The following is a 288,358-nucleotide window of genomic DNA, read 5'->3' on the forward strand; positions in this document are numbered from 1 at the left end:
TCTTTTTCTCTTTGTTATTAAAAAGCGACCTGTGGGGTGATACTCTGAGACTGATTTAGCACCCATTGATAATCCTAGCCTGCATCAATCATCACATTGGTGGTTTCGAAGTAAACCATGTCTTAAACTTTAATTTCTCTAGTGAAAGTTATTTCTAATATTCTTTATGCCAATCAGCTAGCCCTAAGAGGCTGAATAAAATTAACTTTCACACACACCACACTACTCATCCTGATGTAGTTCCTAGTAAATCACTATGAATAACATTTAGCACCTATTTGACCTATTTACTGGGTGACCTGAAAAGCCACCAGGTTTGATGAGAGCTGGGTCAGGGGAAAGCATCTCCAGGGGGTAAAAGCTTTTAAGTTGATTGGCTCTGCAGCTAGGCTCTTAAGACCCAGCAAATTTTGTAAGCTGCATGGGACAAATTGGCTTGCTAGGATTTTGGAGGAAAGTCACCTCTTTCAGCAAAGAACTTTTTTCTTTTTTTTTTTTTAAAAAAAAAAAAAAAAAAAAAGGAAATAACCCCTGACTTGCAATTGGGCTGTACTCTGGTCTGAATATTTGTGTCCCCTGCAAATCCACATGCTGAAATCCTAACCCCCAAGGTGGTGGTATTAGAAGATGGGGCCTTTTAGAGGTAGTTAGGTCACAAGGGTGAAGTCCTCATGAATGAGATTAATGCCCTTATAATGAAAGAGACCCCAGAGAGCTGCCTTGTCCCTTCCACCATGTGAGGACACAGCAAGAAGCTGGCAGTCTGCAACCCAGGGGCAGGCCCTCACCAGAACCTGACCGTGCTGGCACCTGATCTTGAACTTCACAATCTCCAGAACTGGAAGAAATAAATTTCTGTTGTTATGAGCCCCTCAGTCTCAGGTATTTGGTTTTTATAGCAGCCCTAATAGACAAAGACACGCTCTGATGGTTAAGGGTTTGGAAGAAGCAAGACTGGGAAATGGCTGAGGAGGCCTGTGAAGGTGTCTGTGAACTGACCTCTCAGGTAAATGTGAAGTGAGGAGCTATTTGTGGCCCACATGAATGCTTGCCACAAGGCCTTGATACAGAGGGGGCCTTTGTGACTAGGTAAGTAGGATGGATGGCCCGCTCTGTGAGATGTTAGACTCCTTTCCCAGATATCCCAATGCTCACAAAAATTGGGGTATCCCAGATACCTCAGTGCTCACAAAGTGAGAGTATGGTGGCAGGGAGGGAGGCTGTGCCTGTGCTCAACAACCCCTTTCCTCTCACCAAGTCTGACCTGCTGTGGCGGAGTGCAGGGACTGTTGGCAGCAGTGGCCAAGTGGCCCTGAGCTCTTGGAATGCTGTGATAACTGGAGGGCGGGGGGAAGGACAGCCAGTTCCCCAGAGGTAGATTAGCTGTTCTGGATTCTTTCCACGATGGAGGAAATAATGCTTTGTTTCCAAATACTCTGGGTTTGGGTTGGCTTTTGTTGCTTGCCTTAGCTTTGCCAGCACCACCATCCATATGCCAGTGGTTCTCAACCAGGGAAAATCTGGCTTTCAGGGAACACTTGACAATGTCTAGAGACATTCTGATTGTCATATCTTGGGAGGGGGATGCTGCTACTGGCATCTGGTTGGTAGATGTCAGGAATGCAGCCAAACATCTTACAGTGCCTAGGACAGCTCCACAACAAAGAATTATCTGGTTCAAAATGTCAAGAGTGTTGAGGTTGAGAAACTGTTTTATTCCATCAAGGTGTCTTCCAGATGTCTTAACTATAAAGGAACTTACCTGTAGTTAAAGAAAGAAAGGCAGCTGTGTGCAGTGGCTCACACCTGTATTCCCAGCACTTTGGGAGGCTGAGGCAGGTGGATCGCTTAAGGTAAGGAGCTCAAGACCAGCCCGGCGAACATGGTGAAACCCCATCTCTACTAATAATACAAAAATTAGCTGGGCATGGTGGTGGGCGCCTATAATCCCAGCTACTCAGGAGGCTGAGGCAGGTGGATTGCTTGAACCTGGGAGGCCGAGGTTGCAGTGAGCTGAGATCGTGCAACTGCACTCCAGCCTGAGTGACAAAGAGCAAGACTCTGTCCCCCCGACCCCCCACCCACCAACAAAAAAGGCAGTAGTATGTTTAGTAATTGTGTCCAGTTGCAAGTAACTGAAAATATGACTAAATGAGATTTTATTTTTCTCAAGTAAGTTCTCATCTTTGGTTCAGCTGCTTTGAAATGTCAAAGCTGAGGCTGATTGTGATTCTATTTGCTTTCCTTCTTACTGCAAGAGGGTCCACTAGAATGTACACAAACAAGGGCAAGGATATTTGCTTACTGCTATATCGCCATAGCTTGGAAGAATGGCAAGTACTCATTAACTGACCGTTTGCTGAGTGGAGCGCCAGGCAGCAGAAAAAGAAGAATATGCAAAAGAAGAGATAACTTTCATGTTAGGAAAATAAAACAGTCCTAGAAAATCCACAGGCAACTTTCACTTGGGCTTCGCTGGCCAGATCTCAGGGACACCTGTAAGGGAGGCTGGAACATATAGTTTTCAGCTTGGAATATTGCTGCCAGATACTCAAAAATATTGCTTTTCTGTAAGTAAGGAAGAAGTGGGGATGGATATCTAGTAGCAATAAAGACAATTTTTGATAGGTCTTGGACATGGGCTTGCAGACTTATCTCTAGGCAAGACCTTGAGCATGGAGAATGTGAGAGATTGCAAGATCAGGACCATGGAAATGAAAACTAGAGCAACTGCTTCTCAGAAGACTCATCAGAATCAGCAGAGAAACAGCCTGGTGGTAAACTTGTGACTGCTTCATGTCTGTGACTCAGACAGATGCCTTATTTGCATTCAATCTAATGAATCTGATGTTGACCACACAGTTTGAAAAAAAAAAATAGACATAAAAGTTCAACAAATGACTTGAGCTGAGATTTATTACAGGTCAGTCTGAAACTAAGAAGATAGTACATTGTTTAAATCAGACAGCCTCACCTTCTTGGGAACTTTATGGCTTTTGCATTTACAAATCTTGCTCTTGTCTTTAGTTGGCGAGAGTGTCTACACAGGGTTCCTGGGCTTTATGTACACTCAGGATTAACTCTGATCCTAACCATGACCCTAGCCCTAGCCCTAACATTAGCCTTATCCCTAACCCTAACTCTCGCCCTAGCCCTAGTCTTAGCCCTAACCCTAACCCTAACTTTAGCCCAAGAAGGTAGGCTTGGTGCCTGCCTGTTTATGAATGATGAAACCTGCAAGGCTTAGGCTAATTGCCTCTGAGTTATTTTTGGCCCCAACCCACAGGGCTGAATTTCTCTGTGTTGGATCATATTTTCCCTGCTTTGCCCAGCAGTAAACTCAGATTAACAATCACAATGATTTAGAATTATTATTTTTTATTTTATCAGCACCAATTAGGAGTGGCTGCCACAGTGGAGTTTTTCTGGTCAAACATGAGGGATTGAGCATATAATTTTACATGTGCTTTCTTCCATGACTCCACTAAAATATTGGCAAAAGGAAAAAAGGTACAAATCTGTAAGGACAAAGGGAGCATTAAAGGACAGCAGAGCAGCTGGGAGATGAAGAAAGCTAATTCTTAAATCCCTACAGAAGGGAAGGGACGAGCTAGCAAGACATTAGTTAAGTCTCACTGCAGAACTCCCCAAAGACTCAGGAGCTGGAGACATAAGCTATTCTAGAGGCAGGGGTAGGCTGGGGCTAAAAACAGGAAGATGCTTGAAAGTCTGAATAAAGAGTGATTGTATCCCAGATTCCTTACCCCACTACAGCGAAAGATTTTTGGAGGCAAGTGTCTCTCAGGAAATGTTGAACCACAGAGCTTTTGGATTTGTACATACCAGGCACAGTTGAGGACAGTTGTCAGGTGCCAGATTGAACATGGGGACTAATGGAAACCTAAAAGAGGGTTTTCTAGCTTGCTCACCTACCTTTGGCTCCCAGAATGCTGGCAGGTGGGCTCATAGCTGCCAGGCAGAAGTGTGGTTCAGATATGCCAAGTCATAAAAGTGTACCTCTCGGGCATTCTGTCTTAAGACACTACAGAAAAAGTGGCAAAATTAGGGAATAAACCATGGAAGAGGAAGATCTTTGATCCAACAAACAGAGGACAGAAGACAGGAAAGGAATTCCCATGCTGAGGGTAGTTTCAGGAAGGGAGACACACATCAAGCTGAGAGAATGTCCAGTCCAGAGAGGAGCAGGAGTGGGCAGGGTCCCAGGACGTGTGCCTCTGAGAAATACATTGAACTAATGGATTAACTGATATACTAGCATGGAGATGGGTTTTTAGTTCTGTTTGGGAATAGTCTGGGGATAGTTTGAGAAAGCGTTAATTATGGGTACCTAGAAAACTAAGCAAATGAAAAACTAAGGCAATTATTAATTCAGGAAAAACAAAAAGTCATACAAGAAAGGATATGCGATCATAACATACCAAATGACAAAGCTGTGAATTACATTTTTATAGCCAATAATGCAAACATTGAATAGTAACTTAAGAAAAAATCTTGATATAACTTTACTGAGAGAATGCTAGAAAAGGGATATAGAGATGATAGATAGGTTAAAAGAGCTAAATCTCTGTTTTCTATTTTAGGAAGTAAAAAGTTAAAATCTTGAAGTGAAAAACAAAATGAAAAAAATTCTGAAAGCATGTGATCTAGAAATATGACAGTAAACAAGAGAAGAAATACACGACAGATTTGAAAGTGATTGCTTTGGGGTGCGAGTCCCGGGCAGAGGGAGGAGTGGTCCAGGGAAGATTTTTCTTGTTACAAGTCTCGTGGTTCTGTTCAACTCTTTAAACTGCATAATGAAGTCTTTTGATAATAATAAAAAAAAACAGTTAAATTACAGCAGTATGGTAATGAGGGGATGGTCTTATATACCATCTCATCTGTAATCTGTTGGCCTCTTGGTGCAGTACTAATAGTGAGGGTTTGGAGACAGCTGCACCATTGGGGCCTAGTCATGCGGAACGTGGTGTCTTCTTTGAAGCAGTCATGAGCTTATCATATTCTTTCATTCTCTGCTGGAATAGAAGGTCTGGGAACCAAGAGTCTCTCACTACACGTTTAAGGATAAATAAACATGCAAATAGCACACAAACATTAGGTTATTTCTCCTAGCTGAAAAAAATTTACTTTTTATCCCACTTTCTCCTTTAGCTATTGCTTTATTTTTCTGCATCACTTTACAGCCACATTTCTCTAAATAGTTGTTCACACCCATTGTTTCTAATTCTTTTCTCCCTTTCTTTTTGAATTCACTCCAACAAGCTTTCATTCCCACGACTCCACTAAAAACAGCTCTTTTTAACATCTTTAATGGCCTCTGTGTTACTAAATTTAATGGTGAATTCAGTTTTTCTCTTACTTAAGGAATTGGCAGCATTTGATGCAGTTGGCAATTTGGAATTCCCCAGACACTTTCTTTGCTTAGCACTCACTGAGCTCATTCTCCTGGTTTTCTTCTTGCTGTTGGCTGCTCCTTCGGTCTCTTTTGTGGGTTGCTCCTAATTTCTCTAGCCTCTTAATGTAGAAGTGCTCAGGAAATAGTTCTTGGACAGCTTCTTTTCCCTACCTACGCTCACTCCCGGCTCGCTCTCTTGCAGCCTCATTACTTTAAATATGATCTATAAGTTGATGAGTTCCAAAATGGTATCTTCAGTCCTCTCTCCTTTGAACTTCAGACTCATGGATCCAATTTCACACTTGGTCTTTCTACTTGGATGTGTCTAAAAGGAAATTTTTATTGGATCCCAAACCAAACTCCTGATCTTTTCCCAGCAAACCTGCTCTTCCCAAACCTTTCCCACATGAGCTAGGGGCTATTCCATCCCTCTAGTGGCTCAGTCTAAACCTTGGTATTGTCTTCGCATCTCTTCTTTCCCTTGAACCTCACATCCCACCAGTCAAAAACTCCTGTTGCCTATACTTTCCAAATGTACCCAGAACCTGGCCACTTCTCATCACCTGTCCTGCTGCTTCTCTAGTCCCAGTGACTGTGAGTTCCCACCTGGATTATTGCAAAAACTTCCTAACTAGTCTTCCTGTGTCTGCCTTTACCTCTTTGCACTCTGTTTCAACCAAAATTCAATAGTTAGAACAATCCTTTTGAAACCTAAGTTAGACCATGTCACCTCTCTGCTCAAACCACTTCATTGGCTTCTCACATGACTCTTCTTCTATGCATGTCATTTTTCCTTACTTTTTAGCAGATTTTCTTATAAAATTTTGAAGTCACATGCTTAAATTCACAAGGTCTCATGATATACTTTCTTGATGGAATTACCTTTAACAATATAAAATGATACTGTGAAATTCAATGCCTGCTTTAGCCTCAAGTTCTATCTTATTATGAATAGATTAATATTACCACCGACTTTTAAAAAGAATTAAAACTTTTTCAAAAAATGTTTCTCTTTTAAACTTTTTTTCCCTGTTACTGTGTTAGGATAGCTTCAGCTATTCTGCAATAAAACATATAGACCTTGAATATCTCTTTACATGACAACATTTTATTTCTTGCTCATATTGGGTATCCAGAGCAGGCTGGAAGAGGGACTCAGCTAACTGATGCTTCTGGTTTCATGGCAAAGGAGGAGAGAATCTGGAGGTTCACATAGGGTTTTTTCACTGCTTCAGCCTGGAAGCATTTTATTATCCAGAACCAGTCTTCCTTGTGCCCCATAGGAAGAAAATAAATGGGATTTGGTGAACAAAAACCATGATCTTTGCCTTAGTCATGTGTCTGAGAATCAAAGAGAGTATATATGCTGTCATGGAATTCCTATATTTTGGTTATAACATATACTTTATTACTTAAAAAATCTTATTTCTACAATCCCAAAGTCAACTCTCTTCTTATCTCCTGCTGCTTTTTTTTTAACCATACACCAAATTAATTTCTTGTATGAGATATAAAATATACAAGCCATGAAGGAAAACTCTGATAAAATTAAAAGTAATTACCATAAAAGAAAAATACCATAAACTGGATGAAAAATTAAAGACATTTCTTTCATATTTAGTATGTATTAATCTATAAAGTAATGAATATGTATTTTATCAAGTTGACATATATATTTACATACAGAATGCCTTTATTTTTTATTTTTATTTTTTTCCTTCCAACTTTTATTTTAGGTTTGGAGGAACACATGCAGGTTTGTTACATGGGTAAATGATGTGTTGCTCATCTCCTGCTTCTAAGTTAGGGTATGTGCAGTCTCTGTTTTTGCCCTGGGGGCAAAAATGCTGTAGAACTAAGCACCTTTTCCAGTTTAAAAAATCTGCTGGGTGGGCGGATCACAGGTAGGAGATCGAGACCATCCTGGCTAACATGGTGAAACCCTGTCTCTACTAAAAATATAAACAATTAGCTGGGTGTGGTGGCGGGCACCTGTAGTCTCAGCTACTTGAGAGGCTGAGGCAGGAGATTTGCGTGAACCTGGGAGGCAGAGGTTGCAGTGAGCCGAGATCATGCCACTGCACTCCAGCCTGGGCGAGAGAGTGAGACTCCATCTCAAAAAAAAAAAAAAAAAAAAAAAATCTGCTGGGCATGGTGGCTCATGCTTGTAATCCCAGCACTTTGTGAAGCCGAAGTGGGTGGATTACCTGAGGTCAGGAGTTCGAGACCAGCCTAGCCAAAATGGTAAAACCCTGTCTCTACTAAAAATACAAAATTAGCCTGGCGTTGTGGTGCATGCCTGTAATCCCAGCTACTCAGGAGGCTGAGACAGGAGAATTGCTTGAATCCGGGAGGAGGAGGCTGCATATATATATATATATATATATATATATATATATATATATATATGTATGTATGTCTTTACAATATCCTTGAGCCCTAGGCATAATTATTATCATTGTGGAGATTGGAAAACATATACCACAGACATTATGTACTTTATCCAAGGTCACATAGAAAATGAGTGGCAGACCCGGGATGCCAATTTGAGGTCCTGATTTCAGGCTTGGTTTCAGGCCCCATTCTGCGTTGCTGGAGGAAAGACCTTGTTGGAGATAAAGGCTCATCTTCCCATGGTTTTTAGGTTCCTTCTAGCCCCATACCTCTTGGTGGCCCTCTCTTGACTTCCTTAGCTATGATCCAGTGAAAAGTTCCTGCTGCAATTAACACCTAATGCTCTCCAGTCTCTGAGGTTCAACCTGTATCCTCTCTTCTTGATATTTCATGCCCCATCCCCTCTGATTCCTAGGTGCTAAGTATATAGTAGGGTCTAGTAATATTCCTATTGATTACTGTTTGAGAGCAGCATTGTTGATGTTGATGTTATCGCTTTCTGTTTGTTAGTTTTTCTTCTAACAGTCAGAGCCCTCTTCTGTAGGTCTGCTGGAGTTTGCTGGAGGTCCACTCCAGACCCTGTTTGCCTGGGTATCACCAGTGGAGGCTGCAGAACAGCAAAGATTGTTGCCTGCTCCTTCCTTTGGATGCTTTGTCCCAGAGGGCACTTGCCAGATGCCAGTTGGAGCTCTCCTGTATGAGGTGTCTGTCCATCCTTGCTGGGAGGTGTCTCCCAGTCTGGAGGCATGGTGGTCAGGGACCCACTTGAGGAGGCAGTCTGTCGCTTAGCAGAGCTCGAGCACTGTGCTAGGAGATCCACTGCTCTCTTCAGAGCCTGCAGGCAGGAAAGTTTAAATCTGCTGAAGCTGCGCCCAGAGCTGCTCCTTCCCCCAGGGGTTCTATCCCAGGGAGATGGGAGTTTCATCTATAAGCCCCTGATTGGGGCTGCTGCTTTTCCTTCAGAAATGCCCTGCCCACTGAGGAGGAATCTAGAGAGGCAGTCTGGCCACAGCCTTTTTGCCATGCTGCTGTGAGTTCCACACAGTCCGAACTTCCCTCCAGCTTTCTTAACACTGTGAAGGGAAAACCACCTACTCAAGCCTCAGTAATGGTGGATTCCCCTCCTCCCACCAAGCTCGATTGTCCCAGGTCAACTTCAGACTGCTGTGCTGGCAGCGAGAATTTCAAGCCAGTGGTTTTTAGCTTGCTGGGCTCCATGGGAGTGGGACCCGCTGAGCGCAAGACTACTTGGCTCCCTGGCTTCAGCCCCCTTTCCAGGGGAGTGAACAGTTCTGTCTTTCTGGGGTTCCAGGTGCCACTGTGGTATGAAAGAAAACTGCAGCTAGCTCAGTGTCTGTCCAAATGGCTGCCCAGTTTTGTGTTTGAAACCTAAGGCCCTGGTGGTGTAGGCACATGAGGGAATCTCCTGGTCTGCAGGTTGCAAAAACCATGGGATAAGTGTAGTATCTTGGCCAGATAGCACAGTATCTCACAGCTTCCCTTGGCTAGGGGAGGGAGGTCCCCAGCCCCTTGCACTTCCCAGGTGAGACGATGCCCCACCCTGCTTCTGCTCACCCTCTGTGGGCTGCACCCACTGTCTAACCAGTCCCAGTGAGATGAACTGAGTACCTCAGCTGGAAATGCCGGTATCACCTGCCTTCTGCATTGGTCTCACTGGGAGCTGCAGACCAGAGCTGTTCCTATTTGGCCATCTTGCCAGATCCCCCCATTCTACATACTGTTAAAGAGCATTTATTATCTGCCAGACACTGTGCTAGATATTGGAATGCAATAAATTAAAGTCTCTGCATTGAACAGTTAGTAAGAGATGTATGTGAGTTTTGGAACCAGGTTTATTCTGATTTTAATTTTTTTTCTTTTTAATAAAACAACACCATGATGCCTACCCTCCTTCAAGATTTATTCTGATTGCTGCTTTCTTTATGAAGTTCTTCCTGATTCCTTCTTTCTCCCTCCAATATCAGATATAAAAGCACAATTAAAGTTTTGCTTCCTGGAAGTCTCTAGGCTTACAAAAGTGTAATTTTGGTGTTCCTTCTGTATCTTGGTCTCGAAATGGAAAATTTGGATGACCTCTTCAGGGGATGGCAATGTATGTTACTTATGAACTGTTATCTCACTTGAACTCCTTAGCAGAAATTGCTAATAAATAACAATACCCTTTCCAAGTTTCAGCCTGGGAATCCTTCTTTCTGCTTCCTCTCTGGTCTATCATGAGCTTCTATGAGAGGCCTTTTGAACCCCAAGTCTCTTCTCTAAAACATAATGCAATGTGGGATTTTGAATGGGATGATCTGTTTGCATCTTGTTAGGGAAAAGGTCCAGGGATCCTGTGAGCCAGGGCCTCCCTTGTTTGGGCTTTGGAATGACCAAACCCCATTATTCACCCCATAGCAGAACGAATAAGCCACCATACAGATCTGGATCAATTCTTACCTCTTCCACTTATTAGCTATAGGACCTTGAATATACAAGTTATTTAACCTCTCAAAGATTAAGCTTCTTTATTTCTAAAGAATCATAGTACTACTTTAATGAGATATTGTGAGTTTAAGTGACACAATGTGTGCAAAATGCACAAAGTCGGTGCTCAATAAAGAAAGATTCTTTTCTTTGTTGACTGTGATGTCCTCTTGTCCCACTTTGAGCCATGCCCTGTGTATTAGTCAGGGTTTTCCAGAGAAACAGAACCAATGAGATATATATGTATGTAGAAAAATACTTTTTTTAAAATTATACTTTAAGTTTTAGGGTACATGTGCACATTGTGCAGGTTAGTTACATATGTATACATGTGCCATGCTGGTGCACTGCACCCACTAACTCGTCATCTAGCATTAGGTATATCTCCCAATGCTATCCCTCCCCCCTCCCCCCACCCCACAACACTCCCCAGAGTGTGATATTCCCCTTCCTGTGTCCATGTGATCTCATTGTTCAATTCCCACCTATGAGTGAGAATATGCGGTGTTTGGTTTTTTGTTCTTGCGATAGTTTACTGAGAATGATGATTTCCAATTTCATCCATGTCCCTACAAAGGACATGAACTCATCATTTTTTATGGCTGCATAGTATTCCATGGTGTATATGTGCCACATTTTCTTAATCCAGTCTATCATTGTTGGACATTTGGGTTGGTTCCAAGTCTTTGCTATTGTGAATAATGCTGCAATAAACATATGTGTGCATGTCTCTTTATAGCAGCACGATTTATAGTCCTTTGGGTATATACCCAGTAATGGGATGGCTGGGCCAAATGGTATTTCCAGTTCTAGATCCCTGAGGAATCGCCACACTGACTTCCACAATGGCTGAACTAGTTTACAGTCCCACCAACAGTGTAAAAGTGTTCCTATTTCTCCACATCCTCTCCAGCACCTGTTGTTTCCTGACTTTTTAATGATCGCCATTCTAACTGGTGTGAGATGGTATCTCATTGTGGTTTTGATTAGCATTTCTCTGATGGCCAGTGATGATGAGCATTTTTTCATGTGTTTTTTGGCTGCATAAATGTCTTCTTTTGAGAAGTGTCTGTTCATGTCCTTTGCCCACTTTTTGATGGGGTTGTTTGTTTTTTTTCTTGTAAATTTGTTTGAGTTCATTGTAGATTCTGGATATTAGCCCTTTGTCAGATGAGTAGGTTGCGAAAATTTTCTCCCATGTTGTAGGTTGCCTGTTCACTCTGATGGTAGTTTCTTTTGCTGTGCAGAAGCTCTTTAGTTTAATGAGATCCCATTTGTCAATTTTGGCTTTTGTTGCCATTGCTTTTGGTGTTTTAGACATGAAGTCCTTGCCCATGCCTATGTCCTGAATGGTAATGCCTAGGTTTTCTTCTAGGGTTTTTATGGTTTTAGGTCTAATGTTTAAGTCTTTAATCCATCTTGAATTAATTTTTGTATAAGGTGTAAGGAAGGGATCCAGTTTCAGCTTTCTACACATGGCTAGCCAGTTTTCCCAGCACCATTTATTAAATAGGGAATCCTTTCCCCATTGCTTGTTTTTCTCAGGTTTGTCAAAGATCAGATAGTTGTAGATATGCAGCATTATTTCTGAGGGCTCTGTTCTGTTCCATTGATCTATATCTCTGTTTTGGTACCAGTACCATGCTGTTTTGGTGACTGTAGCCTTGTAGTATAGTTTGAAGTCAGGCAGTGTGATGCCTCCAGCTTTGTTCTTTTGGCTTAGGATTGACTTGGCAATGCGGGCTCTTTTTTGGTTCCATATGAACTTTAAAGTAGTTTTTTCCAATTCTGTGAAGAAAGTCATTGGTAGCTTGATGAGGATGGCATTGAATCTGTAAATTACCTTGGGCAGTATGGCCATTTTCACGATATTGATTCTTCCTACCCATGAGCATGGGATGTTCTTCCATTTGTTTGTATCCTCTTTTATTTCCTTGAGCAGTGGTTTGTAGTTCTCCTTGAAGAGGTCCTTCACATCCCTTGTAAGTTGGATTCCTAGGTATTTTATTCTCTTTGAAGGAACTGTGAATGGGAGTTCACTCATGATTTGGCTCTCTGTTTGTCTGTTGTTGGTGTATAAGAATGCTTGTGATTTTTGTACATTGATTTTGTATCCTAAGACTTTGCTGAAGTTGCTTATCAGCTTAAGGAGATTTTGGGCTGAGACAATGGGGTTTTCTAGATATACAGTCATGTCTTCTGCAAACAGGGACAATTTGACTTCCTCTTTTCCTAATTGAATACCCTTTATTTCCTTCTCCTGCCTAATTGCCCTGGCAAGAACTTCCAACACTATGTTGAATAGGAGTGGTGAGAGAGGGCATCCCTGTCTTGTGCCAGTTTTCAAAGGGAATGCTTCCAGTTTTTGCCCATTCAGTATGATATTGGCTGTGGGTTTGTCATAGATAGCTCTTATTATTTTGAAATACGTCCCATCAATACCTAATTTATTGAGAGTTTTTAGCATGAAGGGTTGTTGAATTTTGTCAAAGGCTTTTTCTGCATCTATTGAGATAATCATGTGGTTTTTGTCTTTGGCTCTGTTTATATGCTGGATTACATTTATTGATTTGCGTATATTGAACCAGCCTTGCATCCCAGGGATGAAGCCCACTTGATCATGGTGGATAAGCTTTTTGATGTGCTGCTGGATTCGGTTTGCCAGTATTTTATTGAGGATTTTTGCATCAATGTTCATCAAGGATATTGGTCTAAAATTCTCTTTTTTTGTTGTGTCTCTGCCTGGCTTTGGTATCAGAGTGATGCTGGCCTCATAAAATGAGTTAGGGAGGGTTCACTCTTTTTCTGTTGATTGGAATAGTTTCAGAAGGAATGGTACCAGCTGCTCCTTGTACCTCTGGTAGAATTCGGCTGTGAATCCATCTAGTCCTGGACTCTTTTTGGTTGGTAAGCTATTGATTATTGCCACAATTTCAGCTCCTGTTATTGGTCTATTCAGAGATTCAACTTCTTCCTGGTTTAGTCTTGGGAGAGTGTATGTGTCGAGGAATTTATCCATTTCTTCTAGATTTTCTAGTTTATTTGCGTAGAGGTGTTTGTAGTATTCTCTGATGGTAGTTTGTATTTCTGTGGGATTGGTGGTGATATCCCCTTTATCATTTTTTATTGCATCTATTTGATTCTTCTCTCTTTTTTTCTTTATTAGTGTTGCTAGTGGTCTATCAATTTTGTTGATCCTTTCAAAAAACCAGCTCCTGGATTCATTAATTTTTTGAAGGGTTTTTTGTGTCTCTATTTCCTTCAGTTCTGCTCTGATTTTAGTTATTTCTTGCCTTCTGCTAGCTTTTGAATGTGTTTGCTCTTGCTTCTCTAGTTCTTTTAATTGTGGTGTTAGGGTGTCAATTTTAGATCTTTCCTGCTTTCTCTTGTGGGCATTTAGTGCTATAAATTTCCCTCTACACACTGCTTTGAATGTGTCCCAGAGATTCTGGTATGTTGTGTCTTTGTTCTCGTTGGTTTCAAAGAACATCTTTATTTCTGCCTTCATTTCGTTATGTACCCAGTAGTCATTCAGGAGCAGGTTGTTCAGTTTCCATGTAGTTGAGCGGCTTTGATTGAGATTTTTAATCCTGAGTTCTAGTTTGATTGCACTGTGGTCTGAGAGATAGTTTGTTATAATTTCTGTTCTTTTACATTTGCTGAGGAGAGCTTTACTTCCAACTATGTGGTCAATTTTGGAATAGGTGTGGTGTGGTGCTGAAAAAAATGTATATTCTGTTGATTTGGGGTGGAGAGTTCTGTAGATGTCTATTAGGTCCTCTTGGTGCAGAGCTGAGTTCAATTCCTGGGTATCCTTGTTGACTTTCTGTTTCGTTGATCTGTCTAATGTTGACAGTGGGGTGTTAAAGTCTCCCATTATTAATGTGTGGGAGTCTAAGTCTCTTTGTTGGTCACTCAGGACTTGCTTTATGAATCTTGGTGCTCCTGTATTGGGTGCATATATATTTAGGATAGTTAGCTCTTCTTGTTGAATTGATCCCTTTACCATTATGTAATGGCCTTCTTTGTCTCTTTTGATCTTTGTTGGTTTAAAGTCTGTTTTATCAGAGACTAGGATTGCAACCCCTGCCTTTTTTTGCTTTCCATTGGCTTGGTAGATCTTCCTCCATCCTTTTATTTTGAGCCTATGGGTGTCTCTGCACGTGAGATGGGTTTCCTGAATACAGCACACAGATGGGTCTTGACTCTTTATCCAATTTGCCAGTCTGTGTCTTTTAATTGGAGCATTTAGTCCATTTACATTTAAAGTTAATATTGTTATGTGTGAATTTGATCCTGTCATTATGATGTTAGCTGGTGATTTTGCTCGTTAGTTGATGCAGTTTCTTCCTAGTCTCGATGGTCTTTACATTTTGGCATGATTTTGCAGCGGCTGGTACCGGTTGTTCCTTTCCATGTTTAGCGCTTCCTTCAGGACCTCTTGTAAGGCAGGCCTGGTGGTGACAAAATCTCTCAGCATTTGCTTGTCTATAAAGTATTTTATTTCTCCTTCGCTTATGAAGCTTAGTTTGGCTGGATATGAAATTCTGGGTTGAAAATTCTTTTCTTTAAGAATGTTGGATATTGGCCCCCACTCTCTTCTGGCTTGTAGGGTTTCTGCCGAGAGATCCGCTGTTAGTCTGATGGGCTTCCCTTTGAGGGTAACCCGACCTTTCTCTCTGGCTGCCCTTAACATTTTTTCCTTCATTTCAACTTTGGTGAATCTGACAATTATGTGTCTTGGAGTTGCTCTTCTCGAGGAGTATCTTTGTGGCGTTCTCTGTATTTCCTGAATCTGAACGTTGGCCTGCCTTGCTAGATTGGGGAAGTTCTACTGGATAATATCCTCCAGAGTGTTTTCCAACTTGGTTCCATTCTCCCCATCACTTTCAGGTACACCAATCAGATGTAGATTTGGTCTATTCACATAGTCCCATATTTCTTGGAGGCTTTGCTCATTTCTTTTTATTCTTTTTTCTCTAAACTTCCCTTCTCGCTTCATTTCATTCATTTCATCTTCCATTGCTGATACCCTTTCTTCCAGTTGATCGCATCGGCTCCTGAGGCTTCTGCATTCTTCACGTAGTTCTTGAGCCTTGGTTTTCAGCTCCATCAGCTCCTTTAAGCACTTCTCTGTATTGGTTATTCTAGTTATACATTCTTCTAAATTTTTTTCAAAGTTTTCAACTTCTTTGCCTTTGGTTTGACTGTCCTCCCATAGCTCAGAGTAATTTGATTGTCTGAAGCCTTCTTCTCTCAGCTCGTCAAAGTCATTTTCCATCCAGCTTTCTTCTGTTGCTGGTGAGGAACTGCGTTCCTTTGGAGGAGGAGAGGTACTCTGCTTTTTAGAGTTTCCAGTTTTTCTGTTCTGTTTTTTCCCCATCTTTGTGGTTTTATCTACTTTTTGTCTTTGATGATGGTGATGTACAGATGGGTTTTGGGTGTGGATGTCCTTTCTGTTTGTTAGTTTTCCTTCTAACAGACAGGACCCTCAGCTGCAGGTCTGTTGGAATACCCTGCCGTGTGAGGTGTCAGTGTGCCCCTTCTGGGTGTGCCTCCCAGTTAGGCTGCTCAGGGGTCAGGGGTCAGGGACCCACTTGAGGAGTCAGTCTGCCGGTTCTCATATCTCCAGCTGCGTGCTGGGAGAACCACTGCTCTCTTCAAAGCTGTCAGACAGGGACATTTAAGTCTGCAGAGGTTACTGCTGTCTTTTTGTTTGTCTGTGCCCTGCCCCCCAGAGGTTGAGCCTACAGAGGCAGGCAGGCCTCCTTCAGCTGTGGTGGGCTCCACCCAGTTAGAGCTTCCCGGCTGCTTTGTTTACCTAATCAAGCCTGGGCAATGGCGGGCGCCCCTCCCCCAGCCCCGCTGCTGCCTTGCAGTTTGATCTCAGACTGCTGTGCTAGCAATCAGCGAGACTCCGTGCATGTAGGACCCTCCAAGCCAGGTGCAGGATATAATCTCGTGGTGCGCCGTTTTTTAAGCCCATCGGAAAAGCGCAGTATTCGGGTGGGAGTGACCCGATTTTCCAGGTGCCGTCTGTCACCCCTTTCTTTGACTCAGAAAGGGAACTCCCTGACCCCTTGCACTTCCCAAGTGAGGCAATGCCTCGCCCTGCTTCGGCTGACGCACGGTGCGCGCACCCACTGACCTGCACCCACTGTCTGGCACTCCCTAGTGAAATGAACCCGGTACCTCAGATGGAAATGCAGAAATCACCCGTCTTCTGCATCGCTCAGGCTGGGAGCTGTAGACTGGAGCTGTTCCTATTAGGCCATCTTGGCTCCTCCCCCAGAAAAATACTTCTTATAAGGAATTGGCTCATGCAATTAGGAGGCTGACAAGCCCCAAGATCTGCAGTGGGCAAACTGGAGACCCAGGAAAAGGATAATGTAGTTTCAGTCTGAAGGCCAGTAGGCTTGAGAGCCAGGAAGAGCTGATGTTTCAGTTTGAGTATGACATCAGGAAAAATCCATTTGTCAGCTTGAAGGCCATCAATCAGCAGAAATTACCTCTTATTTGAGGGATGGTCAGCTTTTTGTTTTATTCAGGCCTCCAACTGATTGGATGAGGACCATTCACATTATAGAAGACAGACTGCTTTACCCAGTCTACTGGTTTAAATGTTAATTTCTTTTTCATTTTTTTTTTTTTTTTGAGACAGAATCTCCCTTTGTCACCCAGGCTGGAGTGCGACGGCGTGATCTCGGCTCACTGAAATTCTCCACCTCCTGGGTTCAAGTGACCCTCCCACCTCAGCCTCTTGAGTAGCTGGGACCACAGGCATGCATCACCATGCCTGGCTACTTTTTTTGTATTTTTAGTAGAGATGGGGTTTCACCATATTGGCTAGGCTGGCCTTGAACTCCTGACCTTAAGTGATCTGCCTGCCTAGGCCTTACAAATTCCTGGGATTACAGGCGTAACTCACCGTGCCCAGCCTTAAATGTTAATTTATTCTGAAACACTCACAGACATACCCAGAATAACATTTGACCAAATATCTGGGCACCCCATAGCGCAGTCAAGCTGATACGTAAAATTAACAGTCACTCCCTGATTTAAGGGTATTGAGGATTTGTTATCATCGTTGCTATGGGGCCAGTTCCTCACTGTTTTCTGATGAATATCAGGTCAGAAAATTAAACTTGATATCCTTTACCTTATCTAGTACCTGTCCGCAGAAGACGTGCCGGCAGTATTTGTTGCATGTAAATAAACGTGGTTATAAATCGGAAGATCAGGTCTTCTGTAAGCTGACTAGGACAGATATCATGTGATTTCTCCAAGTGAGAAAACAGAGGCTGAAGCTGGGACATACACTCCTTGGTTCTCCAATCCCACACACAATGAGATGGGGCTGCTGTGACATCATCTGACAATTCATATCCTGCTTTGACCTCTGCAAGTATTGAGATCAGTGAATCCCACCCAGCCCTCATCCCTGTGCCTCTAGACCATCGCTCTGAACTCTCTGATGCTATGCCACCACCTCAAAAGCATGCCCACTCTGCAGCCTTCTGCCTGGAGGCAGCTCATCCTCCTGTTTTCCTGAACCACAGAGCTTTATTTTCATTGGTGCCCTGGAGTAAGTGGCAATTCAAGCTCCTCTAATTCTAAAATTAAAGCAAATTCCTGGCACATTTTATATTTTTCAGGGTTATAACTGAGTTGGAAATTGCAGTAAACATGTAAGTGTTGAGTGTTAGCAATAGTGGAGAGGGAGTGGGCTTGAAGTCTGACCTAGGTTCAAGTCATAGCCATGCCATTAATTAGCTGTGTGATTCTGAGCAAGTTTCTTAACGTTTCCCTGCTTGATGTCTTCATTTGAAAGTGGATATAATAGTTCTTACCTTGCAGGGTGGTTTTGAGGGTTAGGATGGGAGTCCACTCTTCTTCCTGTTCCTATTTCTGAGTATTGAGCCACGTAAGGATGTGTGCTCTTCTAGGCTGGACCTGTCTCTTACTGCTTCTTACTGGTAAGAAAACAAAATGCTGCTGGTTCACTGGCCTGAGAAGCCTGACTCTCAGTTCACTGATTCTCTATCTTGAATTGCAGGTGGGTCCTTTTTTTTTTGAGATACAGTCTCGCTGTGTCACCCAGGCTGGCATGCAGTGGCCGGATCTCAGCTCACTGCAAACTCTTCCTCTCAGGTTCAAGTGATTCTCATGCCTCAGCCATTATAGGTGCCTGCCACCATGCCTGTCTAATTTTTGTATTTTTAGTACAGACGGGGTTTTGCCATGTTGGCCAGGCTGGTCTCCACCTCCTGACCTTAAGTGATCCACCCACCTCAGCCTGCCAAAGTGCTGGAATTACAGGCATGAGCCACCACACCTGGCCAAGCACAGGTAGGTTCTGAATTTCAGTTTTCTAAGAAGGTCCCTTTAGGGTCATGATCAGGAAGCATCCCTGAAATGCCCCTAAGTTTCTGTGAGGAAGAAATGCTTAAGAGGGTGTTTGGGAGGTACTGGATGGGCTGTCTGCTCTCTACTTGCTGGATCATCTACTTTGCTTTAGAATCTTGCTTCTTTAGGCATTGTGTAAGGCTGAATAGTGGTCCTCCATTGAATCCTTAGATCCAATGAATCTGTTACTTTCCATGGCAAAAAGTGCTTTGCAGATGTAATTAAGGTTATAGAACTCAAGATAGAGAGATTGTCTTGGATTATCTAGGTGGGCTCAATATAATCTCTAGAGTCTTTAGAAGCAGAGAAATTTATCTGGTTAGAGTCAGAGAGAAGTGGTAGGGGAGGAAGCAAGAGAGATGAGGCAGAAAGAGAGGTCCTATAGGCGACAGCAGGCTTTCTAATCCTCAGCCCCTGATTGAGAGCATCCATTCAACACTGCAGGTATCTTTCAAGCAAAGGCAGAGAGAAGAACAGGGAGAAAAAGAATTCCTAGGGAAAACATATTGAGAAAAGATAACCAGAGGGGGCTGAGACATGCATTCTCAGAGCACCCACCCCCTTCACCTACCTGCCATGAGGTGGAATAAATGCAGGAGTGAGGTAGAGGCAGAGATATTCTGGGAGGATGGAGCATCTATCCTGTCTTTTCCATGGAAATATAAGTATCTTGGGGTAGCAGAGGCGGGGAATGTAAGAAGGTGTGGAGAAGGGCGGGGGGTGGTCAACATTCTTCTTTAACATACATCAAAAAATTGTGTTTACATGTGGGTGTGTGGCTGGGGTGCTGCATTTCCTCCTCTTTTATGGAACATTTGTTAGTACTTGGATTATTGGAAACTTTCAGCAGCACCTGTGCAGGAAGAATGCCTAAGGCAGGAGGAAGGAAATGAGGATGATATTAAAGTGAAACAAAGCATGAAGTTCTTGAATATGAGGTCATCTGGTCCAACCTCCTATTGTCTCTGCAAACTTCCTTGGCTCTGGGGTTGGGCATGCATGTCAGATGAAGGGAATAAGACCACACTATCTCTCCAGCCACAGTGGTCGAGACTTAGGATAGTGCATCTGCCCCCTTTGGAAGCAGTGAGATGCCATCTCAGGACTCCCACTACTCCCACTACTACTGTGGGAGAAGTGTGCCCTTTTTTCCACTGGACTTATACAAATGAAAATGTAAGTCCAGAGCTGGTAACAGTCACTCTGCCACCAAGAGGAGAGGGCTTGTTGAGAGTGAAGCCCACATAGGGGTGGACAGAGCAGGGGGAAGGAGAAAAAATTGACCTTAGGAGTCTTGTTTACATGTTAGAATTCTTCAGTCATACTCACCCATCAATGAGAATGCTTGATTGAGCTTGAGTTGAGTTTTCTATTTGCAATCAGAATATTCCTGATAGACATGGTTTCACTATGTAGATATAGGGAATGTGAGGACTAGATTAGGGGAAGTGACATCTCCAATGTCACATGTATAACAAGTAGGATTTGTCATCTCAGCCATTCACTTCTATGGAACCTCAGAATCAGGAAACCAGCTACACTCTGAATACGTGGAGTTTGCACAGATAGCCCTGTAATCTATGCAACTTATTTCTGAATTCCCTCACAAGTGGTTTTAAGGGCTGTTCCTGGTTGTCATATTCTCCTATTCTAGTACTTCTGGTAATAGCTGGAATTGAGTCAAACACTCTTACCATACAATTGAATTAACATGTTTAATTGACAGGGAACATAATATCTCTCACACACACACACACACACACACACACACACACACACACACACCCCACCACATTTAATGAGTGATGCTTTACATCTGGAGAGAGGGCTACTATTTTTTTTTTTGGTAGAGATGGGGTCTCACTATATTGCCCAGGCTGGTCTCAAACTCCTGGGCTCAACCGACCCACCTGCCTAGGCGTTCCAAAATGCTGGGATTATAGGTGTGAGCCACCATGCCCAGCTGAGATACTTTTTAGTCCAGATGTCACCATTTTCCTGTTTTGAAGATATGTCCCTGAATGCTCCCCATGGTCAATGTTGGTCATTCATTTATTTGGTTTTGTTCTTCCCTTTTTGCACTCTAATGGTACCAAATCCTGGAAGTGGAGAGGATATTCTTTCTGCTGATTTGCTACCTCTCTGTACCCACAGTATACATTTATTCACACAGGTGCTGGTATTGGAATCTGCTATGGAAACTCCTTTCTGAGAACCTTTAATGTATTCATTCATTCAACAATTATTGAATGCTCACTATGTGCTAGACACAAAGGTATGAACAACAAAGATGACTCTCAGACCTCACAGAAGGTTCCAGTACATTCCAGAGGGTCTAGGAGCTATGTTGTCTTTCTTGTAGCTTCTCTGGATTTACACAGCCTGTGGATTTATGTTGATAATTCTTTGCTTATTGTGTACAGGGTGAAGGTTGCTGGTAGGGAGGGAAACATCATTTCACTGGTGATAATCATCTTTCTGTTTTTAATCCTTCCCCCTGTTGGCTGGAGAGTCATTTCCTCTTCCCCTTTGTTTCTCCCTTCCTGTTGATCCGCTAAAGACCTCTCTACCCACTGACTCCTCTGGCCTCTTTGTAGTGCATTCTAGTACCAAGTGTATGCTAGCAGACTTAATACGTGCTGAACACTGTACTAAGCGCCTTACACGCACCATTCATTTAACCCTTACTACAACACTGTGAATCTCTGCAGTTGTGTCTCAGAAGTGGATTTTTTCTAAGGTGAATTAACATCAAATATTTATTTCAATTTTGTTCAATTTCACTCTATTAGTCTTTGAATTCTGAATGTTCAGAATTAGATTTGGTTAATATTTAGCCTTGACTGCCTCTTAGATGCCTGGTGCTTCAGTAATATGCAATAGACAGAGACAACATTAAGCCTAAGGTGCATTCATACCACTGCTGACCTGGCCTGGCCACTTTGGGCATCAACATTATGAGCATGGTTGAGGTCTACACACTTCAATGATCTAACTTCAGGAATACCTACTGAGGAGAGCGGGACATCCGGCTTCTGAGTAGGAAGCTTCGTAATGCCAGCAATGAAAGAGAAAATTAAATATGGGTGATGTTGAGAAAGGCAAGATTTTTGTTCAGAAGTGTGCCCAGTGCCACACCATGGAAAAGGGAGGCAAACACAAGACTGGGACTAATCTCCATGGTCTCTTCATGTGAAAGACAGGTCAGGCTGTTGGATTCTGTTAACACAGACACCAATAAGAACAAAGGCATCACCTGGAGAGAGGATGCACTGATGAAATATTTGGAGAATCCGAAGAAGTAGATATCTGGAACAAAAATGATCTTTGCCGGCATTAAGAAGGCAGAAAGAAGGCAGAAAGGGCAGACTTGATAGCTTATATTAAAAAAAAGCTACTATGAGTAATAATACATCACTGCCTCATTTATTACAAAACAGAAATGTCTCATGACTTTTTTATGTGTACCATAATTTAATAGATTACATATACCAGAATTCAGATCATGAATGACTGACAAAATATTTTCATTGGGCAGTCCTGATTTAAAACTAAGATTGTCTTGTGGTTAAATTAATATGTTTGGGTTTTTTGAATTTTTCTTTGTTTTGTTTTTTTTTTTTTGAGATGGAATTTTGCTCTTGCTGCCCAGGCTGGAGTGCGATGGCGTGATCTTGGCTCACTGCAACCTCTACCTCCCGGGTTTAAGTGATTCTCTTGCCTCAGTCTCCTGAGTAGCTGGGATTACAGGTGTCTGCCACCACGCCCAGCTAATTTTTGTATTTTTAGTAGAGACAGGGTTTCACCATGTTGGCCAGGCTGGTATCAAACCTGGTATCAAACCTGTTGGCCAGGCTGGTATAAACCTCAAGTGATCTGCCTGCCTTGGCCTCCCAAAGTGCTGAGATTACAGATGTGAGCCACCACACCTGGCCTCATTTGTTTCTTAAAGGCAAGGGCTGAAGATAATATAGCAATGTCTTTTTTATATTTTTGGCCTTAACTATGCCAATCTAATTAGAATTCACTGTATTTAAAATGGTTCCTTTTACTTATTGAAACACATTTTAGTGTGGTTTATGTGTAATATCAAATGAAGATTATTTAACTCTTCTCACATTTTATAGATGATCTATAAAGTCAGATGTCTTTAAAATAGTAGCAAGTTAAACTTCACTCTTGAATTCTTACTATCTAAGTCAGACTACATTATAATTTAAGATTGTCTTTAAACAGCCATCCAGGAACATAAAACTGTAGAACTACTGTGTATTTGTGATTGGGAATGGTGCTTTTGCCAGCTTATAAGGATTAGAGTAGAGGAGATATACACAAATTTAAAAATTATGTGTGATCATAGGACTTAAGATAATTAAAAACAAAATCACAGATCAAAAAAACAAAAATCAAAAAAACCTACTGAGAGCCAGATCAAGATGGAGTAGTAAGTTCAAGAACTGCCTCCACTCTAGAAACATAGGCCTACTGAATAAAGTAAAAAGAGAAAACAGAAGGTGGCATAGTCAGGAGCAACTACAAGACAAGCACTTTTGAAGATCCAGGCTGGCACAGAAACACAAACTGTGATCAGGGCTGCAAGGCTTGGTGGACTTGCTGGGTTTTGGATGCAGTGGCAGTCAGCGGTGGCAAAGGAGTCAAAAGTGTTCGCTGAGAGATGGGAAAGCAGAGGCAGGTTCTCAGCCACGGAGGCCCAGGGCTAAGGTGAGATTCATGTCTCATCCCCTATCCTTATAGAAGGAGGCTGGAAATGAACATGTGCCAAGTGCTGAAGGAGCAGTGGCTCCCATCCAGCTCTAGGCTGGGAGAGAGGGATGAGACAAAGCCTCGTGACCAAGAGCTGAGTTGAGCTTCCTCTGTGACTCATCCTGGAATTGCCATGGCCCAGTGGTTCTGCAGGACTGTTCCTCTCACTGCCCTTACCAGAAATGAACCTGGATTGGAGACCCCCAAAGCTTTCAACAGGATAATTGAATATGGAGGTGGAGTAGGGGGAGTGAGAGGGAATGAAAAACAAAATGAAAAGGGCAAAATACTTCAAATTCCAAATGGGACTGTAAACTAAATACAAAACTGAAGGAGAAAAGCTAATGCTAAAAAAAAGTCAACAAACTCTCTGGGCTCGGTGGCTCACGCCTGTAATCCCAGCACTTTAGGAAGCCGAGGCGGGCGAATCACTTGAGGCCAGGAGTTCAAAACAGCCTGGCCAACATGGCGAAACCCCGTCTCTACTAAATAAAAAAATTAGCCAGGCATGGTGGCGGGCGCCTGTAATCCCGGCTACTTGGGAGCCTGAGGCAGGAGAATCGCTTGAACCGATGAGGTGGAGGTTGCAGCGAGCCGAGATCTTACCATTGCACTCCAGCCCTGGGTGATAAGAGCAAGACTCCGTCTCAAAAAAAAAAAAAAAAAAGTCAACAAACGAACGATCAGAACATGGATTCACTTCAGATAAAATTAATTTTACAGAATGATCAGATAAAACTTTAAAGTAAATGTATTGATTATTTCAAATAAATAAATGAAATCAAAACTTCCATTGAAAAATAAAAAATTATGAAAAAAGAGGCTGAAAACAGAATGAGGAGATATGAAAAGGACCAATTAGAAAATCTGAACATTAAAAAATATAGTCATTGAAATAAAAAAATGTGGAGCCTTGAGTTAGAATGGCTGTTTGGCTACCTGTGCTTAATTTCACTATCATTCAAATGCATAGTAGAACTACAATAAAGGGATGAACAAACCAACAAGAATGGGGATAATAGGTGAAGAGACAATGGTAACAGTATTTTGGAATCTGGAAAGGAGATGGAAGAGTGGTAACTGATTAGCAGAACTGAGAAAGCCAGATCTTCAGTTATTACAGTCTCAGAAAGCTGAGAAAAATCCAGTTAATGCTGAGAGTCCTCTAAGTTTCATGAACTAGCACTTCTAGAAACCTCTAGACCTGGAGTAAAAGGCCCTGAGTAGCTGGGACTATAGGCAAGTGCCACCAGGCCTGGCTAATTGTTTGTTTGTTTGTTTTTTTTTTGTAGAGATGGTGTTTTGCCATGTTGCCCAGGGTGGTCTTGAACTCCTGAACTCAAGTGATCTGCCCACCTCAGTCTCCCAAAGTTCTAAGAGATTACATGCATGAGCTATTGCGCCCGACCAAGATATTGTATTTATGAAGCAGACGGAATGTTAAAAATTCAGATAATCTTTAAAAAAAATAACATTTGGAAATTGAAAACATGATGGCAGAAATGAAAAAATTCGATCAAAGTGCTGGAAGTCAAAGTTGAGGAATTTACCTAAAAATTAGAACAAAAATATATAGAGAGGAAAATAAGAGAGAGACATAAGAAAATTGGAGGATCAGTCCAGGAAATTTAACATATGAACAACATGAAGTTCTAGACGAAAAGAACAGAAAAAGTACATGGCAAAAAATTAATAAAATAATTCAAGAAAATTTCCCAGATTAAAACACATGGATTTTGGATATTGAAAGGGGTTAGCAAATGCCCAGTAAAATGGATGATAATAGACCTACACCAAGGCATATCCTTGTGGAATTTCAGAACCTAGGGATAAAGAGAAGATGCTAACAGCTTTTAGAGGACAACACCACCACCACCACCAACACATATTCAGAGGACGAGGAATCAGAATGGCTTCTGTATTCCAACAAGAACACAGAAGACAGTGGAGCAATTCCTTTTACATTATAAATGGGAAGAATAGAATTCTACATTTAGACAGCCTATCAATAAAGTATAAATTTTCTAAAACTCAAAAAACAATCAAAATCTCTACGGAAGAATATGCTCCACAAATATGAAAGAGTAAACCAAGAAAGGGAAATAAATGGGATACAGGAAACATGAGATCTAATCCAGAAGAGAGGTGAAGGCAACCTCTAAAATGATGGTGATGAGGAATCTAAGGGTAGGTCTGAGGGGAATCGCTATGTACCAAGAATAAAAAGCAGTTCATATTAGGGCAAGTTTGAAACTTTGTGTCCAAGCAGAATGCAGTTTTTAACTGTATTGTTCCAGAGTGAGCTGAAGGGCATTGTGAAAACTGAAGGAACCATTACTTTTACTGACAGTATCCACAATGATGAGGCTTTATGGCTGAGACAGAATAATAAGACAATAAAACATATGCCTTAATGTGAATGATTATACTAAAGTTTGACGTGTCTTTTTTTAATTGTCAGCAAGGGGAGAGCCTTCATCAGAAGGAGAGAGCCATCTGATTTCCATAGGCTCCAATGCAGAAGAAAACATTAACTGATCTTAATCAAAGAAATATTCCTGTATATACAGATATGCCCATATATACATGCAATAACTCTAGAAGGATATACAGTATAATAATCTGATATTTACACTTTTGTTCCTTTTGAATTTTGTACTGTATGATGTATTATTCAAAAATTGAATACAATAAAAGTTTTTTTAAAAATTTAATTCAAATGCCCACAATTTTATTTTATTTTATTTTATTTTTATTATTTCTTTAATTTTTATTACACTTTAAGTTTTAGGGTACATGTGCACACTGTGCAGGTTAGTTACATATGTATACATGTGCCATGCTGGTGTGCTGCACCCATTAACTCGTCATTTAGCATTAGGTGTATCTCCTAATGCTATCCCTCCCCCCTACCCCCACCCCACAACAGTCCCCAGAGTGTGATGTTCCCCTTCCTGTGTCCCTGTGTTCTTATTGTTCAATTCCCACCTATGAGTGAGAATATGCAGTGTTTGGTTTTTGTTCTTGGAATAGTTTACTGAGAATGATGATTTCCAATTTCATCCATGTCCCTACAAAGGACATGAACTCATCATTTTTTATGGCTGCATAGTATTCCATGGTGTATATGTGCCACATTTTCTTAATCCAGTCTATCATTGTTGGACATTTGGGTTGGTTCCAAGTCTTTGCTATTGTGAATAGTGCCGCGATAAACATACGTGTGCATGTCTCTTTATAGCAGCATGATTTATAGTCCTTTGGGTATATACCCAGTAATGGGATGGCTGGGTCAAATGGTATTTCTAGTTCTAGATCCCTGAGGAATCGCCACACTGACTTCCACAATGGTTGAACTAGTTTATAGTCCCACCAACAGTGTAAAAGTGTTCCTATTTCTCCACATCCTCTCCAGTACCTGTTGTTTCCTGACTTTTTAATGATTGCCATTCTAACTGGTGTGAGATGGTATCTCATTGTGATTTTGATTTGCTTTTCTCTGATGGCCAGTGATGATGAGCATTTTTCCATGTGTTTTTTGGCTGCATAAATGTCTTCTTTTGAGAAGTGCCTGTTCATGTCCTTCGCCCACTTTTTGATGGGGTTGTTTGTTTTTTTCTTGTAAATTTGTTTGAGTTCATTGTAGATTCTGGATATTAGCCCTTTGTCAGATGAGTAGGTTGTGAAAATTTTCTCCCATTCTGTAGGTTGCCTGTTCACTCTGATGGTAGTTTCTTTTGCTGTGCAGAAGCTCTTTAGTTTAATGAGATCCCATTTGTCAATTTTGGCTTTTGTTGCCATTGCTTTTGGTGGTTTAGACATGAAGTCCTTGCCCATGCCTATGTCCTGAATGGTAAATGCCTAGGTTTTCTTCTAGGGTTTTTATGGTTTTAGGTCTAATGTTTAAGTCTTTAATCCATCTTGAATTGATTTTTGTATAAGGTGTAAGGAAGGGATCCAGTTTCAGCTTTCTACACATGGCTAGCCAGTTTTCCCAGCACCATTTATTAAATAGGGAATCCTTTCCCCATTGCTTGTTTTTCTCAGGTTTGTCAAAGATCAGATAGTTGTAGGTATGCGGCGTTATTTCTGAGGGCTCTGTTCTGTTCCACTGATCTATATCTCTGTTTTGGTACCAGTACCATGCTGTTTTGGTGACTGTAGCCTTGTAGTATAGTTTGAAGTCAGGTAGTGTGGTGCCTCCAGCTTTGTTCTTTTGGCTTAGGATTGACTTGGTGATGCAGGCTCTTTTTTGGTTCCATATGAACTTTAAAGTAGTTTTTTCCAATTCTGTGAAGAAAGTCATTGGTATCTTGATGGGGATGGCATTGAATCTATAAATTACCTTCAAATGCCCACAATTTTAAATGCATGTGTTTAGAAACAATAATTTTACTTGTAGGGATATATTGTACAGACAAAACCTCACATTTTCAAAATTATGTATATAAGGTCATTTAATACAGAATTAATAAAAAACAGTGGAAAGAACTTTTACAAGGGACTTGTGAAGTAATAATTAATGTTCATCCATTCAATGGGACAGTATGAAGGCTTCTAGTAGATGACGAGGCTCATTATGTATTGATGTGAATATTTTGTCAAATTAACAAAAGCAAGATGAAGAAAAGTATGCAGAGTATGCCACATTTGTGTATAAGAGGAAGAAAAAACTTCTTGGGTGTGTGTCTCTCTGTGTGAAAATGTGCATCCATTTTCACATATATGCATAGAATAAAAGAATCAGAAAGAAAGGCTATCAGAAAAAACAAACATAATTGATAACATTGTTTGCCTTCGAGAAGAGAAACTGGGTGGCAAGAAGAAAAGTTGAACTTTTCATTATTTACCCTATTTAACCTTTGGCTTTGAACCATATGAATGTACTCCTTATTAAAAATTAGGCTGGGCGCGATGCCTCATGCCTGTAATCCTAGCACTTTGGGAGGCTGAGGCGGGCAGATCACTTGAGGTCAGGAGTTTGAGACCAGCCTGGCTAACATGGTGAAACCCCACCTCTTACTAAAAATGCAAAAAAATTAGCTGGGCATGGTGGCATGCATGCCTGTAGTCCCAGCGACTCTGGAGGCTGAGGCAGGAGAATTGCTTGAACCTGGGAGGTGGACATTGCAGTGAGCCGAGATCGCACCACTACGCTTCAACCTGGGTGACAGAGCAAGACTCCATCTCAAATAAATAAATAAATAAATAAATAAATAAATAAATAAATAAATAAATAAGTTTTAAAATACGTAATGAATGGGATGAACTCAACATCAGACACGGGAAAATAAATAATTAGAGAATTGGAAGGAAGAATATAAGAACTCACTCAGAATGCAATACAGAGAGTAGAAAAATGAAAACTCTGCGAGAGGAGGTACAGCAAGGGAATGACAGACTGACAGCACACTTCTTATCATAATAACATATATTAGAAGATAATGGAATATTCACTTTGAAATACTGAAGGAAAAAGCTGTCCACCTAGAATTTTGCCATCAGCTAAACTATTATTCAAGAAAGAGGGTTAAATAAAATCATCTTTAGACATACAAATACTAAAAGATTTTACTACACATTATAAGAGTATAAGACTATTAAAATTTGTTTCAGAAACAGAAGCCTGCAGAAGATGTGGAATACAAGAAGCAAACTTCTCTCTCACCTCCAAAACAGTGCAGTTGTTCTAGTGAGCACAGAGATTGATGAAAAGTGTTGGAAATCTTAATTAATGATTAGAGCCTAAGAATTATAACTTAAAAAACAATAATAATGTAGTGGAGAAGTTGTTCAAGGTAGGGGGGCACTTAAAGCGCACTAAAGATCTTACTGCAGTTGGAAGAAATTAAATGTCTGTAAACATTGACAGAAAAATTTTTAGTTAAGTATGTCATTTAAAAAATTCAGGGTGGCTATTAAAATAATAGAAATAAAAGTTATGGCTTCCAAATCAGAATGGAATACACATTATCAAACAAAAGAAGGTAGAAAAGAGGAAAAACACAGGATGGTAAATAGAAAACACAAAATATGGTACTGTGATTAAGTCTAAATAAACGACTACGTTAAAAAAGTGTAAATGGATCAGATTTATCTATTAAAAGAAGCAATCAAATGAACAAAAAATGCAACTCTATGCTTTCTACAAGACACAGAATGAACACACACACATACACACATATGTGCTGAATATAAAAAAATGGAAAATGATGGGAAGTCCTAGCCAGAGCAAACAAGCATGAGAAAGAAATAAAATATATTGAAATAGGAAAAGAAGAAGTCAACCTATCTTTCACTGATGATATTCCACCCTTAGAAAACCTTAAAGACTCTGCCAAAAGGCTCATCCTAGGATACATAGCTTCAGTAAAGTTTCAGGATACAAAATCAGTGTACAAAAAATCAGCAGCATTTCTATACACCAATAACATTCAACCTGAGAGCCAAGTCAAGAACATAACACTATTTACAGTAGTCACACACACACACACACGCGCGCACACACACAAATACTTAGGAATACATTTAACCAAGGAGATGAAAGATCTCTACAAGGAGAACTACAAACTCCAGCTGAAAGAAATCATAGGTGATATACACAAATGGAAAAACATTTAATGCTTTTGAGTTGGAAGAATCAATATTGTTAAAATGTCCATACTGCCCAAAGCAATCTACAGATTCAGTACTATTTCTATCAAATCACCAGTGTCATATTTCACAGAATTAGAAAAAACTAAAATAGTTCATATGGAGCCGAAAAAGAGCCTGAGTAACCAAAGCAATACTAAGCAAAAAGAACAAAGCTGGAGGCATCACATTACCTGACTTCAGACTATACTACAAGGCTATGGTAACCCAAACAGCATAGTACTGGTACAAAAACAGACACATACATTGTATTAGTCTGTTCTTGCACTTCTATAAAGACCTATCTGTGACTGGGTAATTTATAAAGAAAAGAGGTTTAATTGGTGTATGGTTCTGCAGGCTGTATAGGAAGCATGGCTGGGGAGGCCTCAGGAAACTTATAATCATGGTGGAAGGTGAAAGGAAAGCAGGCACATCCTACATGGCTGGAGCAGAAGGGAAAGAGAGGGGGACATTGCCACACACTTTTAAACAACCAGATCTCCTGAGATACTCACTCACTATCATGAGGACAGCAAAGGGGGGAATCTACCCCCAGGATCCAGTTACCTCCCACCAGGCCCCACCTCCAACCTTGGGGATTACAATTTGACATGAAATTTGGGCGGAGACACAAATCCAAACCATATCACACACCAATGAACAGAATAAAAAACTGGAAATAAAGCCATATGTCTTCAGCCATCTGATCATCAACAAATTGACAAAAATAAGCTAAGGAGAAAGGACTTCCTATTGAATAAATGGTGCTAGGATAGCTGGCTAGCCACATGCAGAAGAATGAAACTGGATCCTTACCTTTTGCCACATACAAAAATTATCTCAAGATGAATCCAAGATTTAATGTGACACCTCAAACTATAAGAATCCTAGAAGAAAACCTGGAAAACACCATTCTGGACATCAGCCTTGGGAAAGAATTTATGGCTAAATCATGAAAAGCAATTGCAATAAAAATAAAAATTGGTAAGTGGGACCTAATTAAAGAGCTGCACAGCAAAACAAACTATCAGGCAGAATAAACACACAACCTACAGAATGGGAGGAAATTTTTGGAAACTATGCATTCAACAAAGGTCTAATATTCAGAGCCTACAAGGAATTTAATTCAACAAGCAAAAAACAACCCCATCAAATGTGGGCACAGGCTGGGCGTGGTGGCTCACACCTGTAATCCCAGCACTTTGGGAGGCTGAGGTGGGTGGATCACGAGGTCAGGAGTTCAAGACCAGCCTGGCCAAGATGGTGAAACCCCATCTCTACTAAAAATACAAAAATTAGCTGGGCATGGTGGTGGGCGCCTATAATCCCAGCTACTTGGGAGGCTGAGGAAGAGAATTTCTTGAACCCGGGAGGCAGAGGTTGTAGTGAGCCAAGTTCACGCCACTGCACTCCAGCCTGGGTGACACAGCGAGACTGTGTCAAAAAGATAAAAACAGTGGGCACAAGACATGAACAGACACTTATCAAAAGAATACATACAAGTGGCCAATAAACATATAAAAAATGCTCAACATCACTAACCACCAGACAGAAGCAAATCAAAACCACAGTGAGGCCAGGTTCAGGAGCTCATGCGTATAATTTCAGCACTTTGAGAGGCTGAGGCAGGAAGTTAGAGACCAGGCTGGGCACCATAGGAAGAATTCATCTTTACAAAAAATTTTTTTTAAAAAAATTAACCAGGTGTAGTGGCATCTACCTGTAGTCCCAGGTACTTGGGAGGCTGAGATGGGAGGATCGCTTGACGCCAGGAGTTTGAGGCTGCAGTGAATCATGATCACACCACTGCACTCCAGCCTATGTGACAGAGTAAGACCTTGTCTCAAAACAACAACAACAACAAAAACACCAAAACCAGAAACCTCCCAAACCCCTGATAAGATACCATCTCATACCAGTTAGAATAGCTAATACTAGGTTGGTGCAAAAGTAGTTGTGGTTTTTGCCACTACTAATATTAAAAAGTCAAAAAATAACAGATGCTGATGAGAGGCTATGGAGAAAAGGAAACATTTATACACTGCTGGTGGGAATGTAAATTAGTTCAGCCACTGTGGAAAGCAGTTTGGAGATTTTTCACAGAACTAAAAAAAGAATTGTCGTTTGATGCAGCAATCCCATTACTGAGTATATATCGAAAAGAAAAGAAATGGCTGGGCATGGTGGCTCACGTCTGTAATCCCAGCAATTTGAGAAGCCGAGGTGGGCAGATCACTTGAGGTCAGGAGTTCGAGACCAGCCTGGCCAACATGGTGAAACCCCATCTCTACACAAAAATTATCTGGGAGTGGTGGCGCATGCCTGTAATATCAGCTACTCGGGAGGCTGAGGCAGGAGAATCGCTTGAACAGGGAGGTGGCGGTTGCAGTAAGCAGAGATTGTGTTATTGCACTCCAGCCTGGGTGACAGAGCAAGACTCTATCTCCTGAAAAAAACCACACACACACACACACAAACCCCACAAAACAAAACAGAAAGCAAAAGAAAAGAAATAATTCTATCATGGCAGTATTCACAATAGCAGAGACATGGAATCAACCTAGGTACCCAACAACAGTGGATTGAATAAAGAAAATGTGATACACATGCACCGTGGAATACTACACAGCCATACAAAAGAATGAAATCATGTCCTTTGTAGCAACATGGATGCAGCTGGAAGCTATTATCCTAAGCAAACTAACACCGGAACAGGAATACTGCATATCGTCACTTTTAAGTGTAAGCTAAACATTGGGTATTCATGGACATAAAGATGGCGATAATAGACACTGGTGACTACTAAAGAAGGGAGGCATGGAGGAGGGATAAAGGATTGCAAAACTATTTGATACTATGCTCACTACCTGGGTGGGGGATAGATTGTACTCCGAACCTCTGCATTATCCAATATACTCATGTAACAAACCTGCATGTGTACCCCTGAAACTAAAAAAAAAGTTGAAATTATAAAAACATTTAAAAGGAATAGTACAAAAGAAAATCATGCATTCGTGTATGACACAAATACTAACAATAAAGTTAATGTAGCAAAATTAACATAAGACAAAATAGTTCTTAAGGCAAAAAACGTTTCAGGAATAAAGAGAGAAACCACACACACACAAATGTAACCACAGATCAAGAAGATATAACAATAATGAAATTACATGCTTCTAATACAATTATCATACATTGCAACATTGAAAGAAATGAAGCAAACGTTGACAGAATTATAAGGAGAAAGTCAAAAAACCATAGTAGGAGATAAACACAACTTACAAATCCAGCAGACAAAAATTAGAATGGCAATAGCAGCTTTGAATAATAAAATTAGCCAGTGTGATATATGTATATGTACATATCTAAAAACTTTACACTCAAGTGCATATATGTTATTTTCAAGTATCTATAGACAGAACCTTTGTAAAATTTGAACATGAAGGCAAAGAGGAAATCTCAACAACTTTCAAAGAATTGCTATCATACTGATCACAATATCTTACCACACAATTAAATTAAAAATAATTTAAATGATAAAAAGTAGTTTAACAATCCTACTCTCTTTCTCTTCTTACTTATCAGGAAACTGAAGAATGACACTCTGAATAACTCATGAATTAAAGAAGAAATAAATACCATATTAATAACATTTATAACTGAACAATAATAAATGTATAAATATTTGATCTAATTAAAGTGGTGTCTACAGGTAAATATACAGCTTAATTGCATTTATTATAAACAAAAAATGAAAATAAATATATTAAAAATAGCTTTAAAAGAATAATGAAGCAATCTATGAAGGTGGAAGGAGGGAAATAATAAATATAAGAACAAGAATTAATGAAATAGGAAATAAGATAGAAAACCAAAGTTTGTTTTTGGAAAAAAGGAAAACAATGAAATAGGCAAACCCTAGCAAGATTTACCACTAAATAAAGAAAAGATATATGGGTAAGTAATATTAAGAACAAAAGCTTGGTCAACACACACAATGTTAAATATCTTGAATATCTGGATTTATGAGAGGTGACATTACCAATTGATGGAGAAGGATATTAACTATGTGAAAAAAGCCTCTAAATTTAAATACCTACTTCATAGCATACACAAAGATCAAGTCCAGTTACATTAAAGACTAAGTATAAAAATCAAAATTCAAACATTTTTTAGAATACATTTTAGTCAAGGCGCAAAAGCACAAGCCATACAGGAAAAGATTTGTACATTTTACTACATAAAACTTAAAGATGTTAAATGAAAACAACAACAATAGCAAACTCAATATAAACAAAGTTAAAAGACTGGGAACATATTGATTATAAAACAAAGTATGAGTTTTTAGAAAACACAAATAATGTCTACAAATTATTAAAAAATGGTTAAAAACTACTGAATAGAAAACCGAAAGTGCATAAGAACGGGAATCCATTTGGCCAATAAACATTTGACAAGATGCCTAACCCACAGATGGCTGAAACTGTCAGAGGGTTGCAATTACATCGTGCTGGTTTTGTATGAGAAATTGGTAACTCTCAAACACTGCTGGTGGGAATATAGTTGGGGCAACCCCTTTGGAGAGCAATTCAGCATTGTTTAGTGATGTGAGATGTGTCCATTTAGGTCACCCTCAAGCAGCAGTTCTCAAACTTTAGCTTGATTCAGCATCACCCGGAGGGCTTGTTAAAGCACATATTGCTAGACCCCACTCCTAGAGTTTCTGGTTCAGTAGGTCCGAGGAAGGAGTGGATTTGCATTTCCAACATGTTCCCAGGTGATGCTGCTGCTGCAGGCGACCACACTTTGAGAAGCACTCCTTTAGACAGCCTTTTGCAGATGCGCACAGTAAGACGAGTCATGAGAATGTTTATTGTGAGGAATAGTAGAAAATTAGACACATCTTCAATGCCTATTAATGAGAGAATGAATAAGTATATAGTTTTTAAAAATACAACAGAAGATACATGGAAATTAAAATGAATGAGCTAGAGCTGCAAGTATCAACATAAAAATATTAAAAACAACACTCTAAGAAAGCAAATTGCAAAGTGTAGAGGTTAATCCACTATACTTATTTTAAAATATGCAAAATAAGATATGCAAAATAAAATAAAATAATGTTCATGGATGACAAATAGTATGAATCATTTGTGAGCATGATAAATACTGAATTTACCATATTGGTTAATTTTGAGGAGGAGGGGAGGGTGCAAGGGTGATGGGACTGAAAACAAACAGAAGGCCTCAACTGTATCTACATTTTTATCTGTCTATCATCGATTTATCTATCTGTCTTCACCATTATAATCATGATCATCATCATCTATAAATATACATATGTCTTTGTTTCTCTCAGTCTATCAATCACATTTTTACAAAAAAAAGGATGTGGAATAATTGTTGCCAAAAGTTAATAATTGATAAAGCTGGATAGCAGTAAACATTATATTATGTTCCTTCTTGTGTATAAAGTTGAATTATTTCATGATAAAAATACAATGAAAAGAAATGCCTGCAAAAAATACTGTGCCAGACTCTGTTTCTGAATGCTGTTAAGGCTGAAAAACAACATGTTGAGATTGAGCCTCTGCTGTGGAATGAGATTTATATATGATCTTGTAGACCTCATCATCATCATCATAATATATTAAAATTGGAAGTACAGTGAATGATTTCAAATCTCTTCTCAGAGGGGTGGTGAAGGCTCTTCGCTTTTTGTTCTAGTCTGTGTTCTTCCTTTGCCAGTGTTGGTTCTGTAGCCCCTCCTCCGATGTGTCCCGGTTTCTAGGTTGGGATATTTGATTCCTCGGGCAAGAGGAAAATAATAGGAATATGATCATTCAAAGCCTCTTTTATTACTTTCACACATAGAGGAGAATTCTGCCTTTAATTGCTCAGTTTCTGAACTTTTGTGATGTGAAACTGGGACAACAGCTAGAGTGGCAAAACTCAAGGAGCTATCAAGGCTGTACTGGTTTACACTGTAAAGCCAGAAAGACATGGTGTTCCAGAAAGGAGAGGAGAAAGGCAGGAACCAGTGGGGCCTGGGCTGGAGAGCAGAGGTTTGGAGTTTGCCTCTATTTCCTTTGTTCTCCAGGTGGCTGTTTCCCTCTGAATGTCCTTGGCCTGAAGACATGGTGTTCTTCCTAGTTGCTTTTGATCAGCCTCACATGTGAATGCAGAAGAGAATTTTTAAATTTTTAAATTTTTTTTATTTTTTAGATTTGCAGAGCGAGAGTCATTGACAGATTGGGTCAGAGCTGCAAAGAGGTTTTTCCATTGAGTGGGAATGCAGATACGGTACGGTTCAACATCCTTCCTGCCTAGAGCAGCCTGAAGTGTCGTGGTATAACGATCTTACGTCTACTGTCAGGTGGACAAAGCCCTCAACTTTGTTTCCTTATTTATCTCTAAGTACATCGTTGTCATGTAGTTTTATTTTCCTAATTTTAGAAAGGTAGCAAGTCTATGAAGAGGCTTATGTAGGATTCAAGTCGAAGTGTTAAAGCAAACTAAATATGGCCTGAGAAAGACTCCGTACTTCTATAGCTGAGTCCTCGTGGATGAGCTGTAACCTAGCGTAATAGATTACAGTGGAACGACAATTATATACAATTTTGTAGACCTCATCATCATAATATATAAAATTGAAAACCTAACTTACTAGTGTGCACCTGTAACAATAGCTGTGTGTTGGCTAATCCTAGCGGCCATACTTCAACCACTCACAGACTGCTGAATATTACTGCGTTCAAATAAGGCAAATGCCCAGCTGTAACCAATCTCACTGTTTCTCACTTCCGATTTCTGTATATCACTTTACCTTTTTTGTCTATACATTTGTTCTGATCACGAGGCACCCCTAGAGTCTCTGTGAATCTGCTGTGATTCTGGGGGCTGCCCAATTCACGAATTGTTCATTGCTCAACTAAACTCCTTTAAATTTAATTCAGCTAAAGTTTTTCTTTTATCACAAGTCTGTGATGTTTTACACTGAGCAGTACTGCACTAGGCTTTTTGGGAATGCAGAAAATATAAGACATGGCCCTGTGGTAGAAGATCTTTATTGTTTAGTTGGGAAGACAAGATATTTGCACCTGAAACATTAAGGCTGGACCCAAGTCATACAAAATCAAAGAAAATGATCCTATGCGTTGAAGATGTGTTAAAGAACAAGTCATCTATATTGCCTTTGGGCTTTGCCAGCTTTGGTCCGGCTGCCTTCTGTGATCAAACACAGTGGATACTCACCATCCCTGATGTTCTTTTTGCTTTATATTGAAATAACACCGTATTTCGCTTTTGGAGAAAACAATTGCCCAGCCTGTAAACAATCATCAAATGCCCCAGAGTAACTCTTTGAAAGGAAGGCAATTTGGCACAGCAACATTCAGGTTAAAAGTGACCCTAAGTCACAGCCTCTATGGAATTGTGAGCTCCTTAAGGGTTGAAGCTGGTACTTCACATCTATATTGCACAGAGCCTGGCCCAGAGTGGCTACTGAGTAATGTCTGGTGTTATCATTGCAGATTATTTTCCAGGAGTGGGGGATAGGGGGCAGGTAGGTGGATGGTGATATCTGACCCACTCTATTGAGGAAGGCCTCACTGCATCTGTGATAAATCTGAACTCTATAGATTTCGTGTCACCATATTCTAGAGTAGTTTGGAGTCAGAGACCTTGGCAAAGAGTCTAGCTGTCACGGAATCTTCCCTGGTTGGCCCCTCATCCTCCACTCTGAGGCATCCGTCGTCCTAATCTACAGATTTGGGACTCCCACGTAGCTTCTGCATACCCTCTGGGACAAAGTTTTTCATAATTTATTATTTTCTTTTCTTTGTTGTCTGAGAGCTTTAAACCTCCACGGAGAAATGGTCCCATGGGTCACCCGTGGGAGAGTTACAGGCACATACGTGGAGTATGAGGCATCTTATAGCCGTCGACAATTCTTGTTACGTCTCTTTCCAGTTCAGCCAGTGGCAGATCTGTGCCCTCTCCCTTTGGTTCAGAGAAACTGTGATCCTTGAATTTGGGGTCTCTGTTCTTCAGTGGGATTCAATAACCTGTCCTGGCCACCAGTTCCAAGGTTCTGGGCATGCTTGGCCTTGGCGTTTCACCCAGAGAAGACACTAGGAAACTAGAGAAGCAGTGGGAGGCAGGTATGTGGCTCCTCTAGAGGCCTATATCCAAAGAGCATGCAAGGCGTGGTGTATGGAAGGAATGTTATCAATCAAATGGATACCAAATCTAGAGGTATGATTCCTGACTTTGGTATAGCCCAATCTTTTCTTCAGAGTTTTCCCAGTTTGTAATCTCATTTTTTGTTGTTCGAAACCTCTTTTTTTTTTTTAAATATTTTTAAATTTATTTTATTTATTTTTGAGTCAGAGTCTCATTCTGTCACCCAGGCTGGAGTGCAGTGGTGTGATATCGGCTCACTGCAACCTCCACCTCCTGGGTTCAAGCAATTCTGCCTCAGCCTCCTGAGTAGCTGGGATTACCATGTGTATGCCATCATGCCTGGCTAGTTTTGGTATTTTTAGTAGAGACAGAGTTTCACCATGTTGGCCAGGCTGGTCTCGAACTCCTGACCTCAAGTGATCCACCCACCTCGGCCTCCTAAAGTGCTGGGATTACAGGTATGAGCCACCACACCTGGCCCAAAAGCTGTTTTACAGAGTCACTGTGGTTTTAAATATCAATTCAGTTTTCAAGTGAGAAAATGGAGGCACACAGAATTCAACTGATTTGCTTAAGCTCTTACAGAGTAGGGGTGCCGAGGGACTTTGTGGGGTTTTAGTTCTCCTTCATCTCCATCTGCCTCCTCAAGCCACCTCAAACCTACAATCTAAACAAAATCAATTTGCTTTTGTTATTCCAGGGCAGCTTCATGACCATTCCCAGAGTCCCACCAGATGGCCATTCCCGTGCTGTCCCTTTATTGAAATTCTGTGGTCATCGCATAGTCCATAAGCCATAGAAGCAAAAGAGTAAGCAGGTTTTACCAGAGTGTACCTTTAAAGTTTCAAAGAACCCGCACATCCACTATCTCATCAATTCACAGAATGTTCTGAGAGACAACAAGAATAGATATTATTCCTGCCTAGAGATTAGGAGCTAGAAGCTCAGAAAGCTTGATTCTCACCTTGGTTCCTTTCTGCTATAGTGGACTCTCTGGCTTGGTTTGGGTCTGGGGTCTCTGTCACATATATGGCTGGAGAAGCCTCCCACTTATTTTCTTATACCTCAGTTTCCCATTTGTTCCCATCATAGGCAGACTATATGTCAGTAGCTTTGAGGAACAGATTGTATCTGCTCAGTATTGAAGTCCTGGAATAATGAGAGAAGCACCCAGTTAATTGATCAGATTTTATTTTAGGAATATCACCCTCCCTGGGGAGGTGGTATGATAGAAAGATGGTGGGCTCTGGAGTCAGACTGGGCTGGATTCTCATCTGGACTCTGTCACTTACTAGCTGGTTGAAGCAGGGATTTTGAGAGCCCCACATACTAGGTCCTTTCCTCTTCCCAGCTACCTGGCAACTAAGCAAACCTAGGGCTTGGTGGAACAGAGTTTGAAAACAGCTGATAGAGTACAGCTTTCCGGGAAATTTAGAATTAAATTCTGTAGCTAAGAAAAAGAAATTATATGTAGAAATCAATTCAATTTGCCTCCCACCCAAGGCCATGAGAGCAGGCTGCTCCAGATATACAAGACATCATTCCTGCAGGCATTGTCAGTCTTGTAGTCCGTAGACAGTAATCGCATGGACAACACCCAAATTGATTGACTTTTCTGTAAGTATTGTTGAACTTCGTTTTCCTTAAATTTCCTTGAAAACAGGTAGCTAGAAATGGAAAGGAAACTAAGTACGCTGCCAACCTACAATCAGGAGCATGCAGCCATCCTTTTATTACATCAGTATATATTTATTGCATGTAGACTACATGTCAGTGACTTTGGCATTAGCAACGCAGTAATGAACAAACAAACAAAGGCACTATCTTCAAGGAGCTTCCTTGTGTGTGTGTGTGTGTGTATGTGTGTGTGTGTGTGTGATGTTATAGACAAACAAATAAATATCTACCAGATGGCAATGAAGCTGTGCCCCAAAAAATCAAACTGAGAAGAGGGTTAGAGAGTGAAAGGAACTGCGTTTTCAGATAGGTGGTCAGAAAGGGCCTCTCTGTTAAGGTGGCCCTTGTGCAGGGAATTGAAGGAAGTGCAGGAGGATGCCACACAGAGATGGTAGAGGGAGTGAAAGGAGCAAAGGCCCTAACTTTCCCTTAATGATGTCTCCTTACATCTTTAGTCCAGCCCAGCAATGTACATGTTATCCTCCCCGTTTGAAGATGAAGACACTGAGGCTCAGAAAGATCTAACGCCTTTCCCAAACTCACAGCTACGGCCTGACGGAGGTAGGGTCAAATGCAGCTCCACTGATTTCAGAGACGGTGCTGTTAACACAGGGGGCTGTCTGCATGTTGGAAAGTGAGATGTGCTGTTGCTGTCACGTTGCAGTGGGAGTGGGGAAGCAGGCTGTGATGAGCTAGACCCAAGAGGAATCAGAGAGCAGGTCTCCGGGCTTCATCCTGGGCATCTCCTAGCCCCGCTGTCTGTCTCATAACACCCACCCACTGCGCCTGCTCACCTCGGTTTGTTGGCTGTTTTTTTTTTGAAATCATTTCCTGGATCTTAGTAAGTTTATTTTCCAGTTCCTTTCACTTTTTGGGACTAGGCCCCCAGATGGCAGGTGGAGAGAACTGAAAGAGGGAGAAATCCAGCCTCTCTCACCAGGCTTGTCACGTAGCTACACAAGCAAATAGCTACAGGAACCAAGTTTTAATTTTCGTGCATGGGCCTCAAACTGTTTTTCCATATTTGTTAGGGAAAATCTTGGCCAGGGAGCACCGTCTTTTGAGGACACCAAATTGGGCCAAGTTCCTGTGCGGCCTTTCTCCTTATTTAGTGATTGCCCCGTGTGACCCTCTCCTCTCTGGCTGACCGCTTTTTTCCTGCATGGCACTTGGTGGATAAAGTTCCCTGAACCTTGGAGAGGAAGCGGATGCTGTTAATAGCCCTGGGAGTGTGACTGTGCTTTGCAGCTCACTGGAGCCTGTGGGATATTCCTCCAGCCTTGGCGGGGCTCCGAGCTGCAGGGAAATTAACCTCAGAGTCAGGGCAGGGAGCCAGGGTTGCAGGCACGTTGTCATTGGGTGAAATGAGATGGCAGAGGAAAATGGCACGGTGTGGAGGCTTTTTTAGTCAGAAGCTCTGGGGTTTGGCTCTTCTCTGTGCCATGTAGTTCTTTGATCTTGCACAAGTTACTTACTGTCTCTCTGAGCCTTCAGTGATTTCAATTGCGTGAAAACCAAGACAAATAACACCTCTATATCAAGAATAGTTCATAGGATCATAGTACAATATTGTGGGGATTAAGCCAGATGGTATCAGCCCATCAGAATCTAGCCCATGGGAGGGGCTCCGTAAATGACCCTTTCTTTTTGAGACGGAGTCTTGCTCTGTCGCCAGGCTGGAGTGCAGTGGCGCGATCTCAGCTCACTGCAACCTCCGCCTCCCGGGTTCAAGAGATTCTCCTGCCTCAGCCTCCTGAGTAGCTGGGGTGCCCGCCGCGCTACTATAGGGTGTGTCCTACAGGCGCACGCCACCATGCCCAGCTAATTTTTGTATTTTTGGTAGAGACGGGGTTTCACCATGTTGGCCAGGATGGTCTTGATTTCTTGACCTTGTGATCCGCCCGCCTCAGCCTCCCAAGGTGTTGGGATTACAGGCGTGAGCCACTGCGCCTCGCCTCCTTTCTCCTTTTTTGGAGAGAAGCTCATCTTCCTACCAACACATGACCCGAAGAGGTGTTGGGGCAGGGGGGAAGAGGAGTAGAATTTGGATGCTCTGGAACTCTTGTTCAGAAAGAGTTTCTCATTAGACTTGTCTCTGATGACTTCAATGATTCCATCAGATATTCATTCTGTTGGGTTAGGCATTGCCTCCCATCTAGGTTGCTTTCATTTGATTTCAGTTAGAAGGTGGTGGAGCTGAGATTTGAAGGCATCAGGTGGTCTAACGCCTGAATGTAGCCTTAACAACTATGCTCTCCTGACTCTCTCCATGGACCTCACAACCTCTTCTAACAATTCCTCTGGGCATATTAGCTACTTCCACCTGTCTCTCCCCTGGCTTGCTGGGGTGCCTCCCCCTCCCTCTACCGCACTTGGTTTTGTCAGTTAAGGATTGCCTTCTTTCCACCGTCCCCCACCCTCAGTGTGATTTAATTGGGAAATTGTTTCTTGATCTTACCTGTCCTGTCTTCCTTCTATGCCAACTTCACTGCCCCCTACTTTGTTCTACCAGACACATTGCAATTAGCTCATCACATCTCTGTTCTAACCCTTGAGTACTTCTCTATCTTTCCTAAAAGACACAGTTCTTAAAAGGCAGGACTTGCAACTCATTTTGGGTTAGAGGCCTGATGCCTGGTACCATGACTAGAACTCAGGGTCTCCTTGATGAATGCTTGAATGAGGAACTGGCAGGCATAGAACTGTGAGTAAACCACTTCACTGAGTTAACAAATTAATAGGTTCAAAAATTTCCAGGACTTAGATAGTTGTGAAATTCTGTCACTCAACCTTTTTATTTTTTTCCCAACTTTTATATTCAAGGGTACATGTGCAGGCTTGTTAAAAATATGAAACATGGCTGGGCATGGTGGCTCATGCCTGTAATCCCAGCACTGTGGGAGGTCGAGGTGAGTGGATCATTTGAGGTCAGGAGTTCGAGACCAGCCTGGCCAATATGGTGAAACCGTGTCTCTATTAAAAATACAAAAGTTAGCTGGATATGGTGATGCGTGCCTGAAATCCCAGCTACTTGGGAGGCTGAGGGAGGAGAATCACTTGAACCCAGGAGGCGGAGGTTGCAGTGAGCCGAGATTGCACCACTGCACTCCAGCCTGGGCAACAGAGCAAGACTCTGTAACCGAAAAAAAAAAAAAAAAAAAAAAGATATGGAATGCTTCACAAATTTGTGTGTCATTCTTGTTCAGGGGCCATGCTAATCTTCTCTGTGTCATTCCAATTTTAGTATATATGATGCTGAAGCGAGTACTCTCTTAAGCTTTTTAATGAATGAATGTGAATTAATATACACTAGAAAAAGAAGTAATGAGACATTTAAAAATTATTTTATTCTTTTAACTCTTTGAATGTTGTTCTCCATATATCAATCCAATCTATTTGACAACTTGAGTTCATTTCTTGAGTCTCTCAAAGAATGCAATTTGGTGTCAGGCAGTAGAGGAAGAACTGATGGAGATTCAAGCATTTTTCTAGAATCATTCAGTTTAGATTTTGGGTTTCTGATTTGGAATTCAAGAAAAGCTTCCCTTGCAGTTTGTTAATTAGCATTAGGGTAGGGGGAGCAGTAAGGACTCACTGGGCTTCTGTGCAGGTGCAATTGCCCACGCATGTCCAACCAAACCCTGGGTATCAGTTGTCCCCCGTCTCCCATTTCTCTGCAGAACAAGAGACAACAGATAATTTGAGGACAGTTTGGCTGCTTGGTGGTGGCAGAGGTGGTATGTGTGTCCATAAAGTAGGGTAACTACTGCTTGACACAGTAAGGTGGTGTTCTTTTTCGCTCATGTAATCAGTCCTGTGTGAGTCTAGGGCAGGGATTGGCAAATTACAGCCCATGGTCCAAATCCAGCTTGTAGCCTGTTTGTGTATGGACCATGAGCTAAGAAAGGGTTTTACATTTTAAAGAGTTGCAAAAACAAAAAAAATAAACCCACAGAGAAGAATATGTGGCAGAAACTGCCTGTGGCTCATAAAGCTTAAACTATTTAAATCTGATCCTTTACAGAAAATGCTGGGTAATCCCCGCTCCAGGAAGAAGTGAGTCGTTTTCTTCAGGGATCTAGGATCCTGCCAGCTGTTGGCTCTATGATGGGGAAAGAGATAGTGGGGAAACTGCTCCTGCTTCTTAAAAAATCTCAGCCCACAGGTGAAATGCATCATTGCCTGGATGCAAGGGGATAAAAAGCCCTCGGCTGTTCTTCTCTCCTTCTCTCTTATATCCTACTTCTTTACCCCTCCTTCAGCTTTTGAGAAACAAGAGCAGATCCTTTCAATGTAGCTAATCTGGGCCTGATACAAAGGCCACAGGTTCTGGCACTCTCTTTCTAAGCCATGGATGAGAGAGCTGAAACTATTAAAAAGTAATACCTGCTCTGTACCAGGCCCCAGGGTGGATGTTGGGGGGGCATCTGTACCAGGCCCCAGGGTGGATGCTGGGGCACCTGCTCTGTGCCAGGCCCCAGGGTGGATGCCGGGGCACCTGCTCTGTACCAGGCCCCAGGGTGGATGCTTTGGCACCTGCTGTGTACCAGGCCCCAGGGTGGATGCTGGGGCACCTGCTCTGTACCAGGTCCGATGGTGGATGCTGTGGCCACCTGCTCTGTACCAGGCCCTGAGATAGATGCTTGTGGCACTTGCTTTGTACCAGGCCTTGGGGCAGATGGTGGGAGAATCTGCTCTGTACCAGGCCCCATGGTGATGCTGGAGAAACCTAGTCTGTACCAGGCCCCAGGGTGGATGCCGGGGTAACCTGCTCTGCATCAGGCCTCAGGATGGATGTTGGGGGTACCTGCTTTGTACCAGACCCTGGGGTAGATGCTGGGGGCATCTGTACCCTCCACCGTGGTTCCTAGGTCAGAGCAGGTGCCCTCTGCATTTGTTTGCTTGACCTGCATACAAGTTTGGAGGAATGAGATAAGGAAAAAGCCTTCCTAGTGAAGACAGGACTATCAAACCTGAGTCGTAGATGAAAGGACAGGTAAGATTTAGAAAAATAGTAAGAATTTATAGATGACACAAGAGAGCTAGTAAATTGCAGACCCAGGGCTTGATCCCGGAGCTGTTTGACTCTAAATCTCATCCTCTCCATGACTATGAAAAATAATGAATTTTTCAGAGAATTTGACTATGAAACTGTCTAACACAGTAAGTCGTCAAACTTCTAGGGCATCTGTGTGCAGTATCTCCACTGGGAAGGGTGATCATTGTTTGGAGGCTGCTACATTGTAAGTGAGGTTGCAAATGAGATAAATGGGTGGAAATTGCGTCCTGAAATTTCCTTGAGCCAACAGAAGCATGAAGTGTCTGGGGCTGCAATGCAATTATGTGAGAGGAAGGAATGTTTATAGGCTTCCCACTGTGGGGATGTTAGGCATGGCGAAGACGCACGCAGAAATCTGAAAACTTTGAACTTGTTTATTTCTGATTTTGTATCTCTACATGCTTTCATTGCCAGGAATTCTGAAGCCAGAAGGAACTTGCTAATTATTTATAGGGGAAAGAGCAAGGGCTTTAGACCTTGGCAAACCTGGATTCAAATTCCAGTTCAGGAATCTGTGACTATAGCAAAACACTATTTCTTTTTCTCCAAAGGGTCAGAAATAGTAAATAATTTGCCCAAGTTACACAACTAGGGTATAACTGCTTTATTTATGTTACTGCATAACAAAGCAGCCTAAAACTTAGTGGTTTAAACAACAATCGGTTATTTAGCTCACAGATTTTTAATTTGGGGAGGGCTCAGAAGGGAAGGCTGGTGTCAGCTTGGCCAGCTCAACTGGGATCTATTTCTCAGACAGCTTATTCATCTGGCTGGTATGCTGGTGCTGGCTGTCAGTGGAAGCTTGGCCAGGCTGAGGGCTGAGGGACTTAGTTCCTCTCCACCTAGGCCTTTCCACAGGCTGGATAGGCTTCCTCACACTACTGTGACTGGGTTTCAAGAAGCAAGAAGAGGAAACTGGGGTTTCCAAGGCCCGGGCCTGGAACCTGGCACAGCATCACTTCCACCTTATTCTGTTGTTAAGCAGTCACAGAACCCAGATTCAATGGGAATAGCCATAGACCTCACTTTTGGATGGGAAGAATGTTCAAGAATTTGGGGCTGTATTTTAAAACTGGCACAAAAATGGAGATATTGTATTTTCTCATTTAATTCTAAAATGAGATAGGAAGTAATCTCTTTGGAACTCTTGTATTATCTGTTTTTTAAAAAATGGGATTATTTAGTGATTCACTCATGGCCACATATTTCAAGTTGATATTGGAGCTTAAATTCAAACCCAGTGTGGATTCAAACTCAATTATGTTGATTCTATCTCTTAATAGTCATATTCAGTCTCCTACTGGCATTTCCGCAGTTAAAGTCACCATCACTCCATGCTATACTTGCAACAACCTCCTAACCCAGCCTTCCTGCTTCCTCCTTTTTTTTTTTTTTTTTTTTTTTTTGACATTAAGTCTTGCTCTGTTGCCCAGGCTAGAGTGCAGTGGCATAATCTCAGCTCACTGCAACCTCTGCCTCCTGGATTCAAGTGATTCTCCTGCCTCAGCCTCTCGAGTAGCTGGGATTACAGGTGCCCACCACCACGCTGGGCTAACTTTTGTACTTTTAGTAGACAGGGTTTCACCATGTTGGCCAGGCTGATCTTGAACACCCAACCTCAGGTGAGCTGCCTGCCTTGGACTCCCAAAGTGCTGGGATTACACACGTGAGCCACCAGGCCCGGCCTCTGGCTCTTATCTTGTTCCCCTCCAAACCTGCCCCTTCTAAGGGGTAAAAAGAATAGCATTGCTTCTCTGCTTATAATTCTTAAAGTCTCCCTGTGACCTTTAGACTGAAGCTCAGCTTTTTCCTTTCCTTTAATTTGGTTGCTCGCCCTTCATGGTGTCCCAGCCTACTCCTCAGGCTCAGAAACAGTCATTTTCTCTCTGTATCTTATTCCAGGAGATGTCAACATGTAGATTTCCCCCTTGACATTTATTGACTCAAACATGATGCTAAGTGCTTTACAGGAATTATCTAACTTACATTTTCACAACAACTCTGTTAGGTTCTCTTTTATTTGAATCTAGGTATGCTTGCTTGGGAAATCAAGCTCTTGAACTCCATGGTAAACTGTCTCTACTTGAAGTTTCCCCAGTGCACAATCTCCTCTCTGGTGTCTGGAATTTTATACTTGCGATGTCTTCTCTCTATCTCTACCTTTTGTCTCACTAACTTATACTTCCTTTTCAGGTTCAGCTATAGACAGTCTTCCCTCCAGGAAGATTTCTCAAGACTGGTTGAGCTTCCCTGCTATTTCTGCTCATAGTATCCTGCCTTATTCTTAGCCAGTGCATTTCATTTTGTACTAATGTTATTTGTTTTCTCATGTCCCTCATGAACTGTAAATTCTTTGAGGGTAAGAACAGTGTGTTGACATCATGTTTCTCTTCTGAAGTGAAAGGCATTTTAGTACAACATCCTCTAACCTCACAGATTCTCTTTGAGCTTTCATTGTCTATGAGGCTATGAGTTTGCTGAGTTCTCACTGCCACATATGCAACCATATACCGAAAACTGGACCCAGGTAACTGAATTTGTCATGATGGGCTTTGCTGGCATCCATGAAGCACACCTCCTCTTCTTCATACTCTTCCTCACCATGTACCTGTTCACCTTGGTGGAGAATTTGGCCATCATTTTAGTGGTGGGTTTGGACCACCGACTACAGAGACCCATGTATTTCTTCCTGACACACTTGTCCTGCCTTGAAATCTGGTACACTTCTGTTACAGTGCCCAAGATGCTGGCTGGTTTTATTGGGGTGAATGGTGGCAAGAATATCTCTTATGCTGGCTGCCTATCCCAGCTCTTCATCTTCACCTTTCTTGGGGCAACTGAGTGTTTCCTACTGGCTGCCATGGCCTATGATCGTTATGTGGCCATTTGTATGCCTCTCCACTATGGGGCTTTGGTGTCCTGGGGCACCTGCATCCGTCTGGCAGCTGCTTGTTGGCTGGTAGGCTTCCTCACACCCATCTTGCCAATCTACCTCATGTCTCAGCTAACATTTTGTGGCCCAAATGTCATTGACCACTTCTTCTGTGATGCCTCACCCTTGCTAGCCTTGTCGTGCTCAGATGTCACTTGGAAGGAGACTGTGGATTTCCTGGTGTCTCTGGCTGTGCTACTGGCCTCCTCTATGGTCATTGCTGTGTCCTATGGCAACATCGTCTGGACACTGCTGCACATCCGCTCAGCTGCTGAGCGCTGGAAGGCCTTCTCTACCTGTGCAGCTCACCTGACTGTGGTGAGCCTCTTCTATGGCACTCTTTTCTTTATGTATGTCCGGACCAAGGTGACCTCCTCCATCAACTTCAACAAGGTGGTATCTGTCTTCTACTCTATTGTCACGCCCATGCTCAATCCTCTCATCTACAGTCTTAGGAACAAGGAAGTGAAGGGAGCTCTGGGTCGAGTCTTTCCTCTCAACTTTTGGAAGGGACAGTGAGGAGGCAGGTGGGAACCCAGTTTCCTTGCCTTGGATATTTAAAACAGGTTAGTCAATAACGTTTAAGCTGAGACCAAATCAAGAATGCAGTTCCATTTATAACAGCCACAAAAAATACAATACCTAGGAATACAACTAACCAAGGAAGTGAAAGATATTTATAAGGGGAACCACAAAACACTGCTAAAAGAAATCAGAGATGACACAAACAAATGAAAAAACATCCCATGCTCACAGATTGGAAGAATCAATATCATTAAAATGGTCACACTGCCCAAGCAATCCGCAGATTCAATGCTATTCCTATCAAACTATCACTGTCATTTTTCACAGAATTAGAAAAAACAATTCTAAAATTCATATGAAAGCAAAAAAGGAGCCCAAATTGCCAAAGCAATCCTAAGCAAAAAAACCAAAAAAATGAATCTGGAGGCATTATATTATCTGACTTAAAACTATACTATAAGGCTACAGTAACCAAAACAGCATGGTACTAGTACAAAAACAGACACATAGACCAATGGGACAGAATAGAGAACCCAGAAATAAAGCTGTACATTGCTACCAACTGATCTTTGAAAAAGCTGACAAAAATAAGCAATGGAGAAAATATTCCCTACTCAATAAATGGTGCTGGGAAAACTGGCTAGCCATATGCAGAAGACTGAAACTGAACCTCTACTTATCACCATATTCAAAAATTAAGATGGATTAAAGACTTAAATATAAGACCTCAAACTATAAAAAAATCCTGGAAGAAGACCTAGGAAATACCCTTCTGGACATTGGTCTTGGGAAAGAATTTATTACTAAGTTCTCAAAAGCAATTGCAATGAAAACAAAAATTAACAAGTGGGACTTAATTAAATAGCTTCTGCACAGTAAAATAAACTGTTGACATGACAAACAGGTAAACTACCAAATAAAAGAAAATATTCGCAAACTATGCATCTGACAAAGGTTTAATATCCAGAATCTATAAGGGACTTAAATCAACAAGAAAAAAACAATTAATTCCATTAAAAAGTGGGCAGAGGACATGAACAGACACTTATCCAAAGAAGATATCCAAGTTGTAAACAAACATATGAAAAAATTCTCATCATCACTAACCATCAGAGAAGTGCAAATGAAAACATAATGAGATATCATCTCATGCCAGTTAGAATGGCTATTATCAAAAAGTCAAAAAATAACAGATGTTGGAGAGGTTGCAGAGAAAAGGGAATGCTTATGCACTGTTGGTGAGAGTGCAAATTAGTTCAGCCACATGGAAAGCAGTTTGAAGATTTCTCAAAGAATGAAAAATAGAACTACTATTCAAGCCAGCAATCCCATTACTAGGTATATACTCAAAGTAAAATAATCATTCTATCAAAATGACACATGCACTTGTATGTTCATCATGACACTATTTGCAATAACAAAGAGATGGAATCAGTCTAGGTGTCTATCAATGGTAGATTGGATAAAGAAAATGCAATACATATACACCATGGAATACTATGCAGACATGAAAAAGAATGAAATTGTATTATATGCAGCAACATGGATGTAGTGGGAGGCCATTATCCTAAGCAAATTAATGCAGAAACTGAAAATCATATATTTTGTTTTCTCACTTGTAAGTAGGAGCTAAATCCTGGGTACACATGAACATAAAGATGGGAATAAGAGATACGGGGGACCTCAAAAGGAGGGAGAGAGGGGAGGGGGCAATGGCTGAAAAACTGCCTATTGGGTACTATGTTCCCATCTGGGCGACAGAATGAATAGAATCCAAACCTTACCATCCCACAATATATCCTTGTGACAAATCTGCACATGTGCCCCCTGAATCTAAAATAAAAATGGAAATTAAAAATATAAAAGGACAGTGGTGAGGACTATGGAAGGGAGCTATGGTCTGAATAGTCAGGAGTTATGGACTATATATTAGATAAAGTAAAATGCTAAGTCTCTATAACAAGAGAGACTTAACTATAGTGTAGCTTAAAGAATGAAGGAGATTTTCTTTTTCTGGCAAGAGTCCACAGTGAGTGTTCCAGGCTGGTGGTGGCTCTGTTCAACTTTAAGGATGCAAGTTCATTCTATCTTGCAGGATCAACATCCCGTAGGATGTTGGCTAAGAAAGTTCTGCTGGCCAAATCCAGCTCAGCACTTGCTTTTTTTTTTTTTTTTTTTTTTTTTTTAGACAGAGTCTTGCTCTGTCGCCCAGGCTAGAGGGAGTGCGGTGGCGTGATCTCGGCTCACTGCAAGCTCCGCCTCCCAGGTTCATGCCATTCTCCTGCTTCAGTCTCCTGAGTAGCTAGGACTACAGGGGCCCGCCACCATGCCTGGCTAATTTTTTAAATATTTTTAGTAGAGATGAGACTTCACTGTATTAGCCAGGATGGTTTCGATCTTCTGACCTCGTGATCTGCCCACCTCGGCCTCCCAAAGTGCTGGGATTACAGGCTTGAGCCACTGCACCCGGCCAGCACTTGCTTTTTTAATTGCCTGTGAACTAATAATGATTTTTACATTTTTAAATGGTTGAAGACAAATTGAAAGAAGAATAGTATTTCATGACACACAAACATTTGAATTTTATAAAATTCAAATTTCGGCGCCCATAAATCAAGCTTAATTAGAACATAGTCACACCTATATGTATCATCGGTGGTTGCTTTTGTGCTACAATGGCAGTAGTTGTGGCAGAAACCATTTGCCAACCCTTGTCTAGAGCCTTCTTGTTATTTACATGGTCAATACTGGGTCCCAGTGGGAAAGAAGGGTGAAGATAGAGCATGGAGGAGACACACTGTCTGTCTTAAGGTTTCTTTCTTTCCTTCCTTCCTTCCTTCCTTCCTTCCTTCCTTCCTTCCTTCCTTCCTTCCTTCCTCCTTCCTTCCCTCCCTCCCTCCTTCCTTCCCTCCCTCCTTTCTCCCTTCCTTCCTTCCTTCCTTCCTTCCTTCCTTCCTTCCTTCCTTCCTTCCTTCCTTCCTTCCCTCCCTCCCTCCCTCCCTCCTTCCTTCCCTCCCTCCTTTCTCCCTCCCTTCCTTCCTTCTTTCCTTCATTTTTTTTTTTTAGGGTCTCACTCTGTCACCCAGGCTGGAGTGTGGTGGCGCGATCTTGGCTCATCGCAACCTCCACCTCTTGGACTTAGGTAATCCTGCCACCTCGGCCTCCTGAGTAGCTGGGACTACAGGTGCACAGCATCAAACCTGGCTAATTTTTAAATTTCTTGTAGAGATGGGTTTCACCAGGTTATTTTCCAGGCTGATCTCAAACTCCTGGGCTCAAGTGATCTGCCACCTTGGCCTCCCAAAGTATTGGGACTACAGGAATGAATTAAGATTTCTTGATTAGATGTAGCAGTCATCACTTCCTTTCACCTCGTTGGTGAGAAGTGAGCCTTAGGTCAAATCTAGTTGCAAGGGTAGTAAAAATAGTCCATAGTTAGGTAGCCAGATGCCCAGTCACCATTTAATAATTGTAGAAAAAGAAAAAAACAAATTGTGGTAGACAATCCACAGTTTTTAGCACAAACTAAGTCCCCAGAATAAAAGCTGATTTTTCATGTGGTCCATGCACTTAATCATTTTTTGTATCTATATTTGCTTATTTGATATACAGACTGCTCCCCTATGTCAGTTGGTATTTTTGAAATTGAAGGAGATCTTTATGGCAGTGTCAACTCTTTTGAAGTAAGGCTTAAAAAGACAATTATAATTCAGGTATTTCTTTACATGTAGGTAGATGTACTTAAAAAGACATTTATAATAATCATTTCAATGTGGATTCCAGAAACTATAGAATATGGAAGAGGAAAATGTTGAGCTTGGGACTGAATTGGGGGAAAGACATATTTTCCTTAGGGGCCAGTAATGAGCATATTGCAATATGGTGCCCCTCATTGTCACAGTCTCCCTGAATAGGGTCTGAGCTATCGCATTTTCCAAAGTTAACAGGAAGGGCACATTTTGAAAATCATTTCATTTATTGACTATTGTATCAAGAATGTGCTTTAGATTCTTTTGGATGACAGCAAGATGCAAAAACAATGCAGAGGTGAGAACCTTTCCAGATCAAATATAATAATCCATGTGAATGAAATACAAGTAGTATATGAACATACTTTATTTTATTATGTTTTGTGTTATTGTGCTTCACTGGTACTGGTTTTTGTTTTTTTTTTTTTTTTTTTACAAATTGAAGATTTGTAGCAATTCTGTGTTAAGTCTATCAGTGCCATTTTTTCAATAGCATGTGCTCACTTCGCTTCTTTGTGTCACATTTTAGTAATTCTCGCAACATTTTAAACTTTACTGTTATTATTATATCTGTCATAATGATCTATGAGTAGTGATTTTTGATGTCACTATTGTCATTGTTTTGGGGAGCTATGAACTGTGCACATATAGGACAGTGAACTTAACTGATAAATATGTGTGTTCTGACTGCTTCACTGAGTAAACATTTTCCTGTCTCATGCTGTTTACAGCATGGTTTACTGAATATTTTCAGCCTACTATTGAGACCTACTGCTCGGGAAAGAATAGTTCTTCCAAAATATTACTGCTCATTGACAATGCACCTGACGACACGAGAGTTCTGATGGAAATGTACAAGGAGATTCATGTTGTTTTCATACCTCCTAACATAACATCCATTCCATAGCCCATGGAACAAGTAGTTTTTGATTTCGAGTCTTATTTAGGACATACATTTGGTAAGGCTATAGCTGCCATAGATAGTGATTTCTCTGATGGATCTGGACAAAGTAAATTCAAAATCTTCTGGAAAGGATTGATCATTCTAGGTGCCATTAAGAGCACTCATGACTCATGGGAGGAGGTCAAAATATCAACATGATCAGGAGTTTGGAATAAGTTGATTCCAACCCTTATGGATGACTTTGAGGGTTCAAGACTTTAGTGGAGGAAGTAACGGCAGATGTGGTGGAAACATCGAGAGAATTAGAATTAGAAGTGGAGCCTGAAGATGTGACTGAATTGCTGCAATCTCATGACAAAACGAATGGATGAAGAGTTGCTTCTTATGGGTGAGCAAAGAAAGTAGTTTCTTGAGATGGAATCTACTCCTGGTGAAGATGCTGTGAACATTGTTGAAATTACAATAAAAGGATTTAGAATATTCCATAAACTTAGTTGATAAAGCACCATCAGGGCTTGAAAGAATTGGCTTGAATTTTAAAAGTTCTACTGTGGGTAAAATAGTGTTAATTAGCATCATGTGTTACAGAGAAATTTTTCACAAAAAGAAGAGTCAATCAATACAGCAAACTTCATTGTTGTCTTGTTTTAATAAAGCCACCTCAATCATCAGCAACCACCACCCTGATTGGACAGCAGCCATCGATATCGAGGCAAGTCCCTCTATAAGCAAAAAGATTAAGATTCTCTGAAGGCTCAGATTATTGTTAGCATTTTTTTTAGCAATAAAGTATTTTTAAAATTAAGGTATGTACATTTTCTTACACATAATTCTATTGCACACTTAATAGACTACACTATAGTGTAAATATACTTTTGTATGCACTGGGAAACTAAAAATTTGTGTGAGAGCTTGCTTTATTCACTTATTTCTGTGATCTGAAACCAAACCCACAATATGTCTGGGGTATGCCTGTAGACTTTCAGGCACCTGACCTGAGTAGATATGAACACAAAATGAGTTAGACTTTTAGGTTTCCGAACAAAATGGAAAGATGAAAAGAAAGCAAAACATACTGGGTTATGTAGTTTTCATTTATTGTAGCAGAAAAAATTCAAATTCCAACACAGGGAATGTTTTCTGAATTTTGAGAACTACTCTAAGGATAACTATATGGGAAGTGTCAGTAAAGCTTACCATTTTGAGCTTCTTAAAGAATAACTATATATATATATATATATATATATATATATTTTTTTTTTTTTTTTTTTTTTTTTTTTTTTTGAGACGGAGTCTCACTCAGTCGCCCAGGCTGGAATGCAGTGGCGCGATCTCGGCTCACTGCAAGCTCCGCCTTCTGGGTTCATGCCATTCTCCTGCCTCAGCCTCCCGAGTAGCTGGGACTACAGGTGGCTGCCACCACGCCTGGCTAATTTTTTTGTATTTTTTTTTTTTTTTAGTAGAGACGGGGTTTTACCGTGTTAGCCAGGATGGTCTCGAACTCCTGACCTCATGATCCGCCTGCCTCGGCCTCCCAAAGTGCTGGGATTACAGGCATAAGCTACTGCGCCCAGCCAAGAATAACTATATTTTTGAGATAAATTACATAAAATGGTAAAAAGTCTGATGCATACCCATAGAAAGGATCCTAAACATATTAACGTGAATATTGCTTTAATAAAACTTGATACAAGTAAAGAAACTGGGAAAAACCCAGTTTTGTGAATGTGATTATTTACATTACAAATTAAAACAATAACTCCCTTAAAAACCAGTCCTACCTACAAGAATTTGAGGTGCATGATATGTGCAGGTATTGATAGCTAAAGTTTTTAAAGCCACCACTAATGGCAGATCAATCTGCAATGAGATAAGCTATACAATCATGTTGTAGGAAATGCATATTTTTGTAAATAGGGAGTTTCTAAAAATATAGTTTCTTCTTTGGGGATATATCTATTATAGAGTGAAACATTGTCATATGAAGGATTAACCTAGCATAGATACTACTCCACTGTTACTCAGAGAATGTCACAGGGAGTAATTCTGGACAAATAAAACTTATTAAGATGGAATTCAGTAAGGAGTGATGCTTGTCTTACTCTGACCATTCTGGGTATTAGGATACTGATTTGTTAGGTAGAAACTACCTGGTAACCACCCTTGGAAAGGTCCTTTGACTTGGGACTTGGTGAGAATGACTGGATCTACACTTTGAAATCAGAACCCTACAGTTTTCTGTGAGCCATTACATCACCATTGTCAAAAGCTCTGGTATAACTCTCCTTCACTGACATTCTTCTGGTCTCTCTTTTATGGCTCCGTGTTGTTCTTGTCCCTTGTACCTGTGCTGGGATTTCTATTTCGTTTTTCAGGGTTCTTAGTCTTTTTAGTTAGTTTCTTATTTTTCCATTTTTACATGCCAAGTCCTTAGCAACTGATTTTTAGGGTGTGTCTGTCAAAATGTTGGCTTTGGCTGTGGAATGCTACAGCTTTGTTCCTCTAAATTGAATCTTCTTCTTTATTTTTAAATTATTTATTTATTTATTTATTTTGAGACAGGGTCTCACTCTGACACCCAGGCTGGAGTGCAGTGGCACAATCTTGGCTCACTGCAATCTCTGCCTCCCAGTTTCAAGTGGTTCTCCTGCCTCAGCCTCCCAAGTAACTGGGACTATAGAAGCACACTACCTCACCCACCTAATTTTCGTATTTTTAGTAGAGATGGGCTTTCACCATTTGGCCAGGCTGCTCTCAAACTTGCGACCTCAGGTGATCCACCCGCCTTGGCCTCCCAAAGTTCTGGGATTACAGGCGTGAGCCACTGCGCCCGGCCTAAATGGAATCTTCTTCATACCCTTGCTTTCTTTGGTGGCTTCATTCTCATTGGTTCCAATAACATCTTTGGCCAGACTTGGCAAGGGAGGATTTTCAGCACCTTTTGGTAGGAACTTAAAATGAATCTCATTGCCCAGAAATGTGGTTGCCTTGATACACTGAGATATTTTGTGTAACGAGAGTAAAGCTCTGTTTCTCCCCAGGGAGCAACCCAGGAGCACTTTCATTTAATCAGTTGATGCCCAGTATTTTGTGGGCTTCTTCAGCATCCTCACACTCTCATGGAAGTGGACAGGCTTCCTTTAGAGCAGACTTTGCATAGGTGGTCACTTCACTGGGTCTGTGACAGTCACCTGTCCTCATTTACTCCAAGGCAAGCAGCTACAGGTTATTTACTTATAAAACAGTTTCACAATAGATATGTTTAGTCCACTCCACTCAGGTTAGGTTGGTGATGGCAGATCACAAACTCTTTGCTTATAAGGATTATAGTTTAGCCTCTCTGAAGGTCCCTTCCAGGACATAGCTTAGAGCAAGTGTCCTGTAAAAGTTTCAGTTATTTGGCAATAAATCAAGGTAAAGGTTTTGCCACTGGGTATGATTTTATTGATTTATTTAACAAATGCTAGTTTAGTGTTTGTTCTGTGCCAGGTACTTTCCTAAATGTTTTACTAAATTTATTACTCCTAAATTTATTAACACCTCATTGATAATATCATGAAGTCAGTGCTATTATTATCCTTCTTTATAGAGGAGAAAACTGAGGGACAGAGAAGCTAAGTAACTTGTCCGAAGTCACCCAGCAAAGTAGGTGGCAGAGCTAGGGCTTGAAACCTGTTCATTGACTCTTAACCTCTGTACAGTGATACCCTGAGTAAATTGGTTCCCTCTCCTGGCATCAGTTCCCTTATCTGTAAAAGGACAGAGTGGACTAGGTGACTTTAAATATCTACCTTTTGAGTGTTTATCATGTGCTGAGACGTTTCATACAGTTTCTTGTTTTATCACAACAACCCGAAGATGAAGTCTTAGTCTCATTTTACATTGCAGCAAACTGAGGCTCAGAGAGGTGAGGTAACATGCTGAGGTTTATATAGCTATGACAGCAGGAGGACATGAACCAGGTCTGGCTGGCTCCACTCAACCACTCTACCTGTCTCCTCTCAAAGACCTTTTCCAATGCTAATTTTGCATAAGTTGATTTATTCATTTACCAATCACGTATTCTGTCTCCTCACTGTATGAGGTGCTGGCTGGGTGCTGAGAGGCCATAGAATGAATTAGACCAGATGCTTCTATCAAGGACAATATTATTTGCAAACATGTCTTCTCTCCCCTTGATAGAATGAAATATAAAATAGAAGCAGCTCAGGGACAGGGAGGGGTTCAGACCTGTGTGATGGGGCTCAGAAGAAGGCTCGTCCTCCTGGTGGGGAGTTCAGGAAGGCATCCCTGAGAAAGCCACACTCCCCATGGTTCACTTCAGTTTTTCCCACTTGAGATGATGCCGGCCAAACATTTGGTCTTTTGTGTTCTTTTCAGGATGGAGAAGGATGATGTAGCATTTGGAAAAGAAGAGGGAGGACATGAGGCCTCCTCCTGATGCCAAGATGACAAAGACCTCCATGGCCATGGTGTCTTTGCTGTGGGCATGCATGTGGGCAGGTATGAAGGACACCCAGACACAGGAGCAGACAACATGCTGAGAGTGATATGCTTTGCTTCATTGAAGGTGTCAGGCAGCCGGCAGGTGGGGAAGGTCACCAGCAAGCTGACCAGATCTAGCAAACTCAAGTAGCCCAGTTCCAAGAGAAGTTCCAAGGAGCCTTTATCACACTTTACAGTCACTATGGGCCGGGGTTCTGTAGAGTTTCACAGGCTGAGGGGGCCATCTGGTCACCCAGAGTGCACACAAGGCTGGCTGGGTCAGGGAACAGTGAGGATGATGCTAAGGAGGACTGGCCCCGCCCACCTCCTAAGCTGGGTGTCTGCCTGGGTGGCATGGAAGGCTGCCACCACCACGATGGTCTTGGCCAGCACAGTGGACGTGCAGACCATGAAGGTGACCCCAAAATCTGCCTGGTGCACAGCACAGGTGATGGGGTCTGGGTGGCCAATGAACATGAAGGGGCAGAGGAAGCTGAGGGCCAAGGAGGACAGCAGGAGATAGCTGAGCTGGCAATTGTTGGCTCGGATGATGGGAGTGTGGTGGTGTCAGACGAAGATGCCTAAGATGGCCAGGGCAAGGAGGAAGAGCAGGGCTGTGCAGACAGCCAACGCCGTGTCAAGGTGCTCGTGATAGAACAAGAAGTCAAGGGTTTTGGGGATGCGCTGGCCCTTCTGCACATTGGGCCACTGGTTGTCAGAGCACTTCTGACATGCAACACTATCTGAAGGGAGAAAGAGAAACTGGGTCAGACAACAGAGTGGGGAAGCTTTTGGAAATTTTTCCATGGTCAAGCAGTTCTATGACTTGTGATGGCTTTTCCAGCAGGCTTTGGTGTATTTCAGTCTCAACTGGATGGGCCTTCCAGATTGTCTGATGTCCTTGGATTCAGGGCCAAAGACACAGATGGCAGAAATCCTGACAGCAGCTGCTTATCATGCATCAGACTATCATGAAATAACACTGAGACAACCACTTATGGAAGCTCCAAATCCTATCTAGGATCCCTTTAAATTGACCAACCATTGTGGTAATGTTGTAATTCATAGCCACAGCTAATTAATTTACAGATTTATTCATGCATCAGCCGATTTAGTTTAAGGAATGTTTATGGAGTGCTTAGTATGTACACAGATTCTCTTTTTAAACCATGCTACCCTTCTCTAAATAACAATATTAACAAAACTTAACAGTTTTGTATTCCATAGTGATTTTAAGGATGTATTTTGTGGCCTGAGCCCTGGAATAGTCATTTATTCTTATTTGATCTCTTTCCTGAATGGTAATGCCTAGGTTTTCTTCTAGGGTTTTTATGGTTTTAGGTCTAACGTTTAAGTCTTTAATCCATCATGAATTAATTTTTGTATAAGGTGTAAGGAAGGGATCCAGTTTCAGCTTTCTACATATGGCTAGCCAGTTTTCCCAGCACCATTTATTAAATAGGGAATCCTTTCCCCATTGCTTGTTTTTCTCAGGTTTGTCAAAGATCAGATAGTTGTAGATATGCGGTGGTATTTCTGAGGGCTCTGTTCTGTTCCATTGATCTATATCTCTGTTTTGGTACCAGTACCATGCTGTTTTGGTACCAGTACCATGCTGTTTTGGTTACTGTAGCCTTGTAGTATAGTTGGAAGTCAGGTAGTATGATGCCTCCAGCTTTGTTCTTTTGGCTTAGGATTGACTTGGCGATGCGGGCTCTTTTTTGGTTCCATATGAACTTTAAAGTAGTTTTTTCCAATTCTGTGAAGAAAGTCATTGGTATCTTGATGGGGATGGCATGGAATCTATAAATTACCTTGAGCAGTATGGCCATTTTCAGGATATTGATTCTTCTTACCCATGAGCATGGGATGTTCTTCCATTTGTTTGTATCCTCTTTTATTTCATTGAGTAGTGGTTTGTAGTTCTCCTTGAAGAGGTCCTTCACATCCCTTGTAAGTTGGATTCCTAAGTATTTTATTCTCTTTGAAGCAATTGTAAATGGGAGTTCACTCATGATTTGACTTTCTGTTTGTCTGTTATTGGTGTGTAAGAATGCTTGTGGTTTTTGTACATTGATTTTATATCCTGAGACTTTGCTGAAGTTGCTTATCAGCTTAAGGAGATTTTGGGCTGAGACAATGGGGTTTTCTAGATATACAATCATGTCGTCTGCAAATAGGGACAATTTGATCTCTTTCCTTGATTTGGATATATTTGTAGGGTCCTAGATACTTTGATTCCATGTCTTCCTAGTCTCCAAGTTCAAGGATTTCTCATTTGTGTCATCCTCTCTTCAGCACCTGGTGGTTCCTTCTCAGCTTCATTCGCTGGAAACTTTCTCTTCAAAAGGGCAAAAGGTATTTCCAAAGTCTCTACTTTCCCAGGGAGAGTTTTGAAGAGACTTCATCCAAACCTGTGGCTTCAACAATTACCTGGATTCTGAACCTGGTCTTCCTGCTCCAATCTCCCTCCTTTGTCTATTTGTCTATTCATTTCCCCCAGACACACGCTGAAATACACATTGCTTTTATACTGAAGTAGTTCAGAGGCTCCTTCCCATTTTCTATAGAATAGAGTCCATGCTCCTGAGTCCAGCAGGTAAAGTCCTCTATGATCTGACCACCTGCCTCCTATATCTTGCATCACAATTGATGCTGAAACCACTCTCGGCTCCTTATTGCTTTCATGCCTTTACTATAATAACTTCCTCCTTGGCCTGGAATATCCTTATTATGCTTCATTGCCTTTGAAACCTTGCTTGTTGTTTAAGGCCTGTGTCACATGCCACCCCCTGCATTGCCAAGTCTCCCTGCCTATTGGTTAGAATTAATTGTTCCAACGTGCTTTCACAGCTCGATGCTTGAATATTTATTTATTTATTACAGTATTGACTTCACTTTATAGTCTAGTTTCTTTATTGAGAGATGAGCTGTGCTAAGTGTAGGGGTCCAGTATCATTCTCTTTTAATATATCCTGAGCTCTGTGGGTCCAGGGCCATGGCTTATTTGTTGTTGGTACCCTTGCACCCAGCACAGTGGTTGTATATGGTTGGTGCCAGTTGATATCTGTTGAATGAATGACATCTTAGTAAAATACAGATTATGTCATTAGGGTAATTCTTTTTAAACATTTATGAAATGCCTACCATATGACAAATATTAAACTAAGTACAGGATTTGAACAAACTCATGGTTGATAAAAGAAAGAATGAATGTAATAGCCTCAAATGGCTTTAATGTAGCGTCTGGGAAGGTCACATTGACATCTTATTTTTGGTCTCCACTTCCCTGGACTTTTCCATTGAAGGAATTTCCTTGAAGTGGACACAGCTTTCATCTGAAGTCTACTCTGGCTGATGGCTGGCCGCCCTCTGACCAAGAACCAGCCTCCCTCCTTACCTGGTGACATTGCGATTTCTCTTCTGGGGCAGGGAAGGCTTTTGTAGCGGCATTTTGACTTCTCAAATAGGGTTGACTTCCTGGTTTCCACAGGATATTTTTCGTTGCAGACAGAGGAAGGGACCTACACACAAGAGGTGGGAGAGTGGAGGGGAGAGAGTGCTGGGGAGACTGCAGGGGGAATTGAGCGACATCTGTGCAGTCAGGTTGTGGAGGAATAAGCCTCATCGTTTTCACTTACTGGGTCCCTCTCTCTCTTCCTTTCTCTTACTCCTTCCTTTATTAAACCCCTCTTTATCACCTTTTCCTTTTCTACTCTCTTTCATTTTCCTCTTTCTCCATTTCTTGCTCAGATAATTAAAAATGTGTTCCATATATCAGGTACTGTACAGGGTGTTAGGGAAACAGTGATAGGTAAGAATAAGCTCTTCCGGATTTCGAGTGTGGTGGGAAAACAAGACATCTTGATGGTTGGAATTCTGGTTCTGCCCTTTATGGTTTGCGTGCCTTGGGCTTAACATCTCTAAGCTTCAGATTCCTCTTCAATAAAATGGAGATATAGATGGGGCATCCCTAATTTGAAAATCTGAAATCTGGAATGCTCCAAAATCCAAAACTTTTTGAGTGCCAACATGATGCCTCAAGTGGAAAATTCCACACCTGACTTGACATAAACAAGCTTTGTTTCATGCATGATATAGTTAAAAATATTGTAAAAAATCACCTTCAGACTATGTGTATAAGGGGTATATGAAACATAAATGAATTTCATATTTAGACTTGGATCCTATCCCCAAGATATTTCCTTATGCATATGCAAATATTTCGAAATCTGAAAAAATCTGAAATCCAAAACACTTCTGGTCCCAAGCAATTCGGATAAGGGATACTCAAGTTGTAAGTAATAATATGTATTTTTTTTTGTTTGTTGTTTTGAGACAGGACCTCACTCTGTCACCCAGGCTGGAGTTCAGTGGCACAATCTTGGCTCACTGCAACCTCCGCCTCCCGGGTTCAAGCGATTCTCCTGCCTCAGCCTCCCGAGTAGCTGGAATTACAGATGCGTGCCACTACCGCCAGGCCAATTTTTGTATTTTTAGTAGAGACAGGGTTTCACCATGTTGGCCAGGCTGGTCTCGAACTCCTGACCTCAAATGATCCACCTGTCTTGGCCTCCCAAAGTGCTGAGATCACAGACGTGAGCCACCACGCTCGGCCATAATAATATGTATTTTGAAGGTGGTGTTGGGATTAAATAAGACAATGCAAGTGAAGTCCATATCATAGTGACCAGAATCATGAGTGCATGACAAGTGCTAGTGAGCTGAGATCATATTCCGAAGTGTTAACTGCAGAGTCTGTCTTTCACTCTGGGCTCATCAAATCCCTTTGTTTATATTTAAGGGACTAATTTTCCCCTAGCCCCAACAAAACTGGGTCATCCACAGTGAATCAGAAACAAAGACTACAAACACTACCTAAGCCTCAGCACCACTCTAGGGTTCCTTGAGTCCAGGGTGTCTAAACCTCAGCACTACTGACACAGGGGCTGGATAATTCTTTGTTATGGAGAACTGTCCTGTGCATCTTAGAGCATTTAGCAGCAACCTTGTCCCCTGCCCCACTGGATGCCAGCAGCACTCCCTCAAGTTGTGACAACCAAAACTGTCTCCATACATTGTCATTGTCCCATGAGAGGCAAAATCACTCCAAGTTGGGAGCAACTGAGATTCAGATCATGCTTGCAGAATGAATTTCCTTAGAAAGGTCTGATGCATGGATTCTGTGGTCTGGGGAAGGAGAAGCAAGCGAGAAGATAAGTACCTGGGCTGCGAGATACCTGAAACAGTACTGAGTGAAGATCTCAACAGGTGGGGTCAGCCCCTTGCCTGTGGGGCGACAATGCTAATTTCTTCCCTGGAACTCTATTCTGCTTCCTTGTTCATCAGCAACTTTGTTCCCTCCTCTCAGGGTGGGATGATTTGGACATTGAGGTGTGATAGTCATGGGAATAAAAAACCGTATGCCTGACTAAGGTGAGACCAGTGGGAACAAGTTTGAAATCACGGAGGAAAGAGATAGAACGTATTATAGAACATATTATACCAGTTATAGACATTTTCTTACTCTTATCATAGAGGTATGTGAAAAATGCTATTGTTGCTCAGTGAAGGGAGTGTTTAACCCTGCCTACACGAGTTACAGGAAACTGCAGGAGGCATGATGATATTTGAGATGTAACTGCACTTAAATTAGAATTTCTCAGCTGATCGTGGTGGCTCACACCTGTAATTCCAGCACTTTGGGAGGCTGAGGCGGGTGGATCGTCTGAGGTCAGGAGTTTGAGACCGACTTGGCCAACATGGTGAAACCCCGTCTCTACTAAAAATACAAAAAATTAGCTGGGCGTGGTGGTGGGTGTGTGTAATCCCAGCTACTCTGGAGGCTGAGGCAGGAGAATCACTTGAACCTGGGAGGCAGAGGTTGCAGTGAGCCGAGATCACGCCATTGCATTCCAGCCTGGGCAACAAGAGGGAAACTCCATCTTAAAAAAAAAGAAAAAAAAAGAATTTCTCCCTCTGGTGACCTTAGATACTTAGGGGTCTGGGAAAGGACTAATGGGATTCCATGGGTTATTTTCCACTGCTTAAAAAAGCTCAGCATCGATTGCCTATTTCTTGACATAAGTCTGCAAGGCTATCAGTAGTATCTCTAGGTATCTGGAGTTGACCATCTCAGGGTAAACTTGAATTGACAATTGTATCTAATTTGTTTTCCCATTTGCTCATTAGTTATCTTTGCCTTTAGCAAGGTCCCTAATTTTGGGAGCCAGGGAATTTGGAAGGTTTTATTTTCTGAACAGCCTCAAAGTTGTGTGAGTCAATAATCCACCCCTTTTTGACCCAGTATCCTAAGTGAGTTCAATATGACAAATACTCCTGGAGCTTGGGATGTGAGAGGTGCTGTGTGGTCTTGGTTCTCAGGGTTCTCTCAGCTCTAATCTTTAAGAGTCCTTCTGCCCAGACAATTGCGCTGTCATCGAACAGAAGCTCTTTTCCAGAAGGTGCTCTGAAGTCAAAGTGTCCAACAATGGCTGTCTGTCCTGACAGGTCTGGGAGAACATAGATGTTTTTAATGTCAAACGTTGTCAGCACTTCCCCATCTTTGGTGAAGAAAACCTCTTCTTGGGCTTTGGTGGTGAAGTTAACCTTTCAGGCATAATGGAGCACCTGAGAGAGGGATGGAAGATAACAGTAAAAAATTGATTAAGAGCAGCTGGGAGCAGTTGCTCATACCTGTAATCCCAGCACTTTGGGAGGCAGAGGCAGGCAGATCACCGGGTCAGGAGTTTGAGACCAGCCTGGCCAACATGGTGAAACCTCGTCTCTACTAATGATACAAAAAAAAAAAAAATTAGCTGGCCGTGGTGGTGGGCACCTGTAATCTCAGCTACTCAGGAGGCTGAGGCAGAAGAATCGCTTGAACCCAGAAGGCGGAGGTTGCGGTGAGCCAAGATCTCACCACTGCACCCCAGCCTGGTGACAGAGAGAGACTCCGTCTCACATTAGGAGCCCTTCCTCCACACCACTGGACAGTTCTCCCATATCTATGCTTGTTTGTGCCTTGGAGGGAGGCATCTTATCTCTGCACACTTTAAGAAAAAAGAGCTCTGTTTTCTCATGTTCCAAGTTTGTGTTAATCTATAGGGGCCAGGGTAGGGAAGTGAAAGACAAGATAATGGGGATCTGAAACATTAGATCTTGCCTAAGACTGCTTCACAGATAGGCTGGTCTTACGAATAGGAACCTATCCAGTTTTTTACAATCCATCCATACGAATTACTTAGCATCCTTCTTTGTGCCAGTTAGGATTGGTACCTAGGATAGAAAAGGTCAGTCCTGCCTTCAAGGCACAAAGAAGTGTGGCTGATAAAAAAATGTGTTTTGACTAAAAGCAGATATGGATTTGCGAATTACCCTGATTTGATCATTACATATTGTATACATATACTGAAATATCACACTGTATCTCATGAATATGAACGATTATTTCAATATATCAATTAGGCTGGCCATGGTGGCTCACACCTGTAATCCCAGCACTTTAGCAGGCCGGGATCAGGAGTTCGAGACCAGCATGGCCAACATGGTGAAACCCCACCTCTACTAAAAATACAAAAAAAAAAAAAAAAAAATAGCCGGGCATGGTGGCACATGCCTGTAGCCCCAGCTACTTGGGAGGCTGAGACAGAAGAATTGCTTGAACCCTTGAACCCAGGAGGTGGAGGTTGCAGTGAGCTGAGATCGCACCACTGCACCCCAGCCTGGGCGATAGAGCAAGACTCCATCTTAAAAAAAAAATAATAATATATATATATATAATAAAAATATTTAATTCACAGTAAAGCAGATATAAACTAAGAAGTATCTTTTCAGTGTATTCTAAACTCTTCATGGCTGAGACACTCTTGGATTATGTGACTATCAAAACCCTGTCATCATTCTTTTTGGGAACAGCTTAAAAAGCAGAAAAGGGAGTTTGCACCAATATTTCCCCATCTCCTTCATCCTCCATCCCCCATCCCAACCACCAGTTCTGGGGATCTAACATCCACCATAGTGACTGTAGTTAATAATACAGTATTGTTTACTTGAAATTTGATAAGAAAGCAGATTGTGAGTGTCCTTATTTCCCCTCACCCTCCCACACAATTGGTGACTATGGGTGGTGATGGATGTGTTAATTAGTTTTATTATGGTAACCATTACACAATGTATATGCCTATCAAATCATCACATTGTGCCCCATGAATACATACAATTTTTATTTGTTAATTATACCTGAATAAAGCTGAAAAAGAAAAGAGTAGAAAAAGGAAGATAAGCAGAGTGCCTTCAGGAATCCCTCTAGTGACTTTAGATCCAGTGGTTTGATCTTCGAACATCTTTGGAAAAGGTGGGATTGGCTTTGATTTTGTAATTAGGAAAAGAGGTGGTCATCTTTTCCAGAAACCTGGAACTCTTTAAGAAGACATTTGAGGTTCTTTATAATAGAGCTCTTACCCGCCTTTCCAACCTTTCCTTCTACTGTTCTTTTCCATTGACCATCCCATGCTTTGAATTAGCTAGATCACTTTTCCACTCCTGCAAGTGCCATTTTTACCAATACCAATACCCATATTTTTGCGTATTTATTACTCTTTCAACTACAATATAAACATCTTGAGGCAAGCACACAGTTTGTACATTTCTGTATCCCTCATTACTCCAAGTGCATGAAAATACTTGTGCTTAGTATGTAAAGTGCATGAAAATACTTGTGCTTAGTATGTAAAGTGCATGAAAATACAAGTGCTTAGTAAATACTTGTGGCATAAAAATGCATGCGTTGAGGCCAGGTGTGGCGGCTCATGCCTGTAATCCCAGGCCGAGGTGGGTGGATCACTTGAGGTCAGAAGTTTGAGACCAGCCTGGCCAACATGGTAAAACCCCATCTCTACTAAAAATACAAAAATTCGCCAGGCATGGTGGTGCGTGCCTGAAGTCCCAGTTACTTGGAAGGCTGAGGCAGAAGAATCACTTGAACCCAGGAGGTGGAGGTTGCAGTGAGCCGAGATTGCACCACTGCACTCCAGCCTGGGCGACAGAGCAAGACTTTGTCTCAAACAACAGCAAGAACAACAAAACACAATTATTTTTGCACCAATCAAATATATGTGTGTGTGTTGAACTGGGCTATGAAAATTCATAAGAACTAGAGGATGAAGTTTGAGCAAATGACTTTGTTGGGAGGAACTGGTTCTAGAGTCCTGAGCCAAGATTTCTGGTGACATTCCTCACTCTATCTGAATCAGTGATGTGACTTTGTAGATCTTTCTCTTTGTAGATCTTAACCTTCTCATCTGTAAAAAGGGGACCTACACCATAGGATTATCTTGAAAATTAAATGCATTAATACATAAAAGTGCTTAGCATGTAACTCAACATAAAAAACACTAAAAAGGTGTTAACTGTTATTTTTCTTAGAGCCCTTAAGAACTTATACTACATAAGCACTGTGAAATTACCTAAAAGCCTTCTTAAAGAAGCTGAGCCTAGTTTGAAGATCTTTGCTATGGTTTGGATGTTTGTGTCCCCTCTAAAATTCATGTTGAAACTTAATTATCATTGTGGTGGTACTAAGAGGTGGGGCAGTTTCAGAGGTGATTAAGTCACCCTTATGAATGAATTAGTTCTTTTTAAAAGGGCTGGAGGAGGCTGGATGTGGTGGCTTACATCTGTAATCCCAGCACTTTGGGAGGCTGAGGCAGAAGGATCGCTTGAGACCAGGAGTTTGAGACTAGTCTGGGCACCATAGTGAAACCCCATGTTTGCAAAAAATACAAAAATGTAGCCAGGCATGGTGGCATGTGCCTGTAGTCCCAGCTACTCAGGAGGCTGAGGTAGGAGGATTGCCTGAGCCTGGGAGGTCGAGGCTGCAGTGAGCCATGATCGCACCACTGTACTCCATCCAGCCTGGGGAACAGAGCGAGACTCTATCTCTTAAAAAAAAAAAAAAAAAAGCTGGAGGCAACTACTAACTTAGGCCCCTTTTGCCCTTCTACCTTCTATCTTCAGCCATGTAAGCAGCAAGAAGGCCCTTACCAGACACTGCATGCTGGTGCCTTGATCTTGGACTTCCCAGCCTCCTGAACCGTAAGCAATATATTTCTATTATTTATAAGTTACCCAGTCTGTGCTACTTTGTTATAGCGGCACAAATGGACTAAGACAACCTTCTTTTAATATTAAAAGGATTTTTGCTCTACTTTGACTTTATTTCTAAAACTTTGCATGGCTATTTGCAATATGTACTTAATGTTTAACAACTGGCTGTCTAAGAAAGGAAGCCAGGCTTTTTGGTGTTTGCTGATTTCCCTGGTGTAAATACTGCCACTATGGCTAGGTTGAAGCTACCAGTGGTTTAACAATGACTTGCACAATTCCTGAAAATTTAACAATTGACCTTCGCTGTTAGAGCCAGTTCTCTCTGTTGGACCTAGACCTCTGGTATCTTTAATAAGAGTCTTATGAATGCTATGAAGAGGCAGCTGTCATCATCTCCCTTCCTTCTGCTGGAGATTGTCTAGTCCACAGGTAGGCAAACTACTGCCTGTAGGCTAAAGTTAGTCTGGCACCTGTTTTTTTGTGTGATGTGTGAATTAATAATGACTTTTACATTTTTAAGTAGTTGAAAAAAATTAAAAGAAGAGTAATACTTTATGATATATGGAAAATACATGAAACTCCTATTTCAGTGTTCATAAATAAAGTTTTATTGAACACAGTCAGATTGATTTGTTTATGGATTTTCTATGGCTGCATTTGCACTACAATAGCAGAGTTGAGTAGTTGTGATAGAGGCTGCATGGTTTGAAAATCTGAAAACACTTACTATCTGGCTCTTTACTGAGAAAATTTGCTGACCCCTTATCTAGTCCATTAGTTGCTACTTTTCAAGAAAAATCTTCTTTTCCAAGTAAAATCTTATGCTTCATACTAATATATTAGGCAGAGAAAATAGAGCATCTCTGGTTGGTGTAGGCAGCTATGGGGTCCAGAGCCCCATCCCCAAACCTCTCACTGCCTGAAGAAGTGTTCCATCAGTGGGGGCACCTAAGGCTCCCTATAGAACTCTAAGGCTCCAAGAAGCACACTGTAAAAATTACTGATCTGTACCCACTTTCCTAAGGCTTCCATGGTTATACAATTCAGGTTTTTTTTTTTTTTTTTTGAGATGGAGTCTCACTCTGTCACCCAAGCTGGAGTGCAGTGGTGCCATCTTGGCTCACTGCAACTCTGCCTCCCAGGTTCAAGCGATTCTCATGACTCAGCCTCCTGAGTAGCTGGGACTATAGACAACGCCATTACACCTGGTTAATTTTTGTATTTTTAGTAGAAACAGAGTTTTACCATGTTGGCCAGGCTGGTCTTGAACTCCTGACCCTAAGTGACTAAGTGACCCACCTGCCTCCCAAAGTGCTGGGATTACAGGTATGAGCCACTGTGCCCAGCCCAAGGTCTTTTTGATTAAAGTACCTAATGACCAGAGAGGAAAAAAGACCTCGAACACAGAGAAGGCTGATGACTAGGCCAAGCACTCAGACTCAGTTTTTCCTCTAGCTGAAAACCTAGTGTTCTTCTCTTGATGTTGTTGGTTGAGGCCTTTGTCCTCTGAACTCTATTTCATCTCTTCGAGCTTGTTCTAGCATTACCTCTCTGACTATGAGGAAAAGACCACCTCCCTTCCCTTCCTGTCCTTATCCCTGAGCAGCCCATGAAGAATGGGTGTCTGTGCTGGATTGGATGTTTTACATTGCAGATTTACCAGTTTTCTAACTTTGTGGTTAACTCTTTCCTACTGTGAATCTCATATGGTTTTTGTTGCATATCAACATTGGCATGTAGTGGCCTGGATGTCAGGACAGCTGTGTTCTCTTCCAGCTCTGCCTCCTCTTTTTTGTGATCTCCCTGCTTCGTGTTGGACCAGCAGATTTCTAAGGCCCTTGGCAGTTTTGATGTCATCACCATTATTAGCAGCAGCGTCACACCACCTGGAGAAAAGCTGTAGCCCATAACATGCACTAATCACCAGCCAGCATTTGTATGCATGATCTCTTATTTTCATAACAACCCACCACGTATATATTATTATACTCAGTCTACACAGGAGAGAGCTGAAGCTCAGGAAAGGTAAGTGACTAGGCCGCAAAGAAATCCCATATTGAGATTTGAGCCCATATCACTTTTGTTCTAAATTTGATGCTCCTTTCATTAGGCCACACTGCCTCTCTGCTAGTCTAAAGCTCACAGAAAGCTGGAATGGACAGGGACTGGGAAAGGCTTCTTGGCCACTCACCTGAGAAAGCCTGGCTTCCCATGCATTGGCATACGTGCCTCCCAGGAATGGTCCCTCTCTCTGAGAGCAGGACATCAAGTTCTGATAGGCGACCCACAGGGCTTTGGCTGCCAGGTAGGCTTGGTAAGTGGCAGTTAGATCAGGAAGTTTGAAGGCAGACAGGTGGGCAGTGGTCATGTTCTCCAGCCCTGTGCGATGCCAAGCCCATTCTCTGGCACTTTGGATGGAAGCCCCTAATCCAGACCACCTGTATCCCTGCACTCCTCCCACAGCTTCCTCATCAGACTGTTGTCTGGGTACACGGTTGGGCGCAGCACCAACAGGAAGTCCTTAAAGGCAGGTATTATTCCTAAGTGTATGGTCAGGCTCAAGCTGCCATTCAGCAACTCGTGGGCTTTGGGACCCAGCACCGAGGGGTTATATGCGAAGGAGGTGGAAAAGATCCACATCCTCCCATTCACATTGTTCTCCTGAAGGGCCCCCGCCAGGAGTCTGAAGTGAAAATGGTAGCAGTCACAGACAATGACTGTGGCAGCAGGGGTTTAGGCAATGACGGTGGCCATGCTGTTGATGCTGTCATCTACACTGCTGATCTTTGAGAAGGCCACGCAGCCACCCTCGTCCCCGATCTGCTTCTGCAGCTGCTGATCCAGCCACTCAAAGTTGCTGTTGTCAGAACTGACCAGGCCTACTAAGGTCCAGTTAAAGTAACTCAAGAGCTTGGCCAGGACCCAGGGCTGGTGGGTGCTGCTGGGCACTGTGCGGAGGAAGGATGGGAACTGGAAACAGTTGGAGAACTGGGGGTGCTGAGATCCATGGCTGATCTGGGGGAAAGGAACAGAGCTGTGCATTCCTGGCCTGAACACACTTGCTCAGGATCCACAAATGTTCTCACCAGCCTTGTAACTTGGCCTCATTTTTCCCTCTCTGGCTTTTATTTCTAATTATTATCTCACTGGCCTTTGATATATGCTGTTTCCAGGTCCTTCGAAAGCCTGTGGGCTCAGGCCTAAGAAACCAACTGACGTTTTTAGAAAGGAATGCAGCGGACTAAAGAATGCCAACATATCTTCCAGTGGGGGTGGGAGAAGCAGAGAGGTAAAGATGTGCTAACGGCTTTGTTTCTCTCTATACATTGTATAATTCTTGGCATTATTTGAAAGATAAAGGCCCAAGTGAATTAAAAGCTGTATAATTGTTAATAGAATAAAAACAAGATATATAAATTCCAAAGCAGCAGAAGGAAAACAATTGAAAAAAATGATCAAATTAAAAAAAATTCAGGGCCGGGCACAGTGGCTCATGCCTGTAATCCCAGCACTTTGGGAGGCTGAGGCGGGCAGATCAGTTGAGGTCAGGAGTTCGAGACCAGCCTGGCCAGCATGGTGAAACCCTGTCTCTACTAAAAGTACAAAAATTAGCCGGGTGTGGTGGCGCATGCCTGTAATTCCAGTTACTTGAGGCAGAAGAATTGCTTGAACCCGGGAGACAGAGGTTGCAGTGAGTCAAGATTGCACCACTGCACTCCTGCCTGGGTGACTGAGTGAGGCTCTGTCTCAAAAAAAAAAAAAAAAAGAGGAAAAGGAGAAATCGTAAGAACTAGAAAACTAAATAAAAATCTCTATTATTTCTATTATTATAGTTTTATTAATAGAAAGCAATGACCCAGCATAATAAATAGAAATTATATAAGATGGCAGAATACCATCAAACCATATCAGCAGTCAGCTTAAATGATAGGTTACATTACCCTACTTACGAAGAGTGTGCTGTATTCTCTACTTGCCTGTCTTGACACACTCTCCAGGCTTCTCTGTAATAGCTCTGAGCTCCAGAAGGGCTGATCTTTGTGGATTGTGTCAAAGGGCTGCCCTGCCCTCTGCCTTCTGGTAGGAGGCTTGCTGGGAGACTGGGGGTAGGGGGAAAGTGAGGTTGAGGTATTCATTTCTCCCTGCTTAGCCATGGGTGGGCAGTGGCTGCCTTCCTCAGCTCTGCTTCCTCTCCCAAGGATAGAAACAGCTTCCTACTGTGGCTGTCCTTCAGGTGTTTCACCATTATCCCTTCCCACTCCTTTGAAAGCAGCCCCTTCATCTGGGTTTTTCCTTTTCAAAGGTAAAGAGGGGAGAGTTGAGCTCTCCTGTCATGGGGCAGCTGAGAAAAGATTTTGACTATAATAGATGGGAAATTTTCAAACTGGATAAAAATCAAGCCGGTTATTTGCTATTTAGAAGAAACACAAGTAAAGCAAAATAACAAGAACATCTAATATCAGGGGATGGGTAACATAAAAATCTTAGGTGAGTCCACTTGACTTGGGGGCTCTCCAGCCCTCCTGCCTAAGGAAAGCTGGGAGGCTTTTGGAGCAGAGGGAAAGGGGTTGTCAGTGCAGAGTGTGATTTCTGGTGGGCAGACCTAGCGGGTGCCCATATGATGTATTAAGTTTTCTTTAACCTGTTTATTAGCAAAAAAATTTTCAGGAGCTATGGTCAGGAGTTCGAGACTAGCCTGGCCAGCATGGTGAAACCCTGTCTCTACTAAAAGTACAAAAAGTAGGGAGGTGTGGTGGCTCATGCTTGTAATTCCAGTTACTTGGAAGGCTGTGCTATGGTCAGTTGAATATTAAACTTAAGAAACAGTCATGAAATTAAGAGAGTACTTTTTTTTTTTTTGATAGAGGAGGATAAGAACAAAACACAGTATGGCCTGTTTATTGAGGAGTCCCACGCCTGCCGTACAGCCTTCCCTGATCCCTGCTCCTCAAGCTGAGATCTAGTTCTTAATTCTCGGTTCACGCCAGCCCTGGGATCATCGCCTTTGTCACATCATCGCTGAACTCTTTCTACTTCAGACTTTTCGAGTTCATGCCTTTTCCTCTCCAATCAGATTTTAAGCAGGATCCATTCAATTTATCTTAGTTGTTGAGTGCATGAGTGAATGCCTGTTCGTTTCTCTTCTCTCCTGCTCATCTTCTTCCTGCTTTCCTTCCCCTACAGGCTCCTCAGGTCAGTGCAGGGGCTCACTGTCAGACTTTTCTCAGCCTACCATAAGGAAGCTGTCCTACCAGATATGTGCAGACAAGGTTCTTTTACTTCAAAGTTTTTGGTGAGTCTTTGGCCCTATATTGGGCAAGATTACACAGAGGATGCGGGAGCCGACTTTTCTCCAAAGTCAACTGCTCCTTCCAGGCTTACATTGTATCATCATTATCACTAACAGCAATTCCAACTAGCATCATTGAGGGTTTGTTAAGTACCAGGCCCTGGTTATTCCATTGTTAATATCCACAATGACTCTGAGAGGCAAATACATTATCATTAACCTTTGTTACCTTCGTTTTGTAGATGACGAATGTGAAGCTAAGACAGATGACTCAATTTGTCAAGGTCACATAATCAGTAAGTAGCGTTTGTAAGATCCAGGTTTGCTGACTGTCAAGCCAGTGCCCTTCATTGTTTCTAGCTCTTTGGCTTCCCAGCCCACCTCTGTCCAGTGATCTCTGTTGGTGAGTTGTATGAAATGAGGTGGGTCCTTTGATTTTTAGGGACTCTGGGGTTTTGGAAAACCAGAGTCGGCAACAGCAAGGGCTATTGCAAAATGCTCAAGAATTTCTTAAGATGTAACACATTTGGAGTTCCCTTGGATTTTTAGCAAGTTAAAGGTAGCACTTAGCATATGTTAAGCATTGAGGTGCCAGTGGTTGTTACAATCTGCTTCGTAGCTTCAGAAATGTCTCAGTTCACACCCATTCAACAGATGCGATCTGAACAACAGCTACATGCCACTTCGTATACTAATATGAGCAAAACCTACTTGCCAGTCTCAAAGATCTCCTGGTGAGTGGTGCGTGAGCAACAAGATGATGTCATAGTTTCAAGAAAGGGGAACTCACCCAGAAATGACTAGTATAGGTAGGAATGGTGCAGGCTTCCCAAAATCATTGCCAAGACCAGACACCACTTACTAAGAGTGAGAAATGTAACTTTCAACGTGACCAACATTGTGTTGGCTGGTCAGTGTATTCTCTCCCTACAGAAAGTGTCTATCTGAAGCCAAATTATTCTCAGAAGGATTATCCATAAGCCTAGCATTGTGGCACAAAGAAATAATTGGACCATTGTGGCTCTGAAGTCAGACCTGCTTAGACAAACAGAGTTTAGCTCGGCTGAGACATCTTCTCCCTTATAAAGGATGGAAACACCCACGTAGGTTGAGCCACTTTTTAGTTGATTGGGTTATCACCTGTCTAGGAGAAAGACTCCCTTAGTTACATTCCAGTCCTAAGGATATGCCTGGCTCACCTCCCACATCTCCCCAGCATCAAGCCCAAGGGTCCTTTGTGAAGAGGTTAACCTCAGGCAATCTAAATTTGTTTTCCTAAGGATCAGCCTTAGAGGTCACACACTCCTAGGTCTAGATCCCGTAAAAACTGAACTCACTTAGGATGTAGGCATCTTCTCTCTAGCACTGTGGGGAGAATGGTCTTGGGTCTAATACTACCTGCTGTGCTGAATGAGAACTCAAAGCAGCCTGCAGGCATGGGGATTGTACTAATTTCATGCACTTCAACTTTTTTAGTTAAGGCAATCAAGATCTTAAAAACGTAACTTATTTTCATGCCTTTGTAAGACTTTTCATGTAAACAAAAAACTAGAAAAAGCAATCCTGTCAATTAGATGTCTTGAGGTTTGACTTAGAAGACATCATTCTAAGCCACTGTAACCTAACATTCTAATTTGGAGGCTTGAGGCTGCGTTGTTCTGCCCTGAGTTCTCTCAAGATAGGCCTTTTGAGAGCCATGTGGGTGCCCTGGAGTTATGGTTATATGAGTTCATGCTTGCCTTCTCTTCCAGAGTGCGAGCATACCTGAGGATAGGGCTATGGCCTCACACGTGCCTCATGGTACATGTGGCTATAGCACAATTCTCTACACCACTGGTGGTGGTGTGCTCAGTAAACATTTGGAAATAGTAACCAGTATAAAAAGAGGGAGCAGTTTTATATAGGGCAGTTTCCCTACTCTTTGCTTCTGTACTTTCTTTTTCCCTTGGAATCAAGGTCCCTGGGTTTTAATCTCAAACTACTATTTATTAGCTATGTGACTTTGGACAAGTAACATTTCTTCTCAGCTTCAATGTCATCAGCTGCAAAATGAGACTAATTATGTATCTATTTCATAGGGTTGTGAAGATTAAATGAGATAATAAAAGAAGATAATAGCAATAGGAAATACTGATATTGCACTTACTATAAGCCAGACATTTTTCTAAATGTTTTACATGTATTAATTTATTTAATCTTAAGGATTTGAACACATGCAAAGGATCTAAAAATCACCTTTCTACTAGTAAATATCCAGTAAATGATAGATATAGTTATTATTAGAGTCACTCTCAGCCAATATTGCAGAAGAAAAAAAGCATGTGATAAACTCATTTCTACTAGGGTGTGACTGACTGACGATATGCACATATCACTCCTCCTAGAGAATAAAGTGTTTGCATCTAACTGGATATTTTTAATTGTGGCATTTGAAGCCTTAGTGGAATTTACAAGGGAAGATATTTAATTTTTGGGGGGGTGAGTTTTAAAGGTCACAATCAGGCAGTCAGTTACCGTTCAGGCATGCCAAGGGAAATAAATATTCTTCACCTGGGAAATAATTTCATAAACATTGCCTCCCTGCCTAACAGATTTAATATATACTGAAGATCAAACTGAAATCTAGGCAAATGTTTCATAGAAACATCAAGAAATCCAGTAGAACGGTTTGTCACTTGTTCAACTTTCCAAATTTCTGGGAAGCCTGCAAAGGAGGAATGAGATGATCCTAGCCTGGGTTGTAAATCTTAGATGCTGTCATCAGCCCTCAGATCATGGTTGGTTGGCGAGTGCAGGGCCTCCAGGGATTATTAATCCTGGGGATTCCAGCCTGTTTAAGACATCGATAGGACAATTATGGGAGTTTAGCCTAAGTTTGCCAAATTTTTATTTTGCCACAAAAAAGTTCGTGATAAAACCACCATCTAAGGAGGGTTGGTGACCTCACACCAACATGCGCATACACTGTGTCATTTCTTTGTCATTCTGTTGCAAATCAGAGAAAGATAACCACAAACCAGCACTGGTCCATGGACCAGCATTCAGAAATGTTCTAGTCCAATACTCGTCTCCCGTTTTGTAGAAAGGGAGAAATCCCAGGCCCAGGGAAGTAACCTTTTTGAGGTCATAGCTCTGATCTTTCTACCAGGCTGCACTTTGTCATTGTGTGCCCAGCCAGAGTATTTAAGTCGTTTTCTCTTTCCAGGCATGTCTCTCACCTGAGGGACTCTGTAGATGGAGAGCAGCTCAGACATGGGCTCCGACTCCAGGAAGGTCATCCCTTCAACCACACCCAGGAGATGTTGCTGGGAGGCACAAGCATAGTTGGTTGTGGGTGGAAGCTGATTGGACAGCAGGGCCAGGGTGCTCCCCAGAGCCTGGATCCCTGAGATGCAGGAGTCATAAATCTGCAGTCCCACAGTGATGTTGGGCAGGAAGTCTTGGTCCCCTTCTGCCTCAGCCACAGCAAAGAGAGGGGACTCAGGGCATTCAGGAAGAGGAGGGCTTTGAATCTTAGAGAGGGTCAAGGACAGAAGGAGTTAGATTTGGCCAGTAGCATTCTAAAGAGCCACAAAAAAACAGCCCCAGGGAGTCCCTCCTTGGGAGGAGCAAAGGAGAGGTGGGACTGAATGTAGATATACATTTGCTTAAAGAAGCATTGGGGGAGGGGAGAATTCTAGAGATTTAGACACATACACACACACAACACACACGCACACACAAGCGGATAGACTTAGAGAAAGCCTGCAGTTTCCTAGAGATGGACAAGGAGACACACAGAGTGACAGGTGGGCAGACACACACACACAGACTCATTGTAGTGCAAAGAGAGGCTGACAGCAATGGAGGCACATAAACAGCATCGGCTCTACAAACTCAGGCAGACACCTGACAGAGGGGCTATGGAGTGGACAGGACACATGAACAGGAAGACACATGGACTGGGATAGGTTATTCAGATGCAGAAACAGTCAGACACACACAGAGACAGGCACTCTGATGTAGAAGAGGTAAGGACACAGGTGACACAGACACATAGAGAGACTGGTAGTCCCATACACAGGCAGACAGATGGGTGCAGGCCTAGGCAGACAGGCAGATACCTGCATAGACAGACAGAAGCAGAGAGTGATGAGTAGAGGCAAAAGACACACAGCACATGTCTTTGACAGAAACTCAGGCAGGAAGAAATAAGACAGACCTGGGGCAGGTGATGCAGGAGTCTAGCTAAATACTTCCTGGGCATCTTTTTGGAGAGGAACTGCTGGCTCACAGATTGAAGTCTGGTTCAAAACCAGTTAAGCCTTGGAAACAGTCCAGATATGCATGAAAGCTGAATTTGTGGGCTCATGTTGCTGACAAGGGTGGGTCTGGGGCTACCTTCTCTGTGAATGTGCCCATGAAGATACATCTTGCCTCTCATGGCTTTAGTTGCCGTGATTTTGAAACCACGCCCAGGCAGAAGTTGCTGGGCTCTGCTGTCCAGCAAATTTAAGGAGTGTTAGCATTGTGCAAATGGGGGCATTGAGACCCAGAGAGAGAAAAGGCCTTGCTTGCAGTTGCTCAGCTGCTCAGAGAGAACTAGGACTAGAACAGACCCTCTAATGCTCAGGTGCGTGTTCCTACTGCCGGGTCTCGGCGCCTGTGACAATGTCTTGAAGACACACAGCCTAGTGTGGATTCAGTCCCTCACTGTGGCTTCCACCAACTTACTCCTCACCAAACCCCCAAAGACTCTGAGGGAACTCACGGAGAGGGGTGCTGTCCTGGCCAAGGGTCTCCCTGTCAGGAGCCCTGTAGTGGGTATGACAGGTCTGGAGTCCCCAGCTGCCTACAGTGATTGGGAAGGTGGCTCCCTCTCCCTCCCTCCCTCCTTTCCTCCCTTCCTCCCTCCCTCCTTCTCTCCCTCTCTCCCTCTCCAGGGATAAAAAGCATGACCCACCGTCGGCATAGTGGCTGCTCCGGAGGCTGCTGGAACTTGACTTCTGTCTGGTCCAGCGCTGTGTGTAAGGGGTCGCAGCCCCGATGAACATATCTCCTTTGGTGGAGAAGGTGTCTGCGGGTCTGGACGTTGGCAGGTAGCTGGGGGTCCAGATAGTGTCCACCATGGACACTGTGAGAGCAAGACCACAAGGACCGCAGGATAGGACATGTGGATTGTCCTTCTCTGTGGGCCTTTGGCTGGGGGTCCCTTGTTGTCAGAGCATCTGTGCCTGCTTCGTTTGCGAGGATCTAGGCACACCTGCTGGGGCTTCCATGAGACCCCAAAAAGAAAGAAATTGACTGTAGTTGAGCTCTCAGCCTTTGCCTTACATGGTGATATCTTCAGCGTTCTCCAGGTCTCCGAGACTTTCTTATTTCCCTGGACCCCCAGCAGCCCCCATCCTTGCCTCTAGCACCCTGTCAACTACTAATTTTCCTTACTTTCAGGCCGAAGTTGACTGGCAGAGACAGCCCCAGGGTATAGGAGTGGGAAGGATGCCCTTCCCATCCACACCTCTGTTCTTCTGGTGACCCTGCACCAGGGTCTGTGTTTATGAAGAAGTCAGACTTCCTGTCCCTGGGCCTCCTGGGCCCACACCCCATCATCTTCAAAGTCAGAAATAATCCGGTGATGCACAGGAGAGGCTGGGGGTCTCCAGGGAGTGGCTGCAAAACAAGCCAGCAAAGCAGCTTTCCTGAGTCTGTGGCTGAAGGCCCCTTCTCAGTCTCACCGGCCCTGGGGAGTGTGTGCTGTCTATCGTGTCCACAGCGGGGCACAGGCTAGGGGAGGGCTGGCTGCAGGGTTCAGCTGTAATTTGTTTTTGGCTTGAATTCTTTTTTTTTTTTTTTTTTTTTTTTTTTGAGACAGAGTCTCGTTCTGTCACCCAGGCTGGAGTGCAGTGGCGTGATCCAAGCTCACTGCAAGTTCCATCCCCTGGGTTCACGCCATTCTCCTGCCTCAGCCTCCCGAGTAGCTGGGACTACAGGCGCCTGCCACCACACCTGGCTAATTTTTTTGTGTGTGTTTTTAGTAGAGACAGAGCTTCACCGTGTTAGCCAGGGTGGTCTCCATCTCCTGACCTCGTGATCCGCCCGCCTCGGCCTCCCAAAGTGTTGGGATTATAGGCATGAGCCACCAAGCCCGGTCCTGTTTTTGGCTTGAATTCTATTCGCAACTCTGCTGCGAATTCTCGGAGTGATCTTGGGCAAATCACCTTCTCTTTTTGGGCCTCAGTTTCCCTCTCTGTAATGGGAAAATATTGGATTCAACTGTTTGCAAACTCTATTTCAACGGCAAAACCCTTTGATAACATACTGTACAGTGTGGATTGAAATAATGGACTCTGAGACAAACACAGTCAAGGTTCCAGAAAGGTCCAGGTGAGCACCTGAGGGCAGTAAGAGGAGGGCTGGTGCCAGGGCCTCAGAAGGCCAGTATTGGGATTGTGACAGTGGTACAGTGTACAAAGCCTCCTACAACCTACTTTCCTATTTAGTCCTCATGATAGTCCACATACAGCAGGAGTGTTCTTTCTCGTTTTACAAGTGGGAAATGGAAGTGTGGAGAGGTGGGGTGATTTGCTCCAGGTCACACAGGCAGTAAAAAGGACTTGAGTCTCCCGGATCCTGCCCCAGACCTGCACTGACTTATAAGGTGGCCCTGCAGAAACAGGGAAGGGCATGCTCTGCAAGGGCTGCCTGCTGACTTGCTGGATGAGGCATTGATGCAGCTGGGCTGCTGAGTGTTTTGAAGTATTTCCCTATGGGGGAGGGTAGGAGGACCATGCACCATGTCCTTTCTCACCCACGCTGCCTCACAGAGCAAGAGAGACAACCTGCCATGAGCTCCAATAAAGCCCAGGACACCCGGCTGGGCATGGTGGCTCACGCCTGTAATCCCAGGACTTTGGGAGGCCGAGGTGGGTGGATCACCTGAGGTCAGGAGTTCAAGACCAGCCTGATCAACATGTTAAACCCTGTCTCTACAAAAATACAAAAAAAAAAAAAAAATTAGCTGGACATGATGGCAGGTGCCTGTAAATCCAGCTACTCAGGAGACTGAGGCAGGAGAATCACTTGAACCTGGGAGGTGGAGGTTGTAGTGAGCTGAGGTTGTCATTGCACTCCAGTCTGGGTGACAGAGTGAGACTCTGTCTCAAAAAAAAAAAAAAAAAAAAAAAAAAAAAAAGGCCCAGGACACCCAATGCCATGGTTTCCATGCCACGTTGGTGGCTGAAGCCTGAAATTCCTCTGTTACACAGCAACCCTCCAACAGCCCAGGGGAATGAGCCCGTGCCATGTAGGAAGATCCTCTTAGCATGAACCCTCAGACACTTCCCAAGTGACACCAAAAATAGTCCCCAGGATTCAAATCCTGACCCAGGGCCAGACATTTAACATCTGTGGGTCTCACCTTTATCTCACATAAAATGGGAGTGATTGCCTTCCCTGCCCACTTGGCTGTTGAGAAGCTTCAGTGTGATCATTAGGTCATCAAAAGAGCTTTTCCAATTTTCAAGTGCTGTGAAAAATAAGAGGTGGTTATTCTAGGATTGGTAATTCAGTAACAACAGCATAGTGGTGTGAATAGCGGCTCTCAGGGGCACTCCAGAGAGCAGTTTGGTGGGAGGCAAGTGGGGAGATTATGGGCAGGGACTATACACTGGTTGGCCTGAAGGGAGCACCAGGGAGCGGGAAAAGTGCAGCACTGGAGATTCGCGTCCATGAATATAAATTGTCCAACACATTATTCTGCCCTTGCCAGCCCCGAGAACGTGTTCAGGAACCTCAGAAAGGGAGAGCAAATGGCCCAGGGGAAATTCTGCTTGTTAGTTCAGCCATGTGGGGACTGTCTCCGCCTGTGAGTGACAGTCCAGTGGCTCTAATGGCTGCTTGAAGGTTACCTGGGGGTGTCCACTCACAGGGATTTGCTTTGTGACTGTTACTCAAGTGAGTCCATGCCTCACACATGGGAGACTCCATGCCTCACCTGGAGTTAACACCCTGGATTCGTGGCCCTATTGTCCTTGCCAGCTTCAGAGCAGACTTGAGGGCCAGTCTCATAGCCTCCTCTAAACTGTCTGGGAGGCCCCAGCGGGTGTTTCATATGTGGATGGAACGAGTTCACTGTCCCCTTCCTCTCTGCCTGTGACACCTGCAGTGTGCAAACCTCTGGAAGGAGGCACATTCTCTTTCTCAGCTACACCTGAGGAGGCTGGTTCTGCTTGGATTGTGGCTGTCTTGCCCTGAGTACTGGGTCCTTGCTCTGAGTACAAGGCTACCCAAATCCGCAAGATGTGAGAAGGATCTTTTCTTAGTTTCAGTCCTCACTGCATTTGGGCTCTGCTGTGTCCCCTGAAGAAAGGGCTATACAAACTTTCTCCTCAGGCTGGGCGCCATGGCTCATGCTTATAATCCCAGCACTTTGGGAGGCTGAAGCAGGAGAATTGCTTGAGCCCAGGAGTTTGAGACCAGCCTTGGCAACATAGTGAGATCTTGTCTCTGTGAAAAAGTAAAAAATTAGGGTGCAGTGGTACATGCCTGTAGTCCTAGCTACGGGGGAAGCTGAGGTGGGAGATCGCTTGAGCCCAGGAGGTTGAGGCTGCAGTGAGTCAAGATGGCTCCACTGCATTCCAGCCTGTGTGACAGAGTGAGACCCTGTCTCAAACAACAACAAAAACAAAACAAAACAAAACAAAACAAAAAACACCTCTCTCTCCAAACTCTGGGTCTTGTTTTATTAGCTGGGCCTTGCAGCAGAGCTGTGTGTCCCAGCATCACTCTTTTTTTTATTATTATTTTTATTTTGATTTGAGATGGCATCTTGCTCTGTCACCCAGGCTGGAGTGCAGTGGTGCCATGTCGGCTCACTGCAACCTCCACCTCCCAGGTTCAAGCTATTCTCCTGCCTCAGCCTCCCGAGTAGCTGGGACTACAGGTGTACGCCACCATGCCTGCATAATTTTTGTATTTTTTTTTTTTTTAGTGGCGATGGGTGGGGGTTCACCATGTTGGCCAGGCTGGTCTTGAACTCCTGACCTCAAGTGATCTGCTCGCCTTGGCCTCCCAAAGTGCTGGGATTACAGGTGTGAACCACCATGCCCGGCTCCAGTATCACTCTTAAAACTCTTGAAAATAATCACTTCAGATGTACATTATACTTCTCCCCCCTCTAATAGAAGCTCAAAAGTAGTCCTGGCGTGTACACCGTGTCATCCACCACCCCACACACTCCTAGGTGTCTGAGCAAAAATCTCCCCCATCCTACCTTGCGGTCCCAATGCTCATGTACATCAATTTATGCAAATTGGAACTCACAGGTCCCATGTGGTTGGTTTCCCGCAGGCTCCTCCAGGACCACCCTACTATTTAACAAAGAAAGGCAGCACTAACATTGGAACTTCAGACTTCAATGGCATAAATTCTGTGGACGTGGTGGCTCTTGAACCACTCAACACAGATAGAACACATGAGTCATCTCTTGCCCTGTACAGGCACTGAGCCATGGCCACAGTGTCTTCACTATCAAGCTCTAGCCATAGATGATTGGGCACTGGGTTAGTTGAGGTGCTAAGAGACAGGATGCGGCTGCCTCACATTCCATCTGGGTGGACAGTAGGTTACTTTGTTTGTCCTCTGGGCCTCTTGAGAGAAGAATGCTAACCAGTTCCCTCTGTGTCAAAGAACCAGTCCAGCCCCTTCCCTTCTGCTACCCACAGATGTCCCTAGTCTCATGGTTGACGCTGGCCTAGAAGTCATGGGTTGATCTTGTCAGGCAGGGATCACAGGGTTTCTTCAGTTCAGCTTCCCAGACTTTCTGATCCAAACAAGGAGAAGCGAACTTCTTTTATTTCCAGGGGCCTAAGATGCTTTATATCCAGCAGCAATTGGGAGAAGAGAAACTCTTCTCTCTCTAAGGTCTGCCCTTGCCTTGCTCCCAAATGGGCTGCATATGTATTTCCTAAGACACTTAATTTTTCAAGAAGCCAGACAGTGGCTGGGCATGTTGGCTCATGCCTGTAATCCCAGCACTTTTGGAGGCCAAGGCAGGCAGATCACTTGAGGCCAGGCGTTCGAGACCAGCCTGGCCAACATGGTAAAACCCCGTCTCTACTAAAAATACAAAAATTAGCCAGGCGTGGTGGTGCATGCCTGTAGTCCCTGCTATTTCAGAGGCTGAGGCAGGAGAATTGCTTGAATCTGGGAGGCAGAGGTTGCAGTGAGCAGAGATGGCGCCACTGCACTCCAGCCTGGAAGAAGACAGAGCATAAAAAAAATAAAAAAAATAAAAAAATAAAGAAGCCAGCCAGACTTGTCTTTCTCCTAGGGGAAAGACCCTAGCAAAGTAGAGTTTGCATTCCTTTGATTAAATCTACCCTGCAAAGGGCCAATGGCGTAAAAGGACTGGGATAAGAAGAGGGAAATGACCAAGGGCTGTGGATGAGCCTCACAACAACATACTACAAGAACAAACTTCTCCAGATATGAGTGGTGTTATGGTCTGAATGTTTGCATGCCACCCAAATTTATTTACTTATTTATTTAGAGATTTTTAGTAAGATTCACTAGTGGCAATGTAAATAAATTACAATCCAAAACAAAATTAGACAAATCTATCTAATAAATAAATTCATAACCATTATTACTTGCTTATAACATATCTGGCAGAGATGTTTAAAATGTCAACAATATTAATTTTTTGAGGGTGGAGGGTAGGAAGAGGGAGAGAAGCAGAAAAGATAACTATTGGGTACTGGGTCTAATTCCTGGGTGATGAAATAATCAGTACAACAGACCCTTATGACATGAGTTTACCTATGTAACAAAACTTCACATGTACCATTGCACTTAAAATAAAAGTTAAAAAAATTACTTTTCTTGTAGGTTAATTGTAAAAATATAACAGTTTTGAGTCAATCTCCATTAATACTTAAAGTACAAATATTTATTAAATGAGGTCCAAAAGACTTATAATACATACAACAAAAACATCTATAAAACAAAGACAACTTTAAAAGAATTGCTCAATTTACTTCATAGTGTTTATTTTTTTCATATAACACATTTTAAAATAGTATTTGTGTTTGTGTATTTTTGGATCATACATGAAATTCACATCTAGATGTCTATTCTATTAAATCATTATTCTTTCTTCAGTGTCAAATCTTAATTTTCATTTCTGGCTGGATTTTTCTTCTTTAGCAATACTTTTTGTTACCCCTTTACTATATTTCTCATGGAAGAAATTATGACCTTAGTATGTCAGAAAATGATCACTTAGCAGATGTGAATGCTGGTCCCGGTTTTCACATTTCTTCACATTTTCTGTTGTAATCAAGCACCTTGATGTGTGGCTGAAAAGCTTCTGCTTACAGTTGCTAATGAGCTTCAGGCGGGTGTGGGGTTGTCATCTCTTCAGTGTATTCTGCTGTATATACTGGTAACCAATAGATTAGTCTTCCAAATAACATGAGAGTCTCAGCTGCAAAGTTTAGCAGGTCAAAAAGCATATTACTCGGATGATAACTCAAGGAAACAGGAATGTGGCTTCCTGGACATTTTTCTATCCCCTTTGATATTTCCTTCTGTGAACCTATTCTTCTTGTAGATGCTTTAATACCATATGGAGGATCAGTGATTACTGCATTAAAATATGTGCCATTCTCCAGGAAAGTTTAGATGTATCTGAAACCAGGACATTTAATATGGTCAATCATATTTGTCAAAATGTATTAGAGAAAGTATTACCTTCTCTAAACCATACTGACAAAGATTTGCCCTAATGTTTTCGTCTGGTCCTCTCCTTTTCTGATTTTTCTTACCTGCCTTTCCTGAGCCATAAACTGTGTTGTAGTTGATGCCTGTCTCATATACATATGCATCAAAATGAGCAGATGCTATCAGGAGGCCTCCTGTTCCAGCAAATGGATCAAAATCACTATCACTTTCTCTTTTCCATAATCAGTCACAATGAATGACAAACTGGCATCCATGCTTGTATTTCCAATAAAGTGTCTCATTTTGACAGTGTATGACTCAATAAGCTCTCTCTGTCCATCTGTGATCTATCTACTAAAATAAATATTATGTGAATTCTTAGGGATGCAGTTTGGGTCCAAACTGTAATTCTCCAAAATATAGAATATATGTTGTGGCATCTTTGAATTTACAGAATTTAAATGGCGGAAATCCAACTGCTTTATTCATTTGACTTTTTCTTCTTATGTCAATGTTTTATTACATGTGTGAATCTTTATTTTATACATAGAGTATGAATGTACAAATAGAACTTAGCACACACTGTCCGTTTCGTTACATTTCTTGCAATACCTTCAGAAAGAATGCTAAGAATCCAAAATGGCGACTTTCTGTAAGTTTCCTGTCTGCAGGTGAACTGACCTCCAAAAAATGATAGCAAATACTTTATTTGTATTTTATTTTTTATTATACTTTAAGTTCTGGGATACATGTGCAGAACATGCAGGTTTGTTACATAGGTGTACATGTGCCATGGTGGTTTGCTGCACCCACCAACCTGTCATCTAGATTTTAAGCCCCTCATATATTAGGTATTTCTCCTAATGCTATCTCTCCCCTTGCCCCCCATGCCCCTACAGGCCCTGGTGTGTGATGTTCCCCTCCCTGTGTCCATGTGTTCTCATTGTTCAACACCCACTTATGAGTGAGAACATGCAGTGTTTGGTTTTTTATTCCTGTGTTAGTTTGCTGAGAATGATGTCTTCCAGCTTCATCCATGTCCTTGCAAAGGACATGAACTCATTCTTTTTTATGGCTGCATAGTAGTCCATGGTGTATATGTGCCACATTTTCTTTATCTAGTCTATCATTGATGAGCATTTGGGTTTGCTATTGTAAATTGTGTTGCAATAGTCTTTGCTATTATAAATAGTGCTGCAATAAACATATGTGTGCATGTGTCTTTAAAGTAGAATGATTTATCATCCTTTGGGTATATACTCAGTAATGGGATTGTTGAGTCAAATGGTATTTCTAGTTCTAGATCCTTGAGGAATCACCACACTCTCCACTTCCTCTCCAGCATCTGTTGTTTCCTGACTTTTTAATGATTACCATTCTAATTGGTGTGAGATGGTATCTCATTGTGGTTTTGATTTGCATTTCTGTAATGACCAGTGATGATGAGCTTGTTTTCATATGTTTGTTGGCCACATAAATGTCTTCTTTTGAGAAGTGTGTTCATATCCTTTGCCCACTTTTTGATGGAGTTGTTTTTTTTTCTTGTAAATTTGTTTAAGTTCCTTGTAGATTCTGGATATTAGACTTTTGTCGGATGGATAGATTGCAACAATTTTCTCCCATTCTGTAGTTTGCCTTTTCACTCTGATGATATTTCCCTTTGCTGTGCAGAAGTTCTTTAGTTTAATTAGATCCCATTTGTCAATTCTGGCTTTTGTTACAATTGTTTTCGGTGTTTTAGTCATGAAGTCTTTGCCCATGCCTGTGTCCTGAGTGGTATTACCTAGGTTTTCTTCTAGGATTTTTATGGTTTTAGGTTTTGCATTGAAGTCTTTAATCCATCTTGAGTTAATTTTTGTATAAGGTGTAAGGAAGGGGTCCAGTTTCAGTTTTCTGCATATGGTTAACCAGTTTTCCCAACACTATTTAATAGGGAATCCTTTCTCCATTTCTTGTTTTTGTCAGGTTTGTCAAAGATCAGATGGTTTTAGATGTGTGGTGTTATTTCTGAGGCCTCTGTTCTGTTCCTTTGGTCTGTATATCTGTTTTGGTACCAGTACCATGCTGTTTTGGTTACTGTAGCCTTGTAGTATAGTTTGAAGTCAGGTAGCATGATGCCTCTGGCTTTGTTCTTTTTGCTTAAGATTGTCTTGGCTCTATGGGATATTTTTTGCTTCCATATGAAATTTAAAGTAGTTTTTTTCTAATTCTGTGAAGAAAGTCAATGGTAGCTTGATGGGAGTAGCAATGAATCTATAAATTACCTTGGGCAGTATGGCCATTTTCATGATATTGATTCTTCCTATCCAGGAGCATGGAATGTTTTTCCATTTGTTTGTGTCCTCTGTCATTTCCTTGAGCAGTGGTTTTTAGTTCTCCTTGAAGAGGTCCTTCACGTCCCTTGTAAGTTGTATTCCTAGGGATTTTATTCTCTAGCGAAGACTTTATTAAAGCAGACAGAACTTCAGGAGCTGCCATGAGCAGCAGACACCTGTTTAGGGTGCATGGCAGGTGTGCCCCCCAAATCCATACATTGAAACCTGATCACCAACATGATGGTGTTAGGAGGTGGAAACTTTGGGAGGTGCTTAGGTCATGATAGCAGAACCTTGATGAATGGAATTAGTTCCTTTCTGAAAGAGGCTTCAGGGAGCTGCCGGTCCCTTTCTTTGACTTGAAGGCACAGCGAGAAGGTGCCACCTATGAACAAGAAAGTGGGCCTTCACCAGACATGGAATCTGCTAGCACCTTGATCTTTGACTTCCTAGACTTCAGAACTATTAGAAGTAAACTTCTGTTGTTTAAAAGCCACCCAGTTTATGGCATTTTGTTACAGCAGCCTAAAGAGGCTAAGACAAGTGATGGCATGGGATGCAGGTAATTGCATCCAATGATCATGGGCCAGAATCAGTGTGATCCAGTCTCTTCTTTTAATAATTATGATTACTAAAGGAATCATCACTTACTACCTCTGTACCAAGTACTGGATATGCATTAACTCAGGGATCAACAATCTATGACCCATAGTACAAATCTAGCCTGCTGCCTGTTATAAGTCTATTTCAATACAGTCACACTTGTTTGTTTATGTATTGCCCCATGGCTGCTTTCTCACTAGAATGGCAGACATGAGTACCTGTGAGAATGATCATTTGGCCTGAAAAGCCTAAAATGTTTACTCTCTGGCCCTTTATGGAGAAAACTTTTTGGCCTCTGCTTTAAACCTAACTTTTAGTTTACAAGTAATTTTTTGTTGCTGAATAACAAATTACTACATTTAGCAGCTCAAAGCAACACAAATCTTATAATTTCCATGAGTCAAGAGTCAGCATAGAGGTTATCTGCTCATGGTCTTTCATGACTGAAATCAAGTTTTGTGTGGGACTTCAATCTCATCTGAGGCTCAAGGTCCTCCTCCAAACTCTTTCAGGTTGTTGGTTGAATTCATTTGCCTGCTGTTTGCATAGCTGTGGTGCCCATTTCCTGGCTAGCTGTCAGCCAGGGACTGACTTAGAAGCCACCATTAGGTCCTTGCCATGTGGCCACATCTCTCACAACAAGGCAGCTTACTCCTTCAAGACAAGCAGGAGAATGTGTCTTCTGCTTCAAATCTCTTTTATGGGCTCACCGACTTTTGGCTTATATTCTAAAGGTGAGATAATGACAGAACTTTGAGATACCCACCCAATATATAACTTTAGAACAGTTTTTAATTATTATTATTTCTTTTTTATAGAGATGAGGTCTCACTTTATTGCCAAGGCTGGTCTTGAACTCTTGGGCTCAAGGGATTCTCCTCCCTTGGCCTCCCAAAGTGCTGGGATTACAGGCATGAGACACCATGCCTAGCCTAAGAACAGTTTTAAAATCAATGAAACAATAATTTTAGGAAATGTTATAATTTTAGCTTACTAAACTGATTTTTTCACTATAGAATAAATGAATATATGTGAATCCCTACAGATCCTAAATCTTGAATCATGCAAATAAAATAATTGAAATCTTCCCCTTTTAACACTTAGTGAAAATTTTCAGGATAAAGAGAGTGACAGTTCTGACAAGAGAAGAGATGGGAAGGGAAAAACAGTAGTTCTGGAAACATTAGGTAAGGATGTTTGGACTTGGAGAGGAGTGGTGGAGTAGGGTGGCCAAGATGACTTTAAAAGTCACTTCCAATGTTGAGATTTCTATAACTGTTGGAAAACAGGTTCCAGGAAGGTTCTGAGAGGCTTGGGATAGAGAATAGATTTAAAAAGGCAGACATGAATCAGGTGGAGGAGCAGGATGTTCACAAATGGGAAACAACTGATCTTGCAAGTTTGTCAAGGAGCTACTGGGGAAGTCACATCCTGCTCCTCCTTCAATAGCTTAAAGACTTTAAAAGGAGACTGGTCAAGAAGTTTCAGCTAGAGTTACAGCCTCTCAAAAACCCAGAAATTACCTATGGCCTTTTTGAAGGCAACTTGTATATCCTTCTTTAGACTTTGGATCAAAAGTTCTAGCATAGGAATAAAGATGGTGCAAGTCATGATGCCAACTTGTCTTCTCTCAGTGATTTATCTGAGATACTTCACATGTCTGAAGATGGGGATCCCAAAGGAAGGTCATAGCAGTTAGGTGGGAGGCACAAGTGGATGGATAAAATCTTGGCTTTGCCACTCGATGATTTCATCCTCAAAGCCCTGATGATTAGCAGGTAAGAGATCAGGATGACCCTAGTGCCAGCTATAATCATAAAAGTTGTCAAAGATCACAATAATTATCTTGCTGTTTCCTGAAGTATTTCAAATGAGCTTCAGCAGGGGCAGGTTGTGACAGAATTTGATCTAATTGTCATCACAGAAGAAGCGGGCAAATGTGCAGATGGTGTTGAAAGTGGCTCCTGATAGTCCTCAGGTGTAGGCATTCACCACATTCACCATCAAAACCCAGCATGTCAGCCAGGCATGGTGGCTCATGCCTGTAATCCCAGGACTTTAGGAGGCTGAGGTGGGCAGATCATTTGAGGCCGGGAGTTTGAGACCAGCCTGGTCAACATGGCAAAACCTCATCTTTACTGAAAATACAAAAATTAGCCAGGCATGTGGTGCATGCCTGTAATTCCAGCTACCTGGATGGCTGAGGCATGAGAAACGAGAATCGCTTGAACCCAGGAGGTGGAGGTTGCAGTGAGCGGAGATCGTGCCACTGCACTCCAGCCTGGGTGATGGAATGAGACTCTGAAAAAGAAAAACAACAACGACAACAACAACAAATCCCCACCAAAAAAAAAACCCCAACATGTCTTGAAGTTCATGGCTTGTAGTGTGGGGCAGTGGGCTGCTTATGGTCATTGCTGTTGGCAGGAAACACTAAGTTCCTACACAAATGAAGAAAAAGGACCTCATTGCTTTTATTAGTGGCCATAGGAAATGGTTGTCTTGCCTGTGGCCAGAATGGCCAGGATCTGAGGCATGATGACTGAGGTATCCGAAAGGGTGACATTTGTTAGGAAGAAGTATATAGGGTGAAGAGATGCACATTCACTTGGGTCAGAATGACCCATTCCATATTTCTCAAAATAATGGCGAGGAAGCAACTGAGAAACACTAAGAACAAGGGCAATTCCAACTCTGGGTAATCAGTGAAGTTCATAAACCCATTCACAGAGATGAGATTCTTTTCAGTTGTAGGTTCACTATTGCTTGCTCTCTGAGATTGGAAATAGAATATTACCTCTAGAACTGTGGACAAGGTATTATTCTTCTACAGTAGTTATTGTGAGGATGTCTTAGGCATATCTCAAGGAGAAACTAAATGGTTGCCCTCTAGAAGACCCATCACTGGTATTTTCTCTTGAGCATCTTCTTTCTTTGAAAACATCGAATGGAGCTGATATGGAGCATTGTTCCTGGTTAAAATCCACCTGTTGGCTCATAACTGGAGTCTTCCACAAAGATGACAGACTCTGAGAATCTCAGAATTGGAAAAGACTTGGCAAAGACATTCACCTTACAAGTGTTGAAGCAAGGACAGAAACAGAATTCTTTTAACTCAATCCCATTTCTTTTTCCAGGAGACAGCACTGATCCTTGTAGACCATTTGACTGTTTTGTGATAGAGAACTCGAGGAAAGACTTCCCAAGGAACTCAAGTAAAGGGTGTTTATTCGATGTCAATGCATTGGAAAAGTTCAGCTTCACAGAGGTTGAAGATGCAGGGTAGGTCCTACATCAGGAAGGCCCTAGAGACTACAGCAGAAGGAAGTCAAGGATCTTTGCTTTGGTGTACCACCGCAACCATCACTCAGTTGTACTCTGAGTTCTGAGTGTTTTTTTTTTTTTTTAATCTTGCTGGTGTCATTTCTCTCAATTTTAGGGCTTTGCAAAAAGATTCCTTGGGCTCCTGAAGGAGTTATGGAATGGCTTGAGGAGATCCATTATTATCCAAGTAGTGAGTGAATGAAAAGCGTTCTAAAATAAATTAAAATTATATAGTTTTTAGAGTATTCATTAATCAGTAAATTGAATTTTTATATTGGTAGAGCTCTAAAATAGTTCGTAGGAGATTGCAAAAGTGGCCACAATACCTTGAAGCAACTCTCATCAAAAGACTGAATTTATCTCTCCATTTCTTGAAACTGCATGGTCTCATGACTTACTTTGATAGAGTGTGGTGGAAGTGATGTCATGTCAGTTGTAGCTCTAGGCCTCAAAAGGCTTTCAGCCTGCTGTTTTTGCCTTTTTGGAATCATGAGAATGCCATGTGAATGAGCCTGGATAGCTTACTGGAGAACAGGAAACCATGAGAAAAGGTGCCCCAGTTGCCTCAGTTGTAACAGATGAAGTCATTATTGACCATTCAGGCTCATACATATGGACAATTCAGGCTCATACCTGGCAGAGAACTACAGGCAAATGAGCATATCCAACCAATATCAGCCAAGTCACTCAGACCAGAACTGCCCAGCTGAGCCAACACAAACTGCTGACTTGTAGAATAGTGAGTTAAGTGAATGGTTGTTGGTTAAACCCACTGTTTTTTAAGTTTTAAGTTACGCAGCAAAGAGTAATAAATACCTAGTTCTACAAAAACGATTTTCTTTTTCTAAAATGTCAACTTTTATTTTAGATATGGGGGTACATGTGCAGGCTTGTTACATGGGTATATTGCACCCAGGTAGTGAGCATAGCACCCAATAGGTAGTTTTTCAACCCACACCCTCTCCTCCCTTCCCCCACTAGTAGTCTGCAGTGTCTATTGTTCCATTGTTTATGTCCATGTGTGCTCAATGTTTAGCTCCCATTTATGCATGAGAATATGTGGTATTCAGTTTTTTCTTCCTGTGTTAATTTGCTTAGGATCATGGCTGCCTGCTGCATCCATGTTGCGGCAAGGGACATGATTTTATTCTTTCTTTGGGCTGCATAGGATTCCATGGTGCATATATACCACATTAAAAAAAATCCACTTCACTGTTGATGGGCACCCACATTGATTTCCTGTCTTTGTATTGTGCATAGTGCTGTAATGAACTTATGAGTGTATGTGTCTTTTTGGTAGGACAATTTATATTCTTTTGGGTAGATACCTAATAGTGGGATTGCTGGCTTGAATGGTAGTTCTACTTTTAGTTCCTTGAGAAATCTCCAAACTGCTTTCCACTGTGGCTGAACTAATTTACATTTCCACCAATGCATATAAGCATTCCCTTTTCTCCACAGCCTCACCGGCATTTGTTGTTTTTTGACTTTTTAATAATAACTATTCTGACTGGTGTGTGATGGTATCACATTGAGGTTTTTGATTTGCATTTCTCAGATGATTAGTGATGATTAGCATTTTTCCATACATTTGTTGACTGCTTGTATGTCTCCATCTGAGAAATGTCTGCTCGTGTCCTTTGACCATTTTTTAAAATTATACTTTAAGTTCTAGGGTACACGTGCACAACCTGCAGGTTTGTCACATAGGTATACATGTGCCATGTTGGTTTGCTGCACCCATCGACTTGTCATTTACATTAGGTATTTCTCCTAATGCTATCCCTCCCCTTGTCCCCCACCCCCCGACAGGCCCCGGTGTGTGATGTTTCCCGTCCTGTGTCCATGTGTTCTCATTGTTCATCTCCCACCTATGAATGAGAACATGTGGTGTTTGGTTTTCTGTCCTTGTGATAGTTTGCTTAGAATGATGGTTTCCAGCTTCATCCATGTCCCTACAAAGGACATGAACTCATCCTTTTTTGTGGCTGCATAGTATTCCATGGTGTATATGTGCCACATTTTCTTAATCCAGTCTATCACTGAAAGACATTTGGGTTGGTTCCAGGTCTTTGCTATTGTGAATAGTGCCGCAATAAACATATGTGTGCATGTGTCTTTATAGTTGCATGATTTATCATCCTTTGGGTATATACTCAGTAACGGGATTGCTGGGTCAAATGGTATTTCTAGTTCTAGATCCCTGAGGAATCACCACACTGTCTTCCACAGTGATTGAAATAATTTACACTCCCACCAGCAGTGTAAAAGTGTTCCTATTTCTCCATGTCCTCTCCAGCATCTGTTGTTCCTTGAGTTTTTAATGATCACCATTCTAACTGGCGTGAGATGGTATCTCATTGTGGTTTTGATTTGCATTTCTCTAATGACCAGTGATGATGAGCTTGTTTTCATATGTTTGTTGGCTGCATAAATGTCTTCTTTTGAGCAGTGTCTGTTCATATCCTTTGCCTACTTTTTGATGGGGTTGTTTGTTTTTTTCTTGTAAATTTGCCTAAGTTCTTTGTACATTCTGGATATTAGCCCTTTGTCAGATGGGTAGATTGCAAAGATTTTTTCCCATTCTGTAGGTTGCCTGTTCACTCTGATGATAGTTTCTTTTTTCTTTCTTTTTTTTTTTTTTTTACTTTTGTTGACTTTATCGACCTAAATAATATGCTATTAATGTAGTCAACATTTACATTGGCTTTCTTAAGATATTAGTTACAGTGTTGACTTAAATTGACCTTTCTGTCAGATAAAATGATCAGGGCATTTTTAAGAAACATTTTGTATTGTTAAGTTAGGTCTTCTTCGTTTATGCAGCCAAAAGACACATGAAAAAATGCTCATCATCACTTGCCATGAGAGAAATGCAAATCAAAACCACAATGAGATACTATCTCACACCAGTTAGAATGGCAATCATTAAAAAGTCAGGAAACAACAGGTGCTGGAGAGGATGTGGAGAAATAGGAACACTTTTACACTGTTGGTGGGACTGTAAACTAGTTCAACCATTGTGGAAGTCTGTGTGGCGATTCCTCAAGGATCTAGAACTAGAAATACCATTTGACCCAGCCATCCCATTACTGGGTATATACCCAAAGGACTATAAATCATGCTGCTCTAAAGACACATGCACACGTATGTTTATCGCGGCACTATTCACAGTAGCAAAGACTTGGAACCAACCCAAATGTCCAACAATGATAGACTGGATTAAGAAAATGAGGCACATACACACCACGGAATACTATGCAGCCATAAAAAATGATGAGTTCATGTCCTTTGTAGGGACATGGATGAAATTGGAAATCATCATCCTCAGTAAACTATCGCAAGGACAAAAAACCAAACACTGCATGTTCTCACTCATAGATGGGAATTGAACAATGAGAACACATGGACACAGGAAGGGGATCATCACACTCTGGGGCCTGTTGTGGGGTAGGGGGAGGGGGGAGGGATATCATTAGGAGATATACCTAATGCTAAATGATGAGTTAATGGGTGCAGCACACCAGCATGGCACATGTATACATATGTAACTAACCTGTACATTGTGCACATGTACCCTAAAACTTAAAGTATAATAATAATAATAATAATAATAATAATAATAAAAGTTTGGTCTTCTTTTTTTAAATTTTATTATTATTATGCTTTAAGTTTTAGGGTACATGTGCACAATGTGCAGGTTAGTTATATATGTATACATGTGCCATGCTGGTGTGCTGCACCCATTAACTCGTCATTTAGCATTAGGTATATCTCCTAAAGCTATCCCTCCCCCCTTCCCCCCCACCAGCAACAGTCCCCAGAGTGTGATGATAGTTTCTTTTGCTATGCAGAAGCTCTTTAGTTTAATTAGATCCCATTTGTCTATTTTGGCTTTTGTTGCCATTTCTTTTGGTGTTTTAGTCATGAAGTCTTTGCCCATGCCTATGTCTTGAATGGTGTCGCCTAGGTTTTCTTCTAGAGTTTTTATGGTGTTAAGTCTTACATTTAAGTCTTTAATCCATCTTTTAATTTTTGTATGTGGTTTAAGGAAGGGATCCAGTTTCAGTTTTCTGCATATGGCTAGCCAGTTTTCCCAGCACCATTTATTAAATAGGGAATCCTTTCCCCATTGCTTGTTTTTGCCTTTGACCATTTTTTAATGGGGTTATTTGTTTTCTGCTTGTTGATTTGTTTCTGTTCCTTATAAATTCTAAATATTAGCCCTTTGTCGATGTATATTTGTGAGTATTTCTCCCATTCTGTAGGTTGTCTGTTTACTGTGTCGATAGTTTCTTTTGCTGCGCAGAAGCTCTTTCATTTAATTAGGTCCCACTTGTCAATTTTTGGTTTAATTGCAGTTGTTTTGAGGACTGAGTCATAAATTCTTTCCCAAGGCCAATGTCCAGAGGGTATTTCCTAGGTTCTCTTCTAGATTTTTTTTCTTAAATTTGAGGTCTTACATTTAAGTTTTTAATCCATCTTGAGTTAATTTTTGTATATGCTGAAAGGTAAGGGTCCAGTTTCATTCTTCTGCATATGGCTAGCCAGTTATCCCAGCACCATTTATCGAATAGGGAATCTTTTCCTCATTGCTTGTTTCTGTTGATTTTGTTGAAGATCACATGGTTGTAGGTGTGTGGATTTACTTCTGGGTTCACTATTCTGTTCCACTGGTCTATGTGTCTGGTTTTGTACCAGTACCATGCTGTTTTGGTTACTATAGCCTAATGGCATAGTTTGAAGTCGGGTAGTGTTATGTCTCCAGCTTTGTTCATTTTACATATGGTTGCTTTGACCATTTGGTCTGTTTTTTTCTTCCATATGAATTTTAGAATAGGTTTTTCTAATTCTGTGAAGAATGATGTTGATAGTTTGATAAGAATAACATTGAATCTGTAGATCGCTTTGGGCTGTATGGCCACTTTAATGATACCGATTTTCCCAATCCATGAGCATGGAATGTTTTTCCATTTATCTGTGTCATCTATAATTTCTTTCAGGAGTGTTTTGTGGTTCTATTTGTAGAGCTCTTTCACCTCCTTTATTAGCGGTATTCGTAGGTATTTCATTTTCTTTGTGGTTATTATAAATGGGATATGTTCTTAATTTGACTCCTAGCCTGGATATTATTAGACGTGCTACTGATTTTTGTACATCCATTTTGTATCTTGAAACATTATTAAAATAGTTTATCAGCCCTATTAGCATTTGTACATCTTTAGATGTACAAACAACTGGTACCAATCCTGCTGAAGCTATTCTAAAAAATGGAGGAGGAGGGACTCCTCCCTAACTGATTATATGAAGCTGGCATCAGCCTAATATCAAAGTCTGACAGAGACTAAAGGGAAAAAGAAAACTTCAGGCCAATATCCCCTATGAATATGCATGCATAAATCCTCAAGAAAATACTAGCAAACTGAATTCAGCAGCACATCAAAAAGTTAATACACCATGATCAAGTAGGCTTTATTCCTGGGTTGCAAGGCTGGTTCGACATACACAAATCAATAAATGTGATTCATCACATAAACAGAATGAAAGGCAAAAATCATGTGATCATCTCAATAAATGCAGAAAAAGCTTTCTATAAAATGCAACATCCTTTCATGATAGAAACCCTCAACAGACTAGGCATCAAAGGAACATACCTCAAAATAATAAGAGCCATCTTTGACAAACCCACAGCCAACATCACACTGAATGGGAAAAAGCTGGAACCATTCCCCTTGAGAACTGGAACAAGATAAGGATGCCCACTGTCACCATTCCTATTCAACACAGCACTGGAATTCCTAGCCAGAGCAATCAGGCAAGAGAAAGAGATAAAAGGCATCCAAACCGGAAAAGAAGAAGTAAAACTATCTCTCTTCACTGATGATATGATTCTATACTTAGAAAACCCTAAAAACTATTTTCAAAAATAAAACAACATAAGTCCATGTATGTTGAAGCAAAGCACCTTATATTGATTCTCTGATTATTAAGCATAATTATAATTTAATTATTTAATCGGTTTCTTAGTCATCTGCTTCTAATATTGTGTTAGAATTTTTCAGAATAACACATTTTTCTTTATGGTCTTATTTCTGAAAACAGCTTTGTTGAGGTATAATTAATAGACAATAAAAACTATTTAATGTATATGATGAGTTTGACATATATATACCTGTGAGACCATCACCACAATCAAGGCAATCAATGTATTAATCATCTCCAAAAGTTCCTTTTGTCTCTTGGTGAGAGTTTTTTGTTTTTCGATGGTAAAAATCCTTAACATAAAATCTACTCTTTTAACAAAATTTTAAATACCCAATATCATATTTAAATTGTAGGCACTCTCTTGTACAGCAGATTTCTGTAAGTTATTCATCTTGTTTCTGAAACTTTATGCCCGTTGAGCAAAAACTCCTTATTTCCTCTCCCCAAAAACCTGGGCAAATACCTTTCTATTCTATGCTTCTATAAATTTGACTACTTTGGATATCTTATATAAGTGAAATCAAGTAGTATTATTTTTATTCTTTTTCAAAAAATTATGTGCACTGTCCCTCAAATTTGGATTTTATGTTTGATAAATATAAAACTAATAATCTTCAATGGACTCTTTACTATAGACCATAATATTTTTAAAAATGTCATTGACATTGGGGTGACATCAGTAAGATGGAAGAATAGATGGTCAAACACATTTATCCCCCACAATAACAAGAACCCTGCACCCATCCACAGGCAAAAGTGTTTTTGTGGGAGCCTTGGAATTTAGGTAGGAGGTTGTAAAGCCCTGGTGGATCCTAGGATGGTCTGAGTGGAGACCAACACCCAGGTTGCAGACTTGCTTGGCTACAGCTCTGTTTGGCCTTGAACCTGCTACTGAAACAATTTGCCAAGAGCTTCAGGAGGAATCATGCACACTAATGCCTTGGCAGACAGACAACACACAGACTGGGAGAAAATATTTGCAAATCATACATCATATCAAGGGCTAGATAATATCTAAAAACGTAAGGAACTCAAATAACTCAATAGCAAAAAACCAAATAACCCAATTAAAACATGGAAAAAGGACCAAAATACACATTTCTCAAAAGAAGACATACAAATGACCAACAGATATGTGAAAAAATATTCATCATCGCTAATCATTAGGTAAATAAAAAGTGAAACCACAATGAAATATCACCTCGCACCTGTTAGAAAAGATATTAAAAAGATAAAAGATGAGTTTTCGTGAGGGTTTGGAGAAAGGGACCCCTTGTGCACTGTTGGTGGTAATGTAAATGAATACAGCCATTATGGAAAACAGTATTGGAAGTTTCTCAAAAAATGAAAAATAGAATTGCTATGTAATCCAGCAATCTCATTTCTGGATATATAACCAAAGGAATTGAAATCAGTATCTTAAAAAAAGTCTACCATCCCATGTTCATTGAATCATTCTTCACAATAGCTCAGATATGGAAACAACCTAAGTGTCCATCATCAAATAAATGGATAAAGAAAATATGGCACATATATACAATGGAATACTATACAGCCCTAAAAAAGAAAAATAATTTAAAATTTGTGACGACATGAGTGAAACTTGAGGACATTTATGCTAAGTGAAATAAGCTAGGCACAGAAACAAAAATACCACATTTGTATGTGGAATCTAAAAAGGTAAAATTCATAGAAATAGAGAGTAGAATAGTGATTATCAGAGGCTGGGAGAAGGGAGTAAATGGGGAAAAGGGAGATATTGTTTTAAGAGTACAAAATTTCAGTTAGGAGGAATAAGATTTAGTGACCTATTGCACAGAATGGTGACTATAATGAATAATAACGCATTATAGATTTCAAAATTGCTTTAACAATAGATTTTAAATTTCACCACGAAAATGAAAAATATGTGAGGGAATGAATTCGTTCATTAGATTGGTTTAATAATTCTGCAGCATAAACATGTATCAAAACACCACATTGTACTCCAGAAATATATAATATATAAATTATTGTTAATCAATTGAAAATAGACTATCAGACAAGAAAAATAAAAAATGTCATTTTCGAAGTATAACATTCAGAAAAATTCATATCTATATGAATTTTTACAAATTTAATGCATCTAAATCAAGACTCAATACATCATCAATCTCTGAAACCTCTCTTGTGCACCCTTCCATTGATTATTCCCCCAATACTAATAGCATTGATTAGTTTACTTGCTTTTTTCCTTTATATACCTGGAATCATACAGTATGAAGTCATTTGTGTCTAATTCCTCTCACTCAATGTTATGTTAGTGAGATTCATTCAGATGATTGTAGTAAACTATTATATTTTAAAATGGAAGCACTACTTTCTCATCATAGAGGTATTTAATAAGCTCTAAGTACATTTTGTTAAATGAAACGAAGGATATTCTTCTTAATTAATTTTTATCTTACTTTAAGTTCTGGGATACATGTGCAGAACGTGCAGGTTTGTTACATAGGTATACATGTGCCGTGGTGGTTTGCTGCACCCGTCAACTCATCATCTAGATTTTAAGCCCAGCATGCATTAGCTATTTGTCCTAATGCTCTCCCTCCCCTTGCCCCCCACCCTCTGACAGGCCCCGGTGTGTGAGGTTCCCCTCCCTGTGTCCATATGTTCTCATTGTTCAACTCCCACTTATGAGTGAGAACATGTGTTGTTTGGTTTTCTGTTCCTGTGTTAGTTTGCTGAGAATGATAGCTTCCAGCTTCATCCATGTCCCTACAAAGGACATGAAGTCTTTCTTTTTTTTTTTGAGATGGAGTCTCACTCTGTTACCTAGGTTGGAGTGTAGTGGTGTGATCTCATTTACTGCAACCTCTGCCTCCTGGGTTCACGCAATTCTTGTGCCTCAGCCTCCGAGTATCTGGGATTACAGGGGCACACCTGTAGAGACAGGGTTTTACCATGTTGGCCAGGATGGTTTCGAACTCCTGACCTCAAATGATCCACCTGCCTTGGCCTCCCAAAGTGCTGGGAGTACAGGCATGAGCCACCGCACCCGGCCTGACATGAACTCATTCTTTTTGATGGCTGCATAGTATTCCATGGTGTATATGTGCCACATTTTCTTAATGCAGTCTATCATTGATGAGCATTTGGGTTGGTTCCAAGTCTTTCCTATTGTAAATAGTGCTGCAATAAACCTATGTGTGCATGTGTCTTTATAGTAGAATGATTAATAATCCTTTGGGTATATACCCAGTAATGGGATTGCTGGGTCAAATGGTATTTCTGGTTCTAGATCCTTGAGGAATTGCCACACTGTCTTCCATAATAGGTGAACTAATTTACAGTCCCATCAATAGTGTAAAAGCATTCCTATTTCTCCACAGCCTCACCAGCATCTGTTGTTTCCTGACTTTTTAATAATTGCCATTCTAACTGGCATGAGATGGTATCTCATTGTGGTTTTGATTTGCATTTCTCCAATGACCGGTGATGATGAGCTTTTGTTCATAGGTTTGTTGGCCGCATAAATGTCTTCTTTGGAGAAGGGTCTGTTCATATCCTTTACCCACTTTTTGATGGGATTGTTTTTTTTTTTTCTTGTAAATTTGTTTACGTTCCTTGTAGATTCTGGATATCAGACTTTTGTCAGAAGGGTAGCTTGCTAAAATTTTCTCTCATTTGGTAGGTTGCCTGTTCACTCTGATGATATTTTCTTTTGCTGTGCAGAAGCTCTTTAGTTTAATTAAATCCCATTTGTCAATTTGTCAATTTTGGCTTTTGTTGCAATTGCTTTTTTTGTTTGTTTGTTTGAGACGGAGTTTCGCTCTTGTTGCCCAGGTTGGAATGCAATGTCATGATCTTGGCTAACTGCAACCTCCACCTCATGGGTTCAAGTGATTCTCCTGCCTCATCCTCCTGAGTAGCTGGGATTACAGGTGCCCGTCACCAGGCCCAGCTAATTTTTTTTATTTTTAGTAGAGATGGGGTTTCATCATGTTGGCCAGACTGATCTCAAAATCCTGACCTCAGGTGATTCACCCACCTCAGCTTCCCAAAGTGTTGGGATTACAAGCGTGAGCCACCATGCCCAGCCGTTGCAATTGCATTTAGTGTTTTAGTCGTTGAAGTCTTTTCCCATGCCTATGTCCTCAATAATATTGCCTAGGTTTTCTTCTAGCGTTTTTATGGTTTTGGGTTTTACATTTAAGTCTTTAACCTATCTTGAGTTAATTTTTGTACAAGGTGTAAGAAAGGGATCCAGTTTCAATTTTTTGCATATGGCTAGCCAGTTTTCCCAGCACCATTTATTACATAGGGAATCCTTTCCCCATTGCTTGATTTTTGTCAGGTTTGTCGAAGGTCAGATGGCTGTAGATGTGTATGTATGGTGTTAATTCTAAGGTCTCTGTTCTGTTCCATTGGTCTATATATCTGTTTTGGTACCAGTACCATGCTTTTTGATTACTGTAGCCTTGTAGTATAGTTTGAAGTCAGGTAGCATGATGCCTCCAGATTTGTTCTTTTTGCTTAGGATTGTCTTTGCTATGCAGGCTCTTTTCTGGTTCCATATGAAATTTAAAGTAGTTTTTTTCTAATTCTGTGAAGAAAGTCAACTGTTGCTTGATGGGGATAGCACTGAATCTATAAATTACTTTGGGCAGTATGGCTATTTTCATGATATTGATTCTTCCTATCCATGATCATGGAATGTTTTTACATTTGTTTGTGTCCTCTCTTATTTCCTTGAGCAGTGGTTTGTAGTTCTTGAAAAAGTCCTTCACATCCTTTGTAAGTTGGGTTCCTAGGTATTTGATTCTCTTTGTTGCAATTGTGAATGGGAGTTCAGTTATGATTTGGCTGTTTGTCTGTTATTCGTGCATAGGATTGTTTGTGATTTTTGCACATTGATTTTGTATCCCAAGACTTTGCTGAAGTTACTTATCAGCTTAAGGAGATTTTGGGCTGAGATGATGGGATTTTCTAAATATACAATCATGTCATCTGCAAACAGAGACAATTCAACTTCCTCTCTTCCTATTTCAATACCCCTTATTTCTTTCTCTTGCCTGATTGCGCTGGTCAGGACTTTCAATACTATGTTGAATAGGAGTGGTGAGAGAGGGCATCCTTGTCTTGTGCCAGTTTTCAAAGGGAATGCTTCCAGCTTTTGCCCATTCAGTTGGCTACAGTTGGCTGTGGTTTTGTCATAAATAGCTCTTATTATTTTGAGATACGTTCCATCAATACCTAGTTTATTGAGTGTTTTAGCATAAAGGGTGTTGAATTTTATCAAAGACCTTATCTGCTTCTATTGAGATAATTATTTGGTTTTTGTCATTGGTTCTGTTTATGTGATGGATTACATTTATTGATTTGCATATGTTGAACCAGCCTTGCATCCCAGGTATGAAGTCGACTTGATCGTGGTGGATAAGCTTTTTGATGTGCTGCTGGATTTGGTTTGCCAGTATTTTATTGCAGATTTTTGCATCAATATTCACCAGGTACATTGCCCTGAAATTTTCTTTTTTTTGTCGTGTGTCTGCCAGATTTTGGTATCAGGATGATGTTGGCCTCATAAAATGAGTTAGGGAGGAGTCCCTGTTTTTCTGTTGTTTGGAATAGTTTTAGAAGGAATGGTACCAGCTCCTTTTTGTACCTCTGGTAGAATTTGCTTGTGAATCCATCTGGTCCTGGGCATTTTTTTGTTGGTAGGCTATTAATTACTGCCTCAATTTCAGAACTTGTTATTGGTCTATTCAGGGATTCAACTTCTTTCTGGTTTAGTCTTTGGAGGGTGTATGTGTCCAGGAATTTATCCATTTCTTCTAGATTTTCTAGTTTATTTGCATAGAGGTATTTATAGCATTCTCTGATGGTAGTTTGTATTTCTGTGGGATCGGTGGTGATATCCCCTTTATCATTTTACATTGTGTCTATTCGATTCTTCTTTTTTCTTCATTATTCTAGTGAGTAGTCCATCTATTTTGTTAATTTTTTTTAAAAAAAAACAAGCTCCAGGATTCATTGATTTTTTGAAGGGTTTTTTGTGTCTCTATCTCCTTCAGTTCTGCTCTGATCTTAGTTATTTCTCACCTTCTGCTAGCTTTTGAATGTGTTTGCTCTTGCTTCTCTAGTTCTTTTACTTGTGATGTTAGGCTATTGATTTTAGATCGTTCCAGCTTTCTGTTGTAGGCATTTAGTGCTATAAATTTGCTTTTTAACAGTACTTTAGCTGTGTTCCAGAGATTCTGGTATGTTGTCTCTTTGTTCTCACTGGTCTCAAAGAACTTATTTGTTTCTACCTTAATTTTGTTATTTCCCCAGTACTCATTCAGGAGCAGGTTGTTCAATTTCCATGTAGTTGTGTGGTTTTGAGTAATTTTCTTAATCCTGAGTTCTAATTTGGTTGTACTGTGGTCTGAGAGACTGTTTGTTATGATTTCTGCACTTTTGCATTTACTGAGGAGTGTTTTACTTCTAATTATGTGGTCAATTTTTGAATATGTGCAATGTGATGCTGAGAAGAATGTATATTCTGTTGATTTGGGGTGGAGAGTTCTGTAGATGTCTATTAGGCCCTCTTGGTGCAGAGCTGAATTCAAGTCCTAAGTATCCTTGTTAATTTTCTGTCTTATTGATCTAATATTGACAGTGAGGTGTTAAAGTTTCCCAGTATTATTGTATGAGAGTCTAAGTCTCTTTGTATGTCTCTAAGACTTGTTTTATGAATCTGTGTACTCCTGTATTGGGTGCATATATGTATTTAGGATAGTTAGCTCTTGTTGTTGCATTGATCCCTTTACCATTATGTAATACCCTTCTTTGTCTTTTTTGATCTTTCTTGGTTTAAAGTCTGTTCTATCAGAGACTAGGATTGCAACGCTTGCCTTTTTTTTTTTTTTTTTTGCTTTCCATTTGCTTGGTAAATATTCCTCCATCCCTTTATTTTGAGCCTATGTGTTTCTTTGCATGTGAGATGGGTCTCCTGAATACAGCACACCAATGGGTCTTGCCTCTTTATCCAATTTGCCAGTCTGTGTCTCTTAATTGGGGCATTTAGCCCATTTACATTTAAGGTTAATATTGTTATGTATGAATTTGACCCTGTCATCATGATTCTAGCTGGTTATTTTGCACATTAGTTGATGCAGTTTCTTCATAGTGTCATATATTTTTGTGTGTTTTTTAGAGTGGCTGTTACCAGTTTTTCCTTTCCACATTTAGTGCTTTTTAAATGAAGGATATTCTTAATTCTAATTTTTTTTTACACTGAACTGTAAAAAATTTTCAGCTTCTGTATTTTTGATGTGCAATTTTTTTGGTTTCCAGTTAGAATGTTTTTCATTAATTTTATAAGACAAAATAATAATATATATTTTGAATGTTTCATCAAATTTAGATATGAAAAAATGATTGTGGCTATCAACTATTTTATTTTAATTCAAAATATAAGTTCATTCAATTAAAATTGGGAACTATATCAAAAGATACAGTTTTCTTGCTACAAGTCAATATATTCTAAGCCACAATTATGCATTTTCAGAATTACATGTTATGCACTGCTTTTGCTTCTTTTTTTGTTTCTCCTTTTTATACAGGGGATAAATTTCGACGCTTTCCAGTTTGCAAGATCAGTTTTCAATATTTGGAATTTGCTAATGTCTTCAAAATTTGAATGTTTTTGTGCTTTATTTACCACAAGTTGTGATAAAAGACTAAAGATTTCTAACTGATTTTGAAGAAAATACAACTAGAATTTTGAGAAAATGTTCACGAGTGGGTTCAATACTATTGTAGGTTAGTTACAGAGTCATATTTTAAAAGCTTAAACACTTCTCCAGTCCTGTGGATTAGAGGCAGGAAAGCAGCAATGAGTTGCAGAACTGCCCTGCAGAAGGGTTTATTGTTTATTTTTGTTTTTTTTTGGTATCTAATTTCATGTTGATAAAAAAATTTGGTAACTCAACTTCTCTAACTCTGTGTATTCTAAAAATGTTTGTAAATTTCAGCAATTATAGCTTCTATTTTGATGGAAAGACAATCATAACTTGTTTAGATGCACTTCAAAATTATGCATACCGCACTGATTCCAAATATATATATTTCATAGATTTCATAATTCAATAAAAATATTTTTTATCGTGATGTTATATTTCACTGAAATTTGAATTTAAAATATTTACAAACTATACATCTGACAGAGGACTAATATCCAGAATTTACGAGGAACTCAAACAACTCAACAACAAAAAATATACCAAATAATTCCATTAAAAAGTGGGCTAAAAGCCTGAACAGACATTTTTCAAAGGAAAACATACAAATGACCAACAAGCATGTGAAAAAATGTTCAACATCACTAATCATCAGAGAAATGCAAATTAAAACCACAGTCAAATATTGTCTCATACCATTCTGAATGGCCACTATTAAAAAGGCACTCTTTGGGAGACAGAGGCAGGCGGATCACGAGGTCAGGAGATTGAGACTGTACTGGCTAACACGGTGAAACCTTGTCTCTACTAAAAATACAAAAAATTCGCTGGGCATGGTGGTGGGTGCCTGTAGTCCCAGCTACTCGGAAGGCTGAGGCAGGAGAATTGCTTGAACCCAGTAGGTGGAGGTTGCAGTGAGCCAAGATCACACCATTGCACTCCAGCCTGGATGACAGAGCGAGACTTCATCTCAAAAAAAACAAAAAACAAAAAACAAAAAATAACAGATATTGGCAAGGGTGCAGAGAAAAGGAAATGCTTATACACTATTAGTGTGAATGTAAATTAGCACAACCTCTAGAAAAATACATGAAGATTTCTCAAAGAACTAAAAATAGCACTATCATTTGATCTAGCAATCCCACTACTGGATATCTACCCAAAGGAAAAGAAATAATTACATCAAAAATATACCTGCACTCATATGTTTATCACAGCGCTATTCACAAAAACAAAGCTATGGAATAAACCTAAGTGTTCATTGACGTATGACTGAACTAAAAATGTGGTATATATATACACAAAGGAATACTACTCAGCTATAAAAAGGATGAAGTCATGTCTTTTGCAGTGACATGGATGGAACTGGAGGCCATTATCTTAAACTAAGCAAGTCAGTCACAGAAAGACAAATACTGAATGTTCTTACTTATAAACGGGAGATAAATAATGTGTACCCATAGACATAGACTGTGGAATGATAGACATTGGGGACTTGGAAGGGTGGGTGTGGTGAGAGCAGAATGGATGATTGAAAATTACTTAGTACAAATTATTCAGGTGATGTATACTCTAAAAGCCCCAATTTCACTGCTACACAATCTATCCACATAACAAAAATTACACATGTACCTTTTAAGTTTATATAATACCGCCCTCAAAATACATCTGCAACAAAACAGTGTTGTTTCTAAGGTTGATGTTTTTCAGCTGAATTTAAATACTCACAATAATGTCAGATATGTTATCTTTGACAGAATGAACTTTCAACCACTTTACTTTGAATTGAATGCAAAAATCAAATTATTGGAATAACTTAAATGATTTTCTGTTAGAAACATTTAATGATATGTTATATGACTGTCACCATTTCACTGTGTCCAAAATATTATTTTTGCTATTAGAACCAATATTTTACTAAGTATTGCTTTATTCTTTTTGTACACAAAAAATTGAAATTAAAAAATCAACAAAATTGCCTTTGATTTCAATGAAAAGTCATGGTTCACAGAATGACATATAAACACACCTGCTATAGTTGTGTTTTAAATCTTTATCATCAGGCAGAGTCTTTGAAAGCAAATCCTCGTGCATCTTCAACAGATTTTTATCTTCTAGTTTTCAAATCCTCATGGACATTACTATTACTTCCACAAGGGATGACAGACTCTGACAAACATTTTGTGCAAAATACATGTTCGTCAATTTTGTTGAGTAACATGCACTTCTATTTCTTGAGTTTACTGCTATTGAGAGTGTTTATTGCAAAATTACAAAAGGTTACCAAACAAAATATATTGCTGTGGCTTTGTATCATGCAAAAACTGACCAAACCACCGTAGCAAGAGCTTTCAAACTACCCTCTAGATTTTCTACAGCAGGGCTTTTTAGTTCTTGTTTTCTGCACATTTTTCATCTATACCTAAAAGCCTGCCAATGCAAAACCTGTCAGCTTTGTGCATCTTCCATGCTATGGCATGGGCCATAATACAACTGGCTGGTATACCAGGTGGCTGCTAGGAGCAGCAGCATAGATATTCTCTTACTGCCACCCTAGACCACAGAAATTAGCCCTCCCTAGATCCTTGTGTCTGATATATACATATTTTTAATAGAGAGCATCTTGTGTGCTTGTATTAGTTCATTCTCCTGTGGCTATGAAGAAATATTCGAGACTGGGTAATTTATAAAGGAAAGAGGTTTAATTGACTCACAGTTCTGCATGGCTGGGGAGGCCTCGTAAACTTATAATCATGGTGGAAGGGGAAGCAAACATGTCTTTTTTCATATGGCAGCAGGAGAGAGAGTGAGTGCTGCATGAAGGGAGAAATCCCTTATAAAACCATCAGATCTCATGAGAACTAGCTCACTATCATGAGAACAGGATGGGTGAAACCACCATCATGATTCAATGATCTCCACCTTGTCCCTCCCATGGTGAGTGGGGATTATGGGAACTACAATTCAAAATGAGATTTGAATGGGGACACAAAGCAAAACCATATCAGTGCTCTCTTAAGAAAAGAGATTTTAGTCTGGAAAGAATCAGGAAAATCAGATAAGATATGATTGATTTGTCTTTTAGACTTAAATATGCATCAGAGTGACAACTCTGTTCCATGCATACATGTCTCACACCATACTAGGTCTCAGCATGGTAGAAGCTGGAGGTATAAACTGAAAGTTACAAAACTAATAATAAAAAAAATGAAAAATTTGGGACAAATGTTACATTGACTGGAATGCCTGGACAACATATGTATTTAAAGACTATTCTGGAAAGCCATGAAATTGTAAATATGCTTTTCCCTCCCTCTCTTTCTTTATCCCTCATTTTCTCTCTCTCTCCTCCCTCTTCCTTTCCTTTTTTTTTTTTTTTTCAGGAGAACCGACTACCAAATACAGGTTTTCTGTTTTACGCTGACAGCACTTTATTGAGGTATAATTTACATACAGTAAAATACATTAATCTTACATGTATAGCTGAATGAATTTAAAAATTATGTATGCATGCATATCACCACCACACAGATCAAAATATTAAAGATTTCTGCACTCCAGAAAATCCCTTCCTGTCCCTGTCCAGACAATCATTCTTCCTCCACCCTCCACAGACAACCGCTATTCTGACATCTATGACTATAAATTAGTTTGCCTACTTAAGCTTCGTATAAATGAAATCATGGAGTATGTTCTCTTGTGTTTGGATTCTTTCTTCTTTTGGTAATATATAATGTTTTAATTTTTAGAGATGGAGTCTTGCTGTGTCACCCAGGCTGGAGTGCAGTGGCACTATCAGCTCACTGCAGCCTCTACCTCCTGGGCTTAAGTGATCCTCTCACCTCAGCCTCCTGAGTAGCTGGGACTATAGGCCTGCACCACACACACCGGGCTAATTTTATTTTTTTGAGACAGTCTCACTCTGTCAATCAAGCTGGAATGCAGTGGTGCAATCTTGGCTCACTACAACCTGCGTCTTCCAGGTTCAAACAATTCTCCTGCCTCAGCCTCCTGAGTAGATGAGATTCCAGTTGCCCATTACCATGGCTGGCTAATTTTTGTATTTGTACTAGAGACAGGGATTTACCATGTTAGCCAGGCTCGTCTCGAACTCCTGACCTCAAGTGATCCATCTGCCTTGGCCTCCCAAAGTGCTGGGATTAGAGGTGTGAGCCACTGTGCCCTGCCTAATTTTTAAATATTTTTTGTAGAGATGGGGGTCTCACCATGTTGCTCAGGTTGGTCTCAAACTCCCATCTTTAAAGGATCCTCCATCTTGGCCTTCTAAAGTGCTGGGATTACAAGTGTGAGTCACTGCACCCGGCCTTGGCTTCTTTCATTCAACATAATACTTTTTGAGATTTGCCCATGTCGTTGTATGTATAAATATGAATATTCTACAGTTTGTTTATCCATTATTCTGTCCATACACATTTGGGTTGTCTTCAGTGTTGAGCTGTTGTGAATCAAGCTTCTGAGGACATTCTTATAAAAGCCTTTTTGAATGAGTATGTGCATTCATTTCTCTTGCATATATACTAAGGAAAAGGAATTACTGGGGCATAGGTTAGATGTGTATTTAACACTATAAGAAACTGGCAAATACTTTCCAATGTCATACAATTTTGTACGGACCATGCCAAGTGTTGGAAGCCATACGAAGAAACTGTAACTCTCTATTGTTGTTGTAATGTCAAATGTAAAACCATTTTGGAAAATAGTTTGGCAGTTGCTTAAACATTTAAACATTTGTCTACCATAAAACCCTAGGTATTCCACTCCTAGCTATTTGCTCAAGACAAATAAGATGGCATCATATATCCACACAAAGACTTCTGCATGAATGTTCATAGCAGCCATGTTTGTATCAGGCAAAAATGTAAAACAATCTAAATGTTCATCAACAGGTGAATGAGTAAACACATTTTGGTATATCCATTTAAGGAAATTCCATTCAGCAATCAAAAAGAACTAATGATGCATGCAACAACATGGATAAATCCCAAGATAATTGTGCTGAATAAAGCCAAACAAAGATGAGTTAATACTTTTGATTCAATTTGTGTAAAACTGTAAAAAATGCAGAGTGATCGATAATGACACAAAGCAGATAAGCGTTTGTAAGGAAATGGAGCATGGGAGAGAGATGGATTACCAAGTTGCATGAAGAAACTTTTTGGAGTGATGGATATGTCCTTTATGTTGATTATGGTAATTGTGTATATATGTGGCAAAACTCTTTATATCAATTAAAAACTCAATAAAGCTAACTAAAAAAACAAGCTGAACATTGCTCTTTCCTCTTCTATTTTTTGAAGAAATATGTATAGAACTGGCATTTCTTCCTTAAATGTTTGAGAGAAATCATCTGCACCCGGGGTTTTTTATCCCGTCGTGGGGATGGAGTGGGAGTGAAGTGTTCTTAATTATAGATTCAATTTCTTTAACAGGATATATGACTCTTTAACAGATATGTGACTATTCAGATTCTATTTCTTCTTGTTTTAGTTTATGAAAGTTAACTTTATTAAGGAATTTGTTTCTTTTGACTTGTCAAATTTTTTTGTCATGCTAGTTACAATATCTCATATTTTATGATATCAATAGAATCTGTAGTAATGCTCTTTTTCATTTACATTATTGGTAGTTATGCCTTTTACTAATCTTTTCAAGGGACAAAAATTAACTTTGTTGGAGTTTTAAAAATCTATTTTTAGGCTGAGGCAGGAGAATGGCATGAACCCAGGAGGCGGAGCTTGCAGTGAGCCGAAATCGCGTCACTGCACTCCAGCCTGGGCGACAGAGCGAGACTCCGTCTAAAATAAACAAATAAATAAATAAATAAATAAATAATCTATTTTTATTAGCAGCTTTGTTGAGGTATAATTGACATTCATCTGTTTTCTGTTTTATTGATGTCTTCTCATTCTTATTTCTTCTTTGATTTTCTTTGGATTTAATTCGATTTTCTTTTTCTAGCTTCTTGAGTCGGAAGCTTGGATCATTGATTCTAGATTTTTCTTTCCTACTACAGTCATTTAGAATTCTAAACACTACTTTAGAATCATCCCATTGAGTTTCATGTTTATTTCACTAGTGTTCATTTTAAAGTATTTTCCTATTCCTATGCATGGTTCATTCATCCATGCATGAGTTATTTAGGAGTGTGTTGTTCAATTTCTTTTTGTTATTAATTACTTGTATTGCTAGTTTCATTCCATTGTGGTAAAATAACATATTTGGTTTGATTTCAATCCTTTGTGATTTATTAAACCTGACCAACATGTGATCCATTTCGGTGAATATTCTATATACACTTGAATGGAATTTGAGGTCTGCTGGTTTGGGATGTAGCATTTCCTATATATCAATTAGGTGAGGTTGCTTAATAGTGTTTTTCAAATCTTATTTATCCTAAATGATTTTTTGCCTACTCTTTCTATAAATTATATATTTCTATACATTATATATAATATATAAAATAATACAATATAAAAATATATAACAATATATAAAACATAATATATAACATAATATATATAAAATATATAACATTATTTCTGTACATTATACCTTATTGTATTTTGAAGCTATGTTATTGGGTGCACAGATATGTAAGGTTGTTATGGTCCATCTGATAAATTCATCATCTTGTCATTATGAAATGTTTTTCTTTATCTCTGGTTATATTATTTGTTCCAAAGTCTCTTTTGTCTAACATTAATATAGGCACCCTGGCTTTCTTATGCTTAGTGTTTGCGTGGCATATAATTTTCCGTTCTTTTATTTTCAACCCATTTGTGTCCTTTTCCTTGAACTGTGTCCCTTGCAAGTAGCATATAGGTGGATCTTATTTTTAATAGTATGGCAGTCTTTGTCTTTTGGTTGATTGGCTTCATCCATTTACATCTAATGAAATTACTGATGTGACCCAGTTTAAGTTTTTTACCTGGGAATTTCCTTTCTATTTGTCACATTTTCTCTTTGTTTTCTTGTTTCTCTTTTCCTTTCTTTTGAATCAATCATGTTTTTTCCTTACTATTTTGTTTTAGCTTGTCTTTTGGCTTTTTAGCCATACTTGTTTGAATCATTTTTTAAAATAGCTGTGCTTAAGTTACAACATACATCCTTTTGGTGACTATCAGCTACTCCCAAATTTAGTTACTTAAAATGACATACACTTATTGACTCGTAATATTTTGTAAATCACATTAGATGGGGTGCCTTAGTTTCTGTTCCACATAGTGTAGGCTGGTTACAAAGCTAGGTGGGCTGGGTTGGCTGGCTCTCCCACGCCAGGTAGTCTCTCATCCTTAAGAATGCTAACCCTTGGAGCAGCATTTCAAGAGAGTGAGAGCAGAAGCTGTAAGTCTTCTTGAGACCTTGGCTCAGAACTCATACAACATCACTTTGCCACATTTATTGTAGACTCTAACTCTCAATGGAAGGATCTCTAGACAGCATATGGCTATTTTTTGTTCATCCCATAGTGGCTGCTCTAAAAATGGCAACACATACCCTTAATTTATTATAGATTGCCTTGAGTTAATTTTATACCATTTCATGTTCAATGTAAAAACTTGCAATGGTATAATTCCGTTCACTTTTTCCCTTTGTCCTTTGTGCTATAATTGTCATATATGTTGCTTTTGTATGTGTTATAAACTTTATCATAAATTGTTATTTTAATTAAACAGTCAGTAGTTCCTTAAAAATTTGAAAAAGCAGTATTTTATGTCACACATGTTTATGCTTTATGGTGTTTTTCCCCTTCCTATAGATAAAAGTGTTCATTTGCCACTATTTCTTTTATATTTATATTTATTTTCTGTATGTTTATATTTATATTTAATATTTCTTATAGTTTGTGTCTACTGAAAACTATTTCTTTCAGCTTCAATTTATCTGAAGATGTCTATTTAGAATTCATTATTGAATTATATTTTTACAGAGTATAGAATTCTAGGTGGTCATCAATGGATGAATGGATGAAGAAAACATGGCATATATACACAACGGAATTTTATATGGCTGTTCATCCATATAAAAGAATGAAATTTTTTCATTTGCAGCAGCATGGATGGAACTGGAGAACGTTGTGTCAAGTAAAATAAGCCAGGCACAGAAAGATAACTATCACATGTTCTCATTCATATGTGGGAGCTAAAAAATTGATATCATGGAGGTAGTGAGTTGAATGGTGGTGGTTATCAGAACCTGAGAAGTGTAGTGGGGTTGGAAGGAAAAGATGGGTTGGTTAATGGGTACAAAAATACAGTTAGATAGAATAATTAACTCCTAGTTTTTGATAACACAATAGAATGACTATACATATATTTATATTTTTATAAATAAATAAACATATATATAGTATTTATATACATATATGAGAAAGAGTCTTGTTCTGTTCCTTAAGAAATCTTTATACTGTTTTCCATAGAGGTTGAACTAATTTACATTTTCACCAGCAGTGTGTAAGCATTCCTTTTTTGCCACATCCATGCCAACATTTATTGTTTTTTGACTTTTTAATAATGGCTATTCTGGCTCTGGTAAGGTGGTATCTCATTGTGGTTTTAATTTGCATTTGTCTAATGATTAGTGATGAACATTGTTTCATATGTTTGTTGGCTATTTGTATATCTTCTTTTGAGAAATGTCTATTCATGTCATTTGCTCACTTTTTGATGAGATTATTTATTTTTACTTCTTACTGATTTGAGTTCCGTGTAGATTCTAGTTATTAGTCCTTTGTTGGATACATAGTTTGTAAATATTTTCTCCCATTCTGTGGGTTGTCTGTTTACTCTGATGATTATTTCTTTTGCTGTACAGAGCGTTTTAGTTTAATTAGGTCCCATTTATCTATTCTTGTTTTGGTTGCATTTGGTTTTGGGGTCTTAGTCATAAATTCTTTGCCTAGGTCAATGTCCAGAACAGGTTTCCTAAGTTATCTTCCAAAATTTTTTTTTCTTTTGTAACAGAGTTTCATTCTTGTTGCCCAGGCTGGAGTGCAATGGCACAATCTCAGCTCACTGCAACCTCCGCCTCCCAGGTTCAAGAGATTCTTCTGCCTCAGCCTCCCGAGTAGCTGGGATTACAGGCGTGCACCACCACACCTGGCTAATTTTGTATTTTTAGTACAGACGGGGTTTCTTCATGTTGGTGAGGCTGGTCTCAAACTCCCCACCTCAGGTGATCCACCCCCCTTGGCCTCCCAAAGTGCTGGGATTACAGGTGTGAGCCACCACGTCTGGCCATCTTCCAGAATTTTTACAGTTTTGGATCTTAGATTTAAGTCTTTGATCCATAGACTATAGTTAGGTCTTTTGTTTTTTTTCTGATTTGGCTAGTGTATATTTTTTAATTAGATAATTTAATTCATTTACATTCAAGCTTATTATTGGTAAGTGAGGACTTCTGTCATTTTGTCAATTGCTTTCTTGTTGTTTTGTAGTTGTTTCGTATACCCTTTTTAACTTTTTTCCTCTCATTATTTATCTTTGCAGTTTAGTGTTTTTCTGTATTGATAAGGTTTGATTCCTTTCTCTTTCTGCTGTTTCTGTGAGTTTTATACTTTCATGTGTTTTCATGATGGTAGTTATTGTCCTTTCACTTCCAGATGTAGGACTCCTTAAGTATCTCTTGTAAGGCCAGCCTGGTGTTGATGAATTTCCTCAGTCTTTCCTTTCTTGAAAATATTTTATTTCTCTATCACTTCTGAAGCAAAGCTTTTCTGGGTATAGTATTCTTGGGTGGCAGGTTTTTTTTTTCTTTCAGCATTTTGAGTATATCATTTCATTTTCTCTTGGCCTGCAAGGTTTCTGCTGAGAAGTCTTCTGTTAGTGGAACGGGGATTCCCTTATATGTGACTTGACATATTCTCTTCCTGTTTTTAGAATTCTCTTTGACTTTTTAAAGTTTCCCTAAAATGTGCTCCAGAGAGGATCGGTTGGGTTGAATTTATTTGGGGACTTTTAAACTTCCTGGATCTGGATGTTCATATCTCTCTCAAGACTTTGGAAATTTTCAGCTATTATTTCATTAAATAAGTTTTCTACACTTTTCCCCATCTCTTCTTCTTTAGCATCCATAGCATGTATATTTGTTCACTTAGCGGTGTCCCATAAGCCCTGTGAGTTTTCTTCACAAGTTCATAAATTCTTTCTTCTGCTTGATCTAATCTGTTGTTGAAGCTCTCACTTGTTTATTTGATTTGATTTCGTTCACTGAATTCTTTGCATCTATATTAGTCCATTCTCACGTTGCCATAAGGGCATACCTGAGACTGGATAATTTATAAGGGAAAGAGGTTTAATTGACTCACAGTTCCACAGGGCTGGGGAGGCCTCAGGAAACTTACAATCATGGCAGAAAGGGAAGAAAACACGTCCTGCTTCACATGGCGGCAGCAAGGAGAAGTGCAGAGTGAAGAGGGGGAAGCCCCTTATAAAACTGTCTGATCTCATGATAATTCACTCACCATCATGAGAATAGTATGGAGGTAACCGCCCCTGTGATTCAATTATTTCCTACTGGGTCCCTCCCACAACATGCGGGGATTATGGGAATTACAAGTTCAAGATGAGATTTGGGTGGGGATATAGGCAAATCATATCAGTATCCAATATTTCTTTTTCATTGTTTTTTATGACATCTATCTCTTTGTTAAATTTTTCACTCAGATCATGAATTATTTTCCTGATTTTGTTGAATTATATATTTATATTTTCTTGTATCTCACTGAATTTCATGAAGATTAATATTTTGTTTTTTTTGATGTTTCATAAATTTCATTTTTTGAGATCTGCTAAGGGAAAATTATTGTGTTCCTTTAGAAGTGTCATGTTTTGTTTTTGTTTTTTACTTTTTAATGTTTCTCATGCTGCTACATTATCAGTGCATCTGGTGGAATAGTCACCTCTTTCAATTTACTGGAGTAGCTTTCATAAGGAAAGAATTATTACCATAGATGGGACCTAGGATGTCAGTTGGGTAGAGGGCATTGGCTTTGATTCTGGGTAAGCACAGTAGTGTGTTTTAGCAGCTTCTTCAGCTATAATCCATATTAGTAGTGTTTGTGAGTGTCTCAGTGGGTTAGACTTTGGGAATTTGTAGTAGCAGAGTTGTGGCTTTGCTGGGGGTGGGCTCACTGGACTGGTTCTCAGGCCAAGGGTGTGCATGGGCATGCAATGCATCAGTAGCATGGATACTTTTGGAGTAGTCATTTTGTACAAAATATTCTTTTCTACCAGGCCAGATTTCATTCAAACATGCATTGGCATCTAAGCCAAACTCAATTAATCAGAATCCTTCTCTGGGAATATTATTAGTGAAATACAATGTAGCCTAAAACACTTTACTATCTGAAGCCAAAAATATGAAAAAATATATACTGAGTAAAACTAAAATATATGAAGCTTGTATTTTGTACAAGGCCATGACCTGCCATATGAACTGAAGGAGTGGAGAAGAAAGAAAAGAAAGAAGCCCATGGATAAAGAGGAAGAAGGATAAGAGAGAGAGAAAGGCCAATTCTCAGTTGGATGGTAGTTTTTTTTTTTTAATGTAAAACATACCCAGAACAGAAGTCTTTATTCCTACCCCTAAAATTGCTTTTTCCCAAATCTTCTCCAGTACCATCTGAGGTACCCCAAAATAAGTGTATTTTGCCTATACAAAATAAGCTTTTGTACAGGCAAAACATAATAATTTCCCCAAATATGGGAGGAGTGATTTATAGGAAACAAAATGAACAATAAAAAAGTAATCTGATTATTCATGATTTTTTGGAATGTTAATAATTGTAACCGCAGATAATCTCTAGGAGAGTCAGTATTGCTTAGCCAATGCAACACTTTTCTTTTATCTTTGATGGGCTCCTTTTAGTGAGGCAGGACTATGTGACTAGTTTTAACCAATGCACTGAAGCAGTAAATGTTCATGTGTGAATTCGTAGTTTTTTATCCTCTGCTCTGGTGATTGAGGAGATCGCATGTTCCAGACAGTACAGCTATTAAAATGGTGGGGCTTCTTTAATCCTGGGTGCCTGAATGGCTACATGAAGCAGAGCCCCCTGTCAATTTGCCTGAGTCAAGCATTGTGAACAATAAATAACATATTTTTTTGGAGTCGATTGTTGCTGCAGAAAACCTAACCAATTCTGACTAATCCAAACTTACAAATTAATTTTCATCATCTTTAATTTTTATAACAATTCTTTCAAGTAGGAAATATTATTCTTTTTTGATTTGAGGAAACTGATGTTCTGAGAAGGTAGATTTTTTTTTGTAGTTTACAGAGTTATTAAATAGCAGAGAGGATACAAGTCCACTTTTATTATAAATTCTATGCATTTCTGCATCTACACCCCTGGTTAACCAGATATTATCTTTAAGAAATTGTGTAGAGAAGGTAAGATAGACACTAATAATACTTTATTACTCAACCATTTGAGTTGCCATGACATGCAAATGAAATGATGACAATGCTCTGTAAGATTTATTCTGAAGCAGCAATTAATTAATTTATACCTTTATTGAGGTATAATTGATATGCCAAAAACTGTACATATTTAATATATAAAATGTGATGAATTTGATCATAGGCTTACATATAAAACCATGACCAAAATCAAAATAACAAAAATATTCGCCACCTTCAAAAGTTTCCTTTTGTCCCTTTTCCTTTTTTTGTGGGAAGAACAATTACATGAGATCTACCCTCTTCATAAACTTTTAAGTTTACAAAACCTTATTGTTAACTATAGGCTCTAGGTTGTGCAGTAGATCTCTGGGACTTATTCATCTTTTTTAAGTGTAACTTCATATCCATTTTCCCTTCCCTTCATGCCTTGGCAATCACCATTGTATTTTCTGCTTCTATAAGTTTAAATATTTTAGATCCCTCATAAAAGTGGAATTATACAGTATTTTCTGTCTGTGACTTATTTGACTAAGCATATGTCTTCCAGGTTTATCATCTTGTAGCAAATGGTAAAATTTCCAGTTTAAGGCTGACTAATATTCTGTTTTTTGTCTATACCACATTTGGTTTACCCATTCTGTTGATGGATGCTTGGATTGTTTCCATATCTAGGCTATTGTGAGTAATGATGCAACGAATGTGGGAGTGCAGATCTTTCTTCGAGATCCTAATTTAAACTCTTTTGGATATATGTCCAGGAGTGGGACTGCTGGATCATTTGATAATTCTGTTTTTAATTTTTTGAGGAAACTCTCTACTGTTTCCCATAGTGGCTGTACCATTTAACATCCCCACAAACATGTTCCACACCCTTGGACACTGGAACACATCCAAGGGTTCCAATTTTTGTACTTTCTCACCAACATTTACTATCTTTTTTTTTAAATAATGGTCTTCAAAATAGGTGTGAAGTGATATCTCATTGTAGTTTTGATTTGCATTTCCCTTATGATTTAGTGATGCTGAGCACCTTTTAATATACCTGTTGGCTCTTTGTAGGTCTTTGTAGAGATATATATTCAGTTCCTTTGTCCATTTTTTAATTGTATTATTTATTTTATTACAATTGAGTTGCCGGAGTTCCATATATATTTTAGCAATTAACTTCTTATTAAACAGATGGCTTGCAAATATTTTTTCCCATTCTTTGGGTAGCTTTTTCACTCTGATGATTGTTTCCTTTGCTGTGCTGAAGATATTTGGTTTGATGTAGTTCCACTCATCAATTTTGGATTTTTTTGTTTGTGTTTTTGGTGTCATTATCTATGAAATTATTGGCAAGACCAATGTCACGAAGCTTTTCTCCTATTTTGTTTAGGAGTTTTACAGTTTCAGGTCTTACATTTAAGTTTTTAATCTGTTTAGAGTTAATTTTTGTGTGTGCATAACATAGGGTCCAATGTCATTCTTTTGCATAGTGACATGCAGTTTTCTTAACACCAGTTATCAAAGAGACTGTCTTTTCCCCCATTGTGTATTCTCGGCACCTTTGTCAAAGATCAGTTGACCATATATGTGTGAGTTTATTTCTGGGCTGCCTATTCTGTTCCATTGATGTATATGTCTATTTTTATGTCAGTACCATACTGTTTGAATTACTATATTTTGAAATCAGGAAATGTGATGCCTCTGGCTTATTCTTCTTTATCAAGATTACCTTAGCTATTCTAGGTATTTTATTGTTCCATATACAATTTCTATTTCTCTAAGAAATGCCATTGGGATTTTGATGGGAATAGCATTAAATTTGTAGATTGCTTTGGATAAAATGAATATTTTAGTAATATTAAGTTTTCCAATTAATGAATGTGGGATGTCTTTCTTTTTTTTTAAATTATACTTTAAGTTCTAGGGTACATGTGCAGAACGTGCAGGTTTGTTATATATGTATACATGTGCCATGTTGGTTTGCTGCACCCATTAACTCATCATTTACATTAGGTATTTCTCCTAATGCTATCCCTTCCCCATACCCCCACCCAATGGCAGGCTCCGGTGTGTGATGTTCCCCACATTGTGTCCAAGTGTTCTTATTGTTCAGTTCCCAGTATGAGTGAGAACGTGCGGTGTTTGGTTTTCTGTCCTTGTGATAGTTTGCTCAGAATGATGGTTTCCAGTTTCATCCATGTACCTACAAAGGACATGAACTCATCCTTTTTTTATGGCTGCATAGTATTCCATGGCATATGTGTGCCACATTTTCTTAATCCAGTCTATCATTGATGGACATTTGGGTAGGTTCCAAGTCTTTGCTATTGTGAATAGTGCCGCAATAAACTTACGTGTGCATGTGTCTTTATATTAGCATGATTTGTAATCCTTTGGGTATATACCTAGCAATGGGATCGCTGGGTCAGATGGTATTTCTGGTTCTAGATCCTTGATGAATCACCACACTGTCTTCCATAATGGTTGAATTAGTTTACACTCGAATGTGGGATCTCTTTCTATTTATTTGTCTCTTCTTTAATTTCTTTCACAAATGTATAGTAGTTTTCAGTGTACCAGAAGCAGCAATATAGAAGAGAGTATTAAATGAAGCATTATGACCCTGTCCTCAGGAGTTCACCATCTGATGTGGACAATAATTACTTCTATAATCATAGAGGCTATTTTTACCTGAGAAAGTAGTATCAATTGAGACTACTTGCTACAGGTCTATCATTGTTGACTTTGCAGACCCTGGGAACAAGCCTGAGAGCAGTAATTGTCATGAGGCAAGCACTGTGTTTAGGAGGAGAAAAAAAGAATTTGGAGATTCAGAATCTAGAGAACTGTCACTTAAGAAGAAGATATTATAGTCCTGCAGATATTAGAAACCATTTAGGAAGACATTAGAGGAAGAGTAGCCAAAAGAAAGCACCCTTTCCCTATCTATTCTAATTTTTTCTGATTAGAAATTTCACTGGGTTCATAGGTTCTTTTCATTCACTTTATGGTGAGTTGGTAGGTTATCCATACCACAAAAAACCCTTATTCTCCAATTAGTACAATTTATAGCTATAATTTTCTACAAAGAGTAAAGTCAGTGTCAATGAGCACAGTAACAGAAGAATAAGTAAGGGCAACTGAGAAACCCAAGCATGGCTGAGTTGGGGAGTGGGAGGTTGGATATGGTAATCAGTTCGCTTATGACTATGCTACTTTTTATCTCTGTGATGCCAGAGAGTAGCCCTAGAATCCAGAAAGTTTGGGAGGGCTAAAGAGAGAGCGGGGAAGAAAAATGGAGGTAGAGGAAGTCATCCAAACAAACATCATGAAACTTGCATTTTCCTCTACAGGACAGGTAGTTCCTGCCCACTTACAGGCATTGAAGAAAACTACCTAATGTACATTGTTGAGGGAAATCACCATCTGGTGACAATGCCCACCAGAATATGAAGACCTGGAGAAAAGATGGGTCACGATGAAGGACCCTTATCAAAAGCTACATTTGTTGGAAATTGGAATTTACCAATGAGTTTTCCGAATGCAGCTTTTATATCTTTGTTCCTCAGACTGTAGATCAAGGGGTTCAACATAGGGATGATTACAGTGTAAAAGACAGACACTATCTTGTCTTCCTCTGAGGATTTGTCGGAGTTACTTCTCTGGTAAATGAAGGCAAGTGTCCCAAACAAGAGGACAACAGTGGTGAGATGGGAGGTGCAGGTGGAGAAGGTCTTGGCTTACCCACCTGCCGACTTCATCCTCAAAATGGCTCTGATAATGAGCATGTAGGAGATCAGGATAACCATGACATTGGCTAGGGACATGCATTTTGCACAAAGGAGAATGACAATCTCAGTTTGTGTCATGCTGCTGCAGGCGAGCTTCAGCAGGGGTGAGAGGTCACAGAAGAAGAAGTTGATCTGATAGTCACAACAGAAGGAGAGGGTGAATGTGCACATGGTATGCAGAATGGCCCCAGACACCCCACAGATGAAGGCACCGGCCAAAAAGACCCTGCAGGTACCTGGAGTCATGGTCATGTTATAGCGCAGTGGATTGCTAATGGCAACAAAGCAGTCATAGGCCATCACTGACAGCAGGTAACACTCTGTGCCTGCACAGATGGTGAAGAAAGACAACTGCACAGCACAGCAGCCATAGGAGATAACTGTCTTGTCTGTGGCCAGTGTGGCCAGAATCTGAGGGGTGATTACTGAGGCACAGCAGGCATCCAGGAAAACAAGGTGGCTCAGGAAGAAGTACATGGGGGTGTGGAGTTGGGCATCCACTTGGATTAGAATGATCATCCCCCCATTCCCCAGAAAAGTGACAAGATAGAAGCTGAGAAACACTAGGAAGAGTGGAACTGCCAGTTCAGGGTGATCTGTGAAGACTACAGGAATGAACTCTGTCACAGTGCTGAGATTTCTTTTGGCCATAGGCTCAATATAGCTGGTTCACCTGAAGAAGATAATGAAATTGAGATTCGAGAACTAAAAGTCTTTGCTTTCTTCAGCATCAGATGTTAAGTAAATGTCCCAGCCTCTGCTCAGAAAGAAAAAAAGTATTTACCATCTTGAATCCACAACTGGCAGTTACTATGGAGAGCTTTTATCTCTCTCTGCATCCCACCTGAAATTGGACCTTGGTGCAGTTTTTCTTCAAATTCACTTGCTTATTGTCTGGGATGTTTTCTTTAAGACCAGAGAATGTTAGACCATCAAGACTGGAAGGGACCAATATGGGGTCCCTCTGTGCTAGAATAATCTCCCCAAATTGTTATCTAGCTCAGGTGTGCACGAGGGCTGCCTCTATGTGGCTTCTTAGGCTGTGGCTGCATGACTCCAGGCAGGGCCATTCATACAGATGTCATGTGAATGGTGCCTCCAGGGTTGTCAGAGGCAGAGCTCTTTATGTGATTGAGGCTTTCTGTCCACTCTGCCTTTGGAAAATCTACCTGTTGAGTAAGCTAGATTGCTCTTTCTATACCTCCTACACATTAGTATTATGCTTGGCTCTGTGTGTTGGGTAAAACCAACTCTCTTCTAAGACAGATAGTGGTAATGCCCACTTTTATATAGTTTCTTCTTCTCCAAGTCAAACATTCCCAGTTATCCCAACAATTCCTTGTGAGTACTTTCGTAATCTATTTTTGCTCTCCTATGAACTATGTCATCACCTGCCTTGAGTTTCTTTTCTTGAGGGATCATGAAAGACAGTGATTCTGTGAAACCATTAGGTTTACGGAGCCTTTATTCTGTGTTAGACATTTCCACATTAATTTAGTGATTCCTCCCAATAATCCTGGAATAGCTCTTATGAGTTTCACTCTTGAAATGAATTATCTGAGGTTCAGGAAGTTAAGGTGACTTGTCAAAGAATAAATTGCAAGCGCTGAAGCCAAGATTTAAGCCATTGTGTCATAACAGCAAGACATTTCTTGTTTTGCTATCCTACACTGGTCCTTCTCGACAGTACGCCTTCTACTTTAATTGTTACCTCTGTACTCTAGAGGTAGTTCATGGAAAGGGTTCATAGTGTTTGGTAAAATCAGTTTTCTATAGAAATCAGGCTGATTCTTCCCTTTCTGGTAGTGGAAGTTCCTTTGTCAGCTACTGATTGTTCTGGACTGTGATCTCCAGGATGAAGTCCCTGGAGAGTGGGTGGAGTCTCCTCCATCAGCAATTGCAAGACTCACTGGGAGGCTGGCTGGAATCAGGTTTAGGGACTTGTTTGTGAAATATGGGGTCCTACCAGTCACAGAACTTCCACAGAATCCTTCAGGGCTGCCTGCTGATTTTGAGCCTAGGGATTTCATGGCTCATGAGGCAAACCCAAAGTTCTGGTATTCCAGACTTGGAAAGAATACCAGATTCACCAAATTCCTAATAATTAACAACTCCACTAATGTGTGGAAATTGATGCATATAAAATCTACTGATTAGTGTTAGCATGGGCAAGGACAACCCTGGTTTCACCTATTGCTCCCACCTCCTTTAGCCTAATGGAGGTGGGTCTAATGGAAACTGAGAATGGAAGGGAGTCCTAGAGTACTGAATTTAAGGAAATGCTCAGGACCTTAAGAGCAGGAGTTTATGCATCTTTACTCCAGAGCACTGCTTTTACTGTGATTATTCTGTGCTTCAACTGTCTGCTCCTTTCTAGTACTCTGTCAAAAGAGTTTCCTATTGTTTTAAAACCTTCTCTGCTTTCTCATGAATTTGACTTATACATTGCTGTGGCTCATCACCTCATGGAGGTCCATCGCCTTTAGTTCTGTTGAAATAGAAAAATTATTTCAGGGTTTCTTAATTCAAATCTCTTCAAAAGAGATTTTGATTTATCCAGCTGCTTTTTTGGAGTGGCCAGTACATAAATTAGAATGTTGAAGGTATGTAGCCATCCTACATATTAACTCTCTACTGTGTTCAAAGGGACCATATATGACACAAAACATGGCTCATGCCTTCAGCCTGGGTTGCAGTTGGGGCTGACACAATGGCATCTCTTCTGGACTTGTCCTTATTGTGGCCATGACTCATTTTGGAACTTTCTAGTATAGACATCTTGAATTCTCACTCCAATCTACTATCCTATTCTATGACTTAATAACTCTTCTTGAAGTAGCATTTTACATGATTATTTAGCCACAGAGTCCTTTTTGGGGGGGTGGGCATGGAAATTTTGAGGTATGTAATCTATGCTTCAGGACATGCTTGACTAGATGATCTTCCAGGACTGTTTCTGCTGTGTCTGTCTCTGAATCATAAGATTATAAATATGGGCCAGGTGTGGTGGCTCATGCCTGTAATCCCAGCACTTTTGGAGGCAGAGGCAGGTGGATCACCTGAGGTCAGGAGTTTGAGACCAGCCTGGCCACCATGGTGAAACTCCGTCTCTACTAAAAACACACACATAAAATTAGCCAGGTGTGGTGGCCTGTGCTTGTAATCCCAATTACTTGGGAGGCTGAGGCAGGAGAATTTCTTGAACCCGGGAGGTGGAGGTTGCAGTGAGCTGAGGCCACACCACTGCCCTCTAGCCTAGGTGACAGAGTGAGACTTCGTTTCCAAAAAAAAAAAAGATTATAAATATGTTTATTTGAGGCGCTTAGAAGATTACTTTAAGTGATTCAATATGGGAACTAAATAAACCACAGATTCAGATTTCTAAATAATCATATGCTTTACAAACTGATAGCTATGTCTCACTACCTATTAGGATTTATGTTGTTATGATTGGCCAACCACAGTACCTTTTTTTCCTAAAAGGGCCATACCTTTTAGTCCAGCCCTGGACATGTCCTGTTGGACTTGCATAACTTTGTTTATGCAGCCTGAGAATAGATGCTGTCATACTCTCTCTGATTGACCTCTTTTGCCTAGAGGGATGCATTCATCTGTCAGCTTTCTCCTGGAGAGTGGTAGCTACAACTTGCAATGTCTCAACCATGAACGTCAATGATTTTCTCAGTGGGAAAACCTACACAATAAGAACATTCCTGGAAACCCCAAGCTTATCCGTTAGTTTCTGTGCCCATATATGTCTGATGCCCTACATTTGGATGTGGCATTATGTCAGGCAAGCATCTGAGTGACTTGTTTTTCCATTGTTTAGGGATCACTCATTGTGCACATGGCTGTCAGAGTGGGCTCAGCAAATCCTGACACACTGGGAGTGGTGGCTCACTGTGCTCCTCTCAACACTTGTTGAAAATACCCACGATCACCCTCAGAGACCCAGGACTTATGGACACACAGAACCCTAGAGTTGGAAAGGACCTTGGTGATGTGGTTCTGTGGTTTTCTAGCTATGTTCCTCAGCCTCAGCTCTGGAAGAGCTGTCTCAAGGAGACACAGCAGTGGGATGTGAAGGGAAGGCTCAGCAGGTGGGTGCTGCCATTTCAGCCTCAGAATTCTTATAAACAATGAGGTGCTTCATTTCATTTTGCTTAGAAGCAGGGCTCTACTGTTAAAGAAAATTTTAATGCACCTGGTCTACTATATTTTCTTCATTTTGCAAAAGAGAACAATGAAGTCCAGAGAAGGGACTTTCACCCAGTAAGTCAGAAAACATTCCCTCCCAAATCAATCTTGATGGGACCTCAACACTAGTGTCCCATTTGGTGCCTCAGGAAAGGCAACAGATTCATGAAGGTACAAACCAGAACTAACAAGTCCAGGATGGGAACATGGGGGTGGGAGGACTGCTGCAGGACAGCCAGGATACTCAGAGGCTAGGAGACACTTCCCAACTCATTACCTGCCTCATTGTACTCTCTCTTCCTGTAACAACCATTTCCACATTATCTTCTCAAAAGGTTCTTGTTGCAAATGGTTTTCTTACAAATATCATCAGTGGGGACAACCTACTCAGAGCTGGCTAGCTCATTCGCAGTTCATGCTTTGAGCAGTTGGTGGTGGTGTTGTATAGGGGGGTAATAATATAACTCTATGCCAACTATTGTCCCCTGCACTTGACATATTTGTTCTTGATTATAGCCTCTGCAAAGTGTGCCTTTCTGTGCCTGTTTTATGGAAGACAGAACTGAAGGCTGGGGAAGATAAATAACTTATCTAAAAGGTCACACAGATAATGTTTAAATTATGTTCAAAAATTGGAAAGCACATTGAATAGTCTCTGGAATGTATTTTATTTCCAAACATAATATAATTATAGAATTTACATTACCTCATAGGGAAAGAGCTGGTCCTTGTGCTCCTGTGAGGAGCTTCTGTGAAGCACTGTTAATATTTCTTCTGTTTCTGAGCAGGTCCAAGGAGAATGAGATTGCTGCTGTGAGAATCTGAAACCCATACAAAATGCAATCACCAAATCTTCTTCTGGCCAATTTTATGCATATGCTAGAAACCCACCTTTGAACACACCCCAGCAGGTAGCAGGGCCAACAGTGCACCTAGTTTTACGCAGCACTGCTGGGTAAAATTCAGAGCCTTGGACCTCATAGGTCCTCCAGGTGCCCAGCTGTTTTGCCTTCTTTCCTAAACAACCCAATTAAGACCATCTTGTTTCTGAATCACTGAGTTTTCTGATCCAATTGTATCCTTGGGTGGTTTTATCATTTTGTCTACATCACCTAAGATGAGGCTTATGTACGAAATTGATAATGATAAATGAAAGAGAGACTCTCCCCTTTTCTCTGCAAGTCACTGTGATGATTTACCTGCCCTTAGTGGGGGTTGTGTGAGCCCAGTCTTGCCTGCAAACCATAAATTAATGAGTATGACAGGGCTTCCAACTTCTGGGAGAAGCCTGTTTCCTTCAGTTAGAGCTGACTGCAGGGATATTAAATCCTCCTTTCTCTTCATCTAGCTAGGCAAACATTGGGTCTGGGGATGAAAAGGCTTAGGAGGGTAAGTGGCAGACCCTGAATGACATACTTTCCCATGCTTCTCTGTTGCTCTTTGGGGAATGAGCACTGTCACCTTCATGCCACTTCCTTCAGAGTTAGAAAGAAATGAGATGATCCAGATCTATTAGGTTGGTGCAAAATTAATTGTGGTTTAATACTTTGACACATTACAGATGAGGAAGCAGACCCAGAGGGGTTGTGTTGTATGTCTTGCTTGAAGTCACACAGCTTCTCCAATGCCAGCTAGAGGTTGTGTGGGATGGTCAGAGTGGTGGTGAAGGCAGTCAGGAGGAGGAAACTGGGACTTCCGGCTGCAATGGGTTTGAGCAGGTTGGTCTCATCTATTAGCCTGGATTCTAGGAAGCCTGGCTGAACTCCTCATAGGCTTGCCTGTCCACATGGCTTACCTGTCCATACTATTCTGTGCGGAGCCTTAAGCACCAGGCATTCTTCAGTTTAATCACCTGCCTTCTAAATATTCCCTGGGATAAGCGTTCAGTTGTACAGGATATTTAACTTTGACATAAGGAAAAGCTGCTTTGAGAATTGAAACTTGAAAATAGCTAAGAGAGTAGTTTTAAATATTCTCACCACAAAAATGTTTATCGTAATTAACAATAACATATGTATTGATATATGTATGCACTGTAGAACTGCTAAATCAAGCTAATTTACTTGCAATAACAAAAATGTTATTTATTGTGAGACTTTGGGTAAATAATTTAATTTCTCAGATCTAAAGCAAATAAAGCAATTCCTAATTCAAGAGGATATTGTACAAATTAAATAAAAACAATGAATAAGATGTAGCCAAGCACTCATCTGGTATATGCATGTTATTAATAATTAGCTGGATTTAGTAGTTCTACAGTGCATACATATATCAAAGCATGATGTTGTACACCACAGGTGCGTACGGTTTTTGTCAATTAAAAATAAAGAAAAGGAAGGCTGCTTTAATGGTGGAAAATCAGTCAAAACAACAGAGCAGGGAAAAGCCGTAACTGAGGAGGAGTCTCCTAACTTCCCTTGAATCCCACTATGTTGTTGCCAAGGAAAGAGGGGTGTGTGCCACTGTCTGACATGGGCGTCGAACCCATGACTCAGGCTTCCATGCTAGTTTAGGGGTGCAATGAGGGTCTGCATATCTGTTTGTATTTTTAAATGAAATATAATACATATACAAAGAAGTACCTTAAAATGAATACAGTTTAATAAAAATCTTTAAAAACAAATACTCAGGCAATTGCTATCAGACAAAGATAAATAGAATACTTCCTCTCTCCAGAAGTTCCTATGAAGTTCTCCCCTTTCACAACTCCCCTTGCTCCTGTATCTTGGCTGTGGTTATAACCATTTACTTGTGTGATTTAAAGCTTTGTCATATGTGTATATATCCCTATATTGTGACTTTGTTTAGCCTATTTTAAAAATTATATTGTTTCTAATTACTTTCTTTAATAAGATGAATGTTTCCTTCTCACATAAAAGAAGCCCGAGGATAGGCAGCCCAGGGCCCATGGGGTGGATTAAAAATGTCATCAGGGACTTAGGCTTCTCTTTTTCCCTGCTCTGCTGTTTTCTATGCATTGCTTTCATCTTTAAGGTCAGTTTATGGTCCACAATAGCTGCCAGGGCTCCAGCCATCACATTCATTCCCCAGGCCAGAAGAAAGAAAAACCGAAGGAAAGTGTTTTGAGTTTTGTGCTATTACAACAATGCTTCATGAACATTCTGTACCCATATCCTAGTGTGCATGGGCAAGAGTTTCTCCAGTGTGTATAGCTAGGCCACTGGAATAGCTGGGTCACTGGTTATATATTTTTTATTTCTAAAGGATTGCCAAATTGTTTTATAAAGTTGTTAAACCCATTTATACTACTCATTTTTCATATCCTTGTCAACATAGTGGTATCATAGTTTTAAATTCTTGCTAACTTAGTGAACTTGTTATGGTTTTAAGTGCATTTCCTGATAAAATTCTTATGAGAATGATGCTTATTATTCTCATTTCCTAATGAGAATAAGCAGCTCTTCATACATTTAGTAGCTATTTGGATATTCTTCACCTTGGTCAACCTGGTTTTCTATTCTGAATCTCTTTTACATGTTCAGCTTCACAATGTTGATGGAAAATTTTTATTAGCTCGACATGGGTCAGGTGCTTATTTCTGAATCAGTGAACTACAAGATATTTGGTGAATTATTTTAATAAAATTGTTGTTTCCATATGGAGAGGCAATGAGGATCAACTTTTCATAAAATCAAAGCTGGGTAGAGGAGTTCATATATTCATAAAATAACATATTCACTTACAAATACATCCTTTTATTATTCTTGACTATGTGGGATATAGATACATGCACTCCACCTTTCCAGGTAAGTACTCGTTTGTTTTATTCCTTGGTGCAAAGGATTGAGTTATACATCTTCCTCAGTTCATTGCTTTCATTGACTTTTACCATCATTGGTTGGTGATCTATTTTGCTTTTGTCAATGGCCATTAAATTCTAGCAAGGGTCCAGGGTTGACATCAGAAAGTGAGGGAAATGGAAGAGAAAATAAGAAAGCAATCTATATTGAACATCTGATTAGTGCTTGGCTATTTCTTATTCATCATTTTATTTAATTTTTACAATATCCTCTTGAATTGGGAATTGTTATACTTGTTTTAGGTCTGCAAAATTAAATCATTTACCCAAAGTCTCATAATAAATCAGTGGTGGAATCAGGATTCTGATTCAAGCCTGACTCCATCCCTTGTCTACTGCTGTATACTCCGAGTACTCTTTGACTCATGAGGAAGTACTTCCTTAATTGCAAAATGGGAATTTTACATTAAACTATGTTTTTCCCATTTGCCATAGAGTTGCCAGAAGGCTCAAATAGGAACAAGCATGTACCATACAAATTCTTTCGAAAGGCTTTGGACTCAACAGTGAAGAAAACATTCTGTTCTCAAGGGTTTTACAGTCTGGTACAGGAGTCATGATTACTTCCCCTCTCACCAGATCTTCATTAGAGAAAGTAATATGGGGTTCAGTTGTCTTTCAATTTATCTGTTGGTGCTCTCTGATTTGCTCTTCCTGGAAATGGGTTGCTTGGTAGGAGAGAACTGTTCCTGAGACACACAATAGGGTGAGGAGGAGAAGCAATGTACCATGGCCTTCAGAAATGAGAGAGCTTGAGGAGACATTCCCAAAGGTAGGATGGTTCATTTCATCTTGAAGATACCAAAGTAACATTAAAAAAAGGAACAACAAAACCAGTAAGGTATCAAGTGATAAGGAAAATTTCAAGTTCTATTGTTCTGGCCTGAGCAAGAAGGAAGACACTCTAAGGGGGTGATACAAGTCTCTTCTGAAGAGAGAAGTTCATTTCTCAAACTTCCTTCCCTTGGCCAGTTGGAGACTGAGTTTTTCCTTATACAGTACTCCCTGCTTAGTGAGGTGATCAGTCCTTCATATTAAAAGACAAAAAGGCCAATTTGTGCAATTCACAGAGGTCCCCAGATATAATCTTTGGCACAGAGATAAAAGTGGGATTGATGGGAGCAAAAACAAGAGGGAAAGGATGGCAAGCCCAGGCATGAGTTCAGAGAGTATTGGGTTGGAATGAAATAAACTCAAGACTCCTGGGATCTGAGATTCTATAAGTTGTGACATTAGAGAATATTAAGAGACTGCCCAGTGCTAAGGAATGGATTGAAAGTGGAAGAAGCGGATAAGAAGAAAGAACATGGAATTGCTGGAAACTAATTTCACCACAATTGTAGTTTTTCCTGTGTGCCTGGTGGTACCTATCTTCTATCTTCTCTGTTTGTGGGTATAGGTTGCATATAGTAATGGTGCCTATTAGGATATATTCATATGGGAAGAAAGTGGACCAAAACAAGAATTCCTCTTACTTAGATTTACATGCTCAGGGACACCTGGAGTCTCCTAGTGACCTTTCTGAAGGCATCTTTTACATCTTTGTTTCTTAAGCTGTAGATCAGAGGGTTCAGCATGGGGATGACCACTGTGTAGAAGACAGACACGACTTTGTCTTCCTCCAGGGATTTGCCTGAGCCACTTTGCAGATACATGAAGATAAGGGCTCCAAAGAAAAGGGCCACAGCAGTGATGTGAGAGGCACATGTGGAGAAAGTCTTGGCTCTGCCACCTGAAGACTTCACTTTCAAAATGGTCTTGATGATGAGCAGATAGGAAATCAGGATGACTGAGGCATTGGCCAAAATCACAAAATTGCCAAAGAAGATGATGACAATCTCGATGTTTGCTGTGTCACTGCAGGCAAGCTTCAGCAGGGGTGGGAGGTCACAGAAGAAGAAGTTTATTTGATTGTCCTTACAGAAGGAGAGGGTGAAGGTGCACGTGGTACGCAGGATGGCTCCTGACACCCCACAGACATAGGCTCCTACCACCAGGCTCCAGCAGAGCCTGGGATTCATGGCCACGGTATAGAGCAGTGGGTTGCGAATGGCAACATAGCGATCATAGGCCATCACTGCCAGCAGGAAGCACTCTGTGCCTGCACAGATGGTGAATAAAAAGAACTGGGCAGCACAGTGGCCGTAGGAGATGACCGTTTTGCCTGTGGCCAATGTGGCTAGGATCTGAGGGGTGATGACTGAGGTGTAACAGGCATCCAGCAGGGAGAGGTGGCTCAGGAAGAAGTACATTGGGGTGTAGAGTTTGACATCTACTTGGATTAACATAATCATCCCCACATTCCCAAGAAGGGTGACTAGGTAGAAACTCAGAAATACCAGAAAGAGGGGAATCTCCAATTTGGGGTGGTCCATAAAGCCCATGAGAATGAATTCAGTTACTGTGGTGAGATTATTCTTGACCATGGAGACAATGTGGACTGTTGGTCTGAGGATGAGAATGAAATAAAAAGAATCTCAGAATTGAAGGACAGAATCTTTCCCTCTATGGTGGAAGTTTTGGTTTTAATTCTAGGTCTATTTGTAGAGTTTGTTTTTAAGAAATTCTGAAACTGGCTGATTTTCCTTGGGCATCTCTTGCATTTTATGGAACTGAGCCTTAAGCTGGTATTTCTGATTCAAATTAATTCTAGTTTACATTTGGAAATTTCTGTAAAGATAAGAGGCATACGATTCTCAGGTTTGGAAGAGACCTAGACAGTATCTTTTCCAATCCCATCTGGGGCTGGAGTCTCACTTACCATATACCCACCACACGGTCACTCAGTTGCCGTATGAGCCTCCATCTGCAAACAGTTCCACCTGTTGATTCTCTTTTTGGACCTAGGGTTTCTCCTTCTGTACCTTTCACACACTGGCCTTAGTTTTACCCCTTCTAGATACAGCAATTTTAATCACTTCTTCTTATGAAAGCCTTTCACAAGTTGGAACTGATGAATCTGCTCTTCCTGCCCAACATTCCCTTATAGTACACATTGATATATTTTCCATCTTATTATATAATTATTCAATGGGCAGTAAAAAAATTGCCTAGTCGAATAGTATTAGCTGATAACAAAAAGTCTTTCTTTCTACTTTAATCATCACCACCCCAGCTCCGGGGCCATCATCTTCAACATATTGCATTTTATATTTTTTAGTTACTTATACATCATGATTATAAATAATATGTTCAAACTCGTGGACTTGCTACCTTTTTATGACCTTGGGTAAGTTAACTAACCCCTTTGTGCCTCAACTTTTCATAAAATCAAAGTTGGGTAGAGTTCATACCTTGTCCAAAATCAAAGTTCATACATTCATAAAATAACGTATTCACCTATCTGTAACATAGAAAAATATGCTTATGTCATAGGGGTCTTTTAATTTTTTTAAGGAAGAGAAAATAGATTTATTATCTTTTTTTGAATTTGAATATAAGTTTTTATTTTTTATTTTCATAGGTTTTTGGGGAACAGTTGATATTTGGTTCATGAATGAGTTCTTTAGTGGTGATTTGTGAGATTTTTGGTGTATCCATCACCCGAGCAGTATACACTGAACTCAATTTGTAGCCTTTTAAGTATTAATAAGTTAATACCTGTAAGAGGTGTAGATCAGTACCCAGCACATAAAGCTAAATAATGTTGGCTACTTTTGTTGTTGCTATTATCATCAATTTTAGTTGGTAGCTATTGATTTTCTGTACTGAAACATAATCCATTTAACCCACATGAACTTTGATAATATTGCTATCTTTGTGAAATATATTTGTATCTTTATTTCAATACTATATATATATATATATATATATATTCTTGTTTTTTGACTGAGTAAATTTGACCCTCACTAAGTAAGATGAAGAAATTATTCCCTTGTTCTTTTCTCTCTCCTCCCTTCCACCCCCTTAACAAAAAAATCAGTCTTTTATCCCATTCATATGGGAATGCTTGCTAATTTAAGTCTTCTCTATATTTTGACTACGGGTTGATTCTACTATCAGTAATTTGTGTTTCTCTATTATGACTACGTACATGCCATACACAAAAAGACTAAATATTGTGATCGAATACACAGAAAAGGAAATGTCATTAAACTTCTGCTTATGGGAGAATCTTTCAAACATCAAGTCAAATAAATGCTCCTTTCTTTTGATCTACCAAATTGGTTAAAATAATTATGTTTAGTTTGCTTTATATTTGAGTCATGGAAATTTTGCATTTCCTAAGATTTCCTGTTGCCATATGGTACAGATTTGAGTCACCTCGTAATACTGCGTAATACCATGTTCCAAGTCCATCCAGGATACTCATTAAAATGCCTAAAGCCTTCCTTGGGAGAGTTTGCATGGAAGCCTAGGTTCCGATCTCTTTTTTTTCCCAAAGTTATCTCTACTCTCCCAGGACCTGCCAGAAACCTGGCAACAATCCTACTGGACAGGTGACATTAGTTTGTTTGTGTTTGAGAAATGGAGATTAGAGAAATGAAACCATCCGTTGACCCACATTGTAGAGGAGCCAGGATCCACACCCAAGTCTCCAGATTCCATTATCCTACACTGCTCCCCTTGAACCATTTGCCTGGCCTCCTTAATCTTACACCTCCAATTTCCTTAGGTTGGAATCTGCCAATTCAGAATCCTTGAATCTAGAACTATGTTTGATGAAGCCATGAATATAGAAATTAGATTGTTAAGAAACTCTTTTCCATGTAGCACAACTAGGAATTTTCTTTGCTGTGGCAACACGGGGATTGCTATTTTTGATAAAATCCATAGTAGTAAAAACTCATCGTAATACCTCTTTCTATCTTCTTTCATACATTTTATATCCATAAATGTCTGTGATTACCTCCACACCCCTGTAAAGTTGACATGATTGATATTGTCATTATTTTGGCATTGAGACAACCGACAGAGAGGTTAGTGACTTGTCCAAAAGTCAAATAATTAGCTGTTTGCAGACTTGGGGATAACAGGCAGGTCCTCTGGCTTCCGTGGGATCCCTTTTTTTACTTCCTTTTCACCTAAGGTCTAATTCCACTGGGACCTGCCAGGAAGAGGTTTTGAACTTGTGATGAGGCCCCATCTCTAGAATCATTGTGACTACTTTATTCACTACATGGGTAGAGAGAGACAAGCAGCACACACTTTCATGAAAGGGCTCATGGTAGCTGTTCTTGAGTCTGGAGCTTACTTCAGCTCTAATCAGGGTCCTAGTGGGAGAGAGACATTGACAGCTCCCGTCAAACATGTCCCAGGGCTATTCCATCCACCTTGCTCCAGCAGCAGGGTCTGGGGACGAGTCAGCTTCTTTGGAAGGCCTTCATGGTATGGTTCAAGCTCTGTGGTTGTCACCTCTATGACAGGCACTCGCTAGCTGAGTAAACTTCAAATGTTTATTTTCCCTTCAACATGGACTTCGCTTTCTATTCTACGAAATGGCAGAGCTAGGTTATATGACCACTAAATCTTTTGTTTCTCACAATCCATGATTTATATGTCTAGGTATTTAGGCTCTTTAGCTACTAAATACTGAGTATATAAAGCAATGCAGGCACTATTTCAAGTGATTTATAGTTACTTAAACATAATATTTTGGGGTCTTAGGTAGAAAATTGAATGGCCTTTACTCCTCAGTTCCTGATAAACCATCATCATTGGTCAGGGCAAGGCTCTTCTTCATTTTATTTTATTTTATTATTTTTATTAGTCCTGCCTCATTCTTACTCCTTCCCCTGTTCCTCTTAAGTGTTCACTCTAGTGTATTCAAAATACATATCCTTCTATGTTTATTCTTTTCATATTTATTTAGAAATATATGTATATTAAAATACAGTGGCTGTAGAGTGTTTTAAAATTTGTGTACATGATATTGTGACATAAATCTCATTTTTTAGCATACACCGTATTTTTGTGATTTGTTTATGTAATTGTGGTAAATTTTGTTTTTTTTTCTGATTTTGTTATGGTCTTGCTTGGTATGCTTATAACATATTTTACTTATCAATTCTACTAGAGACTGTGAGTGCTTTGCATATATTATTTAATTCTGAAAGCAGCCCTTTAAGCAGATATGATGACCTTATTTTTACCAATGAGGAATTTAAATCTTTGGGAGATTAATTTGTCTAAAATTACCTCCAAATGAAAGTAGAAGCAGAAGAGTTAGTTGATGGCAAATCCTCTGCTTTCAGCTATAAATTTGTTTTGTTGTCTCCCTCCATTTTCCTATATCTTTATAATCTATGGAAACAAAGAAATCTCCCTGCAGTTAATCAGAGCTTTTTTACCTTCAAATCATGAGATAACTTGGTTAATTTCAACACCTTTCTCAGTATCTAATTCTGAAATTGTTGTAGTTCATATTACATCTATCTCATGGCTAATTCCTGGGGGTCTCTCTGATTAGAGACACAATTGTTCAAGGCTGCTGACCAGAGATTAGGTGGCAGATTGTTGGGGTGCAGATGCAATCACACTGAGTTTGTGGCACACGCATGCAAGGCCTGTTTCATACATTAGCTCTAGTCCTTCCTGAAGCCCTCCAAGTTGGGTATAGCTATGACTATTTTATGGATGAACAAAGCAGAGTTCAGAGAAGTTAAGAAGGTTGTCCAACTTGTTATACACCTAGGAAGGAACAGAACAGACATTTGAACCTAGGACATTCTAATTCCAAATCCTGTATTCTTTCCATCTTATCATGTTCTCTTTTTAGGGGATGAGAAAGACCCTTTATGCAGATCCAAGCCCCAAACCTTTAAAATCAAAGCGCCTCTCTGAAACCATTAGGCAAATACTCAACTTCTGTGGGCGTCGAGTATAAAGATTGATGTTGGAGTTCTTTGTGGTCCATGTTTTTTCTTCTTTTTCTTTCTTTATAACTTGAGAAAGACTTAGGTGGATCATATCCCTCTTGATATACCCTTGGAAAACTGCCCAACCAATTGGAACCTCAATTTTTTCAATAATAAAATGAGAATATAGTAACGATTCTTGAAATAGAACGGATTTTTATCTAATATGGTAGAATTTGCTTATTTTTCAGACAGGCAATTTCCAAAATATTTCCCAGAGGGAAAAATTTTAGGAGCAGACTGGTGACACCCAGTTTTGTGTGATCTTGTTTAAGAAGGAGATTGGGGTACCATCAGCTTGGGTGAGGCCCAGAGTAGAGAGAAACAACCAACTCCCTGAACCCAGGACAGTTTACAAAAGGGAAAGCAACGGTTTATGGCCAGTGACCCTTTTAAGAAAGCCTAGGAACATTTATAGGTTGATATTATTACTTGTGATATATTTAAATTATAATATGTGACATAAAAGAATATGCGACCTCTGGAGGGGATAGGGAAAAAGACTCCTCTAATTCAGGAGGAACCCTTTACAGAAGAGATGGTCCCTAACCCTTGTACTTACTTTAACTTGGGACGTTCTCCATACTCTTCTTCATTTTCCTCCAAAGATTGAGTCCCTTGGGGAGAGTGAAGGAGCTCAACAAAGTTAATGTTTCTCACCTTACTGAAATCAGTGTCTTGAAATATTGTTGTTAACATTTACTGAGCTCTTGCTCCAAGTCAGGTAGATGCTAAGCACTTTAAAGGCTTTTATTTCCTTTCAACTTGACAATAACATAATGAGAGAGAAATATTTTATTTTACAGATGAGGAAATGAAGGTTTAGAGACATTAAATGTTTTGCTTGAGGTTTCACAGCTAGAAAGACAATATGTTTAAATTCTAACCCTGGTTCTCTGACCCCAGAGTTGGAGTGTTGAATCAACATGCTGTGCTGCTTTTCCTAATCCTGGCAACCATTTATCGAACATCTTCTCTGTGCTGATCACAATACTATGCATTGTAGACACATTAGTTCATATAATTCATACAATGATCCTACAAAAAAGGTATTATTTTGTCCTGGAGGAGAATAGGACTCTGAATAGTTAAGTACCTTGTCCAAGGTCACATGACTAGTCAATGAAAAAGCCCGGAGTCTAATCCAGGTCTGTCTTATTCCAAAGCCAAAGTCCTAGTACATATGATTAATTCTACTCCAGCATAATTACAGAAAGTAGAGTCATTTACAGGAAAATATCTTGTCTAAGCTCTGCAGTCTAGTACCACGCCTCCCACATGAAACTATTTATATTTTCTAAAATCTACTTAGTGACACAAAAGCCCAAAGAGATTAAAGCTGTAGATGCCCCCCTTACCCACCCCCCCAAAAAAAAGCTGATCCAGTCTTACTTGTATATTTCACATAAGAGCTGAAATCCCAGTCTGGTCATGGTCCTATCAGATGACAACTTCTGATGACAAAGGCAAGATTCTCTGCCCAGTTACACCTTCTCTAGTTTGTATGGACCTTACTTCAGAGCCAAGGTAATAATTAAGTCTTAATTACCTGGTGGAATAATTCAGTTGGATTTATCTTGGCCTTGTAGTCAAGCTAAGCTAAGGTTGTTTAAGCATTTTGTAGAAAGCAGCTAAGATTGCTCAAATAGATGTATGTAGCTGACTGACCTTAGGTTTTCTTCTTACTAAGCAAACCAGTGGGATATTTAAATTGCCTTTGGGGATAGTTTTATGGGAGGGATGCAGTGATCTCAGTGGTTTTCCTTGAATCATGAATCAGGACCTGGGACAGCCCCTGGGACTCCAGAGAATAGCCGGCCTGGTCAGGGAGACCACACTTCAGCAGAGGCTCATTATCTCAGCTTCTGCACACTTCTGAGAGAATAAAAACAAATCTTATGGGAGCTCATGAAAACTCGTAAGCCTTGTTTGTCTCAAAGCTCAACTGCAGACTCTGCTGGGAATGAACTTGGTTTTTCTTTGCCACTGGCTCCCCATTCCCAAAGTTACTCAGGGGTACTATCAGGACTGGAACTCAGATCTTAGGACTCCTGGTAAAGTTCTCTTTACAACGCACTCATCCTTAGTCCTGATGTCAAGTCCCATATCAGGGGCTGAAACCTGGCTGCATTGTCTGCTCAGAATTTCAAGGAAGAGTGATTATTGGCTCAGGAGGGTATGAGTCTGGGATGGTCTAAACATACTTCATTCATGTCTATACTGAGGAGCTTGTCAGCTCACCTTCCTTAAAGATCTATTTCCAGGGTTTCCATGGTCATCTTTCTCTAACCACTCCAGCTCTTGTCTCTTCCCTCATCTCTGGAACCCATGATCTCTTTGTTAGAACCACATAATTTGGCACTGAACTCCACTTGTCTTACAGTGTTCATAGTTATTCTTTAGTGAATAGTCTCATCTCCTCTGCTGGATTGTGGGTTCCTGGAGAACCTGTCTTTCTTCCTACTAATAACTTGGTTCCTGATTCAGTAGAACCTCTCTGTGTCCTATAAGCTTTCATCGGCTTATTATTGTAGGATCAGAGCTTTTCCAGCAGAAGAAATCTCAAAGAGGCCATGTGCTCCATTTGCTTCTAAGTAACATGGCTGGGATGAAAACCCTTTGAAAATTAGCAAGCATTCAGGCTAACTAGGGTGGTTTTCATAATTGCAGATGCCAGATGCCAGTTGATACAAGAATATATTACAAAGAAGGGTGGCAGCCACAGATCAGGACTCCTGGCAGTTAGCACAAGAAATTCTACCTTCCAATACATTTTTGGACAATATTTATTATTTCCTATAATTAAATATCTATTGAAATAACTGTGTGGTAAGAGTATATGTAGTGTATTCTAATACTTCCCGGAATGGTATAGAAGGTAGAGTGGTAATTGGGACAGGGTGAAGGAATATGCCAGTAATAAGAATATTCCATTCAACATCCCCTGGGGAACTTGTAGAACGGGGTGACTATACAGTAGATATTACCTTCCTTCCTTTTGACACATTGGGGGATCTAGAGTGCTTTGATGTATAACATAATCATTACTATTGTTATCTTTAATAGTGTTATTGTTATTGTTAAGCATTTCGCCAGAGTCTTGCTCTGTCCCCCAGGCTGGAGTGCAATGGCATGATCTTGGCTCACTGCAACTCCACTTCCCGGGTTCAAGCGATTCTCTCACCTCTGCCTCCCTAGTAGCTAGGACTACAGGCATGTGCCACCATGCCCGGCTTATTTTTGTATTTTTAGTAGAGACGGAGTTTCACCATGTTGGCCAGGCTGGTCTTGAACTCCTGACCTTAAGTGATCTGCCCGCCTCGGCCTCCAGAAGTGCTGGGATTACAGGCATGAGCCACCGTGCCCGGCCTCACGCCAGAACTTCTGTTTGGACTTTTGGGAAGAGATGCATCTTAGGTTAGCTTCCTTAAAAAAAGACCCGGGACAGAATTTTGGGCAAGTGCCTCACTGAGGGAGTGCTTGAAGGAGAAACCTGTAAGGGAGTGAATGAAACAGGAAATAGCTAAGCAAAGATGTAGGATGTAGTTTCAGCTGGAGTCTAGCTTTGGCCTGATTCTTAGAGTAACTCTGGAATGTGAATTATGCCATGGGCCTAGTTCTGCCTCCAGACAAGGGATTTGGCTTTTTGCAGCCCACACCAACCATCCATTGACTGTGGGCTGCCTCCAAGTGGTGTGACTTCCCAGGCATTCTGGGAAAAGTGGATCCCTTAGCTAATGGCAATTCTCCAGAGAAGGAGAGCTGTGAGCTCTTAGCAGCCAATACTCATAGCAGCTGCAGGTGGGTGTACTGATCTGTTAACTGGGATACTTAAAGATGCTCTTTTTTCCTGATAGAATTTTGAGTGTTTATATCTGGGGCTTCTGATGCCACTGAATGAGTGAAAATAGCCCAGAGAGAAGTTAAGAGAGGAAGAAAGGAAGACTGAGGTCTAATGAAGTTTGGACTTTTGGAAAACCCCAATGTCCAAGACTGCAGCCTGAGGATATTTGAATTTCTGAAGCAAGTCTTGCCTGGAGCCATCCAGATAAAGTGTTTTTGGTTACATCAACAAATTTCATTTTTTAATTTTTAAGTCAATTTTATTTGGCTTTCTACCATTTAAATTGAAAAAAATTTTTGACACTAACTCTGAAGTATTCATGGTTTTGTATGTTTGTATAGGCACTGGAATATCTAGAAGAATGTATACCAAACTGTCAAAATGAGTATCACTAGATATTATGAAAAGGGTGTCACTTTCATAATCTTTGTGTAAGGATTTGTTAGAAAAATAATATATTAATAGAAAAAATATTTCAATATTTATAGTAGAATAGTAGGGGTAAACAGGTGAAAACAGCCAAGAAAAACTAAAAAAAAAAAAAAAGAATAGTAGGAAGAGAGCAATTAACCTACCTGATATAAAAGCTTACTATAAAGCTTTAATAATTAAAGCAATCTTTTTCAGATGTAAGAATTGGTAGATACATCAGTAGGACAAATGGCAAAGCTGAGAAACAAATCCAAGTATCCACGAGGAGCTAGTATATAATAAAGGTGGTATTTTGCATTAGCGGAGAAAGAAATATTTATGGAGTCATTGATAATGAAATGGCTGGTTACGTATTTGAGAAGTCTGAACTGTATCTCACAGCTTATATCAAAACAAATGTCAGATCTATTGTGTTATAAAGAAAATATAAGTGAATCTTTGTCACTTTGTCATCACTCAGAGTGGGAAATTTACTTAACATTAAAAAAATATTTTTGTGGAAGTGCCCATCAACAAGATGAATGGATAAAGAAAATGTGGAAATGTACTTTTTTAAACCTAAAAATACAGAAAGTTAGCATAAAGGCATATGTATGTGTCTACATAAAATGTTAAAAATTCCATATGTCAAAGCATCGCATAAAAATAAAAAAAGCAAATATAATACTAAAGTTTATGTGTCTGTAAAAATGTTAAAAATTTCATATGTCAAAACATCACATAAAAATAAAAAAGGCAAATCAAATACTAAAAAGGTATTTATGACATACATGGAAAGCATGTCCTGTTAGATTTACTTCACACCATCTTAAATTCACTCGTTTCTTTTCATTTCCCACTATTCAGGTATTTTAGCTAGGTTATCCTTGGTTATGCTGCACTGTTAAATAACATAAAAATCTCAGTGCTTTAAAACAGCACAGATTTATTTCTTGCTCCAGGTACATATCTCTTACAGGTTTGCTTATCAGAGTATCTCAGGAACCCAGGTGGATCCACCATCTCCACGGCCCATCCGCCATCTCAACGGTGGTGGTTGCCACAATGTCCGATTAAACCAACCACAAAGGGCCAGGCAGAGCAATTCGTGTGTGTGTGTGTGTGTGTGTGTGTGTGTAAGTAGAACACTAGCACTACCTCTCCTGGTGTCCCTCATCTCTGGACACTCCCACAATAGCCCCCTAAATGTCTTCCTGCTTTTACTCTTGCCTCTCTATAATCCATTTTTCTCATAGAATCAAGAGAAATTGTTTAAAACCTACATCAGATTCTGTAAGTTCCCTATTAAAAACCTTCCATTGGCTTCCCATTGCACTTAGACTCAAACCCGATATTTTTACTGCGGCCTATATGATTATCTGTGATCTACCCCCAAACTCCCTCTGGTTTTGATCTCCTACTGGTCTATCTGTTTCTTGAGACCCCAGCATATTCTGGCCTCAGAGCCTTTGCATTTACTGTTCCTTCTGCCTGAAATACTACTCACTCGAGAAGGTGCGCTTGTGTCTTCTTTTCATGCAGGTCTCAGTGTAAATACCCCATCACCAAGACCTTTTCTGACCTCCAGAAGTTCCCTTTCTCTGTCGCTACTCCAAATAGTTTCTGTCACAGCACCCTTCTCTATTTATTTATAATATGACTCTCTCTGTTGCTGCCTATTAGGATATAAGCTATAAGAGGGCAGGGCTTTTTTTTTGTTTTTTTTCAAATTATTTTTTGTTTATTTTTTCCTGGTATATATAAATACAGGTGAGTTTATTTTATTTTTGTTTTACTTTAAGTTCTGGGATACATATGCAGAATGTGCAGGTTTGTTACATAGGTATACCTGTGCCATGGTGCTTTGCCATACCTATCAACCCATCATATAGGTTTTAAGCCCCGCATGCATTAGGTATTTGTCCTAATGCTCTTCCTCGAGTCTGCCTTGTTCACTGCTGCATCTGTAGGGCCTAGAACAGCTCTCGGTTTACACTAGGTACTCAATAAATATTTGTTAAACAATGAGAGGAGAGAGCCTTAATGTTTCTACAATTCAATCAGAAAAGTTAAACACTTCAATAGAAAAACTGGCAAAATATAAGAGTGCTGAATTTACAAAGAAATAGAAATGGCTAAATATATGAAAAAATTTAACATAGTAGGCAGGAAAAATTACAAAAAAAAGTAGTCATAAGATACTTTTTGCCTACATAATCATCAAATATTTGAAAGAAAATTATAATATTCATTATTAACAGGAGTGATGGCAAACAGTTCCCTTCCTACACTGGAGTGCTGGGGAGCATGTTGAAGTCAGTTGGCTAATTCACATGAAGGCCCTTAAAAATAAAAGTGCCCTTTTCCTGGCTGGGTGTGGTGGCTTATGCCAGTAATCCCAGCACTTTGGGAGGCCGAGGTGGATGGATTGCTTGAGGCTAGGAGTTCGAGACCAGCCTGGCCTACATGGCGAAACCCCATTTCTACTAAAAAATTACCAAAAAGAAAAACAGAAAACACAAGAAGAAAAATTAGCCAGGTGTGGTGGTACATGCCTGCTATGTTGGGAGGTTAGGTGGGAGAATAGCTTGAACCCAGGAGGTTGCAGTGAACTGAGATCACGCCACTGCACCCCAGCCCAGGTGACAGAGTAAGACTGTCTCAAAAAAAAAAAATGCCCTTTTCCCCCATTGTTCTGTTTCTAGGAAATTACTCCTAGGGTAAAATCATTAATGTCTATAATCATTAATGTCTATAATAGGACATAATTATTAATGTCTATAAATGATGTAATTATTAACATCTATAAAAATCTATAATCATGGTACTGTTATTTCATAATAAAAAATTGAAAATACCAAAGTGACCCAAATTACTCAGGTGCAGTAGGATATTTTGGATGTGAGGAGCCTGGAGTTTGAATGCTATAAACATCTCCCTGTGTGGCTCTTAAATGCTAGAGCTCAGAAGGACCACTGATCTACATGGCAACCTGGGGAATTTCCCCTGAGGTAGGGGATTCAAACTCAGACCTCCACAAAGGTTCAGGGATGTAAATTATTCTCAGCTGGCCTGGGTGGGGAGCCAGCCTGTGTGGAAACCACCGTAAAGGACTGAAGGGTCTTCCTGGTGGACAGGACTGTGTCATCAGTGGTGGCTGTTAGTGTTAGACACAGCAAAATAGCAGGATGAGGAATATACATTTTTTGGGATATAAATTTTCTCCATCACATGTAAGGATAAGAAATATATATATCTTTATTAATAAGTCTTCTAAATTAAATGTGTCATAATTGCCTATCTGTTAAGATTAGAAGGACGTATATCACAGTGTCTTATATAATATTTATAACATTATATAACAAAGTTTTATATAATTTTATATATATAAAAGATTTTTTCATTTGTGGAGGTTTCTCCTTTACCTAAGAGTTTTGAGCATTCTGACTACCCTTGAGTTTGTTCAACAGCATGTGGTATGTTAGAAGGAAATCTCACCAGCGTTACGGCAAGATTGGGGGTTAGTTTTTTCTTTTCCTGTGGTCACCTAGACTTTCAGGGTATGGAGTCTCAGAATATGGTGTTCAATGCCCCCAACACTCATGAGCTGTCCAATGAGGAGTCTCAATACTTTTCAGGGTATTGGGGTGGCTTATAGGCCTCTCCCACTTGAGAAACTTTATAACAGTTATTTTTCTTCTTATTAACTCACCCCAAGGGAACAGTATAAAAATGCAATATAAACTTTGATTTCAATTTAAAAAAATACCTAGAGTAGAAAATTCTGGAAGGATATTAATAGTATTAATAGTGGCAAAACTGCAATTACTTTTGCACCAACCAAATGCTAGGTCCAGTTCTGAGTGTTTTATATGTATCATCTTCTTCAACTTTCTGACCATCCCAGGAGGTGGGCATACAGAAGTGATATAACTCACTTAAATCCACAAGGTAGAGCAATCTACTTGCAGAGCTTATGTTTTAAATAACTCTGTTCTAGTGTATTTCCTCCAACTGTTAACAGCGCTTGTTGGAATGGTTCAATGGTTTAAATTTCTTCTTTTAGACTTTGACATTGTCCAAATTTTCTATATGAAATAATTTGTATTTACAATCAGCTAAATTACACTAGGCCACACAGGATAGTGGTTAAGAGTAAGGAGTCTGGAGCCAGCTTCCCCTAGTTCCAGTCTCAGCTCTTCTTCTTACTACCTGTGCGACCATGAGTGGTTACTTCACCTTTCTGAGCCTCGGTTTCCTCAGTTGAGGCATAGAATAAAAATAGTATCTACCCTATAGGATTGTTGTAAAGACTCAATGAGTTAAACAGAGATAGAAAAAATATGATGTGCCAGACATTGCTCTGGGTACTTTATCTATAGTTAATTAAATATTAGCTGAATAAATGAGTGAGCAGATTGCTGGGACCTCACACAGTCACATTTCACTCAGGCTCTGTAAATGAGGTTGGTCAGAAAGGGTCACCTTGGGTTGATGACAACTCCTCAAAGAGCAGAACACAGAGGTATCTCCCTCATCCCCAGGGTGAGGTTGGATTATGGAGGAGGCCACCAGACAAGATGAAGGTTGAGTGAGGAGAAATTGAGAAAGCAAACTTTGCAGAGGCCCTTTTCTGAAGATTTCTTTCCTCTGGGCATTGGAGAAGCCTAATTAGAAGCTTAGGGCTGATTAGAAACCCCAGTCAGTGGCAAATCCCTTTGCCCCAGTCTTCTAATTGCCTTCCTGGAGTGAAGGATCCAGTCTAGGATAGGGCAGAGCTCCAGCTCCTATTAATCCAGCTCCCCTGGATGCCAGGCCTGTGAGCTACAGGTGCTGAAGATGTCTATTTCTCTGGGCCTCCAAAGCCCCACTTAGACACCACATTCTACCTGCGCTCAGCCCAGCCTTCCAGACTGGGGAAGGACCTTTTGGTCCTGCTGAAGGTGAGCATGGCCATAGTAGATCAGAGAGAAAATGCACTACAGACCAGACTGGAAATGTACTTGATAATCTGAACTTCAGTTTCCTCTAACATAAAATGGGTTTTTCTCTTTGTTTCTTTTTGTTTTGTTTTGTTTTGTTTTTGGTATTTCAGAGAATTTAATAGAGGAGATTGGTTACAAAATGAAAACACTGGAGGAGCAGAAGGGATAGATGAGCTCACGCAGAGATTAGCTGCAGCAGGAGGGCTGAAGGCATAAGGGGAGATGGTGTAACCAGAGTCCAGGCTCTCTGTGCCACAGACAGGCTGCTGCTGGATCTTCTCCCACTCCCTCTGGCGCTCAGGGTAGGGTCAAAGCTACATGTGATTTTCTGGGAGCACAATGTGCTGGGACTTAATACTTTCGCTTCTCCCTTGCGATAATGTGAGGCACTTAGCATCTTTGTGTCTTGGTTTCCTTATCTATAACATGGAACTGATAATGCCTCGCATACCTACTCCAGGTGATTGTTTTCAGAATCAGAAGAGATAGAAACGTGAGATCACACGGAAAAGTGGGGAGGCTATTTACATGTAATTAGTTATATTGAGAAAGTGGAAGGGCAAGCAGCAACTCTTATTGAATTTCTAAGAAACTTGTAAAATGCTGGCAGGTGTTGGGAATGATTCAGCATGACGCCATTGACGTTATAGAGAGAGCTAGAAGCAACAGGTAGGGTCTAAAATAGAACAATCTCCTTTGTGGACGAGTAATTTCCCCATCTTTGGAATTGTTCAATTCTCATAGGTGTAATTGGTCAGAAGGGGTCACTGCTAGCTCCAAGATCAGCCATCAGTGATGCCAGAGAGGATATTTCTGCTCTGGGTGGCAGTGAAGCCTCAGATTCCTGCAGCTCAGAGTCCATCAAGCTACTTTCTGTGGGTGCTTGACTGAGCTTAATTGAGATCTCTCATTTAGAAGCTGATTGGCTGAGAAGCTCTAAGGAGGTTAGGGATGAAAGGGCCCCAGCCAGAACTAAGGAGGCCTGATGTCCATGCTCATGCTTTGCAAGGCTTGTTCTACCTAGGAATTTCCATCACTGAGGCTCTTCTCCCTAATCCCCCTTGAAAGAAGAGAATTTCATCTGCTTCCATCAGTGTCTGAGAGGCAGAGAGCACGAGTAGCTCTGGTCATCAGAACAGCTGTGCTAAGACTCTGAAAGGAGGAGCATCCCAGATGGTAGAGACAGCGCCTCACCAGGCTGTAGGAGACCTAGGCTCTAGTCATCCCCAACCTTTCCCATTGGCTCTTTGTATGTGGACAATCCCTCCTCATCTCAGGGACTCTCTTACCTCATCTCTAGGATGGGGCTGATGCTACTTTATCTTCCTGAAGGCAGGTGAGTGGAACTGTGACCTGTGGACTCTAAGTTCCAAGAGTCTACTGCATAGTTAGTCTTGAGAGCAGATGGGTCAGAGTGAGAAGGCACTGGGGAAGGAGAAGTGTAAGAGATTTAGGGTCAGCACTTGAGCAGACTTTATATGCCCTTCTAGAAGTTTATTACAGGATTGCAAAATGAGGAAGAACCTCAAGATTCCAACTTTTCGTGTCTTTCTCTGTGACCTCCTGTCTTCAGGCAGGGCATCCATATCCCTATGGCAACTTGGTAAGGGATTTTGTGGTATGGTGGAAAGGGTCTAGGTCCCAATTCTGGCTGCTTTTATTCCTAGCCATATGACACTTGGACATGTCAATTGACCTTTCTAATTCTCACTTTCTTCATCTGAAAATGGGCTGTATGGAGAATAAATGAAATAATGGGTGCATAATGTTCTAAAATATGGGATTATGGAAGTATTTTGTAATTTTTTGGGAGAGGGAATTCACATCTTCCCTATGTGCAACAGAACCAACCTTTGTTGAACACTCAATATGTCACCTCATTTCATCCCCACAACACTCCTGTGAGTTAAGTGATATCATACCCATCTTATAGATGAAAGAATTGGAATCCAGGGAGTTTAAGCAACTGGCTGGGAATTGACCCTGCTGTGATAGAGCTTCAAAGCATTCGGGCTCCTTGAGACCATGCTGGTTCTGCCTTTCTGCTATCTTCAATGCAAATGTATTGCCAGAAAATATTTCTCTTATGTCTTTGTGAGTTTTTATTCAACTAGAAAACGGCCAACTAAAGTTTTTTTCCAAACAAGATTTTGAGGGAAACAGACTGCTCTTCAATAGAGGCTCTATTTTCATCTCTCGCTTGAACTACTTATCTACCTGAACACAGACAGCATGTGGGTGGAAGGAGCTGCTCTAGTTTTTCACCATTTAAACATTCTGAGTCCACTCAAGTCCACCCTGACACATTGAATAGCAGCCAAGGCATCTTGTACCTCATTCCTTTTCCCTTTTTCTTCTTTAAGTCAGCACGGGCAGATGATACCAGTTTGATTTTAGTGGCAGAGAGAGAATCACTGTAATCCATGCCTGTTTAGTTCTATGTATTTGTCACTAGATCCACAGTGTCCAGAATAGTGCCTGGCACAGAGCAAATAGGCAAAGACTTTATACATCTTTGTTGCATAATTCCAGCCAAGAACACTGGCTACATAACTTTGGGTGCACTGCACAACCTTTATGACTCCCCATTTTTAAATAACTTTAAACCTGACCTGGAGGTTCTAAGTGGATTAGTTTTTTGAGCTATATAAATATTCTTCAGATCCATGGCTATATATTTCCCACAGTGTGTACTATTATCAAGCTGATCTCTGAGCACTTACTGAAATCCCTTGCAAGTGAACACTTTTTGCTTTTAGAATCTTCTTCCCATGCACTTTCTTAAACCCCATTAGTTTTCTGAGGTGTAGTAGAGATTTTGGGGAGCATTAATAATTTAAAAGAGCAGACAATCTTGACGTCTTTCTCCCTTAGCTTTTGGATAACCTACCATGGTTATCATAGGTAACTAATGTGGGGGAAAGATAACCCAGAGTTACAGACATCCACCAGGGGAGGTCTGTCTGGAAGTGAAATATTTCTGTGCCTGAACAACAATTAGATAACAGATTGCTGAGAATGTTAAATGCTAATATTGCTCAATACTGTGGAGCATGGTGGGTTCATGGTGGCGTTAAGGATGCACTTTCTTCCTGTGCATCCTTAAAACCCAGCAGTTTCAAATATTTGTAGGTTTTCAAAACAGGAAACTGTTGCTTCAGTCTTCTATTCATTTTCCCAGCAACTCCGTTGATATAAATTGCCTGGGACCAAATATTTTCCTCTGAGGCCAAACGGATTCATGGTTCCTCTCCCTGCCTGGAGATTTTGAGGAGATACTGTTTGTTTTCCCTAATCTTAATCACTAGGAAATTGACTGGCGGTTCTATCGAGAATTACAAATCATTCATAACCAGTCTACGAATTTAGGCGAAGTATCACATGGCAAGGTGCAACTGTTCTTGGAGAGAACCAAACTTTCTAGCTCCTCTGAAGATGAGTGGCCATTGGGCAACCTTAGCCTTTAAAATATTCCTCTGCCCATTGCAAAATGGACAGAGTTGAAGCTTAGAAGGATCACATTAATGTGTACTGTGAGTTAGGAGACCCTCTCCCAATCCCCCTTCAGACTATTCACTGCCTCAAAAGGAAAGCCTAGGTCATTATTTTGGGATTTTGGTTTACAAAGACTTCAGGAGCTGGCTGTAGTAGCACAGACCTGGAGGCCTCCCTAAGTGTTTTCGTTTTCTCCCTTGAGCATCTGCCTTTTTCTGTCATCCATAGATCAGTCTGATTTAGGTTGAACCACAGTTTATGCACTGTCTTTCCAGAACCCATTTGGCAAAGTCCTCTGGCGGCACTGTTATTGGTCTAATGCAGAGAGGGCTGATTATTCCGATTATTCTGACATCTGGCAAATGGGCAATTTTATTTTGTATTTATTTATTCATCAATACCTCTTTCCAAAAGAGATTTAAAGTGGCTTATAAAAATGCATAACATGTAGCAAGATAAAATAAATTAAAAATGAGGAGTAAGATTTGGGCAAAGGGAAAGTACAGGTGGGCAGACAATAATGAGGAGCTGGAAGCAAGGTTTGTTTCACGTGACTTTTATCCTGCAACTTAAATCTGTGCTGGAGATGATGGCCCTCCGGGGGTGCAGGCTCCCTGTTATAGTTTGATTCTGATGAGACCCCTTAGCATCTCTTCTACCCTCCCATCCCTGCAGATAAGACATGAAGAATAAAAATGACGCTACAAAGAGGAGAACGTGGGCAGTGTTTCCAACTCAGAATTGTGGTCATTTGCCAAAAAATTTATTTAACTTATATTACTTTCCTCCTTGCCCAAGTGTAAGAGGATAATATATGTAAAGCCACTAGAAAAGTCCTGGGCATAGAAAGGTGCTCACTGCAGGGCATTATTAATAACTTTCATCATTTCCATAATAATGAGCCATGAGACAGTGGCTGGGTACATGACCCTGGAGCCTGACAGACCACAGTTCAAATCCCTGCCTAGGAATTTACCTAAACCAAGTTTCTTAATCTCTGCAAGCTCCTGTTTCCCAGTCTATAAATAGGGATAGGAAAAATATGTCCTGTGTTGGGGTATTGTGAGAAGTAAACGAGGCAGTTTATATAAAATACCTAGAACAGTATTTATCATACAGTGAATACTCTCTTAATGTCAGTCATTAATATTCATAGATACTCTTTTCCTCTGTCATTAGACTTTTAAGAGCAGAAGAGAAACCATTGTGTTATAGAACAGGATGCATCATTTGAGGTCTGTTAGTGCTGTCTTTTTATATGAGCATGTACATCAAGAGATGGGAGATACTTGCTTTAGTGGCAGCACCCACACTTGAATCCAGGCCTCCAGGTGCTGTTTCCAGCCTTCGTATCACATGCTCTCTCTGGCTCATCACCGTCAACTGCCATCCCCCAATCATGTCACTCTCCCCATAGGAAAATGCTTCCTCCTCCTTTCCCAGAGCAGAGACCTAAAAGTGTCTCTTAGAGCAATTGTAGATGAAATGGGTCTCCTGATTTGTGCCTCCCCAGCTGGGCCTGCCTGAGGCTGGGCAGGAGCGTCGTACTTCCTGGGCCAAAGTGATGGCCACAGTGTAAGCTAATGTTAAGCACAGTGAATTTGGAGACGTTTATTGACTGTGGTCTTGGGAAAGTAGCTTACCCACTTTGAGTCTTATTTTAGTCAGCAAAAAAGTAGGAATAAATTAAATTTAGGAGCAACTTAAAAACCTAGTGTTTGAAAGATACTTTTTGTAATAATTTTGGATATGAATTGTTTACTCTGTATTAAAAGTACAAAAGTAACATCTGAATGTTACAGCATGCTGTTTCCATTAATTTAAATTGTATTTTTTCTTCTCATAGCACAGCTGTGCTGTTATTATTCCTTTTACAATCATACATGTATTTTTATTATTTTTAATTGACAAATAAAACTTGTATATATTTATGCAGTACAATGTGATGCTTTCATAAATGTGTAAAATTTGGAATGATTGAACAAGCTAATTAACATATCTATCACCTCACTTAGCATTTTTTGTGGTGAGACATTTAAAATGTACTCTTAACAATTTTGAAATATACATTATTAATAACTATAGTCACCATGCTGTACCATAGATTTCAAGAACTTATTCCTCCTGTCTAAGTGAAAGTTTGTACCCTTTGACCATCATGTCCCCATTTCACCCCCCAACCTCTGTAATGTGTGTTATATTTTCTAAGACACAAGAAGGAACCAAAACAAATTGAATTTACAATAGAGTAAGCTAAAGAAAGAGGGGAGACAGAAAGACAAAGCAGGGGTAGGGCCCTGGGAAGATGGGAGGAGGAAGGAAGAAAGGAAGAGGTTAAAAGGAAAAAGGAGGAAATTAAACAGAAAATGAAAAGAAAATAGCAAATATTAACAAAATCAAATTCTGGCCCATCAGAAAGAATAAGGGGGCAAACCTCTAGCACAAATAAATGATATTGGATAAAAAGGAGGATAATCTTATATACAGGGTTTTTTTTCCCTTCCACTTTTATTTTAAGTTCAGGGGTGTATGTGCAGCTGTTTTTTTTATTATACTTTAAGTTTTAGGGTACATGTGCAGGTTTGTTACATATGTATACATGTGCCATGCTGGTGTGCTGCACCCATTAACTCATCATTTAACATTAGGTATATCTCCTAATGCTATCCCTCCCCCCACCCCACAACAGTCCCCGGTGTGTGATATTCCCCTTCCTGTGTCTATGTCTACTCATTGTTCAATTCCCATCTATGAGTGAGAACATGTGGTGTTTGGTTTTTTGTCTTTGCGATAGTTTGCTGAGAATGATGGTTTCCAGCTTCATCCATGTCCCTACAAAGGACATGAACTCATCATTTTTTATGGCATAGTATTCCATGGTGTGTATGTGCCACATTTTCTTAATCTAGTCTATCACTGTTGGACATTTGGGTTGGTTCCAAGTCTTTGCTATTGTGAATAGTGCTGCAATAAACATACGTGTGCATGTGTCTTTATAGCAGCATGATTTATAATCCTTTGGATATATACCCAGTAATGGGGTGGCTGGGTCAAATGGTATTGCTAGTTCTAGATCCCTGAGGAATCGCCACACTGACTTCCACAACGGTTGAACTAGTTTACAGTCCCACCAACAGTGTAAAAGTCTTCCTATTTCTCCACATCCTCTCCAGCACCTGCTGTTTCCTGACTTTTTAATGATCGCCATTCTAACTGGTGTGAGATGGTATCTCATTGTGGTTTTGATTTTTGCATTTCTCTGATGGCCAGTGATGAGCATTTTTTCATGTGTCTTTTGGCTGCATAAATGTCTTCTTTCGAGAAGTGTCTGTTCATATCCTTCACCCGCTTTTTGATGGGTTTGTTTGTTTTTTTCTTGTAAATTTGTTTGAGTTCATTGTAGATTCTGGATATTAGCCCTTTGTCAGTTGCGTAGATTGCAAAAATGTTCTCCCATTCTGTAGGTTGCCTGTTCACTCTGATGGTGGTTTCTTTTGCTGTGCAGAAGCTCTTTAGTTTCATTAGATCCCATTTGCCAATTTTGGCTTTTGTTGCCATTGCTTTTGGTGTTTTAGACATGAAGTCCTTGCCCATGCCTATGTCCTGAATGGTATTGCCTAGGTTTTCTTCTAGGGTTTTTATGGTTTTAGGTCTAACATGTAAGTCTTTAATTCATCTTGAATTAATTTTTGTATAAGGTGTAAGGAAGGGATCCAGTTTGAGCTTTCTACATATGGCTAGCCAGTTTTCCCAGTACCATTTATTAAATAGGGAATCCTTTCCCCATTGCTTGTTTTTGTCAGGTTTGTCAGAGGTCAGATAGTTGTAGATATGCAGCATTATTTCTGAGGGCCCCATTCTGTTCCACTGGTCTATATCTCTGTTTTGGTACCAGTACCATGCTGTGTTGGTTACTGTAGCCCTGTGGTATGGTTTGAAGTCAGGTAGTGTGATGCCTCCAGCTTTGTTCTTTTGGCTTAGGATTGACTTGGCAATGCGGGCTGTTTTTTGGTTCCATATGAACTTTAAAGTAGTTTTTTCCAATTCAGTGAAGAAAGGCATTGGTAGCTTGATGGGGATGGCATGGAATCTATAAATTACCTTGGGCACTATGGCCATTTTCACGATATTGATTCTTCTTACCCATGAGCATGGAATGTTCTTCCATTTGTTTGTATCCTCTTTTATTTCATTGAGTAGTGGTTTGTAGTTCTCCTTGAAGAGGTCCTTCACGTCCCTTGTAAGTTGGATTCCTAGGTATTTTATTCTCTTTGAAGCAATTGTGAATGGGAGTTCACTCATGATTTGGCTCTCTGTTTGTCTGTTATTGGTGTATAAGAATGCTTGTGATTTTTGCACATTGTTTTCTGGATATACAATCATGTCATCTGCAAATAGGGACAATTTGACTTCCTCTTTTCCTAATTGAATACCCTTTATTTCCTTCTCCTGCCTCATTGCCCTGGCCAGAACTTCCAACACTATGTTGAATAGGAGTGGTGAGAGAGGGCATCCCTGTCTTGTGCCAGTTTTCAAAGGAAATGCTTCCAGTTTTTGCCCATTCAGTATGATATTGGCTGTGGGTTTGTCATAGACAGCTCTTATTATTTTGAGATGTGTCCCATCAATACCTAATTTATTCAGAGTTTTTAGCAGGAATGGTTGTTGAATTTTGTTAAAGGCCTTTTCTGCATCTGTTGAGATAATCATATGGTTTTTGTCATTGGTTCTGTTAATATGCTGGATTACGTTTATTGATTTGCGTATGTTGAACCACCCTTGCATCCCAGGGATGAAGCCCACTTGATCATGGTGGATAAGCTTTTTGATGTGCTGCTGGATTTGGTTTTCCAGTATTTTATTGAGGATTTTTGCATCAATGTTCATCAGGGATGTGCAGCTGTTATTGTCAGTGTCTAGATGTTGACGCTGAGACTTGAGGTCAAGTAACTTGTACAAGGTCACACAAATAGAAATGCCTGAGTGTGAGTTTGGAACAAACTCTGTCTTCTGGGCCCATTTTCTTAGCCACTATATATATTTGTGGGATTCCAGCCTTACCTTTGTGCTGGGTGATCTTGGGTTGATTATTGAGCCTCTAGTATCTTAAGGGCTTCTCTCTGTTATCAGGAGGCTAACACTTCTGATCAATGTTGCCTGGAACATGTCTCCCAAAGACCTGAAAACCTCCATATGTTTTGTAATCAGAGCAGGGTGGTCCATTGCTGGCAGTTTATGTCTTTATTTTCTATTAGTTGTGGCCAAATGATGTATGCAAGTACATATGTACAGTTACCTGATTCCCAGAATTTCTGCTGAAATGTCACCTTTTCAATGAGTCTTTTTGATGGTCTTAATATCCTTATCCTTACTTTGATACTTTTAATTCCTCATACTCTGCAGCATTTTTTTTCATAGCACTTACTAACTTCCATCATGGTAGAAGAATATATTTCTTCTTTTTTGAACATATATATGCCAGGCTCCACTAGAATGAGCATGAAGGCAGGACCCTTTGTTTTGTTCCAAGCAACTAGAAAAGTGCCTGCTACATAGTAAGTTCTCAGTAGATTCTTATTAAATAAATAGATGAATATAGCCTCTTTTTCCCTTTGGCCAGGATGATTTACAGGAACTCCTTTTAAGAACATGGCAAATCATTTTTCTGGGAGAAGATCAGGGTAAGATTTGGCCTTAAGTATAGAAAAACAACCTAAATATTTACCCTATCAAGAATTCAGTGGGGGAAAAAACTCCCCCCAGTTGCTGAACATTATTCAAAAATTAGATCAGCTTTTGCCAAACATTGATCAAGGTTTCACTTTATTCTTTATCTAAAGTCCTATGAGATCTTTTTCAAATTCAGTTTTTGTTTCAAGGATGGAAAGAGGACAAGAAGAATCACCTCTGAAGTCCACATTCACTATGTTCATTACTCTAAATTATCAAGGTTCAAAGGCACAGAGATAGTATTTTCCCAATACCTGGCAAGAACCCCATCTGTATTAGAATTCAAAACTCAGTGTGCTGGCTTTGTCTGTTAATGAGTTTTGCAGGCTAATTGTGGAATAGCTTGATTCATGTATCTCACTGATTGATAATGACGTGGCATTAAAAAAACTAGGACAGATCCTTTGGAATAAGAGGAGAACTTGGAAACCAGGCCATGCTGCTTGGCAGGAACAGAGAGGAAGAGGCGACTTGGCAGGCAACAGGCTATAGAGGTCCTAACAGTGCTTGTTCTTTATGGCTCACTGTCTAGCATACAAATCCATTGTGCATATATGCACATCAGAAATAACCCTAAAGAAAGGTGGAGATGATGTTGGAACTCCAGGTGGCTGTGGACTTATGATTCTAGAATGCATATGAACCTAAGAGCATGTCACTCATATTATCTCAGAATTTAGTAAAAATAATTCTAAGTGTGTGTCAGACCATGTGCAACATACTATGTAAATTATGTCCTTCACAATAATATTATAACTTTGGCATTGTAATCCTCATTTAACCAAGAAGGAGGCTGAAATTCAGAAAGGTTAATTAACTTGCTCAAGGTCTGAAGGTATTCAAACCTACACCTTATTTCAAAGCCCATGTCTTTTGTACTACACCACTAGGGTTTCTTCAACAAAGTGCTTTCTTCCTCCACAGGAGGCTGATTAAGTTTTCTAATTTGGGACCTGTCAGAAGTTTTGGAAGTGCCTAAGGAAATGAGGTCTAACCTAGGCTTTGCCTATTTACCAATTGTGAAATCTGGGTCACTTTACTTCTTTTGCCCTCATATTCTTCTGTCAAAAATAGGATTAACAATATGTGTTTCGTGCAGGAACAGAAAACCAAACACTGCATGTCCTTACTTATAAGTGGGAGATGAACAATGAGAACACATGGACACAGGGAGGGAAACAACACATACTGGGGCCTGTTGGGGAAGGGCTGTAGGCGGGGGGGTGGCATTAGGAAAAAAAGCTAATGCTTGCTGGGCTTAATACCTAGGTGATGGGTTGATAGGTGCAGCAAACCACCATGACACACATTTACCTATGTAACAAGCTGGCACATCCTGCACATGTACCCCAGAACTTAACAAATAAAATAAAATAAAAATAAAAACAATAAGTGCTTCGAAGGATTTCTGAATCCTTCGACCTCCCACCCCTGCTGAAGCTTGCCTGTCGTGAAACCAGGCCATGGGAATGGATAATCTACCTCTCAGCTTTTCTGGTCATCACAACCAGCATTTCAGTGATTCTTACATCGTACTTGTTCATCATTCAGTCTATTCTGAAGATTCGTACAGCAGGTGGCAAAGCCAAGACCTTCTCCACCTGTGCTTCTCACATGACTGCAGTGACTCTCTTCTTTGGAACACTCATATTCATATACCTGAAAGGCAACATGGGCGAATCCCTTGAGGAAGACAAGATCGTGTCAATATTTTACACTGTGGTCATCCCCATGCTAAATCCAATGATCTACAGCCTGAGAAACAAAGACATGAAAGAGGCTCTGAAGAAAGTTTTCAACAGGATGAGGGTTTCCCAAGCAGAGTAACTGTTGAGCTCCATCAAGCCAGAAGTTTCTGCAAATCTTGCTCTGGGCTTTTGTCTCGTCCTCTTAACACATGAGCCAGATCTCATAATTACAAAGACACATTGAGGCAGAAAAAGTTGGGTTTGGGTTCCAGTACTTTCTTTATTGGCTCTATGATGTAGAGCCAGAAATGATCCACTTTAGTTTTCTCATCAGTAAAAATTTCTGCTTTGCTATGGCTAAAGGTCAAGAGATCTTAAGCCAGGATCAAGGGAGAGGGAATGCCAAAAGGCTTTGTAAATAATAACATGCTACAAAATATAGATTTTTTCCCTTATCTGTCCTGCATATTGTGGAGCATTTTCTCAGCTATTCGGATTTTTTTCTATTAAGCTCATTTTTGTGCCTAGCATGATTACAAAACAGTAACTCATTGTTTATATAGTAAGGGGCAGTCACATTTTTGGTTGTGGATCATAGTGTGGATATCAGCTTTGATGAAAGAAAACTTTTCTTAACATTCAGTCATACCCAATTTAGGATTTGTCATGGAAAATAAAAGCTACTAAACAGAAGAAGAAAAAATAAAGAAGGGAAAGGAGGTGTGTTAGCCTGCTTCCCAAGATGGCATAGAGGTCTCAGACACTGTGGAAAAAAGAAGGATGTAATGATTTGCATTAATTATTGGAAACAATTTGATCTTGATGTAGGGCTGAAGTGAGTCCCATATATAACTTTGTAATATTTCTCGATCACCAAAGGTCAGAAACTCTATTTTATTTCTGAAGCATTGTTCATGGACCATCTGCCTCAATTAACTCAAGTTATTTCCTATTCTCCAGTAATGAAAACCATTATCTACTTTTATCTCCTCTAGGACATTTACTCTATTGTCAGAAGACAGATAACAATGAATCTGACTGCCACTTTTTAATGACTTCCTCATCTGCTAGAAAAATTACCTGGGAAATATCTCCATGGAGACCTCACAATTTTATTCATCAATTCAGCAAATATATACTATCTACTATGTATCAAATATTAAGTTTAGAGTAATAAATAAGATAGATATGGTTCCTTCAGCATGGAGATTAGAACTTGGGACATAGATATTCAACCATTGCATAGTTAATTTATTAATTATTAATTTTTACAATTTTGCAAAGTGAAACAAAAGAAGCAGCACAGGGTGTTATTATGCTGTATAATAGGGTTCCAGCCTAGTTTGGTGTGGTCAGAAAAGGCTTCTGAGAGAAATTAACATTTAAGCAGAGGCTTCAGGAATAAGTATGCCATAGTCATGGGTTGTGAAGACTCTTCTAGACAGAAAGAATTGCAAATGCAAAGGTCTGTGAAATGGGATGCCTTGAGGAACTGGGATTGGCTGTAGCATGAGGGAGCAGGGCTTAGTGTGAGATGCAACTGGCGAATTCCATAGAAACTGTCACAGAGCCTTGCAGATTTGCTTGGGGACTTGTGGACTTTATTTCAAAAGTAGAGTGTGAAATGATCAGATACGAATTTTTAAAAGATTCCTTTGGCTGCAGTGTGATGAGTGGAAAGGACGCTGGTGGTGGTGGAGTTGGAGGGAAATAGAACCACTTTGTCTATGAAACAACAGTTGGTGCATCCCAGTGCATGGCATTTGATTTCCATGCAATACTGTATGCTTCATTCTAGGACACATGTTATGTTAGAGAAAGCTAGCAGGTGCATGGCTTTGATGGTGATTTAGGACTGATTCTTGGCAAAGTGGCAAAATTAGGGAAATATGTTTTTGGTGATGCCCACCTTTTCATTGGTCCACTCTTCCTTCCATAAAGTGTGACCTTTCTCAGGTAGACACAGGTATACACTATCTGTCCCTTCATCAAAATGATCATCAACTACTCCTTCTTAAGGGATCAGCATGTTTTCATTAACCTCCTACCCTACGCCAGACTGTGTTTATGAGCTTAAGAAACCACCCCTTACTGGGCTGCTTCTGTGCTTAAAGGCAGGAAAAGCCTTCAAATGTAAAAACAAAGAAATGAGTAAAATGCTAGACAGTGGGGGTTTGCTATTTTTATAGTGGCAGGAAAAACCTCATACCCCTCCCAGTTTCTACTTTGTGAGTGGCAACCAATTTTGCCTATAAATGAGTGATCTTTGATACATCTGCAGTATTTTATGTTTATACAATTGCCTCATGTATGCACCAAGTGGATAAAAATAAAATGAAGTTTTAGTGTGTTTTAGGCAATTATCTTCTGATTAATGTAAAAAAGCACTGGGGAATGGTGTATGTTGTATTGCTATTTACATATATTAATAAATGAATAAAAACATTCATAAATTACCTAATGTGTGTCAGATTCTGTGCTGAGTTTTCACTTATCTCATTTAAAGATTTCATTCTTAAAATAAAAAAGTCTCATTCTTAAAATAGATTCTACACATATTCTCTTAGAAATAGAATTCAGTCAGGAATTCTGGCATTGTTTTCTTTTTTTCCTTCTCACTTCTGAGTGTATTTCTTTTAAGAACTAGGCTTTGGAATTATACATTTTTAGCTATAATATTTTGGCCTCAATTTACCAACAATGATATTGGAAAGATGAAGAAAGCAGATCCTCAAAGTCTCAACTGACCCATTAAAATCAATTCACCAAGAGGCCAAAGTACTGTGTTCTTGATCACTTAGAGCGACACCAAAACTTTAATTATGGATTTGTATTTTTCACATATATTAAGTTGATTGAGTGTAGGTGTAAAGCTAAATTAACTAGATTATCAGCATGAGGGCATGGGTGTAAGGTAGAATGATGGAGTGTAAACCATACAACACGTAATCTAGGGCCTTTGGCAGAAGTGTGTATATATATATATATTTACTTTTTGTATATGGGAATGCATTTTGTCTGAGGGAGCCACAATGCTTCAGATAAGAGCAAAAACAACCACACACAATTTTTCTTTTGTCATGAAGATCAATACAAGACGGATAGAAATACTTAACAGATTTGTTTTTTTCCTCCTTGCTCCAATTCTATTTGTCTAAGCTAAAGGGAAGAGAAAATGCCATCAAAGCCATGTGCAAATGACCACAAGAACAGAGCTGGCCAAGCCCCAATGCCACCATCCCCATGGATCTACCATACCTTTTTGGTGGCTATGGGGCTAAAGGGCAAAAAAGAAATGAAGCATGTTTGGTTTGAAGGTTTTTTCTGGTGATGGAATTCAAAGAAGTTAAGGCAGCTCTAGTTTTTGAATCTCATTTTGCCTGATGCTGAATTCAAACCTCAAACTAAATTTTCTCCTGAATCTTACTTAGATAGAGAATGTGGAGAGGATAAATCACCAGAGAAACTGGGGAAAGCCGATAGAAGTCGGAAAGAAAGTGGGCTGTCAGCTTCCCTGTAGCGGATCTGCGAAGTTGCTTGTGGAGATCAAGATGCTTCATGGACATTATACAATTCGTCCTTTTGGTCCTGTTGGGAAAGAAACTCTCAGCTATTTCCACTCATCTCTTTTTCAAAAATCATGAGGTTTTCTGAAAATAGTTGAAAAGAACATTGTGACTTTTTCTTTTTCTCAACATCTTTGTCCTTATTTAAAACATAATAGTGAAACACAAAAATAAAAAATGACAGCAACAGCAGCAAAAAAGTGCTTTTGATCTTGTAATAGAATGAATATCTAAACTCTTTCTAATTCTACCCTTACTAAATATGCTTCTTTGGGTATTAAAACCCCTGAAAAAAGCATTGTAAAAATAGCCTGTTGACATCTGTTGTTTTATATATAGACAGAGCCTAAAATATTTCATTCATTAATTCAATAAATTAGCTCTTTATTGAGGAGCTACTATATGCTGGGAACTCTGTGTGGGTAGGGACTTTGCTCCTCACTGTATTCCTGGTGTGTCACTTAGGACTTGGCACATAGTTGGCACTTAACTAACTTAAAAAATTTCCTCTTGATTGTTTAAAGGCTTCTTTGGCAATAAAATACACATAACATGGAAACTTAAGTGGTTAAAAAAATTTACCATTTTAACCATGTACGTACACAATTTGGTGGCATTAAATATATTCATATTGTCTTGCAACCATCACCACTATCCTTCTCCAGAACTTTTTCATCATCCCAAACTGAAACTCTGTACCCATTAACTCCCCATTTCTCTCTGCCCCCTGCCACTGGCAATCACCATTCTAGTTCTGTTTCTATGGATTTGCTTCTTCTAAGTACTTCATAAAAGTGGAATCATATAATATTTGTGTTTCTGTGTCTGGCTTCTTTCATTTAACACAATGTTCTCAAGGTTCATGCATTTTGTAGCACATATCAGAACTCCACTGCTTTTTATAAATCAATAATAATCTATTGCATGGATATGCCATATTTTGTTTATCTGTTAATCTGTTGGTGGGCACTTGGGTTGTTTCTATATTTTGGCTATTGTGAATGCTGTTGCTATAAATGTGGGTGAACAAAGATGTGTTCAAGTCCCTGTTTTCTGTTCTTTTGCATAGTGTATACTACTTAAAAGTGGAATTGTTGGATCATATGGTAAATCTATGCTTAACTTTTTGAGGAACCACCTACTGTTTTTCACAGCAGCTGCACCGTTTTACATTCCCACTGGCAATATATAAGAGTTCTAAGTTTTTCACATGCTCAACACTTGTTTCCCATTTTTTTGGTAATAGCTATTCTAATGGGTATGAAATGGTATTTCACTGTGGTTTTGAATTGCATTACCTAATTACTAGTGATGTTGAACATCTTTTCATGTTCTTATTGGCCATTCATGTATCTTCTTGGAGAAATGTCTATTCAAGTTCTTTGCTCATATTTAGATTGGGTTGTTTGGGCCTGGTGTGGTAGCTCACTCCTATAATCCCAGTGTTGGGGGAGAACCACTGGTATCAAGCGATCCTCCTACCTTGGCCTCCCCAACCACTGGGCAATATGATGAGACCTTGCCTCTACAAAAAATAAAAATAAATTGGGTTGTTTGTTTTTTATTGTTGAGTTGCATGAGTTCTTTATATGTAGTCATGCACCACATAAGGATATTTCAATCAATGATGGATCACACATCAATGACGGTTCCATGAGGTTATAATGGAGCTGAAAATTTCTATCACCTGTGGATATTGTAAACATCCTAACATCACAGGACAACACATGACTCACATGTTCGTGGTGATGCTGGTGTAAACAAACCTACTGTACTATCAGCCATATAAAACTATAGCACATACAATTATGCAGAGTACATAATACTTGATAATCATAATAAAAGACTATGTTACTAGTTTACGTAGTTAATATACAAATGTGTTGTTATTTTAGAGTGTATTCCTTCTACTCACAGAAAGCAAGTTAACTCTAAAGCAGACCCAGGGAGGTCCTTCAGGAGGTATTCCAGAAGAAGGCATCATCATCGTGGGAGATGATATCTCCGTGTATGTTATTGCCCCTCAAGACCTTCTAGTAAGACAAGATGTGCTTTTGGTATGATACCTAAAAATTCATTGCCACATCCAATGTCATGAAGCTTTTCCTCTGTGTTTTGTTCTAAGAGTTTTGTCATTTTAGCCTTTGTGTTTAGGTATTTTATCCATTTTTAGTTCATTTTTGTATGGGTATGCCACATGCAAATTAAGGACCCAACTTTATTCTTTTGCGTGAGTTATCCAGTTTTCCTAGCATTGTTTGTTGAAAAGAGGCACTCAACTAACTTTTACTGAGATCCTTAATACAATGAGAGGAGATGTCGTATAAAAAGTCTCAGGATTAAGAGAAAAGAGCTCTCATACTCATTTTCAGGCCCAGCCTTCTTTCTCATCTATTATTGGTTCCTTTTTACCAGTGGGGCAAATGAAGCCTGGGATGGTTAAATAATTCCAGGTACCCTGCCCCAGGTACCACAGCTAAGTAGCAACTGTGTCTTAATGTTGCTTTTGAGAAGGTGGTGTTGCATCATTTGCTTTCATAGTTTACTTGGGGAAGGGGATGTTCCTCAGGGAAGGCAAATCCAAATATGCAGAAGAGGGAATGACAGTTTGAAAAACTGTCTTCAGTATGACTCTTGTTTCATAATACAAAAAACATAAAGTAAAACTCCTCTGTTGAAAGCTTGTGGGGCTGTACAGATGTTAGAGTGCAAGCGTTGGATGAATGTGAACTAAAAATGCTGGGTAAACATAGGTCTAGTGGGTATTAGCTCATTACAACTATGTGTACACAACCAGTCCTTACTGAGAAAAGACATTTCTAGATGATATAGCCAATGAATTTAGGAATTTATGTCTTAGTTTTCAGCCCCCAAACCATTTTTTTTTAACCTCGCACACAGAATTACCCCAGGCTTAATAACAACTGCCTTGGTTCTGAAGTTACTCAGTCTCTCCAGTTGCTCTGGGTACTTAAATTTCTTTTCCAGTTACAATAATCTACTGTAGGTAAGGGAATTGGGGTAGAAAGACACTCCAAGACAGTTCAGATTGCATGTTTATAAGGAACCTTGATATAGAGATTACTGAGTTAACCAGACCATTGTTGCATTTCCCAGGAGCTCTGACAGGCCATGGGGAAATCCTCTCAGGCCAGGAGAACAGCAGTCCTGAGTTCCAGAAATTACAGATGGAGTAGTGATTCTACTCAATCTGTAACTGGTATTACAAGAGGATTGGTATGAGGACCCGGGGAGGTGCTGGTGGCAGCTAGTTCTGGAAGCCATTATGTGACTCAGGGATAGGTGGCATGAGAGGATAAAGAATAGAAACTAATGAAATGGCAGAATCAGAACATTTATTTTATTTTAAAGCTTTATTTATAATTCACAGACAATATTTGTATATATTTATGAAATTCAGGACATTTAAAATAAGCTAATCACTGAATTCTCTCCAGAAGGGCTGTTTCAATTTGCAGTGAATGAAAATGCTGGATACCCTATGATCTGACACCACTTGGGAGCATTTGTTTTAAAATATCATGGCCAATATTTACTTGGAAATTACCTCATTATTTTAATTTGTATTTCTTTGATTATTAAAGAACTTCAGAATCATCTCATTTGTTTGCATCATTTATGTTTCTTTTGTAAATTTTTTATGTGCTTTGTTGATTGATTTGTAACAGTAACTTGTACATTAGGAAAATCAGTCCTTTGTCTGTCATTTGTATTGCAAATATTTTCACAGATTTGCCTTTTGAGTTCATTTATGATGCTTTTAGCCTCCAAAAATGTTAAAATTTGAGGTAGTTAGATTTATTCTTTTTTTCTTTTATAGCTTCTAGGTTTTCTATTGATATTAGAAAGGCCTTGTCTCCAAGATAATCAAATTATTTACCTTTTTTTTTTAGATTTGCTACAATTTCATTTTTTATGTCTCACATCTTGAATCAATCCTGAATTTATTTTGCACGCATGACAGTGCAAGTTTCCATCTCTCTGAGAGATTGCTGGGCAACATGTCTCCCTCTGGAATCCGAGCTCCAGGAGGGCGGGCACTTAGCTTGTGCTGCTTGCCAAAGTGATGCTGGTGCCTGGCACAGAGCCTGCCACCTGTTAGGCACTTAGTAAGCTCTTCTTCAATTAGTACATGATAAAATTCTAGAAGATAGAGGGATGAGCTGAATCTAGCAGGAAGAAACCTTTATTTCTGGATTTTATCCTCTAAAAGAAATAGAAATAGAATAAAGCATGCCCAGAAAATGAAAACCAAGGTGGTGAAGGAAACAGAAACCAAATTAGAGGAGGCACTGGGGATGCTTACTTTGGAAAAAATTCAGTGAAGAAATCTCTTCTTTTGTTTAGTGTTAAGGAGAAGGATGCCTTGGCTTTTAGAGTTTAAGAAAGAGCTCTGGAAGAAACTGTTCAAAGAGGGGATGGGTTGTCTTTGGAGTTGGTGAGTTCCTTTTCCCTGGGAGTGCCCAATTTTAGATGTATGGTTTCTTGGGGACTGTTGTGGAAGATTCAAACATCAGGCGCCAAGCAAATGAGTGATATGGACTCAGGATAATTCAATAGGGAAGGGTGGGTCATGCTCTATAGGAGCAATGACCTCTCAGCTCTAACCAAGAGATGCCATGTGTTGCAAGAAATCTTTTTTTTTTCAAGAGAAATTTGAAAGTGAATTTAAAAAATGGAAAGTTTATTGATTTTTAAAACTTGGGTTTTAAACTCCTGACACGATGTCTGGATTTCTCTTTCAGCCCAGCAGTTTGCAATCTCTATCACAGATAAAAGTGGAATTGTATGTAGAAAGTAGCACAGTTTCTGGACTATATGACTTTTCAAACTTCTCTAACCTTGGCTCTCTGATTTCCTCAGCTGTATAAATGTAACAGAATATTAATAGTGTCACTATATCACTAGACTATGAGTCAGCATATGAGAAGAGCAGATTGGATGGAGGAAGAATTAGGATTTGAGGGAAGGAAGGCTGTCTCTGGAATTACTCTGCTCTGTACAATCTATCATCATTTTGTGCCAATAAATATTAATTGTTGGTAATAATAGAGTGTGAGGGTCACATAAGCAAGTCTTAAGAGGAGAGAAAAGGCCAGGAAGCTGTATTTAAAGAAGTGACAATGGAGAGAGAGACAGAGAGGGAGAGAGCGAGAGAAGAAGAAGAAGAAGGGGAGGAGGAAGGAGGAGGGGGAAGGAGGAGGAGGAAGTTGAGAAGGAGGAAGAGGAGAAGGAGGAGGGGAAGGAGGAGGAGAAGGGGGAGGAGAAGGAGGAAGGAAAGCAACTTTGAACTGAAACTCCCTTGTGCATAAAAGAAATTAAGAGTTTGAGAACTCTACTCTTAGCCCGGTGGCCTGGAGACACTGCCTTATCCACTAATAAGATTAAGTGTTTTGGCTTAGCAATAAAAATCAGTGCCATGGATTTTTTTTTGTCCTGTGATGAAGCTGAGAGAGTTGAAAAGGAATGGGAATTGTTACTGTTTCCCAATCCCACATTATTTTGTTGCATCTTTATAACTATTATTGGAGAGGGTTGAATGCACAGCCCAAGAGAGATGGCTTTCCTTCATTTAGTACAGTGGGGTGGCTATAGTTAATAGAAATTAATCATACATTTCAAAATAGCCAGAAGAGAAGATCTGAAACATTCCCAACACAAGGAAATGACAAATATTTGAGGTGATGAATATTGTAATTACACTGATTTGATCATTACACATTGTATGCATATACCAAAGTATCACATGTACCACATTAATGTGTACAATTATTATATATCAATAGGAAAATTTAAAAAGAAAGTTTCCCAAGGTCACATAACATAGCCAGCAGCTGAGCTAGGATTGAATGTTGGCAGTTTGTCTTTAGAGGTGCATTCAGCCATTGCGAAGTTCACCTCCCACTACACTGGGCTTTTCCATCAGGGTGAGCTGTTAGGTGCTTGCTTTTCATAGCTTAGATGATAGTGATTTTAAGGTCCTGTATCAGCCAGGTTCCCTAAAGAAACAATGGAAAATATGTTTTTATCTATATACAGCATTTATATTTCTACCTACCTTCCTGCCTACCTACCTACCTGTCTACCTATCTATCTAGATTTATTTTAGAGAATTTGGCTCATATGATTGTGGGGGCTGGCATTCTGAAATTTGCAGAGCAGGTGGCAGGCTGAAGACTCAGGGAAGAGATGGTGTTGTAGTTCTCAGTCTTAAGTTATGTAGAGGAAGAATTCATTATTTTTTGTGAGACCTTTCTCTTTTCCCTTAAGTTCTTCAACTTACGGGATGAGGCAGACCCACATTATAAAGAGTACTCTGCTTTACTCAAAGTCAGCTGATTTAAATGTTAATCATAGCAGAAAAAAATACCTTGACGGCAATACTTAGGCTGGTATTTGGTTCAATAACTGGGCACCGTAGCGCAGCCAAGTTCATACAGAAAATGAACCACACAGGTACCTTGAAGATCGTGTGGTTTAGTACTTACTTTTAAGGAAGTGCTCACTCTCAGAGTCATGCAAGTGCAGGGTCAGTGCCTGAGAGTGAGAATCTCCTTAAATTTTGTGCTTCCCTTGCCTCACCCTGGTCCTGGCCCTGCTTTCCATGAAAGATCCAAGATAGTGTCTTTAACTTGGGTCTTCTTCCAGTAGTACGAACTGGGAATCAGGCAGACCCGGATTTGATGCTGCCTCCATTATTCCTGTGAGATATTGAACAAGTGGCACAATCATTCTGAGCCTCAGTTTGCTTAACAGTGGAATAGGTATAATAACTTCACCTGCTTTCCAAGGATGTTGGGAGGTGACAGAATATCAGCTCAGACACAAGTGTGAAAAGTATGATTTGTTATGGCAAATTATTTTTTTTATTAAAGCAGGATAATATTTTTTAGCATTTTTTATAATTTGGGCATATGAAATGGCCAAGTCTTGCCGTTCTTTTTCTTTTCCTTCTTTTTTTTTTGAGATAGACTTGTTCTTTCGCCCAGGCTGGAGTGCAGTGGTTCAGTCTTGGCTCAGTGCAACCTCCACCTCCCAGGTTAAACAATTCTCCTGCCTCAGCCTCCCGAGTAGCTGGGATTCCAGGCACCCACCATTGTGCCTGGTTAATTTTTGTACTTTTAGTAGATGTGGGGTTTTGCCATGTTGGCCAGACCGGTTTTGAACTGCTGACCTCAGGTGATCCACCCACCTCGGCCTCCCAAAGTGCTAGGATTACAGGTGTGAGCCACTGTGACCGGCCAGCGTTGCCTATCTTTTGTGCATTTCTTGATGCTTCATCTTGATTTATAAAGCCTAGAAATTCAACAAAATAAAAAGCACAAGCCTGTCCCCAAGCCCTGTATAGAAGGAAGAAGACTGTCACTCATGAGCAGAGCCATGAGACAGTGTGATCTGCTGCTACCTTGTGTGGGACAGTCCTTATGTCCATTCATTAAAACAGGGTAGAACGTAGCTTCAAAACTACTTTGTTAGTAGTTCAAATTAAAAGTCAATGTGTAGGTAATAAAATAGGAGTTCTGTAATTGTATCTTTTTTCTAATTCAGAATGGTTTTCTTGGTTAGTGAGGTCTTAAAATACTAAGAAAAAATTACATCTTGTATGACTGTAATTGTATAGGTATTTTGCTTTGGCCATATGGATTAAACATGTATTTTCTTTATGATAATAAACACATTATTTAGCAAATGGAACAACATTGTAATATCTCACAGATATATTTGAGACAAGATTCCCTGAGACTTCTTCTGTGTATTGATCTATACTCTCTCTTTCTGCTCTCTCTCTGTCTTTCTCTGTCACTTTGTATATCTATCCACATATTTGATAATTTTTGGCTCATTTCCTGGATAGTAGAGCCCTTTGCTAGACTTAGACTTTACATTTTGCCGTTTCAGTTGCAGAATAGTTTAATAAACTAATAGCACATGAGAACTAGGGAAAGGGTGTGGATGATGGAGAGCAGGAAAGTTTGAACTGTTTTATAAGATAATAAAGCATTTTTCTTAATAACCTGTGAGTCAGCCTGATGCCTTGTAGCATATTGTTTCAGTTGGTCTTAGATCGAAGACCAAAATCCTGAACCTGGCTTGTAAGGCTCTAAGTAATCCAGCCCCAACCAACTGCTAGGCTTGCCTGGTACCATACTCTCCTTAGCCCTGCCCTGGCTTAAAGGCTCCTTCCAGTCATTCAAATACCTGAGTATGGCTAATTCCATCCTGTCCAGGGTCTGCTCAGGCCACTTTGCACCCTCTACTCACTTTCCTACCAGGGTCGCTCCTACTGACATTCAGATTTCAGCTCACTTGCTCAGTAATCCTCCCAGGCCTTCCCTGATGGGGTCTATGAACCTCTTATTATTTCTCGTAGCTTTATGTATCTCTCCTCTGTAGCACTTAACATAAATGTAATTTTACATTTTTCAGTGATTAATATTCAATAACTGTCTATTTCCCCAATTGGATTGTAAACATCATGAGGGCAAGAGCTGTGTCTCTTTTGCTCATCATTAAATCCTTATCCTCTAGTAGTAAAAATAATACCTGAGAAAAAGGAAAGAAGGAAGAAAAGAAGGAAGGAAAAGACAGAGGAACGAAGGAAGGAAGGATGGAAGGAAGGATTATGGAGTGGTTGAGGTAGCCTCTGCTTAATCCTACACATCAGGCTTATAAGTTCTGTTTGATGACCTGTAAGCCAAGTGAGGATAGCCCATCCTGTTCAGAAAGAACTGTATATTGCTGTTTCAATGACTAGCAGCCTCTACCAGCAGGTCCTTTCCTAATGAGGCTTGAAATACAGATGGAATGTTTTTAAAGGACTCTGAGAACTTCATTTCCTGAAAACTGGAGAAGCAGACGTGAGCAGGGAGGTGCATTAGCTGATGCTTTTCTGAGAACTTCAGCTAAATGGCAGATGAGACTTTCTCCCACTCCTCAGGCTTCACTCCTTATTTGACACCTTCTCAGGCTCTCTTAGTCAGGGATTGTTGGCTATGGCAAATAGAAATCTATTCAAACTAGCTCAGCAGAGTGAGAGTTTTTTTGTAAAGCTAAAGTAGGCAATTTCAAGGATAAGGAAGCTGAACTGCTGTGAGGCCTCATGGGAACAAGACTCCAGGAGCTACTGGGAACCAAAGCTTCATTCTCATGTCTCTGGGGTATCATGGTCCAACTCAGCTCTGCTTCACTCTGATTCTTTCTGTCCTTCTTTAAACTAACTTTCTCTGTTTCTATGGTGCCTCAACATGGCCACTAGCCCACAAGCATACATGAGTAGTCAGTTCAAGTTCTCACCACCAAACTGACCATGGTACTTGTGTTTTTTGGTTAAAATTCTCCAGAGAATAAACTTGGGTCAACAGGCCAGCCACACTATTGGGCAGATTGTCCACTGTACATTCAAATAAGGTCTGGGTCATGTGATATAGCCACCTAGGTCTGCTTTTTTTTTTTTTAACATATTTTTCATAGGAAGAGTTTTAAAAGAAGTGGGCTATTAGTCCTAATCATGTCTATTATACAGCAAGAGTCCAGGTCCTTGCTATATCACATATCTTTGAAGAGACTACCAATCCTTACCATAAGTCTCTTGAATGCCTCTACTTTCAGCAGTGGATACATCATAGCCAAAGGAAAGAAATGGGAACTTTATGATCAAGGTGGTTCCATCTTCCAGGCCATAGTTCACTGAAACAGGGGAGGCCGCCTGACTCAAGATGGGCTAGTTTGAGACCCTTCTGCAGGAATTTGGAATTGGAACTACGAAAGACTGGTGTTTCTAAGGGGCTGGACTTGTACTATATACAATTGGAAACTGTGATTAGCCACATTCTGTCATGTGGACTGGGTTGCAAAGGAATCAATTCTTCAGGCATAGAGAAATATGAGGCTAATGTGCAGAGAGAAGCAGAAATGAGAGATGAGGAAGGAACACTCCCTAGGTTCCTGATAGCTCTTCACAAATAAGTAGTGCTTTCTTAACTTGGCTGCATTTTTGCCAGTGGGTTATGTGAGATTCTTTCCAGTCCTTACAATAAGTCCTTTTTAAACATCTTACAGTCACTTGAGTTGGCTTCTGACACTTGCATCCAAATATCTTAACTAATATAAAAATCAGATGTATCCGGACTAACGTGTAAAATAAGACCTTCAGAAAAAAAAATGTGTTGTCTTCTGAGACAATGATGGGAACAGTGGGGACTTCCCCATCCTGAAACTGTCTCTTGGTATGTGCTGGCAAAGAAATTGGTGAACTACCATCACCTGTTATTATCTGAGACTCAGATCACATACCTCCAGAAATGGAGATGTTAGGGGTCTTGGCTAAATATCAGGATATTAAGAGTATTGTTGCTTCTTGCAGGGTTTTGTAGAGAGCAACTCAATAGAAACAAATTCTTGTCTAGGACTTCCTCATATGGGAAGATACAGAAGCCACCTAGCATGAGCTTACAGAATTACAGAAGTTAAAAAAAAAAAAACCAGTCATTAGATTGATGGTAGCTTGGAGGGATTGAGAAAGCTTTAACAGAGCTCACTCTTCCTGCAGGCAGCCAACCATGAGTCAATTCATGAAGTCCAATTCAGGGACTTTGAATTTTATTCAAAAGGTAAGGACATTGGCAGCACAGGGAAAGAATATTTTGGCTTTGGGTGAAGAATTGACAAAAGAGAATTTGAAAATATAACAGACAGACAAGTTTGAAAGCAATTGCCACAGTCTAAAACAATTTGATAGTCACCTGGTCTAGAATGATAGCAGTGAAGATGGAGGTCAGGTTCAAAATATTTTCTGGAGATAGATTTGAAAGGATTTACAGATGCATAGTGCAGCCGACTTAATTTTTAAAAGATACTCGTACCAAATTACATCCCATCCAATGTTCTCTTCCTGCAATAAGATACTGATAGATGCCTCCGTCAAGAGGTGGGGTCTATGATCTTTTCTCTTGAAACTGAGCAGATCTTAATAACTAGTTCAACCAGTAAAATGTTGCAGAAATGATGCTCTGTGACTGCTGAGGCTGGGCCATGAAAGGCAACATGGCTTCTGCCTAGCTCTCACTTTCACTTGGAATGTTTGCTTGTAGAACTCAGCCACCATTTTGTGAGGAAGCCTAGACTACATGAAGAGGCCATGTGTGGAGTGTTATGGTCAACAGCTCTGCTAGCCCCTCAGCTGTAGCCAGCACCAACTTTTAGACATGTGATTAAATGATCCTTCAGTTAATTCAACTTTCAATCCTTGGGTATTTCAGTTGAGGCCTTGACATGTCCTAACTGAAATCCTGGATCAGAGAACCCATGAGTGATAATAAATGATTTTTGCAATTTTAAGCCACTAAGATTTGAGATAATTTATTACGAAGTGATAGATAACTACAGATTGAATGTGGGCTATAGGAGGAAAAAGTAAGTCTAAGATGATTCCAAGAATTTTGATCTGCATGAGTAGAATATTTGTTGTTGTTGTTGTTGTTGTTGTTGTTGTTAGAGGTAGAGACTTGCTCTGTCACCCAGGCTGGAGTACAGTGGCATGATCATAGCTCACTGTAACCTCAAACTCCTGGGCTCAAGCCATTCTCTCATCTCAGCCTCCCAAATTGCTAGGACCATAGGCATGTGCCACCATGCCTGGCTAATTTCAAAAAAAGATTTCTTGTTTTTGGTAGAGTTGGGGTCTTGCTATGTTGTCCAGCCTGATATATATATTTTTAAAGTGAAAACACGAGTTCTCCTTTGAATATGTGAAGTTTGAGATAGCTTTCCCTCGCACTCTCTGCTTTATCCACACTGGCCTTCTTGGTATCGCTGAAATGTAGCAAGTTCACGCCCACCACAGTCTACAATAATGAAATCCTCAACAACCATTTTGTAATATATGACAGTGACTTCATGGTCACAAGTAGACCGAACAAGAGATTTCACTTAACTTAATAAAGCCAACTAGAGTAATCTCCTGGGAACTTGGAAGTGAATGGAGAGAGTTAAGAGTTCTAATTGAATACCCTTTATTTCTTTCTCTTGCCTGATTGCCCTGGCCAGAACTTCCAACACTATGTTGAATAGGGGACACAGGGCGGGGAACATCACACACTGGGGGCCTGTCTGGGGTCGGGGGCTGGGGGAGGGATAGCATTAGGAGGGATACCTACTGTAAATGACGAGTTGATGGTGCAGCAAACCAACATGGCACATGTATACCTATGTAACAAACCTGCATGTTGTGCACATGTACCCTAGAACTTAAAGTATAAAAAAAAAAGATATGTGACATATATGTGACTGAACCAAAAACATTTAAACTTGGGAACTGTGGGCTTAAATGTTCTACAAGGCAGAGTAGGTAGAAGGCTCTGATCTTCAGTGACAGAAAGAGACAGAGAGAGAGAAGAATGAGGCAATGGCATAATAGGTGGACAGAAAATACTGCCTGAATTCTCACGGGATTTCCAGTGGAAAATCTTCAGCCCAGCTGTAATCGTGGCTTGGCTTCTGAATACACATATCCTTATAATAAATTTCCTTTTGTTTTTGTTTTGCTCAGGCTTATTCTGTTTTTTTTTTTTAGGCAGAGCCTTACTCTGTCACCCAGGCTGGAGTGCAATGGCGCTATCTAGGCTCACTGCAACCTCTGCCTTCTGGGCTTAAGCGATTCTCCTGCATCAGCCTCCCAAGTAGCTAGGAGTACAGGTGCCTGGCTAATTTTTGTATTTTTAGTAGAGATGGGGTTTCGCTATGTTAGCCAGGCTGGTCTCGAACTCCCGGCCTCTGGTGATCCTCCCACCTCGGTCTCCCAAAGTGCTGGGATTACAGGCGTGAGCCACCGCACCCGGCCCTCTGGTTGATTTCTGTTACTTGAAACTAGAGAGTCCAAACTGATATATCCAATTAATCAGAACCTCCTTGTTTCTCCAGAAAGCAACACCAAGCTCAAGGCTCCTCAAAATAGCATTGCTCAGAGCTTTCCTCGCCTCCTTAAAGCATGTATAGAGCTCCACGTAGGTGCTAATTGGCAACTGGATACTGATCACACTGACTTGGTTAAGGTGGCTAAATAGCTTACTCATGCCATTCCTATGTGGAACCTTTTGATTTATATTTTAGAGAAACAAGAAAATAAAGGAGTTCTTGAAGAAGGTTCCTAACAGTTACACTAACCTTCTTTGTAACTGTGTAACATGCTAACATACCATTATTGTCATTCGTTACGAGTAACAGGAAGTCATTATAAGTAAAAATGTCCTAACTTCTCTGAGAAAATCACCTTTCATCTTTTGGAAATGTTACGTTTTGTTTGAATGTATTATCTGTAATCATACATGGAAGGAGACTCGCTCTAATAATGGGTTTTCACAGTGTTGAATCTCAGGCTTTCTAACTTGCAACAGCAGCAAGGTTGTGGTTAATGAATACATGCTGCTAAAATTGTTTCAGAGCGAGGAATAGGAGGGAGCCTTGTATTGGTGAAGCTGTCTATGCCACGCTATGGTAGTTGGAAGAAAACCTTTCTGGGTCTTTGGAAAAGGTAGGGCACTAAGGGAAGGGTGATTTTATTTTCTGACGCTGTAAAGAGCAGGAAAGGCAGAGGAGTGAGAACAATGTTCACTACAGTGCCAGCTGGTAATACTAAGAAGGTTATTTAATACCTTCTTTCTGAAAAAATGTGACATAAGAAAAATGAAATAATAATTTATATATTTTGAGTGCTTCCTATATGCCAGGTGAGAAACTAATGACATCTCTGTAAAGTTGGTGGGTGTCAGGTGAGTGACCTTGGGTAACCTTCATCCCTCCTACCCCGTGTCTTTGTTACTGTTTCAGCAGAATGGGGAGAATCACATATTCTTGGCTCTTCGCAGAGCTCTTCTGAGGACAAAATGGAAGGGACATTGTTCTGAAAGGTCAAAGGTATCCTGTAAATATAAGAGCTTAGCAAGTTTTCTTTCTTTGTCTCTTTCTCTAGTAAGAAAGATGGGGTGGAAAGAAAGTGAGGGAGAAGCTTTGTTTGGAATTTACAGAGGGGTGAAGCAGATAGGCAATAAATACAATAAGTACATCATATGTTATGTTAGAAGGTGACAATTCCTATGGTGAAAACGAAGCCAGGGTCAGAAGAATAGGGAATGTGCAATTTTAAGTGTCTTGCTCAAATTCTAATTTTAAGGTTCAGCTCAAATGCTACTTCCTTGGAAATCATCTCCCCTGAATTTTATCCTGGTATGGGAATGATTGATTACATATATGGCTTACCTCTAACAGTAGAGTATAAAATTTTTGAAGGCAGGAAATATGTGTGTGTATCTGTGTGTGTGTAAATTTCAGCCCTGGTCTCTAGACCACCTTTCTTAATCAAAAATGAGAAATGACTGAATGTGCAGATGGTCCTCACCTGTCCCCTTCCTGGCTCCACGTTTGTCAAAGGAGTTTCCTCCTGACCTTGCTCTCTTCCTTTTTCTTGTCTGGACATTTTGAGACTCATAAAAAATGCATGTGCATCTGATGCTAAGAATAATTACCACAATTTCTCAGCTGCAGAGAGCTGGTAAAGGTCATGCCAACTTGCTGTCCGTGCCAGTTGCTTCTCTGGGCAGTGCACTTGTCCTAGTTATTTTTCCCTAAGGTTTCCTTTGTGTTAAAGATTAAAGGACAAACTTGATGAAGTGCCTGATTCCAGGGAGGGCAAACTAGAGGCTACAGTGGGCCTTGCCTTTTCCTAGGTGGATCAGTTTCCATTCTACCTATTCTAGGTAAATAGCTGGGCGGGGGGCCATTCTCCCAGGACACAGCTGGCGAGGGTGGCAGAGCCTGTGATTCATGACATTATTCTGACTGAGGAAACTGGACCTTGGAAGATAAATGATTCCTCATGGGACAAGTCAGAACTAGAATTCAGGCTCCCTTAACCATTCTTAGCGATGGCCCAACTGGGTGTACAGCTTTTAGAAATGAAGATTGAAGAGAAACCTTCTCTTTTCCTACATGAAAGGTGCTATTTGCATATAAATAATCCCAATATCAGCAATAATCTCTCCTTGGAGACCCACACTGGCCACGGATTGGCTATGACAGTGTTGGGGCAAAACAAACTAGTAGAGTCTTAAGCTGGAGCTGGAGCCTGCAGACAGAGGATATTCCCCGACCTTGTCTCGGCTTGCTGGGGTTGGGGGGAAGCTCATGTAGGGATTTATGGGAAGGGAAAGAGGAGGAGAAGAGAATGATAAAATTAAATCCTTCCAGGTTCCTGTCTTCAGGTGGTCAAATTATGATTATTTCATATTGCTTTGAGGAGTTAATAAGAAAAACAGATGGTGATATGGAAGCCCAGAGTGATAAGAGACTTACCTGGGACCACATAGCTAGTCAAGGATGGTGGTGGGGATGGGGCAGGAGGTGGGAATGAAGAACCACGTGTCTGGTTGCCCATGTAGTGCTCTTTTTCTATATCCTCACCTTAAGATTACAATCAGTGAAAGAGCAGAGGTCATGAGCAGACAGAGAACAATGAACAAGGAGGGAAAGAGATTCTTCAGGGAAAGGTGAGATGGGTTTCAGGTGAGGAAACTGATCAGGTTCACCTAGTCCACACCCATCCCAATGCTGCCAAAGCAAACCTTCTTTACTTGTCATGTGCACAGTGACTATTTCACATTGACCTTGCTGCCCAGGTGTTTTCAGCAATATCAAACATTCTCTCGGTAGTCCAACACTAGAATTTTGCCATGGCTGCTCTTAATTAATGAGCAAAAAATTCCTGCATCATCACTTGTCAAATTGAATTATAAAATAGTTCCTTGGTCGCATGCTTGTTTTTTCTGCAAGACTCTGAACTCCTTACTGTCCTTTGAACACACCAGGCATGGTCTCGCCTCAGAGCCCTTGCATTTGCTGTTCCTTCTGCTAGAATGCTATTCCTCCAGATGTCTGTATAACTTGCTCTCTTCTCTCTTGATTCCTTCAAATCTTTGCTCACTTATTACCTTTTAATGAGGCTTTCTCTGATAACCCTATTGAAAATAGCAACCTCCCTTACTTCCTTTTCTGTTGTATTTTTCTGCATAGCACACCACTATCTGATATAATATATGTTTTCCTTTTGTGTTATTTTCTGTCACTCCACAAGAATGCAAGCTCATAGGAGCAGGGTTCTCCACTGTGCCCTCAGTGCCTAAAGCAGTCCCTGGAAGATAATAAGTGCCCAGTGAATATTTGTGGACTAAATGACAAGTGAGTGAATGTACTCCTGCAGGTTAGACACATACATCATGGTTCCTGGCATCTAACACATGCTTAATGCCTACAGAGTGAAAGATAAATTGTGTTTCTTCCAGGAGTTCTATTTAAAACTGTCCCTGATCATTTAATATTACCTCCTGTGGCTTCATGACTCCTTGATCCCTTTTGTGAAGGGACTGTTTAGGCAACAGTCTCTCCCACATTCAGAGCCCTCTGATAATTTCTGTAGACATTTACTGAGCTGTTCTCTGATTCCCCAAATAGACTAAGTTGGCTAATTGTTTGCTCCTGCAGTACCCTCTCTGCTGTTTTTTTGAAGCGCACAAACCGCTTATTGTTACTTGTTTGATGTCTGTTTTCCCCGATGGGCCTTAAAGGTTTCAATAGGGCAGGATCCATGTGAAACTTGCTCCCTGCTGTTTCCCGCACTTCCAGTCCACTATCTATCTGACACTCGTTGGACAGTAAATGAGTATTTGTTGACTGAAGGGGCCAGGTATCGTTAGCAGTGCCAAGGAGGGATTAAAATATGTTCTTTGACCCCAGGCACTGGATTGAGTAATACTTTAAAGACATTTCCCGCTACCAAGTACCTCAGTGAGCATATCTTTTGGGAAATTCCTTCATCTGAGGATTTGACATTTACAAAATTATGTACCTTCAAAAGTTATCAGATTGAACAAAGGAATTCTGCTGTTTATTCAGCACAGGAAAACGATAAACTGCTACCCAGGTTTCTCTATATTTACAAATTGCTTCTCCGATGTCTTTCAGCTTGCAGGAAAGAGGCAGAGACGGTGGGTCACCAAAAAGTCTCCTTGGACTAACCATATAATAATGATAATGATGATTGCTACTAACTTTTTTTATTGTAATAGATGGGATCTGGTTAAATACATTGAGTGCACAGCCTAGGATTCTCAAATATTTTTGTTAGCATCTTATCAATTCCCATGATTTATGTTTTTAGGTAGTCTCTTTCTTTTAAAGACTTAATTGGGGTTATTACAAAAATAACACATTTTTGTTACAATAAAATGAAAGGATACATACAAAGTAAAAAAGGGAGAGTGGCTCCTTTCTTTTACCTCTGTTTCCCAATCTTCTTGCCGAGAAGTAACTCCTATTAGTTTTGTATGAAACTTTTTATACTCATCAAACATTTATTTACTTTTTGTATTTCAACAAAAATTGTATCATATTTTATATCATCTTCTGCAACTTGCCATTCTACTTTGCAATTATGGATGTCATTGTAACTTGTTAATTGCAAGTATCTCTTCTTATTAAAGGCTGCAGATTATTCACTTATTTCCCTAATTTTTTCCAATAACAAACAATGTTGCAATAGACATCTTTGAATGTGACTGGTTATGTACTCATGCTCAGCCTCCTGATGATAAATAGTTAGAGGTGGAATTGCTCATGGATTTGGGTTAATTTAGTCAAGGTGGAGCCCCATTTCCCACAATTTTATTTTTTGCATAGTTTGGTTCACTGTGGGCTATGGGAAACATTTGGCATGAGATTCAAAAGGAGGAAAGAAATGAAGTCGGAACCATATTCTTTTCATGCTCTGAGGATCAGTGAAGGGGACCAGGAGTAGGGGGTGGGAGGACAGGGAGACTGCTTGATTTCACACATTATTTATTTGTATACATGTATGGCTTACAAGTACAATTTTGTTACATGCATAGATTGTATAGTGGTGAAGTCAGGGCTTTTAGGGTATCCATCACCCGAACAACATACATTGTAGCATTAAGTATTCTCATCATCTACCCGTCTCCCACTCCCTCACCCTTCCAAGTCTCCATTGTCTGTCATTCTACATTCTATGTCCGTGTGTACACATTGGCTTCCTTATTACCTTCCACTTATAAGTGAGAATATGCAGTATTTGCAGCAACATGGATGACACTGGAGGCCATTATCTCAAGTGAAATTAATCAGACACATAATTAATTTGCAAATATAATATGCCAACTGTTAAAATATTATTTATTAGTTTCTTTACCCCTGAATTTGACACTTCATTTTCATACATTTCTATATTTACTCGAGTTTGGTTTTAGTACTTTTCTGTTACACAAATATATTTTAACTCTGAAGTATTATTTAACTCAATTTCTTTAATTTCTGAAACTTTGGGGTTTATTTTGGTATCTGATAGGGCAAAATATCTCATTCTTTTTCAAAAATTTCTTTACTTTTCTTATGTATCTTGGGTTCTAGATAAACTTTTAGATCAGCTTGTCATGTTTTATCAATATATCAGTCATCTATTGCCATATTAACTTACTGGCTTAAAACAATAAGCATTTATTATTGCTTAATTTTTCAGTTGTGTCTATGGGTCAACTGACTATAAAGTGACTAGTGCTTCCGGTTTTAGCTGGGTAGGCTCATGCATCTATGGTCAATTGTGGATCAGGTTGGGGCTTGGCAAGGTTTTCTCACGTATTTAGGGGTTGCCTGGCTGCAGGTAGTCCTTGGCTGAAACAAGTGTGCTTTCCTCTATGTGGTGTCTCATCCTCCAACGGGCTAGCCCAAGCTGTTCCCATGGCAATGGCAAAGGTCCAAGAGTCAAAATAGAAGTAGAAGTGTGCAAGGTCTCTTGAAGCCTAGTTTCAGAAATGGCACACCATCCCTTCAGCTGCATTTTTTTGGATGAAACCATAAAACCAGCAAATATTCAAGGGTGGGGAAATAGACTCTATCTCTTGAAGGTTGGAGCTGCCATCACATTGCAAAAGGCATTCAAAAGGGAGGCTGTTGATTGAGGTCATCAATACAATCAACACGGCAACCAAACAACATTGGCAAAAATCTCCTTGAGAGTTTTACTGGACTTGAATTAAAATAATAGATTTCATTCCATGAAAACTGACACATGATAAACACTCATCTACCCACCATCCAGATTTGTCAAATCTTAACATTTTGCTTTATGTGTGATTTCAGAAATAACTCAGTAAAGATATTCTTGAAATCCTTTGTGTTCCAGTCTCTGATCCTAGTCCTTTGTCCTCCTGCAGAGCTAACCACTACCCTGAATTTGCTGTTAACATTCCTACACATGCATTTATGTTTTCACTCCATATTTGTATCTCCAGAATAACCAACAGTTTATTTGTATTTATTTGAAAACTTGACATCTGTGGTACCATACTGTTCTTATATTCAAACTGCCAGCAATTTGTTCAACATGATGGCTTTGAGATTTACCCATATTGATATATGTAGCTTCAGGTCATATTTAATTTTTTTGTTGATCTGGTATGGGTGAAGCGTTCCTTCTCATAATTTAAAATCACCTCTACAAACTGTGTTTTTCTCATTAATCAATTCTAGTGGCATTTATTTGTTGTTTTTTTTTTACAATGCCTCTTTTTTTTTCCCTTTGGACTGGCAATAGGTTTGTCTATTGTATTGCAAGAATCCAGCTCCTGGTTTATCAAATCCAATAAAAAATTTGTCTTATATGTTATTACTTTCTACTAAAAATTTTTAAAATTTATCTTTAGCTTCTTGTGGTTGTGTGTATATTTTATTTATTTTTTTGTAGTCCATATTGTCTAATACATGCATTTCCGGGCCTAGTTGTCCCCCTTAACTGTTGTTGCTAAAATTCACAGGTTTTAATAAGTACATATCAATGTCAATTATTTTTAAATAGTTTGCAATTTCAGGATGAGCCTCACATTATCTCAAGTGTAACTGAGAAGGCCATTTTAATATGTCAAAATGACTGATACTCTTTTTAGCCTTTATTAATTTCTGTGTGCCTTATATTGTGGTCAGACAATGTGTCTTGTATGATTAACACAAACTTGACTGACAGTTGATTGGATATTGAATTCTAAATTCAAAATAATTTTCTCTGATTTTTAAAGACATTTTTCTTTCCTCTGGCTTCCAATATTCAGTAGAGTGGATGCCAAATTTGATGGCAGTCTTGTTCTCATATAGGTCACTTGCTTTGTTGTTTTTTCCCCCTCTCTAGAAACATGTAATGGATTCTTTTAATCCTTGAGTCCAGAAGTATGTTTTGTTCAGTACTGGTATTAGAATCTTGGTGAGCTCTTTGGATCTGAAGGCTTAAGATTTGTTTTTAAGCTCAAAGAAATTTCCTCCTTTTTTCTTTTTAAATATTATCATCCTCTTTTTATATTCTCTTAGAACTTTTATTGAGCAGATATCTATCTTTTGTGCCTCTTAACTTTTTCATGGTTCTCTTTCCCCCTGGTGGCATTTTTTGCTTTAAACTCTGGGAAGTGTAGCAGGTTTATAATTTACAGTCTTAATACAGGTGTGCAACAAAAATAACTTCTTAAAATTTCATTTTAACTGAATTCAATCTTTTCCACTGAAGGTAAAATGAACCTTTTCCAAACCAAAGCAACTCACTTTCAGTTTTGAACATAGTACATTCAGGATTTAAACTGTCAATTCAAAATTTTTTCTCATTTTCCCCCTTCTTCTTCTCCTTTTTGTTCCCCTCTTTTTCCAGGATGTGATCTAAATTCTCCGGGGCTTTACATATCACGCTGGCATCAGGACGGGACATTTAGTATAACTAATTTGCCTCTTCTCACTGTTCTCTGTAGAAAGAAAGCTGTTTTTTTTTCTTTTTTTTTTTCCTTTGGTTCTTATTGCCATTGCTCCTATCTGCTGCTGCCATCCATGATCAAGCCATGGATTCTCTTTTAAGAGACATACAGTCTGCATTCTCTTTTTATGGCCCTCAGACTCCTTTGGTTTTTGAACCCTCTCAGTGACTTTTAATATGGAGGTGTCAGGATTCTGTGAAATTATCTTTGTCCCTCTGCTTAGAAGTCTCCATCAACCATGTTGGTATGTTGCTTTGCTGCCACGGTGGATGCAGAGAATCTCTAGATGGCTTACCATAAATTATCCTAGGAAGTGAGGCATACGTATCCCTTTTTTCAGATGCTTCTAAAAATGAGACGAGGACTTGTATCATTTACAGACCCCCTCACCCAGGTTTGGGGGGTACTGGGACATTGACTCCTTCTTAAGGATCCAGGCAACACCTACAATCTAACTGCGATATCCTCTGAACTCCTCTCCAGCCTACACATAACATTTTTTTTCGAGGAAGAAAACAACTCTTTATCATAGTGCAAATTTTATGCCCAATGGTATAAACTCTCTGCTTCCTGTCTTTCACGATTGCTATTATATTAAGATTCATTTTCAGGAATTCCACAGAAATCCTTGTATCCTTCTACATGGTGTCTCTTGCAATTAAAAGCTTTGCTGTCAAAATGATAATTTCTTTAATGCATTGTGATATGGTTTGACTGTGTCCCCACCCAAATCTCATCTTGAATTGTAGCTTCCATAATTCCCATGTGTTATAGGAGGGACCCAGTGGAGATAATGAGTCATGGGGGTGGTTCCCCCATACTGTTCTCTTGGTAATGAATAAGTCTCATGAGATCTGATGGTTTTATAAGGGAAAACTCCTTTCGCTTGGTTCTCATTCTCTCTCTTGTCTGCCACCATGTAAGATGTGCCTTTCACCTTCTGCCATAATTGTGAGGTCTCCCCAGCCACGTGGAACTGTGTGTCCATTAAACTTTTTTTCTTTATAAATTGCCCGGTCTTGGGTATGTCTTTATCAGCAGCATGAAAATGGACTAATATACATTAAAAATCTATTTAGAAGTTCAATTAGTTCCTTTATTCCATGATGTATCAAGCCCACACTTAAAGAAAAGCATATGACAAGTAATCACTGCTTTCTGAATTATGGAGGTCAAACAAGGGCTATAAGGAACATGGAATATTGAGGGGTGGTGGTTTTGGGACTCATTGATGGGAAACTAGCACTTAAAATCTCAGAATATTATTTGACTGAAATTGATCTTTGGAAATCCTAGATAGTAATAGATTTTCAGATGTGTCTATGATTATTTTGTGGGACTGTCAACACTTGCTTTATGACACCATCACAACTCTCAAGATGTCTGGCAGAAGCTGGTGACGGCATATTGTAGAGGGTTTGACAAATGTAATCCAATGTATACACTTCACCTGCTCACTCTCCTTTTGTGCCCTCATCTATAGGTTTCACTCTCTGTGACCTCCATTGCTGCTGACCCTGAATTGGGTGATAGCTTCCTCCAGCAGCTGCTGATTTTTCACTTTGCTCTGTATATGATTCTGACCAGACTAGTTTTGATCCTGTTCTCTGACTTGTTCATCAGCAAGTCCATCTAAACATCTGCAAATCAGGTCTCTAGGCAAAGATTCCTCGACCTTTTTCTACCTTTGCCTCATACAGAACTGCAGTTCGGTTGATTGTTGAGACTACAGGATTGATCTATGTGTGCAGCAGTAGGCAAGTCCCTTATAGGGGAGAGGGCCGTGACCATGTTTTAGACTATAGTGAACCCCAGGCTGACCATTCCAATTTTATAGCCTGAGGACAAAAAGGCAAAGGAGGCCCTGAGGAAAGGTCTTAATAAAGCCAAGTTGTTCTAATTACCTTCATAGCTCTGCAAAACACTCAACAACCTCCTCTGTTGTACTAACCATCTGGGCTCTCATTATCATTTGCAGGTGTTCATGCAAACTAGGCATGGAACCAGGCCCCCAGAGGTAGAGAATTTTCCAGCCAGAAGTTTTCCATAAAGTCCAGCTCTAGGGGAAGCAATGTAAGACAGAGGCTGAATATCAACAAAGAAATTCCATATTTTAATGGGGGAAAATATTGATAAATACTTGAAATTCCCTTATGTAATGACAGCAACAGGGAAGGCTAACATCCTTAGAACATTAACATTGAGCAAAATGGGATGAAAAGCTAATGAGGAGACAATTGCATAACAGATTTATGAGTACTGTCATCCAGACAAAGAATGCTTTGTTGTCTCTGAGGATATTTCCTGTATTTCCTTATATGATTAAAAATGTTATATTTTGTTTGAATGATTTGTAATTTTGTCCTTAAGTGAGAAATTATATGTGAAATGCATGGCATATTCTCTGGCACCCAGTGGGCACAGGGATGTTGGCTATTCCTGTGGTCATCAATTATTATTAGTGTGTTCTACATTAATTAAAATCTAGACAGAAAGTTTTATAGCAATCTTAAAGTAACGGTTGTTATAAACTCTACGATGTCATTGAATGTGTGTAGATTCAGACCAGGAAGCAGAAGAATGATTAAATTTGGGAACTGTATGGGAAACACCATCCTGATTACTAACTATCAGGGTACGTTAGTGAAGTGTGTTTTTATTTTCTCTCTTTATTTACTATTCTCCATGCCTTTTTGAGGTTGGTATTATTATTGCCAATTTGTAGATGAGGAAGTCAAAATACCAAGAGATTTTACATATTTCCCAAGATCCCTGGCTCCAGAAAATGATGGAGCCAGGACTCAAATGCAGGCAATCTGACCCAGAACTCATATTTGTAAGATTTTTTTTAAAAAAATGTTGTGGGTACATAGTAGGTGTATATATTTATGGGGTACATGAGATATTTTGATACAGCCATGCAATGTGTAATAATCACATCAGGGTAAATGGGGTATCCATCATCTCAATCATTTATTCTTTGTGTTACAATCAAAGTATACTATTTTAATTATTTTAAAATGTACAGTTAAATTATTAGTGACTGTAGTCACCCTGTTGTGCTATCACATACTAGGTCTATTCATTCTATTATTTTGTACCCATTAATTATCCCTACTTTCCCCATATGCCCCGATACTTTAATCCAAAAATTATAATGATTTCTGTCTAGTAAACTATAAGTGGTAAAAAAATTTACTGGTTGGAAGGGACAAATAAAAAAATAAAAGCTGTTTACATTTAGGATTAAAGTACTCTTGGGTATGAAAAAATCATCATGGTCATGGTATTTTCTTTTTTTATTTTATTTTATTATTATTATACTTTAAGTTCTAGGGTACATGTGCACAATATGCAGGTTTGTTACATATGTATACATGTGCCATGTTGGTATACTGCACCCATTAACTCGTCATTTAGCATTAGATATAGCTCCTAATGTTATCCCTCCCCCCTCCCCCCACCCCACAACAGTCCGCAGTGTGTGATGTTCCCCTTCCTGTGTCCATGTGTTCTCGTTGTTCAATTCCCACCTATGAGTGAGAACATGCAGTGTTTGGTTTTTTGTTCTTGCGATAGTTTGCTGAGAATGATGATTTCCAGTTTCATCCATGTCCCTACAAAGGACATGAACTCATCATTTTTTATGGCTGCATAGTATTCCATGGTGTATATGTGCCACATTTTCTTAATCCAGTCTATCGTTGTTGGACATTTGGGTTGGTTCCAAGTCTTTGCTATTGTGAATAGTGTCATGGTGTTTTCTAAGAGCCACAAGGAACTCTGAGCTGAGAGCTTCTTCCTGGCCCCCTGAACCCCACCCCCTCAGCCAAAGGAGCAGATTCCTAACAAGTCATATTTTCTATCCCAGGGTGGGAGGGCATAGCAACATTTTACCAGGAGGGTTTCAGAATTGCTGTGGACCCACTGTTGCCATGTGCCTGCCGTTCTTCCTGTTTTCTAATGGGAGCATTTATTGTGGTTATTCTGCCTGTTCACCAATACATTTTGGGTATTTGTGGGCAGACATATGACTTGTCTTTGTAGTTAGTAATTCTTTAAACCAAGGGGAGCTGCACCTGGACCTGATGGAGATCATAAGATCCTAGACTTTGATCTTGATGTAATTTGTTGAAGTTTACAGGTCGGGGTTTGGGGAGCTTAGGGTGATGAAGAGTATATTTTGTATGTGATTTGAGAGGGTAGAATAAGAGTATTTATGGACAATAGGAATATTGGATCATCGTTCATAAAATAAACTTCACTCCTCTCCAACTGTGAGTAGGATAAACTCCCCTGCTCGGGGATGTTGAGCTTGACTATGTGGCTTGCTTTGACTGGTGGGACATGAGTAGACCCAATGCAAGCAAAGACTTAAAATGTGCTTGTGTAATGGGGCTTTGTCTGCTTGTGATTCTGCCATTTTTAGAGGCATATGCCCTGCATAGCTTGCTGACCCAAATATGAAGAGAGACACATGAAACAGATTGTGAATCAAGCTGCAGCTTGGTCAAGTTATCCGAGCCCAAGCCCAGCCCAAATAAGCTAAATCCTCTCTGGCCACAGACCTATGAGTGTGAGAATAAATGCTCATTGTTGTGTGCTACTGAATTTGTGGGGTGCTTATTACAACACAGGAGCTAACTAAGTACCCCATGGTCAAATACTTTTGAGAATTGTTGCATAATATACAGTTCATTTTGGAGATTTATAAAGGATATTATCATACTAAGATCTTCAAAAAATTTTCTAGTGAAGATAGTCGTTTAACTTCATTTAACCCAGCTTCTCAGACTTCTTTTAGCATTGAATCCTTATCTGGTATGTTAGAAGTTAAAAAAAAAATAAAGTTTACTGCTGTTTGACTTAATTTTTCTCTATTAGAGAAAATTTTTCCCTTTGTTGAGGAAAGTATCTTAAAGGATATCTTCATAATGAAATTTAAGGACTTTCAGTGCAAGGTCTAAATTGAAACTCTTTAGAGCTTAAAGATTTAAGGCCGGGCGCAGTGGCTCATGCTTGTAATCCCAGAAATTTGGGAGGCTGAGGCAGGCAGATTACTTGAGCCCAGGAGTTCAAGACCAGCCTGGCCAACACAGTGAAATCCCGACTCTACTAAAAATAAAAACATTAGCTGGGCATGGTGGTGCACCCCTGTAATCCCAGCTAGTAGGGTGGCTGAGGCATGAGAATTGCTTGAACCTGGGAGGCAGAGGTTGCAGTGACCTGAAATCACGCGACTGCACTCCAGCCTGGGTGACAGAGTGAGACTCTGTCTCAAAAAAAAAAAAAAAAAAAAAGGAGATTTAGATTATTATGCACAACAATATATAAAAAATTTTTAGCCTCTCAGTGGATTGGGTAGGATAGGGATTTGGAAGATTTTGGAACTCGGAAAAGAGAAATACAAACAAAAGATTTTCTCAGTGGAGAAAGCAGTGGAGTCAGATGGTAGCAGACAGTCTCAAGGTCAGGAGCAGTGTCACTCACTCTCCCTGGAGTATCCCTTGGGCTCTCCTGCCCATATATGTGCTGACCCCCTTTCCTAAAGAGTTTTGCCCATCATTCCCCCACTCTGTCTTCTGTCCAAACTGACAAAGTCCACCACCTCTGGGAAGCCCTCCCCAGTTTACCCTACCTGTAAGTAATCTTGCCCTAGTAACTTACCTGCTCCTTGATTGTTTACTACTATCCCCATAGTAGAGGGAATAGTATTCCCATAATACTACTATTCCCATAGTACTGTACCTACTCCTTGCTTAGGAGTTTAGTACTTGTTATCTTATAGAATGGATAAGAATCTCACCTATTAGACTGCATGTTCCTCACAGGTAGGCATTGTGGTTTTTTTTTTTTGTTTGTTTCATTTCACATCCCTTGCTCTCTTTTAGAACTCTTAGCACAGTGACAAGTCAATGTACCACATGGTTCCATTTTCTCTTGGTTATCATAATTGTCAAAGAGGGCAATTATTCTGTTTTTCCTTATCTTCCTTTTTTTTTGAATTGAGACATGTCAAAATTCAATGACTCAACAAAATGCCTATGAATTTGTGGCTAAAACAATACTATTGTGTCAAAGATGTAGAGAGGTGGCAAAAGCTATGCCAATAAGACAAACTTGCCAATTTCTCCTCTCAGCAACATCCCAGGCTTTTGTTTTCTCCATGTGTTCATTTGCATTTAAAGAAAAAAAAAAGGGAAAGATTTTAATGAGGCACTTGACTCCCAGAGAGGGCAAACAGAAGACATGATGTGTCTTGCTGAGGTTTCTGTGTAGGGTACCCAGTTGGCCCTCCTGGGTAATGTGGAGCAAAGTCCTGTGTTTCCAAAGCACACTTATTCCAGATATGGCCACAGTGGTGAAGGTGGCAATAGGCATAACTTCTGACATTGTTCTGATGGAAGAAATTAAAGTTAGATACATCTAACTCCTCAAAGGACCATGCAGAACTAGGATTCAGGCCTTTTAAACCCCACTCAGTGGGTGTATGGCAGGGCTTTGAGAGCTGTGACTGGGAAGAAAGTCTTTTCTACTCCTATGAGAGGGACTAGGTGCCTAGTGAGAAACCTACATGTGCAATAATTGCCTTTCCTTAGAGACCACTTTAGCCATTGATTGGAGACCTCAGAGCTTTTGTAGCAATTATTAGTGTCTTCTCCAAAGAGATTTGTGTTGGAGCTGGGAGCCCACAGGAAGAGGCTATTCCCCAGTCTCTGCTGTCGCTGCCTGGAATTGAACAAAAACCAGTGAAGAGTGCATCCTAATCAGATTTTGCAGATCTGGAAACACAAAGAATAAAACGGTGTCTTTGGCGGAAAAGAAGTGGCTAGAAGGATCTTGAGGATGGTGGGGTCCAGGGACTGACTTTCAGGCAGTGAAGTTATTATTGTCCCCATATTGATGCACACATTGTGTGTGCATGTGTGTGAGGAATGTAGGAGGGAAGAGGACACTGTGGCTTCAGGAGATTTGCTTAGCATTATAACTGAGCAAGTCTGGGAGGGCAACAAGAACCACCCAGACTTCCTGATGCTCAGCACAATACTTTTGCCCCTACACCCTTAGGATTTCTCCAAGCAGTGGGCGAGAAATGACCTTTTAGACATTAAGGAAAAGTAGTGGACAAAGAGAGAAGAGGACCTGCCAGGTAAAGATGTGGAATTCAGGTGAAGAAACTGACCTGGTTTTCTTGGTTCCTGCTCCATTCAGATCACCAGATCCAATTTCCTTTAATTATCATTTTTTTCCCAATAGGTCAGTCTGACACAAGCATAGCTGCCAAAGTCTTATGCTTTAAAGGTGATCCAATGTCCTTTCTATCCTGTTGCACTACAACTCTGCCAAAGAACTTACTATTAGCTCAAAAGCCTCTATCAGTCTTCAGATATTAATAGACTGCAGAGCTGGTATTTATGTTTGTTTAATTAATGGTGGACACCTTCTGAGTAGAGGCTGTTGGAATAATCAGGTGATGCCGTAAAATCTTGTTATAAACGAAACAGAGCTTCTGTGTAGTTTTGTTTCTAATGGCCGTTCCACCACTTCTGAGCTGTGCAACCTTGGGAATGATACTTAAGCCCTTTCTTTCTCAGTTTCTTTATCTGTAAAATGAGGATAAGAAAAGTTCCTACCTCATGTAGTGGTTGTGGGGATTAAATGAGTTAATATAGAAATAATTTAGAATAGTGTTTATCTGTTTTCTATTATTAAGGACAATATCAGTTCTTATAAAAGCATTTTTGGTAAATGAAGAGGCTCTAATGAAGGTAGCAGCTTTCTGCTAAGTAAGCACATTGTTAGGTTGAGGATAAAAGTATAAACCCAAGAATGCCTTATGGGCTTCGTGACTGTTGATCAATTTTAGTGAGTTCTTAGACTTCGGGCATTTTCTGTTTTTAAACACTTTCACAAAAATAAAAGTAATTCATTGAACATGTGTATAGCACATTTCCCTTTGCAAGGTGCCTCATATATTATTTGGTAACTTTATTCCATGAGAAAATATTAAGCCTTTACCATGTGCTGAGCTCCAGGAGCATGTGCTCTGACCAGGGAAGGCAGACAGGAGAGAACTTTCCTGTAGAAAGTGTGATCTGGGTTGAGGTTTGAAGGTAGGGTAAGAGTTGGCAAGGACTTAGAGGATGCGAAAGAGAAGGTGTTCTAGGCAGAAGGGGTTTGTCCTGCTGAAAGTGCAGAGATGTAGGAGAACCTGGGGGAGATTAGAGAAGCTGCCAATAATTCAATACATCTGGAGAGAAGCGTGAGAGGGTGAAGTGTGGCTGTGGGTATCAGGATTTAGAAGCAAGAAAGGAACATGAAGAAATAAGCAGAGGAGATCTCACAGAGGCATTTCCAACATGTGGAGGAGTCAAAATATTATCCCATCCTAGATTACAGTAATCTATTGCATATTTCAAAATAGAGGCAAATAATTTGCATATTTTGAGCTTTAAAAAGACAAATATTTAAGGTGGTGGACATCTAGTTACTCTGATTTGATCTTTACAAATTATATGGATGCGTTAAATTATCACAAGGACTCTCCAAAAATATCCTTTCCATGATGGGCACCGTGGCATGATTTTTAACAGGGGAATCAGATGTGATCAAATTAATGTCTTAGAATTATCACTCTGACCACAGTGAGGAGGAAGAATTTGGAAGAAGCAAATATATAGACAAGGAGAATAATTAGTTCCACGGCTGTTGTTCTAATCCAGGTGAGAGTTGGAGAGGATTTGATATCAGGGAGGAGTTGTGGTCACGGAGAAAAAGGGATAGAGTCCTGACATGGATATTACCATGGTAGGCAAGAGACCATGTGTCAACACTTGGTGGAGCAATAAGGAAGTTTCGGCTCAGAATGGCTATCTGGCTTGCAGAGCTCACACAGCTACTTAGCAATAGACGTGGGAGAATGTGCACCCCTGTTCTGAGAATGTTTACCTGTATCTGTTTTGTCAACATGCTAAGATGACTCTATGCCACAGGACTTCGTTGATGGCAGGAGCTAAGATCAGTCATCTCTGAAGCCCTACATCACACCTGGCATATTTTATATATATATATATTATATATATATTTATATATAAATATATATTATATAATATATACTATTATTATATATAATATATATTTATATATATTATATATTTAATATATGATATATATATTTATATAAATATATAATATATAATATATAAATATATATATCATATATAATATATATTATATATAATATGTATAAAATATATATTATATATGATATATATATAAAGAGAGAGAGAGAGAAAGAAAGAAAGAAAGAAAGAGAGACAGGCTCTCACTGTGTTGCCCAGGCTGGAGTGCAGTGGTGCCATCTCGGCTCACTGCCAAGATGGGAGCTTTGACCTCCCAGGCTCAAATGATTCTCGTGCCTCCTCCCGAGTAGCTGGGATTACAGGTGCTCACCACCATGCACGGCTAATTTTTTTTGCATTTTTAGTAGAGATGGGGTTTCACCATGTTGGCCAGGCTGGTTTCGAACTCCTGGGCTCAAGTGATCCCACTGCCTCGCCTCCAAAGTGCTGATATTACAGGTGTGAGCCACAGCACCTGGCACACCTGGCATATTTTGTCCACAGTATATTTTCAATAAATGTAAACTAGAAATACAGGTAAATCCTATTTGCACCTTCCTAACTTGCTTCCTAACTTGCTTCCCATTCTACATGTCTCAGGGACCACTGGTGTCATAGCAGAGATGAACCTCACCTTGGTGACCGAGTTCCTCCTTATTGCATTCACTGAATATCCTGAATGGGCACTCCCTCTCTTCCTCTTGTTTTTATTTATGTATCTCATCACCTTATTGGGGAACTTAGGGATGATTATTCTGATCCGCATGGATCACCAGCTCCACACTCCGATGTATTTCCTTCTGAGTCACCTCGCTTTCATGGACATCTGCTACTCATCTATCACTGTCCCCCAGATGCTGGCAGTGCTGCTGGAGCATGGGGCAGCTTTATCCTACACACGCTGTGTTGCTCAGTTCTTTCTGTTCACCTTCTTTGGTTCCATCGACTGCTACCTCTTGGCCCTCATGGCCTATGACCGCTACTTGGCTGTGTGCCAGCCCCTGCTTTATGTCACCATCATGACACGGCAGGCCCGCTTGAGTCTTGTGGCTGGGGCTTACGTTGCTGGTCTCATCAGTGCCTTGGTGCGGACAGTCTCAGCCTTCACTCTCTCCTTCTGTGGAACCAATGAGATTGACTTTATTTTCTGTGACCTCCCTCCTCTGTTAAAGTTGACCTGTGGGGAGAGCTACACTCAGGAAGTGGTGATTATTGTGTTTGCCATTTTTGTCATCCCCGCCTCCATGGTGGTGATCTTGGTGTCCTACCTGTTTATCATCGTGGCCATCATGAGGATCCCTGCTGCAAGCCGGGCCAAGACCTTCTCCACCTGCACCTCCCACCTCACTGCTGTGTCACTCTTCTTTGGTACCCTCATCTTCATGTACTTGAGAGGTAACTCAGATCAGTCTTCGGAGAAGAATCGGGTAGTGTCTGTGCTTTATACAGAGGTCATCCCCATGTTGAATCCCCTCATCTACAGCCTGAGGAACAAGGAAGTGAAGGAGGCCCTGAGAAAAATTCTCAATAGAGCCAAGTTGTCCTAACCATCTCCAAACTTGGAAAATCCCGAGAACCACCTACTCTGTAGTGTCAGAATTCTGGACGCTCATTATTTATAGCATGCTCAATGTTTAAATGAATATATTATGGTACTAGGTATAAAAAAGAACCAGAACTTTTAGCTCCAGGGAGAGGAAGGAAGACAAGGAAAAGTCAACCTGAAAAGAGATTGGAGTGGGAGTTTTGATTCCCAGGACAAGTGACAAAAGGATTTGAAATTAAAGCCTATGCAATCCAAATATGGCACACCTCACCTGTCTGTGATTACAAGAGTAATTTTTTTTTGCAAAATTTTTAATGAAAGATTTTCATCATATAGAAATGTTAAAAATAATGTGTAGGAAGTTTCCTATACTTAGTACTGAGATTGTGTAATTGCTAATATTTGCTGTCTTTACTTGGTTACATAGATGTAATCTATCTGTGAGTTTATTCATCAATCAATTTACTCATCAAACCACCTTTTTTTGATTCATTTCAAGGTGAGTTCCGCACATCAGCATTAGTACCCTTTACTTCTATGCACTTCAGAATGATATCATCAATTAGGATTCAATATTTAGATTACATTTATTTTTAATGATCAAACTATGGTCGTTTGATGATCCAATTAGCAAAGCTGACCCTGCTCAAGGTATGCCTTAATATCCTGGTAGTAGTTCTCAAGAAGGCCTCACACAAACTTCTAAACAATGCCTACAATAACATGTCTGTCAATTACTATCACCTCTGAATATATGCCCTGTTCTTTTTCTTCCTACCTATTACAGTTCTCTCTCGTCATATGGCATGACTGAAAATCCACTTAGCAAAGTTATACCATTCCCACTGCCCATAATGGCGTCTTCAGTGTCTGTATCATAGACATTGACTCTCTGTGTTCTGAAAGCTTTTTCCTTCAGGGAGGCAGAACATTGCTGCATTCCACATGGCGATAGGCAGGAGGGTGATCCTCGCCTATCCTGGGTCCCTGCGCTCTGCAGCAGCTCAGCCTGCATCCAAAGCCTCATAAAATCTGTCTGTTCTTAATCTTTACTTCTCTAATCACAGGGGACTTGTCTCAATCAAACCCAAGGCACTGGAAGAGAACAGGCCCCATCTATTAATTTTTTTTCATTTAAACAAATTTTTATACCTGGAACTCAAACTTCTTTTCCTGTCTCCTGGATTACTAAAAAAAAAAAAAAAAAAAAAAATCCAAAACCAAAATAACAACAACAAAAAATCCAGGGTACCCTGTATGTGATTGATATAAACAATCGTGGAAGGGGAAAGGTGGGGAGAGGGTGACGGTATCTTACAAACCTAGGATGATTTTAAACTCAGCCAGACAAAAATGCTGTGTGAAACACGGAATTCCAGTTACAGGACTTTAAATGGGAAGAAGATATGTGAAAGGTGGGAGACTCAGCATGCAGGTAGCCAAAGGATATTCAATGGAAGGTGGCTTATAGTAAAATAAAACACATCTGAATCTTTAAAGACATTATATTTATTCTAGAAGACAGAATATTTTAAAGTACATATTGTAATTTTCACAAGAAATATTTTATCCCTTTAATAGTGTTTTGTCTGGTTGTGAAAACCCAGGCTTAAAATTTATAGCTTCACTAAGGGGGATGATTAATAAATAGTATATGTGTCAATTGTGTTACAGGTTGTGTAAAAAATGTTAAAGAAATGTTGGAAAGCTTGAATCAGTGATATGAAATTCCCTCCTGGTTGTGTCTGTGTGAATAAAAGCAGTATACTAAGGAATTATTTGCTGTCTTAGAATCTACCAGAAGTCAGGAAGTACACGATGAATGGAAAGCGGCTACTAAGAGAATAAGTTGCCAGGTAGCAGAAAAAAAATTAATGCCTCCTTCTGATTAAATTCTAAACAAGTATCTGCAGATTTATGTTCAAGAAGGAAGGGCTAAGTGAAAAGGCTGTAGGAACTAGTGGTCATGAAACCCCATGTTGTATACAGAACATCATCTACTTTTTAGTCTATAAATAAAGCTCAGGAAAAGTTAAAAAATGCTTTCCATTTAGGTATGGAAGATGAGTCGGGGTTCAATTAGGACATTTTTAAGAAAAGTTGACAATAGGGAAGTTATCTGATTATAAATGGGTGTGAATATTTCCTTACATTATGCTATACCTTGTGTTGAACTCATCCAAATAAAACACCTGTGGTTCTTTTTGTTCAGTTATTTTAATTCTGGAATGGAAATCCTACCATTTTTGACAACATGGATTAACCTAGAGGACGTTATGCTAAGTTAAATAAGCAAGTCACAGAAGGACAAATATTGCATGATTTTACTTATATGAGGTATCCAAAAATATTATGCTGGTGCAAAAGGAATTGCAGTTTTTGCCATTACTTTCAATGGCAAAACCACAATACCTTTTGAACCAACCTAAGTCAAGCTCATAGAAGCAGAGAGTTGCATGGTGATTGCCTCAGCTGGGGAGAGGAAGAAATAGGGGAATTGTTCAATCAGCGTAAAGTTTCAGTTATGCAAGATGAATAAGTTCTGGCCACCTGCTGTACAACATAATATCTATAGTTAACAATATATTGAATACTTTAAAACATGTTAAAAGGATAGATCTCATGCTAAATAGTCTTACCACCAAAAGACCAATCAAGCAACCAAACCAAAAATCACAAACCCAGAAAACAACAAAAAAGAAAACCCACAAAAGAACATTAGACAATTTTTGGAGATGACAGATATATGATATGTGTATGTCCAAACTCACCAAAATGTATATTAAATAACTATTTTTTTTGTATAGCAATTATACCTCAATAAAGCTTTAAAAAATCTGCTTTTGGAAATCTGCTTAAGGGAAATCCAGGTTACTCAAACCAGGAAACACCATCTACTGGGATGTTTTGAATGTGGCTATAGTACCTAAAAGGAGAATAACAAGGTCTTCCGAAGAGAAACCTTGGACGTCCAGCTCACAAGGGAATAGCAGTGGTAGCGCCCATCTGCATCCTGCCTGGTCTCACACCAGGCGCTCAGGCCAGCTCCTCCCATTACCTTTCTCAAGTGTCTGCCAACACAGGGGGCCCTTCAAGGAGACCTCCACTATCAGGAGCCAGGTCCTCAGGAGCTGTCAAAGAAGGGACTTGTTGTTAGCATGACCTTTCTAGTGGGCCTCAGGAGGGCCTCCCACCCTTTTCTGCCCCAAACATGAATGAGATATTCTGGGGACCACACTACTTGGTACAAGAGGGGGAGAAGAAAAGCCACAGCTCTTACCTGGTAAGTGCGAGTTGGCAGATATTACTTTATTTTGGTTGCAGTGGATATGAGCAATATAGCATGATTTTTGAGTAGCCAAGAATGACCTGAGTCCATCTTAAATCCCTATTTTTTGTTTAAATTTCCTTTGCTTTAAATTAGTTGGCCTGACCTTTTCTTGGAGACTATAGGATATGATAGGAAATGTTGGGTGGTGATGGTCCCTGATCAGCTGAGTGTCCTTCCATAAAACAACTTCCTTGTTCTGTATCTCAATTTCTCCATCTGAAAAATGGGGGAGCAGGTTGATTAGGAGAATTATGAGTCCGTCTGTGGTCTCAGATTCTTTCTATCTAGGCTTTAGCCCTGTTAAATTTTAAATTATTTGAGAAAAGATTTCACATAAAGCATTGGCAGTCATCTCCTTCAGAGGGAGATGTCTGAGACCTGTCTCAGAGCATGGGTTAAGATGGAGAGAGAACACTTGAGAACCTGGAAACTGAGAATTATGGGAGTGGCTAAGGCCAAGGAAGATGGAGTGGCCAGAGACAAACTTTCTGCATCTTACATTGGCCCTAGACGTCAGGCTTAAGCTTAAAAAATTATCAAGCAGCCATTGTCTTCCCAATGCCTTGTTCATGGCAGATAGGATGTAAACAGAAACTGTTTAGACTCTAGTGGCCGACATGCTTTTCACTCTGCCACCTGTTGCCTCCCTCAGCCACTGCTCAGCCAACATCTCTGTGGGGTTCCCTGAAGCACAGGTGCAGTGAGAATTTCTCTGATTCTTCTTACCATTGTGTGGTAAAAATCTATTCTTTTGTGTTCACAGAACAGCATTCTCTCTTATCTGGGAAATGCTCCATTCTTTACTCTAACCATATGGGTCACGCAAGTACTCCATCTCCCTGTAGATCTCATCTTCCTGGTCTTCACTGACTGGAAACTGATTGACATTGGGCCAATCCTGGTACCCCATTTTTTTGCCACATAACATCTGGGTTCTTCCTTGGGATTTTTTAAAAGTTGGAACCTAAAAACGTGACTTTTCATCTTCTTTATGGCAAAAAAGCTAGAACATGTGAATAGTAGAAACAACTAGTGGGTATTTTTTTCTACTTTGTTGAAGAAAAGAACATTGAGTCAGAAACAATTATGGACAATAGAGAAATTCTTGGTGTCATGGGAGTTGTTCATCACAGTTGTGCTTGAGACTTAGCTGCATTCCTTCCTGCCCTCCCCTTGTTTTGAGAATCATGTAGTGAATTCATCTATGGGTTCAAGCCATGTTACCTGCTGGGCAGAAACCCAGGGACTGTAAGTCATTCTTTCTTCGGGATTTCATTCTCCACATCTGTAAAATGAGAAGATGCACTGGATTCCAGAGTTCTTTCTGGCTTCATCATTCTGGAAAATTCAGACATAAAGGCTCTGAAAACACTTAGAGAAACCTTATAAGGGAAGCAATGGAGGACACTTACCTCAGGATTGCACACCTCTGAGAGGATTTGGAGGAAGCACAGATATGCATAGAAATGAATTAAGATTAATGCACTTAATTATTTGGTCATCTTTATTTGAGGCCCCTTCTATATTTAAGAGCAATAAGTGACCACCGGGTAAAGTGCTGATTAACAAGTTTGGCATCAAAAAGTCACAGACTGGGAATCAAATTAACTACTGATGTAATCATTAAACATCTTCCTATTTGGAAGCCTCAGCCTGTTCATCTGTCGATTGAAAAGCCTGGGTTATTTGACCTCTAATTTCCCCTTCAGTTCCAGCATCTTATGAGAGCCTAAAAAAAATTCCACAGTTCTACAATATGTAAAGTGAGGGCAGGGATAGCAATGATGAATTGAGAGGGGAATGTTTGCAGTAGCATAAGTCCTTCCAAAGTCCTTCTAAAGCAAATTTATAGGCACTAGGTGTTCCTCAGCCTTGAATTAGCGTGAGATCCACCTAAGTCTGGATGGAGAAAGATCGTGAAGATGAATTTCAGGGCAAGAGCTGAAGATATGTTCTCCTTACATACTTCCTGGTTCCTCCAGGCCACAAGTCATGGCTTCTTGGCTATAAGAAACACTTAAAGTAGTTCAAGAAAAGATCTTTTTGGAAGAAGAGAGGATTATCCCTTGAAATAAAGTCATCTTGGGTCTTTTTCTGGTCCAGTCGGCTATGGCTAGAGGTAAGGCCAGCCCTTCACCAGTGGCCATGGTGATACTTCGTAGAAGGAGCGAGGGCCTGGTGAAGTGCCCCAAGAATTTTCTACCACAATCTATTCACTTTGAGACTTAGGTCTCATCTGTTAGCTGAGTTCCCTTCTTTCTGAAAAGCTAGAAGCTACATAGCTAGAAGGTACAGACATAGAAGGAAGAACCCCTCAATTATTCCCAAATGTGGAATTCAGAGACATCTTCATGAGAGTTTGCAATATACTACAGGAATTAGGAGTGCACCTTCTGGAGACAGACCACTTGGGTTAAACTCTAGCTCTACCACTTACTGTGGGATTATTGGTGGTCCGCTTCAACAATCTGTGCCTAAATTTTCTCATCTCCTTAAAATGAAGATAATAATGGTACCTCGTTCATGGAATTGTTTTGTGGATTAAATGAATCTATCTATCTGTCTGTCTATCTATCTATCTATCTATCTATCTATCTATCTATCTATCTATCTATCATCTATATCATCTATTTTCTATCATCTACCTATTTATTATCTATCATCCATTTATCATCTATCATCTGTCTACCTAATCATGTATCTATGAATCTATCTATCTACTATCAACTGTATCTATCCTCTGATTTATCATCATCTATCATCTCTTAGAAGAGTGAATTGGCATACAGTAAGCAGCTAAGTTGGTCTTTGCTGTTGGATCTTCCTGTGGGATTTTCCTTTCCAAATTCTGCTCAGATCTATAGCTCTTAGAAAAAAAAAATCTCTAAACCTCTTTTACTTCAGTTTTATAGGCTCTAATACTCACAATATATAAAATTTTTATCTATACTCTGAGGTTCATTTTGCTTCTCTTCTGGGACTGGCCAAACAGTGACTGAACCATCTTAATAATCATTCTGATAGTGTTTTTTAATTAAAAAATTTAATTGACAAATAATAATTGTGTTTACTTACTTATAGGGTACAATGTAATGTTTTAGCCTATGTATGCATTATAGAATGATTCAATGAAGTCACTTAAATAAGCCAGTTGTTTTAAGTTTCACTACGGCTTCCTGAAAGCAGGGCCTTGATGGCCTCACAGTCTATTTCATATGGGGTAGCAATAAGAGGGTTGCTGTAATTATACAGTAGAACTGCAGGGGGTCAGCCATTGGATCCACTTCACAATCAAAGAGAGAGACATTCTTTAAAGGGCAAGGTGGTTTCCTCTTCCATATTCCTGAGGGATCCGCCTGGAATTATGTTGCTCCCCCAGACTCCCTTCTAATTCTTTTCCCAGTAGGAGTGATTGCTCCTGGGGGAGCCAGTCAGAGACTTCAAGGAGCCAGATCCTGAGATGAAGTCATCAGGAGATGCTGTTTCTTGGAACAATTACTACTTTGCTATTTGGCATTTGGACAGTTTCTGAGCCTCTTTAGAGCTGTACTGCCTAAGGAGCATCCTTTCCTTAGAACTCTAGTTCTGTACGATGCTAATGAAAAAGAAGTTCTGTGCTCAAATTCTTTTGGGAAATGGTGGGTTAGGAAAAAGTTGATGAGGTTTCTTTTTTTATTTTTCTTTTTCTTTAACTTTTAAGTTCAGGGGTACATGTACAGGTTTGTTACAAAGATAAACTTGTGTCATGGGGGTTTGTTGTACAGATTATTTCATCACCCAGGTATTAATCCTAATGGGTAACAACCCATTAGTTGTTTTTCCTGATCCTCTCCCTCCTCCCACCTTCCACCCTCCAACAGGCCCCAGTGTGTATTGGTCCTCTCTATATGTTCATATATTCTTATCATTTAGCTCCCACTTATAAGTGAGAATATGTGGTATTTGTTTTTCTGTTCCTGTATTAGTTTGCCAAGGTTTCTTAATTATAGGATTTTGTAGATCCTTTAATATGCTAATATGTAATGTGATTTTCCATGTGAAGAATATAGTATGCAGTGATCTCCAGATTTATGAGAACAGTGAACCTATTTTCCTGGAACGTCTACCTACGACACCCGGGGAAAGGTAAGGCCTTCAAAAGACAAGCCTTCCAGTATGGTTCTCAAATCTGCTACATGTTATAATCACCAGGGAATTTATGAAAATTACTGGTGTTCGGCTCCTACACTCAGGCATTCTGATTCAATTGTTAAGGGGTATAATCTGGGCCTTACGAGTTGCTTCCCAGGTGATTCTAATGTGCAGTGAAGATTGAGAACCACTGCCCTGGGGTCCTTTTGTCTAGCGCCATACTCCAGATAGGTTCAGTCAACTGAGCACTGACCTGGTCCAAGTCATTGTTTTGCCACCAAGAAGCTCCAGAGTCCTTTCTGTATCTAGGTTTTTAAAATTGGTAAGACAGGGAGACATCACATTCACCCTATCTTGGGTCTCCCATGAGGAAGAAAGGCACTGATAGGACTTTGGAGAAATCATGCTTTGCAAGAACATGTCTTTATTATTTTACTTTAGTTTATGGCAGGACACACAGAGGGGCAGGGAGGTCTAGAGGTCCCAATCCCAAGGCATTGTTGCCACAATTTTTGGAGATTAACTGTTTGGAAATCCCCTGGTATGCCTGTTCATAATGTAGATACTGCTCCCATGGCAGATGTACTGCATCTGCATCAATCTATGGAGGTGGGGCACTGCTATTCACATTTTAAACAAGTTCTCTGGATAAATTCTTACACGCACTGAAGTTTGAGAACTAGTGCTATGGTGGAGGGGTTGGTTACCATCAAGAATTTGCTCAGCTTGCCTGGTGGAAGTCTGTTCACAGCCCGCCCACATTGGCCTCTCCAACATTTTATCTTATGACTCCCCACCTGCACCATTCTCTACTTCTGCCAAATGATGAACTTTTGAAGTCATCAATTACAGCATGTTTTGGCAATGGGGAGCAAAAGCTTATGCTTATAAAAAGCCTCCTTTGGGGATCAGTTCATAGCTGGCTATGGTGGCATTGTGTAAAACCCCTGACAAAACTCCCAATTGAGATATAGGAAACCTTCAAAGAAGTACATTTCTTTTGGTACAAGGCAGGAAGAACGCAAGACTAGGAACCAGCTCCATCAGACCTTGCTGAGGGATGGGGCTTTGGAAGTTTGAAATTAAAGAGAAACTTTCTTTTTTTTTTTTTTTTTGAGACGGAGTCTCGCTCTGTCGCCCAGGCTGGAGTGCAGTGGCGCGATCTCAGCTCACTGCAAGCTCCGCCTCCCGGGTTCACGCCATTCTCCTGCCTCAGCCTCCCGCGTAGCTGGGACTACAGGCGCCCGCCACCACGCCCGGCTAATTTTTTTTTGTATTTTTTTAGTAGAGACGGGGTTTCACTGTGTTAGCCAGGATGGTCTCGATCTCCTGACCTCGTGATCCGCCCGCCTCGGCCTCCCAAAGTGCTGGGATTACAGGCGTGAGCCACCGCGCCCGGCCGAGAAACTTTCAAAGGTATTAATTAGACACCTTGTTAGGAAGTCATATGAAGATAAGTCTCCTTCCCCTGGAGAACCACCTCAGGAACCAATTAGGGTGTAACACTGGGACAGTGAATATAAGAAGCACATCAGCAAGGTTTCATGATAGATTGGAAGCTCAGGGAGAAAGGCTGGTCCCCTAGTCTTGTTATCTCAAAGTAAGTCTAGAAAAATCTAAGGAAACACTAGTGTCAGGGATATATTGTTTTGTCAAGGGGCAGAGGAAAGAGAGAGACTCCTAGAAGTGAAACTAAAACACAGAAGTATTGGAAGTGACCCCATCTCATCAGGTTGCTATGATTATGGGGATATCTGCAATTTTATTTACGGAAAGGGAACAAAGGCAAGGTAACTGAAGCCCAGAGAGGAAACGTGACTTGCCCAGGGTCTTACATGCAGTGTGGGTAAACTAGAAGCCAGGTGTCCTTTGGCTTGGCAGGTGATGGGCAGACAACACACTAAACAAAAGAGGAGGGCATTAGCGAAGTAGAATTCAGGTGAGGACAGTTTGTGTCCAGCTCATGACTTTCAGATCTAATTTGTTTTCTTTGTTATTCTCCTCAATGGGTCAGCTCAGTATTGGTCTGGCTGCTGGTACATCAGGTACTCAAACACTATCAAAGCCCTCCTTTACAGCCCTGTTCTAGAACCCCACTAAGGACCCCCAAATTTACTAATCTGAATTTCTCCAACAGCACTCAGACAACACAAGACTACAAAAATATTTCTGCTTTCAAATTTGGATGCTGTTTATTTTCAAGCTACTGTGTTTATTAGGGGCTTTGAGAACAACCAAACAAAGCTTATGGAGCTTTGTTAGGTGCCTAAAAAAACTTATGTTTGCTCTTTTGATTTCAAGGTCAATGCTTGAGTGTGTGTTTATGTGTGTGTATACACACCCTTAATAAGCCAGCCAACTCTAATTAGGATAACAGCTGTTTGTTAAACTTGCATGTTGTTAGACTGAGAATAGTAATATTCCTACAAGCAGAGCCCATTGCTGATTGCTAAGATTTTTTTGTTTATATGTTTTTGTTGAGAGAATATAAATTTTCCTTCCTTAAAACATTCATTTAAAATTTTAATAGCCACCTTATATATGTGGAGTGCTTTTAGCTTTCCAATGTGCTTTTGCCTTTGTTTTAACCTACGCATTAATCTTATCTCATAAGCAGGGCAAGCATTATGATCCTCTTTTGGCAGAGGAGGAAACTGAGGTTCAGAGAGGTTAAGTGCCTTGTGTAAGATCAAACAGCTAATTGGGGACAGAGTTGCAAATACAAGCGCTGACTTGTAAGTCAGGAATCACTTGCTCTCTGTTCTTTCTATAATAGAAGCATTCATCACTTTTTATCTTATATTACAGTGAGCTCAATATCTGTCTATATCTATCTTCGACTGAAAAGTGTGTTGAAGTTGAGTGCCGACATGTAAGACATTCAATTTAAAGCTTTGTTACTTGAAATCATTTGAACTCCTCTTGAGCTGTCCCCTCATCTGGCTCTTGTCTTAGCCGTTGCTGGTGAACCACTGGATGGATGGCTGAAAGGAATTACACCGTAGTGACGGAGTTCTTCCTTACTGCATTTACTGAACATCTCCAGTGGAGGGTTCCTCTCTTCCTCATATTTTTGAGTTTCTATCTTGCCACTATGTTAGGGAACACAGGCATGATCCTCCTGATCCGTGGCGATTGTCGGCTCCACACCCCGATGTACTTCTTCCTCAGCCACCTTTCCTTGGTGGACATCTGCTACTCGTCCGCCATCATCCCTCAGATGCTGGCTGTGCTGTGGGAGCACGGCACAACCATCTCCCAGGCTCGCTGTGCAGCTCAGTTCTTCCTTTTCACCTTCTTTGCCTCCATCGACTGCTACCTTCTGGCCATCATGGCCTATGACCGCTACACGGCCGTGTGCCAGCCCCTACTTTATGTCACCATCATAACCGAGAAGGCCCGCTGGGGCCTAGTCACTGGGGCTTACGTTGCTGGTTTTTTCAGTGCCTTTGTTCGAACGGTCACAGCCTTCACTCTCTCCTTTTGTGGAAACAATGAGATCAACTTCATTTTCTGTGACCTCCCTCCTCTATTAAAACTCTCCTGTGGGGACAGCTACACTCAGGAAGTGGTGATTATTGTGTTTGCTCTTTTCGTCATGCCTGCCTGTATCTTGGTGATCTTGGTATCCTACCTGTTTATCATTGTGGCCATCCTGCAGATCCACTCTGCTGGAGGCCGGGCCAAGACCTTCTCCACCTGCGCCTCCCACCTCACTGCCGTCGCTCTTTTCTTTGGCACCCTCATCTTCATGTACCTGCGAGACAACACAGGCCAGTCCTCCGAGGGAGACCGAGTGGTGTCTGTGCTCTACACGGTGGTGACCCCAATGCTGAATCCCCTTATCTATAGCCTGAGAAACAAGGAGGTAAAAGAGGCCACTAGGAAAGCCCTGAGCAAATCAAAGGCTGCTAGAATACCCTAAATGGACCCTTGTGAAATATATCATTCCTTAGTTTCCCCATCTTTTCTGTCTTTTCTCAATAGCACCTTCTGGAGAGACTTTCCTAAATAACCCTATGCAAAATCGCACCTGAACGTCCCACCTCCACTTTCTGATTTATTATTCCATGTAATACTTATCATCATCTGACATATTAGATATTTTATGTGTTTGACATTTTCTGATGCTCACAACTAGAAAGTAAGCAACATGAGAGCAAATACTTTTTTATCTGAGCTTCACTCCTATATGTCCAGTTCCTAGCAAAACACCTAGCATGTGAAAGGCACTCAATAAATATTTGTTGAGTGAATGAATCTCAGGTTCCAGTGTCTACTTTTAAGTTGTAATTTCTTCAGTCATCAGTTTTCTTATCTGTCAAGTAGATTTATCTACCTTATAGGACTATGGTTTTGAGGATCCAATGCATAAATGGACAAGGATCGCCTCTGTCTTATTCACTAGTATCTGCAGAACACAGTGCATTGCCCAACACAATAAATACTTGATGAGTGAAGCAAGAATATTTGGAAAATTATAAAGCAGTCTACAAATACAACTACTGTTTTGATCCAAAGGTATTTTCCAAATTTTGTCATTTATTCATTTATTCTTTCTTTTTTTGTTATCTTCTTGTTTCTGTGATTTTTGAATAACAATGAGGAAAACTATAATAATAATAATAATAATAATAATAATAATAATAGCAAGTTACACTTATTAGGCATTATTATCTTCCAGGACTTACAATAAGTTTGCTATAGGAATTATTTGATTTAATTTACAGGACATCCCTATGAGGTAGGTTCTATTATTATCTCTGCTTTATAGGTAGGTGAGGCACTTGAGGCTTAGAGATGTTGAGTAATATTCTCAAGGTCGGCAAGCAAGTAGTTGGGTGGGGCTTCCACCCAGCTAGGCCTGAGCTCCTATCGGACACGCACACTGTTGCTAGCTGTAATCTATTGCCTATTCTATATAATCACTCAACCAGAATTTATTGTTATTGCTCTTTTCTTTTTCCTTTTATCTGGTGAAGAAAAGGTAAAAGTCCAATCTGTTGGTGTAGATGGCAGTCAACAAAATTCATTTTATAGCCCCTATGTTCTAGGATTGTATAATGTGACTTTGTGTATATATGTGTGTGTGTGTGTATAGTTGTGCATGATAAAGTGAAGTGTGTAAACAGCAATTTCTGAATTTGAGGAATGTTTGTTTTACGGAGATATAATAAATATTTTAGAAAGGAGATGGCTAGGCATATTTAGGAAAAGGTATAGGGAAAAAATGAGCACCTATGGCCAAGAGGTTCGGGATCATATATCAGCTCTGGTAGAAATCATTTAAAAACTGCAGACTGGGGTGAAGGAATACCACAGAATGCCTCTTGATGATCATTTTCCAAATAGTAACTGTCATGCAAATATTTCAGAGCACACCAACATCTGTGGTGGGTGTTAGACATATTTGTATTGTGGAAAGAACTCAGAACTTGGCACCAAAGTGTCCAGTCTGCCACTTCTTAGCAGTGTGGCTTCAGATTAATTAGTGCCTTTCAGCCTGCTTCTCCTCTGTGAAATAATACTTACTAAGCTACTTACTCTGGGACATGATTTACATGTATCTCATTTATTCTCACAATAACTTGGTATATTTGGATAATTGGAAGGCATTCGGTAATGTTATAAACATTAGTGTTATTAATTACTGTTATTAATTCATGTTAGTATGGTGCTTGTCCAGGCTCTACAGCCTAGTGAGTAGTGATGGGCAGAGGGACCCACAGCTGATCTGTGGGCCTCTTTATTGAAGAACTGTCTGGAACAGTCCCTCCTGGGCCCAGATTAGCTCTAAACCTGGACATTTCCAGGAGTCAAGTTCTCAAATAATTTTTTAACTTAATTCTTAAGCTAGTGCACACTTACCATATCCTAGGTACAATGCTAAAAGCTTTACATGAATCCTTTATTTTAGCCCTCCTAACAATGTTAATGAAAAGTAATTTTTATTGACCCCATTTAGCAAAACAAAAAAGAAGATCTAAGACTCAGAGATATTATGTGACTTGACCAAGTTATGTAGCAAGAAAGTGGCAGATGAGGGAGGCTCTGTTCTCAGGTCTCTGACTCCAAAGTACATACTCTTATCTGATAACTGCCCTTCTGCACTCTTTCTTCTCCTTCTCCCGGGCCCTAGTTCCTGGTTATAGTTTGCTTCAGAGGTTATCTGGGTTTCAGTTGCATTCTTGATCTCCATGTTTGGTAGGTGTGGGCTGAGATGGGTGAGTTTGATGGACTCACATTATTGTGAAGTTCATGGAACTCATTTTGGCCCTCTTGTAGGCCAATGAGGAGAGTCTGGGGGAACCTATAACTCCCTCAGAAAGAGCAGGGTGGGCTCAGGTAAAGTATTGCCTTCAAAGCCCTTCCAGAATGTCTCTTGGCTCAGAGTGCTTCAATAAATAGTTAATCGGCTTAGTGCCTCCAAGCAGGCACTAACCTTCCCTTCAGGTCTTCTTTTTCAGTCTTAAGTGATTACCTAAGGAATTAAATATTTCTTTCCAAACACTGATTATTGTTATTTATTACTATTAGCATTTACAAATATGGAATTGTACATATATACAATGTGTATATTTACTTTGTTATTTTTGTTATATCATTATTATCAAAAGACATCATTCAAAAGATGTATCTGAAATCCCTTCTAATTTACTAAAACTTTAAAATATAGTTTTATTGAGATTTGACATGCAATAAACTGTACATATTTAAAGTGTACAATTTGATAAGTTTTGACATGTATACACTCATGAAACCATCACCATAAGCAAGATAATGAACAAGTACATCACTTCCCAAGTTTCCTTATACGTACTACAATTTCTCCCGTGTGCCCCTTCCCATCATTCCCCATCTACACCCTCAGGCCACTACTGGTCTGCTTTTTGCCCTATACATTAGTTTGAATTTTATATAAATTTTATGTCAATGGACTCATATCTGACTTCTTCTACTTAGCATAATTATTTTGAGAATCATTAACATTGTTGTGTATATCAATAATTCATTTCACATTATTGCTGAGTATTATCACATTGTATACCATGTTTGTTTATTCATTCATCTATTTATGGGGATTTTAATTGTTTCCACTTTTTGGCTATTATAAGCAAACCTGCTGTGAATATTCATGAACAACCTTTGTATGGATATATACTTTCAGTTCTCTTAGGTACCTAAGGGTGAAGTGGTTGGATTACATAGTAGGCATATGTTTAATTTCTTAGGAAACAGCCAAACTGTTTTCAAAGTGGTTGTATCACTAAACATTCCCACCAACAGTGCTAACAGTGCATGAGAGTTCCAGTTCTTCCAAATCCTCACCAAAACTTAGCATGGTCAGTCTTTCTAATTTTTGTACATTGTGGTAAGAACAGATAACAAGAGATTTACCCTCTTAACAAATTTTGAGTTTAGTATGGTATTGTTTACCATAAGTATGATGTTCTACAGCAAATCTCCAGAATTTATTCATCTTGCATAACTGGAACTTTATACCTATTGAACTACAATTCCTCATTCTTCCTGGCCCCAAGCCCCTGGCAACCACCATTCTATTTTTGCTTTTATGAGTTTGACTATTTTAGATACCTTAAAGTGAAATCATGTAGTATTTATCTTTCTGTGACTGACTTATTTCACTTAGCATAATGTTTTCAAGGTTCATCTATGTAGTTGCATATGGTAAGATTTCCTTTAAAAGATGAGTAATATTCTAATATATACAGTCATCCCTCAGTGTCCATCGGGGGATTTGTTCCAGGACCTTCCACAAATACCCAAATCTGCAGATGCTCAAGTCCCTGATATAAAATGATGTAATATTTGCATATAAACCTATGCACATCTTCTTGTATACTTTAAATGATCTCTAGATTACTTATAATCCCTAATACAATGTAAATGCTATTCATAAGTGCTATTTAAATAGTTGTTATACTGTATTGTTTAAAAAATAATGACAAGAAAGAAGTCTATACATGTTCAGTACAGACACAATTGTTTTTCAACTATTTTGATCCAAGATTGGTTGAATCCATGACTGTGGAACCCACAGAGGCAGAGGGCCAACTGTACTACATTTTCTCTATCTCTTCATATGTCAGTGGACATTTAGGTTATTTCCACATCTCAGCTACTACGAATAATGCTTCAATGATCATGGGAGTACACACACACACACACACACACAGACACACACACACATATATATAGATATATAGATATATTGGTTTCAATTCTTTTGGATAAATACTCAGAAGTATTGAATATTTATTGCTGGGTCATACGATAATTCTATCTTTAGTTTTTTGAGAAAACTTCATACTGTTTCCCATAGCAACAGCATCATCTTACATTTCCCACAACAGTGTACAAGGGTTCCAATTTCTCCATGTCCTCACAATCATTTATTTTTTTAAAAAAATAATAACAATCCTAACAGGTGTGAGACGATATCTCATTGCGGTTTGATTTGCATTCCCCTGTTGATGAGTGATGTTAAGCATCTTTTCATATACCTGTTGGTCAGTTGTATATCATTTTGGAAAAATACTATTCAGATCTTTTGCCCATTAAAATGTTTTTTTAATTTAAAAAGATTTATTGAATAAAGATTGTATATATATATATATATGGTGTATAATTTGACGACTTGATATATGCATTGTAATAATCATTACATTGTATAATCATTATCACAAACAAATTAATCAATGCACCTACCACCACACATGCTGTATGTGAAATCTCCAGAACTTGTTCATTTTATAACTGAAAATTTGTTCCCTTTGATCAACATATTATTTTTCTCCACCTCCAGCCACTGGAAACTATTGTTCTCTGTTTCTATGAGTTGGACTTTTTTAGATTCCACATATCATTGATATCATACAGTATTTGCCTTTCTGTGTCTGGATTATTTTTCACTTAGCATAATATCCTCCAGGTTCATCCATGTTGTCACAGATGCTGGTATTTTCTTCTTTTTTATAGCGATTAATAAATAATACTCCATTGTATATGTATACCACATTTCCTTTATCCATTCATCCATCTATAGACACAAGTGTTTTCTCTATCTTAGCCACGGTGACTAATGCTGCAATTAACATGACAGTGCACATATATTTTTGAGATACTGATTTCATTTTCTTTGGATAAAAACTCAGAAATGGAGTTGCTGGATTGTATACCAATTTACATTCCCACTAACAATGAACAAGTGTTTTTTTTTCTTCCACACCCTCTCCAACACTTATCTTTTGACTTTTTGAGAATAGCCATCCTAACATATGTGAGGTGATATTTCACTGTGGTTTTGATTTGCATTTTTCTGATGAATAGTGATGTTGAACATCTTTTCATATACCTGTTGGCCATTTTTATGTCTTCTTTGGACAAATGTGTATTTAGATCTTTTACCCATCTTCTAATTCAATTACTTTTTTTTCCTATTGAGTTGTACAAGTTCCTTGTATATTTTAGATATGAATCCCTTATCAGATATATGATTTGCAAATATCTTCTCCCATTCCATAGGTTGTCATTTTACTCTGTTGACTGTTTCCTTTGAAGAGAAGCAGCTTTAAAAAATTTGATGTGGTCTAACTTGTCTAGTTTTGCTTTTGTTACCTGTGCATTTGGTGTCATAGCTAAGAAAGCGTTGCCAAGACCAAAATCATGAACATTTTCCTCTGCATTTTCTCCTAAGAGTTTCAGGGTTTACATTTATGTAAGTTTTTAATTCATGTTGGATTGATTTTTGTGTATGGTGTGTGATTAGCATCCAACTTCATTCCTTTGCATGTGGAAATCTGGCTTTCCCAATATCATTTGTTGAAGGCACTATAATTTCCCCACTGTGTATTCTTGGTGCCCTTGTCAAATATTGGTTGATCATATTTGGGTTTATTTCTGGGCTCTCTATTCAGTTCCATTTGTCTATATGTCTGTCTTTATGCTACTATATTTGTATCTTGCAACCTTGCTAAACTCACTTATTAGTTTTAGTAGCTTCTTTTGTTTATTCCTTTTGATTTTCTACATACACAATTGTGTTGTCTATGAATAAAAGCAGTTTTCTCTCTTTCTTTCTAATTTGAATAGTTTTATTTCTTTTTCTTGCCTTATTGCACTGGCTAGAACTTCAAATACAATGTTAAACGGAAATGAGGAGAATGTAAATTTCTGTCCTATTGTTTATATTAGGGAATAATCTCTCATTTTCCCACCATTCCTTATGTAGATTTTTCACAGATGATCTTTATCACATAAGGGAGTTCCCTTTGATTCCTGTTTTTTCTTTTCATAGTATTTTTCTTTTTAAAATCAGGAATGGATTTAGGATTTTCTGCATCTACTGAGCTGATAATCTAGTTTTGTTTTTGTTTATTAATGTGATGGATAGCATTTTTTGATTTTTGAATGTTAAACCATTCTTGTAATTTGGGGGATAAACTACACTTGGTTACAGTATATTATTCTTTTCATTATCACAGTAAGTAGAAGATGTTCCTGATCATTCTAGGATGGGTAAAATTGTCACAGATGGTATTACCTAAAACTGTATGCCAATTTTAAAAGAGGTTTGTAGTTCTGAGTCATTTACAATCCTCTGTTAAAAGGAGAATATATATAGAGGGACATATGCAAGTGGAAGGAAGACAGAGGAAAAGAAGACATTTGAAATTTTTTCATCTTCTGAAAAATCTGTTCTGAAGGAGGTAGTTTCATTTCGATTTCAATGCTGAGGATTCAGGACTGCTTGAGAGATAGCTAGGCATGATAGCTGCCTGAGTTGAAGAGAACAGATCAGAAAGTATGATTTCAGGAGTAATGGTTTGGGTCCTGTGGTATTTGAAACAGTTGCTCCTTCTTTTTTCTTGGACAAACTTTCACATTCTTCCTTTGTCTTCCTGACTACTAGTTTATTCTGTTTCTTAAATATTAGAGTCTACCAGGGCTTTGTCATTGACCTTGCTCTCTCTCTTAGTTACTCCTTAGGTAATTTCACCAAGCCCTATGACTTTAAATACTTCTTTTATTTAAATAAAATAAAATAAAATTCTTTACCATGGCCTATAAGACTCAGCCTGTATGGGTTTCTAATTACCTCCATGACTATATGTGCTTCCACTCTCCCCACTCACTCTGCTCTAGCCATGGAGAATGCTGTCCATGCAGAATGCAAAACCTGTTCCCACATAAGGATTTTAAACGTGCTCTTCCCTTTTATTGGAATGCGTCCCCAGGTCTCATGGTTCACTCCCTTATTCTATTCAGTTCTCTGTTCAAATATCTAAGAGAGTCCTTCCCCAAGGCCTAAACTTCCTTTGCTATCATTAGCCACTCTCTGTTTCATTGTCCCCATACCTGCTTTACCTCTCATTGAATTCTTCTTACCACCTCATATTATATCAATGATGTATTTATTTATGTGTTCATTATCTGTCTTATGCACTATGAAGTAAGAGCCAAGGAAGCAACGGCATTGCCTCATTTCCTTTTGACTCTCAATAGGTATTTAAAAAATTCTAGTGATCAGTAAGTAAATATTTGCTGACCCTTTATAGATGAGGTTCTACAAGTTATTCCCAGCCAATGTATAGATTTTTTTGTGTATGTTTCTAGGCAGTCCTCTTGCATTTGTGTTAGCTACAACGAGATGGCATGGGTTTCTGTTGATTTATTCATAACATCAAAAATTGGCTTTTCTCAGGTACAGCTAACACAAAAGAACAAGAATAGTGTAAAATTCAGTTGGCTGTGCTTTGCACAAAATCTTTATGTTTTCTTAACCTGATGACATTAATTATTGACCAAACATTGTCTTCACTTATCAAGTCTTAAAAATCATGTAAAATCATTTTTAAGTTAATTTTTCTTTTTAGGTTGAGAGTGCACTGAGGTCATGCACTGTGAATTATTCATTCTTTTAGTCCCAGATTCAGAGCCTGACAAATAGAAAGTTCTCAATAAATGTTTCTTGAAAATGGCAAATTGGAGAATGATTCAGGGAAATAAAAGTATCTAGATATAGATTTACGCATTTCCTCTGTAAAGACTTGTCCGGATTTTTATAAAAGTTTGTGACTTTCTATTTTCTTACTCAATTCTGTTCTGTGTCCCAAATCTAATCCTAATTCATTTTCTCAGGCACACTCTCAATGTACATGTAAGTCTAAATCTGGCCCAAATTAACCTTTCTGTTACTCACTGCTGATGAAGTTCTACTTTCCAGCCTCCTATGGGACCTACACGCCAGAGATAAGAGGTTCAGCACAGGCCAACAGGGATGGGATCAGTTTAGACCAAATCACCTGAGTTTAACCCTAGTGGTCCTTATTCTATCAAATATGGACTAGATCTAACCAGAAGAAAGGCTGGGGGGTGGGGAATCCCAGGTTCACCCAACTAATGTTTATATAACTGAGAAAATTCTGGTACCATGTTAAGCATGATGGTTGAATAGGCAAGACAGTTCATATTCATTAAAATTTTAAAAAGTTTTTCCCTCTTCCTATAATGGTAATCATTGTAAAATGTCAAAGCAATACAGAATGTAATATGAATCATTTTATCCCATGACCCAAGCAAAACCACTGTTATGGTTATATATTACGGTGTACAAACCACTCCAAATGGGAGAAACTTAAAACAATAACAATCATCTTATGGTTGTCTTTTGGGTTCTAGGGGTTGGCTGGGCCTGGCTAGGTAGTTTTCACTTGGTCTCTCATGTGCCTTGTGGTTGGGGCTGAGGCTGGAATCACCTGAAAACTCACTCACTCACATGTTGGTGACTGGGTGGGGAGACTCAAAGACTGTTGGACCAGTGCAGCTGGGACTCCTTGGACAACTCTCTTGAATTCTGTGTAGTCTTTCCATATGGTCTGTCCAGCATGGTGACTTTAGGGTAGTGGGACTTCCATAGCAACTCAGAGCTCCAGAGGTCCATGTCCCGAGAGAGAGAGTGGGACAGGTGGAAGTGTGTCTTTGTCTGGGATGCTATAACAAATTTCCATGAACTTGGTGGCTTAAAAAACATTTATTTTTCTTAGTTCTGAAGGCTGAAAGTCTGAGATGAGTGTGCTAGCCAGGATGGTCAGGTTCTGATGAGACCTCTCTTTTGGTTTCAGACTGCTGATTTCTTGACGTATTTCTCCATGTGGCAGAAATAGAATTCTCTGGGATCCCTTGTATAAAGGCACTAATAATTTATGAGGGCTTCATCCTCATGACCTACTCAGCTTTCAAAGGCTCCACCTCCTACTACCATCAGTTTGGGGGTTAGGATTTTAACACATGAATTTTGGGGGGAAACAAATATTTAGCCCATATCAAAGCTGAATTGGTTCTTCTAAGACAGCCTCAGAAATCATGCAGCAGTACTAATGGGGTGCTCTATTGGTCAAAAAAGTACTCAAAACCAAGCTCAATGGTGAGGGTTATGGGCTCCACCTCTTGATGGAGAAGTGGTAGGGTACTTCGAGAGCACGTGGGATGGAAATATTGTGGCCATTTTTGGGAAATGCAATCTGCCACAACCACTTATATTTTGATGGCTCTCCTCTGAGGCATCTCTTTATGCAAATTCTGTTTTACAAAAAATGGGTTTTTATGATACGTGCTGTTATAAAACTTTCTTTGTTCATATTAGACCAATTGCAAGATCACAGAAAAAAGAAGCTGAGAGATTAGCAACATGACTTGCCTTGCAGTGAATTAGCTGCAGAGTTGGTCCAGATTCCATGTCTCTTGATTACAAATCTGGGACCCTTTCTACTGCTCCACATGGAATAATGAAGGCAGAGTTCTGTGCTGTTCCATGTTGGAGCTATGGATGAAACAGGATGGATATTGAGGTACTTGAGGAAGGCTAGAACTGTTGAGAGGTTTATTTGGTAGCCCATACAGAAGCAGGTGGGTTTTACATTTATAATGAAAACTAAAAGGAAGCATCAAAGTTTACGAGATAGCATGGAGAAAGGCAGGTGGCTGATTATACATTTCCTCTTAAATAGGTTGGATGATTCTAAGTTTAGAGAAGAACGGAAGTCAGCTTAGGCTGGGAAAAAATAAACTTAATTTGGCAGGGCAGGTAGGTTGGAGTTGGAAGCCAGGAAGGTGGGCAGTTAAAAAAAAATATCACTTTGTTTTTAGTGTCTACTATATACTACATAGCTGTTGGGGACAGAGTCAGAACTCTAACTGATACATTTATACATAAACTCTGTGGTTTTCCACTGAAATAATTGAAGTCATCTGGAGTCATATTTCCTAAAACATATTTGTGCAATGCTAGTTCCATGAACAACTGTGATGAATTGGGTTCTGTATGATGGAAATAATTGAATTTCAATTATTTCAAGTTTAGTCTTGAGAAATGCTGTGTACCATCTTACCCTCTTGGAGATTTACATGACAATGAAGGTTCTTGGAAGTTGTCCAGTTATTACATTGTGCTTCGTATAACTCAGAGTTGCCAAAAATTATTTGACCATGGGAATCTTCATTGTTATAACCACTAAACATCTCACTGAATAGTACCTTAACAAAACAAACTTTGAGAAAAACTGACGTAAAGAAATGTAGATTAAAGAAAGAAGTAGTAATCACTGTCTTCAAAGCTACAAAAGCTAGACTGTAGGCACTCTATGCACCTGTGATAGTCTAGGTTATGAATAATTTGTACCAAAGTTTATAATAATATAGATTGTAATTAAGATGTGTTTTTAAATTAATTTTTTATTTATGCATAAATTTTTAATTTATCAATACATGTATTTTTATTGATAAATTGTCCTCCATAGTTATGGGGAACATCTTATATTTGGATACATTCATATAATGTGTAATAATCAAATTAGGGGATTAGGATATCCATAACCTTAAACATTTATCTTTTCTTTATGCTGGGAACATTGGAATTATTCTCTTTTAGCTATTTTGAAATATATAATAGATTATTGTTTACCATAGTGCCCCATAATGATTTATCAAACATTAGGTCTTATTTATTCTATCTAACTGTATTGTTGTACCCATTAATCAACCTCTATTCAACTCCACTCCACTTCTCTGCTACTGGGCCCTGGTAACCACCAATCTACTCTCTAAGGATGCGTGTTATTGTTGTGACTTACCATGGCAGTTACAGGTTTTGTTTCCAAGACAAGAGCTAAGTGGAAAAGCTCCAATCCCCTTAGAGTTTGGAATGGGAGACAGACATCTGCAAGTTCATCAAAAGTTGAACCATCACAACTGTGCCATACACTCTGGGCTGAATCATTTATCTGATTATGTGGACTAAAAGAATGTAGAGGTCCAGAGCATCAAAGGGAAGAAATTTTTCTATTGATGAGCTTTCTCAGGGCACCTTTCATATCCTTATTCCTCAAGCTGTAGATGAAGGGGTTCATCATGGGTGTCACCACAGTGAATAGGACAGCACCAATCTTATCAGTGTCCTCAGGGTGAGTGGAGGAGGGGAAAAAGTACACGCCTACAGTGGTTCCGTAGAACAGTAATGCAATTGTCAGGTGAGAGCCACAAGTGGAGAAGGCTTTCCACTTTCCCTGTGTGGATGATACTCTCAGGACAGCTCTGATGATGCAGACATAGGAGAAGAAGATGAGTGCAAAGGGGAAGATGATAACTGATAAACCCACAATAAACAACACAAGCTCATTGATCATTGTATCTGAACAGGACAGTTTGAGCAGAGGGGCCAAGTCACAGAAGAAGTGTGGGAGAGTGTTGTGGTCACAGAAGAGCAATTGAATGAGCAGAAGGGTGTGTGTAAGAGCAATAATATTACTGAGGAACCACGAGATGACTGTGAGCAAAATGCCGAACCTGGGCCGCATGAGAGTTGTGTAGTTCAGAGAGTGGCAGATCGCCACAAAGCGGTCGTAGGCCATGGTCCCCAAGAGCAAATTGTCAGTGATGACAAACACAACAGAAAAGTACATCTGTGTGATGCAGCTCTCATAAGAGATGGATTGGCTGTTGGTTTGAATATTCACCAGCATTTTGGGGACTGAGTTGGAAATGGAGGAAATATCAGCAAAGGATAGATTGGCAAGGAAGAGATACATGGGGGTGTGAAGGTATATATCCAAGCTGATAGCCAGAATGATGAGCCTGTTCCCAACCACAGTGACCACATACATACTCATGAAAAGCACAAAGAGGAGGTTTTGATGTTCAGCCTGGTTGGAGAGTCCCAGGAGAACGAATTCAGTGATGGTGGTTTGGTTTTCTTGATGCATATTTCTGCTGATCTGAAGAAAGGAACACAAAGTCTTCATACACCTACAAGAAAATTTAACATGGTGTCATTTGGCTGCAGCCATTACAGTAAGGCCCTTCCTTTAAGCTGATGAGCAATAAAGCTTCTGCTTATTAAGTGGAAGTGCTACTTAATAAGGAAGTATTTCAGCAGTGCAGAGATTTGGAAAATGCCACAGAAAAAGACAGGACATGGCAGATTCTTCTCAATGAACATGTTTTAAACTCTAACAGAATTCTGAATGTGATTTTCCCAGTTGGTTCTAAATGTAGTTTAAATCCCCCAAACTGAGGATCATAGGTGAGGCATACCCTATATTCTAGAGATGTTAGGTACATGTGCAGGAATTACTTAAAAGTTACCAAACTGGTCCCCAAATCACCTCCCTTGTTCAACTTTATGCCTTAAATCTAAGAAAGGAGAAATTTCAAGTCTCATAAAAGTGAAGAGGCTGGAGAAGGAAACACAACTAAGGGTTAGGAATGGCTATGGGAGTGTACACCATTGTGTGGGTGCTTCATCCCACTAACGCCAGGGGAGAACTCCAAAACAAGTGCTTTTGGAGAATAAGTACAAGTAGGAGCAATCAGGATTTTACTTCATCTGTGGCTAGATATTAGCTTCAAGAAAATTTAGGGGGCACACATACACTTAAAGACTTCTGTTTGCCTCTCATTTCTAAAGGTGAGGGGCTCACTGGATCAGGTCGTGATGGCAGGGTAGAGGGAAAAGATGGTGGTTAGTAGGGCAGTCTGCATTTTCACCCATGACATGGCATAAATATGTGAATTTCCCATAGGACACGTGATGCTATAGGAGGTCATTGGAGTCAAGTCACCTTGTTGAGATTCCAATCCAGAGACAGCCTATTGGAGCAGAGGAGGCTGTAGCAATAAGAAACCATGAGGTGGGTCTCTTATGAAAGAGAGATCTTAAAGAGATCAGGGACATAATTCATTGCCCTTGTCAGGGAACCGCATAATGGGGCAGTCTCCAAAAGGGAGCCTCTGACAATCCTCAGAATGATCTCAAGAGACACCATGCCTGCCACAAATAAGGCACAAGCTTCTAGTATCTATGGCAACAGATATGAACACTTCTGCCTTTTTTCCCACTCCTGTTCTTCCTCCTTGACCTGATAAAACTGAAAAAGAAGGAAAGACGAAAATGACTAAAACAACAACAACAATAGTAACAACGGGTTTGCGGGAAGAGAGGCCGAAGAGCAAGGGAAGAACATATGCTCCCACCTTTCTGCTGTAGAACCCAAGCTACACATCACATCTGAGTTCACAAGGGAGGACCCATGCTTTGAATTGATAGTGAAGCTGAAGTTTAAAATTGGGCTGGACTTGGTTTTTTAATACCTGGAAATGTGTCTTCAGTATCAAAGTTAAACATTTTTAAAACCTTAAGTGGCCAGAAAGGTAAATGGCTCTCACAAGGTGTCATCCAGGAGAAGGGAAGAGAGACTGGACCTAGTGAGATTTTCCTTGTGATTTATTGGAAATAATATCAGCTTGGGAACAAAGAGACATTTGTCCCTCTTTCTACTCTCCTAACATTGTCTCCCTCTCATTTTATCCCTCTCTTCTACCTATCTCCAACATCACTTACCTCTCAAAGATTTTCTTTCCATTCAGTGTCCAGAAAAGAGGAAATCATGCCTGGAATTCCTGAAAACTGAAAGGCATTGGAGATTGAAGCAGAGATCTGAAGTTTCTTTGCTTCTGAAAAGCTTGGCTTACAAATCAGAGAGGAGGAAAAACACATGCAGAAGGGAGAATCCAAGAATCCACAACAAAACTGAAATGAGCTAAATAACTGGCAGGCATCTATATTGAAGATACAGACTGGCCTGTGGTTATCAAGCCCTGAGCTGGTTTGCACTTGACTAGAGGGGAGAATTGTATGTTTCTGAGTGACAATCTCTGATTTCTCCTTTCTGTTCTACCTTTCCCACCCACCAGTAGTCCTGCATAAACTGTTCTGAGTTCTTAAGGTGGCTGCCTAGCTGGTCAAGACCAATGCTGGATTCTGAAGAGATTCACCTCTGAATGATGGTAAAAATCTCAGGAAGTTACTGGTTTCTAGACCCAGTGACTTTCCTTATCCTTAGCAGAGTTGCAGGTGGAGACTCAGCAGCTCTTAGGTATTTTTCAGATTAAACTCTTCCTCCAAGCTTCCTTCCAAGACCTTAATAGAATCACGGTGCTGGGCTCACCTGGGACATTCAGGTCCTTCTCATCCCTTTGGGATAATATCCCTCAAGTGTTTTCCTCAAGACACAGTAATTTTTACATCCAAGTCTTGATGAGGTAAATGGGGAACAGACAGACAGCTCTGCTTTTTTTCCCTTGTTTTGTCTTCGCATGCTCTTCCCGCTTGTGATTTCCTATCTGTAACTTAGTTGATTATTGCTCTTCACAGGGAGGGAGTTGTTTGAGCTGTCTTCTTCTCCCAGCGAAACGGTCAGCATTTTCAGAGTTCTTTTCTGTGTCTTCTCTAATGCTTAATGGTGGGAAACACTTAGGAAATACCTAGAGAATGGAGTTGAATTTTTTGACTAGAGATTATGAATCCAAAGGGATGTCATCTCTAGTGGATGGAAATAGGATGTGATCTTGGCATCAGTTGAATAAATGTTAGCATTGGAAATTGGAGACCCAGTGATTCAGCATTCAAGGCTCTTATTTGGAAACTAAAGACAAATGCTGGGTTTCTAATTTTGCAAATAAACATATTGAAATGATATTGAGTGCTTCACAATACAATGGGAAGGATGGAAAAAGACATCCGGAAATGGACAGAATCAAGAGAGACTGCCCTGTCAGGGACTCAGGCACAATTAATATATCCCTTCTTCCAATGCTCAGAGGTGACTCACAATATAGTACAATTATTTCTCACCCAAACTAAGAAAGTTGATCCCTTCTTCAATAGGAAAAAACTCAACCTATGGATTAAGTGTATCAATGAATAATATTTAAAATAATGGTGTAATAGAGATGGAAAAAGGCAAGTTATTCTATTTATGCACTAACATACAAAAATCAGTAGCACTTATATATGCTAGTAGTGAATTATCTGTAAAAGAAATAAGGCAAACAATTACATTTACAATAGCTACAAATGAAAAATAACTAGGAATAAACTTAACGAAGGAGGTGAAAGATTTCTACCCTGAAAACTATATAACTTTGATGAAAGAAACTGAGGAAGACACAAATAAATGGGATGATATCTTGTGTTCAAGGATTAGAAGAATGGATATTGTTAAAATAACCATACTATCCAAAGAGATCTACAGGTTTATTACGATCCTTATAAAAATTCCAATGACATTCTTCACAGAAGTAGAAAAAAATCCTAAAATTCATATGGAACCATAAAAAACCCCAAATTGACAAAGCAGTCCTGAACAAAACAAATAAAGCTGAAGGCACCACACTACCTGACTTATAAATATGCTATAAAGCTGTAGTAACCAAAACAGCATGGGATAAAACAGATACAGAGATCAGTGAAATAAAATATAAAGTGTGGAAATAAATTCAAGCACCTAAAGTCAATGGATTTTCAATAAAGATGCCAAGAACAACACATTGGGGCAAAGACAATAAATGGTGTTGGTAAAACTGGGTATTCACATGGAGAAGAATGACATTAGACTCCTATCTCTCACCATACACAAACATAAACTTAAAATAGAAGGAAGACATAAGTGTAAAACCATCATCTATGAAACTAACAGAAGAAAACATAGAGAAACACTTTGTAACATTGGGCTGGGCAAAAATTTTTAAAATAAGGCCTCAAAATCTCAGGCGTTAAAAACAAAAATAGAGAAATGGAGTTAAATTAAACTAAAAAAAATTTGCACAGCAAAGAAACTATTAACAAATTGAAGAGATAACCTACAAAATTTCAAAAAATATTTGCAAACTATGCATCTGACAAGGGGTTATAATATAGACTATATAAGGAACTTAACAGCAAAAAAACTAATTAAAAATGGGCAGATCTTAATACACGTTTCTCAAAAGAAAACATGGCCAAACGGATGTATAAAAAATGCTTAACATCATTAATCATCAGAGAATTCCAAATCAAAATTATCTTGGGATATCTCCTTACTCTTATTAGAATGGCTATGTGTCAGAAGACAGAAGTAAACAAATGTTAGCGAGGATGTGGAGGAAAGGGTACACATACGCTTACACACTGTTGGTGGAATTGTAAAGTAGTACAGCCACTATGAAAAACAGAATGGGGTTTCCTCAAGAAATTAAAAATAGAACTACCATATGATCCAGCAATCCCACTACTAGGTATATATCCAAAGGAAATGAAATCTGTATGTTTAAAAAAAGTCTGCATTCCCATGTTTATTGCCACACTATATACAATAGGCAAGATATGGAATCAACCTAAGTATTTAATAATGCATAAATGGATAAAGAAAATGTGGTATATATACACAGTGGAATACCATTCAGCCATAAGAAAGAATGAAATTCCGTCATTTGCGACAACATGGATGAACCTGGAGAACATCATGTTAAGTGAAATAGGCCAGACATAGAAAGATATATAGCACATGATCTCACTTATATGTGAAATTCAAAAAAAATTGGCATTATAAAAGCAGAGAGTAGAACAGTTGTTACCAGAGACTGGAGAGGAAATGGGGGAGGGAAGGATGGGGAGAAGTTGGTCAATGGTTACAAAGTTACAATGAGATAGGAGGAGTACATTCTAGTGTTCTGTTGCACAGTAGGGTGACTCTAGTTAATAGTAAAATATTGTATATTACAAAATGGCTAGAAATGCTTTTGAATGTTCTCATAACAAAGAAATGATAATTTCATGAAGTGATAGATATACTAACTACACTGATTGGATCATTATACAACATAGCTATGTATCAAAACATCATTGTACTCCATAAATATGGACAAATGCAATGTGCCAATTAAAGAATAAATAAAAAAATTTAAAAATAATGTGGTAATAGAGAAGAAAGAGAAGGCAAGTTATTATTTTTACCTATTAATTATCTATATATCTGTCACCTATTTATTTATATATCCATCTAGTCACAGCTAGAAAGGAAATATGGGTGGAATTGGAATCCTCATTTCTGCAACTTGTTCATGAGGAATATTTATGATTTCCTTAGTCTATTACTGTCATAGCATGGGTCTTCTAGAAAGCAGAGCCTGAGCTGAGAATTTAAGTTTTGATATTCTGTTTGGAAGGTAAAACCCCAGGAAGATTTAGAGGGGGAGCAGAGGGACTTGAATCCAGAATAAGTGCAAAGGATTGCAATGAAATGCATTTCTGTGTCATTGTTCACAAGGAAAGAGTCAGGGAACATTACTTATTAGATATGTTCACTCAGCATGTGGGATTCATACGGAAGGAGAAAGTATACCTGGGAGCAGTCCATCGGGGGGAGAAAGGAAGGTATATTGATTTTCTCTGTTTCTTCTCATCTAATTTCCCATCGACTTTCCTGAACTCCCAGATTGCATTATCTGGCCCATTGATGGCCACATAGGAAGCCAGAAACCATGTTCCTCAACATGGTTATTACTGTTAGTCCAGGAGAGGAGGAAAATTTTGTGTAGAAAGGGTTGGCACATAGGCTCAATGTCAGCGAGCTTGGAAAGAAGTAGCAGAGTTTGGGAGGTGCTTGGTGTCACTAGAAGAAGAGACAGTATAGAGTTTGTACTGAATACAGTCCATTTCTTGTGTCACTCAGAGCTACTCCTGCTCTCCCATTATTCCTAGATTCTGTGGTACAAGATGGTGACTGCTTTCCCTGGTGATATGGTTTGGCTGTGTCACCACCCAACTCTCATCTTGAATTGTAACTTCCATAATTCTCACGGGTCGTGGGAAACTTCTCCCCATCCTTCCCTCCCCCATTTCCTCTCCAGTCTCTGGTAACCACTCTTCTACTCTCTGCTTCTATAATGCCAACTTTTTTTTAAAAGTTCCACATATAAGTGAGATCATGGGCTATATATCCTTCTGTGTCAGGCTTTTTTTACTTAACATAATGTTCCCCAGGTTCATCCATGGTGTCACAAAAGACAGAATTTTATTCTTTCTTATGGCTGAATGGTATTCTACTGTGTATATATACCACATCTTTATCTGTTTATGCATTATTAAATACTTAAGTTGATTCCATATCTTGCCTATTGTATATAGTGTGGCAATAAACATGGGAATGCAGAAATTTCTTTAACGTACGGATTTCATTTCCTTTGGATATATACCTAGTAGTGGGATTGCTGGATCATATGGTAGTTCTATTTTTAATTTCTTGAGGAAACCCCATTCTGTTTTTCATAGTGGCTGTACTATTTTACAATTCCACCAACAGTGTGTAAGCGTATGTATTCCCTTTACTCCACATCCTTGCTAACACTTGTTTTCTCTTGTCTTCTGAGAAATAGCCATCCTAATAAGAGTGAGGAGATATCCCAAGGTAATTTTGATTTGGAATCCTCCGATGATTAATGATGTTGAGCATTTTTTATATATCTGTTAGCCATGTCATCTTTTGAGAAATGTGTATTAGGATCTGCCCATTTTCAATTGGATTTTTTTTTGCTGTTAAGTTCCTTATATAGTCTATATTTTAACCCCTTGACAGATGCATAGTTTGCAAATATTTTTTGAAATTTTGTAGATTATCTCTTCAATCTGTTAATAGTTTTCCTTGCTGTGCAAAATCTTTTTACTTTGATTTAACCTCATTTGTCTATTTCTGCTTGTAATGCCTGAGCTTTTGAGGTCTAATTTTAAAAAATTTTGCCCAGCCTAATGTTATGAAGTGTTTCTCTTTCTTCTGTTAGTTTCATAGATTATGGTTTTACATTTATGTCTTCCATCTATTTTAGGTTTATGTTTGTGTATGGTGTGAGATAGGAGTCTAGTGTCATTTTTCTGCATGTGAATATCTTATTTTACCAACACCAGTTATTGTCTTCATCCCAATGTGTTGTTCTTGGTGTCTTTATTGAAAATCCATTGGCTTTAGGTGGTTGAATTTATTTCTACGCTTTCTATTTTGTTTCACTGCTCTATGTGTCTGTTTTTATGCCAGCCCCATGCTGTTTTGGTTACTATAGCTTTATAGTTTGACGTCAGGTAGTGTGATGCCTTCAGATTTTTTTCTTTTTGTTCAGGACTGCTTTCTCAATTTGGGGTCTTTTATGGTTCCGTATGAATTTTAGGATTTTTTTCTATTTCTGTGAAGAATGTCATTGGAATTTTTATAAGGATTGTAATAAAAATCTGTAGATCTCTTTGGGTAGTATTGTTATTTTAACAATATCAATTCTTCTAATCCTTGAACACAAGATATCATTCCATATATTTGTGTCTTCTTCAGTTTATTTCATCAAAGTTGTACAGTCTTTTGGAGTAGAAATCTTTCCCTTCCTTGGTTAAGTTTATTCCTAGTTACTTTTTATTTGTAGCTATTGTAAATGTAATTGTTTGCCTTATTTCTTTTACAGATAATTCACTACTAGCATATATAAATGTTACTGATTTTTGTATGTTAGTGCATAAATAAATAGAATAACTTGCCTTCTTCCTTCTCTATTACCCCATTATTTTAAATATTATTCATTGATACACTTAATCCATAGGTTGAGTTTTTTCCTATTGAAGAGGGAATCAACATTCTTAGCTTGAGGGAGAAATCAGTGTACTATATTGTGAGGCACCTCTAAGCATTGGAAGAAGGGATATATTAATTGTGCCTGAGTCCCTGACAGGGCAGTCTCTCTTGATTCTGTCCATTTCCGGATGTCTTTTTCCATCCTTCCCATTGTATTGTGAAACACTCAATATCATTTCAATATGTTTATTTGCAAAATTAGAAACCCAGCATTTGTCTTTAGTTTGCAATTAAGAGCTCTGAATGCTGAGTCATTGGGCCTCCAACTTTTTTTCCAACACTAACATTCATTTAACCGATGCCAAGGCCATACCCTATCTCCTTCCACTAGATATGACATCCCTTTGGATTCATAATCTCTAGTCAAAAAATTCAACTCCATTCTCTAGGTATTTCCTAAGTGTTTCCCACCATTAAGCATTAGAGAAGACACAGAAAAGAACTCTGAAAATGCTGACCGTTTCGCTGGGAGAAGAAGACAGCTCAAACAACTCCCTCCCTGTGAAGAGCAATAATCAACTAAGTTACAGATAGGAAATCACAAGCGGGAAGAGCATGCGAAGACAAAACAAGGGAAAAAAAGCAGAGCTGTCTGTCTATTCCCCATTTACCTCATCAAGACTTGGATGTAAAAATTACTGTGTCTTGAGGAAAACACTTGAGGGATATTATCCCAAAGGGATGAGAAGGACCTGAATGTCCCAGGTGAGCCCAGCACCGTGATTCTATTAAGATCTTGGAAGGAAGTTTGGAGGAAGAGTTTAATCTGAAAAATACCTAAGAGCTGCTGAGTCTCCACCTGCAACTCTGCTAAGGATAAGGAAAGTCACTGGGTCTAGAAACCAGTAACTTCCTGAGATTTTTACCATCATTCAGAGGTGAATCTCTTCAGAATCCAGCATTGGTCTTGACCAGCTAGGCAGCCACCTTAAGAACTCAGAACAGTTTATGCAGGACTACTGGTAAGTGGAAAGGTAGAACGGAAAGCAGAGATCAGAGATTGTCATTCAGAAACATACAGTTCCCTCTCTAGTCAAGTCCAAACCAGCCCAGGCCTTGGTAACCACAGGCCGGTCTGTATCTTCAATATAGATGCCTGCCAGTTATTTAGCTCATTTCAGTTTTGTTGTGGATTCTCCCTTCTGCATGTGTTTTCTTTTGTCTCTGATTTGTAAGCCAAGCATTTCAGGAGGAAAGAGACTTCAGATCTCTGCTTCAATCTCTAATGCCTTTCAGTTTTCAGGAATTTCAGAGATGAAGATTGTCTCTTTTCTGGCCTCTGAATGGAAAGAAAATCTTTGAGAGGTAAGTGATGTCGGAGATAGGTAGAAGAGAGGGATAAAATGAGAGGGAGACAATGTTAGGAGTGTAGGAAGAGGGACAAATGTCTCTTTGTTCCCAAGCTGATATTATTTCCAATAAATCACAAGGAAAATCTCACTAGGTCCAGTCTCTCTTCCCTTCTCCTGGATGACACCTTGTGAGAGCCATTTACCTTTCTGGCCACTTAAGGTTTTAAAAATGTTTAACTGATACTGAAGACCCATTTCCAGGTATTAAAAAACCAAGTCCAGCCCAATTTTAAACTTCAGCTTCACTATCAATTCAAAGCATGGGTCCTCCCTTGTGAGCTCAGATGTGATGTGTAACTTGGGTTCTACAGCAGAAAGGTGGGAGCATATGTTCTTCCCTTGCTCTTTGGCCTCTCTTCCCGCAAACCCGTTGTTGTTACTATTGTTGTTGTTGTTTTAGTCATTTTCGTCTTTCCTTTTTCAGTTTTATCAGGTCAAGGAGGAAGAACAGGAGTGGGAAAAAAGGCAGAAGTGTTCATATCTGTTGCCATAGATATTAGCAGCTTGTGCCTTATATGTGGCAGGCCTGGTGTCTCTTGAGACCATTTTGGGGTTCGTCAGGGGCTCCCGTTTTGGACTGCCTCATTATGCGGTTCCCTGACAAGGACAATGAATTATGTCCCTGACCTCTTTAAGATCTCTCTTTCATAAGAGACCCACCTCATGGTTTCTTATTGCTACAGCCTCCTCTGCCCTGATAGGCTGTTTCTGGATTGGAATCTCAACAAGGTGACTTGACTCCAATGACCTCCTATAGCATCACGTGTCCTATGGGAAATTCACATATTTATGCCGTGTCATGGGTGGAAATGTAGATTGCCCTACTAACCACCATCTTTTCCCTCTATCCCCACCATCTTTTCTCTCTACCCCTGCCATCGTGGCCTGATCCAGTGAGCCCCTTTAAAAGCAAGAGGCAAACAGAAGTCTTTAAGTGTATGTGTGCCCCCTAAATTTTCTTGAGGCTAATATGTAGCCACAGATGAAGTAAAACCCTGGTTGCTCCTTCTTGTACTCATTCTCCAAAAGCACTTGTTTTGGAGTTCTCCCCCGGTGTTAGTGGGATGAAGCACCAACACAATGGTGTACACTGCCATAGTGATTCCTAACCCTCAGTTGTGTTGACTTCCCCAAACTCTTCACTTTCATGAGACTTGAAATTTCTGTTTACTTAGATTTAAAGGATAAAGGTGGTTTGGCAACCAGTTTGGTCATTTTTAAGTTAATTCTGCAGGTGTATATAACATGTTTAGAATACAGGGTGTGCCTCATCTATGACCCTCAGTTTGGGGGATTTAAACTACATTTAGAACCAACTGGAAAAATCACATTCAGAATCCTGTTAGAGTTTAAAACACTTTTTTTGAGATGTTTTGGCCATGTCCTGTCTTTTTCTAAGGCATTTTCCAAATCTCTGCACTGCTGAAATACTTCCTTATTAAGTAGCACTTCCACTTAATAAGCAGAAGAAACTTTATTCAAGTGACTTACTGCAATGGCTGCAGCCAAATGATACCATGTTAGGTTTTCTTGTAGGAATATGAAGACTTTTGGTTCCTTTCTTCAGATCGGCAGAAATATGCATCAAGGAAACCATACCATCGTTGCTGAATTCATTCTCCTAGGATTTTTCAACCAGGATGAGCATCAAAACCTCCTCTTTGTGCTTTTCTTGGGTATGTACCTGGTCACTGTGATTGGGAACGGGCTCATCATTCTGGCTATCAGCTTGGATACGTACCTTCATACCCCCATGTATCTCTTCCTTGCCAATCTATCCTTTGCTGATATTTCCTCCATTTCCAACTCAGTCCCCAAAATGCTGGTGAATATTCAAACCAAGAGTCAATCCATCTCTTATGAGAGCTGCATCACACAGATGTACTTTTCTATTGTGTTTGTCGTCATTGACAATTTGCTCTTGGGGACCATGGCCTATGACCGCTTTGTGGCGATCTGCCACCCTCTGAACTATACAACTCTCATGCGGCCCAGGTTCGGCATTTTGCTCACAGTCATCTCATGGTTCCTCAGTAATATTATTGCTCTTACACACACCCTTCTGCTCATTCAATTGCTCTTCTGTGACCACAACACTCTCCCACACTTCTTCTGTGACTTGGCCCCTCTGCTCAAACTGTCCTGTTCAGATACAATGATCAATGAGCTTGTGTTGTTTATTGTGGGTTTATCAGTTATCATCTTCCCCTTTGCACTCATCTTCTTCTCCTATGTCTGCATCATCGGAGCTGTCCTGAGAGTATCATCCACACAGGGAAAGTGGAAAGCCTTCTCCACTTGTGGCTCTCACCTGACAGTTGTATTACTGTTCTACGGAACCATTGTAGGTGTGTACTTTTTCCCCTCCTCCACTCACCCTGAGGACACTGATAAGACTGGTGCTGTCCTATTCACTGTGGTGACACCCATGATGAACCCCTTCATCTACAGCTTGAGGAATAAGGATATGAAAGGTGCCCTGAGAAAGCTCATCAATAGAAAAATTTCTTCCCTTTGATGCTCTGGACCTCTACATTCTTTTAGTCCACATAATCAGATAAATGATTCAGCCCAGAGTGTATGGCACAGTTGTGATGGTTCAACTTTTGATGAACTTGCAGATGTCTGTCTCCTATTACAACCTCTGAAGGGGTTGGAGCTTTTCCACTTAGCTCTTGTCTTGGAAACAAAACCTATAACCTCCGTGGTAAGTCACAACAATAACACGCATCCTTAGAGAGTAGATTGGTGGTTACCAGGGCCCAGGGGTGGGAAGACGGAATGGAGGTGATGAGATGTTGATTAATGGGTACAACAATACAGTTAGATAGAAGAAATAAGACCTATTGTTAGATAAATCATTAGGGGGACTATAGTAAACCATAATCTATTGTATATTTCAAAATAGCTAAAGGAGAATAATTCCAATGTTTCCAGCATAAAGAAAAGATAAATGTTTGAGGTGATGGATATCCCTATCCCCTAATTTGCTTATTACACATTATATGAGTGTATCAAAATATCACATTACCCAAAAATATGGGGGACAATGTGTCAATAAAAATACATGTATCAATAAATAAAAAATTTATGCATAAAAAATAAAAATTACTTTAAAAAACCAACACCTCACATCTTAATTACAATCTATATTACTATAGACTTTGGTATGAATTATTTTTCAAGTTGTAATGTTTATAATTGTAATGTCTCTTCATTTATTTGTTCAAGTCTTCTTATATGTTTTTAATGACATTTTATAGTTTTCTTTCTATTTTAAACATATAGATTATTAAGTTGTTCTTGAGTGTCTCATGATGTTTTTTGCTAAAGTAAATTTGTTTACAGACATGTAGGAAAAAGGGTAGAATTTATTTGTTATTATCATAGTTCTCTACTAAACTCTTTTGTTAGTGTAATAGTTCAAACTTGATTTTCTTTTGCCAGGAGAAAAATAGTAACATCAGCAAAATGATAATTTCAACCTTCATTTTTTAATATTTTGATTCCTTGTTTGTTTTTTCTGGTTTTATTTCATTGACTAATATCTCCAGCAAAATTCTGTTTTAATGAGGGCTAATAAGCATACCAGTCAGACTTTAAGCTTTATTTTTAAAAAATATTTAATGTTATTTAAAGTATATATTGAATTTCACCAAATGCCTTTATAATATCTGTTGAGATTATTAGATTTTTAAAAAAGTGATTAATATGTAGTTACTCACATTAATTGACTTTCTAATATTACAGCAGCCTATGCTTTTAACATCTAATTTGCCTATAATGTATTATTCATTTGCTGTACTGTCAAATTTAGCTAAGTAATATTTATGTAATATTTTTACATCTATGGTGAGTCAGATTGGCTAATAGTTGTCCTTTTGGTAATAATATTCTTGCTAAGTGGTTACTATGGATATGATATAATTAATCATAATGAACTTGTTGGTTTACTGAAACTTTTATAAACATGAAATAGTCTTTTTGATCCTATTTAATATTGCTATTATGAATTCCACTATGTCTGATACTAGTACTGTCAGATTTACTTTTTTGAAAAAGTTAGTACTTGTTTGGCTCTATCTCTATCGATCCATTTACTTTAAGTACCTTAAGTGTGTCTCATGTTATGAACATGTATCTGGATTTTAACACATAATCTGAGCATTTCAGTCTTTTAACAAATAAATCTAAGCAATTCACATATATAGGGTCACTGATACATTGGATTTATGTTTTCCATTTACTACATTTTATTTATTGTTATTATTATTTATTTATTTATTTATTTTTTGAGACAAAGTCTTGCTCTGTGGCCCAGGCTGCAGTGGAGTGGTGTGATCTTGGCTAACTGCAACGTCCACCTCCCTGGTTCAAGCAATTCCCCTGCCTCAGCCTCCTGAGTAGCTGGGATTATAGGCGCATGCCACCATGCCCTGCTAAATTTTTTTGTATTTTTAGTAGAAACGGGTTTTCACCATGTTGGCCAGACTGGTCTTGAACTCCTGACCTCAGCCAATCCGCTCGTTTCAGCCTCCCAAAATGCTGGGATTACAGTTGTGAGCCACCGTGCTCAGCCCATTTACTACATTTTAAAAACTATTTCATATTTCTTCTCTTGGCTATCACTAGATTGATGGAGTTTAATTTTCTTTTACCTCTTCTATCAGCTTGAAATATATTGATGTGATACATATTCTATTAGTGTTAAAGAAACATATTTTAAAGAACCATACATAAACCAATAACAATTAAATTTATGAATTATATTTCATTGTTTCAAACAGAATGAAATTTCAGAATACCATCTTTCTTCTCTTATTCTCTCTCTTCTATGTATGATTCAAATCATCTGGAATTTTAGTTCCAAATTACAATATTTTTGAATGTTATGGTTTGCATTTTAGAAATATTACCTTATCAATTTTATTAAGCTACACAAACACTTTGTAGTATTTATTCAGAGGAAATTCAAGGTTTTTTTTGTTTACTCTTCTTTCTTATGTTTTACATCTACTCTGACCAGACAAAAGAGAAAGACTTTGAAAAATCTCCTGAGTTGGCCGGGCGCGGTGGCTCACACCTGTAATCCCAGCACTTTGGGAGGCCGAGGCGGCCGGATCACGAGGTCAGGAGATCGAGACCATCCTGGCTAACACGGTGAAACCCCGTCTCTACTAAAAATACAAAAAATTAGCCGGGCGTGGTAGTGGGCGCCTGTAGTCCCAGCTACTAGGGAGGCTGAGGCAGGAGAATGGCGTGAACCCGGGAGGTGGAGCTTGCAGTGAGCTGAGATCGCGCCACTGCACTCCAGCCTGGGCGACAAAGCGAGACTCCGTCTCAAAAAAAAAAAAAGAAAAGAAAAAAAAAAAAAGAAAAATCTCCTGAGCCTCGGACTGCATTTGATCTCTTCAGTGTTTATTAATGGAACATTTCTTAGGGTTCACTCTCTACCCTGTTCTGGCCTACATATTATAGGGAGTCATGATGACTAACATCCTGGTTCTATCCTTTAGAAGTTCACAGTTGATGTGCAGATATAATATGTGAACAGAAAGCAAGAGCTTGTAGGTACCGATATCAGGTGGAGACCAGTATAATGGGTGCCATCAGATATCAAGCATGGTAGGAAAAGTGCTACAGAAATTCAGAGAAGAGAGATATCCGTGGACTTGAGTAATAGTAAATATTTCATTGAGAAAGTGAACTAGAGCCATGCATTTGAAATGGGCAGGTTTTATACAGATGGGGAGACACAGAGAGGGATTTTGAAGTGGATGGATGTTATGGGTGGTGGGACCATGTATGATGTGTTCTGGGTTCAGTAAAGAGTCTAACATTGCTGAGGCTGAAGTTTATATAAATGAGTAAGAAACAAAGTTTTAAGGTAACTTGGGGCATGATCATGGCAAATTTTTAATATCAGGATAAGGTGTTTGAATTTTCATTTGCCAATTCCTAACCAGATGCTTTCTAGTCACTCACAAAGTACACAATGTAGAGTGATTCCATGAACAGAGTCATAGAATCTAGAGCTGGAGGGCACCACAAAGTTCAACTAGAGTACTACTTATGGTGAAAATGAGTAAATTGATCCCCAGAGTGATGGGTGACTTGTTAATACCAGGTGATGAGCTTTGGCAGAACCAAAATGAAAACTCACTGGAAGATTTCCCAGTGCAGTGTTCCCTGGAGGCAGGTAGATGTAGCAGAAAGAGCAGAGACTTTGACGTGAGACAGAACTGGGTTTGAATTTCAGCTTTGCTATGTTCTGAGTATGTGACCTTGGTCATGTGGCTTAACTCCTCATAGCCCCCTTTACCATATCAGTAAACTGGAGATGATGTTTGCACAACACCTAACTTGGTCTCTGATGAGGTAGGAGACCAGCAGGACTTCTTTTCTGGTCACATCCTTGCTGATCAAAACAGGATCTGGTCCAGACAGGATAAAAGTGAAGAAACTGGCTGAACCCAGCAAATGGTGGCTAAAGGAATCCCTAGCTGTCTTCATTGCTCATTAGCGTAAGACACTTTTACCAGTGCCATGACTAGTTACAAATGTCATGGCAACAACCTTGGAAGTTAACACCCATTTCCATAGCAATGAGCCAGATACAATGAGCCGTCTCTTTCCTAGAAAGTTCAAAATAACCTGCCTCTCAATTTGTATTAACGAGTCCCTTAATTAGCATTAAATTGAAAGTGGGTATAAGTGACTATAAATACAGTTACCAACAACTCATACTTTGTTGATCTGAGTGCATTACCTATGAGTTATCCCTGCTCAGCAAGGAGCAGTGCCATTCAATAAAGATTGCTGTCTAACCCATCAGCTTGCCCTTGAATCCTTTCCTTGGCAAAGCCAAGGACCCTCCCAGGCTAGCCCTGTCCTGCATCACTGGCACATAGTCAGTAGCTCATTAAATATTAACTTTTCTTTACTCCAGAGAGGTCAGCATACTAGGGAGGATAATTTAAGAGCTTGACAATCCTAGCCTCCTCTCTTAGCTGATTTGAGATAAACACTGACAACAAAATATCTCCAGAAAGGCCTGGTTAAGACAAAGGTGTGTTAGGCTCTGAGACAGTGAGGGATGGGGGTGGGGAGGAACTGAAATATGAGGGTCAGTCAGAAAATCATCTAATGATAAGTGCCCATTTTAGGTGCTAAGCTCAAAAGAGAGAAAGAGAGAACGAGAGAGAGGGAGAGAAGGAGATATTAAAACCAAGCTTACGATGGATAAAGAAATTCGGTTAACAAATAGATATTAAAACCAAGCTCACAATGGATAAAGAAATTTGGTTAACAAATTTTGCTGGATTCATATAATGGACTATTACTTAGGAATACAAAAGAATGAACTGCAGCAACACAAAGCAACCTGTATAAATCTCAGAAACGTTATGTTAAGTGAAAGAAGGCAAACTCAGAAGAATGCATACTGTATTACTTCATTTCTAGAAATTCTGAAATGGACAAATCTCATCTTTGTGATGGAAGTCAGAATAGTGGTTGATCAAGGCAGGAAGGAGAATTGATTGGAAAGGGAAATGGGAATTTTCCAGAATGATGAAAATATTTCATTATTGAATACATCAAACAGAACCAATGAAGATCTGTGCATTTTAGTGTATGTTATTTACACTTCAATTAAAATACTAATAAGAACAAAAGAAGCCTACCATTTTCTTCATTTTGTTTCAGGTAGAGTTTGACTCTACTATAACATCAGAGTCAGTGTTAAATCGTTTTCTGCCTTACATATTTTTTTCAGATAAGTGGAGGTTGGGATGTTGTCTTTCTTGGGATTCTCCAGGGAGAATTAGGGAGGCAGAGTGGAGCCAAGGATGCTCTTACCTATGATAATGTCCGCAGTGAAGCTGTCATCCTCGCAGACAGACAGTCTAACAGGAAGTGAATGCACAGGCATTGGACAGGACAGGAACATCCAGACATGTGGCAGTTTATCAGGAGTAAGAGGACCCAGGAAAGAACATGCCAGTTGGAGGCACTTATGTATTATAACCATAAGGACTATCTGCTGGAGGCGTGGGGCCTGGTATGTGAGTGTGGAAGGTAGTTGGCAATTTAGATATTTTGGAGCCAAGATTACTAAGAGGACCTCATCAGTCACAGAAAGAAATATAAATCTCTCTTGTAAAATGCACAGAAGGACTTATCAAAATGTATCTCAAGTCAGGCATTTGGCATTTCTTACATCACGGTCTTCTTGCATATATTATTCTTCTTTAGAGAAAAATAAGATTGACTTATAGCTATGTCCATTTTCCCAATTGTCTGTAAATTTTTGAAAGCAGATATCTCATGCTTTTGTCAATGAACACCAAACATATAATCCAGTTTCTGAAATACGACATGGCCTCTTCTCCATTCAAATTTACTATCCCTCAACATTCTCTACCTTGTCCTAAACACTTGCCCCAATTTCCTGCTTGTTTTTATAGCCCTTGTGTATTTATTTATTTATTTATTTATTTGTTATCTTTTTTCCTCTCATGAACATTAGATCCATGGAATCAGAGACTTTGGCAAATAGTATATTCTGTTGAAATATTTGTTTAAAAATTAGTAAGTGAGGCCATGCATGGTGGCTCACGCCTGTAATCCCAGCACTTAGGGAGGCCGAGGTGGGCGAATCATGAGGGCAGGAGAGCGAGAACATCCTGGCTAACACGGTGAAACCCCGTCTCTACTAAAAATACAAAAAATTAGCTGGGCGTGTTGGCAGGCGCCTGTAGTCCCAGCTACTCGGGAGGCTGAGGCAGGAGAATGGCGTGAACCCGGGAGGCAGAGCTTTCAGTGAGCCGAGATCGCGCCACTGCACTCCAGTCTGGGTGACAGAGCGAGACTCCATCTCACAAACAAACAAACAAACAAATAACAACAACAAAATTAGTAAGTGAATGTACAAAAGAAGTATATATTGAAAGAATTGTTGTATTATGGCATAAATGGGTCTTCATAAAATAGTTTCTTACAGATCATCAAATGTGTGTTCTGTGGTCTCTGGGGATGGTTATCCCCTATTCCAATTGTGCCCCATCTCTTTTGAATAACTTATTTTCCCCAATACTATGAGTGTCATACTTTTCCCTTCTAATGAAAGCTAAATTGAAACCAAAAAGAGGCAATTAGGACAGTTCTCAAGTTGGAACTAGTGGGCAGAGATAGGCCCAAGCCACAATCACCATCACATTTCAAACTTCTAGTGATTTTCATCAGATCCTCTAATTTTACAATGTGGTTTTTCAAAGTCATTGCTGAATGAGAACGAGAAAGACAGAAAGAGAGAGAGAGAAAGAGACAGAGAGAGAAGAGGATTGAAGTTGGAGGACATCACTATAAAATTATCTGTTGAGATTCTTGATGGTACAGGTTATTTTTGACTCATCCAATAGTCACAAATCAAAATGCCCAGAGTGTGCTGTTGTATAATACATTTTCTCAATCAACCATTTCCTTATTTAGTCACCTCTCCATCTACACTCATTAGATCTAATTAGACAACACAGATATGCACAAATATACATTCATGCTATGGTTTCCTAGATCATCAAAATGTGGGTATGAGAAATCAGAATTCTTGGGAAATTTCAAAACTATAAATTATTCTCAAAATATTTTCAATATTATTTATACTCTTTACTCATTATTATAGATATCTAGAATTTATTTAATAATTATAAATATCAGGGTTATATACAGCATATAGTAGGTGATAGCAAATAACCAAGCCCTGGGAAACTCACTGTGAACGTTATTAGGTGGTATTTAAATAACCAAACATTCATATCTCCCAGGCAGGTAAACTGCACTACATAGAGTCACACTTCCAGATGCAATTTAAATATTTATTTGCTTCCAAAACTTATTATTTCTTGCAACACCACTCATATTTGCATAAAATATCCTAGGCGTATAAGCTTAGTAATAATATTCATTTTACTTGTAAGAATGACTCACTGTTAACAGCAGACAGAGCTATAAACACACACATGAAAATAGCCACAAGCAAGACTGACTGATTAGGCAGTAACTGCTTCTCCGCTAATGCTCTTGTACTGATTTTGGAAACGAAGACTTAACCTTTGACTCTGCATGTGTCATCACTTTCTGCTCTTGCTTTACCTTTGGCATGAGTGGATTCCTCTGAATCAATAACTTCTCTGTGTTAACTGTTATGATTTAGTTCTTGCAGGAGAATTTTAATTTTTTTCTGATTTTTCTTGATTTCTCAACTACTTTTTCTCAGAGTTTGGATTTTAAAAATATATATTTTTTGAGAAATGCTGAGAAGGAATCTCACATCAGCATTTTACTTCCACCACTGTGTCTGACCCTTCCTTCATTCACCTATTAAACAATCAGAAGAGAGATGAAGAAATCCAGTGTCACAACATACCTGTGATGCTTTTGTAGTGTATTCTGGCTTCAAGGTGCTTATTGTTTAGTAGTGGGGGATGTATTTTCAAATAATTATACTGCCTGATAAAATGTGTTTTAATAAAATTCCAATGAGAGAGACATAGAAAGAGAATGTCAGTAGAGGGAGAGGTTACTTTCTTGGCAAATACTTCTCTGTAAGACAATTAACACTAACGGCACATTCACATACCCAAACGGCTGGATGAAGGGAATGAGCAGGGTTTTGAAAGGAGCAGAATTTTTAAAGAAGTGGTGAACCTGCAGGGGAGGAAACCTAAGCTACTCTTGCGAGTTCTGTCTTCTACTTATGCTACCTACAGGCTACCTTGATATGAGGGGATCATCATTTCCCAAAAGAAACATCACTGATTAACATTTCTGTCCCATCATCTGACTCGTGGTGTACTGTTATTTCATTCAGTATTCTCATTCTAGAATGTAACAATTTCAATGAAAGACTCATATAAAGGAATAATTTTTCAGTAAGGAAAAGGAGCTCTTCCATGTACATGGAAGCATTTCTTCACAATAGCTATAACATAAGATTAACCTAAGTGTTCGCCAGTAGAATAATGGATGAGGAAAATTAAATCTTGTCATTTGTGACAACATGGATAAATCTGGAGGATATCACATTAACTGAAATAAGACAGTCACAGAAAGACAAATACTGCAGGATCTCATATATGTAATGTAAAAAGGTTGAACTAACAGAAACAGAGTAAAAAGATGGTTACCAGAGGCTTGGGGTGACAGGATTGGGGAGATGTTTGTCAAATGACATAAAATTTTAGTTAGACAAGACAAATAAGTTCAAGAGACCTATTGTATATCATGGTGTCTACAGTTAATTATCCCTTATTGTGAATTTGAAAATGGCTGAGAATAGATTTTAAGTATTCTCACCTCAAAAATAATGTGTCTGGAATAATTCATATGTTAAATAGCTTTATTTAGTCATTTGACAATGCCTACATATATTAAAACATTATGCTGTATGCCATAAATATATACAATTTTTACTTGTCAACTAAAAAATAAAAAAAGAAAAAATAATAAAGGGGAACTCACTCTATTCATCTAGAATATGTATAGGAAAGTAACTGGGAGAACCCAATAATTCACTTTGAAAGGTTGAATCAACCCTCTTTTCAAGTGTAACATTTTACCCTCTTCTTTTTGAGTTCCAGGTTAATTTTATGAATGACTTGTGACGTTAAATAAAGAATGAAAGAAGGTATGAAAATTCAGTTTCAAACTTCCCTTTTGTTGGCATTCCTGACAGTGCCTAGCACAATGTGTACAAATAATTGATTCATTATGTTCTGATGTGACTTGGCCTGGATAGGTTGACATGCAATCTGCTAACTAGAGAGTTTATTTTCTTCTCCAGCATTTACAGTGGTCTTCATTACTTCCCTCCATCTGCAGTTTTGCTTTCCAGTTTCAGCTGCAGTCTGAAAATATTAAATAGAAAATTTCAGAAATAATCAATTTATAAGTTTAAAATTGTCTGACTTTCTGAGTAGTGTGACAAAATCTCTTGTCATCTTATTCTGTCCTGTCTGGGATGTGAATTATCTCTCTGTCCAGTGTATCCACACTGTATAACATTTTATGCTTCTGAAATCCAACCATGGATATCGTCATAGCTTGATGATCCAAGATCACCCCAAGCAGATGATCTTTTTCTGGCCATCAGAAAGTCAATAGTAGCCAGATGTTGTGTTATAATGTCTGTGTTATTTACTTCATTTCATCTAATCACATAGGCATGATGTCACCTCACATCCTTATGAAGAGTGAGGAGTACTGTACAGTAAGATATTTTGAGAGAGAGAGAGAGAAACCACGTTCACATAACTTTTATTATAGTATATTGTTATAATTGTTCTATTTTATTGTTGCTGTTGTTAATCTCTTACTGCGGCTAATTTATAAGCTAAATTTTATTGTAAGTATGTATGTGTAGGTAAAAAACATAGTAGGTATAGGATTTGATACTATCTATGGTTTTAGATGTTCTCCGGGGGTCTTGGAAGTACTCCCTTTAGATAAGAGAGGACTACTGTACTTAGAAGCTGTATTAGTCCATTCTTATGCAGCCATAAATACACTACCTGAGACTGGGTAATTTATAAACAAAAGAGGTTTAATTGAATCACAGTTCCACACTGCTGAGGAGACCCCAGGAAACTTACAATCATGGTGGAAGGTGAAGGGAAAGCAAAGCACATGTTACATTGCTGCAGGCAAGAGAGTGTGCACAGGGGAAACTGCCACTTTTAAAATCATCAGATCTGGTGAGAACTCCCTCACTATCATGAGAACAGCATGGAGGAAACCGCCTCCATGATCCAATCACCTCTCACCAGTTCCCTGTCCCCTACACATAGGGATTACAATTCGAGATGAGATTTGGGTGGGGACACAGAGCTAAACCATATCAAAAGCAAGGCATTTCTAATGTATTGTTAAGTCCAATGACCATCCCCAGAATATGTAACACTTTATAGTTCTTCTCCTTATCATTGTGTGAAATCAGGTTAAAAATTAGGAGTTCCAAAAGCAATTTCAAAGGGAAAAAGAAGTATCCCCCCCACCAAAATAGTCCTAATCTAGAAAAAATATAAAAAGTGGATCTGAACTATGATGATGGGAGGTTTATATGCCAAATAAATCTACATGAACCTCAGATTCCTTCTAGAAATTATATTTCTGATTATAAGAGGAACACAATCTTATTTTGGAAATCAGGGAAAATTAATAAAGAGGAAAACTAGAAAATTCATAATTCTACATCACAGATAACAACTGCTAACTTTTTGGTGTATTTCTATTCCTCATTATGCATGTATGTATTTTTATAAAATTGGGCTTTTATGGTAAATACAGGCTTGAATCTTGATTTTATTACTTACAGGTATAATGATAAACATTGCCCTTTATTACTAAATATTAGTGATTTTAGTATGCTGTGTTTCTGTATCCAATATTGTTGGAAATTAGATTTTAATCACTTTTCATGTTATAAATGTAAGAAACACACTTATATTTTGTTTTGTTTGACATCCTGTTAATTTTCTGAGGTTACGTTTTTAGAATAAGAATTCCGAAATTAAAGAATAGAAACTTTTCATGGGTTTTGGTAAATGTAACCACATGGGATTCAAAAAGGTTATAACAATTTCTTTTTCTTTTCTGTTTTTTTTTTTTTTTGAGTCGGAGTCTTGCTCTGTTGCCAGGCTGTAGTGCTGTGGCATGATCTCGGCTCACTGCAACCTCCGACTCCCTGGTTCAAGCGATTCTCCTGCCTCAGCCTTGCAAGTAGCTGGGATTACAGGCACATGCCACCACGCCCAGATAACTTTTGTTTTTTTAGTAGAGACGGGGTTTCACTATGTTGGCCAGGATGGTCTCGAACTCCTGACCTTGTGATCCGCCTGCCTTGGCCTCCCAAAGTGCTGGGATTACAGGCGCGAGCCACTGCGCCCCACCAGGTTATAACAATTTCTTAGGTCAGTTTAATATCCAGTGGCAGATATCTTCACTCTCTTCCTGTAGCTGCTAATTAAAATCAGCTTATGATCTGGATCCAGACCCTCACCTGATAGATTGCACCCTCCCTCAGCTCTTATGGGAGAGGTAATTGCTTGTAAGAACTATCCCTGGAGTCCTCTGGGCCTGGCTGTTCCTCAGGGTGTAAATGAGAAGGTTGAGCAGTGTGGTGTCCACTGTGAATACCATAAAGGGAAGTGGATTTTACCTGAGGGTTTATTTGGGGTTGGAACACAACCCCATGTACATGAAGAGGTAACAGCCATTCTGCTGCAAAACTATGCTGAGTTAGGAGTAGTGCCATAGTAGTGCTACCTGCTCAGTGGATCTGTGAGCAGCAGCCCTCATGAAGGTGTAGGAGGTTGTGAGGAAGGTGGAACAGCAAAGACTAGTGTGAGAGCCACCAGCACAGAGGGCTCATGCAGGCAGGGCTGGCATAGACCAGAGGTGATTCTCCATACCCTAGCAGGGCTGGTACATAGTAGGTGATTAGTCAATGAAAGAAAATTCCTAGCCCCTTTCTGGCATGAAGAAAATGAAAGCAACCAGTTGGGATGTATGGTGCAAAGGAAATTAATGCATTAAGTAAGCTATTGTTTGTCATATACTGATACCCAAAACAATAATAAAATGTGTTTATTTGAGCAAAATATGTCTTTATGAATATTCCTTACTTAAGGCAACTTTCACAGGGTAAATTACATCATCTCCCCAGGAGGCAGCATGACTATCAGCCTTTATTCACAGTATGTATGGGGTGTTCCTAATATGGCAATTGACATAGGTGAGCTGCAAATCCTTAAAGTAGAGCGAAGTAAACTAGCATTCCTACGCTGTAAGTTCTGTCCAAATTTTCATATCTTAGTCAAAGCACTTCAGAAAAAGGAGCATGAATTGTGAACTTGGGGCAAATATGGCAAAAAAGAAACATCAAGTGCACAGTGTGAGAAAGTACTACAGTTCTGTGTCATTTAGAGTTCTTTGACACAGCAACAGACAGACACCCAGCCCAGTGCCCCTAAGCCTTCAGTTGGCGTCAGAGGCTGCTTTACGGATAATGGCACTCCTCAGAGCACCTTTGACATCCTTGTTCCTAAGGGTGTAAATCAAAGGGTTGAGTAAGGGGGTGACAAAGGTGTAGACCAACGCGATTTGGCGGTCCTCATCCTCTGAGGTGCTGGACCGAGGACGCAGGTACACAAGGCTGAAGCACCCATACTGCAGCAGGACCACGGTGAGGTGGGAGGAGCAGGTGGAGAAGGCCTGGCGGCGGCCCTCGGCAGAGCGGATGCTCAGGATGGCACAGGTGATGAACATGTAGGAGACGCAGATGAGCAGGAAGGGGATGGTCAGCACGAGGATGCTCACGACATAGAGGACAGCCTGGTGCACGCGGATGTCAGGGCAGGCCAGGCGCAGGACGGGAGGCACATCGCAGAGGAAGTGGTTGATTTCCTGGTGGTGGCCGCAGAAGGGCAGGGTGAAGATTAAGGCGGTGAGCTGCAGGGAGAGGAAGAGGGCCAGGCCCAGGGCCCCACCCAGCATCTGCGTGCACAGCTTGCGGGGCATGATGAGGGTGTAGTGCAGCGGGTGGCAGATAGCCACATAGCGGTCATAGGCCATGATCGCCAAGAGGAAACAGTCCGTGCTGCCGAGGCTGACAAAGAAGAACATTTGGGCCCCACATCCAGCCAACGAAATGGGCTTCTGGGCCCCCAAAATGTTGGAAAGCATCAAGGGTACTACCACGGTGGTGTAGCAGATTTCCAGGAAAGACAGGTTGGACAGGAAGAAATACATCGGGGTGCGGAGGGTGCTGTGTGTGCACACCACCCAGATGATGGCTGTGTTGCCACAGAGGATCATCAAGTAGAGGAGGAGGAAGAGAAGGAAGAGAAGAACCTGGAATTCAGTGGCTGTGGTGAACGCACGGAACACAAACTCAGTGGGGTCAGACTGGTTGAAGACAAGTTTCCCCACAGGCATGTCTTATGCAAAAGAATAGGACGCACTGAACTCTTCTTGGCTGAGTTGCTTTATTTCTTGAGTAAAAGCAGGAGTGTACAATTTTATTTGGAATTAACTATTTAGTAGCTAGTTTCCAATCACGGTGCATGAGAATGAATTCACGATAGAGGGTTTGGTATACTTTTCCTTGGAAATCTTCATGAATGGGATAGACAGTCATCTGCAGAAATTCTTGGGGGCAAGACATGTAGACACATGTAGATGTTCCTTGTGAAATATCTCCCCCAACCCCGATATTTTCAATCCAATTGATAAGACTTAATTATTTTGCTTGTATTTAATTACAGTGAAGAGTTGTATGGTTGCACTATTTTAAAATTAGATAAATGAATTTGTCTTTTACTTTTTTCGGTAAGCACTCTCATTGAAATATAACATACATGTGGAGGAATTCACAAATCCTAAGTGTGAAGCTTGATTTGTTTATTTATTTTAACATCGTAAATACGCCAGTATAACCACTACAAAGATTAAGAAATAGAACGATTCCAGTGACCTACAAACATCCTTCATGTTCTCAGTCTTTATGCTTCACAAAAGTAACCACTTTTTGACTTTTATCATTACAGATTGATGTAACTATGTTTCAACTTATATATGAAATGCTAAAGCATGTACTTTATTGTAACTGGCTTCAACATTATGTCTGCAAAGGTTATTCTGGTTGTTCTGAATCAATCCTTTGTTCTTTCCATTGCTTTATGGCTATAAGTTATTCACTTTACATTCAGTTATTTTGACTCCACATACAAGTAGGAAAACACCCATTGTTACAATCTTTTCTGATATGTACTCTTCATATATTTCCTCTCTTTTGAACATTTTATCTAAATTTCCAACAGGAAGCTAAACTTTTGGACTCAAATAGTTTCAAATGAAAGGGAAGTGAACAGAGTCAGGTTAAAATTAAAGTGGAGCTTCCTGAGATAAGAAAAGACAATGAGGAAACTAAAAATGCAATAGCACAATTGAACTATGCATTAACATAATCAGGAGAATAAGAAAGACCTTTGCAAGCATCTGGGAAGTTAAAAATACCTGTGAATTAAGCACTTTCAGGTTAGACTACAACTTTACTTTTAATACAAAAATTTAAGAGACAATACAAAATATCTACAGAATTTTAAGAAAAACAAATTGGGGTGAAAGAATTCTGTATCAAAACCTTAGTGGTTTATGTTCAAAAGCAACAGAAAGACTTTCTCAGATTTGGAAGGGCTTAGGAATTATTTCATTCTAAATATAATTTTAAAAATCCCTCAACAAAGACTATGAGTTGCTGCATGATTAATCAGAGTAATCAGAACATATACTTTAAGGTTGGGAAAGTTGTAATGTAAAATAATATGCTTTGGAAAAGCAAATAATAAAATATGTATTTAATATTAAATAGTGCAAATATTGTTAAAAGCAAAAAAGAATTGCTAAGAATAATTTTTAAAGATGTGCATAATATAAAATATGAAAACTAAAATAATTATGTATATTTAAAACCACAATTTATATAATAGAAAAACAGATAGGGAGGGATGGGAGAAATGAAAATATGCTAATTTTCTAAACCTATGTACAAAAATACACCATAAATATTTTATTTAGATGTGACTAGAGAAATTAGTCACAACCATATATATCCAAACACATATTTCAAACATATTTCTGAATAATAATCATCAATAGAATAAAAACCAGCATATCCATTCCAAATGATCAGAAGATTTTTAAAAAGTAAATATAGCATAGAGAACAAAAGAAACAAAGAAAACTGTGAGCAAGCTTACAAGATAAAATAGGTTAAAGTAAACCGAGAAAAGCAAATATTTATGAAAACAAATCTAAATGGGGTTTATGTTCTAGTAGAGACAGTCTCATATTCACAAATGAAAAAAATTCAATCACATATAAATATAGTGACATAGAAAGGCTAGCATCCACTTTCGTTTAGCACTGTATTTTAGAACTTAACCAATGCAATAAAATTTAAAAAGATGCAGATTTGGTTGTCTAACTGAAAACACAACAGAATAAATTGAAGAAGTTAGGACGAATAAAATAGTCTTCATGGTGTTTAGTTCCAAATGAAATATAATAGAGAGTCTTTTAACTAATCATCACTTAACTGATGTATCTGATGAGTCAATACTCCTCATTTTCTCTGTACAACATACTATATGCTAAACCTGATACTCTCAACACAGGAGATCTGAGCTTGCTCTCCACAATGTATAAACATTCCTATACCCAGAAGTTGACTTGCATGTATGTAAATTGGTTGGATTTTGCACACCCTGCTTATATCATGTGCATTTATTTTTGTACTTATGTAATTTTATTAAATATTACAAAATCAAATAAAGTGTTATTGTGAATATAAATATATTTAATGAAAATTAATAATTCAATACTTGAGAAATACTTGATAATTACAAGTTGCTAATAATTGCTGTGGAATAAGGTGTGAGCCAGAACATTATAATAGGCTAGGAGGGAAAGTAATAACATTTTGAATAATTTTATATTCATATTTGATATGAGTCTAATTTTCACTTTATGTTAAAAAAGCTAAAACTGGAATTAATACATGATCCAGACAAGAAAGCTTTTGACTTCAGGTAATACAAACTCAGTGTAAGGCTCTTGATTCTATATCAAAAGGTTGATGAATAAATGTCCACTTGTATGATTTAAATCAAAGTAAAATCATTAAGGTAATTATGTAATTTATGCTTTGAGTCACAGCACATTCTTCCTTTTTTTTTTTAAATCAATGATACTGTTAGAAAATGTCCTTCTCCCCAAAAACAACCAAACTTAATGAATGAATAAATGATAAATAACACACCAGTGAAGAAACAATAAATAACAAGTAGAATGATTTGAAGAAAACTACTAAATTTTGCACATATGTGCCTGGGTGGAAAAACTCACTCAATATTTTGACGTTAATTGACTCTGAAATAATGTATTGATTCCATGCAAATCCTATCAAAATCCCTAGAAAAACAAGCAAGTAAAAATACAAAAAAAGTTGAAAAGAGTGAAACAACAGAGTGAAAATTTTATCACATGACATCAAGATGTGTAACAAACAAGTTATAAAATATGTTATATATTATCATATCATAAATCACAATGGTACTTGTAGAGCACTAGCGATCCTGAATAATTGAATAGGAAGACTCACTAATAATGGCTAGCTGTTCTGTTGCACTTATTGCATCAGACATTATTCTATGCACTTTACATTTATTAACTCATTTCATAATGGCCCTCTATAAAAGGGTTTTTATAACTATTTTGCAGATGAAGAAGTTGATGCACAGAGAGGTTAACTACCTTGCCCAAGATCACACAGATAGTAGGTGTTGGAATGGGAATTTAAACATAAGTAGACTGACTCCAGGGTCTCTTTCCTTCATCACTTTATTATAATATATTGTCACTATCTACTATGTGCATTAAGTTTCATTATCTGTAAAATAGAAGTGAAAATACACTTACCTACCTTCTCAGGTTGTGAGACTTGAACAAATTATTCTGTGAAAGTACTTAGAACAGTCCCAGCACAGAGTACACATTCAATGTGAAGTATATTAAATATTTTTACCATTTCAAATCAATTAGAAAGGATCAATTTCCTAATATGGCATTAGGACAATGAGGGAATCACTTTGGAAGTTAACCCTAATGCATAGACATTATGGATCCTTACAGAAAATGTATAAAGATTAAATGTTTCACCGGGCACGGTGGCTCATGCCTGTAATCCCAGCACTTTGGGAGGCCGAGGCGGGCGGATCACAAGGTCAAGAGATCGAGACCATCCAGGCCAACATGGTGAAACCCCGTCGTTACTAAAAATACAAAAATTAGCTGGGTGTGGTGGCATGTGCCTGTAATCCCAGCTACTCAGGAGTCTGAGGCAGGAGAATCACTTGAACCTGGGAGGTGGAGGTTGCAGTGAGCCGAGATCTGGCCACTGCACTCCAGCCTGGTGACAGAGCAGACTCCGTCTCAAAAAAAAAAAAAAAAAAAAAGTTTCAAAATTTATTTCTAATGGACTTAGGTTTCAAATATTTTTAAAAGTAAAAGAAAACTAGAAGAGAGTGTAGATTAACTGTTTTTCAGATTTCAGGGTAGATAAACATTTATAACCAAATGAGGAAAGGGCAGAGTATAAAAAAATGTTGATATTGCAACAGAATAAAAATGTTAAAGTTTTGTAGGCAAAAACACAATAAGCAAATTGAATAGCAAGTGACAATTCAGATAAAAAACCTATCAGAAAAACAAATAATGGAAATTCAAAAAAGAAACATGCAAAAGCAAACAAATATATACAAATTAAGTTTTGTTAGTATTCAAATAAATATACAATTAAACAAAATGGAATTCTGTTTTCTGTTTATCAACTAATAGCAATGGAAAAATGATAATTCCTTGTGTTATTAAAGTTGCAAGGAGAGATGTATTCCCAAATACGCTGGTGAAAGTATAAATTGCTGTGAAAATTTGTGAAATACAATTTGGTAATATAGTGAAAGGCTTGAAGAAATGCATACACTTTGATTCAGCAATATTGCTTTACAAATTTATTCTTATAAACTAAACATGCTCATAAAATCATTGACAATGTTTGTCATTGTTTTCATTATAATAGTAAAAAATCATATCAACCTAAATATCAATTTAGAATGCTTAAATTAATTGTAGTCTATTAATTTTGTGGAACAGTGTGTAATTGCCTAAAAATGACATTGTGGAAAAATAAGCAGATTGGGAAGGTTCATAAAAAAGCAGATTATAAAACAGCATTATATCATGATTTACTTAAAAAATAATTATATCTACTCATAAAAAATAGAACCTACTTCAAAATATTAACAATGGGTATTGCTAGGTGGGTGGGATTGTGGATCTTTTTGCTTATGGCTTTCTGTTTTTACAAATTTTATAATGAGCATACACAATTTTGCAATCATATAATAAATTACAAGTCTACTTTTATCCTTTGGTATCTGAACTAGTGTTGGCAAAGAAGGATGGTAGTGTCAGTCACATGGATTTTGAAGTTAGATATGGGTGTGAAACCCAGTTTCTTCACTTACTAATTTAATTTTTGCATTGACCACATTACTTGATGAGCCTTGGTTCCCTAATGTATAATTGAGGATATGAATATGGATCCTTATAAAAAATTTATGAAGGTTAAATGTTTCAAATATGTACTATTTCTGAGACATAGTTCCAATGAATGTACCTGCACTTCTGCCTCTTTTCTTGCAGTGATGTGTTTCTCTCAGGTATTTATTTACTCTTCAGTTCTTATCTTTTCCAGAGTAGAGAGTGAGGCGCCTCCTAGATCTCGCAGTTGCTCTGCTAGACCTTAAATAAGAAGAGTAAGAGAGAAAAGGAAGAAGAACAAAATGGAAGTGAGATTTCAGTAGAAAAGTTGTAATTATATATCGTCAAAACCAAATCAGAGGCCGGGCGCGGTGGCTCACACCTGTAATCCCAGCACGTTGGGAGGCTGAGGCGGGCAGATCACGAGGTCAGGAGATCGAGCATACTGGCCAACATGGTGAAACCCCGTCTCTACTAAAATACAAAAAATTAGCTGGGCGTGGTGGTGCATGCCTCTAGTCCTAGCTACTCGGGAGGCTGAGGCAGGGGAATCGCTTGAACCTGGGAGGCGGAGGTCGCAGTAAGCCGAGATGGAGCCATTGCACTCCATTAGACTCTGTCTAAACAAACAAACAAACAAACAAACACCAAACAAACAAAAAAACAAATAAGATAGTTTTTGACCCAGAAAGGCATTTAAAAATGACTCTATTTTACTAAGACGTGAACATCAAATGATCAATATTGGGAGCAGCCAATATTTGGTGAAAAATATAAGCTGTCAATAAAGCAAAACATGTAGCATTGGGAGAGCTCAATGTCTGCTAAAATATCACAATGGAGTGATTGCAAGGAAAAATCAGCACACATGTTCAATGTGAGGCTATAACCTATTAAAAACCAAACACATCAGAATTTATACTTACAAAATAGTGTTTTCCTTTCCAGTGGTCACTTTCAAAGGCTTTGGACTTTAATGATTTTACCTTATTCAAACCATTTCTGGGGCTCGTTTGGGAATTATTTTCAAAATCCCTATATATTTTCTTGAATATTATCAGTTGTGACATATATTCACACTTGGATGACACATTTGCTTTTTTCCTTAGTAGCAAGACATTTGATATGCAGTGAGATGAAATACAGTGAAGTAACTGGGTAGTTATATTCTGCACTCTGGAGTTTGATCAAAATAGAAATTGGTGAGAAGCTAATGTTATTGTGCGGTAGAAACACACATTTCCTCCCAGCTTTTCATGAAATGTAATAATAAGTATTATCATCATTTTTAGGTTAATCATTCCAGATGTGTGATACAATCTTTGTATACATTTCCATCTTATTGAAGTATTTAACTAGAATTAATTGATTCTGTCATGCAATTTCAACTCTGTTGGCCATTTATCTTGAAGTAACCTGTCCATTGGCATGAATGGAATATATGACATTTTCATTTATGTCAACATTTTTATCTGGCGAATGGGTGAGGGGTTGGTGGCACCTGAAAGTTCTTAATAGAAATATTTCCTGGACCCATCCCTTATTTCATTTCTAAAAGATCTCTGTGCATATATACTACATTTCCTTTATCTCTTCATCTGTTGATGGACACATGGGTTAATTCCATTTCTTGGATACTGTGAATAATGCTGCAATGAACACAGGAGTACAGATATCTTTTGGAATTCTGCTTTCATTTCCTTTGGATGTATACCCAGTAGTGGAATTGCTGGATCATAAGGTAGTTCTATTTTAATATTTTGAGGAATCTCCATACTATTTTGCATTTGTCAAATTAAAAAACAATAAAAGAGCTCTGTGCAAATAAATTTCTGTCTTCTGGATCTGCATCACCCTATCGTATGGCATGAAACATTAAAAATTTTATCACCTAAAAGCCCATGCAAATATATAAGCAGTATTTATTATTCTCATTATTCTGTTACCCTCCCCAAAGTTGTCAGAGAAATTTTCAACCTTGTCATCCTCACCATCCACAGAATTCACTGATTTCTTGGTGCCCTTATTGCTTCCCTGACAGCTTATGCTTAAAACAATGAACTCCTGGCAATGCCTGTTTGATAAAAATTTCAATCAGGGTTATATTTGGGCTTCATAAAGTCAAGGATGTCTGTCTTGTTTACCACTGTATCCTCATCATATTTGAACTAATTTGAAGTTAAATCTCATATCTTTTAAACTTTCTTTCAAAGCCAATATTCAGTGGCTCCTTCTATAACCCAATTAGCCTATTTAATTGTTTTAGCCCCACACAAATTGGGGTTTTTCTCAGTCCAGTCTTTATATTTTTGTTTACTACATGAAACAAAGAAGAACCTAGGTGGGATGGATTCAGCTGATAAACAGTTGGTAGGAAGCACAGCAGTTAAGCAGTTGATACACTTGTTGAACCAATAAGTTTGATAATATTGAGAAACTCATCTAGGTAGCAGTTATCTCTCAGTGGCTGATGGGCAGTGTTGCAATGTGTAATCTATGTGTACTACTAATACTTAAACATTTACATATAAAACTGAAGCACTTTTGAAAATGTCAGGGAGCCACGGAACCATAGAAAAGCCCAGTCAAATATGTTAAATGCATGCTCATTTAGAAAAAATATATAAAATAGAAACTCTATATCTTTAAGGGAACTCAAGGCACACTTAATTCTATCCCCTTATGTCTTTCATGCAAAAACTCAGGCTTACCAAGATTAAGCCTTGTCCAAAAGCATGTGCTACGTATAGGCATACCTGAGGCCAGATTTCAGATTCTATTGTATTAGTTAGCGGAGAGTGGAGCACATAGATGTGCCTTCAATATATCCTTTTCATCTACACTGAACTTAGTTAAAAGCATGCAAACAGCTATGCAGAAAGGGCACGTTAGTATGATTCTTGCTGCATAGTGGAAACACATGCCCAAGCTTAGTCTAGTGCTATGCACACAAGTAAGGGAGACAATGCCATTTGTAGAATAATTTAATAACTCCTCAATATTTTTCTTACCCAAGTTATTTTCTCTAATGGCACTCACCGCTGTGCCATTCCTAGTTGATCACACGTTTAGGAGACATTTGATCTCTCAACAAGAATCTGAGTCCTGGATTTGTCATTTACCAGTTTTAGAATTATGGATGAAATTATGAATCTCCATGAATCTCAGGTTTATACTGACAGAGAGTATAATATAGTTACTCTACAGTGTTATTGTGAGGATTAACAGTAAGGCTTATTAAGCGCACTGCCTGATTTCTAGTAGGTATTCTTTTATCATTCTCCTTGTTGCATTTGCAGCCCTATGTTTATTAACCAATATTCAGTTCCTTGCCATGATCTCTCTTGCTCTGAGGACTCTGCATCATCTACCCCCTTCACCTTGGACATTGTTCTCTTCCATGCTTCTACTCTTCCTTCAGAGCTCAGTTCAAGTGTCATCTTTCCCTAATCTTCATTTTTCCACATCTCAGTGATAGGTGCTTCTTCTATGAACTTCCAGAAAACCCTCTCCTCATCTTGACTCTACAGCCACTGTACCTTATTAATAAATTAACCAAGCAGGCAAATATTGAGTATTTGTTAGGAACTCAAGTCTTGGGCTCAGCTATGTGGAAGAGAATTATGAGGCATGATTACCAATTTCAGCTTTGCAAGAGAACACAATGCATAAGAGAATTTAAACATTCTCTGAGGAGCTCATTTCTAAATTGTGTTCCTTACAACATAAATTTTTCATGATGTCCCAGAAATAAAAGTCTTTGTGTCAAATCTGAAAACATTCACACTTTTTCTGATATTAACAATGCACTTAGCACAATGTTTTGTGAAGTCCTGATGTAAAGCAGCCAGCCTACTTTTACCTGAAGAAATTCCCAGCTCCGTTTTACCACAGAATACAATTTTTTTCACATAACACCAGGAAGCTGCTTATGATTTAATGACGTTTCTTGAAAAAAAGGAGTTCCATGCCATGTTCTTCAGGATTGTCCTGCAGAAAGAACACTGATAGAAAAGGCAAAAGACTTGAATTCCATCCTTGCTTTACATTTATTAGGCATGCGATGCTAGGAAATTCAACCATTTATCAGAGTTCCCTTTTCTGTATCTGTAAAAGTGGATAGTAATCCTTACTCTGATAATTCATTTGTTGTCCACAAAAATTCAATATTGATGTATGTGAACCAGTTACAAAGCATTATAAAATGTGTGTTTTTATTATTATTTTTAGAAAAAAGTCAAAATGAAACTAATAAAAAGGTCTTTTAGGGCGTTTCCTTACCACTTTGAAATTTGCTTCATTCCATCAGCCACCTAACCAAATTCACTTATGAGCTGGTTAACATTTTGCTGAGGTGCTAAGAATTCCTGCTATAGATGATGAAAGAAGCTCTCCCAGAGAGATTCTGTCTATCTTCTTACAGGGAATAATGGAATGAGGGTCTATGAGTTTCATGTTGTCAGCATTTCCTGGAAATGACAAGCAGACAGTATATGATACCCTCATAGTATTTGGATGACAATGGGAAAGTTTCCTTTGTATGCTGATATTCAGGAGAAGAATCACATCTTTGAAATTTGGGTTAAGGATGGAGTAGGGTGAGAGGGACCTCCTTCGGAAGAGTGATACTATGGAATAATCACACTTCAAGTCCTGAATGAGAAGTCTCGCATCTTCTCAATGACAGAAAACAGATTCTGATAGATTTACTCAGAGTCCAGTCTTGCCGAATTTGGTCAGATTATTTAGTATCCTTTATGAAATCTCTTTAAAATTAATGAGTCTCCAAAGAGGTGGAATTTCCCCAGTGGTTCCTCTTAAACTGAACCCAACTAGAGAAAATATTGGAAAAAATTTCCAGTGTCAATCAACTAAGGCAAGGTTTCCAGGCAGCTCTTTTCTGTGGTCACTGTAGAAAATTGTTGTCTGGGGATTTCAAGTGTGTATTCTCATTCCTTTCCTCTATCCAACAGAGACTTACTTATGTTCCATTCAGGAAAAATTTTTCCAGTGAGTTGTTGAAGGCAGACATTCATTGCAACTTGAGCTCATGAAATGTGTAATGAACTAACTCAACACCAGGTTATGCATCTGGAGTTCTAGGGTCTTGTCATGGCTCTGCCATTAGTAACTGTTGACCTCAGGCAAGTAGGAAAGCTCTTTTATGAGATTTTTCATTTGTGATATGAAATTTGGTATTACATGGACCTCATGGGTCTTTCTATTTCTAATATTCTATAAACTATGCATTTTATTACAGTTTTAAATTGGTATATAATTATACACATTCAGAGAGTACATGTGATATTTTGATGCATGTACACAATGTGTAATATCAAGTCAGGGTAATTAGGATATTCATTGCCTTAAGTATTTATCATTTCTTAGTGTTGGGGAATATTTGAAATCTTCTCTTTTAGCTATTTTGAAATATAAAATAAAACTTGTTAACTATAGTAATTCTACTGTGCTTTCAAACCCCACAACATATTCCTTCTCACTAGCTGTATTTTTGCACCTGTTAATGAATCTCTCTTCATTGTCACTCCCTCATGTTCTTCCTTGTTTCTGGTAACCATCATTCTACACTCTTATCTTCATGAGATCAGCTTTTTTAGCTCTACAAATAAGTGAGAACATAAGATTTTTTTTTTTTTTGTGCCTGGCTTATTTTTACTTAACGTAATAGCCTCCATAGTTCCATCCATATTGCTGCAAATGACACGATTTCATTCCTCTTCCAATAGCTGAACAGTACCCCACTGTGTATATATGCCACATTTTCTTTATATATTTATACGTTAATGAACACTTAAGTTGAATCCATATCTTGGCTATTGTGAATAGTGCTGCAATAAACATGGGAATGCAGATATCTCTTTGCTATACTGATTTTTTTTTATTTTTGGTGTGCACCCAGCAGTGGGATTTCTGGATTATATGGTAGTTCTACTTTTAGTTTTTTGAGGAACTTCCATATTGGCTGTACTAATTTACATTTCTACCAATGGTTTAGAGTGTTCCCCTTTCCCCCATCCTTGCCAGCATCTGTATTTTTTCTTTTTGATAACAGCCATTTTAATTGGGGTGAGATAATATCTCATTGTGGTTTTGATTTGCTTTTCCCTTATGATTAGCACTGTTCAGCATTTTTGCATATACTTCTTGTCCATTAGTATATTTTCTTCTGAGAAATGTCTATTCAGATCATTTGGCCATTGTTTCATTGGATTAACTGTTTTCTTCCTGTTGAGTTGTTAAAGTTGCTTATGTATATTCTGGTTATTAATGCCTTGTCAGATGTATAGTTTGCAAATATTTTCTTGCATTCTGGTACTCTTTTGAGCTGATTGTTTCCTTTGTCATGCAGAAGCTTTTTAGTTTGATGTAATCTCATCTATTTTTGCTTTGATTGTCTGTGCTTTTGAGGTCTCCATAAAATCTTTACCCAGAACAATGTTGTGAAGCATTTGTCCAATGTTTTCTTCTAGTAGTTTCATAGTTTCAGGTCTTACATTAAGTATTTAATCCATTTTGATTTAATTTTTGAAAGTGATGAGAGATAGAGGCCTAGTTTCATTATGTTGAATATGGATATACAGTTTTCTTAGCACCATTTATTGAAAGGGCATCCTTTCCCCAGTGTAGGATCTTGGCATCTTTGTTAAAAATGAGTTGGATGCAAATGCATAGATTTATTTCTGGATTTTCCGTTCTGCTCCATTGCTCTACGTGTTTGTTTTTATGTCAATCTCTCTCATCCTGTTTTGAGTATTATAGTTTTATAGTATATTGTGAAGTCAGGTAATGTGATGGCTCCAACATTGTTCTTTTTGCTCAGGATTACTTTGGCTCTTCAGGGTCTTTATCAGCACCATATACATTTTAGATTTTTTTCTCTTTCTGTGAAGAATGTCATTAGTATTTTGATGGGGATTTTACTGAATCTATAAATCATTTTGGGCAGTATGGGCATTTGACAATATTAATCTTCCCATCCATGAGCATGAGATAGCTTTCCATTTTTTTGTTTCCTCTTCAATTTCCTTCATCAGTGTTTTGTAGTTTTTTTTAAAAGTGAATTTACAATTTATTTAACATTCAAACTTCATTAAGACATGGGCAATATGGCAATTTTACTGGAGATTAAGCCCAACCTAGGATGATTGCTTGCTGGGGGTTAGCAGCAGGGTCCAGTTCACACTTAGCACTAATTAAATGCTTTATTGAATAATTACAATATCAGACAAAATGAATTCAAATGGTTTCTAAAAAGTCAATTTTACAGGCCTTTCTACTCAGGCTAATGAAAAACACAGTAAAGGCAGATATGCTAGTTTAACATAATTTACTGATTTTATACAGCACTTATATCTTTTAGTCCATAAGTATATTACTAAATGATAGAGAACATCTACTACAATCATTTCTACAGAACTAGGAAATAAATTTCTAAGAAAGAAAGTTTTTACAGACACCATCTTTTATACCCACCCTAATAGTCTAACACTAAAGAGGATAAAGCCAATGACTTTCCTCACAAGAGCTCATGACTAATGTCGCCCCATGATCTGTTTTGAGCATTGAGATAAGACTCAAATATTCCCAAAGAAAGAAGCACAATGCATGTTGTGGTTGCCTATTTGGCAACAGTGAGCACTGCATCCTGAACCATCTCATCCCAGGAATTAAATAAGGTTAGTCACATTCATGGGCATTTCTTCCACTGTATTATTGTAGAAAGTCTCAATGTCATGAAGAATTATTTTGTCCTCTTCAGTAACAAAGTTTATAGCCATACCTCTGCCAATTCTATGAATATAGTTTTCATTATTGGTAGTTAGATCATAGTTTATAACCAAAGACACTTGTTGCACATCAGTCTCGTGAACCATCAAGCCAGTAGTGATCAGAACACCACTTGACTCTGATCAGAATTCCCTCATGATAACATCTCTCTCCTTCTGGTCCATGTCACCATGCAGAACAGAAATTATGAAGTCTCTGGCATGCATTTTCTCAGTCAGCCAGTCCACCTCATGCCTTGCATTGGGAAAAATGACAGCCTGCATAATAGTCAGTGTCTCGTACAAGTCACAAAGTGTAGTCAACTTCCATTCCTCTCTTTCAACATTAATGTAAAACTGTTTGATTCCTTCTTCCTTTTTCACCAGAATTTAAATTGGATCTCTCATGAATTTTTTTGGTCACTTCCAACACATCAGTTGGCATTGTGGCAGAAAGCAACACAACCTGAATACTTCTATTTAATTTTTGGAAAATCTCATAGATTTCATCCTTAAACCCTCAGCTCAACATTTCATCTGCATCATCCAAAACAAACATTTTGATCCACCTTGGAGAAAAATATCTTATGTTTAGCATATCAAACACTCTCCATGGTGTACTAGCAACAGTATGTGGTGCTTCTGCCTACAGTTTTTGCATTTAATTTCGAACATTTGTTCCACCAATGCAGGCACGACAAGTTGCTCCCATATAGTCTCCAAGTGCCAGAATTACGTTTTGGATCTTTAATACAAGGAACAATAGCTCTGGGCTGAATAGCTTAAGGCTTCTCAAAACCATAAACATGGATTACCCCCAAAAGAGACTCCTTTAAATTCATACTATCAAAGTTAACAATCTCATTTCAGTTGCTCTTGATGACAATATTGGGTCCATTCCCTTTGGGCCGCCATGTTTTCTGTTATAATCCATGGAGTCACTAGACATGATACAAAGAACAACTCAGCCTGACTGAAAAGCATTTTATATTTTTTATTATAGAGATCTTTCACTTCTTTGGTTAAGTTTATTCTTAGGTATTTTTTTAAGGTAGCTACTGTATATGGAATTGCTTTCTTGATTTCTTTTTCAGAGCGTTTGCTATTGATGTATAGAAATATTACTGATTTTTGTATGCTAATTTTGCAGCCTGCAAATTTACTGAATTCATTTATCAGCTCTAACAGTTTTTTGGTGGAATCCTTAGGTTTTTCAAAATATAAGATAAGGTCATCTTCAAATAAGGATAATCTGAATTCTTCCTTTCCAATTTGGATGCCCCTTATTTCATCCTCTTGCCTAATTGCTTTGGCTAGGACTTCCATTATTACTTTGAGGAGGAGTGGTGAAAGTAGACATTTTTGTCTTATTCCAAACGTTAGAGGAAAAGGTTTGTTTTTCCTTGTTCAGTATGATATTAGCGTGGGTTTGTCTTATATAACCTTCATTGTTTTGAGGTATGTTCCTTCTACACCTAGGTTGTTGAATGTTTTTATCATGAAGGGATGTTGAATTTTGTCAAATGCTTTTTCATTGTTTGTTGAAATAATCATATGGTTTTTTTCTTGAATCTGTTAATGTGATGTATCACATTTATGAATTTGTGTATGTTGAACTATCTTTGCATTCCTGGGATGATTCTCACTTGATCATGGTAAATGATCTTAATGTGTTCTTGAATTCAGTTTGCTAGCATTTTGTTGGTTTTTACAACTATGTTCATCAGGGATATTGGCCGGTAGTTTTATGTTTTGTGTGTGTGTGTGTCTCCTTGCCTAGTTTTGCTATCAGGGCAATGCTGGCCTCATGGAATGATTTTGGAAGTATTCCTTCTTTTTTGACTTGCTGGAATAGTTTGAGTAGGATTGGTAATTCGTTCTTCATTAAGTGTTCTGTAGAATTGAGCAGTGAAGCCATCTAGCCATCGGCTTTTCTCTGACAGGGGACTTGTTATTACTGATTCAGTCTTGTTACTCACTAACATGTTATTTATTTATTTATGTATTTATTTTTAACATTCTTGACATGTTCAAATTTCCTGTTTCTTCATGGTTAAATCTTGGTAGGTTGAATTTGTCCAGGACCTTATTTATTTTCCTTTCAGGTTTTACAATTTGTTGGTTATGGTTGTTTATAATAGACTCTAATGATCTTTTTGTTTCTATGGTATTAGCTGTAATGGCTTCCTTTTCTTCTTAGATTTTGTTTGAGTCTTCTCTCTTTTTTTAGTCTAGCTAAAAATGTGTCGATTTTGTTTATTTTTTTTAAAACAACTTTTTCTTTCGTTAATCTTTTGTATTTTTTAAAGTCTTAATTTCACCGATTTCTGCTCTGCTCTTTATTTCTTTTTTCTCCTAATTGTAAGTTTGTTTTGTTTTTGCTCTTTTAGTTCCTTGAGGCACATCACTAGCTTGTTTATGTGAAGTCTTTCTAGTTTTTTGATGTAGGCATTGATTACTATAAACTTTCCTCTTATATGCTTTTGTTCTATTCCATAGGTTTTGGCACATTGTGTTTCCATTTTTGTTTGTCTCAGGAGGTTTTCAATTTCATTATTAATTTCTTCATTAACCCATTTGTTGTTCAGGAGTATGTTTAATTTACATGAATATGTATAATTTCCAACTGTTATTGATTTCCTATATAATTTCCTTTTGTTATTGATTTTTAGCTTCATTCCATTCTGGTTAGAAAAAACACTTGACATGATGTTGATTTTGTAAAATTTGTTAAGACTTGTTTTGTGATACATGGTCTATCCTGGAAAATGTTTTATGTGCTGTTGAGAAAAATGTGTATTCTGCAGTTGTTGGATGGAAGGTTCTGTAAATGTTTGTTTGCATTTCATTTAGAGCAGGGGTCCCCAACTCCAGTACTGGTTTGTGGCCTGTTAGGAACCAGGATGCACAGCAGGAGGCGAGCAGCAGGCAAGCAAGTGATGCCTTGTCTGTCTTTACAGCCTCTCCCATTGTTTGCATCACAGCCTGAGCTTCACCTTCTGTCAGATAAGAAGCAGCATTAGATTCTCACAGGAGTGCCAGCCTTATCTTGAACTGGGCATGTGAGGGATCTAGGTTGCGTGCTCCATATGAGAATCTAATGCCTGATGATCTGAGGTAGAGCTGAGGTGGTGATGCTAGCTCTATGGAGCAGCTCCCAATACAGATTAACATTGGCAGAGAGGTTTGACTGCACAGACACCATAATAAATAAATTACTTGCCGACTCATATCAAAACCCTATAAGTGAGTAGCAAGTGACAATTAAGTTGCACCTGGTCTCAGCCTTTATAGTGGCAAGTGAGTTGGAAAAAAGTGCACAATAAATGTAATGCACTTGAATCATCCTGAAATCACCCTCCCCAACCTCAGTCCATGGAAAAGTTGTATTTCATGAAACTGGTTTCTGGTGACAAAAAGATTGGAAACTGCTGGTCTACAGTGTAGTTTCTAGATTGCTAAAAGTGGAGAGTTGAAATCCCCTACTATTATTGTATTGCAGTTAACTCTACCTTTAGGTCTTTTAATGTTTGTTTTATTTATTTGGGTGCCCCAGTGTTCAACACACATATATTTACAATTGCTATATCCTCTTGCCATATAAACTGCTTTTACATTATTTAATGATCTTTGTCTTTTTAAAACCATTCTTGTCTTAAAAGTGTATTCTATTTAAGGATAGCTACTCCTGATATTTTTGGTTTCCATTTATATAAAATATCTTCTTTTAATTCCTTCGTTTTCAGTCTGTGTATGTCTTTATAGGTGAAGTGAGTTTCTTGTACACAGTGTATAGTTGGGTCTTGTTTGTCAATCAGTTCAGCCACTCTATGTCTTTCATTAGTGAATTAATCCATTTACATTCATAGTTATTATTGATAGCATTTATTACTGATATTTTCTGGTTACTTATTTTCTTTTGGGATTCTCTCTTTCCTTTTTCCTGTCTTACTGTCTTCCTTTGTGGGTAATTTTTTTCTCTAGTAGTATGTTTTGATTATATGCAATTTCTATTATAGGTTTTTGCTTTCTGGTTACCATGAGGCTTAAAAAAATTATCTCATAGTTATGACAGGTTATTTTACCTTTGATCACAAAAAGTATCAAAAACAAACTCTACACTTGAATATCATCCCTCTACATTTTGACTTTTTGATGTTTCAACTTACATCCTCTTTAAGTCTTTTATTTTCTTTTATTTTTTGAGTCAGGGACTCACTGTGTCATCTAGGCTGGAGTACAGTGGTGTGATCATGGCTCACTGCAGCCTCAAACTCCTAGGTTCAAGCAACCCTCCCACCTTAGCTTCCCAAGTAGCTGGGACTACAGGCACAAGCTACCATGCCCAGTTAATTATTTTTATCTTTTATTGAGATAGCATTTTGCTATATTCCCAAGGCTTGTCTTGAACTCATTGCCTCAAATGATCTTCCTGCCTTGGCCTCCCAAAATGTGGGGATTGCAGGCATGCACCAGCATGCTTACCTTAAATTTAAATTTTTTATATTGCCTGTCTCCTATCTAACTGTTGAAGATTTTTTTTTAGTAGTTTGTCTTTTAGTTTTCATACTTGAGATTTAAGTGGTTTACAGAGACCGAATAGCCAAAGCAATCCTAAGCGAAAAGAACAAAGCTGGAGGCATCATGCTACCAGACTTCAAACTGTGCTATAGGGCTATAGTAATCAAAACAGCATGGTTTTTGTACAAAAACAGACACACACACCAATAGAACACAACAGAGAATAGAGAAACAGGGCGGCACACCTACAATTATCTGATCTTCAACAAACGTGACAAAAACAAGCAATGGGGAAAGTATTCTCTTTCTAATAAATGGTGCTGGGATAACAGGCTAGCCATATGCAGAAGATTGAAACTGGACCTCTTCCTTACACCATATACAAATTTTAACTCAAGATAGATTAAAAACTTAAATGTAAAATCCAAAACTAAAAACCCTGGAAGACAACCTAAGCAATACCATTCTGGATATAGAAACAGACTAAACAGTGTAAGAGTTCATGACAAAGAGGTCAAAAGCAATTGCAACAAGAGTAAAAAAAAATGACAAGTGGGATCTAATTAAACTGAAGAGCTTCTGCACAGAAATAGAAACTATCAACAGAGTAAACAGACAAACTACAGAACAGGAGAAAGTATTCACAAACTATGTGTCCAACAAAAATCTAATATCAAGCATCCATAAGGAAGTTAAACAAATTTACAAGAAAAAAAAATAACCCCATTAAAAAGTGAGCAAAGGACACGAACAAGCACTTTTCAGAAGAAGACACACATGTGAGCAACAATCATATGAAAAAAGCTCAACATCACTGATCATTGGACAAATGCAAGTCATACTACAATGAGATACCATCTCACACCAGTCACAATGCCTGTTATTAAAAAGTCAAAAGATAACAGATGCTGGTGAGGTTATGGAGAAAAAGGAACGTGTATACACCGTTAGTGAAAGTGTAAATTAGTTCAACCATTGTGGAAGACAGCATGGTGACTCCTGAAAGACCCGAAGATGGAAATACCATTTGACCCAGCAATCCTGTTACTGGGTATATACCCTAAGGAATATAAAACATTCTATCATAAGGACATATGCATGCATATATTCATCACAGCACTATTCACGATAGCAAATCTAAATGCCTATCAATGGTAGGTTGGATAAAGAAAATGTGGTATATATATACCATGGAATACTATGCAGCCATAAAAAAGAATGAGATTATGTTCTTTGCAGGAATTCAGATGGAGCTGGAAGCCATTATCCTTAGAAAACTAATGCAAGAACAGAAAATCAAATACCACATATTCTTAGTTATAAGTGGGAGCTAAATGATGAACACATACAGAAGAAAAACACACATGGGTCTATTGGAGACAGGAAGGTGGGAGGAGGGAGAGTATCAGGAAAAATACCTAATGGGTACTAGGTTTAATGCCTGTGTGATGAAATAATCTGTACAGCAAACCCCCAGGACACAAATTTACTTATATAACAAACCTGCACATGTACCCTTGAACTAAAAAGTTAAAGTAAAAAAGTAGAAATCTTAGAAATAAAGAATACAATAGTAAATGAAAAACTTGATGAAACAAAGAAAAGAATTAGTGACCTTCAAGGCAGAACATATAAAATTAGCCAGTCAGCAGATCAGAAAGAAAAAAAGAATTTTAAAAAGTGAAGGAGGTCTACAAGAATTATGGGATACCACCAAGTGAACAAACCTCTGCATAACTGAAATTCCCAAAGAAAATGAGAGAGAAAAAGATCTTGAAAGCATATTTAATAAGATTATGGTTGAAAACTTCCCAAATCTAGAGAAAGACCACAGTGTCCAGTAAAAAGAAGCTCAGAAGTCAGCAATCAAATTCTACCCAAAGAGTAATTATCTAAGTGAAAATAAATGACAAAGATAATACTCAAAGCAGGAAGAAAAAAGAAACAGTCAACACAATTAACAGAGCCTCAATAAGACTTTTAGCAGATTTTTCAGCAGAAATCCTGCAAGCCAGGAGAGATTAGGGTGCTATATTCAAATTGCTGAAGGAAAAAAAAAAAAAACTACCAACCAAGAATATTGGACCCAGAATAGCTATCCTTCAAACATGAAGGAAAGAGAGAGTGTCCAAGACAAAAAAATGAAAATAAATAAAAAAGCTGAGGGAATTTATGAATACCAGACATGTCTTATAAGAAATACTAAAAAGAATTCTTCAGTCTGAAAGAAATGGTTGCTAACATGTACAAGTAAATGTCTGAAGTTATAAAACTCATGGGTAAAAGAAAATGGACAAATTCAGGATACTCTAATACTGTAATTTTGGTAAGCAAACCACTTTTTAAAATCTATTTTTCTTTTAAGTTCAGGGGTACATGCATGTGCAGGTTTTTACATAGGTAAACTTGTGTCATGGGGGTTTGTTGTACAGATTATTTTATTAACCAAGTATTAAGCCTAGTACCCATTAGTTATTTTTCCTGATCCTCTCCCTCCTTTCATCTTTCACTCTCCCAAATTCCCCAGTGGGTGTTGTTCTTCTCTGTGTGTCCATGTGTTCTCATTATTAGCTTCCATTTATAAGTGAGAACATGTGGTATTTGGTTTTCTGGTTCCTGTGTTAGTTGGCCAAGAATAATGGCCTCCAGCTCCATCCAGGTTCCTGCAAAGAACACGATCTCATTGTTTTGTATGGCTGCATAGTATTCCATCATGTATATGTACCATATTTTCTCTATACAGTCTATAATTGATAGGCATTTAGGTTGATTCAATGTCTTTGCTATTGTGAATAGTGCTGTGATGAACATATGCATGCATATGTCCTTATGGTAGAATGTTTTATGTTCCTTTGGGTATATACCCAGTAACAGGACTGCTTGATCAAAAAATATTTCCGTCTTTGGGTCTTTCAGGAATCACCACGCTGTCTTCCATAATGACTGAACTAACTTACACTTTCACTAACAGTGTATACACGTTCCTTTTTCTCCATAACCTCACCAGCATCTGTTATCTTTTGACTTTTTAATAACAGGCATTGTGACTGGTGTGAGATGGTATCTCATTGTAGTTTAACTTGCATTTGTCTAATGATCAGCGGTGGTGACCTTTTTTTCATATGATTGTTGCTCACATCTGTGTCTTTTGAAAAGTGCTTGCTCGTGTCCTTTGCTCACTTTTTAATGGTTATTTTTTCTTGTAAATTTATTTAACTTCCTTATGGATGCTTGATATTAGATTTTTGTTGGACACATAGTTTGTGAATACTTTCTCCTGTTCTGTAGTTTGTCTGTTTACTCTGCTGATAGTTTCTATTTCTCTGCAGAAGCTCTTCAGTTTAATTAGATCCCACTTGTCATTTTTTTTTTTACTTTTGTTGCAATTGCTTTTGACCTCTTTGTCATGAACTCTTACACTGTTTAGTCTGTTTCTATATCCAGAATGGTATTGCTTAGGTCATCTTCCAGGGTTTTTATAGTTTGGGTTTTACATTTAACTCATTAATACATCTTGAGTTAAAATTTGTATATGGTGTAAGGAAGAGGTCCAGTTTCAATCTTCTGCATATGGCTAGCCTGTTATCCCAGCGCCATTTATTAAAAAGGAAATACTTCCCCAATGCTTGTTTTTGCCAGGTTTGTCAAAGATCAGATAGTTGTAGGTGCGCAGCCCTATTTCTGTGTTCTCTATTGTGTTCCATTGGTGTATGTGTCTGTTTTTGTATGAGTACCATACAAAAGTACCATACTAGTTAAGTGCACAAGTAGCCTATATTTAGATGTGTTTTGCTTTTCTCTAAATCTCTTGATAAATCTCTAGCTTCATTCAGCAGAATTAGTAATGACAAGTTCGAAATGCATAATCAAGCATGTTCCACAGTAATTGCAAAGACAAATTGTTTCAAGCTCAGTAGCATGAAGCCTGCTGTGGTCAGTGATTCTAAGGCAGTGGTAATAGCTAATAACATTGCTGATTTTTTGAATAATTAATCTATATGAGGCCCTTTCAATCATTTTAAATATATTACAAACCATGGCACCAAACAAGGTTACTTTAAGGTGTCAGTAAAGACAGAAAAAAGAAAAGGATCAAGGACTGAGCCCTGGTGCATATCAACATTTGGGTGTCAGAACAATAATGAGTGTCTAGCCAAGAATATTGAGAGGATAAAAATGAAGAGAGGGAATTTAAAATGCCATCAATATGCTAATGATTTCTAAATTTTGTTGGTAGTTATAACCTTTCTTCTGAACTCTTGAGCTAAATATTTTAAAGATATTTCAAATACAACATACCCAAAACATAATTCTTAAATTTCTCCACTACATTTGATTTTCTCACATGATTCTTCATTTTAGTAAGTGACATCTCATTCTACTTTCTTAGATCAAAAAATGTTTTAGAGTTACACTTGACTCTTCTGTTTTACTCATGCCCCATATCTAGTCTGTATAAAATTGTACTCAATTTACCTTCAAAATATATCCAGAATATAATTACAGTCATCCCTCAGTGTCCCTGGGGGATTAGTTCCATTAAACACTGAAGGTATCAACATCTGTTGATGCTCAAGTGTCTTATATAAAATGGTGTGGTATTAGCATATGTTTTCCAAAATTACTTTTTGTGGGTACATGGTAGGTGTACATATCTGTGGGGTACTTGAGATTTTGCAACAGGCATGCAATGTGAAATAAGCCCACCATGGAGAATGGGGTATCCATCTCCTCAAGCATTCATCCTTTGAGTTATAAATAATCAAATCACACTTTATAAGTTATTCAAAATGTACAATGAGGTTATTATTGATTATGGACACCCTGTTGTACTATCAAATAGTAGGTCTTATTCATTATTTCTAACTTTTTTTTTGTACCCCTTAATGATCTCCACCTCCCCACCTCAACCCCCCACTATACTTACCAGTCTCTGGTAACCATCCTTCTCCTCTCTATGTCCGTGAGATCAATTGTTTTGTTTCTAGATCCAGCAAATAAGTGAGAACATGCAATGTTTGTATTCCTGTGCCTGACTTATTTCACTTAACATAATGATCGCCAGTTCTATACAGGTTGGAAATGACTGGATCTCATTCTTTTTTTGTGGCTGAATAGTACCCCATTGTGCATATGTACCACATTTTCTTTTATCCATTAATCCATTTATGGGCACTTAGGTTGCATCCAAATCTTAGCTATTATAAACATTCCTGCAATAAACATGGGAGTGCAGATATCTCTTTGATATACTGATTTTCTTTCTTTTGAGTATATATCCGGTGGTGGGATTTCTGGACCATGTGGTAGCTCAATTTTTAGTTTTTGAGGAAACTGCAAACTGTTTTCCAAAGGTGGTTGTACTAATTTACTTTCCCATCAACAGTGTACTTTTCTCCACATCCTCACCAGCATTTGTTACTGTCTTTTGGATATAAGTCATTTTAACTGGAGTGAGATGATGCCTCATTGTTGTTTTGATTTGCATTTTTCTGATGATGAATTATGTTGAACATCTTTTCATATGCATGTTTACCATTTGTATGTCTTCTTTTGAGAAATGTCTATTCAAATCTTTTACCCATTTTTAAAATTGGATTATTAGATTTTTTTCCTACAGAGTTGTTTGAGCTCCTTATATATTCTGGTTATTAATCCATTGTCAGATGGGTAGTTTGCAGACATTTTCTTCCAGTCTATGGGTTGTCTCTTCACTTTGTTGATTGTATTCTTTGCTGTGCAGAAGCTTTTTAACTTGATGTGACCCCATTTATCCATTTTCGCTTTGGGTGCCTTTGCTTGTGAGGTACTGCTTAAGAAATTTTTCCCAGACCAATGTCCTGAGGAATTTCCCCAATGTTTTCTTGCAGTAGTTTCATAGTATGAGGTCTTTAATCCATTTTGATTTGATTTTTGAATATGGTGAGAGTTAAGGGTTTCATTCTTCTGCATATGGCTATCTAGTTGTCCCAACACCATTTATTGAAGAGTCTGTCTTTTCCCCAATGCATATTCTTGGCACCTTTGTTGAAAATGAGTTCACTGTAGGTGTGCGGATTTGTTTCTGGGTTCTCTGTTTTGTTCCTTTGATCTCTGTGTCTGTTTTTATGCCAGTACCATGCTGTTCTGGTTACATAGCTCTGTAGTATAATTTGAATTCAGCTAATGTAATTACTCCAGTTTTGTTATTTTTGCTTAGAAAAGCTTTGGCTATTCTGGGTCTTTTGTGGTTCCATATAAATTTTAAAACAGTTTTTTTCTATTTCTGTGGGGAATGTTATTGGTATTTCATGGGGATTGCATTGAATCCGTAGACTGCATTAGGTAGTATGAACATTTTAACAATATTGATTCTTCCAATCCATGAACATGGAATATTTTTCCATTTTTTGTTGTCCTTGTCCATTTTTTTAATCAGTGTTTCATAGTTTTTATTATAGAAATCTTTCACTTCTTTCAGTAACTTAATTCCTAGGTATTTAATTTTATTCATGGCTATTGTAACTGGGATTACTTTTAAAATTTCTTTTTCAGATTGTTCACTGTTGACATATGGAAATGTTACTGATATTTATATGTTGATTTTATATCCTGCAACTTTAATGAATTTATTTATCAGTTCTAATGGTTTTCTTGTGGTGTTTTTAGGTTTTATCCAAACATAAAATTATGTCATCTGCAAACAAGGATAATTTGACTTCTTACATTCCAATTTGTATCCCTTTATATCATTCTCTTGTCTGATTACTCTAGCTAGGACTTCTAGTACTATGTTGAATAACAGTGGTGTAAGTGGGCATCCTCGTTCTAGATCTTAGTGGGACAGCTTTGAGTTTTTTTCACTCAGTATGATACTATCTATAGGTCTGTCATATATGGTTGGTAATTTAGGTAATTTCTCATCCTTTACTCCCTTCTCACCTTCCCACCTTTCTAAGTCTCCAATGTCTATTATTCCACTCTCTATATCCATATGTACACACTATTTAGCTTCTACTTACAAGTGAGAACACGCAGCATTTGACTTTTTATTTCTGAGTAATTTAAGATAATGGCCTCCAGTTCCATCCATGTTGGTGCAAAAGTCATGATTTTATTTTTTTAATGCCTGAGTAGTATTCCATGGTATACATATGCCATATTTTCTTTATCCAGTCATCCATGGATGGATACTTATATTGAGTCCATGTCTTTGCTATTGTGAACACTGCTTCAATAGACATACAAGTGCAAGTGTCTTTTTGAGATAATGATTTCTTTTCCTTTGAATATATACACAGTAGTGGAATTGCTAATTCAAATGGTAGATCTATTTTTTGTTCTTTGAGAAATCTCCAAACTGCTTTTCATACAGGTTGAACTAATTTACATTCCCACTAACAGTGTATAAGTGTTCCCTCTTCTCTGCATCCTCACCAACATCTGTTATTTTTGACTTTTTAATAATAGCTATTCTGACTAATTGAAGACAGTATCTCATTGTGGTTTTAATTTGCATTTCTCTGATGATTAATCATGTTGAGCATTCTTTTCATATGCTTCTTGGCCATTTGTATGTCTTTTTTGAAAAATGTCTGTTTATGTCCTTTGCCTATGTTTTATGGTGTTATTTGTTTTCTTGTTTAGTTGTTTCAGTTCCTTGTTCATTCTGGATATTAGTCTTTAATCAGATGCATAATTTGCAAATATTTCCCCCAATTCTGTAGGTTGTCTGTTAATCCCACTAATATCTACCTTTTAAGTGTAGCATTTAGGGCATTTACATTTAAGGTTCATATTAATATATTAGTATTTTTTCCTATCATAATGTTAATTGACACCTACCTGCTTTGCAGTCTCACTTGTACTGCTTTGCAGTTTCACTTTATATGACCTATGAATTTTATAGTTTAATGTGTTTTTATGGTGGCAAGCATCAATCTTTCATTCCCATGCTTAGAACTGCTTTGAGCATTTCTTGTAGGCCTGGGCTGGTGATGACAAATTCTCTTAGCATTTGCTTATCTTTGAAATACCTTAATTCTCCTTCATTTCTGAAGCTTATTCTACCAGGAAACAAAATTCACAGTTGACGGGGTTTTTTTTTTTTTTCATGAAGAAATCTGAAAATGGGACTCCAATCTCTTCTGGCTTCTAAGGTTTCTACTGAGACATCTGCTCTCGGTTTGATGGGATTTTCTTTATAGGTGACTAAATGCTTTTCTCTTGCTGATCTTAGGGTCATTTCCTTCACTTTGACTTTAAATGGTCGGATGACTATGTATCTTGATGAAATCCTTCTTGCAATGTATTTGCTTGATGTTCTCTGATCCTCTTGTATTTGGATATCTAAATCTCTGTCAAGACTAGGCAAGTTTTCCTCAATTATTTCCTTAAATGGGTTTTTCAAATTTTTTACTTTTTCTTCTCTCTTATGAATACCTATGACTCATAAGTTTGAACATTTTATGTAATCTCATACTTCTTGAAGGCTTTGTTCATTTTCAAATTCCTTTTTCAATTTTTTTTCTCCAGCTGAGTTAGTTTGAAAGTCTTGTCTTCAAGCTCTGAGATTATTCATTCTGCTTGGTATAGTCAATTGTTAAAGCTTTTAAAGTATATTTTTTAATTCTTTCAACAATTTTTTCATTTCCAGAAGTTCTTTTTTTTAAACTGTCTTTATGGTAAATTTTTCATGCACATCCTGAGTTGATTTTTTTATTTTTGTGTTGGTTTTATAACTTTCTTTTGAATTTCATTGCACTTCTTTAAAATAAATATGTTAAATTCTTCACCTGGTATTTCAAAGATTTCATTTTGGTTAGGATGAATTGCTAGAGAGTTAGTGTGATCCTTTGCGAGTGTAGTGACACCATGATTATTCATATTTCCAGAATCTTCTCATCTGGAAAAACTATCACTTCTTTCTTTCCTTATCACACCCCTGTCCTAGCTCTTGGGACACTCAGATTGGTCAGACAACTCTGTCTATCTCCAGTCTGCAGTGTAGGCAAAAGCCACAAAAGATTCCTGCCCCACAATTCACTGCTAAAATGTCTTCAGTGTGGAACCTCCTTTTTCAATCCAAAACACACAGCTTTTTTGTTCTCCTACTCCATTCTGCAGAAACGCTACCACTCTTGTCTAGAAAGGGGTAAGGGGTCCTGTATTTCATGCAAGCCCGAACCTGGGGGACACACTGCCACTGTGGATGCTGTTACCCCTAATAGCCTTAAAAAGGCTGTCTTCCAGCACCCCGTGTCAATTTTCTGTGGAAGCAGCTTTGCCTGTGTCTGCAGCAGTGAGAGGGTGGGAAGGAGAAGGAGAAATCCCCCTCTTTACACTTGAACTGGAACATTGAGGCTGCTTGGCTGGGGAGATGGAACTACACTCTTCCTTTGCAGAGCTGAGCACAGTGCCCACATCTCTGCTGGAAGTGGTACAATCATTCACAGTCCAAAAGTAGTGAGCTCTCAGGCACAGAAAAGCATATATTCTGTTTCCTTTGTCCAAACAGGTGATATTTTGGTGCCCTGTGCTCTCCCTTTCCTTAGGAGCAGCACTCCCCAAGAGCTAGACCACTGGGACTCCTACATCTCCCCCTGGGTCTAGCCAGCCCTGAGTGACTGCCACAGTTATAGTGCTTCAGAATGTCTGTGGAGGCTCCAGTTATGTGGAGACACAAGAGCTGAGGTTCTCTGAGCAGGACATAGTCTCCTGATGGCTGCACCCCCAGTATGGTGCCCCACCACTGCTGTTTGGGTATGAGGGCAGAGTGAGTGACCCTGTATGAGTTGATAGTTTGGTGTAATGCTTTCAGTAAGTTTCCAAATCGCTGCCCATACCAGTATCTGTATTCAGGAGGGCAGAAGAGTTCTCTGATAGTTTAGATATTGATGGTCTGCTGCAGGGGAAAGGGGAGCCAAAACATTCCCAACTATCCTTTCAATGAAATACTAACTCTCTTGGTGTTCCTAGCTTATCTCTGCCAGCCTCTTGTTCCCATCTTTTTCTGTGCTCCGGCTTCTTCCCCTGAGCTCTCTGCTAGGCTCCAGCACTTTCCCTTTGATTTTTGATTTCAGTTCTGATGATTTAGTTGTAATTTTGGTCTTTTTTCTTACTAGGTATAAAGTTTGCAAGTATATTTTCTCATTCTGTATGTTATCTCTCTCTCTTTTTAAATTTCAACTTGTGGTTGGTTGGATCCACAATATGGAACCTGAGGAAATGTAAGACTGTCTATACTTGCCTAGATTGTTACAATAGATGCGTAAAAAGATTCTGATTCAATATTCCTCTAAAATAGTATATTTTCTACTTTGCAGGCAGGGTGATTCATTTAACATGTAAGTCTGATAGTGCTATTCCTCTGCTCAAATCCCTTCAGTGTCTTTGAATCTTACTTAGAGTAAAATCAAAGTCCTTACTTTGGCCTATAAATTCCTGTGATCTTGACTTTGTTTTATTTTTGACATCATCTCTGACCACACCACCTTCTGCTGCCCTACCTTTCACTTGGTGCCTCAAGCAACACAGCTTCCCTGCAGTTTTGTGAGGAGCAACAGAGCCTAATGATAATGATTAAGATGACACATTGTCTGGGTTTGATCCCTGGCTGGACTTCTTACTAGTTTTGTCACCATGGAAAATTATTTAACTTATCGGTGCATTAGTTTCCTTATCTATAAATTGGATATAATAATAATATCTCCCTCCTAATGTTTTGGTAAGGATAAAATGAGTCAAACCATGCAAGCTATCGGTACATGTTAGCTATCATCACCATTATTATTATCATTACCACCAATACCACTACCATCATTATCCCCATCATCATCATATAAGCATCAACACCATCAACATTATTATCATTATCAGTTGCCATGACCATCATCACCACCATGAACACCACTATCATCACCATCCTCATCACCATCATTATCATCAATCACCATCATCATCTGTCACTACATTACCATAAGGATTCTTCCCCTCCTCATTTTCTACAGTAGCAGCAGTATTGAGCATGTCAACACACTCTTACTTTAAAGAATCTGTATTTGCTCTTTGCTCTGCCTGAAATGGTTTTCTGACAGATGTTCATATGTCTTGTTTTTTGCACTTTCATCTCTCTGCTCAATGATTCAGAATTCCTTATATATTTTGGATTAACCCCTTATTCGACATATATTGCAAATATATTATCTCCTTCGGTAAACTTTCTCTCTCTTTCTGAAATATTTCCAATCCAAGGTTGGTTGAATATGCAATGTGGAACCTGTGGAAATCGATGGTCAACTATACTTGCCTAGATTGCTACAATAGATGTATATTGCCTCATCCAAGAAGGAATCCCATGGTAACTCTTTATAAAAAAAAAAATTGACTTTCTGTGCTCCTCTTATTTTTTCTTATTTTTCTTCACATCATATAAAGCAACAGACAGATTTTGTCATTAATTACCTATTTTATTTTCTGTACTTGGGACTTTGTTTTACCACTGAATTTACAGAGTCTAGAACAATGCTTTTCTTAAGAGGTACACAGCATTTACCTTAAATATTTATTTAAATAATTTATCAATCCTCATTGTCTTTTATATGTTCTCATATTTAAAAAAATTTTTTTTGTTTTTGTTTTAGTATTTCATTAGCTTTAGGGGTACAAGTGGTTTTTGATTACATGGATGAATCGTACAGTGGTAAAGTCTGAAATTTTAGTGCACCTGTCACCTGAGTGGTATACATTGTATCCAATATAGTTTTTCTCTTTCACCCTCCCACCCTCTTCCCCTCTGAGTCTCCAATGCCTGTTATACTGCCCTGTATGCCTTTGTGTACCCACAGTTTAGCTCCCACTTATAAGTAAGATTACATGATATTTGGTTTTCCATTCCCGAGTTACTTCATTTGGAATAATGCCCTCCAGTTCCATCAAAGTTGCTGCATAAGACATTATTTTATTTTTCTTTTGTGGCTGAGTAGTATTCCACAGTGTGTATGTACTACATTTTCCTTATTCACTCCTTGGTTGATGGGCACTTAAGTTGGCTCCCTATCTTTGGAATTGTGAATTGTGCTGCAATAAACATAGATGCGTGGGTGTCTTTTTGATATAATGACTTATTTTCCTTTGGGTATATGCCCAGTAGTGAAATTGCTGGATCAAATGGTAGATATACTTTTAGGTTTTTGAGAAATCTCCATACCGTTTCCCATAAAGGTTGTATTAACTTACATTCCCACCAGCAGTGTGTAAGCTTTCCCTTTTCACCACATCTACACCAACAACTATTGTTTTTTGACTTTTTACTAATGCTCATTCTGGCTGGGGTAAGGTGGTATCTCACTATGGTTTTAATTTGCATTTCCCTGATGATTAGTGATGTTGAGTATTTTTATTCATATGTTATTTAGCCATTTGTATATCTTCCTTTGAGAAATGTCTATTTATGTCATTTGCCTATTTTTTAATGGAATTGTTAAACTCTCTCATATTTCAATAGCCCTATGTGTCTGGCTGTATTCTGTGGGATTTCTCAATCTTGGTTTCAATTTGCTGATTTTCATTTCATGTAAGTTGTCTTGTCACATGTTCATGCCATCTATTAAAGTTTTTTTAAAGGCTATTTTTTATTTCTATTATTTCCTTTTGTTTCCATATTGGTCTATTTCTAACTCATAATTAATTTTTTTTCCATAGGCTCCTGTTCTTGTTATACAGATGTTATTTGTTTCTTTATCTTGTTATAAATTTATTATATTTTCAATCATTTTTACTTGCTTAAACTTCATGTCACATTTTTCATTATTAACTTTTTTTGCTTTTGTTTGTTGTAAAATATTTACTTATTTATTCAAATTGACACAATTTATTCAAATTGTACATATTTATGGAGTAGAGAGTAATATTTTAATACAGGTATACAATGTTTAATGATAAAATCAAGTTAATTAGTATATCCATTATATCAAACATTTATCATTTCTTTGTGTCAGAAACATTCAAAATTCTCTTTAGCTATTTAAAAATATGAAGTAATTTTTTGTTAACTGTAGTCTCCCTATAATGCTGTAGAACACTAGAACTTATTTCTCCAATCTAGCTGTACTTTTGTATTCATTAACTATCCTCCTTCTGTCCTATCCTCACCCTACCCTTACCAGGCTCTAATAACCACAATTCTACTCACTATTTAGATGAGGTAAAATTATTTATCTTCTACATATGAATAAGAACATGCAATATTTATCTTTCTGCGCCTAACATTTTACTTAACATAATGTTTTTCAAGCTCATCCACATTGCCACAAGTGAGAGGATTTTAATATTTTTATGACTGAATATTATCCCATTGTGTATTTTTTACCATGAACACTTAGGTTGATTCCATACCTTGGGTATTATGAATAGTGCTGAGATGAATGTAGGGTTACAGATGTTTCTTTGTTATACTGATTTACTTTCCTTTGGATAAATACCAAATAGTGAGATTGTTGGATCACAAGATATTTCAATTTTTTGTTTTTTACCTTTATTTTTAGTTGACATGTAATAAGTGTACACAATTATGGAATACAGAGTGATATTTTAATACACATATACGATGTGTATTGATCAAATCAGGGTAATTAGCATATCTGTCACCTTGAACATTTATTTTATTGTGTTGTAAACATTCAACATTCTCTCTTATAGCTTTTAAAATATATATGTTAAATTAATTTTAACCATATATACCCTGTAGTGTTACAGAACACTAGAATTTATTCCACCCATCTAGCTGTAATTTTGTATTCATTCACAAATCTCTCCTATCTTCTGAACTTGTCTACCCTTCCCAACCTCAAATAACCATAGTTTTACTTTCTACTTCTATGAGCTCAATTTTGTTTCAGTTTCTACATATGAGTGAGAATATGCAGTATTTACTTTATTGTGTCTGACATTTCAATTAACATAATGTCCCCTGGGTTCATTCATGCTGCTGCAGATGACAGAATTTCATTATTTTTTATGGCTGAATACTATTCTATTGTTTATATATCCCACATTTTCATCATCCATTCATTTGTAGATGGATATTTCACTTCATTCCATACCTTCACTACTGTGAATACATCTGCACTAAACATGGAACTGCAGGTATCTCTTTGATATTCTGATTTATCTTCCTTTGGATAATGACCCCGTAGTGGCTTTCTGGATCATGTGGTAGTTCTACTTTTAGTTTTCACAGAAACTTCAATACTCTTTTTAATAATAGCTGTACTAATTTACATTTTTACCAATGGTGTATAAGAATTTTCTTTTTTCTGCATCATTGCTAGCAGTTTTTTTTATTGTTATACTTTAAGTTCTAGGGTACATGTGCACAACGTGCAGGTTTGTTACATATGTATACATGTGCCATGTTGGTGTGCTGCGCCCAGTAACTCGTCATTTACATTAAGTATATCTCCTAATGCTATCCCTCCCCCCTCCCCCTGCCCCACAACAGGCCCCAGGGTGTTATGTTCCCCACCCCGTGACCAAGTGTTCTCATTGTTCAATTCCCACCTATGAGTGAGAACATGCGGTGTTTGGTTTTTTTGTCCTTGCGATAGTTTGCTGAGAGTGATGGTTTCCAGCTTCATCCATGTCCCTACAAAGGACATGAACTCATCGTTTTTTATGGCTGCAGAGTATTCCATGGTGTATATGTGCCACATTTTCTTAATCCAGTCTATCATTGATGGACATTTGGGTTGGTTCCAAATGAGAATAGTGCTGCAATAAACATACATGTGCATGTGTCTTTATAGCAGCATGATTTATAATCCTTTGGGTATATACTCGGTAATGGGATGGCTGGGTCAAATGGTATTTCTAGTTCTAGATCCTTGAGGAATCGCCACACTGTCTTCCACAATGGTTGAACTAGTTTACAGTCCCACCAACAGAGTAAAAGTGTTCCTATTTCTCCACATCCTCTCCAGCACCTGTTGTTTCCTGACTTTTTAATGATCGCCATTCTAACTGGTGTGAGATGGTATCTCATTGTGGTTTTCATTTGCATTTCTCTGATGGCCAGTGATGATGAGCATTTTTTCATGTGTCTTTTGGCTGCATAAATGTCTTCTTTTGAGAAGTGTCTGTTCATATGCTTCACCCACTTTTTGATGGGGTTGTTTTTTTCTTGTAAATTTGTTTGAGTTCATTGTAGATTCTGGATATTAGCCCTTTGTCAGATGAGTAGATTGCAAAAATTTTCTCCCATTCTGTAGGTTGTCTGTTCACTCTGATGGTAGTTTCTTTTGCTGTGCAGAAGTTCTTTAGTTTAATTAGATCCCATTTGTCAATTTTGGCTTTTGTTGCCATTGCTTTTGGTGTTTTAGACATGAAGTCCTTGCCCATGCCTATATCCTGAATGGTATTGCCTAGGTTTTCTTCTAGTGTTTTTATGGTTTTAGGTCTAACATTTGAGTCTTTAATCCATCTTGAATTAATTTTTGTAAAAGGTGTAAGGAAGGGATCCAGTTTCAGCTTTCTACATATGGCTAGCCAGTTTTCCCAGCACCATTTATTAAACAGGGGATCATTTCTCCATTTCTTGTTTTTGTCAGGTTTGTCAAAGATCAGATGGTTGTAGATGTGTAGTATTATTTCTGAGGTCTCTGTTCTGTTCCATTGGTCTATTTCTTATTTTATGTCTTTATAATAGCCGTTCTAACTGGGGTGAGATGGTATCTCCTTGTGGCTTTGATTTGCATTTACCTGATGAATGATAATGTTGAGCATTTTTTTCATATACCTGTTGGTCATTTTTATGTTTTCTTTTGAGAAATGTCTTTTCAGATGTTTTTGCCCATTTTAAAATTGGATTCTTTGTTTTGATTTTTCTTTCTGCTGTTCAGTTGTTTAAATTTTTTGTATATTATGGATGTTAGTCCCTCTCTGGATGAATAGTTTGCAAATATATTTTCACATTCTGCAGATTGTCTCTTCATTTTGTTGGTTGTTTTCTTTCCTGTGCAGAAAAGATTTTAGTTTGATATAGTCTAATTTGCCTATTCTTGTTTATATTGCCTATGCTTTTGAAGTCTTACACACAAAATCTTTGGCTAGACTAATGTCCTGAAGAGTTTCTCTTATGTTTCTTATAGCTTTTTTAGTTTCATGTTTTAAATCTGCATTGTTAATCTGTTTTGAATTGACTTTTGCATATGGTTAAGAGATGAATCTAGTTTCATTTTCCTGCATATAGGTATCCAGTTTTCTCTGCATCATTTGTTAAAGAGACTGTCCTTTCCCCAGTGTATGTTCTTGGCAACTGTATAAAATATTGGTTTGCTGAAAATACATGGATTAATTTCTGAGTTCTGTATTCTGCTCCTTAATCTATATAGCTGCTTTTATGCTAGTATGAGTGTTTTTGTTACTATAGCTTTGTAGTATATTTTAAATTTAGGTAGTGTGATGCTAATATGATAGTGTTTTTGTTACTATAACTTTGTAGTATATTTTAAAGTTAGGCAGTGTGATGCCTCCAGCTTTGTGACTTTTGCTCAGTATTTCTTTGGCTATTTAGACTTGTTGTGGTTACCCATGAATTTGATATTGTTTTCTCGATTTCTGTGAAGAATGCCATGGGTATTTGATAGAAACTGCACTGAATCTGTAGATTGTTTTAGGTAATATAGTCATTTTAACAATATTAATTTTCCAATCCCTAAACTTGGGGTGTCTTTCCATTTTTTTGTGTCCTCTTCAATTTCTTTCATCATTGTTTTGTACTTTTTATGGTAGAGATCTTTTACTTCCTTCGTTAAGTATATTCTTAGGTATTTTTTAGGAGTAGTTATTATAAATGGGATTGCTTTTTTGCTTTTTTTCTAGCTAGTTTGTTGTTAGTGTGTGGAAGTAAACACCAAGTGGTTTTTGTATGTGTATTTTGCACCCTGAGTCTTTACTGAAATTTGTTCATCAGTTCTAAGACGATTTTGATGAAGTCTTTAGGTTTTTTTTAAATATATAAGATTATGTCATTTGCAAAGATGGACAATTTGACTTCCCCCTTTTCAATCTGGATGCCCTTTGTTTCTTTTTCTTGCCTTATTGCTCTGTCTAGGACTTCCAGTACTTTGTTAAATAAGATTGGTAGAAGTGGGCATCCTTGTTCCAGTTCTTAGAGGAAGGCTTTCAACTTTTACCATTTGGTATGAGGTTAACCATGAGTTTTTAATATATAGCCTTATTGTATTGAGGAATGTTCCTTCTATACCTGATTTGTTTAGAGTTTGTATCCTGAAGGGATGTTGAATGTGGGAAAACAAACCGAGAAGACAAATGATTTCTCATCAGAAATAATGGGAACCAGAAGAAAATTAAATTACATCTTTAAAATTGTTAAAGAAAAAAGATAATTATAATATTCATAAATTTAAGGTTAAAATGTAAAATACTATTTTAAAATTTATTTGAAAATGATTAACTATTTAGAACAAAAATAACAATTTATGATGGAATTTATAAGTGAAATATCATATATTAAGAGCACAAATATGGGAGGGCAGTAAATGTAATTATACTTTAAAAAGTCTCATGCATATTTGCAGCAGTGGTATCATAATAATTTGTGGTAGGCGGTGATAAGAATGCAGCCGCAAAATAAAATGAAAAGATATAGCTAAAAAGCCAACATAGAAGAAAAAAATTCTCTATAAATTCAAAAAGAGGTTGGAAAGGAGAAACCAAAGAACAAAGAAAAGATGGAGTAAATAAAAAACATATGGGAAGATGGTATATACACGCTCCAATAAGAGTGAGTAAAAAGAAAAAGTATGAATTATATGCTATTTACAAGAGGCACACCTTACATATGAGAAAAAAGTTACAAATAAAAGGGAAGAGCAATAAGTATCATGCAAATATAAGTATAGACAAGACAATGCAGCTATTAAGACAAAGCAGAATTCTGGATCAGACAGATTATCAGCAATTAAAAAGAGCATTGCTTAATGATAAAAATGGTTAATTTATCAGCAAGATAGAACAAATCTTAATATACTTACATCTAATAATAGATTCAAAGTATAGAAAATAAAAATTGTTAGAGCTAATGGGAGGGATGGACAAATCCATAATCACAGTTGTGGATTTAAGCCCAGTGGATTGGTAAGACAAGTAGATAAAAATATGTATAGATATTGAAGATTAGAACCACACTATTCGCTAACCCAACTTAATGGATTTCACTCAACATCCACAGGACACACATTCTTATCAAAGGCACGTGGGATGTCAGAATGAAACATATGTTGTGCCATAAAACAAATCTTAAAGATAAAATTTATAATCCAGGCTCAAAATTGAGGATCTTGTACTTAGCATCAACTCCATATTTACATGAGAATAGATACCTCCATTCAAAAGGGTGAGAAATAGGAGGCACAATGCAGTCACTATTCCGTAGCAATTTTGAATCCAATTTGGCACATTATTGGTATCCTCCACTCTGGCAGCAGAGAATCTTCCTTTATTACAGCTCAATTATGTTCCCTAGGACTGGTTTCCTGATCCATAGTTATGTACAGATACAATAGTACCCCCTTACCTTGTCCAAGGGGGATACAGTCCACGACTCCTGCAGTAGATGCCTGAAGCTGTGGATAGTACTGAACTCTATACATAGTAACAGATGGGTAGTGTATACAATGTGGATATGCTGAACAAAGGGAGGGACGATTCATTTCCCAGGTGGGATAGAGCAGGATGGCTTGGGATTTCAACACTTTACTTAGGACAGGACACAATTTAAAACTTACAAATTGTTCATTTCTGGAATTTTCTATTTAATATTTTTATATTGCATTGACCGCGGGTAACTGCAACTGTGGAAAGTAAACCTGCAGGTAAGTGGAACCTACTGTATTGGTTTCACTGTCAGGGTCTGTTTTCTGAGAACTCTCCCATTTATATAAAAAACAGAGATAATAGTCTTAATGAGCTTTTTGAAGATTGATAGAATATATATTTCTGGCACACAGGAAGCACTTATTGTTATCTATTACTAATAACTAGTATTTGAAAATATAAATTTGAGGCTGAATAATATCTTTTTACATAGTAATTGTTTAACCAATACTTTATTATAGGAAAAGTGGATTAATTTCTTTCTTTTCTTTTCTTTTCTTTTTTTTTTTTTTGAGACCGAGGGAGTCTCGCTCTGTCCCCTAGGCTGGAGTGCAATGACGCAATCTCAGCTCACGGCAACCTCCGCCTCCTGGATTCAAGCGGTTCTCCTGCCTCAGCCCCTCAAGTAGCTGGGTTTACAGGCACACGCCACCATGCCAGGCTAATTTTTGTATTTTTAGTAGAGATGGGGTTTCACCATGTTGGCCAGGCTGGTCTCAAACTCTTAACTTCATGATCTGCCCACCTCAGCCTCCCAAAGTACTGAGATTATAGGCATAAGCCACCGCAACTGGCCTATTTTCATTTTTATGTATGATGCTATAATAAACAACAAATTTGTTCTGATTGTTCTCTGACCCTGGTTCTCAAGGTTTTTGTCTGCCTTTCCCTGTGCCCTAGGAGACTGACTTCTGTGGACTGATTCACCCAGTCTCCCCTCCCCTCTTGCTGCCAGTTGAGTTTGGTCCATGGAGACAGGGCAAGAAATGGAAGATTTTGAGCAAAGAGACGCTGGGGTATTTACCTCCCTGTCTCTTCCTTGCATGGCCGTAGTTCTGTCATAGTTTCTTTTTATTTCTGATGCCACAGTTTCTACCAAGTGGTTTATCTCCTTAGATCTAGCTGTCACTGGACTCTGATAATGTTGCACCCTTCTTCTATGGCACACCTTTTAGGTCTAGGGCTGAGAAAGCTTCCTGCTATTGCTAGCGTGTTAGTGCTCTGCCACATTTTATTGGTTTCCTTACCTATAACCACTGCAGATAACCCTTTTTAAATATTTTTTTTTAGTTAAAATCTATTGAGTGAGCTATCTCTTCTCAGCTGGTAACTGGACAAAGTATTATGCTTGCCACTTTATATCACTTTATGCTCATGTAGTTCTTTCCAAGAAGAGAAATTACAGAGTCAAATTGTAGAAATATTTAAAAATCTTTGGCACACATAAACAGTATCCATATAATTTATACCATCTTTTAGATGAGTTTTAACACCAAATGATAGAAATCTCAGTTTCATACAGATTTGGTGGGCTGGAACCAAATACTTGCCTGATAGGCTGTCCCCTCGTCTTTCCTAGCTGTTCTGGGAAAGGCAGTTCCTGGTAAGAACTCTCCCTACGGCCCCTTTCATCTCACTGTTCCTCAGGGCATAGATAAGTGGGTTGAGCAGTGGGGTTCCCAATGTGTACACCAGTGAGATGAACTGATCTTGCTTGGAATGGTATCTGGAGCTGGGGCACAGGTACATGAAGGCACAGCAGCCATACTGCAGTAGCACCACAGTGAGGTGGGAAGAGCAGGTGGAGAAGGCCCGGTGGCGGCCAGCAGCCGAGTGGATCTTGAGCAGAGCAGCCACTATGAAGGTGTAGGAGGTGGTGATGAGGAAGAAAGGCATAGCAATGGCTAGTATGGCTGCCACCAGCACTGACTGCTCATGAATGTGACTCTGAGCACAAACAACATGCATGACTGGTGGCACATCACAAAAGAAGTGCTCAATGCCCCGAGCCTGGCAGAATGGCAGAGAGAAGATGAAGGCCACCAGTTGTAAGGACAGGAACAGACCACTGATGACTGATGCCACAACCAAGTGGACACAAAGAGTCAATGTCATGAGGAGAGGGTACTGCAACGGGTGGCAAATGGCCACATAGTGGTCATAGGCCATGGCAGCCAAGAGGAAGCAATCAGCACTGCCCAGTGCAATGAAGAAAGCCATCTGGGTGGCACAGCCCAGGAGAGTGATGGTCTTCTCTGACTGTAGGGTGTTGGCCAGGATATGGGGCACCACCACTGCAGTGTAGCATATTTCAATCCCAGAAAGGCTGCCCAGGAAATAGTACATGGGTGTGCATAGATGGGCTTCTGTGTGAATGGACACCACAGTGAGAATGTTCCCAGTGATGATCAAACCATAAACCAGGCTGACCCCAAGGAAGGACAGAATATGCAGTTCTGGGCAGGAGGGATAGGCCAGGAACACAAATTCCATCAACACTGAGTGATTTTCCCAGGTAATTGAGCTAACAGTATTTCTCTGTGGAGAGCTACAAGTACAGAAGGAGGAATCAGACTGAAGATAAATTAAGTTACACTCTAAGCCATGAATCTAATGTAATCAGCACTGGAGTTAGAAACTGGAAGGATCAAGACTAGTTCTTTTTCTTTTCTCCACTTTTACCAAGTTTCTCCACATTAATATCTACACCTCAATTTCTACCTGCCAAGAGTTGGGCCAAACTATGTAAGATACTATTGAAGAAAAATGGCAGAGGAAGTGGGTGGGATTCAGGAGCTATTTTCAGAAAGAGTGGAATGAAAATTCAATTCTTTCAGCAAATTCACAAGAAAGTGTCAAGGAATTCTTGGGGCTAGAAATCATTAAGGTAAGGGAGATAAGCCATTTATTCATTCACTTATTCCTTCACATATTTATTAGGTTGGTGCAAAAGTAGTTGAGGTTTTGCCATTACTTTTGATGGCAAAAACTGCAATTACTTTTGCACCAACCTAATATTTACACTCAATATCTCCTGGGGTATTGAATAAGTGATATGTCAATGTAACTCTCAAAACTAGTGACGGGAAGTGAAGAAAGAAAAAAAATTACCCATGAAGCAAAGGGCTAACAGAGGCCTGAGTATGACAGTGTCAGGGATACGCCTCAGAAAGCAAAGCCCTGTCGACTATTGGTTTTTCTATCCTTATCTGACCAGAAGTATAAGGCTTGAAGGAAACAAGGTGTTTTATCATATGTTTCCTCCTGGCATGGGTGGAGGTATGAGAAAATATGTGATCCCAAGATGTTGGAAATCTAAGAAGCCTTCCTGTGAATTTGGGCATGATTATGAAAGTCTAAGCCCGTCTATTTTTCATATTTCTCAGAAGCTAATGTGAAATCTGGGAGAAGCCATATCTTTTCCACAAAAACCTTTTAATAAACAGACGTAATTTGCAAAGGTCATCCATTCCACTTCTTTTCCCAGACCAACTCATATTAAATAAGGTGGAAAAGACGTAACGTGTGGCCTTGTTTCAACGTGCCAAATTTTAATATTTCCTGTTATTGAATATGAGATTTGAAGAGAAATCCCAGAAGCACCACTTCCAGTAAAAATTATTCACACAAACCCACCTCAGTGTCACAAGCATGGGGAAAAATATGAGTAGGCAGCTACAAATATTAAGAGCACCTAGGGCAGAAATGGCTCTCTGCTGTTTTTCCAACAGCTAACAAGTGGTATCTATTTCAGTTGGTCTCTTTTCCTGAGCTGAACTTCAATAATGCTTTGAGTGGTTTCTAATGCCACTTAGCATATTGCACATTATACTGTATCATGTGGAGGAGGGGCAGTGTATCAATGTGAAATCAGCTGTGAAGGGAAGTGATGTGGTTTGAATAATTCCAGCTCCTGGCTTCATGATGTTAGGTAATATATAATTTCTCTAAGCCTCAATTTCTGTATTTGAAAATGGGAATAATAATTATACTCAGACAAAAGAATTGCTGTAAGTTTAAATGCAATAGTAATGTAAGATATCACAATGAACTGTCCATAGTAATGGCAACCTAATAAAAGATAATCATCATTATTATTTATAAATTCAAGGGCAGCCATTCTGCTTTATTTACATTTTGATCATCCCATATAAGCACGCCTAATGTTGTGCAAATTTTAGACACTCAATAATTATATGTTGAACGGATAATACAGCTTGAAAATGTTATTTATACATTTTCTTCATTTTCTACTTTCACTTTGCAGTGCAGTGAAAGATTTAAGATTATTCATAATCAAATCACTTGTTTAGGAGTCCTTATATAAAACAACTTCATATCTAAGATTTGAGCTGCGCTGGGGAAATAATTCTATCATTTAAGAACATAGCATATGGAAGTCTACAACAGGCACACATCTAAAGGCTAATCTACCATCTATATTATTATAGAGAGACAGTTTGAAATCTGTGTCACAATGACAACTTCTGAGAATTTTATTGTAGTCTATTACATTCATATCATCTTTTCAAAAAGTTATATTTTGCTTTTAATTGACAATAATAATTGTACAATGTGATGCTTTGATACATATACACATTGTGGAATGATCAAATCAGGCTAATCAGCATATCCATCATGTCATATAGTTATCATCTGAATACTGCTTTCTATAATATTTGTAATCTGAACACTCCACCTATAATAAAATATTTAAAATATTTACATCAGAGCTATTATAAGTCATAAATTCTAACTGCAAGAAGGGACCTCAAAAATGGCCAATTTGATCCCCAGTTATTAGATACTTGAATTTCCAAAACAGTATGTAGACACTGGGTCACCTTCAATGCCCAGGGAATCCCATTATCTCCTGGTTTGCTTGCTCTGCTGTGGAAAGACTGGATTCTCTGAAAGTCATTTCTGTAATAAACTGAAGCCTGCCTCTGTGCAACTTCTAAATGTTCCTTTGTTCTACACAATATGGCCATTTTTTTCTTTCTTTCTTTCTCTCCTTTCTTTCTTTCTTTCTTTCTTTCTTTCTTTCTTTCTTTCTTTCTTTCTTTCTTTCTTTCTTTCTCTCTCTCTCTCTCTCTCTCTCTCTCTTTCTTTCTTTCTTTCTTTCTTTCTTTCTTTCTTTCTTTCTTTCTTTCTTTCTTTCTTTCTTTCTTCCTTTCTTTCTTTCTTTCTCTCTTTCTCTTTTTTTAGATGGAGTTTCGCTCTTGTTGTCCAGGCTGGAGTTCAATGGCATGATCTCGGCTCACTGCAACCTCTGCCTCCTGAGTTCAAGCGATTTTCCTGCCTCAGCCTTCCAAGTAGCTGGGATTACAGGTGCTTGTTACCAGGCCCAGCTAATTTTTTGTATTTTTAGTAGAGGTGGGCTTTCACCATGTTGACCAGGCTGGTCTTGAATTTCTGACCTCAGGTGATCCACCCGCCAAAGTGCTGGGATTACAGGCGTGAGCCACCGCACCCGGCCCAATATGGCCGTTTCTACTCAAAACACCAGATGCTAAAGCGCTGTTATCCTGTAGCCCTGTTTTTTTTTCTTCCTAATTTCCTTTTGCTATTTCTCATATGACATGGTTTTGATGTGTCTCACAATTTAAGCTCTGGAAATGTTCTCATTTAAAATATCTTTTAAAAAATTGTGCAGCCTGTGACAGATCACAGGAATGGTTACATTAAATAGATCTAGACAGATAAAATAGTGGAGTTCATGGTTCCAAGACAGTGAAAATTGTTTTATCAACACATCCATCAACTTGCCATTCCAAGTTGTTACTAAATATGTTGCATAGGACAGACGCAAGATAAGAACATTTCATCATCCCCAGAAACCCCCCCCCAGATCTCAGTGTTTCCAGGTCAAACTTCACATCATTCTCTTACTTTCCTTCTTTCCTTTCCAGGTAGCCTTCCTCAAGTTGGCAAGAATGTCCTGAGATACATTATTTCTGTTCATTCTGGAAATCCAGATACTCTAGGCTAGAACAGCTCTACAAATGTCTAGTAAGAATTGTGTAAAAAAGGGGTTTAGTGGATTTGTCATTCAACAAACCTGAGCTAGATTCTCAGTGTACTATTAATAACATAATCCCCTGGAAGATCATCTCACGTTAATTTCTGTTTCCTCATGTTTAAAAGATGCAAATAATAATACTTACATAATGGAGTTGTGATGAAATTAGGTGAGATAAAGTATTTATAGAACACTTAGTTTAATGTATGAAACCTATTTAGTTGCATAATAAATGTTAATTCTTCCCTGCTTTCATTGTATCTATTAAGGGTATGATAAAAATATCTGCCTTACAGCAGAAGATTAAATGAGGTACCATATGAATAAAAGGTTTTTATTAACCCTTAAACCTTATAGAAATTTATATGTATTAAATCCCTCAACATTTCTTTGACCGAGATTAGTTATTACCATTCTAACCAGAAAAATTGGGCTTCCCAGTGAATTTCAGAGAAAACACTGTAAGTCATAGGCTGAACTACTTCTGAAATCCTGGAGTCTTTATTTGTAAAGCCACTATTTTACTTTTCTAGCTCGATGTCAGTCAGTGTTAGAACACTGCAAATCTAGAAGAAGGTAAGAGATTCTCTTACCTTAAACTTGGAAAAGAAGAGAGATACACTGAGCCAGCCTCCTCTGGGATATTCATAAAAGAGAGGACCTAGCAGTGATGTCTGACTGCTCTGGTAGATCAAGAAGGAAGGGTCATGAGCCTGGAGAGCCTGCCCAGTGGGACTGAGCCTTATGTAACCTCCCAAACAAAAGCCATGGAGCAAGTCAATTGCTTTGTAATCTAGGGTCTTGTCTCATAAGTTCCATCTCCCAGAAGAAGGTAGCTTAGTGATTGTTGACCTCGTCTCCTGTTACCAGATATTTAGTCCAAACTAAAACTGTGTCTCCACTTGAAATCCCCTGTCACATGGAGGGTCTAGAGTATGCTTGTCAAAGTAAAGACTAGTATTCAACCACTTAGTAACATTCTCAGTTCCCAAAATAATTTCCTGAAAAACACCAAGTTCCCTAATCAAGGCCATTTGAGCCTTCTGTTTCAAGTCTATTCCTACTATGTCTGTTGTAATAATAATTCCCAAATTATTATTGCCCCAGAGAACTGAGACTTTATTTTATTTTTATCTTTCTGCTATGGGTCCTAGCATAGTGTTATGTTATTAATAGTGCTTCAATTAATAATTATCACGTTAAGTTTGCCTGATCATAATAAATTAACATTTATTATGCAACTAAATAGGTTTCATACATTAAACTTTCCATGACATCCTTCTTTGTTAATTTTCTTTGAGCAGAGACATTCCCATAGATCTTAGCAAATTAGTTTAATTCCTTTGAAAAAATGTTGGTTGGTCATGTGTAAAAATATTTATATTTTATAACATATATTTACATGTTTGTGTGTGAATATATGTATCCAAGTGCCCACTTATTCACAGGCAATTCTTCTGAAGAGGTCTAGAGTGACTAAGGTAATTCTTTGGGGTGTGTGTGTGTGTGTGTATGTGTGTGTTTCTGTGTGTCTGTGGGGAGGACGGCCAGATCCCAACAGCAATCAGGGCTGGGATATCTGAGAGAGTCAGGGACTCCTGAGGTATCTTTGGTGCCAATAAATGGAGGAGAGAGGGAATGGGAGGGGTAGGAAGCAAAATGTATTAACTATTTGCTATGTGCCAAGCAGTATAATAATCATAACAGCTAAGCCTAATATTGCACTTACTAAATTCGACACAATTTGCACATTTTAAGTAATTTCATTTGTGCAACACCACTAAGAAGGAGATACTATTGGTATCACATGTATACATTATATCATTTAATCCTTGTAATAAGTCTGCGAAGTTATTGTTATTCCTGTTGTCCAAGAATAGATGCGTCAAGTAGCTGAAATGAAGTTTGCCTGATCCTAAGGTATGTTCTTCCCTCTACATCAAACTTCACCCAGCCACATTGCCCTAGTTGCTTTTTAAAAAATTTTTCATAGCTTTTTATTGTGAAATAAATCAAAAACAAAGAAGAAAGACCACACAAAACAACCATATAGCTTAGTGAAATATTATCAGCCAAATCCCTTTGTAATCACCACTCAGATCAAGGGAAAAGAACTTTGACAGCCACTCCAGAAATCTCTCCACATGCTCTGACTTAAAAATAGTTAGAACTTCCTCCCTCTCCATTGTAGTTATCCTCATCATGTTACTCCATTTTTGACTAGTGGAGACCTCTTCAAGTTGGCTGAGTCTTTCTGACACGACTCTGTATTCTTTAAACAATTTTTTTTATGTCAGTAGCTTTTGGGGTATTAAAAAACCTCAATTGCTTTTCAGTGAAAGTGAAATCTGGCATATATTATAATACAAGGATGAACCATAATATAGGTTACAAAGCCAATATAAGGTTTAATCTCTGCTAACTTCTAGTCTCCTCTTTTCTCCAGCGACTCTGTCCTTCATTCAGTCCCTTCTTCTCACCATGCTTCCTCTCACCACCAGACCTTTGCACAGACTGTTGACTCTGCTTGGAATGTCTTTTCTCTTTTCTTTTTACTTAATAAGCTTCTAATTATCCTTTGTCCCAGTTGTATGACAACTTCCTCAGGGAAGATTTTTTGACCTTGGTTATGTCAGGGTCAAATGCATCTTTTGGAACATTCCTTTTGGAATGTCATTGACCTCTCCATCATTGCAACCATTACAATTTTACTTATATTTGTTTACTATTTGATTAACTTCTATCTCTCCTATTCATGTATAAGCGCAGTGAGGGCAACAACCAAGTCTCCTTTTTCTCAACTTGTATGCATATAATATGAGTAACAAAAGGCTAGACTAGGATTTCCCAGCCTGGGCACCGCTGACCTTTTAGGCTGGATATTTGTTTCACAACATCCTGGTTTCTACCCACTAGATGAAACATACATGCATTGTAACCATACTCTGGTTGTATTAATAAACAATATCTCCAGATGTTGCCAAATGGTCCCCTGGCAGTCAAAATTGGCCCAGTTAAGAACCATTGGAACAGACATATAGAAGATACTCAAAACTATTTATTAAATGATTAAATAAATAACTCAAGATTCACATCCGGAAGTGTATGGAAATGAATCTTTCAACTCAAGATAAAGATGGGGAGGTTGGTAGGTGAGCATAGAATTGTAGATGTCTAGACTGTATATTTGTCTTTTTCTCATCCATCCGTGGTACACTGATTCATTTTCTTTACTGTTGTAGTGATACTTCAGTTAAATGGATGAAGAATAGTAATCTAATTTAGAATGAGAGCATTCTTCTCCTTGATCAATTCTAATGAAACACCAACAATTCTTCCTTACCAACTATCCATTTTGAATAATATGGATTAACTTCTGTATGTATGCAAATTTTCTTCAGAAGCAAGTTGTCTATGTGGGTTCTTGCTTAGGGGAATAAGGGAACAAGTGAATGGTCCTACAACTCGTGCTATGAAATTAGATACAACTGAGGGGGTAACATAGAGGACTTATGACTGTGAAAATATATAGGGCTTCTTGTACTTTCTTTAATAATTTCTCCTATAATCTTCTACCTCTATAAGTAGAACATGGAATTATATGACAATAATGATGTTAAAATCTTGGTCTGCTACTTCCTGACTTCAAGTAAGAGTCTAAAGAATTGACTATGGAACAGGAAATTGTGTAGCATGATTTCAAAAGTTATTTTCAGGTGACTGGGTAGGGAGAATGCTGTTACAATGCATGTATGTGTGAAGAATATGACATATTTAATGATTCTGAATACTATGTGATGAAAACATTTTTCTTCTCTAAGCTACATTAGAGAGTGAGAGAGTGGTACTGCAAGTTTTTGTCTGGTAGATATGTGTATTAGTTTGCTAGAGCTGCCATAAAAGTACCACAGACTGGGTGGCTTCTGTGACAGAAATTTATTGTTTTACAATTCTGGAGGCTTAAAGTCTGAGATCAAGGTGTTGTCAGAGTTGCTTTCTTTTGTCATTTTTCCCTTTGGCTTGCCAATGGCTGTCTTTTCCCGGTGTCTTCACATGGTCTTCCTTGTGTACATGTCTCTGTCCTTCTTAGAAGGGCACCAGTCATATTGGATTAGGGTCCACCCTAATGATCTCATTTTAACTTAATTACTTCTTTAAGTAATTAAGTTAAAATGTATTGTCTCCAAATAGTCACGTTCCGAGGTATCAGAGGTTAGGACTTCAACATATAAAGTTTTTTTGGGTGTATGTATTAAAATCGGATAAAATATATCACACCAAGGAAGTCTCTTTAGTTTTTTCCCATCAAGTAGTCCATTTGTCCAGAAGTATCTCCATCTTTCATGCTATACAGTTACAGATGCACAAATAATCACATGTATTCACACATACACATGCATATAAAATACCAGACCACAGCAAAATAGAAAGTTATAAGGCTTTGGTTGGCCTTGGCATGGGCTGGCATCCTGGTTCAACCACTGTCCTTCTGTAAGAGCATGGGTGTGTTGTTAGAGCCATTGTCCCCAGTCTCACAAATACTCACATTCCCATTCATCATCTCTCTGGGGGAAAATATTTGGAGAAGTAGATGAAGGAAACTCAGATATCCAATCAACCAAAAATGTTGTTCTAATGTTCCATATTTTACAAAGTAACTATTGGGAAATACTATAGTAATGCACCAAGTACTTCATGAAATGAGTAATTTGCTGCTGCAATAATTCTACTCCCCTCCACCTTGATATACAGACTGTATTTAATTAATCCCAAAGGGAATTTGAGCAAAGGGAGTTGAGGATACAGGCATACTTTCCTTCAGGAAAGCCGATATTTTAAGAAACCAAATTTAAAAAAAAGGAAATTAAAAACTCCAAAAATGTGAGTGGGGTTCACAATTATCAATGCAGACAGCCTCCTTGTGGAATTCCTGTAAATGCCATCATCTTAGGGACTTTCATGTCCTAGTTTAGACGAGCAAAAAACAAAACAAAACGAGGACTTCACAGAGAGAAGCTTCATGGGGGGTGTGTCACTGGGGATGTGACCTCAACAGCTGAAACCTAAGGATGATTAACAGTGATTCAGAAAGATCAGTAAAAATGAAGATAAATAAGCTCTGGTATCTTAATGTGGGTCAATGTAAAAAGAAGATTTGATTTGCAAATGTTTGACATATAAACTTTGGATTGTTATGTAGATACATAATATTATTACATAATACATAAAGTCACTGAAAATTTGTTTTAAATGGATTTTTTTTTTTTTTTTTTTTTGAGACGGAGTCTCGCTTTGTCACCCAGGCTGGAGTGCAGTGGCGCAATCTCGGCTCACTGCAAGCTCCGCCTCCCAGGTTCACGCCATTCTCCTGCCTCAGCCTCCCGAGTAGCTGGGACTATAGGCGCCCGCCACCACGCCCGGCTAATTTTTTGTATTTTTAGTAGAGACGGGGTTTCACCGTGTTAGCCAGGATGGTCTCGATCTCTTGACCTCGTGATCCGCCCGCCTCGGCCTCCCAAAGTGCTGGGATTACAGGCGTGAGCCACCGCGCCCGGCCTAAATGGATATTTTTACGCTATTGGCAGAAAATCTGAGTGGGTGGTATTGAGTATGGGACCTCGGGGTAGCAATTCCCCCAAGTGTAATTGGGGGAATTATAATTTAAAAGACAATTATATTATTGTAAATGAACCCTGTAGTACACCCAGGCATAAATTATGTTTGTATTGGGTATGGGACCTTGGGGTAGCAAATGCTGCCAGTGATGCTGATGCAGGGAGCCAGCTAACAGCCCATAGAGAGATACTACTTTATAAAAACTCAGGTTTGAACCAGAATTTGTTTGTTCATCCTACTATTTTGAATTTGGCACTCTGTAAAACTTTCCTATAGCACAAATCCCTGTCTCTATTCTAAGAAATCACTATCCAGAAGGGATAATAAAGTTAGTACTTTACTAGGACAAGAATGGGCAAGTTCATTTATGTATTCCATACCTACATGGCACATAGGCACATTAACACAAAGTATGGGGCAAATTCAAACGACAATTACATTATTGTAGGTGAACTCTGTAGTACACCCCGGCATAAATTATGTTTGTTAAGTCAGCATTCCATAAAATTCTCTGTTCACATTTTTGTGTCATGCATAAGGCTGAGATTCTTAGCTATTTCTCTCATTTCTCCTCTTTAGATATCTGTATCTATATATATCTCATCTACAAGTAGATTATCTGTGTGTGTGTATATATATACACACATATATATAGTGGGGGCTCACATGTGCTTGTGTGCACATTTTTATGTGTATGATTGAAGAGGTTATTTTTTTGTCAATTGTGTCTCTTTTTTATTGTAGTTTAAGTTCCGGGATACATGTGCAGAAAGTGCAGGTTTGTTACATAGGTATACAT

General features: G+C 39.1%; 9 protein-coding genes, 1 non-coding gene and 2 pseudogenes across 10 annotated transcripts; 4 read left to right on the forward strand and 8 right to left on the reverse strand.

Moving 5' to 3' along the window:
* The first annotated feature begins 40,297 nt into the window (after positions 1 to 40,297).
* On the forward strand, positions 40,298 to 192,223 carry OR9Q1 (olfactory receptor family 9 subfamily Q member 1). Its single transcript, XM_055356163.2, has 3 exons — positions 40,298 to 40,522; positions 67,633 to 67,710; positions 190,036 to 192,223. Exon 3 carries the CDS (start codon positions 190,059 to 190,061, stop codon positions 190,980 to 190,982), a length of 924 nt encoding a protein of 307 aa, XP_055212138.1. The 5' UTR covers positions 40,298 to 40,522; positions 67,633 to 67,710; positions 190,036 to 190,058; the 3' UTR covers positions 190,983 to 192,223.
* On the reverse strand, positions 43,123 to 43,229 carry LOC115936442 (U6 spliceosomal RNA). The gene has a single exon (XR_004071916.1). It is a non-coding gene; the product is annotated as a U6 spliceosomal RNA (small nuclear RNA).
* On the forward strand, positions 47,518 to 48,471 carry OR6Q1 (olfactory receptor family 6 subfamily Q member 1). Its single transcript, XM_004051212.4, has one exon. It carries the CDS (start codon positions 47,518 to 47,520, stop codon positions 48,469 to 48,471), a length of 954 nt encoding a protein of 317 aa, XP_004051260.3.
* Positions 84,168 to 85,421, reverse strand: LOC101152698 (tRNA (guanine(10)-N2)-methyltransferase homolog; annotated as a pseudogene).
* LOC101153055 (olfactory receptor 9I1-like) lies at positions 120,800 to 121,501 on the reverse strand. The gene has a single exon (XM_019036108.2). The coding sequence runs from the start codon at positions 121,499 to 121,501 to the stop codon at positions 120,800 to 120,802; it is 702 nt and encodes a 233-aa protein (XP_018891653.2).
* Positions 128,591 to 137,373, reverse strand: LOC101147404 (olfactory receptor 9I1). The gene is made up of 3 exons (XM_055356162.2): positions 137,117 to 137,373; positions 136,287 to 136,488; positions 128,591 to 131,315 (listed from the first exon to the last, which is right to left on the reverse strand). Exons 2-3 carry the CDS (start codon positions 136,421 to 136,423, stop codon positions 130,349 to 130,351), a joined length of 1,104 nt encoding a protein of 367 aa, XP_055212137.2. The 5' UTR covers positions 136,424 to 136,488; positions 137,117 to 137,373; the 3' UTR covers positions 128,591 to 130,348.
* A 7,781-nt stretch (positions 192,224 to 200,004) lies between the features above and the next one.
* On the forward strand, positions 200,005 to 204,994 carry OR9Q2 (olfactory receptor family 9 subfamily Q member 2). The gene is made up of 2 exons (XM_055356164.2): positions 200,005 to 200,043; positions 201,252 to 204,994. Exon 2 carries the CDS (start codon positions 201,424 to 201,426, stop codon positions 202,366 to 202,368), a length of 945 nt encoding a protein of 314 aa, XP_055212139.2. The 5' UTR covers positions 200,005 to 200,043; positions 201,252 to 201,423; the 3' UTR covers positions 202,369 to 204,994.
* Positions 204,995 to 213,784: 8,790 nt separating this feature from the next.
* On the reverse strand, positions 213,785 to 214,762 carry OR1S2 (olfactory receptor family 1 subfamily S member 2). Its single transcript, XM_031016521.3, has one exon. It carries the CDS (start codon positions 214,760 to 214,762, stop codon positions 213,785 to 213,787), a length of 978 nt encoding a protein of 325 aa, XP_030872381.3.
* An 8,530-nt stretch (positions 214,763 to 223,292) lies between these two features.
* Positions 223,293 to 226,680, forward strand: LOC101148118 (olfactory receptor 1S1). Its single transcript, XM_004051215.4, has 2 exons — positions 223,293 to 223,410; positions 225,325 to 226,680. Exons 1-2 carry the CDS (start codon positions 223,397 to 223,399, stop codon positions 226,316 to 226,318), a joined length of 1,008 nt encoding a protein of 335 aa, XP_004051263.4. The 5' UTR covers positions 223,293 to 223,396; the 3' UTR covers positions 226,319 to 226,680.
* A 12,119-nt stretch (positions 226,681 to 238,799) lies between these two features.
* On the reverse strand, positions 238,800 to 239,836 carry LOC101148492 (olfactory receptor 10Q1). Its single transcript, XM_004051216.5, has one exon. The coding sequence runs from the start codon at positions 239,791 to 239,793 to the stop codon at positions 238,834 to 238,836; it is 960 nt and encodes a 319-aa protein (XP_004051264.5). The 5' UTR covers positions 239,794 to 239,836; the 3' UTR covers positions 238,800 to 238,833.
* Positions 239,837 to 252,647: 12,811 nt separating this feature from the next.
* On the reverse strand, positions 252,648 to 253,695 carry LOC101148840 (eukaryotic initiation factor 4A-II-like; annotated as a pseudogene).
* Positions 253,696 to 277,347: 23,652 nt separating this feature from the next.
* Positions 277,348 to 278,816, reverse strand: OR10W1 (olfactory receptor family 10 subfamily W member 1). Its single transcript, XM_004051217.4, has one exon. It carries the CDS (start codon positions 278,412 to 278,414, stop codon positions 277,497 to 277,499), a length of 918 nt encoding a protein of 305 aa, XP_004051265.4. The 5' UTR covers positions 278,415 to 278,816; the 3' UTR covers positions 277,348 to 277,496.
* Positions 278,817 to 288,358: the final 9,542 nt, after the last annotated feature.

This window comes from Gorilla gorilla, chromosome 9, assembly GCF_029281585.2.
Source record: "Gorilla gorilla gorilla isolate KB3781 chromosome 9, NHGRI_mGorGor1-v2.1_pri, whole genome shotgun sequence".
Classification (NCBI taxonomy): Eukaryota; Metazoa; Chordata; class Mammalia; order Primates; family Hominidae; genus Gorilla; species Gorilla gorilla.

Coding starts and splice junctions, on each gene's coding strand:
- OR6Q1 (XM_004051212.4), top strand. CDS start 47,518: ATGCAACCATATACCGAAAACTGGACCCAGGTAACTGAATTTGTCATG.
- OR1S2 (XM_031016521.3), bottom strand. CDS start 214,762: ATGAAGACTTTGTGTTCCTTTCTTCAGATCAGCAGAAATATGCATCAA.
- LOC101153055 (XM_019036108.2), bottom strand. CDS start 121,501: ATGGCCAAAAGAAATCTCAGCACTGTGACAGAGTTCATTCCTGTAGTC.
- OR9Q2 (XM_055356164.2), top strand. CDS start 201,424: ATGGCTGAAAGGAATTACACCGTAGTGACGGAGTTCTTCCTTACTGCA.
- OR10W1 (XM_004051217.4), bottom strand. CDS start 278,414: ATGGAATTTGTGTTCCTGGCCTATCCCTCCTGCCCAGAACTGCATATT.
- LOC101147404 (XM_055356162.2), bottom strand. CDS start 136,423: ATGTTAACAACAATATTTCAAGACACTGATTTCAGTAAGGTGAGAAAC. Junction 131,316..136,286: donor GGAGAACGTCCCAAGTTAAA/GTAAGTACAAGG, acceptor TCTCATCCTCAG/ACCAACAGTCCACATTGTCT.
- OR9Q1 (XM_055356163.2), top strand. CDS start 190,059: ATGAACCTCACCTTGGTGACCGAGTTCCTCCTTATTGCATTCACTGAA.
- LOC101148492 (XM_004051216.5), bottom strand. CDS start 239,793: ATGCCTGTGGGGAAACTTGTCTTCAACCAGTCTGACCCCACTGAGTTT.